Consider the following 229,006-nt stretch of genomic DNA (forward strand, 5'->3'; position numbering starts at 1 on the left):
TTTGCAGAACTGCAGGGCTCCACAATTTCCTCTTTTGTGCTGAGAAGGTGACGCCGGTTTCTGCGATACACCTGACCATCTGAAGTGCGAACATGATAGGATCTTTCTGTGTTGGCAGGATGAACAACGACAGCAGGCTTCCAGAGGCCGTGCTCCTGTATGCGAACGGGTTGTCCGGTGCGAAGCTGTGACAATGGATGCGCTGAACGATCATAGTACTTTTTCTGGTGCTGCTGCTGCTGTACCCTTTTGGAGCGTGCCTCTGTGACACTGACAATTTTAGGTAGGAGCTGCTTGTTAGTGGTTGGCAGTATGGATCGCAGTCTGCGACTCATGAGTAGCTGGGCAGGCGACTTGAACTTGTCAACAGGTGTATTCCTATACTCTAACAAACTGAGATAGGGATCTTTCCTGTCCATCTGGGCTTTTGCCAAGATCGATTTTGTGATCTGCACAGTCTTCTCAGCCAAACCGTTGCTCTGGGAGTAATAGGGGCTGGTGGTGGTGTGCGCAAAACCCCATGTCTTTGCAAAGTCTTCAAACTCCTTTCCTCGATATTGTGGACCATTGTCGGAGACAAATTTCTCTGGGATGCCATGTCTCGCGAAAATCACTTTAAGTTTGTTGATGACAGTGGCGGCCGTGGTGGTGCTGAGTTTGTCCAGCTCAAAGAATCGGCTATAATAGTCTACTGTAACCATGTATTCTTCGTGGTTCCAGGTGAAGAGGTCTGAAGCCACTACCTGCCATGGTCTGGTTGGTACCTCATGAGGAATCATGGGCTCCTTAGTGTTTGAACGACGTTGCTCCAGGCAAGTATCGCATGTTTCGACCATCTGTTGTATTTGTTTACACATTCCTGGCCAGAATAACACATCTCGTGCTCTTTGCTTTGACTTCTCTATGCCCATGTGACCAACGTGAATGCGTGTGAGCATCTCTTTTCTGAGTGAGGTGGGTATGACTATTTTTTCACCTTTGAGAATGATTCCGTTGGTCAATGAGAGTTCGTCTCGGAAGTTCCAGAAATCACTGATGTCTGCCGGGCATTTCTTCCTCTCTCCAGGCCATCCATCCAGAATCACTTGCCTCAGCTGGACGAGCTGGCTGTCTGATTCTGTCTCAGCACAGATCTGTTGCAGCTTTGTGTCACTGACTGGTAGGCTTTTGTATACCATGTGAACTTGCATGTCCATTCCTTCGCTGAGATTGTCGTGCTCTGTCTCTATGGACTTTCTAGAGAGGGTGTCTGCCACCGGAATCTCCTTTCCTGGCCGGTGTGTTATGGTGATGTCATATTTCTGGAGTTGTAGAATCATTCTTTGGAGTCGCGGCGGAGCTGCGGCTAGAGGCTTTTTCATCACTGATTCAAGCGGCTTGTGATCAGACTCCACTATGACTTCTCGGCCATACACATACTGATGAAAGCGCTTGCAGCCAAATAGGACTGCGTAGAGCTCCTTTTCTATTTGAGCGTAGCTAACTTCACATTCAGTCAGTGACCTTGACGCATAGTTGAGCGGCTTTCCTTCCTGAAGCAGGACTGCCCCAAGGCCATACTTCGATGCATCCACTTGAAGGTGCAGCTCTTTCTGTGGGTCGTAATATGCAAGGACTGGTCCAGGTTCCTTAGTTATAAGGTCTTTCATTTTTCTGAATGCGTCATCATGCTGAGGATCCCATACGAACTCACTGGACTGTTTAAGCAGTTGACGAAGTGGTGCATTAATGTCCGATAAGCAGGGCGCAAACTTGGACAGATAATTTATCATCCCCAGGACTGTTTCGAGCTCTGCTTTGTTCTTTGGTGGCTCCATGTTTTTGATCGCTGAGACCTTTTCAGGGTCTGGCTTGATTCCTTCAGCGGATAAGCAGTGACCAAAGTAGCGAACTTCAGTGGCACTCACAATGCTTTTCTCTGGGTTGAGTTTCACGCCTTTCTCCCGAGACCTTTGCAACATCGCGTGTAAGTTGTCATCATGCTCCTTTTTGGTCCGTCCAAAAATCAGAATATCATCGACGATCGCAACAACACCATTTAGACCTTCGTACGTCTCATCGATTTTGCGTTGGAATTCATCCTGGGCTGAAATGATGCCGAATGGGAGACGTCGAAATCTGTATCGTCCAAATATAGTGTTAAATGTCGTCAGCTTGGACGATTCCTCTGTTAGTTTTATTGCCCAATACCCTGAACGGGCATCTAAAACACTGAAGTACTTTGCACCCATTAGCTTGGGTGTGATGTCTTCTATCGTTGGTAAGGGGTAGTGTGGACGCTTGATCGCTTTATTGAGATCTCGGGGATCTAAGCATATTCTGAGTTTGCGGGTTCTCGGTTTTTCCACTAGTACAAGTGCATTTACCCAGTCAGTGGGCTCTGTTACCCTTGTTATGACTCCTTGTTTCTCCATATTTTGCAGCTCTTCTTTCAGTCTGTCACGTAGGGCCAGAGGTACCCTTCTTGGAGGATAGACAACTGGAGTTGCATCGGGTTTTAGATGGATTGTGCATTCCCCTGGAAATAATCCGATGCCATTGAATACATCAGCATATTCCTCCATGATGGACTTGTCCTCTTTAAGTGCATTTACTGAGAGCACTAGCTTTATTAAGTCCAGGTCCAGGCATGCTTTTAGACCTAACACGGGCGGTGCTTGCGTGTTGACTATGTAAAAACTCATCAGTGTTTTTCTGTCCTTGTATCTGCATGGCAACGCACATGTCCCTTTTACTGTGAGCACTTGACCACCATATCCGGTAAGGCTGTGTTTAGTCGGTGAAAGTTTGCACTGAGCTTTCAGTTTATCAAATGTGTGCAATGGAATGACATTTACCTGTGCTCCGGTGTCCAACTTGAAACTAACTTCAGTTTCTTCTACTCCTAGTAGTATGTCTGCAAATGCTTGTTCCGTGTCACCTGTCTTTTGCGAGACTGAATCCACGAAAAACTCTGCAGGTGAGTCTTCTTCATAATGAGAAACCTCTTTGCTCACTGCATAAACATTTCTTTTGTAAGCAGAACGACATACTTTGGCAAAGTGGTTACGTTTTCCACATTTGCCACACTGTTTGCCTTTAGCAGGGCATTTCTCAGATGGACCGTGAGCCTGGTTGCCACAGTAACCGCAACTTCTGGCGCGCTCCGCGACGTCGTTGCTGTTGCGATGCGAAGCTTTCATCTCCGCTTTCTTTGCTCGCTTATGTGACTCTCTTTGGGTGGTGACAGCGTGCACTATTTGATCGCGGGGATTGCATGCGCTGTTTGCAAACGTTTTGAGCTGAGCTTGTGCAACTTCGTGCGATCTGGCTATATCCATTGCCTTGTCTAGTGTTAACTCGGAGCCAACGCTCAGCAGCTTCTCCCGCACTCGCGGAGAGTGAATGCCAAACACGATGCGATCTCTAACCATTTCCTCGCTGTCTGCATAAGCACAATCTTTCACTAGCAGTCTTAGCTCAGTCACAAATTGCTCAAAACTTTCATTTGCTCCTTGTATTCGCTCATGAAATTTATATCTGGCGAAAATTGTGTTCGTTTTGGGCATCACGTATGCTTCATACTTGTCATAGTACGTTTGCAGTACCTTTGCTTCATCTGTCGTCAGCGCCCAGGTGTTGTATATATCTCTTCCCTTTTCCCCTATCCACAGGAGCAAATAACTGCACTTTTCATCTTCTCCCCTTTTTTTCAGTGGACCCGCGAACATGAGCTCTGCATGCTGTCTGAACTTACGCCATGCATCGGGTAAATTAGACGATTCCAAGTTCATGTGTGGCGATGGTACTCCTGCAAAATCCATTTTTTGTTTTCTTTACTTTTCTTCTGACACCATGTCTTGTTCTGTGTTTAGTTTTAACTGTTGCACAGGGCGTGCAATATTAAATGAGGAGACGGACAGGGAGTACCAAACAACTTCAAGCTTTTAATCCACTGTGCTGCAGTATTACAGGTTCACCAGCACTACGCAATCTCTCGCCGTAGTCGTAAATTAGTGTCGTAAATATTCAGTGCTTACGTGAATATTACACTGCTGTGCTGACACATTGCCTACATTTTATTTGAAGTTTATTTAACTGTGCCAGTCAACAGAAAAGCTCAGATATTCACATGACCACTGTACATCAAAAGCATACCTAACTGAGACACCTAAAAGTCAGTGATGGATGATGCTAACATGGGCCGTGAATATGTGACACAAATATAGTACTTTAATTTATCAAGCATGAGTTCTCTTTTTGTATTTATATGCTTTGTAACCAACTTTGTGTTTTCTGGGTGTATTAAGGCCTTCTAAATTACAAATAAAAAGTTCAAAGTCAAGTTTTTGAGATATGTCCTTTAAGATTATTAGACCATCATCATGAAGATGGGTATAAAGGTGGCATTTCATTACATAACCAAATGTTATTTAAAGCCCAAAAAAACTGAATTTAATTTCATCATGTCTCATTAATTGGTTTATATGCTTTATTTGCTTTATGTTTAATTGAATGAATTGGAAATTGTCTCAAAGCACCTTTAGAGTGCGTTAGGCGTAAATCCCCTATGAGCCAATACACAACAACATTGGCATGGAAATACTCCCTGCCTGGGAATAAGCATGAAGCACTGGAAGGAACAAATAGTGCAGATAAGACCAGATAAATTAAAGCACTATATAGAGAACTGCATAAAGTTAAGCTGAATTAATAACTAAAAATATATATATATTTTTAATTCTTCTGCTATATTGTAAGCAAATATAGTTTAAACGTATGTTTAAACTCACCATTTCTCTCATGAAACACTGGCCTTCCCAATGCTGAAATGAACTTAGAACAGCTGATGAGTTTTGTTGATCTTATGAAAATGTAATGGAAATTGAATCAAAACCAGTTCAACTAGTTAACAAGACCTTGTGTTCTGTTATATGATATATTTACAATGATATCATACTTTATATGAAGTGAACCTTAAATGTCTTGAAATATGTGCATGCATGGTGTTGCAAACTGTAAGAGGAATGCGCTTTATTATAAATGAAAAGAAGACAAACATGTGACTACACATAATATGCAGAATTGAACAAGTGTCTTACTATACATATTTGAGTGTCTATATGGATGCTGCTTTATCATGGAGTGCACATATAGACTACCTTTGTTGTAAGGTACAACAACATGTCTATTTTCTAAGGTCATTTGGTGCAAATAAGCAGACATTGCTGTTGTTGCTTCAATCTGTAATATGGAGTGCTGTGCAGTATAAAATATGAGCATGGTATAGTTGTTTATCTGTTCATCTAAAAGCTCGACTGGATAGATTGCTATCTATGTGTTCTATAATTGTGGGTCAAGTGTTTGAGCTAAGTTTTCAAGATCTGTTTTTGAAATAAAAATGATCTTGACAGGAAAAGTCATGTCTGAACCTTCTCACATTTTGTATGAGAAATATCAATTCTTGCCATTAAACAAAAGGCTTTGAGTTATATGCTGGATTGAACAAATAACATAAATCATGCTTATCAGTCTGTAAAAATGTGTTTATGTATTTACATTGTTGTTTTTGTGTCAACTGTACTATTTGTTTATTAATTGGTATGGAAGTGTATTGAGGTGAGACAGTTTTTGGAAGAGATTCCAACAACAAATTGTAATTGAACTGAAGTAGACATTTAATATTTGACAACTGTTATAGCATGGCAAACGACCGACAGTGATATTGAGAAAATAAAAGAATGCAATCGTACACCTTTGTACCTTATTTATGCCTAAAGTATGCAATATGCATCAGAAATTTAATAATTAGACATTTAAAGGTGCATAGTATCGAAATGGTGCCTTTTTTGAGAGTGTAGAAGAACAAGATTCTTCACGGTCAGGAAAAAAATTTTGCAAAAATTGTACCATTATGGCTAAGAACCATAAGAGTACTTATTACTATAGGGGGAAAATACTCTAAGGAAGTGGTTGTCAGCTGGTGAGTAAATTTATAAAAAGAAACCTAAAAAAAGATTTATTTCACAAAAAATGTTGACACACGCAAGTACCATCCCCCTTTACGTACCATACATCTAAATTCTAAGAATATGACTAATACTGATGAATAAACAGTCTATAAAGTAAGGCTGTTACATTGCAGTCAAACCAGTTTTTGTTAATAGCAAACTAGTTTTTGTTAATTCCTGAATTGAATGAATATAATACCTTCATGCAAATCCCCATTTAACATACTAAGTACCAGTTATGTGATTTGTCGGTGCTTTACTTTTATTTCGGACGTTACACGCTCATAGTTTCTTTAGTGCTTTGGTGAAGTGATATACAAGGCACCGCCGCATTTGCATGTACAATAGAAGAGTGCACACTACGAGAATAGCATATAACTCTGACAGGAGAGGATAGTTTTCTGAGGGGAGAGACTTTTTTTTCGTAACAAGTTACGAAAATAACGATAGAAAAGAATAATGACACTGACATTTTTCGAAGAGGTGTAGCTATAAGTTATATAAATATAATACAAAAATACCTTGATGGGTTCTGAGTGAGTCACTTAGTGGGTGCTTCTCAATATCCCTCCTCGTTTCCTCGCTCCTCTGTCCTCCATCCTATGACCTGGAAACTGATCGAGCTCAGCCATCTTGTAGGACATCTCAATTCTCTAATTGCACCATGAGGAGGCGAGGATCGAGGAGTGAGGAGGCTTCCTGAGGAGTCTTGAGCGAAGATACAGAGGTGTATCCTATGCGGAAGTGTTTTATCACTAAACGTGACGCACTCCTCCCCCTTCGGATCTGTTGTAAAAATGTACATTTATATTTTCCTTTTGCAGTGTAAATAATGTCATATATTTAAACAGGGCATCTTGCTTTGTTAATATGGTCTTTTACATTGTAATCCTTTCATTTAGCATATTTACCATGTTTGTATGCTACTGCTATGTGTAGTAAGCAGAGTGTATACGTGTTGTGCACCTGCCTATAGGCACATAATAATAATGTGCCCTTTAAATAAATAAATAACAAAATACTGTGCCATTGACTTTAGACCAGGTTTTAGTTGGTCAATGGTGCAATTCTTTTCAGTTGCCTCAAAATAGCAACGCGGCAACAATGCTCCTAAACACAGCCTAGCACACCCACGGGCGAACAGATGGGCACAAATGCAAACAAGGTGGTGCTAGACATAAAAACAATAACTGCATTAGGTTGAAACTAGCACAAAAACACTTGCGTTGCACCTATCACATTGCGCCAGGTGTATGATAGGGCCCTAATTTTTTTTCTAATTTGAGACTTTTATTTTGAAAGACATACATAAAAGCTATTGACATTTCAAATGCAGTTTAAGTAGTCTAGGAAAAACGCACTGTACCGATTCAGTAGTGATGTGTGGCCAAGTATGGTAACCCATACTCGGAATTTGAGCTTTGCATTTAACCAAATTCCTTCTATATCTAGAACCTTTCGGGTTACAAGTCCGACTCTCTAACCATTCGTTTTCAGGTTTAATATCTGCAAAAATAAAAACTATGTTCAGCTGTGTGTTTGTTTGGAAAACATTTTAGAGTTTTGGTAAGCTTATCAACCGCCTTTATCTAGTACATTTTTCTCAGCCTCTATCATGTGACCATTTGTTTAGGATGTGCCCTAAATAGACATTGTTGGTAGATGAAAAGGATACTGCCCAACAAGAAGTTGTACCTAAAGCTCTAAAGGTCCCATTTTTTTTCCCCTCGAAATGGTAAGATATGCATATCAGGGGTGTGCCAGAGTTCTAATAAGTGACTTGTTACTTCTCATGTTAAAACTGGTTTTTAGTTTCACGTGTAACTGGTTTTGTTCTTTGTTTCCTCTATTCATTTTAGGCCCATTTTTTTCCTGTCTATTATTTCTAAACTTTATCTTCCCATTGTTGATATTTGACCTGAAGTTGGCTTCACTCTCATAAGCTAGGTTCATTTTCAAGCCAATTCACACATTTTTATTTATTGCTTTTATTTTTTTGCTACATCCAATGAGTTTTCATGAGTTTCACATTTTACACGTTCAAATACACAACAGTAAAAAGATATCTAATAGTTCTATTCACATTGGTCAGTTGAAAGCTTTCAGGCTTATTATAAAGTCTCATCAATCTGGCTTTGGAGGTATTAAAAAAAGTTTGCATTTTTGTGTCTCATTTGCTGTGCTCTAATATAGGCCCCACCCTAATGTGTCTATTTGACTCAGAAATGTCCCTCTCACCATGACAACATACTCCTCCTTCCTCCAATCTACATCTCCCTTGCCTTATTCCTCTTGCTTACTCTTCGGTCTTTGACTTTATTTGTAAGACACATGTAGACACAAGTGTGCCAGGAACAATGCTTCGTCAGAATTTTCTCATCATTCTTGTGTTGTTTGGAATGGTATTGAGTGGGTATGTAATTAATCTTAATCAATATTAGATAGTTTGCCTTGGTGTTTGGTTTGTGAATTGATGTGACAATGATGCAGTATTAATGTAAACTTTTAATTGTCTGGAAACAGTTGAGTCATTTCTTGGAAGTTGGTAACATTACCACTGCTTAGCATGAGGTCAGGAGGAGTACATAAAGTTTTTATATTTATGTGTATATTGTTTTTGTTTCATAGAGAACAAATTATTAAATACATCAAAGAAATGCAAATATGGGGCCTTAAAAATGCCTGAGCAACACAAATGCATTATTATTACTATTATAATTTGTTTATATATTCTTAAATTATGCTGTCTTAAATTTATATTGAGATTTTTAAATACTGAATTATCCGTTTAAATATTTCCATTTTGGTTAAATGGAGAGTTGAAGGATAATTGTCTTTTAATAAAGATAGTCATCAACCACAGCACCTAACAACATTGCTTTACTGGTGTTTATACAGAAATAGAAAGAACAAGTATCATAAATAAGGATAATGAAACTTATGACATTCCATTTGAAAAAAAAAAGATAATGAGACAGGTTGCCATATTGCTGGAATGCACTTTTTTTTAGCACATCCCACTATTTTCGTTGTCATTGTCATGATATTGCAGCAACCAACAGGAATGTTATTTTTTATTCTGTTATGTTTGTTTAGTGTTATATGTGATTCTGGACCACAAACCAGTTTTAAGTAGCACAGGTATATATGTAGCAATAGCCAAAAATACATTGTATTGGTCAAAATGATTTATTTTTCTTTTATGCCAAAAATCATTAGGATATTAAGTAAACATCATGTTTCATGAAGATATTTTGTTAATGTACTACCGCAAATATATCAAAATGTAATTTTTGATTAGTAATATGCATTGCTAAGAACTTCATTTAGATAACTTTGAAGGCGATCTCCTCAATATTTTGATATATTGTATTATATATTGTCCTATCCTAACAAACCAAATCAATGGAAAGCTTATTTAGTCAGCTTTTAGATGATGTATAAATCTCAGAAAATTTTAAAACAGTTTAAAATGGTTTAAAACAGATTAAAACAGCTTTACAAACACAAAAAAACTTTGTGAATGTATGTGGATATACTAGTTCAGGGTGTTTGTTTAGAAAACTTATTGTATTTGATGTGATAAGCCACTTGGTAAGCTCATCAATGTACTAGTATCTAGTAAACTTTTTCTCAGCATTTGTCATGTGCCCTAAATTGACATTGTTAGTAGATGTGTTGGGGCAGATTTAAGATGTAAATGCCATTAAAAATCCAGGTTTAACTGGACTTAATTGTCTCTTTACAGAGTTTACAGAGTTTCAGATGAATTAACTCATCCAATTGTCACCCAGCTGTTGTGCAACACAGTAATGGGTGGAAATACACTTAGTGATGTGTTAAATGAATAATCCTGACAACAATTGCTAGTGCAACAGACTCTAAATAAGCCATGATGTTTATGAGTATTAACCAGTTACTGTAATAATATTACTTTTTTCAGTAACTAGTAGTGTAAGGCATTACTCGTCCGAAAATTGTAATATTATTACAGTTTTCCCGAGCTAGTTACTTGCGTTACATTTGCCAGTAGCACCTTCATCACACACAAGGCACACGACAACACAGAAGGGAAGGGGAGGGGGGCGTGAATGGGAACAGTGATTGGTCTGGGTTTGGCACGAGGTATTATTAAATTACCATCACCGATTGGTCGACACCCGGCAGCCAGCAGCAGAGCTGCACTTGCAAATAGAGACCTGCAAACCCGCGGGACCCAACGCAACAGAGTGCGGCGCGGGACAAAACTTGATGGACAAGTGCGTGTGCTGGTGCGGGCGGGTAGAGACTCGTGTGGTGTGTGTGTGTGTGTGTGTGTGTGTGTGTGTGTGTGTGTGTGTGCGGGATGCGGGAAAATAAAATGATTCGCGGGACTCCCGCAATATAGAAATATCTAAACATAAAATATCTAAAAAAAAAAAAAAAAAAAAAATTTTTTATTCATCTATTGCACAAAAGCAGCAAGAACAACATATATTATTAGTAAGAGCAAGAATAGGCAGTTTCGATTTAACACTTGTTTGCAGCATGAGCAATGTAGCCATCTGCTGATTTTTGGAACGCATCGCCAATCAATGGTGTTTAAGATAGAATTCACTCACTGCTCAAAAGTTTTGAACAGTGCTGAATATTACGTGCTTACGAATCACAACACACGTAGACCTTTATGAAAGATTAATTGTGCATAATATCCATTGTGTTATAAGAGCTTTATGAGATCGCGTATGCACTGGATGCACGCAGTAGGTCATGCTTTTTTGTTTAGAATAACAGTTTTTTGTGTAAGAAAAAAAAAATGTAACTAGTAATATAACTAGTAATATAACTAGTTACTTTCTCCAGGGAGTAATAAAGTAAAGTAAGGCATTACTATTTTTGAGAGTAATATGTAATATGTAATATATTACTTTTTTGAGTAACTAACCCCAACACTGGTATTAACTGACATAACATCAGCACATGAAAATCTCAAATTTATGCCATACACTGAAAGAAAGGATACCTATTCATTTTAAGTGAATTCTGAAGTTTTATTTTTGCATTAGTTGTTAGTTTACATGCTTTGCATACCGATAAGAACAGTAATGTGCTGGAAAGGGAAACCACTGTTAATGTATAATGTTCAGTTATGTTTGACATTTGAAAGTGTTCCTATTATGTTGAAGTTTCTGTCATTACAATTGTGCAAAAGAGCATGGTTACATTGTGGAGAACTGCATGGACTATGAGGCATGATGCTTTGTTCAATACCAGTGCAGTTACAAGTTTTTTGCTACTTGAGCTGTTTAGCTGTATTAGGGTGACCATACGTCCTCTTTTACCCGGACATGTCCTCCTTTTTGGCTATAAAATTATGTCTGGAGGGATTTTGTAAAATATCATAAAATGTCCGGGTTTTTTACCTCATGTCAGTGACCGCGGTAAAGTTAGTTTGATGTTTGACATTCATTAGACATTCGGTTTCATAGCAATTAAACTGTTTGCGCCTGTTATGTTTTTAGCTCAAATTTAGTCAGATGGACATAAATATATTTCCTTTATGTTGCACAAGGCTTAATTTCTAAAAAAATAATAATAATAAATTAACCAGCTAAATTAATTAAACAATTAAACTACATGACATTATACTATAAAACCAATACTAAAATGTTCAGAAAAACATCCCTGTCAATGCACAAGACTCCGTTTTTGGAATGAGCACTTTATGGGTTTTATAATAATTTTACAACTTTTAATGTATGAAATAATATAAATTCATTAAACAACAGCACCTTTTGAGATAAAGGTATCAAAACAACTGTAAAAATCTCTAAATATTATCCCCTTTCATGCACAAGGCTTGTTTTTTCAGAATAATCCTTTATTGTTTTATATACAGTACTGAATCTGTATTTTTGATATGTTTAATATTCAGTACCCACTTAAATTCATGAAACTCTGACACGGTTTGAGATAAAGGAATCAAAACAACTGTAAAAATCTCTAAATATTAACCCCTTTCATGCACAAGGCTGTTTATTCAGAATAATCCTTTATTGTTTTTATATACAGTACTGAATCTGTATTTTTGATGTTTAATATAGTGTACCCATCATTCGAGATAAAGGAATTAAATCAACTGTAAAAATCTCTAAATATTAACCCCTTTCATGCACAAGGCTTGTTTTTTCAGAATAATCCTTTGTTGTTTTTATATACAGTACTGAATCTGTATTTTTGATGTTTAATTTACGTTACCCACTTAAATTCATTAAACTCTGACACCATTTGAGATAAAGGTATCAAATCAACTGTAAAAATCTCTAAATATTATCCCCTTTCATGCACAAGACTTATTGTTTTTATATATAGTACTGAATCTGTAGTTTTGATGTTTACCATACTGTACCCACTTAAATTCATTAAACTCTGACAACATTTGAAATAAAGGTTTCAAAACAACGATTCAAATAAAATAAGTAAGGAATAATTGACGACGGGCCGTAGAATTCTTAGAAAATAATGCACACCAGAGGTGGTGATGCGGTCACGACGCGAAGCGGAGTGGCCGTTACACCTCGGGTGTGCATTATTTTCGTAGAATTCTACGGCCCGAAGTCAATTATTCCGCTTATACTACAGTTACCACACCTCAAGACATCGATCAAGTGATATATTTCAAGACATTCGTCCGGTTTTTATCCTTAAAATGCTATTGTGAGTAGGATTAATTTCTTACGCAGCTCATTCAACAGCTTCGTTGCTAGTTCCAAAACGTCATTTTAGAACTAGTAACGACGCTTGGGCTGTTAATAGCAAAATAATGCCGTTAATAATGAAGTTTAGACAGACCGAAAGACAAGCAGACAGACGGAAAGAGTGAGGGAGAGAAACTAAGTGTATGACTTTACCCCTCTCACCTCTGTGTCTCTCAAGGGTGACTGGCAGCATCGTCTCTACTAACAGTTAAACTTTAAGCTCATTTTCTTCAAGACCACGCCGTTGTTACCTTGCGTGTGAGAGCTGTCATGTCGTTTTTAAGTTGTTAATCGTCAGAGCAGCGCTAACAACATTAGCGCGAATGCTAGCGCGAGTGCAAACTGTACTGTTATGTGTGTGCGTCTGTGAGGTGAGTGAGAAGAGGACGAGAGAAATAGAGTTTGTGCTTTCCGTACATAATAAAACGTAATATATTGTGGAAAAAACATAGAAATAATCTGTCGTTTTTATCCTGATGTTTACTGTATTTATTAGTTTGGCCAGTGTCATTGTGGGTTTTAGTTATTTTGCTGTTTTGGGCTGTAAGGACCTTTGAAATAACTGAAATCGTATGGCGAAGTGATATAGACATGCACTGCGGTCTAAAGCTGCCTGGAACTACGTTCGCCGTGCGTTTCCCTGAATATAATGCACACCTCTAGAACGTTCGTCAGCCAATCAGATTCAAGCATTCAACGGCCCTGTAGTATAAAATTAAATAAAATATAATACAACAATAAGGAAGGTAAAAATTGCAGTTACAAAATATGATTACAAATATGCTAATATGGATATTTCACTTTATTGCTACATTCAGGCCAAAAGTGGTGAATTTATTGGATTTAAATGGATTACATGTATGTGAAGAGCTGAGATGCAAAAGCTTCTCAGTGTCATCTCTTTTTTTTTTTTTTTAAATAGCATTTTATTAGGCTCCTAGTATGAAAGGTAAAGAGCTGTCACTGGAGCATACCTTTATGTATAAAAGGGAAAAAATATATAATTTTAAGGTCATAAAATTAGCTTTTAAAGTCCCCATAAATTCAAAATAAAAAATATTTAGTTTGTTACTGGTGAACAGTAGATCTGTGCAAAATAATATACAGAAAAAAACTGTTGTTGTGGTAATCTTTAATTATTAACCATTTAATCTTTAAATCTGAAAACTTACTTCTGGTCTGGAACATAGTTCCCTCTCTGATGATGTCAGTTTGAAGATTTGAATATCCTTAAGCCCTCCAACCATGATATACTCACAAATGGATCAAATGCTGTTTAATTTCAGCTGGTGAAACAAACCTCATAAAATACAATAAAATAAAAAATTCCTTGTTTATAAACTGAAGATGGAATATCTGATGGTGGAATTAATAATTTTAACTAAATAAAATGATTTATATTAGATACTAATAACAATACAGCCCTTCAAAATATTCAACCTTTCTCTAAGTAAAAAAAAAATATTTTTTGTTACTCAAAGTAAATGATAATTTACTTTGCTTCCAAAACCACATTTCTCTGATAAACAAAATTACATTATTAATCTGTTAATTATCCTAGCCTTTTTTATTTATAAGTCAAAAATATTCAAAAGAAACCATCATATATTACCTTTTGTAACACTGAACTTAAAATATATTTTGAAACCCTTTCTAATATAAGATAAGAAAATAACAAGCTTAAAACAATACAAATTGTAAATCTTTTTTTTTTTTGTAAACCGAAATCATGCAACTGCCTTAATACTATAGAGCAATTTGTTCATTTTTAATTTGTTATATTATTTTTATATTTAGCTCTTTTACTTTTATCTTTGTCAATATAGAAAAATACTAATGGCATATTCTAACAAATTTTCCCTGTGTATCCAAAGGAATAATAATTTCCTTATTTTAGAGTTATTCTGATACCTTTATCTCCTTTAAGTTGGCACAGTACATTAAACATAGCAAAAATACAGATTCAGTACTGTACATAAAACAATGAAGGAATATTCTAAAAAAAACACGCCTTGTGCATGAAAGGGGATAATATTTAGAGATTTTTACAATTGATTTGATACCTTTATCTCAAACCGTGTCAGAGTTTAATGAATTTAAGTGGGTAACGTAAATTAAACATCAAAAATACAGATTCAGTACTGTATATAAAAACAATAAAGGATTATTCTGAAAAAACAAGCGTTGTGCATGAAAGGGGATAATATTTAGAGATTTTTACAGTTGATTTGATTCCTTTATCTCAAACCGTGTCAGAGTTTCATGAATTTAAGTGGGTAACGTACATTAAACATCAAAAATACAGATTCAGTACTGTATATAAAAACAACAAAGGATTATTCTGAAAAAACAAGCGTTGTGCATGAAAGGGGATAATATTTAGAGATTTTTACAGTTGATTTGATTCCTTTATCTCAAACCGTGTCAGAGTTTCATGAATTTAAGTGGGTAACGTACATTAAACATCAAAAATACAGATTCAGTACTGTATATAAAAACAACAAAGGATTATTCTGAAAAAACAAGCCTTGTGCATGAAAGGGGATAATATTTAGAGAGTTTTACAGTTGATTTGATACCTTTATCTCAAACCGTGTCAGAGTTTAATGAATTTAAGTGGGTAACGTAAATTAAACATCAAAAATACAGATTCAGTACTGTAAATAAAAACAATAAAGGATTATTCTGAAAAAACAAGCCTTGTGCATGAAAGGGGATAATATTTAGAGATTTTTACAGTTGTTTTGATACCTTTATCTCAAAAGGTGCTGTTGTTTAATGAATTTATATTATTTCATACATTTAAAGTTGTAAAATTATTATAAAACCCATAAAGTACTCAAGTAGTACTCAAAGAGTTTTGTGCATTGACAGGGATGTTTTTCTGAACATTTTAGTATTGGTTTTATAGTATAATGTCATGTAGTTTAATTGTTTAATTAATTTAGGTCTTACAAAGAGACCTGGAAGCAATCAGAATCAACAAAAGAGCAATAACATGCAAGTGCTATGACAAATCTCATTTAGCCTAACACAGTACATATAGCAAGTTTTTTTTTTTTTTTAATTAGATAGATAGATATATATTTTAGCCATATCAACATAGTTATTGTTAATACACAAAGTGTAATTGGTCATTTAAATTTATGTTTTTGAAAGGGAAAAGTATCAGTATTGGTATCGGTATCGGCGATATTGGCCCTGTATTTACTTGGTATCGGATCGATACCAAAATGTGCAGTATCGCCCACCCCTAGACAGACGAATTGCAAAGAGAAGAAAAGAAAAGTCTAAGAGAGATGATATTTTTTACAAGGCAATAAGGTTTTGATATAAGATTCAGTTCAAACAGAAAGAGAATTTAAATAAATGTGTGATTTCTATAAGCGCTTTGTCATTATTGAGCACTTGGGTACTTTTGAATAACGGGGGGGGGGGGGGGGGGGGTCAAGCCCATCCTGGGGAGGGTGTCCTCTTGGATTCTCAGAATGGTCACCCTCAGGCCCGGATTGGCTAATCGGGAGGACCGGGAGAATTCCCGGTGGGCCGGTCCGTTTTTTTGGCCGCGAGGGCCGGTGTCCCTAGCTGCCTGCACTCACAGCAGTCGCCAGGGGCGGACTGTCCATCGGGAGAATTTTTGGCCCGCTACCCTCCAATTTTTATTATTATTATTTAATATTGTTGTTGTTGTTGTTTTTGTTGCCGGCCTAATGTACTAAAGTGGTTATTTCAGAATTAGCCATTCAATAGTAAAACTCTAATAAATCATAAATCGGTTAGTCTTGACTGGCACGCGTTTCGTCTCGCGCGCGCTCCGCGCATCCGCGCGTCCGCCGTCCGCCAAAACGACGCGAGACTGAAGTAGAAGTGCCCAGGTGGAGCAGAGAGACAAATCTGTCCTGTTTAGGACCTAAAGCGCAGGTCTGTTACATCTGTAAACAGACTATTGTAGTTTTGTCTTTGTTTACTTAAGTATTGAACTGCTAACAAATGTTAATCTATAAAAAATATCGTTTTAAAACAGGTTTAGGGAGCTACCCTTATAAAAATTAACTGTGGTTTTACAAAACATGTTTACTATAGTTATACAAAAATTATACAATATACAATGGTTTTGCTACACTATACTTTCACCATGGTATAAAATTATGATTATACTAATGGGAATCAATCCTAAAAAAAAAAACCCCAAAAACATGGTTACTATGTTTACCATAGGCTCAATAATATCATGGTTAATTTTCCTTAGGGCCAAACATGACCCATGATAATGCAAAACATGTTTAGTTTTAAGATTTTTTAATAAAGATATATTCAAGATGTAGCTAATTTTTGTTGTTTTAATTTTAACATTACGACAATAACACATGGTCCTAATGTAGTGGCCCTCTTTTTTCTGTTGTCCTTTTTTCTATCAAATGTTTTAGTACTAATCATAAATTATATATAATTTTGAAAGCTTAGAAGCTCAAGAACCATCCTGGTGGCTGTCTCCTCCCCCTTAGCAGCAATGTCAAGTGTCATTTTACAAAATCACAACTTTTTACAATCTTGACAAAAACATGTCTTTAAAAAGGTCTCAGTATTTCTGCAATAATCTGCTGATTGTCGTCTTTAAAAAAGACCAACCTTAGATCTGTACTGTATAGGTGGTTGTAAAGGTCGAGATGTGTTTATGAAAAAAGTGACACAAGATACAAGAAAATTTGTTTAAAAAGTAAACACACATGAGAGACAGAGAGATTAAAAGAGATTAAAAGGCAAATTGGAAGTTCAAGAGATAGCATTTAATTATTTTACCCAGTTGATTTCAACTTTTCTTTATGTGATGATGAAAAATATTGTTGTCCAGGGTTTCAAATTTTGGTGTGGGATGGCCTGGATAAGTGTGAGATTTCCCGGCCTGAAATTTTGTCTCAGTCCGCCCCTGGTTAACGTCAAGCTAGTTAGGAGCAGTGCAAAACAACGATGTCTGCAAATCACCGTTCATGTTTATGTATCAAACCTTTTCTTGTACTGTTGCTCTTCAGCAGCAGCAGCCTCTAGTCCAGTTTGCTGCTAAGAGTGAAAAGCCAGGCCCCGTAACATTACCAAGCACCAGTCATGAGCCCAACACACTAGAATGGGCAGGTAGGACAGTGCAATACTTGTTCTATTCTTTATTTGTGTTTAAGGACTGAACAATTTTGCACAGAATATATATTCAGATATTGCAGAAAAGGACATTGTGATGTTTAAAAGAATAGTGTTAGACATTTACCCTTTAATGTTCTCATTTATGAAAAATATTTGAACTTATAAAGCAGCTGTTTACTTGAAAAAGACATGATAGTGTCATTAGAAAGTTTAATACATTTTATTTTAATCTTTATTTTATACATATAGCTTAATATACATTTGTATTTATTTGATATTTTTTCATTTCAAGGTTTGGATATTTATGAGCACTAATTCTAACAGAAAATAGATACTGATACTGTTAAACATTATATTGTGTTAACTGTTCAAATAAATCTTCACTGTGAAGCAACACTTAGGCTACTGTATTTGCACTGAATTGGAAATGACGTCATTTTAATAATATAGTCAGTCGTGAACTAAAGTGGGCCGGTCTAAGGCTTGAAACTCCAGGGCTGAAAAGAAGTCCCACTCCGGCCCTGGTCACCCTATTATATTTATATCACTCAAACTTACCAAACAAAGATGAGCCATAAATCAAATGAAAGCTCTCATTCTCCACAATGTGATTATGTGTTTATTTCATTGATCGAACACGTTACAGAGAATTATTATCAAAAAATTGCGAAAATATAAATTACTATTTTAAACAAACAAACATTTACGTCACATTCCTGCTCCGATTACTACTTCTGTGTGCTAAAAGTGGCCACAAACCTTATATCAGCACTTACATTAGGTTGTTATCTTTAAAATGAGACTATCTCCACTTTTCTGTGAGCTTGCAGGACGACAGCATCTCAAATGGTTTCTGATACGTGCATGAATATCTACGATAGAGTTGAATGGTGCGGTTTCTACTAGTTTTGCCTTAACACCTTTATTTTTAAGTGTTCCTCGTCAGTCACATTACAAGAAGCTATAATAAAGTTAATAGCTTTCGTAGTTAAGAGCATTCCCAGCTATTTTATACCGGATTTTATTTTAGCTATATCCTGTCTATGCCTTTGAATAATTTATTTTTTATTAACACCATTTTTTTTTTTTACGTAAGAGGCGAAGTAACTGTCAGTATTGGTCAAGTAGCGCGAGTTTATGCTAAACATTTTGTAAGCTTGTATTCTAATCGCTGAACACATGCAGACACACTTTCGGCAAAGAGGTCTAAATGTCCTTGCGTAATCAGCCTGAGGGTGGCGCTTTCGTGTTGACTGACAGACTTTATAGCCTGCAGACTCATGAGTCATGATACGCTACTCTACGGGTTTGAATATTTTTGAGCACGACTGTACATGCAAACCCGTTATGTTAGCGATTATAAAGCTAACGAGCTTGTTTGGCTTGTTTAATCCCGTAGCTTGTCAAGTCACCCAGAACAACTAACACAGCCATAAGCCTACGTGTGAACTAGTAGGCTATTAGGTTAATGATCGTTGTGGGTTTTGCTCAATATGAAGTGGCAAATTAGTTGGCTTTCTGCAGTTGAGGACAGAATATTCTCTGTTCCAGATGAAATCTAAAATACTATGTGGAATTACAAGATAATTTAATCATTATAATATGACTGCATGGTAAACCAATGAACCTAACTCATATATAAACAACTAGGTTATTGCTTTGTGTTGTTGGCCAGATAAAATGATAAAGAAAAGGAACACGGACATAAGATGTTTTTCAAGTAAAAATGGTCCTCATATTAAGGCAAAACATCTTTGTGTCCCCTTCTAAAATTGCTCATGAGAAATTGTAAATTGCAAATGTAAAATATGGGATGGAAATTGTCGTTTTTACAAATATTGGTGATTCTTTGATGCAAAAAGCTTTAGAAAAATAACCTTGAGAAATGTAATATCAAATCTGAAACTATCTCATGGCCCCTCTAAAAATGTGTCCATTTTAATTTTATTGTCAAGATGTACAGGATGTATAATCAAACAATTAATTATTCTGCATTGAATGTGTATGATTAACATGAGAAATAAAGCCTAAATATGAACTCTGAGAAGAAAACTAAACAGTCACACATCTTCACAAAGATTGCTCCTCATGAAGTTCTGTCTTTCTTCACAGGCTCATTTACATGAACAACAACCAGAGCAGGTGAGTTTAGTACAGTTAGACAAACATGGTTCAGATGTTACAGTATGTATGTGTTATTCTCTTGATTTGGGAAGTTTACATTACTGATATTGATTGATTGATTTTTTTTTTTTTTTTTTTACTGTTTTAAGTTGCAAACAGAAGGTAATAGAACGAGTCTACATCAAGTAAGTAATGATGTAATGCATATATATATATATATATATATATATATATATATACACATCTCATTTCAAAACACAAAAAACAATTGCTCACACATGCTACTACCTACACTCTCAGAAAAAAAAAGGTCCAAAAGGGGTACAACGGTTCGTCCCTGGGGCGGTACCCTCAAAGGGACACCTTTGTTCTTGCTTTTTCCCTAAAAGGTGCATATTAGTATACGGTATGCTCTTTTGAACACTCTAAAGGCACAACTTGCTTATAGACATCAACACACTCACACAATGTAATCAAATTCAGATGAGTAAGAGTTTGTCTCTGTTATTATTAGGCCAAAGTGGAAGCTTAAGGACTATGGATTGCGCTCAACGCCGGGGTGTGTAAAACTTTATCTTGCTAAAAATGATTTTGATTCATAGTTAATGGGGCTACTGCTCAAGACAAAAACATTCTTAGCTCATGGTTGTTTTTCATTTGTATTAACCAATAAAATGTCTGTTGTTCTTTCTGCTTATTTATTTGTATTACAGATTTGTGTACCAGCAGCCCAGTGCACTGAGAGGGTGAGTATTATGTTTTTAGTATCAACCAGTTATAGCCCATTTCCACACATGAATGGAATGATTACAGTGCTGTATGTGTGTTTTAATATAGCCGGACAGATGTTGCTTCTGTGACCTCATGGTTAGCCCCGATTGTTTGGGAGGGAACCTTTGACCCCACACTGATCGACTTTATGTACAAAAAACAGAATCTCACCATAGCGACCACTGTCTTCGCTTTGGGAAAGTGAGTTCCTCATGATACCTCTTATCTTGTATCAATATTTCTCATTTGTTTCCTTTCCTCTGTTTTTCTTTGTTTCTGGAAATAGTCATTATTAAAGGATAAGTAAATTAACCATAATATATCTCCCTGTATTTTCTCTGTTTGTTAGATACACACGCTTTCTCAAAGATTTTCTGGAGTCAGCAGAGCAGCATTACTTTGTTGGATTTCGAGTGCAATACTACCTGTTTACAGATCATCCAGAAGTTGTTCCTGTAGTTAAGATGCGTGAAAACCATCATTTGACAGTTCGAAAGGTTCCAAGTATGAACAGATGGCAGGACATCAGTATGGGCAGGATGGACATACTGGAAAAACTAATCGAGAATGAACTGGCCGGTGAGGCGGACTATATTTTCTGCCTTGACGTAGATACACAGTTCTATGGCCGTTGGAGTGTGGAGTCTTTGGGTCGTCTGGTAGGTGTGATACATCCTTGGTTCTTTGAGGCTCCCAGGCATCTGTTTACATATGAGCGTAGACCGGAGTCTCTAGCATACATTCCAGAAGGAGAAGGTGATTATTATTTTACTGGCGCTGCATTCGGTGGCTCTTTGGAGGATGTACTTCATCTCACCAAAACCTGCCGGGAACAGCTGAACATTGATACTGCAAACTCCATTGAGGCGGTATGGCACGAGGAGTCTCACTTGAACAAGTATTTTCTTTATAACAAACCTAGTAAACTGCTCTCTCCTGAATATCTGTGGCGAAACATCAATGCTGGGTCATCCCAAATAAAAACAATTCGCTTCTCTCATGTAGCTAAAAACAATGCAGAAGTTCGTCCAAACCCATAGTAACTGTTGCCAGTATTCAGTTATGTTGACGTGGTCTATCCTCTGATAAGTCATTGTGAATCGGACAACAGGGAAGTCGACAATGGCCACCAGAAAAAATGGATAGTCACAGACATTTATGAGCACAAATGACACTAAATCTGCCAAAATCTTTTTGAACAACCACTCACAATATGAACTTTTTATCTAACTTTATGCAACCAAACACAAACTACGTGTATTAAAAGCACGGAAAACTCTTTGTTTTACCTCTTTTTTGTTTTAAGGGAGGAAGTCAGGCATATACAGGGTCTGAAGCTAAAACCAATGGTGTACTTTAAATGGTAGTTTCTGGGTACTACTGCACAAATATGATTTCACTTTTTAGCGTAATCTCATTAGTATTTATAGTTATTTGCACGTAAGGTTGCACCTGCCATATTGTATGTTTGGGTATACACTGAAGCAATGTATGACATGTTGACAGCATAAAAATATGTATGTGTGCACAGCTTTTGAAACATCAAAACCTTTACAAATATTTTATATATTTATGTTGTTTATATGGATATATTATGAAATGTTTGAATTCTGTTTATTTGTATTTGTATAAATAGAAATGTACTTATGAATATACACTTTAACATACATAAACACATTATTAGCTATTGTATAGATATTCTAAAACCAGGGGTGTCAAACTCAGTTTCTGGAGGGCCGCAGCCCTGCAGAGTTTAGCTCCTGATCCAGCTAATCAGGTCCGTCAGGCTTATTTGAAAACTGCATGGTTTGTGTGTTGGAGCAGGATTAGAACTAAACTCTGCAGGGCTGCAGCCCTCCAAAAACACATTAAACATATCATCTTTTCAACTATATAAAAATACATAATGTTTAGATAAATGTTCAGCGACACTAATTAAGTGTGCTGAAAATTTTGTCAAATAAAAGTGATGCCACAGAAAATTTTATGTCAATAATTAAATGCAAAAAAATCAATATATTGATTAATTTCATTCAGTATTCCTTGAACCTAAAAAGGATTCATAAACATTTGTACATCTCAAACATACATGCCTATGCAAATCTATGCAAATGTACAAAAATGTATGTGTAAAACCACATCTTCTGTATAATACTAATGGGGTCACATTGCACTTTTTGAGGTTGATGGGTTTTTAGATGTCACTGTCAAATTTAGAATGTATGTATGCCGTTCTTGTTTTGTTTTTGTTAGTTTTTGTTTTCTATTATGTTTATTTCTTCCACTCTGTACCTCAAAACCTAAAAAAAGAATAATAATAAAAAGAACATTTGGGAAAATTAATGAGCATTGATTGTATGCTATTGTATACTTACAGGCCTACTCTCATGATGCAAATACTCATACACATTTAACTCTGTTTTTCTTTGTCTATTTCACTTATTTTTATTGTTATTTTATTGTCATTATTTATTTCATTTTTTCTGGTGTTGCCTCTTGTGAGGAAATAACGTTTAAAAAAATGAAAAAGTTTTAAAGAGAAAGTTTGTAGGAAAAAATGTATACAAGACAGATATTTCCCCCCTCAGGTTGCGATTTGTTTTTTGTTATTATTTTTTACACTTTTGAGTAATTTTGAGAGTGAGACTACAAATACGAACGACACAATATTTTAAGGTTTTTATTTCTTTTCAGCTGTGACTACATCTTTTATGACAAATCAAATGTATAAAAACAGTGACATTGGCTATGTCACACAGACATTTTAAAGGGCTCATCAAACGGGCAATGCAATTTTTCTTATATTGTGGCTTATTTTGACCGTCCTACAAACATTCACAACTTCCCAGTCCAAAAAAGAGCAGGCACTTATTCGACTGCAAAAACGTCTCGTCATAAAAGTCCAGGACGTTGTTCTCATTTGCATGGTCCCGCTCCCAAAACACACGTCATCGTCGTGGCCAGAGTGGTCGGTTCAGTTGCAGGATGCATGGTTGCTGCTGTTGTACAAACATGTGCAGCACGAAAATATTAAGATGCCGCGTAAGTTTCTCACACTTTGTTGTAGAAAAATACATCTCAGCACTACCTTTTGACGGATCCCAAAGTTAGGAATACGTGGCTAAAATAGATTTTTACCGATGTGATGTGATTAATGATTGTTGCCTATATACAATACATGTACACCTGTTTGTCGCAAAAGCGTTTGTTGCCGTTTTTGCACTGAGACAGTGATTTAACGATAACTTCCTTGTTCCTTGTAACAGCACAAAATAAATTTTTTATTCAAAGTTTAATTAACAAAATCAACATAACGTGCCCAAATGGAATTAAACTAGAACCCCGCCCGTTCAAATAAATCCTGTGTAACTATTACTAATACGGGATTTAATGTTGTTGTTTTTTTTAGCTGCGGAGATGCAATTCATATAATTACGTGTGATTGTGGAAAAATTAAAGTAATTATCTAAAATTATTGCAAACTGAATATTATCTGTTTATCTAGGCCTATCATTTTCTACACATATAGGCTACAAATCATTTCATGAAATACTCTTGCTGATCTTCACAGTTTACTGAGATCTTCAGTATTTCTTTAAGGAATGAATTAGGTTTTCATGTTTATTCTTGAACATAAGGGTTGGCCTGTCAAACAAAAGATGTTCCAGAACCAGTTTTTGAAAACCTTTTTGAAAGCAGGTTGGTGTGCTAATGTATCAGTCATTGGCTGTTAGGTTGTTTGTTGTAGTTATGGTTTTCCTAATGTAAAGCCCCACCCATGCCACGCTGTGTTTGACTTTCAAATCTCTCGGTGAGCATGACAGATTTCATTCTCAATATTTTCACTCTAATTTTCGGTCCATGAAGTGAATACGGATACAAGACCGAGCTTATACGACAACAATGCGACTCCGTCAGAGTGTTCATTTCTTCCTACTTGGGATGTTTGTTGGCTTGTCACTGAGTGGGTATGTATGAACTTTTTACAAATGTGTAGCCGATTTACTCACATTTGGTATTTGAATGTTAAATGAATTGAAATATGGTTTGTTAATCTGTTCGTCTTGTATTTGTTTGTATCATGTAATTTACATAAACCTGGGGCCCGTTTCAGAAAGGAGGTTAAGTGAAAACTCTGAGTATGTTAACCCTGAAATGAGGGAAACTCTGGGTTTTCGGTTTCAGAATGGGAGGTATGTTAAACCTGAGAAAGCAGAGTAAGTCAAGCCCGTTTCTGAAAGAGAGGTAACTTATACTCAGAGTCAGTTACCATGGCAACTTACTCTGTGAACCTAACCTGGTCGGGAGCAGGTTTTCTTCGGTAAACCCAGAGTTTCTTTCGGTCTCCTCCCCCTTTTTAAAGCGCAAGTGATGTTTAAATACATCATTCATTCATTTATGCTTCAAAAATGCTTTTCTTAATGAGTGTTTTGGAATGTAAATTTAGTGCATTTTACTTAAAACATGAAAAATAATCTTAATGCAACTGGAAACAAGATTATTTTTCTTACCCAATTGACAGATAATATGCAAAATAAGAAAAATACACTTAAAAGATTAAATAAACACCTTACACTGTACACTGTAAAAAAATATAAAAAATGAAATAAAGTGCAAAAACAATAATTTTACAGAGAGAAGTTTTTACAGAAAAAAGTTATTTTACAGATTTTTCGTTGTTTCAATTATGATATTTAACTTTAATTTTAAATTTTTTGTTTGGCAGACACAGCTTCCAGTCATTTGACCGTTTTTTTTACGGGACCTTTTTTACAGTATAAAACCTTTATTTTACAAAATTTCCCTTGTTTCAGTTACAATATTTTACTTAACTTTGTGGGGTTTTTTTGGCAGCTGTATCTGCCAGTGGTTTGACTGTTTTTTTACAGTGTAAAACCCTTATTTGACAGATTTTACCTAGATTACTACAATAAAAGCACTAAATGTTCTACAGAGAAACACTGTTATTTTACAAATCATTACAATAAAAAAAACCTTCAATAAAGTTTCAAAGCATGCTCAAGGTGGAAAATGGACAGTTTTATTTAAAAGACAAAATACAAAGTCTTTACAAATGCCATATAAAATGTACATTTTAAATTTTTAGCTTTTTTTTTTAAGAAATACAGCACAATTACATTTAAAATACTGTGCTGATGAAGAACATGGAACAGTTTCATCAGAATGTTTAATTAAATATATATTCAACTTAAGACAACTTCACTTGCAGAGAAAATATGTCCTGATAATTTACTCACCCCCATGTAATCCAAGATGTTCATGTCTTTCTTTCTTCAAATAAAAAAAAAAAAGTAAAGTTTTTGAGGAAAATATTCCAGGATTTTTGCATATAGTGGACTACAATGGGTTGAAGTTGAAGTTTCCAGTGACCCTTATTCCTTGGCTGGGATCATGTAGAGCCCTCTGAAGGTGCAGTGAAACTGAAATTTGGACCTTCAACCTGTTGGCTCCCATCGAAAATTGGAGAAAAATCCTGGAATGTTTTTTTCAAAAACCTTTTTGACAGAAAAAAGAAAGACATTTTGATTTTTTTTTTTTTTTTAAATTGGAAACAACAAGACAATACTAAGTAAGAAAAGCATTTTTAGGTGCATTAATTTATTGCACATATTTTCATCATGCAGACACTGTCAAAGTGACAAAAATGGCATGTCCTTTCATAAATAAGATTATTATTTATCATATAGTATAGGATTATTTTGATTAGACATGTGTATTTATTTGACCTGTGTCATTTTTAAATGGTAGTCAGAGCACATTAGTACAGACACTGTATGCAGAGCGGTAAAGAAAGTGTGCCTTGCTCTAATGCTCTTTCTGAGAATTTCAGTGTCATTGCCTACTGAGCATAAAGCCATCAAATATGAAGCTGATTGCTGTATGGAATGGAAGAATGGCAGATGAAAATGTATAATATATATATATATATATATATATATATATATATATATAACCACCACCACAGCTGTTAAATTTACTAGGTCATCTTTTTTTCCTATAAATGCACAAATGCAACTTTTCTTTTTTTTCATGTTGGATTTTAATATTCTTCCAATACTTCCATCTCCTCTTCATCTGTTCTTCATCATTTTGCGAGCCTTCATGCTGTTGGCTTCATTTCATTACTCTAATTAAGAAATGCAACCGTTTGGATTAGAGAACATTTCATTTTGTGAAAGAGCATTAGACTATGTGGGAAAAGCTGCTGCAAAGTGAAATTAGACACATAATTGTTTTTTTATATGACACATTTTAATGTCAAATATTTGTAAAATCATGTAGCCTACACTCATGAACCCTTTCTGCTTAAAGCTTTACCTGGTTGAATTATGGTTACTTCCATGTTTAGCTGTTTTCTTCTTCTAATTATTATTTTTATTTTATTTTATTTTATTTTTTTGCCTGTTTGATACCATGAAAATTAATAGTTCAGTAACTTACCGTTCTGCCAGTTTTTACCTTTGATATTCTAATTATTAATAATTAAATAATTATATTCTTAATAATTATTAAGAATTAAAGTTAAGCATTGGCTCGAAATATGCAGAGGTCTTTTTGGCGGGAGCGGTTGCCATGGTGAATCATAATTTCGGAGCTCCATTGATCAGGGCTTTTCATAGTCAAGCTGCAAGCACTAAACTCAGAGTCAACCTACTCAGAGTGGATTGAACTAACTCATTTCAGCTGTTCTGTAACCGAAAACTCAGAGTTTCCCATCTCAGGGTAAGTCAACTCAGAGTTCAAGTTTTAACTCAGAGTTGGTTGAACCTCCTTATTGAAACAGGCCCCTGGTCATTTGTTGGATTACCCCAAATATAATCAGTAAATTACATAGCAGCGACTCAATGCAGGCAGTCAGGGTTGGGATGTTTATTTTTAAATGTATTTCATACAGATTACAAAATACATGCTTTAAAAATTAATTTGTAACATACTTCATTAAATTAGCCTATAAGATTACTCACTCACTGAAATACCTCCTGAAATAAGTCACTCAAATAAGTCTGGCATCGTATTGAATGTGAAACTTCATCACATTATCAAGCTTGGGAAAAACAAAAAACAAAGTACAGGTAGTTTCTGTGAGTGGTTTAATAAGTAAAAGATAAAGCATCTTTGCTTAACAAACGGAGTTTTAGCTGTGATGTCTTGTTATTATGTTAACCTCTACTTTTTTTTTTTTTTCATCCAACAAGCATAGGACTTGGTTTTCCTCTGCATTCTATTTGCATTAGTTTTACACAGCATTAAAAGCTATGTACCAATTAAAACAAATTTAATGCAGTATAATAAAGTTTTTCTCAAACTTCAGTTTGTTCTCCTTCCCAACTTGTCATATATTGACGCTTGGTCAGGACACCATGGCGTGATTTTTGGTACCCCTTTAGCATTACTTTTCGACGTGCAGGGTACTCTGTTGTTTTTAGTTGTTTGCCTTAATTTATTGGTTTGCATGCATTTGTAAAAATAGAAATCATTTTTATATCAATTTATACAGTCGTGGCCAAAAGTTTTGAGAATTACATAAATATTGGAAATTGGAAAAGTTGCTGCTTAAGTTTTTATAATAGCAATTTGCATATACTCCAGAATGTTATGAAGAGTGATCAGATGAATTGCATAGTCCTTCTTTGCCATGAAAATTAACTTAATCCCGAAAAAAACTTTCCACTGCATTTCATTGCTGTCATTAAAGGACCTGCTGAGATCATTTCAGTAATCGTCTTGTTAACTCAGGGTGAGAATGTTGACGAACACAAGGCTGGAGATCATTATATCAGGCTGATTGGGTTAGAATGGCAGACTTGACATGTTAAAAGGAGGGTGATGCTTGAAATCATTGTTCTTCCATTGTTAACCATGGTGACCTGCAAAGAAACGCGTGCAGCCATCATTGCGTTGCATAAAGATGGCTTCACAGGCAAGGATATTGTGGCTACTAAGATTGCACCTAAATCAACAATTTATAGGATCATCAAGAACTTCAAGGAAAGAGGTTCAATTCTTGTTAAGGCGGCTTCAGGGCGTCCAAGAAAGTCCAGCAAGCGCCAGGATCGTCTCCTAAAGAGGATTCAGCTGCGGGATCGGGGTGCCACCAGTGCAGAGCTTGCTCAGGAATGGCAGCAGGCAGGTGTGAGCGCATCTGCACGCACAGTGAGGCCAAGACTTTTGGAAGATGGCCTGGTGTCAAGAAGGGCAGCAAAGAAGCCACTCTCTCCAAATAAAAACAAAAAACATCAGGGACAGATTGATCTTCTGCAAAAAGTATGGCGAATGGACTGCTGAGGACTGGGGCAAAGTCATATTCTCCGATGAAGCCTCTTTCCGATTGTTTGGGGCATCTGGAAAAAGGCTTGTCCGGAGAAGAAAAGGTGAGCGCTACCATCAGTCCTGTGTCATGCCAACAGGAAAGCATCCTGAGACCATTCATGTGTGGGGTTGCTTCTCATCCAAGGGAGTGGGCTCACTCAGAATTTTGTCCAAAAACACAGCCATGAATAAAGATTGGTACCAAAACACCCTCCAACAGCAACTTCTTCCAACAATCCAACAACAGTTTGGTAAAGAACAATGAATTTTCCAGCACGATGGAGCACTGTGCCATAAGGCAAAAGTGATAACTAAGTGGCTCGGGGACCAAAATATTGAAATTTTGGGTCCATGCCCTGGAAACTCCCCAGATCTTAATCCAATTGAGAACTTGTGGTCAATCCTCAAGAGGTGGGTGGACAAACAAAAACCCACTAATTCTGACAAACTCCAAGAAGTGATTATGAAAGAATGGGTTGCAGTCAGGATTTGGCCCAGAAGTTGATTGAGAGCATGGCCAGTCGAATTGCAGAGGTCCTGAAAAAGAAGGGCCAACACTGCAAATACTGACTCTTTGCATAAATGTAATGTAATTGTCGATAAAAGCCTTTGAAACATATGAAGTGCTTGTAATTATATTTCAGTACATCACAGAAACAACTGAAACAAAGATCTAAAAGCAGTTTAGCAGCAAACTTTGTGAAAACTAATATTTGTGTCATTCTCAAAACTTTTGGCCACGACTGTACTTTCATTGGAGCACCTAACCCCACCCATACCCTAAACTTACTCACTTCTGAACAATGTAAAACACGTAACAAGCAAATAAAAGTACAGTCACGAGTATTTATTGCAAAATCGTACTATAAAAAAGCAGTTAAAAAGTATTACAAAACAAGTTGTGCTGCATTCCAAGTCTTCTAAAGCCATAAGATATCTTTATGCGAAGAACAGAGTAAACCATAAGGTTTTAATAGCTGAAAATGATCCCGCTCTCTTACAGCACTCACATCTCATTCAAAAAGATACTCCTGAACACAATACATTATAGGCCTAAATACATTTTGTACATGTTTGTAATTTTTTATTCTTATTTTAAATAATTCCTAAAGTCTATTTTCTATGCATAATGAGTATATTTAAGTGTATGAAAGATGGGTCTGAGTGTACTACAAGTAACTAAATACAAAAAAATAAAGAGATAAAATGTTAAAAGCACATTTTAGTTCCAAAATAGCATAGTTGAGTATGCTTGATTATTTTAAGAAGTACTAAAGAATAAGTTTTAGTATATTAAGTACAAAATTAGTGTGCAAAAATATGCACTTGAAGTATATTATGGAAGGTGTACTAAGTATACTGAAATAAAGTGTCTTTTTGTGCACTTTTTTTTCCATCCGGAAGGGTTGGGATAAGTGCTCAAAAGTGTAATGAAAAATCACACACCAACATATGCAATAATCCAATATATAATTTAAGCATGACAATGGAATTCCCAATGCCGCTCATGTCTGCATATTAATGGTTTCTTATTTAAAGTAATGGAGGACCTTGCACATCGAAAAAGTATGCTAAAGGGGTACGCTGTGTGTTAAAAAGTGACGCCAAAGGGTTCCGGCCAAGCATCACATTGATGTGTTGGGAGTGAGAATGTGTTGCTGATGGAGTTTATCATTTGTATTGACAGTGAAAATGACCCAGCAGCTGAGCTGAGCTACATAAAAAAAAATAATAATAATAAATAACCCAATAAAATGACCGAACAAGCTTAAACTTTTCATTTGGGTTAAAAAATAACCCAGCATTTTCTAGAGTATGAATGTGGGATTTGTTTCAAAACATGTAGTTTGAACAACCATCTCTAGGGTTTACAGAGAATGGTCAGAAAAAGACTACTTTTTAGTACAACTTTTTTAATGCCACAGCCTGTGAGAATGTTGCTTACCATGTCCATGCAATTATAACCACAGTGTATCCATCTTGTGATGGCTACTTTCAACAGAATAACATGCCATGTCACAAAGCTCAAATCATCTCAAACTGATTTCTTGAACATGACAATTAGCTCACTGTACTTAAAATTGAATCACCAGAGTTTCAGATCAGATTTGAGATGTGATTCTAAAGGCAAACAAGGGTCTAACCCCGTACTAAATAAAGTGGGCAGTAAGTCTGTTTGTCACTTTTCCAGTGATGTTAACAGTTTGCCACATTTAATAATAAAACAAAAAAAATTAAGCTTTCAGCTATTCTTGTAATTCAACATAACTTGATAGTTATTTGTTGATTTCTGAGGGAAATGCAATTTGGATGTCCATAGTGGTTTAACCTTTAAATTCTTGTAAAACGAACACAAAGCAAAAAACCAGTTTAGCATGTTTAAACAGCATCCATTACTGAATACAGGTGTCAGACGTCAGGAATTATTATTCTCAAAGACATAAATGATCACACAGACAATCAGTGAGGCTATCTTTTTATCTCACATTTTATCTGTCTGAATGTTCATCTGCTCACAGTGCACAGTTGTATTTGGGAAATATATGAACAATTAAATTCTCAACATGGAACATTTAAAAGGACTTACATAGGTGTGTTTAATGGAAAGTCCTGGGTCCACAAATTTAACATGAGACAACCTTACGTAATCTCAAATACAACAAACGTGCTCTATATACTCACTAAGCCAGGTATAAGAAAGAGGTTACATAAGACGTAAGCTCTAATGGTGCTTATTGAAGAGACCCTTTTTCAACTATTGATTTAAAATAGCAGGCAAGTTTTCAGAATTTTGATTGGTCTCCTGGAGACTTAGGATAATGAGTACAAAGACTTATGTATTTAATTTATTTGTTTTTCTATTTATTTATACTTAAAATGGATTGAGCCATATATGTATATATATATATATATATATGAGCCATTCTACAGAACTGGTCCAAACCACTATCCCACAACCAAATAACGCATTTAAAAAGCATTTAAGTATTCAAATCAAGTAAAGATGTTTACTAAGATCCTTCTATTATCTGTTGAAACTCACAATTGCTTAATATATATTTAAAAACATGATTTATTGGGTACTTTCAATTGGAAGCTGTTTGGCTGTCCCAAAACCTAACCCCTAAATTTCAACTTGTGAAAATTATATAAAAATAATTTGTCTTTTTTTTTTCCCCATTTATTGTTTATTGTCTGTAGATGGAAAAATCTCCATACAAGTTCTTTGTGCTTTTTTGTACTTGTTACTTTACACTTTTTGTTAGAAAATGTTTATTTATTATTTATTCAAGTTTTTTAAGGTATAAATATTTATGATACTTAATTTCCATGATCAAAATATTTCTTTAAGAATTAAGAGTTTGTCATTTGAGTGTGCAAGCCTTCTTGCATTATTATGCTGTTACATTATGATTATAAATTCAGCGTCATAAAATTGGCCTTAAAGGAACACTCCACTTATATAGACCGATAAGATTAGGAACTACACTTCCATTCCGGGGTAATAGTCAAGGAAGTTTACTGCCAGAACACGGCCGAAGCAGGCGCAGTAATAACATGCAGCATGTTTGCAAATACTAACCTAGCTGGGAACTAATTTCAGGAGCTGCGTGATATTACTCCGCGATGCTATTGGTCTAATAGGATTCAATGATCTATGCTAAGCTATGCTAAAAGTGATATCGCCAGAACAGGAAAACAGCTGAATGGATTTCAAAACACAAAATTCAACTTATCAACTTAGTGTTCCTTTAAAATGACAATAATATAATTTATTGCAACTATTTCTGGGGCAATATATCGCACAACAAAAAGTTATCATGACAGGCCTTGTCACGACTAAAACATGGGATGTTTTGTCAAAAAATAATTAGGGACGATAAATTGATTCGCGGAACGATTCTGAGATCTTCCGAATGCATCGCGTTTCTCTTTGGAATCAATACTGAGCCTAGATTTTAACAGCAGATGGTTTTTATCCGCACACTCAAATGCTCCCGAAGAAGAGTGCTGAAGAGTCGTGTAATTTCACCTCTGCTCAAAATGCTTTTATGACGTGAGATTAATGTAAATACAGCCGACTGTAAACACCCTTGTAATTTGCTTCAACCTTTTCAAATTGTATGAATAGTTATTTTAGGTTTAAGTGCGAGTAAGGATTTGGAAACAAGCAGAGCACGGCTGTTTCTGAAGCAAGTGCAATCTGCTGTTCAAAACTAAGCTCAGAATTGGAAATCTCAGAATCGGTGCTGAATTATTTCTTGATTCGCGTTGCAACGATTTATCATTTCATCCCTAAAAATATTGTAAACTGAATTATCAACTAATGAATACTTAACTTTAAAATCAGTATGATAAATGTTTCAAAAAAAGTATTTCTAAAAGATCTCTGCTCATAGGATTATCATGTCTTCCCTCACAGGCTCATTTACTTGGGACTCGCCTCCATTTGGTTTGGGTGAGTAGCCCATATTCATACACATTCACATGAACTTGAAACGTTCAGACACGGTCTGATTAAAACAATACATTCTTCTATTCAAATTTAGAGAAATGTGAAAGCATGAAAACATGTCAGTTATGTGAGAGTTGGCAGCCCTGGTTGATCTAGGTCAGCTTAACTCAAGATGCTTTTTTTTTATTAAATGTTTAATCCATTAAAGCTGATAGAAGTTAGAAAAGTTAGTTTAGAAGTTAGTGGCTTTTCAAATTACATGCATGGCTTTCTTTAGTCCTGACTAGTTTGCATGTTTCTAAGTGATGTTTTGTTAACAAATTTCGGGAGGAGCTCGCGCAGATAATTAACACGGCCAATTCACCATCAGCAATCACACTCCCTATCCAATCACTACAGTCCCTTTAAATAACCAAGCAGTCCTACCTTCACTTATCTCTGATTTCAGCATCCCTCCCACCCCCCCTTTTATATTTCTCTTCACCTCCAGCTAGGGGGGAGCGCTATTGGGTTCGGGCCAAATGCCGAGCTCAGAGCCCTCTCCCGGACAGCACGCCAAACACGCTTAACTTTTACGCCGTTTATTATATGTAAGAGCGAACTCGTGAAACTAAAATCTGGAATCTGAGGGTGCAAAAAAAAATCTAAATATTGAGAAAATCACCTTTAAAGTTGTCCCAATGAAGTTCTTAGCAATACATATTTTAATCAAAAATTAAGTTGATCTATTTATCGTAGGAAACATCTTCATGGAACATGATTTTTACTTAATATCCTAATGGTTTTTTGGCAATAATTTTGACCCATACAATGTGTTGTTGGTTATTGCTACAAATATACCCATGCAACTTTACGGAAGATCTGTGGATGTCAATGCTAGAGGTCAGAGAAGAATGGTTTCAGCTGATAGAAAGACAGCAGTAACTCAAATAACCACTTGTAACATCTAAGGTTACAACACAGACTAAAAAACAACCAACAGCATCAGTGAATAAGTAGCCTAATTCCACGATAAAACCACAGACTTCGAAACACTGACACTGCACTGCAAAAAAATGCTTTTCTTACTTAGATTTTTTGTGTTGTTTCCAGCCAAAACATCTAAAAATTCTTAAATCAAGAAGGATTTTCTAGACAAGTAAAAATTATTGTCTTGTTTTAAGAAAAAACAAGTCAAAATTAAGTGTGTTTTTGCTTGAAACAAGTGAAATAATCTGCCAATGGGGTAAGAAAAATAATCTTGTTTTCTGTTTTGGTTTGGTTTGCAGAAATCATCTAACAGGTAACCTGGGGTAAGTTCTCATATAACGCATACACGCGTAAATGTAAGCTCATGCACACTCATAATTATACTATAAGGTGTTTTTAAAACTTTAAAGATCAAATTCACTGTTTAATACCCTGAGATAAGATAACTGAAGAATGAAAATCCTTTAATGGTTGCTAATTGTTGAAAATATATTCTGCAAATGGAAATGTTTGAAGTGTACACCTGCTTACATTGAAACACCAATGTTTGATTGTAATCCCACTGTTCCGGGTGTGTGGGTGTGTGTGTGTTCACTACTCACTGCTGTTTGTGTGCACTTTGTTGGGTTAAATGCAGAGCACAAATTCTGAGTATGGGTTAACATACCTGACTACATGTCAAGTCATGATTACATCTATCTGTGTGTGCTTAATACAGTCGGACAGATGTTGCTTCTGTGACACAATGGTTAGCTCCAATTGTTTGGGAAGGAACCTTTGACGGCACACTTATCGACTCTATCTACAAACAACAAAACCTCACCATAGCAACCACGATCTTCGCTTTGGGAAAGTAAAAAAAATTACATACTTCTCAGACTATCAAACTGCACCTTTTTCTCTCTGTATCAATTTTCCCATTTTTTTATTACCTTTTGTAATGACAGCATTCTTGGAAACGTTTTTTTAATGTCTTTAGATTTTGTAAATTTAACTAGCAACAAAATTACTAAGGCAAGGCATACTGTGTTTTACTGTACATCCAAGCTACTTTACTAATAAAGTGTCTTGTTTATATTTTGTGTATAGCATTGATTTTAAAATTTAGAAGTTAGTCAAAAGTTTACATACACCTTGTAGAATCAGCAAAATGCTAATTAATTTAACGAAATAAGTGGGATCATACAAAATACATTTCTATTTGGTACTGACCTCAATACGATATTTCACAAAAAGGACGTTTACAAGAGAAAATAATGGTTGAGTTCAAAAGTTTACATACACTTGATTTATAATACTGTGTTGTTACCTGAAAGATCCACAGCTGTTTTTTCTTTGTTTTGGTGATAGCTGTTCATGAGCAGTAATGGTAATAACGGCATTATAAATAAACGTCGTTACTAACAACATTACTTTTTACAGTAACGCGTAATCAAAAGAATTACTGTTTCCCCATTACAATGCTGTTACTGTTACTGACATCAAAATGTGGCGTTACGTTGCATTCTTCTTCTGAGGTAAATTCTAGCTTATTCCTCTCAGTGCGTCATCTTCCAGAAACGAAATATAGCTGTGATTAACATTTATGTTAATCTAGTTTACCTACATGTCTGTGCGTCTCACATGTATGTTTAAAATTTGAAAAGCGGAGCCGCTCTTGGGCGTGATTACATTAGAGATGAGTTCAGACAGCGACCAAGACAGCGGAAAGCACACCCCATTTATTTTATGTATTTTACAAAAGCACGTCATTTTCTTATTATGACTACCCAAATAAAAGTAGACCCTTTGCAGTTTCTAACTGACCATTTTTGATTATTTTAAGATTCTAATTAACAGTGAGTTGTCCTCAGTGTAAAAGGATGGATTTTATAATCATACAGTCATATTTGGAAAGGGTTCAAATACACAAACATGCAGAAAAACCACAGAATTTGTGGAACCTAAAAGACTCATGAACAACTATCACTAAACAAACAAATTGGGTAACAACGCTGTATTAAGAATCAAGTATATGTAAACTTTTGAATGGAGTCATTATAAAAATTTTATTTAAAAAACTATTATTAACTCTTGTGAACTATATGCGAATGTCTTTTATGTGAAATATCTTATTCAGGTCAGTACTAAATAAAAAATAACATGCATTTTGTATGGTTCTCTTATTTTGGTAAAATTAACGTTTTGCAGATTCTGCAAGGTGTGTGTAAACTTATGACTTCAACTGTATATAACAATGGTTTGTTTTCAATGTTACTTTTGATCAATTTAATGTTCTTAAAGTATAAATTTCTTTAAAACACTTATAGGGGATCAGTAATGTACATACATGCATAAAATGGGTACGTTTTAATATTTATCCATCTTATTTTGTTTTTCAGATATACACGTTTTTCCAAAGACTTTCTGGAGTCAGCAGAAGAGCATTACTTTGTTGGATTTCGAGTGCATTACTACCTGTTTACAGATCAACCAGAGGCTATTCCTAATGTGAAACTAGGTCAAGAACGCTATCTGACAGTAAAGAAGGTTCCAAGTATGAACAGATGGCAGGACATCAGTATGGGCAGGATGGAAATACTGGAAAAACTAATACAGAATGAACTAGCCAAGGAGGAGGCTGACTATATTTTTTGTCTTGATGTAGATACAAAGTTCTATGGCCGTTGGGGTGTGGAGTCTCTAGATCGTCTGGTAGGTGTGATACATCCTTGGTTCTTTGATGTTCCAAGGTTCATATTTACATATGAGCGCAGACCGGAGTCTCAAGCATATATTCCAGCTGGAGTGGGTGATTATTATTATACTGCCGCTGCATTTGGCGGGTCATTAAAGGATGTACTTCATCTCACCAAAACCTGCCGGGAACAGATGAACATTGATGCTGAAAACTCTATTGAGGCGATATGGCATGAGGAATCTCATTTGAACAAATATTTCCTTTATAACAAACCCAGCAAACTACTTTCACCTGAATATCTGTGGCGGGACATTAGTATGAGTGCAGGCCAAGTGAAAATAATTCGCTTCTCTCATGTAACTAAAAACAAAGCTGAAGTTCGTCCAAACTTGTAGCACTTTTATTAAAGTTTACATCCGCATCAACATGAGTTTCACAATAAAAAAAATGTTAGTTTTGAGGCAAAGAGATTTTAACAAGGCTTTTGTTTTTGAAAAATATTTGCACAAATCACAAATTTGATTCAATAACATGTTTCAAGCATGTTGGGTTTCTACAGGGACTTCTAACAGAGTTTTTTTTATATTTGATGCCTGAATTAATCTGATACCTTGTTGAAAGCTTATTAAATCATGTGCCAAACTATTTGTAAGATATATAATTCAAGTCAATAAACATGTCAATATTAAATGTTTTATGTTTATTGTGCAGTGTATAAGACATAATACAATCTAATTTACCTCAAAATACTGAAAATACACACTACTTTTATAAAATGTATTTCTTAAACCACTAATATATTAAAAATTTAGCTTCTTCTTATTTACATATGATACAGTTGGGAATTTTTTAAGCATTAATAATACAAATGATAATACATGATTTAACTTAGATCAGTATTTAAAAACATTTCCAATTCATTAAATCCCACAAGCTTCAATTTTGCCTTAGGCTTGTGCTGTTTTACATGTGCTGTTTGCTATGGTCATTTTTTTAAATTGACATACAATTAAATGTTAAATGTATATCTAAAAAGCTGAATAAATATGCTTTCCGTTGATGTGTGGTTTGTTAGGATAGGACAATATTTAGCTAAGATACAGCTATTTGAAAACCTAGAATCTGAGGGTGGGAAAATCTAAATATTAAGAAAATCACCTTTAAATTTGTCTAAATAAAGTTCTTAGCAATGCATATTACTAATCAAAATTTAAGTTTTGATATATTTATGGTAGGACATTTACTAAATATCTTCATGGAACATGTCCTTTACTTATGGTTGTCACACCCTCAACATGTTCCCTCAGTCCCAGTCACCACGATCTGTCACAAACCAATCAATCCCCAATGCACCACACCCGTGAACCATCACCAGAGTTCTAATTACCCACACCTGCACCAGCAATCACCCACTCCCTTTAAATACTTACCTCTGTCATTCACTCACCGGCTGGAATCGAAGTTACATGGACATCTTCTGTGGATCCTCTCCTCTCCGCACTGATTCTCCTGTGCTCCTCATTGGAACCCCTTTGTGTACCTGTGGACACAAAACACATACCTTTAAGGGAAGTGCCTTTTGTTCTTGCTGGTGACTGTTGATGGACTTGTACTTACCTGCTGGATTGTGCTAGAAGACTTGTATGCTCCAGTCCATACTTGCCTGTTTTTAACCTGTTTGAAGTATGCACTATTCACAATAAACATCACTAATTATTACCTACCTTCTCTGTGTTTGTGTGGACGTGACAGCAATCAGTTCCCACAGCTGCCAGAACGAACAGTACGACGATTTCTAACACACCCCTCTCTCGCCCCCTGAGTTATTCTGGCGATCCAGGCAGCTGTAATGGTTTCCTCCTCCAAAGTTCCCTCCATATAGAAGCTAACGCTCACAATTTCCCTAATGAAATTTCCAAAATCTCCTTCATGATTTCCCTCCTCACTGGACCAGCACTCCAATGGGCGGAGGCGCTCTGGAGTGCTAGAAGTCCAGCGCTAGCCACTCACAATGCATTCGTCACTCATTTCAAGGAGGTGTTTGGAGTAGCTCTCACTCCCCTCTCAGTGCACGATGAACTCATAACCTTGCGTCAAGGTACGTCTAACATTCACGAATATACCTTACGTTTTCGATCACTAGCAGCCAACAGTGGTTGGAACCAGATCGCCCTTTTGGCAGCATATCGAAAGGGACTCAAGCCACAAATTCGCAAGCACATGGTCACTTATGACGACAACGTACCCCTAGAGAATTTCATCAAGAAAGCTACTAGTATCTCTCAACATCTCTCTGCCTGTACCTCGACGAGATCAGTGGCCAGTTTCCTTCCATCCAGAGCGCCTTCGCCCCAACGGGACACCGAGGAACCCATGATCACGGATTCCTACCGACTGGATCCTGCAGAGCGGAGGCGATGGATTAGAAGCGGACTATGCCTGTATTGTGGAGAAGCCTCACACCTCATCAATGTCTGCCCAGTTCGCCCGCCTCGCCCAATGGTGAGTTCAGTGTCATTTACTCCTGCAATATCTAACATACCACATATCAAAGCCAATCTAATAGTAGATTCTCGTACTCTACCCATACATGTGCTGGTGGATTCTGGAGCGGCTGGCAACTTCATTTCTTCTCACTACGTCACAAAGTATCAGATTCCCACTGTCCTCAGTGAAACTAGATACCAAATAACTACCATTCAAAACTCCCCATTGGGCGATGGTAAAATCTCCCAGAGGACAAGGGAATTAATGCTCATCTCTCAGCATAATCATCTTGAAAACCTCGCCCTTTTAGTACTTCCCCGAGCTAATGTCAATGTCATCCTGGGTAGACCCTGGCTCGCAAAGCATCAACCCCACATCAACTGGAGCATAGGAGAAATCCTAGAATGGAGTGCAGCGTGCAAGAACCACGGCTACAGTTCTCCATCAGCAACCTCAATCTCCACACCGCTCTATTCCCCTTCAGGCCACAACTGTCGAGAGTCCGACCACTCACGCCCCAGTCACCATTCCTACCATCTATCAGTCGTTTTCTGACGTGTTCAGCAAGGAACGAGCCACCCAATTACCTCCACACCGGCCCTGGGATTGTAGTATCGACCTGCTGCCAGATGCCAAGCTACCACATGGGAAAATCTACCCACTTTCATGTCCTGAGCAGGAAGCCATGGAAAGTTACATCAAAGAGGCTCTCCATCAGGGGTTTATCAGACCTTCCACGTCCCCTGCAGCGTCTAGTTTCTTCTTTGTCTCCAAGAAGGATGTTGGACTCCGGCCCTGCATAGATTATCGTGTGTTGAACGATGCTACTGTCAAATTTGCCTCTCCACTTCCACTTGTACCAGCTGCCTTAGAGGAGCTTCGGGAAGCTTGTATGTTCACCAAACTCGACCTCCGCAGTGCATACAATCTGATCTGTATCCGAGAAGGGGACGAGTGGAAGACTGCCTTCATTACCCCGACTGGCCACTATGAATATCAGGTGATGCCCTATGGCCTGGCCAACAGTCCGTCCATATTTCAAAATTTCATGAACAAAATCTTTCGTGACTACCTCCACCGTTTTACCATAATCTACATTGACGACATATTGATCTACTCCCGCAACATGGAAGAACACCAGAACCATGTCCATCAAGTTCTCCAACGCCTTTGTGAGTATCAACTCTACTTAAAGGCCGAAAAATGTGAGTTCCACCAGTCTACCGTCTCCTTCCTCAGGTACGTGATCTCTGCGGAGGGAGTCAGAATGGAGCCAGGTAAAGTGGATGCTGTAGCTAACTGGGCGGAACCAAAAACTGTGAAGGAGCTACAACGCTTCCTTGGCTTCGCCAACTTTTACCGTCGCTTCATAAACTACAGTCTTCTCTCAGCACCACTAACCTCCCTCCTGAAAGAAGGACGTCGAGTGTTGAACTGGACATCTGAAGCACAACAAGCTTTCGACCACCTCAAGCACATGTTTGTCTCAGCACCTATCCTCAGACGTCCTGATCCTTCACGACCCTTTATAGTGGAAGTGGACGCGGCAGACGTGGGTATCGGAGCGGTACTATCTCAGTGGTCTGGTGAACCCCGGTCTCTCCATCCGTGTGCGTACTACTCCAAAAAACTCACCCAGGCCGAGCGGAACTATGCCCTCGAGGAGTGGCGGCACTGGTTAGAAGGAGCCCAGTTCCCCTTCACAGTGATCACGGATCACAAAAACCTCCAATACCTCCAACATGTCAAAAGACTCAACGCCCGTCAAGCACGCTGGTCACTGTTCTTCGCTCGCTTCAACTTCCAAATCACCTACCAACCCGGTCACAAGAACACCAAAGCAGATGCCTTATCACGTATGTATTCGCCTGAACCTACCGTTGACATTCCTGACCCAATCTTACCTCCTATTTTCCTGGCGCCCATCCTGTGGCAAATGGATGAAGAAATCCAGACTGCCACCCTCGAGGAGCCCGCTCCACCCGGGCTTCCCCCGGGTCGTACCTATGTCCCTAGTAATCACAGACTACCTCTACTGGATAGTACGCACACGTCCCTTGGCTCAGGACACCCTGGCAGCAGGCGAACCCTCTCGCTCCTCCAACAAAAGTATTGGTGGCCCAACATGACTAGGGACATCATCCGGTACGTCCGTGGATGCTCGGTCTGCGCCGTTACCACCACACCTCGCCGCCTGCCTGAAGGTAAACTGCAGCCTTTACCTATTCCCCGCCGGCCCTGGACACACCTGGGAGTGGATTTTGCCACGGACTTACCTCCCTCTCAAGGTTACACAACAATTCTTGTGGCTGTAGACCGTTTTTCAAAAGCCTGTAAACTAATTCCTCTAAAAGGTCTTCCCACAGCTTTTGAAATAGCCGAGGCGCTGTTTCACAACGTGTTCCGGAACTATGGGCTCCCAGAGGACATCGTTTCTGACCGAGGGCCTCAGTTTATTTCCAGGGTCTGGCGGGCCTTTCAACTTCTGGGAACCACGGTCCGCTTATCATCAGGATATCACCCTCAAACTAACGGGCAGACCGAGCGGAAGATACAAGAAATCTCCCGGTATCTTCGGACGTACTGCTCACAACATCAGGACACCTGGAGCCAGTATCTGCCGTGGGCTGAGTATGCTCAAAATTCCCTCCGTCAGACATCCACTGGTTTAACCCCATTTCAATGTATTCTAGGATACCAACCATCACTGTTCCCATGGACTGGAGAAACCTCAGAAGTGCCTGCGGTAGATCACTGGTTCCAGGAGAGCGAGAGGGTGTGGGACTCAGCTCACATCCATCTGCAACGGGCTATACGGAGGCACACGGAAGCCGCCAATCGTCGCAGGTTACCCAATCCTGGTCCCTGGAGACCAGGTATGGCTCTCAACTCGGGACATCCGCCTCCATTTGCCCTGCAAAAAGCTGAGTCCCCACTACATAGGGCCCTTCACCATCCATTCACAGATCAACCCCGTCACTTATCGTCTAAACTTACCTCCACGCTACCGGATCTCTCCCACGTTTCACGTCTCCCTACTCAAACGTCACACTGACCCAGTCTTCCCTTCCTCTGCAGAATTGGAGCCGCCCCCCCCCCTCCAGACCAGCCTGAAATCCTCGGAGACAATGTCTACCAGGTCCACGAGATCCTCGACTCCCGGCGGCGGAACGGCCAACTCCAGTATCTCGTAGACTGGGAGGGGTTCGGACCTGAGGAGAGATCATGGATACCCCGCGATGACATCCTGGATCCTGCTCTCCTCGAGGAGTTCCACCGCCAACAACAGGTCGAGGTCGTCCCCGTCGCCGTTCTTGGGTGCCTGGAGTCACCCGTGGAGGGAGGGGTAATGTCACACCCTCAGCACGTTCCCTCAGTCCCAGTCACCACGATCTGTCACAAACCAACCAATCCCCAATGCACCACACCCGTGAACCATCACCAGAGTTCTAATTACCCACACCTGCACCAGCAATCACCCACTCCCTTTAAATACTTACCTCTGTCATTCACTCACCGGCTGGAATCGAAGTTACATGGACACCTTCTGTGGATCCTCTCCTCTCCGCGCTGATTCTCCTGTGCTCCTCATTGGAACCCCTTTGTGTACCTGTGGACACAAAACGCATACCTTTAAGGGAAGTGCCTTTTGTTCTTGCTGGTGACTGTTGATGGACTTGTACTTACCTGCTGGATTGTGCTAGAAGACTTGTATGCTCCAGTCCATACTTGCCTGTTTTTAACCTGTTTGAAGTATGCACTATTCACAATAAACATCACTAATTATTACCTACCTTCTCCATGTTTGTGTGGACGTGACAATGGTTTTGGCATTAAAGAAAAATCAATAATTATTGTGCATAATTATTAGGCACGTTGATATTGTGTGTGGTGTTTTTTTTTTTTTTGCAATTAACATGCATCTTTTCTCCTCCACCAGTTTTTTTCTGACAATGCAGATGCAACGTGCGATTTTCTGTCCGGTGGTCAAGCCTTAACTTTGCAAATTTAAGTATTGCATCCTTCTCATGGGCATTTAATAGTTTTTGACTTTTCAGTTTGAGGTAAATCTCTCTTTTTGGCTCATTTTATCTGTAAAAGAAAATGTGCCTAATAATTCTGCACACCTGAATATAAAGAGTTTTTCACTTCCAGCCTTCATGGACAATTATATATCACTTATAAATAATTAAATACAAAATGAAGAGTAGTTATTAAGATTAATGTGGTTTGGAATTGGTCATATGTGCTTGGAAAAAAAATATGACCACAATATCAATGTGCCTAATAATTATGCACACAGTGTAATGTTGACCCAGATGTATTTTTGGCTATTGCTACAAATATACCCGTGCTTAAAATTGGTTTTGTGGTCCAGGGTCACACATTTAAAATCTACCACAATATCTGGTGTGCACCGTTAAGTCCTGAAACTGTATTGCAACCTGCCACTCCTGTAATCCTCCTATTTGCACACTTCTATTTTAAGTTGACTGTTTGTACAGGAGTCATTTAAACCATAATTCAAATGATAGATCCGTCTCAAGATTCTCTTCAAACAGTTGCTCTTAATGCTTAAGACTTGGAGGCATGGTTTTCTGTTTTGAATCAATATAGACTATCCAAAAAAGTGGCTTCATTTGTGTTTGTTGTTTTATTGTTGTAATGCATGGTTTGGCAATCAGCCTCTTGTACATGTATGAATTAAAAGTGCGGAAAGACAAAGTTATCCATGTACAGTCTGTCCAACACACTTTGAGAACTTTGTTTTTAATTTACATAACCCTGGTTCATTTACCCAAATCAACTGCTGGAAGGTGCACATATTATGATAGTTTGGTAGACACTCAAGAACATTCGGTTGTTTTACCACCTGAGGAACATAAATCTTTTCTTTCTAACAGAGATCTATAGATTTACTGACATATTATTCCTTTTTTTAGTTTATTGCAGCATTGCTTTACTGATATCTACTGTGCTAGAGTACTAGATCCATTTCACAATGCAAATGAAGACACTTTTACCTGAGAAAGAATGTTGAAATAAACAATAAAAAGGACATGGCAAATCATAAGACTGGCATTGCATGCAACGTACTGGTGCATTATCCATCATGAACAAATATAATTATGGTTGTGGATCTTGAAATTGGGGAATCGAAATGAGCGAAATTTTGTCAGAGGCCTTCTCTGGTCTAATGCTCTGAGCGCATGCTCTGTAGCTCCATTAAAGCTGCCTTGGTGTTGACACGTGTTTCATTTAAAGACTTTTGGCCCCATCTGCCTTCCATAATATGAGACTACACAAGGTGGGCATTTTCACATTTCTGTCATTGTGTCTGTGCTTAGTTTGTTATGATGAGAGAATTAGTGAGCGTGTAGAACTGAATACAGAACAAAAATCCAGACTTTTGAGCGTTGCGTGGATTCTAACTTGAAGGCCTCTAAATTAACAGATATGTCTGTGATTGGCTATTTTTCTCAATGCTGCATGAACACATTGTAAATAAAACCTTTAGCTCCACAACTACGCACTATACAAAGGCTCCAGAGCGTGTGGAAGACTGCCAGGGCCAAAACATGTTAACGCATTAGTAACGCACGTTTTGGCCCTGGCAGTCTTCCACACGCACTGGAGCAACAGTCATGTCAAGTCCTTTGCAGGAATTGCGTTTAGCGTATACACAACCCACAAAGAACGGCACAGACTCACTGAGTGAATCTGCAATAAAAAACAACTTGACCATCGGTATTGAATTTATATTTCCGTTTTGCAGTTACAGACTCACTGAAGGCCGAATATTTAGAACGCTTGTACTTGTAACTGACTTACTGTGTGTATTTGACCATTTAGGTGCCCAAAACGTGGACAATATTTGGCCGAGATACAACTATTTGAAAATCTGGAATCTGAGGGAGCAAAAAAAAAAAATAATAATAAATAAATAAAAAATCTAAATATTGAGAAAATTACCTTTAAATTTGTCCAAATGAAAGTCGTCGTGAAAGTCATGACGTATTGTCAAGTATGGTGACCCATACTCAAAATTGGCCCTCTGCATTTAACCCATCGAACTGCACACACACAGCAGTGAGAAGTGAACAAACACACACACACACACACACACACACACACACACACACACACACTGTGAACACACACCGGAGCAGTGGGGGTTCAGTGCCTCGCTCAAGGGCACTTCAGTCATGGTATTGAAGATGGAAAGAGCGCTGTTCATTCACAATCCCCACCTTCAATTCCTGCTGGTGTGGGAATTGAACTGGCAACCTTTGGGTTACAAGCCAACTCTCTCACCATTAGGCCATGGCTGCCTAATATATTTACAGTAGTACTGTATATTTACAGTAATATATTTACAAAATATCTTCATGGAATAAGATCTTTAATATCTTAATGATTTTTGGCATAAAACAAAAAACTAAAATATTGACCCATACAATGTATTTTGGCTATATTGCAAAAAAAAAAAAAAAAACACTTATGCTACTTATGACTGGTCCAGGGTCACATATTATAGTTCAGTAAGACAAAGAAAACACATTATACAATTTTACATCAAATATATCCTGTCAATATATCCAAGCAATTTTGGTCTAACCTAGGTTCTTATAGTTGATATTGCCAATGTTGTATACTCCTTTAGTTCACAAATATTCACATATTATTCACAAATAAATATTTGTAAATGTCCAACCCCATTACCTTTTTTTAAATTGAATGTAACTCACTTCTGAAATCTTTTTGGAATATCTAAAATTCCTGAAATATTACAAACAAGAATATAAAGAAAATCCATGCATTTAGATGCTTTCCTTGTGTATCATTGTTTAAATCTCATTGTAATTTAATCATCTTGTAAATTAATATCATTTAATTTATTCATTTAATCATTTTAATCATCTTTTTCATCTTGTATTTCATTTACCACTGTTTTTGCCTCTTTATTGTACGTTGGTTACGTTATAAGCCTTAGGCTTTGTAAAGTATTTATGCAAGGTATAAGTGAAGTAACCAGTTTCAAAAGAAGGATAGGCTATTGTTTCAATCCAGTCACTTTTATAGGCTACTTTTAAATTTTGCTGCTGTTCCAAAAATCTTTCCGTTGAGTGCACTGTTGATTGATCACCTTGGCCGATACAATATTATTGTTATATTAACCTCGATAGGCGGTACAGCAAAGAAGTTGTAATGGGCTGGGGTTTTTTCTGCAGAGAGCAGCACATTTCAGTGTCCTTTTTATTGATAATTTCCTGGTAAGGGGTGAGACCTGTCGAGCCACATGATTCCTGTCAGTATAGATCCATAAGAACTGCCAAACGTGGCAACCATAAAGAGAGCATAATTTGATATGAATTTGAAACAGGACAGATTCAAATTACTACCACAAAAGTAAGCATGGCTTGCAATTGGAAAGAGCCAGAAACATGATACAAGTGAGAACAAAATACTGCAGTCAGAAAAAAGGTGAAGGTGCCCACAGGTGGTGTTTAGATGGAACTGCAGGTAGATTTATAACACCTTTACGCATTGATTTGATTATTAAGATTATTGGCCTGTATCACAGCCTTTTAAAAAAGCGTGCTACTGAATTTTCCCTAAATGTACACCACATTGATTTTCGTATTTTAAAATATATTTATATATAATTTTAAATCATAGCATAGGCCTATACCTAATATTGATTTGTTGTTTGTATTTAGAATACCACTAATTGTAGGCTATGCTTTATACTAAGAAAATGTATTTTAAAATACTAAAATTTGACAAAATATCTCTACGCTAAAAAGAAGTGGAAAGAGTAGCAGCATGTCAACGCCGATATTTACCAAAGTCTAGCAGGAGAGGGCGTCTTTCCACAAAAATACTGAGTTAACTAAATATAGCTTAAGTGAAGTTACTGCTTCAACACATCTGTTAGTAATTACATACTTCCCATAACGTAAAGCAAATTAGAAATGTGACATTTAATTTCACATATAAAATGTTTGATGTTAATTTGTTTGTTTTAAAATATATGATCATTGTCATTTAGATATTCCAGGCATTAGACTGTTTATGGTAATTGCATGAGTAGGCCTATTTTTCTATTCCAAACCGTAATCATTTCTATTTCTGTGAGGAACAATGGTAAGAATGCTGTGACTTGCACAGTCGGACAGCTAGCAGATAATTAACTACTTAATTTCTTTAATTATGTGTCTATTTACTTGCAAAAGTCAGACTTTTCAGACAAAATAATGATTATAACTTTTTCACAAAGTCATCCTCAGTTCTAGCCAACTTGCAAACATTACACCAGTTTTTTTTATTCTTTAAAAGGGAGCTGGGAAAAAAAACATTTGTTCAAGATTTAATGTATTAAGATGTATCTGTTTAATATTGCACTGTTTTCCAAATATTTTGAAGTTACCCCAAGAAACTACTTTCATTGCAATGCATGAAAGAATTATAAAAGTAGTCCATACAAGTAAATGACTGTGTTCCAATATTTCAACATTAGTGAAATTACATTGTTATTCACCTGCCTTTACAATATAATTTGACACCAGTGGTGTCCATTCACTTTTGTTACAAGAGCAATTTGAACATTCTGATAGAATGTTCACTTTTGGGTCAACTATCCCTTTTAGTCACAGACTTTAAACTACAGTAATGCATTTTTATAATAACCTTCGGAATAAATGGATAAACTTAAGTAATCTCTGGACATGATTCATAATCTTAGTTCTTAATTATTAATTTTAAAAACGTTATATCCAGCTGTAAAACCAATGAAAACCATCTGCTGCAAATTTTAGCTAAAAACACAGCATCAGTGCTCGGAAATGTGAAAAATGTCTGTCTCTGCATTCAAAAGCAGATTTAAGAAGAAACTGTTTACTTTTTAAATAGGGTGAACTCAGTGAAGTGAGCCTTTTGGAAAAATTTGCAATTTAGATACCTAGATGTTTTTTTACCTATTTTGTTAACTTTAAGGTCCAGCCATAATATTTTTTATAATACATTTGAGTTCAGTTTATGTAAAGTGTTATTTGCAAGATATATACCAATAAACATTTTGAGGTCCTGTACCCCAATCTATTTCTTGATCAGCTCGTCTGGTAACGTGGGCAATCCAGGATTTATCAAAAATATTCTGCATCTTAATTAAAAACACAATGATTTATTAAAACATATGATCAGACAAACATTTTAACAACATATTTAACAAACCCCAAAAATATATAACCTAACGGTATCCACATCTCAAATCATGTGTGAAATTCCAAACGAAACGAAAAAAAATCTCCTCTTATTCTTTCTTCACTCCAAAGATTCAACTTTATGTCTCGACTTCCTTTATATTCTCTTTCTTTTCTTTATATTCTCTTTCTGCAGTCTCATTTCTGCTTTTTTAAGTCAATTATAAATATCAACTATAAAATAACCAGTGAATTTAAATTGATTTAATGAATTTGGGTGTAATTATTAAAGGTTCAAGGTCGACCCACTTTCACTTTTAACACATTCAGCCAAAGTGGGCCAGCAATATTTAAACACCTTACAAGAAAACTAACATTTTTTTAAATGTATTCTTTGTATTTTATACCCTGTTGAGGTAATATTGGTAATAAAACAGGAACTGTCCCCCTTTTGAAGTGTGGCTGCACCTACTATATTGCATCAACCAAAACTATTTTATCATTTAGAGAAATAGTGTCCCTTTTCTTAAGAACCATTGTTATGCTCTGAAAGTGTAAACCCTTTGAACAAAGTACAATCAAGCTTAAACGGCCCACTTTACCTGATGGAACACTTTACCTGAATTCACCTTACTTCAGTAGTTAAATGTGGATACATTTTAAATTCACTCACATAGTTGGCTATGTTTAGTGGAGTCACATTTCTGATATAGTAGGCTATCTGTACTTTAACTTCAAAGAAATTCTGTACTTCCTACATCCTTTAACAAACCGTATAATTAAGTCAGTATGGGTAAAGAAAAACAGCGCGTGTTGCTTTAAGAGCGGGTTGGGCGTGGCTACGAGCGCAGTGACCTCAGCGAGGTAGAGTTTCTCTTCAGTTGCGTTACTAAAACACCTGTAGGCGCTCAACAGGGAGCTATCGATTACGTGAGTTTGTGGAAACAATTTAAAACCATTTTAAAGGCAAATTTGTTTCGAGCTGTGCTTGGAACCGAATCGAAGAGAGCAGCGGCAGGGCTGGAGTGCCGATTATGGGGCTTCTTGCGAGTCGGGATGTGTTTTCGTGGCTGCTAGTGGCCTCTGTTTTCCAGGTGTCGAGTGTTGCGCAGGCCAGTTACCTGTGCACCGCATACCTGAACATTTCCTACTCAAACCCTGAAAAAAATGCAACCAACTGGTTTCGAGAGGAGATGGGGCTGTATGGGCAAGACTCACCCAAAGCTTCTGTAGCGGGGAATTTGTATTTAGCCGATCCGATCTATGGCTGTGAAGAAGACACCGTTTATCGCCAAAAGAACGAATCCAGAGGCTGGATCGCTTTAATCCAGCGCGGAAACGGATGCACTTTCAGCGACAAAATTAACGTCGCGGCCATGAACGGAGCTATCGCTGCTATCATTTTCAACGACAACGGGGCAGAAAATCGGGTCATTCAGATGTCCCACCCAGGTAAGTGACCCAACGGGCTTTGGACGACAAATTAGGTGCTGAACATTGTCAGACAGGGTCCGCTATAGGTTTTAACATGTGTGTGTATATGAAAGTTGACTTGTCTCTCATTATTCTGATCAATTCTGGCCTCTATTAGTTGCCAGTTGTACTCTAACCCGGGCGTTATGTTGTGTAAGTTGTGTAAACTTGACGGCTGATAGGACCTCCTCTACGCGGAAGAGCGCACACTCTGCTTTCGCCTGTCCAGGATATAAAAAGAAACTGGACCAGTACCGCATTTTAGAGCTGGTGCCAACTCGTTTTTAAAGCACAAACACACTTACTGAGCTCAAGTAGGAAAAATTCACTGCGTAATGACTTGATTTCCTGAAGACTTTTCTGATGACTAGTAATAAACGTGTTTTATCACGTTGTGCCATGTCATAAAACTAAAGGGTGTGTGTAGATGTTATTTGAAATGTTAAGTTTAGTATAATTAATAAATTATTATATTTTGGTTCATATTTTTTTAAATGAATCTTTTCGTCATTTTTGTTTTAAAATGTCTATTTAGTTTTTTTGTTTTAGTCATTTTAGTACATAAAGTTAAACTAAATGGAAATGAGAATTGTTGCCTTGTCAAATAGATGGTAGATTGCTTTATTATTCGTCAGATTTTTGTCATGTTCATGCAAACAAGTCATTTTTTAATTATTTGGAGTCAAAATATAAGAATGCAGAGCCCACATCTTGTTAAAAAAAACTCTGTCCTTGAACTCTGTTTCGGACAGGTGTGTCGTGCACGACATTTTCCTTTCTTAATTTATAACGTATTTTATTTGTGTACGTGTTAGTAAACACGTTTAAAGTTGCATGTTTGTCGACTCCGTCTTTCCATCTCAACCATCAGGTTGCCAAGCGCTATGGTGTGTTTTGGTTTGCGCATGCGTGCTGCTAGTGTTTTCAGTATTGGCTCATCTGTATGTGTTTCTAGGCACGACCATCGTGGCCGTTATGATTGGCAACTACCGTGGGATGGAGCTGGTCCAGCTGTTAGATAAGGGCGTGCCCGTTTCCATAGCAATAGAGGTTGGGAAGCAGCACGGTCCCTGGATGAGTCACTATTCAGTGTTTTTCGTCTCCATCTCCTTCTTCATCGTTACCGCGGCGACTGTTGGATACTTCATCTTCTACTCCGCGAGGAGACTGAACGGCCTCAGACAGCAGAACCGCACACAGGTACTTTACGCAACAATCCTGTTAATATATTGTGGTAACCACAGTTGCGCTCAAATCACATTATGACAGTAATTGCAATGCAATAAACTGAATTAACTTCCTTATAGACATTAGACTACATCCTTATAGACAGATATAATAAAACAAAGTGAGTAAATACCAATAAGAATGACTAGGAAAACAAGCACTATATGCAGGAGATTTTATGTTAATGTGTTTTTTTACACTATAACTATTAATGGAAGTAACAGCATTTTTGCATAAACTGGGTGCCTTTGTAAATTTTTGTATAGGGAAGTGTAGTTGCTGAATTACAGCTAGAAAATTATAATGTTAAAAAGATTTTTTTTTCCTTGTCATTCTTGAGCATCGTCTAAGCATATTAGAATGGAATGATTTCTGAAAGATCATGTCACACTGAAAACTGGAGTAATTGCCGTTGAAAATCACAGGGAAAAAGATAATTTTAAAATATATTAAAATGGAAAGGAGTTATTACAACTTGTAATAATATTTCACAGCATTTCTGTTTTTATTGTATTTTTGATTTAAAAAAAAATACAGCCTTGGTGAGCATAATACACTTATTTCAAAACCATTTAAAAATCTTACTGACCCCAAATAAACAGTAGTTGTTTTTTAGGTTTTGTACAAGTATATAAAGTTTTGCACTTTAAAATCATATCAGTTGCATGCAGCAACAAGAAGTGACAACTAAATTCTAGGGATGCACCGATCTGAATCGGCCGATCATGCTTGCGCGTTTTGTCAGTAAAGCCGGTTCTGTAATCAGCGGTAAATGCCATCAGGTGCCTGATTTCACGTTGAGCCGTATATACTACACACAGCCGTTGTTTACCGACGAGCTGCGCAAATCAATGTTCATTATCAGTGTGAATGTGCGCAGCTCGTCGGTAAACAACGGCTGTGTGTAGTATATACGGCTCAACGTGAAATCACGCACCTGATGGCATTTACCGCTGATTACAGAACCGGCTTTACTGACAAAACGCGCAAGTGATCGGCCGATTCATATCGGTGCATCCCTACTAAATTCAAATGTAGAGTGAATCACTTCAAATGTGATATGAAGTAAAAAATAGTTTGAAAAGTTTTAGTGTAGGTCTCAAAATTGTCATAGCTGATGAGAAAAATCAAGAAGGTCTATATAATCAGATGTTGTAGTAACTCACAGAGACATTGCTACAGTGCAGGTCAAAAGTTTACATACACCTTGCAGAATCTTCAAAATGTTAATTATTTGACCAAAATAAGAGGAATCATACAATATTCATGTTATTTTTTTTATTTACTACTGACCTGAATAAGATATTTTACATAAATTATGTTTATGTATATATATATATAGTTCACAAGAGAAAATAATAGTTTAATAAAAATGATCCTGTTCAAAAGTTTACATGCACTTGATTCTTAATACTGTGTTGTTACCAGAAAGATTTTTTTTGTTTAGTGATAGTTGTTCATGAATCCCTTGTTTGTCCTGAACAGTTAAACTGCCTGCTGTTCTTAAAAAAAAATCTTCAGGTCCCACAAATTCTTTGGTTTTTCAGCATTTTTGTGTATTTAAACCCTTTTCAATAATGACTGTATGATTTTGAGATCTATTTTTTCACACTGAGGACAACTGAGGGACTCGGATTTCCTTCTGAAGCATCAGTGAGCATTTGAACCTTCTGTAATAGTTGAATATGAGTCCCTCAGTTGTCCTCAGTGTGAAAAGATGGATCTCAAAATCATACAGTCATTGTTGGAAAGGGTTCAAATACACAAAAATGTAAAAAAAATTGTGGGACTTGATGTACAGCAGGCAGTTTAACTAACTAATAACATTTCTCTTGTGGACTGTATGTAAATGTCTTTTATGTGAAATATTCAGGTCAGTACTAAACAGAAAAAATAACATGCAGTTTGTATGATCCTCTTATTTTGGTAAAATAATTAACATTTTGCAGATTCTGCAAGGTGTACATAAAATTTTGACCTTAACTGTATATGCTCTTTATAAACTTAGGTTATTATTTCCAGTCTTTTCATCAGAGTTGGTTCTAACCATTTTGTGGTTTATGGCTTATTAAGATTTGAACAATGTACTTGCACCTCAGTTGGACTTGTTAAATAACGTTGTCGTCACAGTTGTGATAGGACTTTACCTTTTATCAAAGTTGCCATCTTTGATATTCATAGTCCGTGTCATTATTATTACAGGTGTCATTCACCGCTGTAACAAGATTAGAAAGGCCATTGACTTTGGTTACTCATTTATACAGACGGTAGCTTATCTGCCGTACAAGTGATTTTATAAACAGGGCTATATTAGAGTGTTGCTAAATGTGAATTTGAATATCCAAATACTGACTGTGTGAACCCGTGGCGATTCTACAAGACAGTATTTATCACAAAATCATAGTTTCACACTCCATGCTTGCTTGTTCATTAGTCTGGTGTAACTAGCGTCTAACTGGTTGATCTGGTTTCACATTACTGGGTTCTGAGATCATTCTTTTTTCAGCACTAATGTCATCACTGCATGTGTAGGAGTTTGCTTCTAAGGTGGCATTAGGAGTTTAGTATAAAGGAAATGTTTGAGTTTAGATAAAGTTTAACTAAAAACACAATCTTTCTTTTCCTTAACGCTTTCAGAGATTACTCCACATATACACACACACACACACACACACACACACACGTGCAGATTGGATTTTTTTCAGTTGCTACCGGGATTTTTCTTTTTGAAAAACCTGTTTTTCAAAAGGAAATACCCTAAAATATGTAAGCATATGAAAGCCAAAAGGCATTACTGTACTGAAAAAGTACCTGTTTTAGTGGTTTGTTATTTTGCTTGGGGGGGAAATGGGAAGAAAAGAATAACAGGAAAGAAAGTGGTTAAGTTAAAGGCTATGATGCCTTTTAAAGCTTTCTCCCACATTTGAATCATTGCCTGGTTAATGCTTTGTAAAATCAGGAAAATCAGACCTTACTTTCTGAGTTTGCTGTGCAGATTATTACAGCTTTAAAGAAACAGCCTCTTCTGCAAATATCTAACTGAATTACAATCATAAAGGCAATTCCTTTTATAACTCTTTATAAAAAACGAAAATGAAATCATATCCAGTCCTCCTTTTCTGCATTTTATTTTGGCTCTAGCTGTGTACTAACCATTCTATACTTTAAACCGCAAATAGACATCTATGTTAAATCACAATGTTCGTTATTTATACATCTGCTAAATGAATAGATTTAGGTGAATGAACACGAGTTGTAGGTATATGTAATTGCAGGTATAAATGTAGAAAGTAAAAAATGATATTCTTTAGTTATAGCAGAACATGTGATCTGCAGGGCTGAACGATATTGTAAAGAGTAATGTTTTTTTATTCCAGAGTAATAACTAGATTTATAGACAGGATGTTAATTGACTGGGTTTGGGTTTGTGTGAGGAATAAAAAATGTCTTCTTCAACCTGACTCAGAATTGACACTGTTGCAACAAGAGAATTTTGTGATTCATTTTCATGGAATTTTTTATTTTATATTCACTGTGTGACTCATGTTTTCGGATAACACTGTTGACTGGAAAAATCAGACAGAGCTCCAAGAAATACAGTTTTTAAAGGCTGTAAGGTATACAAAGAAGGTGGACTGTCAAGAGTTCTAGATTTACCTTTTGCTGCTGGCGAACATGTTGACAGACAAAACAAATAGCTTCTGACACAGTAAATTACAGTGAGTTAGTCATTTGTCATTGTGTCTCAGTTCTTGGGCATTAGTATGATGTTTATTTCCTCACTAGGACATTCTTAGGTCTTGCATGAATGCATGTATACTGTTTGAGATAACTAGCCTTATGGACATTAGTCAGAATAGTGGCATATTTAATTTATGAAAAGAGTGAAAACGAGGCTGTGGAATAGAAGTATAGTGTGTTTAATAGATTGTACTGTTTAACAACATACAACTGGTGAATCTTTCTGAAAACTTTCAGTAGACAAACTCCATAGAACAGTTTTGAAAGTTGTGAAAATTACATGATCTGTGCCATTGTGAAGACTGTACATTTATCCCTCACAGCATCTGGGTTAAATTAAATATGGCATCTAGTCAGTAGTAGTCAGTAGTGTTTTATATTGGTAAATGTTCTGTTGTATTAAATTTATATACACTACCAGTCAATAGTTTTTGGCAGTTAGATTTGTAATGTTTTTTAAAGAAGGCTCTTCTGATCACCAAGACAGTACAGCAAAAATTTTACTATTTAAAATAACTTTTCTATTTAAATAAATGTTAAAATGCAATTTATTCCTGTGATTTATAGTTTTTTTTGTTTTTTTTGATGAATAGAAAGTAAGCAGGAAACAGGAAGAAATCTTTTGTAACATTATAAATGTCTTTATCATTACTTTTAAGCATCCTTGCCAAATAAAAGTATTCATTTCTATAATTTCTCCTCCCAAAAAATGTTTAATATATATTTAATATATGTACTGGCTCTAAGTTTTTGAATGGTATAGTGTGTAATGCTACAAAAGCTTTTTATTTCAGATAAATGCTGATCTTTTCTGATCTTCTATTTATCAAAGAATCCTGAAAGAAATGTACTCAGCTGTTTTAAATATTGATAATAATAATAATAATAAAGCAATGTTTCTTGAACAGCAAATCGGCATATTAGAATGATTTCTGAAAGATCATGTTGCACTCAATTTAACTTTGATCACAGGAATAAATTATCTTTTAAAATATATTCAAAAAGAAAGCAGTTATTTTAAATGGTAAAAATATTTCACAGTATTACTGACGTTACTGTATTTTGGATACTTCTTTAAAAAACATTAAAAAAATCTTACTATCCAAAAACATTTGACTGGTAGTCTATATAAATGTAGAATATTGAATAAAAATCAGTCGTACTAAAATACTCTAAATACTTCAGCTTTGATTATTAACCGCTTTAGATTTGAAGTTTTGAAATTGTTTTATGAATGATTTTTTTTTTTCCAGATGCCTTCATATTTTGACTCCAAGGTGATTTTACTATTTTACTATTCATTTCTGTTACTCCATACTCACATATTAGACTGTAGAGTATATTTATTCTAAGATATTCACATTTGTCTGTTCATCCAGATCACTTCAAAAGTGTTTCTTGTTTCTTAGCTACAGCGTTTATTGTGAAACGTGACGTCAGCCGCCACAGTGGCTGGTAGACAAGACATATTACTTGGCACTGTGCAAAAAATACCTGCATTTGATTAGTGTTAATTTCTCACCTCTTTTTGAGTAGTGCTAGAGGAAGTTTAATGCATTGTGGATTTGGTTTCAGTCCGACAGGGGATTCATATTACTCTGTGTGAATACACACTTTACTGTCTCGCTGTGAAAAACACACACGGGGTTGAGAAGGCCTGCTGTTTAGTCTGTGAACACATGCTGGCACAAACACGCACACACACACACTGAAGAGTTTATTGTGAGCATCTCTGGGGTGAGTTACTCGAGCCCGGCAGGGATGTCTATGTCTGTTATATAAACCTTTTCCATTCATTGCTAAATGTTTTGTGAGGTTGAATACAACATGTCTATTTAAATTCTAGAAACTGTTGCCCTGTTTTAATATACAAAATGCTTTATTAGGAATGTAAGAAATGAGAGATGACCAAAAAAAATATTTTTGACTTCTTAAAGAAGAGAAGAATATTTGTAAATTTTCTTGCGTAAGAGGAAAGTCTTGCCCCAGTTTCGTAAGCATTCATACAATGGTTAATTATGAAACCTAACCAGCAATTAAGTTCCTTTTCCTGTCTGTGAAAGTGTTGAATCTGGATTAATTAACTCTTTTGTATGTGTGAATGTGTTTTAGCTAGAGCTTCTTTTCTTTTTTTGGTTATCTAATGCATTGACGTTCATACATTTTTAAGTGTGTCTCCAGTGTCTGCATTCTTGTGAATGACTAAGCAGTATAGTTCTCTCACTGTGGGAGTTTATTTTTTCTAAAAGGTCAATGTTAAATTTCCTTTATATTTGCTTAATAATACTGATCTTTGTTGTAGGTGTTTGTGTAGCAGAGCAAACACATCTGAGTGAGCACACTTTGTGTTGATACTCGCGTTACAGTTCTAAAGTATTCATACACTTCCTGAAAAACCAGTGAGACCAGTCCAAAAATACCAAGACAAGCACACATCACAAGCTCTGTTTGTTTGTTCTCTTTTTTTTTTCAGAAAAAGCTGAAAGCTGAAGCAAAGAAGGCGATTGGCCAGCTGCAGGTCCGCACACTGAGACAAGGGGATCAGGTATATTAAAACATTTAAATACAGACATGCACATGTAAATACAGACAAATTAGTCTCTATTTATTTTTAAGAGATTTCTGATTGGCCCTGTGTTTTGTTTGTATTTATATTGTTCATATTTTTATTTATGAATTTGTATTTGTAAATGTTTGTGGGTTATGCTTTCATTCTCATGTTGCTTTATTCTTAAAATAAAAATAGGGGTGGTACATTTTTTTAAGGCCACGTATGTAACATAATAGTGTAAAGAAAGATATACACAGAACTTGAAGAACCTTCAGTTTAAACAATTTTTTGATGATTTGTTTCTATGTGTTTGTTTTACAGGAGACTGGCCCTGATGCTGATGCCTGTGCAGTGTGTATTGAGTCGTATAAACCAGGAGATGTACTATCAATTCTCACATGCAAGTATGTCTTTTACTCCATTCCATTCTCCCTCAATATTTTAATCAGATTTTTTTTCCCGCCTTTCTTTTCTTAATGTTGCTGGACTGTTGTGTTTTTTCGTGTTTGCAGTCATTTGTTCCATAAATCTTGCATAGAGCCATGGCTACTGGAGCACAGAACCTGCCCAATGTGCAAGTGTGACATCCTTAAAGCCCTTGGAGTTGAGGTGAGTTTTCAAACTAAGAGTGAAGTCCAACTTTCGACTTCAAAAAATAAAAGTCTTTTTCAGTTCCCTACATTTATGTGAGACACAGACATTAAAGGGGTCCTATTATGCTCTTTTACAAAGTCGTTATTTTGTTTTGGGGGTGGACTAGAACATACTCTCATGCTTGGTGGTTCAAAAAACTTTTTTCACAAGATTTACATTATTACAATAGCTTTCTCCCCAGGATGGCACAAATGGCTTGATTAGTTCCGGGTTTGATGAAGATCCGCCTTCTGAAAAACAAAATGTGTTGTGATTGGTTAGCAGTCCCACTGCGTTGCAATTGGCGAACTGCTTAGACGGCGTTCAGTACTGCCACGCCCCTTCCCAAAGCAGTTTAAAGTGAGATTAAAGTAATTCTTACATTTTAAATATGGATATTTTTCTTACAAAAACACATCGGATCGCTAAAGGAGGCTTTTACTGACCCCCCCCCCCCCCCCCCCCCTCCGGAGCCATGTGAGGCACTTTTTATTATGGGTCGGCTTATTTTGGGCTGATGGAGAGAAACACCAGTCTATGATCTTCTAAAGCTTGGGAGTGCCAGGATTATTTTTAATATAACTCTGATTGCATTCATCTGAAAGAGTCATATACACCTAGGATGCATGGAGGGTGAGTAAATAATCCGCAACAGTAGTGTTGGTCCTATCGTCAGCCTACGAGATCGCAGATGCATTATATTATCATTATTGTGCTAATTTATTTAATTATATACATGCCCGGAACCATTTCCACCATAAGGCTAGTGAAGCTATCTACACTGTATGATGAATAAATCTCTTACCACACACTGCACACGTCTACAGTACGGCTCCAACGTGACCACCGATTATCATCACTCTATTCAATGCTTGTGTTTACATCAGCCGCTGCTCCGTGTGTGTTTCGACCCTCTATACCGCACTTCAATGGCGTGGCTCCAGCGCGGTGACCGAAGCAGTTTGCGGACACTTTAGTCAATGCTCGCGTTTATACGAACCACCCTGCGGCTCCCTGAAGCATCCCAGAAGCAGCTATCCATGCTACATTGCCAAAGTTAGGTGAATCCCCCACTTTGTCCCTCCCCACTAGAGCTGCATGATTCTGAATAAAATGAGAATCAAGATTTTTTTGCTCAGAATAAAGATCACGATTCTCTCACGATTCTGGAGAACTTCTTTATTTTAAAGATTTACCCCTGAACATTAGGTTATCAAACAGCAGTAAAATAGCAGTGAAATAAGACAAAATAAACTTTACTTTAAATTAAAAAAAAAATGTAGTGAAAAATAATGTAATAATGTAAACAAAAAAAATCACCATTAAACATTAAAAAATAAACATACAAAGGTGTCAGAGTAAAGCGATTTTAAAGATTCTTAGCTAGAAACACTTGCCTATCAACATCACCGTCCTCTCTGTGGGATGCCCAAGTTTACTTCACCATTTTACAAATAAATCCTAATCTAATCATGACAAACTATATATCGTTGGAAAGGTCTAAGGCTCCTAAATACATATTTGACTTTTTTGTGTTACAAATTATGTAGGAAAATAATTTATGACAAGAGTTTCATAGATTAATTTATGACAAGAGTGCACCTCAGAAATCTACTTCATAACAGGAGTTCTGACCTTTTTCACAAACAGACTTTCTTGTTGCCTTTTTCCCTTTTACACATTAGAAATAATAAGAAATGATATATCAGATGAAAACTTAAAATTTCAAAATTCATCCTTTGGAATGCCATTTTAAAATCAGTCATTGCATTAACATGGAAAATGTACATCAAAATCATATTACTAAATGTTCTTGTTCATGAATTATAAAGATTTAAGATTCAATTCTTCATTTTCACGTCTCTGTTCAAAAATGGGAGTAACAGTTAAGGGGTTAATGGATCCTCATGCTCATAAGGTTCCATTGCTCTGCTGGTCCATAAATCTGGCACGATCAAAGTACTCTTTCAGTATTCAAAGTGCAAATAGTGACCGAATTTTCCAAGCATGATACAGAGCTATCTACACAACTACACAAATTATTATAGCCCACATACTAATAACAGCCTAGATATTTTATGTAGCTTAATTTGTTGAATTGGGGAGTCGCTCTCTAAATGCAAATAGCTTTTGAATGCGCGTGCGGGTTTTACTTTTGGTTTCGTTTTAACGACCGCGCGAAACTCTCGGCGACGCTGAGCGTGCATTCTACAATACAAGAGATTACCTTAATAAAACCATTTGAAAGTGGGTGGACACCAACGGGATTTTGAAAAGCGTGTCCCCAGTGGAAATTACGCCCCTGTGTGAGTGGAACTCTGCCGCTGAGTTATCATTTGATGTGAATGAATGCCGCGTTGTACAGTATATTGAGACGGAGGCGCCATGAATTGCATCTGACAGAATGTGCGCTGAAGATGAAGTTTAAATGGTTATGTAATGTTGAAGAGAACGGCGAACTTGTCACTGCATCAGCTCACAGCAGTTTGTGCAGTAATTAGGCTAGCAAAAGTTTTGTAAAATACAAATAAAATATAATTGGCTGAATCGTATAAATGCTGGATTAAGATCGTGAGGGGGGTCGAATCGAGATCGCGATCTTTTAACGATTAATTGTGCAGCTCTACTCCCCACCCACCAACAATTTTAATTACCGTAGGCCGGATTTATTTGAATGATATTCTAATGGGCTGCGTTGTGACATCAAAGCATCCAGAAAACAAATGCTGTAGTCCAAAGGAGCTGTTCATTGTAGTTCTTGAAAAGGGATTTTTTTTAAAACTAAATATCTTCCTTTGGAGTAGGCTTTGAGATTTGTAACTCTAGATGCTTTGTATGCCCAAACATACATGCCACACACTGGCTAAAATTCAAAAAGTGAAAAAGCATAATAGAATTTATTTTTCAAGCATTCTTATCAGAAGCCATTTTCATTCTTTCAACCATTTAATAAACTGCATGCACTAGGGATGCAACAATACAGTTAGTCCACGGTTCAATACGTATCTCGGTTTTTAACCACGGTTTTAGGTTCGGTTCGGTTCTGATATCTTGCCACTTCAGTGTGGGTTTTTTTGGAACAAATTAACAAAATACTCCTGTAAACCTCTGCACACTAGATAGAGTGTGGTTGTATGTGTCTGCTTAATTTTTCTTTTGAGAGAGGTATAATTTTTTTAGACTTTTACGCAAAATAGAATGGGTTTCATTCATACTGGATGCCAGAGGGCGCCCTTGTGCAAAAACAAAACAAAACACATCAAAGAAGTAGCGCTAATAACGCTCCGTTCCAGCTTCTCTAATATGGATAAAAGCATCGCTATTGCTGTAACTTATTAAAAACAAGATATAACGGTAAACGTTTTGAATGATGAAATCTAAGGACAATAAACACTCGTCTGCAATAATATATGGTTTATCTGTGTTCTTCAAGCCATCTCGGGTATTTTCATAAGCCATTGCTAATTGACATACATTGAATATGAGTATAGAATTTATCGTCTGCCTCATTCTGTGATGAGAATCCACATCAGATCACAACATAAGGAAGTTATTTCAAACACTCGACTGATGTTGTGAATTAAAAACAAGTTATAATGTTTTTGTAACTTGTTTTTATAACTTTTGTTGGACAACAGGTTTAGAAAGGCTTATCATTGCATGTCTTTAGAATGGAAGATGCTCTGCGTGTTGCGTTATTTTTTTCAAATATAAGAGGGGAAGCGTTTTCTCATTTTAGCACATGAAATCGTGGGCAAACATACAGCAAATTCCAAGAGAAATAAAAGGAAGGAATTCATTTAGATGCAAAACCGAAAAACCGCAATTCACAAGCGCGTATTGAACCGTGGATGTCGTACCGAACGGTTCGATATTATATTGAGTATTGTGACATCCCTAGCATGCACAGGATTTTGGGGTATCCAAGGCAGAGGATCAGATGGAGGCAGGATGATACATAAAAAATTTAAAGGCCTTAAAGGGTTCGTTCACCCAAAAAAGAAAATTCTGTCATTAATTACCCGCCCTCATGTTGTTCCAAACCTGCAAGATCTTTGTTCATCTTCAGAACACAAATTAAGATATTTCTGATGAAATTCGAGAGCTTTCTGACCCTGCATAGACTGCTACACAACTGACAAGTCGAAGGCATAGAAAGGTAGTAAGATATTGTTAAAATAGTCCATGTGACATCAGTGGTTGTGCTATCTATGCAAGGTCAGAAAGCTCTTGGATTTCCTAAAAAAAATCTTAATTTTTGTTCTGAAGATGAACAATGGTATTACAGGTAATTAAGAAAAGAATTTTCATTTTTGGCTGAACTATCTCTTTAATGCCTTTTGGATACGACCTGATAAGGTGTCATTTTTCAGGTTTCCGACACAGTCTTAGTGGTAACACACTAAAACAATAAGAAGATAAAAGCTGAACAGTTGAAATCCAAACAAACTGTAACTTTCCTCTTCCCTCAGTGTTAGTTTATAGTCTAAGCAAGACAATTTAAATTCTTGAAAAATTACATTACTAAAGCAGCATTACTAAATATTAATTCAAAAGGGAGAGGAAACGAGACCAAGTTGTTTCTGTTACTCTTGTGGTAGGCAAAAAGGGAACAAATGTTTAAAAGCTTGGGTGAAATCCTGGTTCCATGTGAGACAAGTCATGTGTATAGAGCACTTGAGTTCTGAGTCACGCAGAGTGTAACAGAGAGCAGAAGTTCATTGATGTTTGTGTTGACCAATGTTGGGAGAGATATTGTGTTCTTTGGTCTTTGGTCACCTTCATAAATTAAATCATTTATTGTGGCTTTGAGTTAAGGAAGATAGAGCACCATCAGCAGTGACATGCCTCAGCTCAAAGTTTATTTGTTACATGTTTAACTGAGGCAATAAAATGCTATTTCCTGAAATTACATATGCATTATAGAACATGACAAGACTACTGTTCAGTAGTTTGGCCTCAGTAAGATTTTTGTTGTTAAAAAAACCTTTTATTTGGCAAGGGTGCATTAAAGTGAATAAAAGTGACAGTGAAAACTTTTTAATGCTACGTAAGATTTCTACTTCACGTAAATGTTGTTCTGTTGAACTTTCTATTCATCCATTCAAAAGATCACCTTTTCAACATTTATAGTTAGAAATATTTCTTGAGCAACAAATCAGCATTTTAAAATTATTGTGAAGGATAATGTGACACTGAAGACCGGAGTTTTCAATCAAGCTTTGCCATCACAGAAATAAATTACATTTTATGGTATAATAGAAAAGGTTTAGTAGTTTTTGTTGAATTTTTTATAAACTTAATGTAGCTTTTTTTTAAAAAGAACAGTAATGTATATTATTGTCACAATATACATTTATACATTTTATACAGCAATGTGATTCAATATACATATATGTGATTAAAGTCATATTTAAAATAAATAGAAAAAAATAGGAATGGGTTTTGACACAAATTTCAGGATTTAATTCAGTTCCGATTCACAAGCTTTAGCACCAAATCCCAAATCTTGTGATTCGATTTCTGGTTTGATTCCATTCAGTATTGATTATTTTGGAGATATATCTATATCAGGTACAGTACATGTTAAATTTTCTAAAGGAAAATAAATCTCTCAAGTTCAACTAATTCTGTAAAATACCAAAAAGCTCCTCTCTAGAGGTCATTATATGGTGACTGAATGTGTTTTTTTTCTAAGGTAAATGTGATGTTACATAACATTGTTTACAAGCTGTTATATTGACGTCTTATGCTGACTAAGTGATTACATGAGACAGGATACAGATTAAGTTGTACTCTTACTTTTAACATACCTTTGGTTGTTTATTCATTTTTATTTTGTTCTGTAATTGGTTAAACAGTGCCAAAATGGTCTTAATTGTTTGAATACTGTAATAAAATAGACAGAATTTGAAATCTGAGACTTTTTCATATCAAAAGTAATAAAGCACAAACTTTATTGTGATTTATTGGATGGGAGACGTCCTACAATGTTTCTTCCATTAACTGAAAACAGCCTAGGCTAATTGAGAAATGTATATTTTTTACCCAGCCTTAAAAAAAATGTAATAGTATTGATTTAGAACAGAAAGGCTATGGTGGTATTTGCCTTTCTGCTGCAGTGAGACATAACTAGGATTTTTCCTGGCCTTAGTCCTGCTCACCTCGGTGAAAATATGACAGATTAGGCAGCACACCTATGGTGTTACACTCTGTTGCCCGCACTGTCCTTTGTAAGTCTCTTTGATCCTGCTCCCGAATCAGGCAGAAGTACAGCCAGACAGGTTGCTTTAGATGGTGTTACCTGTGGACTCATCCTTCACCTAACAAGCAGTGATAAGGGAAAAAAAGTCCAGTGTTCTGTCTTATAAATGCATGTTTTCTATGTGGTGCATTGCAGTGTTCTCATTGTCACACTAGCTAGTTTTAACCATAAAACACATATTTTCGCTATTTGCACTGAGCAACTATTTCATCTTTCGGTAAGGCAGAAATTGTTGCCGTCTCTAGTGTCCTGTTGGTATTTAATCTCAGCCCTAATATAAGGCAGCTTGTTCTCCAAGGACCGGGCATTGGCTGGCAGTATACTGGAAAGATTGGGTTGATACCCTAGGTACAGACTGTTCTGAACACCGGAGCATCTTCAACTATTCTTCTTGTACCTTGGGAGCTTACTTTTGTTCTGCCTGTTCCAAAAAATCTCCTTGACTCAAGGTGACAAAAACAGCATACCTGTTGTAAGGGGTGTTTATGAAAAAGTGTTGTTATAAAGTAAATAACTGTTCCTGATGTGTCCTCATATTGGCCGTCCTGTCATGAAACTTTATTACAGTAACTAAAGATTGGGTGGATCCTTTCTCACTTGTTGTAGTAAAGATAGATTGCATTTACAGAAACTGAGCTGTTGCTTAGTCACTGTGCCCTGCGTATACGGAAATCAGGAGAATTAACTCCGTCTGTTCTTCCTCCTTTGGCAGTTTTTATTTAACAGCCTGGTTGTATTCATTTCATTTCAAGTCCAAGTCTGTAATTGGAGGAAATGTCTAGTTTTCAGTTTTGAACATTCACCAACACGCGCACACACAAACTTGGCTAGATATTTGCTGAAATGTTATTTTCTGAATTTCTCTTTCTTGTAGATGGATGTGGAGGAGCAGCCACAGATTTCAGTGCCTGATTTCAGATCTTTTTCTCCCTCTGAAGACCTGCACAGTGAGACAGAATCACACACACACAGTGAGACTGCATCCTCTGGATACGCATCCATGCATGGAACTGAACACCTCGCTGCTGCTGAAGGCTTACAAAATGGTATGAAAAACGCACACAATCACATTTCTCTCAGTATTTAGGAATCCATCCCCAACTTGCTAATTATACTACTTAACTTTTGTATACAGATATACTGAAAGTCAGAGTATCTGTGTTGAATGTCACACAATAATGTTAACAGAGTCATAGAAACATTCATTTACATATACATGTTAGTTGTAAGTGTGAATAACAGGACACAATGGTAGAATTCTATATATAGTTGAGGTCAAACATTTACATACACCTTGCAGAATCTGCAAAATGTTAATTATTTTACCAAAATAAGAGCATGTTATTTTTTTTTATTTAGTACTGATCTGAATAAGATATTTCACATAAGACGTTTACATATAGTCCACAAGAGAAAATAATAGTTGAAATTATAAAAACGACCCTGTTCACATGTTTACATACACTTGATTCTTAATACTGTGTTGTTACCTGAATGACCCACAGCTGTGTTTTTTTTTTTTTTTGTTTAGTGATAGTTGTTCATGAGTCCCTTCTTCTGAACAGTTTGTTGTTGTTGTTTTTTTAGCATTTTTGTGTATTTGAACCCTTTCCAACAATGACTGTCTGATTTAGAGATCCATCTTTTCACACTGAGGACAACTGAGGGACTCAAATGCTACTATTACAGAAGGTTCAAATGCTCACTGATGCTTCAGAAGGAAACGTGATGCTTTGAGAGCCAGGGGTGTAAACTTTTAAACAGAATGAAGATGTGTACATTTTTCTTATTTTGCCCAAATATCCCTTTTTTCTATTTAGTACTGCCCTTCAAAAGTTACAGAAGATACTTACATGTTTCCTATAAGTCAAAATAAGTTAAATTACCCTGATCTTCAACTTAAAGTTTTCACCCCCAGTTTATAATGCATTGTTTTTTTTCCTTGTGGAGCATCAGTGAGTGTTTGAACCTTCTGTAATAGTTGCATATGAGTCCCTCAGTTGTCCTCAGTGTGAAAAGATGGATCTCAAAATCATAGTCATTGTTGGAAAGGGTTCAAATACACAAAAATGCTGAAAAAAATTAAATTAAATAAAAATTGTGGGACCTGAAGGTTTTTTCTGAAGGACAGCAGGTAGTTTAACTGGGACAAACAAGGGACTCATGAACAACTATCACAAAAAAAAATAAAAAAAAATCTGTGGATCATTCAGGTAGCATAAAAGTGTGTGTAAACTTTTGAACATTTTTTATAAATTCAACTATTATTTTCTTATGTAGACTATATGTATATGTCTTTTATGTGAAATATCTTATTCAGGTCAGTACTAAATAAAAAGAACATGCATTTTGTATGATCCCTTTTGTTTTGATAAAATAATTAACATTTTGCAGATTCTGCAAGGTGTATATAAATTTTTGACTTCAACTGTATTTTTGCAGCCTAAAATTTAATTTGCTGCAGATTTTCTTAAAAGATGTTTATAATCATGTAATAATCATGATGTACTTGTGTAATTAGTTAATGAATAGAAAAATAAACTTCTGGAACCATGGTGTGATTTTGGTCTTTTTTTCATCTGATTGTTTTGCAGGTGTGCAAGAGGAGCAGTTGGATGCATCACCTCATTATGACAATCTTGCCTTCGAGGGTGACGTTCACAACCGGAATGAAGTCAGGACCTGAGCAGCACAAACAAACACTGATAGAATGCACTCAAACACAAGAATGATGGGTTTTGATTTGAGGACTTATATCAAAGCACTGCTGAGCCCTTTTCTGATTAGTTTCTGACTAAGTGCCTATAAATTCTCTCTCTCTCTCTCTGTGACTGTCTCTGTGGGTGATCACAATGATTTCTAGATTATTCAGAGGTCATGTTTTAATTGTCTGTGGTTAATTGAGGGTATTATGATTTCTGATTCAGGGTTTAATTCCCCACTGTGGTTGTGTTCAGGGTTTGAGACTCACAGCCTTCCATAAGCGTGATGAGCAGCTGTGGAGACACAGAGAGAGAGAGAGAGTGCTCCACCTGCTGTAAATCAGTGGACTTAATGCAAACTGTACTTTCCCCCTGTTTTCGTGGCTTATTAAATTATATTGTTCCACTTTTGATGGAAATTTTAAAATTCAGAAATATTGTGCCTTACACACACTTATGTATGTGTGCAAATGTATATTACTCACTGCATAGATATAATAGGGATGGTTTTAAAGGAATAAGTTCTCGGTTTTAATATTTAAATAAGGGATGAAAATATTTCTTTACTCTTTCAAATGAATAGTACTGACATTTAAAATTAACATTGTAAATAAAATCTTTTATGAAATTGCCTGTGTGTGATTACTCTTATTCAGTTATTTCTTATGAGGTTAACTATTCCCAAATGTGTGTTCTTCTGCAGATTATTAAATCCAACAAACCAAAAACAAAATAGACCGCTTTCTAAAAGTAATGACTCTTATAATTTGATTCTTTTTATTGAATCAAAAACACATCATAAATGAGCTGTATTTAAATTACTATGAATCACTTAATGAACTGCAAATTATTAAGATATATATAGACTACCAGTCAAAAGTTTTAGAAAATAAGAAGTCTCTTCTGTTCACCAAGCGTGCATTTATTTGATCCAAAATACAGCAAAAGCATTAATATTGTGAAATATTTTTACTGTTTAAAATGACTGCTTTCTATTTGAATTTAATCATTTATTCCTGCATCAAAGCATTATTATAATTATCCTAATTTGATTTCTTATCATTTAATTATTTTTAGTGAATCAAAAACACTTATCTTAAATTAGCTGTAACTAAATTATTATGAATCACTTAAAGGTGCCATAGAATGTAAAACTGTATTTACCTTGGCATAGTTGAATATTAACAGTTGTGTACATGGACATGACATACCGTGAGTCTCAAACACCATCGTTTCCTCCTTCTTATATAAATCTGATGTTTGCAAAAGACCACTGAAAAATAGGCTAATCCTAACATAACACAGACTATTACGTAAGAGTTGCGATCATTAATAGTTACGCCCCCAACATTTGCATAGCCCAATCATCAATAGTTCTGCAGCTAGGCTATTGTGAAAAAAAAAACAAAGTGAGGACAATAGCGAAAATGGCAGATCACGGGAATAAATGTTATGTTCCAGGTTGTGCAGCGGATGTTAAGTGCAGGGATGGTTAGTGTCTGTAACTTACTCAGAAAGGCAAGGAAAACAAATAAGGCATTCTAATAAAATAAGGCGAGCCACTTAAGGGACATGGTTAGCTTACTGCTAGCGGTAGCCTGTTATATTGCAGTACATAAGATTTCACTTAGCACATAAATGGAGAGCTGGAGAAATGACTGCGCTGACGATGGCGAATGATTTACAGATTCTGAGCATTACTAACAAGCATCTAATCTTATGTGGTAAGTACTGCCGCTGCAGTATACCGTTACACAGAGCACATGCGATCACAAAAGTAAAAATAAAATGATCGTACATTCAAAACGGCAGTTTCAGTAAACCACATATTAATAGCGGCTCGAGCTCCGTGATTAAATATATATTTTCCTCCATGTGCGAGCTACTGAAATGAGCCGCTCTGTGAAACAGCCAATCAGAGCAGAGCTCATCATTATAATTCATGAACCTTCCAAATAAGGGAATAACAGACCATTTAATTCTAGGGACAAATCCTAGGGTTGTAAATGGACCTGTAAAACTGTTTCTGGAGAATGTTTGCCCTTTTCTTATGCAATATACCTTCTATGTAGATATCAGAGAACAATTTAAAATATTGTATCAATGCATTCTATGGCACCTTTAATGAACTGCAAATTATTACTTTTATCATTTGTCTTGCACCAAGAACTACTGTTATTTGAGACTTCAATTAGTGTAATTGATGAAACTGCTTGTTTAACATTGAAGTTGCATTTAGAATAGCAAAAGCTGTAATATTGTGGAATATGTTTACTATTTAAAATGACTGCTTTTTATCTGAATATATTTATTTTATATTTTATTTATTTGGGAAAGAAATTAATACTTTCATTTAGCATAAATGTGTTAAATTGATGAAAAAGTGATGTTCAAGACATCAGATAAATGCTGTTCTTCTGAACTTTCTATTCATCAAAGAAACCTGAAAAAATTCTACTCAGATGTTTTAATATTAATAAATGTTTTTGAGCAGCAAATCAGAATATTAGAATGATTTCTGACGGATCATGTGACTGGAGTAATGATGCCAGAATTCAACTTTGAAATCAAAGGAATAAATTAAATAGATATTCAAATAGAAAACATTTTTTTTAAATAGTAAAAATATTTCAAAATGTTAATGTTTTTGCTGTACTGGATCAAATAAATGCAGGCTTGGTGATGTCTATTAAGAACTTGCTATTTCTTGCTATTAAGTACTTAAACAACCGTTATTAAGGAGAACCGGTATCATTATTTTTTTAAGATTCCCGTCCCTATTCCTGAATCACGTTTAAAGGCTTTGGCATGGTAGAAACCGTTGAGCTCTAGGTAAAACCGCTACGGGCGGTATCGTGACAACGCGTTCGTAAACATATGCTGCTGTCCCTTTAAATATTTTGAAACAAAGTCATGAGGTGGCGCGGGCATTATGGGAAATGTAGTCCCTATTTTTCAGACCAGCACTCTCCTCTGCTCAGCGGGGCAGATGTGGAAGACTACAATCCCAGTGGCGCCGGTGTTGCTGTCTTTGGCTCAGTTTCTGTCGACGTGGGAAAAGAGCAAACAACACTCAATCTATGGGTGTATGCGGCTGAGATGAAACCAGTGTCATGCAAGAGGACGCGTATCTCTGAAAACAGATTCCAGCATGTGGCTCAAACCCGAAGAGGTGCTTCTCAAAAACGCGCTGAAATTATGGGTAACGGAGAAATCCAACGATTACTTCGTGCTGCAGCGCAGACGCGGATACGGAGAGGACAGCGGCGGATTGACAGGTACCGGGAACGCGCGGATATCCGTGTTCAAGCAATAGATACTGGAAAAAGCCTCTGATGCTGTAGTTGATGTGTTAATACGTATCTAAATGTGATGTCCTTTTCGGTGTTACACCTTCAAATGCACTTCAGTTGATTTTCCAAACTACTGATTTTTAGTTTTAACCCCAGGTGCTTTTACAACAGGTCAAGGGTTAATGCAACCTTGCATATATGATGTTTTGCAAGTTTCACTGTTAGCGGACTGATAATGTGCTCTTTTGACTGCTGACGTCACCACTGCGGTAAACTGGCCGTGTGCATAAAGGTGCTTAAAAATGCAACATTCTTCCAGATATTATATATTTAGAAGATTAAGTCTTAACGGGTTTAATAGGGAGAATATTCAGGTAGGTCTGGACTGCTGCTTCTCTTTGACAGGAGTTGTTGCGTCACGCTGTGACGTCAGATTGTTTAGGTTTCAGGTGGATTCAGCGTGTTTACTGGAGGACGCTTTCTGAACAATGTCACACTGAAAGAAGGCCGTATTGATCGGTGGTGCGACTTGGGAATATCTTATCAGTAAAGGGCAACATGATTACTGCAAGTCTGAAGTCATTTTAAGCCAATTTAAACTGTTATAATCATTTATTTCTTACTACTTGATATTAAATTAAATAATAACTATTAAATATTACACACAAGCAACTGAACAGTTTTAACGTTTTGAGAAAAATAATTATAATGATGTACATTTGCATGAGTACAATATCAGTAATACCAGTATAAAAATATTTACTAAAATTAGTAGTAATATTTAATTTATTAGAGCTTTCATTCAGAGATGCTTTTTTTATATATTCATTTACCATTCAAAGGTTTTTAAACAGTAAGATTTATGTTTTTAAAAAAAGTCACTTTTGCCTGCTAAGCCTGCTTTTATTTGATCCAGAGTACAGCAAAAACAGTACAATTTTGATTTTTACTATTTAAAATAACTGTTTTCTATTTGAATATATTTTAAAATGTATTTTTTCAGTATCATTACTCCAGTCCTTAGTGTCACATGATTCTTCAGAAATCATTTTAATATCCTGATTGCTGATCAAAAAAACATTTATTATGTTTATTATTATTGTGTTGAAAACAGCTGTGTATATTTTTTTCAGGTTTCTTTGATGAATAGGAAGTTCAGAAAAACAGCATTTATCTAAAATAGAAATATTTTGTAACATTCTAAATGTTTTTATCATCACTTGACTTTTTATTAATTTAAAGCATCCTTGCTAAATAAATTCTAATCTTTAAATCTTTAAAGAATAAATCTTAAAAAAATTACTCAACTGTTTTAAATATTGATAGTAATAATCATAAAAATGTTGAACAGTAAATCAGCATATTAGAATGATTTCTGAAGGACCATGTGACACTGAAGACTGGAGTAATGATGCTGAAAATTTAGCTTTGATCACACAAATAATTAAATTTTTTAATATATATTTACAGAAACCAGTTATTTCTAAAAGTAAAAATATTTCAGAATTTTACTGTTTTTGATGTACTTTGGATTAAATAAATGCATGCTTGTTGAGCAGAAGAGACTTCTTTAAAAAACATGAAAAATCTTAGTGTTCAAATACTTTTGACTGGTAGTGTACGCAATTGGTTCATCATTCCAAATTGACTGAGTATAGAAAAATATGTGGATAGGCGTAAGTCCATGCCAGGGCCACAGCTATGTCATTGGAAATGGTGCTTAATTCTAAAACCAAGCCTGCAATTAAATGCCAATTGGAAGGATGGCTTTACATATTAGAGGGTTGAATGCCAACCGAGCTGCTGCATTTTAATCCACTAGAGATTTATTGGCATTGATCTGATTGGAAATGTCTGCAGTGGTAGATGTTGGGTCACTGATGACAACAACTTATTTATAAGCTGAATTGAGCTGGATAATGACACTAGCTTTGCAACACTGACACTGTTATTGAACTGAATTGAAACGATGCTGGACTAAATTGAGCTGAATAATGATACTATTATCTTTCTTTAGAGCTGAAATTAAATTGGTTTCATACTGATGAACTGATGCATTTCACAGCACTTATTTGTAAAGCTATTAATGTAAAGCTGCTTGTAAGTTTTTTTTTAATTAGGGATTTGACCAGTTTAGTATTAAATAGCTAAATTCTTAGTTATAAATGTCATATTGTCATGGAGTCACCAGCACAGAAGAATATATGGCCACAACTATTGTTGAGCTGATTATAGGTTTTACTCTAATTAGTGACTATTTTTTTTCCTTTGGAGTTCATCACCATGGAAACCTTTGTTCGTGGCTAGGGCCCATAATACACCAGCTTCTTTCTGAAGCAATGTGTGTGAGCAGTGCAAAGAGAACAGTTTTTCAGTGACTGACATTAAATTTCCTGACATGAAACATCCTGATGTGCATTGGTGACATTGAAAGAACTAAAACAAGTGCCAGTCAAACCTAATATGATTCTGTATTGTTTTATTATAGTAATTTATATAAATATGTGTGTATAATGTTTTAATGTGTATGACCTGTTGCATTTATTTCACCACAAATACAGGAACAACAGTAATATTGTGAAATATTATTACTATATAGACAAATTTGGACATAGTTACTTCACTTGCAGCTGCGAGCACATTGTGGTGGCAGAAAAACAAATGGGTAACAAATGGGGTAAAATCCATGGAATAAGAGAAAAAAATGCATTGTTGTGCCCTTGGATGTCAAAATCAGAATGCAAATCAATTTTTATAGAATACTGTCATCAAAGACCCATTTGAAGCTAAACGCAGACATTTAAATGAACTGACTATAAATTAAACTATTTAAAGCATAGATTTGATTTAAACAATAGGTCTATATAATATTCACATATGCAGTTCGTAGGGGACATATTGTATTAGCCCTACAGTTACAGCATGAAATACTATTTATATATCAATCTATAACATGTTTTACATAACATTTACCTATTTTAACCTCACAATTCTGACTTTTTTTTCTCGCAAATGCAAGTTTATAACTTCTAGTTCAGATTTATAACTCAAAAATAGTGCGTTTGTCAATTCTGAGGAAAAAATGGCAGAAGTGTGGGATATAAATTCATGATTCTGAGCCAAGGGGAAAAGAAAGAATGACGAGTTGATTTTTCTTATCAGAATTGAGAAATACAATCTCGGAATTGCAAGAAAAAAGTCAAAATTTTAAATTTAAACTCAAAATTACCTTTTTTATACTTTTATTTCATGGCTTCCATGCACTGTTACTTGAAAACAGTCATTTTCAGCCACAAGATAGGCTCCGCCCACAAAAAGTCATCACTGTTTGCAAACACCGAAATTGGTCTATAAAATCAGCAGCCATTTCGCCAGTCTTCATTTCCTTCAGAAATGATTCAGTAACATTTTACAATAAGGTGTCATTTGTTAACATTAGTTAATGTATTAAATTACATGAACAAACAATGAACAATATTCATTGATTATTGATTCATATTATTAATCTTTGTTAATGTTAGCTAATAAAAATACAGTTGTTCATGGTTTGTTCGTGTTAGTTCACAGTGCATTGTCTAAAGTTAACAAACACAACTTGTGATTTTAATAATGCATTAGTAAATGCTGAAATTAACATTAAGATTAATAAATGCTGTAGAAGTATTGTTCATTCTTAGTTCATGTTAACTAATGTTAACTGATGAACCTTATTGTAAAGTGTTACCAATTATTCTGATATGATGCTCAAGAAACTTATTAACTGATGCTCTTATTATGATCAATGTTGAAAATAGTTGAAAACAGATGCTATTTGTATGTCTATAATGACTACTCCATAGAAATTGTTCATGTTTTCTTGCTGTTGTCTTTTTATATGATCAAATTCAATTGTAATTCAGATTATTCAATTGTAATTCAGATTGCAGATTTAAAGAAATGTATAAATAGTTTTTGTAGTCTTAAGTTTGCTGTTTTGCATCATTGTTTTAGGCCTGCTGGTTGGAACTTTGGACACAGTTCTTGACTCCACAGCCAAGGTCGCCCCGTTTCGCATTTTACACCAGACGCCCGACTCTCAGGTGTACTGGAGCGTTGCCTGTGGTGAGAGAGATGCTGCACACATTGCTAATGTGTATATGAGGGCTCAGACTCTCTTCATTTAGATCCTTATATAATGTGTGCGTGTGTTTGTGTGTAAAGGAGCATCTTTAGAGGAGATCTCACAGCACTGGGACTGGCTGCAGCAGAACATCATCAGAACGCTCTCTGTGTTTGATTCTGGTGAAGACATCACCAGTTTTGTCCAGGGAAAGATAAGGGTGAGAGAGTTATTTGGCTAAGCAATCTTAGAATGTATTTCTTTCTTGTTTTCGTGTTTTGTGCTAGTCCCAGCAACTTGTCCTGCATTGTTGGTTTTAGTGCTGGTATGTTGTGTTTATATAGGGTCTGATAGCAGAGGAAGGCACATCAACCAGTGATGAGGAGGATCCCGAACGCTTCCGGGAGGCAGTGCTGCGCTTTGAGCGGCTGTTCGGTTTGCCTCAGAGAGAGAAGCTTGTGACGTATTTCTCTTGCAGCTACTGGAGAGGACGAGTGCCAAATCAGGGCTGGATCTACCTCAGCACCAACTTCCTGTGTTTCTACTCCTACATGCTGGGAAATGAGGGTTAGAAACATGATCACCCTGTTTACACATAATACCACAAGCTGTCCATTTTATGATGTTTTGATGTCTGAACAGTGCATTTATTAACAAAGTTTTTTTGTTGTTGTTTGGTACCAAGCGCTGCACATATATTATTATTCTAATTGCCCCCTGGGGGTCCTCGTACCCCTATTTGAAAATGCCTGTGTTAAGTTTACATATCAGTGATTACTGATAATTTGCTCACCCCCATGTCATCCAAGATGTTCATGTCTTTCTTTCTTCAGTCGCAAAGAAATTAAGGTTTTTGAGGAAAACATTACAGGTTTTTTCTTCAGTGGTGGCCAACATGTTAATGATCCAAATTGCAGATTCAATGCAGCTTCAAATGATCCCAGCCGAGGAGGAAAAAGGGTCTTATCTAGCAAAAGGAATGGTCTTTTTTTTTTCTTTTTCTTTTTTTTTTTAAAGAAAAGAAATTGAGATACGTTTTAATCACGAATGCTCCTCTTTTGATAGCCCTGCGATGCGCATGCGAAAATCTCGTTTTCTCCTCCAATTTCAAAATGATCCTACATTGTTGTTTTAACTCTTTTTGTAGAAGGCGTTTGACTTTCTTTGCACGTTCACTTTGTAAACGCTGGGTCGGTACTTCTGCCTACGTCACGCGTGTGTGATTACGTAATTTGTGGTTAAAAAGTATATCAATTTGTATTTTTCTTAGAAAATGACCATTTGTTTAACTAGATAAGACCCTTATTCCTCGTCAGGGATTGTGTAGAGCCCTTTAAAGGCATTGAAACTGTAATTTGGACCTTCAACCCGCTGGCCACCAGTGCAGTCCACTATATGGAGAAAAATCCTGGAATGTTTTTCTCAAAAGTCTTAGTTTCTTTTTGACTGAAGAAAGAAAGACATGAACATCTTGAATGACATGGGGGTGAGTAAATTGACAGGAATTTTGATTCTGGAAGTGAACTTTTCCTTTGAACAGTCACAACAGAAGACATTCACATATCAAAGTCTTAAAGGGATAGTCATCCAAAATTAAATTCTGTCATCATTTACTCACCCTCACTGTCGTTCCAAACCTGGGTGTTACACCTATGATTTTCTCCTTATACATGTTACAGGTGGCATCTGCCAAAATCTCATGTTATTCATGGTTTGTGCATTTTCTGCTTAGTAAAACTGGTGTATCCCTGGGATGAGGTGAGCCGTCTGGAACGTACATCCAGTGTGTTGTTGGCAGAGAGCATCCGTGTGTGTGTGCGTGGAGAAGATCATTTCTTCTCGATGCTCTTGAGGCTCCAGCAGACATACCTGATCATGCAGCAACTGGCTGACTATGCCATTGTGCGTTTTTTTGACAAAGAGACATTTAATGCTGAACATCCACTGGCCAACCCTCTTCACATCACACAGAGGTGTGTTAGTTTTATCCTTCTGTTACCATTTTTTCTTTTGCTGGACAATGTCTGACTCTGTTGTAATCTTCTTTGCAGGGCGCTGGAAACACATGCACGGAATCAGTCATTTCGAGCATTTTTCCGGTTGCCGCAGGAGGAGAACCTTTGTGAAGTGTATGAGAGTTTCCTCTGGGTTCCATTCAGCCACGTCAATACGCTTGGAAAAATCTGTGTCTCCGAGAACTATCTGTGCTTTGCGAGCCAGGATGGGTCTCAGTGCCATCTGATAATCCCTCTATGGGAGGTGCGTATACTGCTCAAGAAGTCTGTTATGGTGAAGACTGCCCTAGAGAAAAAGAAGCATGCAGAGTTCGACTGAATTTGCACTTGTACTTTAAATATTAAAGTCCCCATGAAATCAAAGGCTTTTAGTATGAATATGTTAGCCTTAAGATTATCTTTAAGCTAGTGTGCTCCAAAACAATGACAAAATTCACATTTAGAATATATAAGCATTCAAATCTTACAGTCTCTAACTTCCTCCAATATGGATTACTGATTTTGATGACATTACCCTGCACTTCAGCTTCTCATTAAACTTTCTGTCCAATCAAATGCTCTCTAGAATCTGATAAATAGACACTGAAGCTGCGGCTGAAATTGGTCACCTGTTCACAGAATTTGTATTTTCTGTATGGTGAAAGGCACGATTCAGAAATGATTCAGGCAGTGTAAATCTGCTTTCCGTTGGGGTGAATAAAGTCTGGTTTCACACTGTGTCACACGAACCGCCGCAGCGCACGCGCACACACACACACACACGGTCTGCTGTGGTCCAGAGACACGAAAGCACGGTGCTAAGCGCAGACCACAAAATGTATCGGACCCATTTGAATTCTACACAGAATGCTATATTTTATAGCAATATGGATGAGATTGTGACTATCATACGCTGTCAAATTCAGCTTTACTGAGCTCAGCGGCTCTGACCCAGGCTGTGATATAAATAAAATGCTATTGGCTTTAAAAAGGGTGTGGGACTGCTTAATATGTCCCACCCTGTCTTCCTGTTTTAGTTGAAATTATGTCAACACAGAATACCGCTGCGTGTTTCAAAGCATTTCAGTGGACCTTTAAAAGTATATTTAAAAAAAACTGTACTTGCAGATAATATAAATTAAATAAATGGTCACCTAAGTGTATTTAGAGTGCACTTTAATGACTGTCTTTCTCAAAAAAGTTTTTTTTTAAAGTGCACTTTCTAATAATGTTGAATTAAAAGTTTAACTTTAAAGTACACTTTCAATTCCATATCTTTTAATACTTCTATAATAGTCCTATAAAAGTGGTTTAGGTGTTGAAACAGAGGGTGAAAATTAATTCTGAATTATGACATTTTATATACAGTGTCTGAGTGATAAAAAATGAGTTTTTTTTTTTCTTTTTTTTTCATATTGTGTCTTGAGGCAACCTCTGTTGGCCATGGGTATATTGTCACAGTTTTGCCTTTAGACATTTAAGCCGCTTTTCCACTATCGGGCTGAACCGTTCTCAATGCGTAACCGTTCTGTTCCGCATAGATCTGGGCCATTCAGCACCGAGACGGTTTGATTTTCCACTGTGGTGCAGATAACGGAACTCTTTGGAATGTAAATACAAATGTGTCAGTCGTTGCCTTGGTAACGCAAAAGTAGGCAGCCCCGCTTCTACTGTTATTGTCCTTTTGGAGGCGATATGTATGTTTGAGGTTTTTTTTTTGTTTCGGCACTGCTTTGAACTTTTCTTAATGCCCTTCTCTGCAAGACACTGCGCTATAATTTTTAAAACTTTTTCATTTCTCTTTGCACCCTCCAGCTGTTGTTGAATTTTTCTTTCTGCCCAAATATCAATATTAGAGCAAATGTTTCATCCACAGACCAAAGTGTCTCAGCCATTTGTATTTATATTTACCTTATCTGTTTACTGCGCACCCGCTTAGCCATAGAGAAACTGGTAGCCAGGCAACAGAGTGGCGACGTCATGCACATGCATTTTACCAGCACGGCTCAGCACGGTTGTCTAACCGTGCCGAGAATTCCGGGCCGAGAACGGTTTGTAATCGTGCCGTGCCGTACCAGGCTCAGGTGGAAACACAACTGGAACCGTACCCAACCGTTCTGAGAAGGGTTCGGCCCGATAGTGGAAAAGCGGCTTTAGACTTTTGGAGAGTTTCTGCTATTTTGTTATCATTGTATTTATACTTAACTAATGCTGATTTATGTGTGTTCTCAGGTGTTTAGCGTGGAGCTGCCAGATCGCAGTAGTCGTGCCCTTACTGTGTGTCTTCGTGGCAAGAGAGCTTTGCGTTTTTCTGAGGTTCGGGATTTTGAGCGACTTGCTGCCACTATTCGAAGAAAATGTGGGACAGCAGGAAGCCCCCAGCATTACGTCAGTAATCCGGTAATTCCTCTACACTCCATCCACTAATATAAGACATTATGTGTTTGAAGTATCATGATATTATATTTCATAACAGTTAAATATACTGAATTTTATCATATGATTTTGTGGTATCTGTAAAAATGCTAGAGGAGTCTTATTGGACACTAGATTGTATGTGCATGTGTTTCTCTTTGAGGATGAGGAGGGTGTTATGGTGGGGCAAAGTCAAGCTGTCAGCACTGAAGCTCTTATGAACGTCTTTCATCCGCATGATGCAGAAAACCTCGACCCCAAAATGGTACAGATAACTTTATTGCAATATTAGTGTAATGTTATTATAGTGAACATGATTGATGTAATCAAAACATGTGGTATACACTACCGTTTAAAGGTTTGAGGTCAATAAGATAAATATATTCATTCAACAAGAACACATTAAATTGATCAGCATGCATCAAAGAATCCTAAAAAAAAATGTATTATAGTTTCCACAAAAATATTTTCAGCATTGATAATAATATAAGAGGTATTCTTGAGCACCAAATCAGCAAATTATACTGTTTTCTGAAGGATCATGTAACACTGCAGACAAGTTTGCCATCACAGGAATAAATTAATTATATTAAAATGTTAATATATATTTAAATAGAAAACAGTTTCACAATATTACTGTTTTAACTCCATTTTTGATGCAGCCTTCATAAGCATAAGAGATTTCTTTCAATAATCATAAAAAAAATCTTACAGACTCAAAACGTATGAATGGTAGTGTATGTTTTTAATGAGTAAGGCTCCCACTATTGAAATGTTAACACTGTGATTGACAGCTGAAGGAGCGAATGAAGGAACAATCATGGCAGATCCATTTTGCTGAATATGGCCGTGGAACTGGAATGTTCTGCACCAAAAAAACACGCGATCTCATTGTACGAGGAGTTCCAGAGACTCTCAGAGGGGAACTGTGGATGCTGTTCTCAGGTGTGGGTTTGTTTAGGTTGTGTGTGGGTGTATATGTAAGGGTATGCCACAGTTTTTACTGTACATGTATGTTTGCTTGTGCTATAGGTGCAGTACATGACATGATCTCTCATCCTGGGTACTACGGGCGGTTATTGGAGGAGTGTATGGGCAGCAGCTCACTTGCGTGTGATGAGATTGAGAGAGATCTGCATCGCTCCCTTCCAGAACATCCTGCATTTCAGAGCGACACAGGAATCTCAGCTCTTCGACGCGTCTTGACTGCCTACGCTCATCGCAACCCCAAAATCGGCTACTGCCAGGTAAAAGCACGCACACAACTTTTTCATTTAGGCTAACACATGGTCTCAGCATCAAATTGCCCATATCATAGAACATCTGATTCATCTTGTTCAGAAATGAAAATTCTGTCATTAATTACTCACCCTCATGTCATTCCAAACCCGTAAGACCGTTGATCTTCAGAACACAAATTAAGATGTTTTTTTATGAAATCCAAGAGCTTTCTGACCCTGCATAGACAGCAACGCAACTGACACGTTCAAAGCCCAGAAAGTTAGTAAGGACATTGTTAAAACAGTCCATGTGATCAGTGGTTCAAATGTAATGTTATGAAGCTATAAAAAAAATTGTGCGCAAAGAAAACAAAAATAACAACTTTATTCAACAATATCTTCTCTTCCGCACAGCCTCTTCATGCACAGCATACAGTATTATCTGCAAGGCTCGCACAAACGCAAATTATTCATTACTATGCACATAAACACCCACACAAGATATTTTTATTGCACAAATGATGATACTAAATATTTATCAAAACGTAAGGAAAATGAAAGCCAGCTGAATCTGTTGTAATAAAGAACATAAATGAAAGTCATTTAAAAGTATTTCTGTGTGCAAAACAGAAAGGACGTGAAATACAAATGGATTTTTGGTAATCAAATCTTTGTGTATGCAAAGTATAATCATGAAAAATATGCAAAGTGAAGTCTATATTTAATGGATGTGTTGACTGCATAGAATATTTTTTATTGCTGTGAAAGCAAAAATATTTTAAATGCATATTTGTGTTTTTCACTTTATTTACTAAAAAACTCCACTCCACTTCCACTATTATTATTATTCCACAATAATTACATTTTCATACAGTGTTTCCAAACTAGTGTAGAAAATACTACACTAGTATTTTCACCTGCTAAAAATAGTTTTAAGTCAGTTAATTATATCTTTTTACATCTCCAAGATGCCTACCTGCAAAGCTACCTGAAACACTATGCACCAGTGCACCTAGGGCAAAAGCTGCTTTAAACGCAAAGGATGGTCACACTAAATGTTGATTTAATTTAGTTAATAGAAGTTAATTGATAAAGAAAATCGATTTATGACATTGACAGGGTTCTTATTTTACAGCATTTTTGCATAAGTGCTTAAAACTTTTAACAGTACCGTAGCATGCAGGTAGGTTTCTTAAAGCATCTTGGAAACATTGCCACAGATTTTCTGGATTTAGTCTGTCTAGTTTGTTCTGTTTCTTCATGTCATTCCAGACAGACTGAATGATAATGAGATCAGATCTCTGTGTGGAGCACTGGCTGTTGTCAGACTCCTTGTGCAAATAAAAATCTCACTGGATTATTACAACTAATGGCAAAATGAATCTTTGAAAATGTAAACTGATATTTTCTACTGACACACTACAGCAAAATATAAAAATAACTGACTTAAAACCATTTTTAGCTGGTGAAAATGCTAGTGTTCTAATCATTTTAGCCCACCACTGTATAATATCTTGCTTGTTCTCTATGTATCGGTCTCTCCAGGCAATGAATATCCTGACGTCTGTGTTGCTGCTGTATGCTAAAGAGGAAGAGGCCTTCTGGCTGCTGGTCGCTGTGTGCGAAAGAATGCTACCAGACTACTTCAACCGCAGAATTATTGGTATGTGTGTGTGTTAAAGCTGGTTAAATAAATTTCATACCCAGGGGGATGATTGCATCATCTTAATAAACTTGCAATGCCAATGGAGTTGTAATTACTTAAATGAAGTGAAGTGGATAATAATTACTGAGCTTGTAAAGGTGTGACGTACAATTATCAAATATTCAAGCTTTTCCCTTATTAAATTCCTGCTCATGTTCTGTCAGCAATTATCTGTGCATTTCTGTTTGTTGCCACCAGCGGCAGTTTTCTGAATCTATTTATTTTTGCATACAGTTGTATTCAAGTGTGTGTGTGTGTGTGTGTGTGTGTGTGTGTGTGTGTGTGTGTGTGTGTGTGTGTGTGTGTGTGTGTGTGTGTGTGTGTGTGTGTGTGTGTGTGTGTGTGTGTGTGTGTGTGTGTGTGTGTGTGTGTGTGTGTGTGTGTGTGTGTGTGTGTGTTTTCCAGGAGCCCTGGTGGACCAGGCTGTGTTCGAGGAACTGATCCGTGTGCATCTAACCCAGCTGACCGAACACATGACAGATCTGTCGTTCTTCTCGTCAGTGTCGTTGTCATGGTTCCTGACTCTCTTCATCAGTGTGCTGCCAATAGAGAGCGCTGTGAATGTTGTCGACTGCTTCTTTTATGATGGAATCAAAGCCATCCTGCAGCTTGGCCTTGCTGTCCTCGACTACAATATGGACAATCTGCTTTGTTGCCATGACGACGCAGAAGCTGTTACAGTCCTCAACAGGTGATTGGAACATTGTCCTTTTAACATGGCCAAAGCATGTTGGTAGCAAGCTGCATTATCTGTTATGTGCAGTATCATAAAATTGAAAGTGGAAATTTTAAACAGAAAAAGTGTCACAAAAATCTGTGCAAATGTGTGACCCTGGACCACAAAACCAGTAGTAAGTAGCACGGGTATATTTGTAGCAATAGCCAACAATGCACTGCATGGGTCAAAATTATCGATTTTTCTTTTATGCCAAAAATCATTAGGATATTTAGTAAAGGTTTTGTTCCATGAAGATATTTTCTAAATTTCCTACTGTAAATATATCAAAACTTAATTTTTGATTAGTTATATGCACTGCTAAGAACTTCATTTAAAGGTGATTTTCTCAATATTTAGATTTTTTTTTTGCACCCTCAGATTGCAGATTTTCAATAGTCGTATCTCGGCCCAAATATTGTCCTATTCTAACAAAGTTTATTTATTCAGCTTTCAGATGAGGCATAAATCCTGATTTCAAAACATTGACCCTTGTGACTGATTTTGTGGTCCAGGGTCACATGAGAAAGACCATACAGAATGTCTTTAAATGCTTTTTAATTTTATACATTATTCATTTTTGTAGTGGATTTTTCTAATCCTGTGTTTATATCCAATTTTATCCTTCAGGTTTTTTGACAATGTCACAAATAAAGACAGTCCCTTGCCAGCTACCGTACAGCAGGCATCTGCAACAGCCAATGACAAATCAATACAAAAGGTTGACATCAGCGATCTCATCAAAGAGGCATATGAGGTAAAGCTACACACTTTAGTATACTTTAGTGAACATTAAAATCCATATACTTTTTAATGTCTTTAGCTTTGGTTTTATCACAACATGTAGAGAAAGCACATTTTTAATTATTTTTAAGGTAGTGAAATTATAACAAACACTGATCTGCATCTGATGTCTTTGTTAATGCTTTGGCAATTAACACCTGTACTCATGGTGATTTTATAGGAATGTAAAATTTAAATGTGCAATGAAAAGGTGTCAATTTTGCGAGCGTCTGAGAATTCAGCACTTTCAGTTTGGTCAATTGGAGTGATGAAAACCCCCCCTCTGACAGGAGTTCTGGGGTCAGCAGATGGAAGGCCTGAAACAGACAGTTGCTCAGACTAATGAAGCTTCTTGTTTCAGAAATATGGAGACATTCGAACAGAGGAAGTTGAAAACATGCGGAAGAGGAACAAGCTTTATGTCATTCAGACACTAGAAGACACAACCAAACAAAATGTAGTAAGTATAAAAGCCATGCTGTATGCACCTTATTTCTTTACTTTCACAATATAATAATGTAATGTAATGTAATATATACAAACAAAGTATTAGAATTTCCAAAAATTCCAAGTAAATAAAGAAAAATATAAGATCTTCCACTTGCATTTGTACACTACCAGTCAAAAGTTTAAAAGATGCTTACTGTTTTTAAAAAAAAATTATCTTCTGCTCGCCAAGCCTGCATTTATCTGATCCAAAGTACTGCAAAAACAGTAACATTTTAATTATATTAATAAATATTTTGTTCTATTTGAATATATTTTAAAATGTAAAAGCTAAATTTTCAGCATCATTACTCTAGTCTTCACTGTCACATGATCCTTCAGAAATCATTCTAATATGCTGATTTGCTGTTCAAGAAACTTTTTTTATTATTGTCAATATTTAAAACAGTTGAGTAGGATCAGGATCCTTTGATGAATAGAAAGATCCAAAGATCAGCATTTATCTGAAATAAAATTTTAGAAAGTAATACTTTTATGTTGCAAGGATGCTTTAAATTTATCAAATGTGATGATAAAGACATTTATAATGTTAGAAAAGATTTCTGTTTCAGATAAATGCTGTTCTTCTGAACTTTCTATTTATCAAAGAAACCAGAAAACAAATTCTACTCAGCTTTTTTCAACATAATAATAGTAATAAATGTTTTTTGAGCTGCAAATCAGAATATTAGAAGGATTTCTAAAGGGTCACGTGACTGGAGGATTTTCAGCTTTGAAATCACAGGAATAAATTACATTTTAAAATTTTAAATATTTATTTTAAGTAGTAAAAATGTTTCAGCCAAATTTTACTGTTTTTGCTGTACTTTGGATCAAATAACTGCAGGCTTGGTGAGAAGAGACTTCTTAAAAAACATTAAAAATCGTACTGTTCAAAAACTTTTGACTGGTAGTGTAGGTCACCAATATACTAAGAAATTCTTGTATAACTCTTCACTCAGGTTTTGATGCTTATCATCTAACTGTTTGTAATAGAACTTTAAGACTTTATTCAGAAAGAATGCATTAAATAATGTTTATGTTACAAAACATTTGTTGACAAAATGCTGTTGTTTGATTTCTGAAGGATCATGTGATACTGTTCGTCCGAAAAGGAATTAATTACATTTTAAAATATATTCAAATAGAAAAAAATATTTTAAATTCCAACAATATTTCATAATATTACTGTTCTTACTGTATTTGTAATCAATTAAATGCAGCCTCGGTGAGCATAAGAGACTTTTAAAAGCATTGAAAAACATTACCAACCCAGAACCTTTGAACGGTAGTATAATTTGCAGAATTAGTTTTTTAAACATTGTTTGCACATACAGTGGTAGTAAAGATTGTTGTAAATGTTAAATTGTTTAATTGTCTGTCATTTTTGTATCTTATCGCTGCAGTTGCGCGTTGTTGCTCAAGATGTGAAGTTTAGTGCTGCTCAGCTGGATGAGCTCTACATGCTTTTCAAGGTGAGTTACACTAACAGACAGAGCTGGGTAGTAACTGATTACATGTAATCTGGTTTACCTAAGCAGATTCCAAAAACTAAGTACTTGTAATTAGATTAAATTGCATTTTAAAATACTTGTGCTCAGACTACAGTTGACAAAATGTTTATTGACTGTTTGTGTGTTATAGAGGCAGCATTTTGTGAGCTGTTACTGGTTAGTATCTAGTCCTGCCCTGCAGAACCATGACCCCAGCCTGCCATATCTGGACCAGTACCAGCTGGATCAATCCCAGTTTAGTAGCCTTTTTAACCTCCTGCAGCCGTGGACCACACACACGCACTCGCGCTCGCTGGCACGATCAGCCTTCCGGCTTCTGGACGAGAACGGAGACGGACTTGTGAACTTCAAAGAATTCATATTGGGTCTTGGTAAGAGAAGCCTAACCCTGAACTGAACTGAACTGAACTGACTGCCCTTTGACCTTTCACCTCAGTACATAGCAGAGTGCTTTACAACCTGTCAGATTCATTCAAAAGTATGTGTGTGTACATATATATATATTGCAGATATCCTGTACAACAGATCATTCACAGAAAAACTCAAATTTCTCTTCAAACTGCACCTTCAACCAGGTAAATTAATTTTATGATCTTTAGTATGAAAATAAGATATGGGTATGTATTAGTCTCTGTATATCTGTCCCCTCTACGGCCTGTATAACTCAATAACGCTTAATAATCTATATATCTGACCCATGTATAACCCAGTAATGCCTAATAATCTATACAGGGTAATAGTTGGGTCAAATATATAATCTATACACCTCTATATAAACCTGTTTAATCTATATATCTGCCCTCTTTATGACCTTGTATAGTCTATATCTAACTTTTACATCTCCTCATTATTTGCTTCATTTGTGAATTTTACATTTTGTTCGTTTTTTTTTTTTTAACCAAAAGAATTTCAAGGACATTTAGTACTTTGATATTTAATGCCAATAACCTTTGGTTTACTAACCTAGATCTGTAACTACTAAGATAAGCACTTTATCTAAATCCCCATCACTCTTGATGATAAGGTCATATAACATGTTAGTGTAACTGTGCATTTTGAAAACGATAGGCAATTTTGATAAGTGCAGATTTATCCGTAACTTATGACAGATCATGCCTGACACAGTTCGAATAAAAGTAGAGGAATGTGTGCATATGTGCATATTTTTGTGTTTCTTTAGGGACCCAGGAGTGTAAGATTTTACCGCCGTCTAGATTTTTTCCTCCGGCTGAAGATCAGTCTTTCTCCACTCGTCTTTCTGGTCAGCTTTCACTCTTTTCTGTGGCTCCTTTTACCTCCTTTTCACTCTTTCTTCTTTCTTCTGGGTGTGTTATAATGCTGTGATATGTTTTGTGTAGTTGTGAATGTTTTTGTGTTGTGTGTAGCAGTTTTATTTGTGCTTAAGAAGGACTTGTCTCACCTAACCGTCAAAAAGCTTTGATTTCTAGAAACGCCTTATTTTGGTGTTTTAACAAGAAGCGGCAGCTCAAATCCCTGCCCACCCTGAAAAAAAAAATATGTGTGCATGTATATCTGTTCATTCATGTGTGAGTGTCTCTGTGTTTCGTGGCTGTACATATTTTTCCTCTCTTCTATGTAGACTCTGCAGAAGATGGAGTGATCAGAAAATGTCCAGAGAGAGGTGAAGTATTCATCCCTGTCCTCTAATCATGTTCTTTATATCATATCAAACAATATCACAAAATAAACCATAACAGGGTGGACAGGGTCACTGTGCAGTGACTAGATGACTGCATTTTTACTTGGCTACTAAATAAATGGACGTAAAATATTTATTTGAGTTGAAAGGAGACTGATTGAAAGACACAATTTGACACAAAGTTAAATATAGTCAAATTTGTGTTAGTATACAGTGTGATTGATGAATCAGCATAAAGTAGTCCAGGGAGCTGTTTGCAAATCTGTTGTGTTTCGCCCTTCAGGTCGTGCTAAAGTAGATCTGCAGGAATATCTGAAACAGTGGCAGGAAGACTTGCAGCGGAGAGAAGAGAATATTAAAGATCTGCCCAGAATTAATCAGGTACATACACGCAAATTGAAGATGTGGTCAGAATTAAGCATGTATCTATATAAACATATATCTGAAATGTATTTTTATCCTTTTCTAAGCACAGGTAATAGTATTATATGGCGTTGTCCAGGTATTTAATGATGAGTGAATGATTGCCTGAATGACAGCTTTTTATGTCTTTAAGGCTGAGATTTTTAGTTCATGTATAGCTGATCTATGTACACTAAAGTACACTAAAAGTAGCATTGAAATTAGCTAAGCGAAGGCAATAATCGTCATAATAATTTAAACTGCTGTTCAAAAGTTCAGGATCAGTAAGACTTGTAATATTTTTTAAAGAAGTCTCTTATGCTCATCAAGGCTGTGTTCATTTCATCAAAAATACTAAAAAAGTCGGTGCTGATAGCTTAGTGGTTAAAGCATTGACATATAGCGCAACTGCACCTCTACTGACCCGAGTTTGAGTCCCGACTTGTGGTCCTTTGCCAGTCCTGTTCCCAACTCTCCACCCCATGCTTTCCTGTCATTCTCTACAGTCCTGCTCCCCCCCCCCCAAAAAAAAATATACACTACCGTTCTCTTATGCTCATCAAGGCTGCATTTATTTGATGAAAAATATAGAAAAAAAAAACAGTAATATTGCAAAATGTTTTACAATATAAAATAATGATTTTTATTTTAACATACTTTAAAATAGAATTTATTCCTGTGATGAAAAGCTGAATTTTTATCAGCTGTTACCAAGTGTCACATGATCCTTCAGAAATCATTCTAATATGCTGATTTATTATTAGAATGATCAATGTTGGATAACATCAACAGTTGTGCTGCCAAATATTTTTTTTCATTACTACACAACTGAAGTAGTTCAAGCCTTTTATTGTTTTAATATTGATGATTTTGGCATACAGCTCATGAAAACCCAAAATTCCTATCTCAAAAAATTAGCATATTTCATCCGACCAATAAAAGAAAAATGTTTTTAATACAAAAAAAAGTCAACCTTCAAATAATTATGTTCAGTTATGCACTCAATACTTGGTCGGGAATCCTTTTGCAGAAATGACTGCTTCAATGCGGCGTGGCATGGAGGCAATCAGCCTGTGGCACTGCTGAGGTGTTATGGAGGCCCAGGATGCTTCGATAGCGGCCTTAAGCTCATCCAGAGTGTTGGGTCTTGCGTCTCTCAACTTTCTCTTCACAATATCCCACAGATTCTCTATGGGGTTCGGGTCAGGAGAGTTGGCAGGCCAATTGAGCACAGTAATACCATGGTCAGTAAACCATTTACCAGTGGTTTTGGCACTGTGAGCAGGTGCTGAAAAATGAAATCTTCATCTCCATAAAGCTTTTCAGCAGATGGAAGCATGAAGTGCTCCAAAATCTCCTGATAGCTAGCTGCATTGACCCTGCCCTTGATAAAACACAGTGGACCAACACCAGCAGCTGACATGGCACCCCAGACCATCACTGACTGTGGGTACTTGACACTGGACTTCAGGCATTTTGGCATTTCCCTCTCCCCAGTCTTCCTCCAGACTCTGGCACCTTGATTTCCGAATGACATGCAAAATTTGCTTTCATCCGAAAAAAGTACTTTGGACCACTGAGCAACAGTCCAGTGCTGCTTCTCTGTAGCCCAGGTCAGGCGCTTCTGCCGCTGTTTCTGGTTCAAAAGTGGCTTGACCTGGCGCCTGTACACGGTGGCTCTGGATGTTTCTACTCCAGACTCAGTCCACTGCTTCCGCAGGTCCCCCAAGGTCTGGAATCGGTCCTTCTCCACAATCTTCCTCAGGGTCCGGTCACCTCTTTTCGTTGTGCAGCGTTTTCTGCCACACTTTTTCCTTCCCACAGACTTCCCACTGAGGTGCCTTGATACAGCACTCTGGGAACAGCCTATTCATTCAGAAATTTCTTTCTGTGTCTTACCCTCTTGCTTGAGGGTGTCAATGATGGCCTTCTGGACAGCAGTCAGGTCGGCAGTCTTACCCATGATTGCGGTTTTGAGTAATGAACCAGGCTGGGAGTTTTTAAAAGCCTCAGGAATCTTTTGCAGGTGTTTAGAGTTAATTAGTTGATTCAGATGATTAGGTTAATAGCTCGTTTAGAGAACCTTTTCATGATATGCTAATTTTTTGAGATAGGAATTTTGGGTTTTCATGAGCTGTATGCCAAAATCATCAATATTAAAACAATAAAAGGCTTGAACTACTTCAGTTGTGTGTAATGAATCTAAAATATATGAAAATCTAATGTTTATCAGTACATTACAGAAAATAATGAACTTTATCACAATATGCTAATTTTTTGAAAAGGACCTGTATGTGGAATAAACATGAACTTATTTTTTTTTAACTTGTGGAAAGTATAGTATAGTATTGTTATAGTAAACATATAATAACTTAGTATTTTATAGTAAATATATAAACTATTTTCTACATTATATATTATATTTTTTTAATAAAAATATGAGTATTTCATCTCTGAAATGGCACATCAAGATGGTTCCTCATGCTTATTTGAGTACAGCACCTGGTTTGCTTTGTCCTGATCAGTGATGATTACGCAAGTCCTCAGAGGTGTTTGACAATAGTGTCATCAGAGTCCATTCTCTGCTCACTGACCTTGTTCAGTGCAGTTCTATTCCCATTCTATGCCATAGCCTGCTCTCACTGATCTTTGTCCTGAACACACACAATGAAATGTAATAGGAATGTTGCCATGGTAACTACACTAATTTGTTGTCATTTCTGAACACATTTAAGCCATATAAATACAGTTCTGTCATGACAACTCTCTGATAGTTAAGCATGGTAATGTCCATGACAATGTTAATGTGTTTGGTCTTAGCGGAATAGATTTGCTACACTGCACATGTATATGAAATAACCCCCATATACAGTCAAACCTAAATGTATTCAGACACCAACAACATTTCTCACATTATCACAGTTTATCTGCTATAGTTTAGAAAATGGTAATAAAATATGACAAGAACTCATAGTTAAACTGTATCAGAACAAATTCATTTTGATAATGTCAGATAACTTTGATAGAAAGTTATGTAATGAAATACAATCAACCATTAGTATGACAATATTTACACAACTATCAATACTTTGTTGATCAATTACCAAGCAATGCTTAATTTTGTTCAGATTGAAGTGTAAAAAGGTCGCATTAGCAAATAAAGAAAAAACACTTAAGCAAAACATGGTCAGCTCAAAGTGTCTGAATAATTTTTGGTCCCAAATGTTTATCAATTTTACTTGTAGTCCACTGTATGAAGACTTCTTTGGTATAATATGTCACAGTTTACTTTATTTTGTTATCCTCACTTACATAAATGAACTATAGTGTCCTGTATCCACTAGTAAAAAATATGAAAAATTATATCTGGTGTCTGGATAATTTTTGGTTTGACTATATAACATACGTGAAATTATCCTGTAGCAGATCTATACAGATGGAGCTGGGGAAGGTGGAGGGTTTCTGAAGCGCACTGCAACTCCTATAGCAAGCACTAGCTGAGTATTTGAATGTTAAGTTGCAAGCTCATTGGTTGCTGATGTGAAAAGAACCAATCAGCTGCACCATGTGAATCATGAGTTAGAATCCATCAAAAGTTTCACGACAGAACTTTGTATTTCAGTTTATTTAAATAGACTGTATTGACTGTTCCAGGTGCAGTTTATTGGTTTGACAAAGACTCTCTACGGTGTGTTCCACGGTAATGAGGAGGAGGAGAGTCTATACCGCGCTGTGGCAAGAGTGACCAGTCTTCTCTTGCGCATGGAAGAGGTGGGGCGAAAGCTACAGGAGAGCAGCCCGCAGAAAACGCCTCAAAGTACACCCACCAGCACAGCTCAGCCTGAGACCTCCCCAACACAACCCACCAGCCCTGAAACCAAAGCCCTCGCTGAGGGTGAAAGCAACCAACCTGAGTCTCCAGTCAGTCAACACGAAACCGCCCCATCCCATTCTGACATTACCCCGACCTCAACCTCACGCCCTTCCACGCCCACCAGCAGTCCCACCGGAACCAGCAGCCCCATGTTGGACACGCCAACAGACACCCCCAGCTCGCCCTCAACCATCAGAGATGGAGACTGGAGTTTCTCCTTCGAGCAAATTCTCGCATCTCTCCTGAATGAACCGTCTGTCGTTCGCTTCTTCGAACGGGCCATTGAAACGGATTCTCTGATTGCACGGGCACGTAAAAACCAGCTTAAAGACGTACACTAACACACTACATCAGCAATCACAGCAAAACACTGCCCTAAAAGCCATAAACCCTCTCCCTTCTTCTTTTTTTTGTGCAACTTGTACAGGTCAGTGTTTGTGAAACACTTACGTCCGTTACAGATGAGGACATTTTTTATTTATGCGGGACAAATACAAATCAAAGAGACAAAAAAGGCATAAATTGATTCTGATTGCATAGTATGAAGTAAAACTGCTATGAGGTATTTTGATGTAATATAAAAGATTAGTGTTAGATGTTATTTGTGTAATATAAATGATAAGTGTGATATAATGTAGATGAAGGTAATATGATGTAACATAGATGACTAAATGAGGTATTATATTATAAATACTAGTATAAATGGCTCGTGTGATTTGGGATGACGGCATAAAAAGGCTTTGCCTGCTTTGTCCATTAAGTAACCTCAAAGCTCACACGCACATGCACTACATTTGTCATTCCCAGCCTGACCTAACACACGTAAACGCATGGAGGACCACAAAAGGAAGGATGACTTTAAGGGAAATCAAAATTCTATGCTGTTGAACTGCTAATCGCTGAAACAATTACATTTGAGAATTCATTCCATAACACATACGTCGCCTTACATTACTTTGCTTTAATGATCCATTAAATGAACACGTTGTTGCCCAAAATCAGGAGGCAGAGTTTAGTCCACATCTTATCACATTCCACTGCACTGAAGGTCTGTTTTAGGATTGCAGATTATAGTTGTGTAATTCTGATTCACTGAATGTGTTTGTGTCTACAAACCGAAATCTGTGGTTTATGCCTTATTAGTTTTTAATTCAGGACTTCAGTATGAATATCACAAGTGCTTCCATTTAACAAAACCTAATTCATCTTTCATTTTGGAGATTAGTTTCAAAATATGTTTGAATTTTGTCATAAAACAAGAAGTATATTTTCTGTCATTATTTTACAGATTAAAAAGAATATGCTGAAATGCTTTAGCAAGAAAATATTTAGAACTATTGCGCTGTAAATTATATGCAAAGTGAGTAATTTTTCTGTCAGTTCATGTAGTCGAAGCTGTAAGAAACATTAAGTGATAAATTACCTATTATAAGAGATGGTGTATGATGCATAAAATGGACCAATGAATATGCAGAATTGTTCTTAATTCAGAATTTTGTGTAAATGTTGAGAGCTTGTGGTGGCGAATGAAAGAAAGGGAAATTTGTGTTTAGTGGTTATTCCGTTTGAAGTTGCGTCAAGTCCACACCAGCTAAACAGTTTTTCGTTCTGTAAAGTAATTATGTTCTAAAGCTAAAAGGCACCTCAGAGTAGGAAGCCTAGTGCGTATTTTCCATTCAATTTGTTGTTCATCTAAGGAAGGTGTTGTTTTGGTTATGCACACTAACCATCGAGTCCATAGAGAAACTGCTTGACATCTTGCAGGAGTTGCATTATTAGTGTTACATCTCAGAGTTGCTCTTTTACTGTTCTTGCTGAACATTTGATGTTCGCTTCATGTACTTCAGGGTAATAGTGTGGTCGTTTTGATTTTTATTTAAATTTATGTTTTTTTGTCCAAAATATTTATCTTTGTTACAATCTGTTTGTGCCTCATTAACTGTCACATTATGAAAATTTAATGATGAAATAAAATGTATGGAGAAAGGATCTGTTTTTTTCCAATTTCATTAATCTTTAATGTTCTACTAGGAGCGACAGCGACATTGATCCAGGATGAATATCAAGCTAGGTCTCTTGGTATAATGAGAACCGTATAAGCAGGACGTCCACAGTGCTGTCAATAGTGTGATCGATCCCTACTGCAGGTGCAGACGGTCCACTGGTGTGATCAGTGCAAGTCTGCAGGCATGCAGACAGGTCCCTGCTGTGATATACTTCAGCTGCCTTTGATAAGTCACATGAGGAAGGTTACATATTTTATGACGGTCATGTTGGCACAGCTTGACATCATGTCCTCTGACCCTTGCCACTATGGTTGCACCTGTTGTGGGTCCAGCATGGGGGGGGGGGGGGGGGGGGGGGGGGGGCGTTGTAACCTCTTGGGTCTACTGGGTTTTTCAGTTTTATGATGATATATAAACTTTCATGAAGACCATGAAAATAGAGTGCAGTGCTGATCATGAATACCACTTTTAACTTAGATTTTTTCGAGAGTTCTAGTTCTCTCCAAAATGAAAATGTAATGGCAAACTTTAAAGATTTGCAGCTTAGCTATGAATTTATTACACAACTGTTCCACACAAAAGCAATTCATTTAGCACACTAACTTGAGTAACTCTCTTTCATTAACTTCCATTAAGATACAGTGCCTTGCAGCCTTAAACTGCTTTAAATTACTTTTTTTCCCCACATCAATTTACACTTCATAAACCATAATGACAAAGCAAAAAACACATTTGGGAACAGCTTTTTTGTGGCAAATTAAAAAAAAAAATACTGAATAAAGTACATTGCATAAGTATTCATACACTTAATTCAGTACTTAGTTGACGCACCTTAACAGCCTCAAGTCTTTTGGGGTATGATGCAACAAGCTTTGCACATCTGCATTTGGCAATTATCTGCCATTCTTCACCTCACCTCTTCACCTCTCAAGCTCTGTCAGCTTGGATGGGTTCTGGCAGACATTTTCAGGTTTCTCCAAAAATATTTGATTCCGTTCAGGCCAAGGCTCGGGCTGGGCCACTCAAGGACATTCACAGTGTTGTCTATAAGCCACTCTTGCTGTGTGCTAAGGGTCACTGTCCTGTTGGAAGGTGAACCTTTGCCCAGTCTGAAGTTCTAAATGCTATGGACTGGGTTTTTATTAAGGCTATTGAGCCTGCCGTTGAAAAACATCCCGACAGCATGAGGCTGCTACCAGCACACTTTACTTTTGGGATGATGCTCTGCAGGCGATGAACAGATCTGGTTTCCTTCAAACATGATGCTTGAAATTTAGATTCAAAGAATCTTGCTTCTCACAGTCTGAGGGTCCTTTAGGTGTTTTTTTTTTTTTTTTTTTTTTGCAAATTCCAAGTATTTTCATGTGTCTTTACTAAGGAGAGGATTGAGTTTGGCCACATCATCCTAAAGACCAGATCGGTGGAGTGTTGCAGTGATGTTTGACCTTCTGTAAGTTTCTCCCATCTGCATATATGATCATTGAGCTCAACTAGAGTGACCATCAGCTTCTTGGTCACCACTCTAACCAAGGCCTTTCTCCACCAACCCTGCTGAAAAAAACAGCATATGCTGGTTAGGTATGTTTTGGTGCTGGGATGCTGGTTTTAGCTGGTTAATGCGGGTCCTTTGCTGCTGGTTTATGATGGTCCTTGACCAGCAACATGGCCAGCATAAACCAGCAAAGGACCAGCATTAACCAGCTAAAACCAGCATCCCAGCTCCAAAACATATGCTGTTTTTTTCAGCAGGGAATTGCTCAGTTTGCCCAGGAAGCCAGCTTTAGGAAGAGCCATAGTTGTTCCAAGCTTCTTACATTATGGATAATGGAGGCTACATGCTTCAATGCAGCAGAATATTTTTCTGAATTCTTCCCCAGATCTGTGCCTTGATGCAAGCCTGTTTCTGAGCTCTATACCAGTTTTGACCTCAGGGCTTGGTTTCTGCTCTGATATGCATTTTCAGCTGTTAGACCTTTTCTGAGAGGTGTATGCCTTTCCAGATCATACTCATGCAAATTAATTTGCCACAGTTTAACTCCACTCGAAGTGTACGTCTACAAGTGATATGAATGCTCCTGAGCTAGATTTAAACTGTCCCAGAGTACTTATGCAAAGGAATCTTTTCAGTTTTTTATTTCTAAAAAAATTGCTAAGTTGTTACAGACCTGTTTTTGCTTTGTCATTATGGTGTATGGAGTGTAGATTGATGTGGGGAAAAAAGGTAATTTAAAGCAGTTTAACATAAGGCTGCAACATAACAAAACATTAAAAAATAAAGGGGTATGAATACTTTCGCAAGGCACTGTAGAATAGCGTTTAATCTGCTTATTGGGATATTTAGTCAGAATGAAATAAAAGTATTGGCAGATATTTTCTTCCTTATTGTGACACAGATTATCAAAAAAACAATAATTGGTTCTTGATTGAATTTTGAGATGTGTGAATTGCATTTAAAAGTATGCGTGATTGGGGAGGGATGGTCTTAAGCAGATTAAACGATTGGAGTCCCATATCACCAGAGAAAATTGTGTCATTTTACCGGCAGTTCAGAGTTATGATATATATATATATATTTTTAAGAATTATGAGGTAAATAATGCATGCATTAGAAAAGAGGGATTTTCATTTCGTGTCAGCAGTGGTTGTAGTCTCCCTCTGGGGGAAGGTCTCTGGTCATACGGCTTTTCAAAATGTAAAAGATACCTTGTTTCAAAACCTATCCACCTTATTCTTCAACAGGAAAGTAAGGCTATCGGCGCAACTTCCGGTTAACCAGAAGAATAACAGTTAGCGGTAAAACTGTTTGCACTACAAACCAGTGTGTTCATAATTAAGATGATACATCAAAATAATATCGTAGGGCACACCAGTTTGCAATATCAAGCAGCAAAACGAGCTGACTTAAATGAGACCGGGTGCCAGACCAATAAAATGTACAAATAGCAGTGCCAGCTCTTATGGGGAAAACAAGGTGGACTGTGACTGTGAGCTTCCCAGCAAAGGTAAGCATTTTACATTACAATTTATTATGCTCAAAGTATTTAATTTTTCAAGCTTTAATCTTCTATTTAAAGACGTAAGCATTTTATTTAACATAAGATTAGTGATATTTATTTATTATGGTTATTGCTGTAAGTATCAAGTTGTTAGATTATCAACATTGTGCATGAGTGCACAGAACATAAACAGTGCCACTGAACCGAACGAAACTTGCATATTTTGCTGATTATTGCTACTGGAAATGGTAAATTATTGTCATGTTTGGGCTGTACTAATCAGTCAGACCCAGAAAATGGTTTAGACAACATAAATTAGCAGAACAACATATTCAGTAGTACATTAACTGTGCAAATCTGTTGTTTATATCCGAGTATCACCAATATGGCTGTGCGTCAGGGTAACTGACCAAAACAGTTGTGCAAATGTAAGTGCAAACCCTCTATAACAATTTATTACCCGTCAGTGACACTTTAAACTTTTTGGATCTGCTGAAATGTATTCTTGTCTAATGGAACAGATTTAGCCAATCAGTGCTCCTTCCCGTCCGTCTGCCAGACCTGTCTCAAGTTTCAAACCGGACACACACACGTACAAAGTGTCTCTGGGCACTCATTTCAGCTCTCTAAGAATAGTCTCCAGTGTTTATTTAAGACGTGAACACACACATAGCGACTTTGCTTTATATCATTCATGTTTACATGAGAATGTGTGGATGGTACATTCATACAGTGCTGGTTCTCAGGCTAAATAGATTTAAACAGGCCATAGACACATTGAAAACACTGTAAACACCTGGTAAAAACAGACTATATAATATAACTGTTCTAAGCTGTTGACTTGTAAAATGTGATTAGTGTTGCCACTGAAAAAAAATAAATAAATAAATGAGTTTTCTCCACAGTCATTACCCCCCCAAAAAACACAAAATTCATACATTCACATTTTACCCGTAAGTCTCCTAAGTATTTTATTGTTGGTAATTGAAAGCATTTTTAAGTCATTTTAAATGATCATTCCTATGAGAGCCCTTTTCCACCGGGTTTTGGTAAATCATATTTATGACACGTGACCCTGGACCACAAAACCAGTTGTAAGTAGCAGAAGTATATTTGCCAATAGCCAACAATACATAGTATGGGTCAAAATTATCGATTTTATGCCAAAAATCATTAGGATATTAAGTATAGATCATGTTCCATCAAGATATTTTGCTAATTTCCTACTGTAAATATATCAAAACTTAATTTGTGATTAGTGATATGTATTGCTAAGAACTTCATTTAGACAAATTTAAAGGCTATTTTCTTAATATTTAGATTTTTTTTAACCCCTTAGATCCCAGATTTTCAAATTGTTGTATATTGTAACAAACCATACATCAATGGAAAGCTTATTTATTCAGCTTGTAGATGATTTCTGACCCTTGTGACTGGTTTTGTGGTCCAGGATCACATATGTTAAATTTAGGAGATATTAAGTCATTATTCTGAAATAAAAAGTCAAAAATATGAGTTCAATAATTATTATTAGTAAAATATCAGTTCATAATTATGAGATAAAAGTCATGTCTTATTATGACAAAAATGTATAATTACGACAGAATTGACAAAATGTCATAATGACTCATAATTTCAACTTTTTCGGTTATGATTCTACTCTACTTTTATTTTATAATACCCTTTATGCCATAATTTTGACTTTTTATGTCTTAATGTAATAATTTCTACTTTTTGGACTTACCAATTATATTTTAACAAAACCTTTCATATAATTTAGTATATGATTCAATCATAAATCTCTAAGTTAATGATCAAGTTATTGCAATGTTCCCACAAAATGAATTCAAGTAAAGCATCACACCAATTTTCATTCAGACTCTCTGATTCTGATGTCAGTTTAATGACACTTTTGTAAATTATTCTCATCATTCGCTCAGTGCCTGTGAGCAAAAGAGGGAATCTCTGTGTGTTCAGAACAAGAGACCCAGAATCAGTGATGGACTCGTGTTTCCTTCTGCTCAGATTTTGAGGTCATCCATCCTGGTCTTGTTGTTGCTGTAGCGACTTGAATGACTGGGCCTGCGTTGCTGGCTTGGTGATCCTGGTACAGAATTCGCTGTTTTGTTTATCTTGACATCTGCCGCATCCGGTTTCCCGCTGCGCTCTACAGCCATGTTCTCTCGGTTCTGCTTATAAACAGAGCGGCTGCCGTGTGGCGGGAAGGTTCCATCGGGTTCTGAGAGGTTGAAGTGTGGCTCAGTGGGAAAGGGAGCTGGAGGTGGTGCGTGAGCTGGAAAATACGGGTAGTTTGGCACAAACGGAACCACCGCGTCTTCACTGGGCGCTTTAGATTCAGAGTCGAAGACAGAATGAGAGCGCCTGTATCGGAGACCCTGCCGGCATTTGGTGAAACCCAGGTGATACATCTCTATCAGGTTTAGCAGCAGAGAAACACAGGCCACGGCCAGCATGAACACGATGAAGATGGTTTTCTCCGTAGGTCTCGAGATGTAGCAGTTGACGGTGTTGGGACAGGGCCATCTGTTGCAGGTGTACAGTGGCTTGAGCTCGAATCCATATAGCAAGTACTGTGCCACAATGAAGCCCACCTCAAACAGCGTTTTGAAAATTACGTTGAAGACATACGTGCGTAGTAAGACTCCCTGCAGACGGATCTTTCCCTGTTCGTCACGTATGGGACCTTTTCCAGATTTGGTGCCCAAAAGTGTGTGCTTGTCTGCCCCGGTTACCTCATTGCTTTTTTGTTTCTGCTCCATGCGCACCAGGTGCAGGATGTGGCCCAGGTAGATCAGCGTCGGAGTGGAGATGAAGATGATCTGAAGCACCCAGAATCGAATGTGAGAGATCGGGAAGGTTATGTCATAACATACATTCTGACAACCAGGTTGTTTGGTGTCGCAGGTGAAGCCAGACTGCTCATCGCCCCAAACTTTCTCTGCGGCAGCGCCGAGCACCAAGATGCGGAAGATGAAGAGTACGGTGAGCCAGACTTTGCCCACTACCGTGGAGTGTTCCTGGGCGCTTTCCAAAAGCTTCCCAAGAGAGCCCCAGTCTCCCATTACTGTTGCGTGCTCACCTGGAAATACACACAAAAACATAGGGATACAGCAATTTTAATTAGGCTAATAATCAGTTATGGTCAATAATCAATAAATGGCATCTATGAAAATTCTAGATTATTTACTCTAAATAGCAATTTGGGAAATTGAACTACATAAAAAAAAAAAAGGAAAAGTACATTCAGCTTTTACATGATGCAATGCATCCCTACAAAAATGTATACTCTTACTTATGTATTAATATTTAGTTTTTTCAAATTATGTCCAAAAAGAAAATAAGAGGGATCGTACAAAATGCATGTTATTTTTCATTTAGTACTGACCTGAATAAGATATTTCACATAAAAGACAAAATAATAGTTGAATTTCTAAAAATGTCCTTGTTCAAAAGTTTACATACACTTGATTTTTAATACTGTGTTATTACCTGAATGATCCACAGCTGTGTTTTTTGTTGTTGTTTAGTGAAGTGTGTTCATGAGTCCTTTGTTTGTCCTTAAACGTTAAACTGTCTGCTGTTCTTCAGAAAAATCCCTCAGGTCTTTGAACCCTTTCCAACAATGACTGTATGATTATAAGATCCATCTTTTCACACTGAGGACAACTTTGGGACTCATATGCAACTATTACAGAAGGTTCAAATGCTCACTGATGCTCCAGAAGGAAACATAATACATTAAGAACCAGGGGTGAAAACTTTTTGAATTTGAAGATCAGGGTAAATTTAACTTATTTTGTTTTCTGGGAAACATGATAAATATATATATATTTGGGAAAAGTAAGAAATTCATTTTCTGAAGAATAGCGGGCAGTTTAACTGCTCAGGACAAACAAGGGACTCATGAACAACTATCACTAAACAAAAAAAACATGGCTGTGCATCATTCAGAATGTGTATGTAATCTATTGAATGGGGACTCACTCCTATCACTCTATTGTTCTTAAAATATGGATAAAAGTATGTACATACACACACAGGCATACACTAACACACACACACACACACACACACACACACACACACGCATGTACTTTTAAGAGGGGTGGGCTAAAGGTTCTTTGTCGTGTTTAAAGGATGTGTTGTTATATTTGGTCACGTGGCCCTGAGGTTTGACTGACATGTCTTCATGCCTGAGCATGACCTGAAACAGGTGGACATACTCGACCCCTACACACACACACACACACACACACACACACACACACAAGGATCCTCTAACTTACCTCATTTTTTCTGTATTGCATACTGTCTGTTAACGGATTCTTTCAAACTAAGAATTGAAGTGTCTTTATTTTTTAAACTTTTTAATGTTATGGACCCCCAAATATGATGCTGCCTTTGCAAAGGGTCAGCTATATATTTCATATTACGAATATATCTACTTTCCAGATAATATCTTATACAAAGTATATACTTTGTGATAAATTGACACTGATATCTTTTTCTTTCTTCTGCTATTTATGGAATAAACACATTTCTGATTATTTGATGACATTTTTTGTTTAATGAAATTCAGTCATTTATTATAGTAATTAAATTTATTTTTTAAATGATGTATTAATTAATTTATTTTTTACTGCTTTTGTCTCTGAACGATTCTGGAAATTGTTCCTGGACCTTAGTTTGGTTTAGATAGATTTAAATAATATTACAAATTAATAAAAATTAACATAGATTCCAATAATTAAAAAAAAAAATCTCCATTTTATATGAATCTAAAAGCCTCTCAAAGACTCTACTGTGTTTATTTAGCTTAGCAGTTTCACGCTGAAACACAGACATTCTGTGAAGAACACCAGCTTTTCAAACACACTATATTTCTACTATTTCTAATTCAAATAACCAAAACCTAATTCTAAACCAAAAACACACCCTTTCTCAGATAATCACATTCATACTGTGATTAGTCATTCACAAATAAATACACACACAGTCATAAATTAATCACATTAGTCATAATATTAAATATAGAATGCTTCCTAAAATCTAATGGATCTGAGAATCATTTCTACCATTATTAAACTTTTATCTTTACAAATAGATTCATAGTTTGATACATGATGCTAAGTAAAAGAAATTAAAAACTGTTAGAAGTGAATACAACACAGAGAAGAGTCTGAAAGAATAATAAATTGATCTTTTATTCTGACAGATGCTATTCCTGTGCTGTCTTCACTCAGTCTATGTAGATGGGTTAGAGTGTGTGAGAGTCAGTTAATTCTATAGCTGGAAACTCACCTTTCTTAAACGTCCAGAGTTAGAACGATCCCCTCATACATAAATAGTAGTAAGTCTACAAGTCTAAGCGCAGTGCTGCACGTCTTCTGTCACACGTACACTTTCTTCTGTACTCCAACACTGCCTCAAACAGAAAGAGAGAACTGACCCATACAAATACACTGTATATATGCCTGTGCATGTATGTGTGTGTGTGTGTGTTGGGGTTAATTTTGGCAGGGAACACAATCCCTAGGGAGAATTTTGAAGAGTGTACCACCTGCCTTGTTTCTCAGGGCCTCTCGGATGAGTGACAGCTGTCAGGACCAATGGCAGAGCTCACAGGACACAGTCATTTAGGCAGATACATTCCTCCAAACTGGAAAGCAACTGAAACATAGTCTTTTTTTTTTTTTTGGTCTTTCTATTTTCGTTTTTTCTTTTTTTAAAATGTGTTCGGCACCAAACGAATAGAAGTTAGAGAGCAAGAGGTACGCAGTAGGCAAGACTGTGTCCCTCTGATTGTATTTGGTATGTAGTCTGAGGTCTGACAGAGGACAGGGAATTTTTTACATTCTCTAAACCCAGGTAACCTGGACTGGCTGTTGACAGAAGACCCGTGACCCAAAACAGGTTCATAAAATACTTTATTCCTTTTTCTGATTGGCTGATATTGGTATGTATATGGGCCTGTTTATTATATATTATTGAAATTTTGGGAATAAAGAAATAAACGGAACTGCTTATTTCACTGGAGTCTCATGGGATCTAACTAAAAGAACTGCTCTGGTTATGTATTTAATAATTTGTTTGTTTAACAATATATATTCAGTAATTATGTCTCTGAACCTGGTGACCTCTGTGGCAAATGTAGGTCAGTCCAAGTTCGACTAAGTAGTATTATAAGCAATTTTAACAACAGATTATTAAAACAGATGTCTTGATGTTATAAAAAGTACTTCATCAAAAAGGTATCATCGTTATGTCCATTAACAGAACTGGTCCACAGAGACTGACCTTGCAACTGTGGATAAAACTTTAGTCACTGGATTCTATGCAGAGCTTGTATTTTGGAGCTGTAGCGTCCCCTAGAGGTAATGCCATGTACAGACCTACAAGGAAAACAAAAATAAATCTCAAACTTTAAAAGAGTTTGGGCTACTTGTGCATTTAAGAGACATGGAATAATTACTTAAAATATTAATATTACTAAAGTTTTTAAATATTAAAAAAGCAATGCCTGAATTTATAATGAATCTGAATTTTTATGCACTTGGCAACACAAGTTAGGACTTCTAATGAGTGAAACCTCAACTGCAGTTGTAGCATACATTTTTATTTATGTTTATCATGCGGTTTTGTTTATGTTTTATCATAAATTAGCTATTAACTCTGTCCCCATTTGTGTGTGTGTGTGTGTGTGTGTGTGTGTGTGTGTGTGTGTGTGTGTGTGTGTGTGTGTGTGTGTGTGTGTGTGTGTGTGTGTGTGTGTGTGTGTGTGTTTCTGTGTGCCAAAATATTCAGATGCAACCCATTTGTAATCATAAGTAACTGTAATTTGATTACACATTTTTTTCTCAGTAACTGTAACAGATTACAGTTACTTTACACAGTTATTTTGTAATTAAATTATGTAACGCCATTACATTGAACTAGTTACTCCAAGCAATGCACACAAACAAAGATTACGATTTTATTTCATTGTAGTATTTTTAGGTACAATATGAGCATTACATTTTATACAGCAGTGTGAATTTTTTTCAATATCGTTCTAAAGTTGTGTGGAGTAATACAGATAGCACACAGACGTCTGCAAGATGTCTGTTAAATATCTCTTGATCTGGAAAACATCTGTGGTGTACAAACATCTGGCAGACGTATGTAAGATGTCAGTTTTACATTCATTCTAATTCATTAACATCTTAAAGACATCTAATAGATGTCTATTTGACATCTGATAGGAAACGTCCAATAGATGTATTGCAGATGAGCAAACTACGTCTTGCAGATGTCTTTCAGATGTAAATGCAGACGTCAAATAGATGTCTCCGAGATGTCCATGTGCTATATCATATATGTGCTACATATATGTAGCCTACATATTTTAAAAAGTATTCTGAGTTATAAAATTTAAAAACATCATCAATAACATTAGCCCTTATTAACATTAAATGTTTGAGTGAAATAGTTAGATTTCAGAAAGTGACAGGACGAGCATTTTTAAAAGGAGAACAGTTTCTGAGAGATCCAGGCTCCCACTGGGGAATCCTTGGAGTTATTGAGATGGCGACTTGTTGCCCTAGCAACAAGAAATACGATTTCTGCGATGTTGAGCAGGATGCAGACGCCGGACACCGCGAGCATGAATATAGTGAACACTGTTTTCTCTGTTGGTCGGGACACAAAGCAGTCGACTATGTTTGGGCACGGGTACGAGTCACACTTTACCAGCCGGAACATCTTGTATCCCGGGTAAATCATGTAGAACAAATACATAAAGGCGGATTCGAATAACACACGAAACAGCAGACTGATCATGTATGTCCACCATAGCGCGCCGGTAATCTTCATCTTTTGGTTTTTGATCTGCTCTAAGTCCTTTGGACTGGTGCGGCCAGCTTGGCGGTACAACTTTTTATCGATATGCCGACGATGTGCAATGTGCATGGCAACCAACAGGGCGGGGGTAGAGACCATGATGAGCTGCAGGGCCCACAGTCGGATGTGGGAGATGGGAAAGAAGTGGTCGTAGCACACGCTGTTGCAACCGGGCTGTTGGGTGTTGCAGATGAAGTGCGCTTTCTCATCGCCCCACACGCTCTCCGCCGCCACCACAAGAACCAGGATCCGGAAAATGAAGAGGACAGACAGCCAAATCCGCCCAATGCCGGTGGAATGTCGGTTCACGCCGCTGATCACGGCATAAAAGGACGCCCAGTTCATTTTTGGTTCCAGATCTGAAAGACAAAGAAAAACTCTACTGTTATTAGGACACACACGGTTGGAACAGAAGCCACTCTCAACCTAACGGAGGAGGCTTCATACAGCGACCAGCTTGTAAACCTTTCTGGCATATTTTAATATTGTTCTATTTTAAAAGTTTTCTAACTTTACTAATACTATATTTCAACAAGGACACACTTAAGTGATCAAAAGTGACAGTGGAGACATATAGACTAATGTTACAAAAGATTTATTTCAAATAAATGCTGTTCTTTTGAACTTTATATTCATTTAAAAAAATCCTTAAAAAAACATCACAGGTGCACAAAAAAAGCAGTTTTCAACATTGATCATAATAATAAATGGTTGTAATGATTTCTGAAGGCTGCAATAACAGCTGTTGTAAATTCACCATTACATTAATATATATTTTTTTAATTAAGTATATTAAAATAGAGAATTAATTTAAATTGTAATAATTTTTCACAGTTTACTTTTACTGTATTTATGATCAAACAAATGCAATTTTGGTAAACATAAGAGATCTTTAAAAACAGTACACACACAGCACGCAAAATTTGCACCAGCATTGAGACATGCATAATATTAAATATTTGAATATTTCATATTATTTTGTACATACACACTATTGTGCACAAATTAGGATCAGGAAAATAAAAATTTATAAATTCCGCAAGGACACAAAAAATTGATTAAAATTAACAGTGGAGACATTTATAATGTTACTAAAGTTTTTTTCCCCAAATAAATGCTGTTCTTTTGAACTTTATAATAATCAAAAATCCTTAAAAAAAAGCATCCATTGATTCTAATAATAAAAAAATTATTGTTAAGCCATAAATCAGCATATTAGAATGATTTCTGAAGAATCAACACTGAAGGCTGTAATAATAGCTGTTGTAAATTTACCATCACATTAATAAATTAAAAATGGTAATATACTAAAATTGAGACAGTTATTTTAAATTGTAATAATGTTTCACAATTCACTTTTACCATATTTATAATCAAACAAATGCATTTTTGGTGATCATAAGAGATCTTTAAAAACAGTACATGCAAAATGTTCACCATGCATAAACCCATAGATCACATCAAAGTCTTGATTTAAGCCCTCTTATTACTGCTCAATAATTACAGCTAATAATAAACCTCAAATTATGACCGAATCTGATGCAACGTACAAATATAGGTTTTTGAAACAATGCATGACACAAGAATATGAACCTAGTATATCCTGTACTAACTGGTACTTGCACAAAGTAATTTTTTTATGACTCTGTATACCTGAAAGTACCTCACTGGCTGAAAACCATTCACATTTCACAAGAAAAGCAAGTGCAAGGACACAGTACAACCTCGTCTACAGCACAAAACAACAGCAGACCATCCATGTTTTGACAAAATAAGACAGTAAGTGAGAGAAATAGATTTATGCAGTATTCAGCATTACCAGGCTCCGCAGGTGGTGTTAGTGGCATGGGCAGAGCCCGTGTAGAGGGGTTCTGAGACCCGCCGTGTCTCCGGTGCGTGTGTGTGTGTGTATGGGTGTGTCTGTATGTGTGTACTTCTGTCAGATGGAGTGTCTCCAGCTTGCAGCAGCCATTTATGAAGGCACGGTCACCCATGTGACCGGCAAACTCACAGCCAATGTCATTCTCCAATCACACAATGAAAGCGTGGGTTCAGTCACAGAACAAGAGTGTGTGCTTAGATGTGTGTGTTTGTGTGATATGGGTCACCGAGTATCTTCCATCTTTTACTTTTGCTTTTTTGCCTTATATTAAAAGCTCTGACCTCACAGGACCATGCATGCAACATTTCTCTTTTTCTTTTCTGTTTTATACATGCACACTCATTATGAAATCAGATATAGGTTTATAGGTTTATAAATCAGTGTTTAGAATTAGTCATAACTGGGTTTGTCAGGTAGAAATGTATCAACAATTCAGCCTTCCCTGAATATACAACCATATGAAAATTCATTGAAATGATGATACATTCATATCATGTCACTTTATGTGTTTATTTATGCCTTTACATTACTGGTGATTATACAGTTTTTCAAAATGTTATATAATATACTTTTTTGTATTTTATATATATTGTACATCATATTATACAAATAAAAGTGTTGTCTTAAAATGGTAAAATATAAAAAAAAACGACTTGTACTAGTACTACTACTACTAGTAGTAGTAAAGTGTTGATTAAAGTGTTGATTGTGTATATTATTGTTTTAGTGAAATACAGTGATGGATTTCATCATACACTCTTAATAATAAAGGTTCCAAAAAAGTTTTTTTCACAGTGATGCCATAAAAGAACCATTTTTGGTTTCCTAAAGAACCTTTCAGAGAGCATTTTCTTAAAAGAACCATTTTTTCTATGTTAAAGAACATTTAAACAATCTAAATAGCCTTTTTGTACTATAAAGAACATTTTGTGGAAAGGTGTTTAAGGTTCTTCAAAGAACCATAAAGGAGCCTTTATTTTTAAGCGTGTAGAGATAAACGAAATCCTAAACATACAAGCACATCAGAAATGCACTAAAGAGCTTCAAGTCCCAAGATACTGACGAACATCTTCACTTCAAAGAGAGTTTAGTTTCCCAGAGTGGTGTTATAAAGTATTTTCTGATTTATTACTGAGTGTAGTATTCCATGAACAATAAGTGGTTGTAAACTTTCTGAATTAGAATTAAACCATAGAGCTGGGTGTTTGACTGCTGATTTGACTGGTTTGGTAGTTGGTTGATTATTGAGTTGCTGGATTGAACATGGTTGGTAGTTGATTATGACAGGGTTTAATTGTAAGGTTTAGTACTGTGTTTGATAGGGTTGGTATTTGTCTAATGTTTACCTGCGGTTGGTGAGGTCCCTGAGCAGAAGAAGAGGTTGAAGTCGCACAGGAAAGGGTTGATGTTTCCCTAGTGCGGATTATGGCGCAGTACCGGAGCTTTGCATTGCTAATCACTCGTGTCACGCTGTTACTCACCCCACTACAAACATCTCCACACAAAAGATGCTTGTGCTGCCCGTCCTTAACCATTCAGATCAGATCCAAGGCACACACCCACCAGCAGACACTGTGACGCAAATTATGTACAAATGCATTTACACATGAACATACACCAACTCACATGCACAAGCTTGTACATATTGCTTTCATGCACTTTCATAGCAATTTACAAGCATAAAAGTTTAAACACACACTGCACATTGATACAGTCTCTGAATTCACAAATTTGTATACAACAAAACTTTTTAGATAAATGGACTGCACTTAAATCACATCCATAACAGCAGCTTCAAAAGAAAAGGTCATATTCATTAAAACAGTTCCCTATTATCTAAGGTCAATTATTGTCATGTTTTGGGCTGTACTTATCAGTCATACTGGGAAAAAACATTTGAAGTATTATACACTGACAAAAGTTATAACAAATCAAGGAGAAGAGTACAAAAAACTGTCTGAGGAACAAAAGGCGTTTGTGGTTAGCCAAACTAAACCAGGATTTCCTGGGCAAGAATCTTGACAACATTAATGTTTGTTCTTAGTGAATTTTGTCAGTGTTAACCACCTTTTTCTTCAACACAGAAGTAAGCCTATACTCTTAAAAATGAAGGTGCTTCACGATGCCATAGAAGAACCTTTTTTGTCTAAATGGTTTCATAAAGAACCTTTAACATCTGTAGAACCTCTCTGTTTCACAAAAGGTTCTTCGAGGCGAAATAAGATTATAAAAACATAAGAAAGGTGGTTCTTTAAAGAAACTTTGACTGAATGGCTCTTTGTGTTTGGTTAGTGTATGGGTGAGATTTCCGATTCATTATCCGCTATAGGGAAATAATGAGAAGAAAAACAATGTGCAGTAAACAGTAAAACTGTTTGCACTACAAACCAGTGTGTTCATAATTAAGATAATGCATTAAAAAAATGTGGTAAGACGCACCAATTTGCAATATCAAGCAGCAAAATTAACTGTTTTGTACTGCTAAAAATAAAAAATAGCCTGTATCTTTTAGCTAACACACATACATATTTTAAGATTTAAGACCAATTTAGTATTAATATCAAGCTTTTAAAAAAAATCATATTTAGTCAATAAAAGCCATTTAATTAATTTGTTTTATTATCCATAATCCCAACATCTTTTAATATTAATTAAGAGATTAAGTGTTTTTATAAACCATTTCCCTTTTCTTAAGTATTGTTTTATTTTATTAACCTTTTCAGTAAAAACAATAAATGTATGCTAATAAATAAAGGGAATAGTATCTTATCACAAGTTACTTTCTTTCTTTCTTCTACAGTCAAACCAAAAATTATTCAGACACCAGATATATTTTTTTTTAAATAGATTTTTTACTAGTGGGTGCAGGACACTATAGTTAATTTATGTATGTGAGGATAGCAAAATAAAGTAACTGTGACATATTATACCCAAAAATGACCTTAACCATGTTTTGGTACATACCTTTCTATCAAAGTTATCTGCCATTATCAAGATGAATTTGTTCTGACACAGTTTAACTCTTGAGTTCTTGTCATATTTTACTGCCACTTTCTAAACTATAGCGAATAAACTGTGATAATGTGAGAACTTTTTAAGGTGTCTGAATAAATATTGGTCAAACTATTTCTTTTTTGATTATCAAGATGAATTTGTTCTGACACAGTTTAACTCTTGAGTTCTTGTCATATTTTATTACCATTTTCTGAACTACAGCAAATAAACTAATAACGTGAGACATGTTGAAGGTATCTTAATAAAGTTTAGTTTGACTGTACATAGATTTACTTTGTGTACTTTCATTCTGGTGTTTGTGTATCATATAATCTGGAATCTGGGATACAAAAGTCCTTACAAGGTGACCAACAAACACGCGCACAAGCTCACAGCCACAAACGCCCAACGCGTGAGCGCGCATGACAAGCCCCACCTAGAGGAATTCTGGGAAGACATGGCAGCTTCCGCTGTTTGTGTTCACTGAGTTTCCGCACAGAACAGCCACTAAATTAACCGAGTTAAGTTACCTTGACAACTTTATCAGTGCCGCGGTTCGGTCCGGTTTTCGGGATGGAGGAGAGCGGCAGTGTGGACAGTGTGGAGTCGCTGTGCAGGTACCAAAACAAAACACAAACACACTGTCTTACACATAGGCTGTACTGAATGAATATTTACAGTACGTAGTTTCGCAAATGTGATGTGTGAAAGACGTTTCTGGAGGTTTATAACATTTATGAAGCTTTCTGTGAGAAGCAGCAGTATGACTATTTCAGAAATTAAACTAAGCATTATTTTGTTTTTGAATGACTGACTTTCATTATTCTGTTGTAGTACATTAAAGTAAATGTTAGGCAGAATGACACAATTTATTATTACTGTATAGAAAGCATATAGCATATATAATGAATAATAGTGAATAATAGCTGAGGCTGTCAGCCTCTAGTACACTGCGCTGTATGTTCCATATACAAAATAAACATACAGGTTTAAAGCAACATGAAGATCAGTAACTGATGACAGAATGTTCACTTCTGAGAAAACTGTTACTTTAATGCGTAAAGCTCATATGTGTGCTTTTTAATCCGTCTTCATCCTCTAATGTCCTTTTAGCTCTACCACAACGCGCTCAGACCGCTCAAGTGGCACCAGAGTTTCCGACACAGAGTTGCGGGTCAGTCAGGACCAAAGTTCTGTTCTTGAAACCTTTGTATGTTCTGAACTGTTACTATAACTAAACCTGAAAATCATCTGTTTTTTCTTCCTTACAGAGTAAAGGAAGAGCAGTCGAAAAGGTATGAAAACATAAATGTAAGCGTGAAGTTTAGATCAAGTTTCAGTTCCTGTGCACTGATCTCATGTTCTGTGTGCAGGTTTACAAAGACCCCAGTAAAGGCGAACTTCCTCTTCTGCCAGAGGAACTGGTTCAGGATTCTGGTATTTGATTCGTCATTTTACTGACTTCTGTACAGCATCTATTTTAATGGTTTTAAAGTATGTGTTTACTGTGTGTGTGTATCCACAGCTAAAGACGTGACTTACATTTGTCCATTCATTGGGCCTGTTAGAGGATCTTTGACTGTCACTAACTATAGACTTTTCTTCAGGTGCACTGACAGGGTAAGGGCCATGCGCTTATGCTGTTTTTGAATGACTTCTGGAGAGAATTTCTAAACTAAAGACTTTAATCACTGTATTTGTTGTCTAGGAGCCAGTGTTTGGGCTAGATCTACCGCTGGGAGTTTTGAGCAGAGTAGAGAAGATTGGAACAGCAACTAGCAGAGGAGATATCTCATACGGCCTTGTCTGCAAGGTTTTAATTTTTTTTTTTTTTTTTTTTTTTTGAAAAGCATAAAAATAATTTAAAAACTGTTTTTGTGAAGAAACCGTAAGATAAACTGCCGTTCAATAGTTTGGGATTCCAAACTATTGTGATAGTTCCATTTATTCGATACAGAAAATAAAACAGAAGTTTTCTTTTTTTAATATACTTTAAAATATCATTTATTTCTGTGATGCAAAGCTGAATTTTCATCAGCCATTTCTCCAGTCTTTAGTGTCACATGATCTTTCCGAAATCATTCTAATATGCTGATTTATTATCAATGCTCAACCGTTTTCCGGCTTAATATTCTTTGGAACATATGATACTTTTTTTAGGATTTTTGATGAATAAAAAGTTAAAAAGAACAGCATTTATTCTAAATATTAATCTTTTCTAACAGTATAAGTTTTTAATATCACTTTTGATCAATTTAACATCCTTGCTAAATAAAAGTATGAAAGAAAGAAAAATTTACTGACCCCAAATTTAAATAAATATTTATATTTTAAATAAATGCTGTTTTTTAATGTTTTATTCATCAACAAATTAATTAAGCAGCACAACTGTTTCCAACATTTACAATAAATCAGCATATTAGAATAATTTCTGGATAATTTGACACTAAAGACTGAAGTAATAATGCTGAAAATTCAGCTTTGCATCACAGAAATAAATTATATTTTGAAGTATATTAAAATAGAGTACCACTATTTTAAATTGCAATTATATTTCACAATATTTCTGTTTTTTCTTTATTTTAAATCAAATAAACGCAGAGCAGAAAAGACTTCATGAGCAGAAAAGACTTCTTTAAAAAACATTAAAAATCTTACTGATCCCAAACTTTTGAACAGCAGTGTATGTAAATGAAAAATGCTTTAATTCATTGAAATAAAACTGAAATATAATTATTAGATGCAAAATGTCAACTTAAAAGTTAAAAAATGTTGTTTAAGTACTAAAAATGAAATAAAAATAAAGCAGAAATATGAAAAACTAATAGTAAAGACAAAAAGACAACAAAATTAATCAAACTTATACTATAATTAAAGCTAAAACTGAAATATAACTATATATAAATATAGGTAATATACTGTATATATAAAATATAAATGATATATTATTGTAGTTTTACTTTCATTTTTATACTTTCACTTTAATATATTATTATTGTAGTAGTTTTACTTTCATTTTTATGCTTTCACCTTTTATGTTTATTATAGTTTATTCTGTTATTCTGTTATGTGCTTTTGTCATTTTATGTATGTGAACATCTAGCACATACGAAAATACATTGCTAAAAATAAAATATTGGCAGGACAGTAAACTGGGCAGAAGAATAAACCCTTATCCTAGTATAAATATATTTCTTTTGCATATTTCATATGATTAATGTATATATGTCTTGTAGGATATGAGGAATCTACGTTTTGTGCACAAGGAACCTGAGGACTCGCTAAAGAAGTCAGTGTTCGAGGTTCTGATGAAGTTTGCTTTTTCAGTGTCAAACAACATGGTGAGAAACATAAATAAACAGAGAATGTATATTAATACAGTGTATAATATAATTTATATACCTAATTTAAACTGATCGACCACCTCCAGCCTAAAATGAATTAGTATCTTTGTCTGTCTTTTTCCGTTTTCTTTGTCTAGTCCCTCTTTGCATTTGAGTATAAGCAGGTGTTTCCTGAGAATGGATGGAGGGTGTATGATCCACTGGCTGAATACAAAAGACAGGTACAGTGTTTGTTTATTCAAGGTGGTAATATACAGTCATCCAATATATATTGCAAAATAAACCCCTTTAGGGTAATTAGGACTCTAATGGAAATCACAGGTAGCTTGTGTCACCCTAAAGGGGTTTGTTTTGCATGTGTATTTGTCAATTATGAAATAATTATTAAATTATTCAATAAAATATTTAAAAAAGGATATTGTTTGCCTGGGCCAACAATCATTTATAAAGTTTAGCACCCTTATTCAAAAATATTTGCTGCATAATGCAATCAAGTATTTGTGAGTTGTGTTTTAAATACAAGTGGTTGTGTGTGTAGGGTCTTCCAAACGAGAGCTGGAGGATCTCAAAAGTAAATGATCACTACGAGCTGTGTGATTCATACCCAGCAGCGCTAGTTGTCCCAGTAACCATTACTGATGAGGAACTGCGGCGCGTCTCCAGCTTTAGGGCTAAAGGACGCATTCCGGTCAGTGTCATGAGACGTTTCTGAATCATCACACACGTCAGTCTTCAGTGCACAATTATTCATCCTCAGGCCTTACCATTGAAGCTATTTGCTCGCCTTTGTTTAGGTGCTGTCATGGATCCACCCAGAGAGTCAGGCCGCAGTGGTTCGTGCCAGTCAACCAATGGTGGGGCAGAATGGTCGCCGTTGCAAAGAAGACGAGAAGCTCCTTCAGGCCATTATGGACGCGAATGCACAATCGCACAAACTGTTCATATTCGATGCCAGACCCAGTGTGAATGCTGCAGCTAACAAGGTGAACACTCACTTTGTTTTCAAGTGTAAGTTTTACATGTAAGGAAACTTTGTAAGCCTGTCCATGTGTGTTTTAGATGAAAGGAGGTGGTTATGAGAGTGAAGATGCTTATCAGAATGCCGAACTGGTGTTTCTGGATATCCACAACATTCATGTAATGCGTGAGTCACTACGGAAGCTGAAGGAGGTTGTCTATCCCAACATTGAGGAATCGCATTGGCTTTCCAATCTCGAGTCCACCCACTGGCTGGAGCATATTAAGGTGAGACGAGAGTGATTACGTTAATCATCTTTCTTGAATGTTAAAGGGGTCATCGGATGCCCATTTTCCACAAGTTCATATGATTCTTTAGGGTCTTAATGGAAAGTCTATGATATACTTTGGGAAAAATTCTCAACAGTAGTGTAAAAAAAACACCCTTATACCTTGTCAAAATCAGCTCTGCAAAAACTCAACTCATTTTATTGCATGGTCCCTTTAAATGCAAATGAGCGTTTAGTGGCGAAACTTGCCAACAAGTTCAGTTTTGGTTTCAAACCATCTTTACCAAGCAATTTTCTTTTTGGAGAACAGTGGCTTTCTTCTTGCAACTATGCCATGCGCACCATTGGTTGCTCAGTGTTCTCCTGATGGTGGGCTCATTAACATTAGCCAATGTGAGAAAGATCTTTAGTTGCCTAGAAGTTACTTAGAAGTTACCCTGGGAATTTTTGCAACCTCGCAGACTGTTACATATGTTCTGCTTTGGAGTGATCTTTGTTGGTTGACCACTTCTTGGGAAGGTAACTTCTTGGTCTTGAATTTCCTCCATTTGTACTCAATCTGTCTGACCGTGGATTTGTGGAGTCCAGACTCTTTAGAGATAGTTTTGTAACCTTTTCTATCCTGATGAGCAACATCAACTCTCTTTTCCAAGGTCCTCAGTAATCTCCTTAGTTCGTGACATGATTAACTTCCACAAACATGATGAGACTTTTATAGATTCCTGTTCTTCGAATAAAACAGGTCACTTACTGACATTTGATAGTCATTGCACTGACTAAAAACATATCTGCACAGATGGACTCTAATTTCACCTTTAAATTAACTGCTAATCCAAGAGATTGACATACTTTTACAACGAACAGATATGTAACACTGGATCTTTTTTCTCAGTAAATAAATGACAAAGAAAATATTTTTCTCTCACTTGTTTGATTGGGTTCTCTTTGTCTACTTTCAGGACTTATATGAAAATCTGATGATGTTTTTGGTCATATTTATGCAGAAATATAGAAAACTTTCAAGCGACACTGTAAATGTGTCTTGGCAGTGTGTGGACACAACCACCCTACAATATTAAAAATACATTCACTCCTTTTTTTAATTCTCAAAAAACCTAAACAGTATTAATTATCAAGCTGTTTTGATTTTCTGAGCAGTATGACGTCCCATATTAGCATATTTCCAAACTCAGACAATTGTATGCTGTCCGCCATTTCTTCTGCACTTGAGCAGCTGTAGTGACAATAATGTCTCGCAAGCAATGCAGGTGTTTTGTAGCTGGATGTGAAAGTGAACGTGAGAGTCCTCATTTTTTTTGACAGGGCAAAAAAGCTGTCCTTTTACATGATCATTGAGAAATGTTATCCAAAGTTTGTTGCAGACATTTCATGAAGCTCCCAAAGTATCATACCAACCAGTGGAAATTGGGCATCCGGTGTACCCTTTAAAAAACAAGGGGAATGATGAATATGGCACTGACAGTATGGTCTGTGTATGTGTGATAGTTGATTCTGGCAGGAGCTTTAAGGATAGCTGATAAGGTGGAGTCTGGGAAAACCTCAGTGGTGGTTCATTGCAGTGACGGTTGGGACAGAACTCCTCAGCTGACCTCACTGGCTTTGATAATGCTGGACTCTCACTTCAGAACCATACGAGGCTTTCAGATACTGCTGGAGAAAGAGTGGCTTAGCTTTGGTCACCGCTTCCAACAGGTCAGTCGTCCTGTTGTAGTCTACATGATACAACAACAATCAAGACTGTAAGGTGATAAAAGGTTTGCTGTATCTCAAATTGCTCACTTGTTAACTCGTTCACTATTCCCTACATAATGACAGCTTCATAGTGCCCTATATAAGGGCACACTAGGCACATACACCATTATATTGATAGATGGACAGTTTCTTTGTTTTATGTGTTAGACAGCTACTCCAAAAACTTAATTTAGCTATTCCAATGGAAATAACATTTTCATCCAAATATCATGTGTGAATCATTTTTTAGTCCTATAGACTATGTAATATGTAGTTATATGCTTAAATAATTTTGACTATTTAATAGTATATAAAATATGTGCACTACCATTAAAAAAATGTGGGTCAGTAAGATGTTTTTTTTTAATTGATCAAAAGTAAGTGAAGGCATGTATATAATAACAAAAAAATCTGTTTAAAATTGTTGTTGTTTTAATTTATAATTATCAAATAATGTAAATTCATCACATTTCCACAAAAGCAGCACTGTGTTGTTTCAACACTGATTAGAAATGTTACTTGGCCAGATCAGCATATTAGGTTAATTTCTGAACAATCATGTGGTACTGTAGCTGCTGAAATTTCACAGGAATAAATTATTTTTTAACATATATTAAAATACAAAACAGTAATATTTCAAAACTTTTACTGTATTTTTTTTTTCATTATGAATACGTGATTATTTTTGTGTATATAGAGAGTGGGTCATGGTGATAAGAATCACACAGATGCAGATCGCTCGCCAATCTTCCTGCAGTTTATTGACTGTGTTTGGCAGATGACAAGACAGGTGAGTGCGAAACACCTGCGTATGTCTTCAGTCTATTTCCTATGGCCTGTTTCTGTATAAGTAATAAGTATTTGTGTGTTTGTAGTTTCCTGCAGCTTTCGAATTCAATGAGTATTTCCTCATAACAATCCTGGATCACCTCTACAGCTGCCTTTTTGGCACATTTCTGTGTAACAGTGAGCAGCAAAGACTCAAAGAGGTAGGAGCGAGAACGGCCTAGAACATTTACACAAAAACAGTATGAAAATTAGCCTTCTTAAAGAATTAATTCCCCCCAGAATTAACATTTTCTGATCATTCACTCACCCCCATGTCATCCAAGATGTTTGTGTCTTTCTGTCTTCAGACGAAAAGAAATGTTTAGGAAAACATTCCAGGATTTTTCTCCATATAGGATATAGGATCAATGGGTTGAAGGTCCAAACTGCAGTTTCAATGCTGCTGCAAAGGGCTCTACACGATCCCAGCCAAGGAACAAGGGTCTTATCTAGCGAAACAATTGATAATTTTCTTTTAAAAAAAAGAAAAGTATATACTTTTTAATCACAAATGCTGATCTCGCACTAGTTTGACTTCATGCATTACATAGTCACATTGGAAAGATCACATGTGACGTAGGCATAAGTACCGACCGAGTGTTTACAAAGCGAACATGTAATGAATGTCAAACGCACCTTACAAAAAAAGGTAAAACAATGATGTTGGACGCTTTTGAAGTTGGTGCACAGTTGAAGAAATAACCATGCGTGACCTTTCCAACGTAAGTACATAATGCGTGAAGTTGCGGATCACATCGCAGAGCTAGTGCAAAACAAGCATTTATGGTTAAAAAGTATATAAATGTGTATTTTTTTTGTTTGTATTTTTGTTATTATTTTTTTTTTAGAAAATGACCGTTTCACTAGATAAGACCCTTATGCCTGGGCTAAGATCGTGTAGAGCTTTTTGAAGCTGCATTGAAACTGCAATCCCCATTGAAGTCCACTATATGGAGAAAAAAATCCTGTAATGTTTTCTTCAAAAACGTTTATTTCTTTTCGACTGAAGAAAGACAGCATAACTATGAGGAGGACATGGGAATGAGTAAATTGTAAGGAAATTGTAAGGGAGTGAGTAAATTGTAAGGAAATTTTATTTCAGGATGCAATTTGATAGATGCTTTTATCCGAAGCAACAGTAAACTATCCTTTGTCGGTGTGGGTGTGAGACTTGTGTTTATTTATAAGCTGCATATATGACTGTCTGTTTTTGTGTTTAGGAAGTCCCGAAGCGCACTGTGTCTCTATGGTCATTTGTGAACAGTCAGCTAGAGGAGTTTGTCAATCCGCTGTATGTGCACTATCCTTCCCATGTGCTCTTCCCCACCGTTGGTATACGTCACCTCCAGCTCTGGGTCACCTACTACATACGTTGGAATCCTCGCATGCGACCACAGGTACACTAGAGGTTTTAAATTATGTGTGGGTGTGGAAATGATTAGATTTATTATCCGAATCTGCTAGTTAAAGTTTGCTCACATTCATCTGATATTTAAAAGACAATTCATTCAGGCTTTTCACACTGCACTTAAACCCCAGGTTAGTTCATCATGCAAACCTTGCATTTAACCCTGGGTAAAGTTTATTTCAGACTTGGAATTTAGAAATGGGGTTTTCTCCGCTTTCGCCCAGAGTTGTAAAATCCACTGTAAAACATGAATCAGAATAATCCAAGATTACGTTTACTAGGGGTTTAGTATGATGAATGGTTAATTATTTCAAATATGAAAATCCATATCCTGTACTAAAAGTGTGGGTTAAACTAACAGGACTACTACCCCAGCAAAACTGTGATGTAATAAAATTATCCATCAACTAAACATCTGACATTTTAGATATGACTTTAAAATTTAAGGTTTTAAAATGGCTTGTGCTGTCTATGTTTGGTTTAAACGTCTCAGTTTGATAAATATATTTTAGGAGCCTGTCCATCAGCGCTACAAAGAGCTGCTAGCAAAACGGGCGGAGCTTCAAAAGAGGGTGGAAGAGCTGCAGCGGGAGGCGGCCAATCGTACAGCCTCGTCATCCTCTGAGAGGGCGGGGTCTCCTACGCGCTCCATCACACCTGTGCAAACCTTCGTATAAGTGCTTGGCAGCTTTAAGGAATGTAGATGGCACACGGTTCTCATGTTACTTGCAGTGATGCACAACTGATGTAAATTCACACACTAACATTCACCTCGCTGCTACCAGCTGGCTGGATGGATGGAAGAAGCTTTTAATCACTAAAACTGTTTGAAACTAGTATTATATTAATACATTTATTAAGACTTGTAAAGCATTAACACATATTAGAGACATTTTAGGGCTTGTACTGTATGAGCTGTATGTAGTAGAACTCTGCGACTGAGCATCACATGGCTAAAGTATTGTGATGTCACTGGGATTCTGCCTGCATCATCTTGATGCAGAGAGAAGTTGAGGCCAGTTTTTTCAGCCTTAGGGTTTTGCGTACAGACTTCTGTCTTTACTTGAAATTCCAAACTTTCTTGGGCTTGTTGGAAATTACACTATGTACTCATGTTATAGAATATGCTCTATAATCTAAATTTTGCTTATGCATTAACATTATTGACAAATAAAATGTGTTGACACTAATTTAAATGGGAGTGGTCCATAGCAATGAAACATCTGCAGTATCTGGATTTAGAAAATAGATGGTGCTTTGTTCATGAGGTATGTTTACATTTACTAAATGACACAATGTGTAATTGAATATTTAAAAGATTAAAGAGATAGTTCACCCCCAAAAAAATGCATTTACCCTATGATTTACTACCCTCTAGGGCTGGGCGATTCTTTCGATTAATTCGAATTTACGTTTTAAGACAGTTTAATTGTTTTATTAAATCGAGGTATCGCGATTTAAAAAAAAAAATGTATGTATGTATTCAGGACGGAAAACAAATAACGCGTTCTTGTAAAATAACGCCAGTCACTAAGGGGACATGATTAGCTGCTTGCTAGCAAGTTAGCCTGTTACATTACAGTACATACAATTTCACTTACCACATAAACAGAGTAGAGAGATGATTGAAGACAACGGTGAATTATTTGCATATCAGGGCTCTAGAGTGCGACCTAATTTCTCAATGGTGCGACCAGCTGTTCAAGGGCAAAAAAAAACTACTAGTACGTGCGACTATGAAAAAATATTTAGCAGCACCATGTGCGACTGACCCGACCAGCATATTTGTATTTGCGCTGAGTGGAGCTTCAAAGGTTTCTATGTATTTTGCACGTTGACTAATGTATCTCAAGTGTAGAGAGAGTGTAAATAAGAGACTGAATGGGCAGTAGCTTCGTTTATTATAATAGAGCTTTGTGAGATTGCGAACTAAAATGAGTGACAGCTTTTAATCATTTTTAAGGGAGTTTGTAAACGAGATACTGATTTATTACAACAGTTAAATAAACAAGAAGTTATTATTAAGTGACTTACATTGTCTGACTATAACACTATTGCCTGATTTTGCTCTATTTCGTCGTCAAAAGTAGTCTGAAACAAGTCACATTTGAGCTGCTGCTCATCTCCACTCAAACACAGCGGTGTTTCGTTTATGAATGAACGTGCGTTTTTAAACGAATCTAGTGAAATGATTCAATTTCCCATTAATAAAGAGTCACTTGCTTTATTCTTGAATGAACCATCCGTTCGAACGAATCAAATGAATGAAATGATTCAGTAATTAAATCAGTGTCTGACCACCACCTGCTGGCAGATTGTTCAGTTATTTAAATCATTTAATATTTCTGTGTTCAAAATTGTATATTTTTGTATACGATATAAGTGCAAGAGAAAAGCATGGAAATATATATTTTCCTCCCATCTCATATTTATTTGTCTTACAAACATTTATTGTGTTTGTTATTATAAGAATGTGGCCTGGTGGAAAGCGATCACTGATGCAGTTGCAATGTGTATATTGCAAAATATATGGTGCCCATATATATTGTGGAAAAGCTGGGGTTTCTTTACATGCTAAATGTAGTAGGGGGGAAAAAATCGATTTAAATCGTAAATCGGATTTTTTGTGAAAAAATCGGGGATTTTATTTTTAATCCATATCACCCACCCTCAAGCCATCTTACACTAAAAATAATGGTGCTTTTAAAGGTTCTTCACAGTGATGCTATAGAAGAACCATTTTTGGTTTCAAAAAGAACCATTCAGTCAAAGGTTCTTAAAAGAACCATTTCTTTTTTACCTTTTTATAATCTGAAGAACCTTCTTTCGCCACAAATAACCTTTTGTGAAACAGAAAGGTTCTTCAGATGTTAAAGGTTCTTTATGGAACCTTTTAGACAAAAAAAGGTTATTCTATGGCATTGTGAAGCACCTTTATTTTTAAGAGTGTAGGTGTATATGACTTCCTTCTTTCAGATGAATACAATCGGAGTAATGTTAAAAAAAAATGTCCTGGCTCTTCCGAGCTTTATAATGGCAGTGAATGGCTGTTGAGATTGTGAAGTTCAATAAAATGCATCCTTCCATCCATCCATCATAAAAGGACTCCACACGGCTCCAGTGGGTTAATAAAGGCATTCTAAAGCAATTTTTTGCGTAAGAAAAATATCCATATTTAAAACTTTATAAACTGTTATCTTTGGTTTCCGCTAAATGGTCGTACAAGCAGTCACAAGTTCCAGCAGATGACCTAGGTGTAGCGTAAGTTCAAAGTGACAAATGCATCGATTCACTTCAGAAGGCCTTTATTATTTATTTTGACTTCAAAATCTCAACAGCCATTCACTGCCATTTTAAATCTTGGAAGAACCAAGACATTTTTTATATTACTCCGGTTGTATTCATCTGAAAGAAGACTCAATAAATTAGAATGTTGTGGAAAAGTTTGTTTATTTCAGTAATTCAACTCAAATTGTGAAACTAGTGTATTAAATAAATTCAATGCACACAAACTAAAGTAGTTTAAGTCTTTGGTTCTTTTAATTGTGATGATTTTGGCTCACATTTGACACAAACCCACCAATTCACTAACTCAACAAATTAGAATATGGTGACATGCCAATCAGCTAATCAACTCAAAACACCTGCAAAGGTTTCCTGGGTCTTCAAAATGGTCTCTCAGCTTGGTTTACTAGGCTACACGACCATGTTGAAGACAGCTGAACTGACAGTTGTCCAGAAGACAATCATTGACACCCTTGACAAGGAGGGTAAGCCACAAACATTCATTGCCAAAGAAGCTGGCTGTTCACAGAGTGCTGTATCCAAGCATGTTAACAGAAAGGTGAGTGGAAGGGGATAAAGTGTGGAAGAAACCAACCGAGAGAACCGCAGCCTTGAGAGGCTTGTCAAGCAAAATTGTTTTAAGAATTTGAGTGAACTTCAAAAGGAATGGACTGAGGCTGGGGTCAAGGCATCTAGAGCTACCACACACAGACGTGTCAAGGAATTTGGCTACAGTTGTCGTATTCCTCTTGTTAAGCCACTCCTGGACCACAGACAACGTCGGAGGCGCCTTTCCTGGGCTAAGGAGTAGAAGAAATTGACTGTTGCCCAGTGGTCCAGAGCCCTTTTTTCAGATGAGAGGAAGTTTTGTATTTTATTTGGAAACCAAGGTCCTAGAGTCTGAAGAAAGGGTGGACAAGCTCATAGCCCAAGTTGCTTTAAGTCCAGTGTTAAGTGATGATTTGGGGTGCAATGTCATCTGCTGGTGTTGGTCCACTGTGTTTTTTGAAAACCAAAGTCACTGCACCCATTTACCAAGAAATTTTAGAGCACTTCATGCTTCCTTTTGCTGGCCAGCTTTTTAAAGATGGTGATTTCATTTTCCAGCAGGAAGTTGGTTAAATGACCATGGTGTTGGTGTGCTTGACTGGCCAGCAAACTCACCACACCTGAACCCCATAGAGATTCTATGGGGTATTATCAAGAGGAAAATGAGAAACAAGAGACCAAAAAATGCAGATGAGCTGAAGGCCACTGTCAAAGAAACCTGGGCTTCCATACCACCTCAGCAGTGCCACAGACTGATCATCTCCATGCCACGCCGAATTTAGGCAGTAATTAAAGCAAAAGGAGCCCCTACCAAGTATTGAGTACATAAATGAACATACTTTCCAGAAGGCCAACAATTCACTAAAAATGTTTTTTTTATTGGTCTTATGAAGTATTCCAATTTGTTGAGATAGTAAATTGGTGTTTTTTGTTAAATGTGAGCCAAATCATCACAATTAAAAGAACCAAAGACTTAAACTACTTCAGTCTGTGTGCATTTAAATAATTGAATATACAAGTTTCACAATTTGAGTTGAATTACTGAAATAAATGAACTTTTCCACAACATTCTAATTTACTGAGATGCACCTGTATACCTAGGATGGCTTGATGGTAGTAAATCATAGATTTATTTTTTTGTGGGTGAACTATCCCTTTAATCTTTCAAATATTGAACTGTATTCTTCTGAAAGGAGAAAGTCGTATACATCTAGGATGGCTAAATAAATGGAATAATTTTAATTTTTGGGTGAACGATTTATTTAAATGCATGTAATGCATCACATATTTCAGATAATGAAAATTATAGTGACTGAGAAAACACGTTAATAACCCCAAACAGTACAAACAGGCTGTTTATTTACACATCACATTCAGTTAGATTTTTGAAATGGCTCCAAATATTTATGGACAAGAACGTTATACAAAAACCATAGAAGTACATAAATACAAGACTATTTACAATATTTATGTTGGTTTTAATTCTTGTTTCCATCTGTGAGCTAGTGGCCATTCTCTGTACTTCACCACTTGCCCCTTTTGCTCCAGTCTTTAGGAGTGAAATGCAAGCATTTGGGATCAATGCGGAGGTGGCGTTTCTGCATGGCACGCTCGTGACCATCCACTATGTCCTCGGACAAGGTGAGGATATACTGACCCTGCAATGGAGAATAGCAAAACCAATCATGCTTAAGTGTCTGATTTAGCAAAGAATATGACTAATGTGACTTTCTACCCCAAAATAATTCAAATTGAAAAAGGTGCATCCTTTCACTCAAAGTGATTTTTTTTTTTTTACCTTGTAATAATTGATAAGGTTGAGGTATTGAAGAGTTGATATCACATCCTCTTTCTTGACACTCGTGATCTCGCTAATTTCACTAAGAACAACAAAAGCAAGAACATTGCTAGAAAACTGTGTCTACAAAGTATTTCCTTAGCACAATATTAACAGTGGGCACATACTTGATGGTGATCTGTGGCCGCTCTCCATTCTCTGATTTGAGGTCCATGAGTATCTCCAGAATGGTCTGGGACCAGTATGAACGATAGGAGAGCAGGCCCAAATCAGACAGAGGTTTCTCTGGGGTACCTGTCTTTCCTTCCACCTTTGAGAGCTCATAACCTTGGAGATAAGATGTGATGTGAAACAAGGCCCACAACATTCAGGGCTTAAAGGGATAGTTCACCCAAAAATGAAAATTCTGTCAAAACCCATAGACAGCAATGCAACTACCCCGTTCAAGTTTTGGATGAACTATCCCTTTAATATAATAAAAAACATTGAGGCATAAAAAACTGAGCAAAATGTTCTTTAGCTCAATTTGACTACTCATGAGAACTGTAAAATTACTCACTGAACTCAATAAGTAGTTTGCCATAGCCTCTTCTCTGATAAGGTGGTAAGGTCAGGATACAGGCCACATTATAGTCTTCTGTTGATTCCTTCTCCTTTAATGAAAGAGGGAAAAAAACATTTAATACAGTGGCCTCAAAGAATATTTGGACACTATATTAGATAATATCAAACCAAGAGGTATTCATTTTAAAGATAGCACAAGTAAATGTTTGAAAGATTAAAAGCATAAAACAGAGAAAGAATATACCTTTGAGAAGTAGCCAACTATATGAAACCCCTTGGAGTCATACTCTGTCATAACATAGAAGAGGAAAGGATCTGTGTCATAGTACAGGGTCTTATGGTCCAGGAAGCATTTGGCCAATAAACACAAATTTTGGGAATATGCCTGTGCAGTGAAAAAGAAGATATAAAAGACTATTAGGAAACCACAGATGTACAGTATGTGCTACAACATGTGCACTGGACCAACTTAGAGGAAAAGTGTCCGAACAGCAACATTTTAAATATTCTTCATTACGTTTAGCCATTTTAACATTCTCGTGTCAAATCACTAATTTTGTCAAAACTCTCATTTTTGTCATCTGCATGTACACTACCATTCAAAAGTTTGGGGTCAGTACATTTTTTTGTTTGTTTTTTTAGAAATTAATACTTTTATTCACCAAGGATGTATTAAATTAATAATTAAAAGTTTATTCAAAGTTAATAATAAATAATTTACATTGTTATAAATTTTTTTTTGAATAAACACAAAAATATTTGGCAGCAAAACTGTTGATATTATCCAACATTGGTCATTCTAATAATAAATCAGCATATTAGAATGATTTCTGAAGGATCATGTGACAGTAACAGCTGATAAAAATTCTTTTTCATCACAAGAATAAATTCTATTTTAAAGTATGTTAAAATAAAAAAAACATTATTTTATATTGTAAAAACATTTTGCAATATTGCTGTTTTTTTAATCAAATAGATGCAGCCTTGATGAGCAAAAGAGACTTCTTTAAAGACTATTACAAGTCTTACTAACCCCAAACTTTTGAACGGTAGTGTAATTACACACCTTGTTTTTTCTGCCATCTATTTCAAAAAAGGAGATGGTCCCTTTGCGGTAGATCTCATTTCCTGGTGGATGCCGAAGATTGCATTTTGTCTGGAAAAGTTACAGGAATAAAAGTTGTATAAAATGCAATACCAATTATATACAAAATATGTGTAACAAAAGAACTGGTCACATTTACTATTGTGACATTTCATTACAGTAAAAATGTTCACCAAGCAGACTTTGCTGGTGTTTAACTTGGTCAACAAAAAGCTTCTTGATTTAAATGTGACTTCAGTGTGTTTTGTGCTTTATGCATGGCTACACTATTGGCAATGGACAATGCCTGTGAAATTGCTTATGTGATCATACCGTAAGCCTAAAGTCCTGAAACTACTCTTACCAGGTGTCTTTGGAGACATTTGAGGCTCTTGAGGTATTTGAGACAGAATTCACAGAGGTAGAGAATGGGCAGAGAGGTGAGCTCCTGTGGGTATGGAGAGAAGTACCAAGGCTTCAGTCTGTGCCGGCCCAGCTCAATACAGTCTATGTTTTTCATTCGCGTCACAATGTCATCATGACTGCGGTCTGACACCAAGCTGCCAGTCATGCGTGGAGCAGATGGGATTCCATCAGAACTGTCCTGAGAGTCCTGCGATCAGAAAGTAGAGTCAGGGAGAATTGTATGAAACATCAATACATGAAGAACGTGAATGGCCCTCCTTTAACATACATAATATATATATATATATATATATATATATATATATATATATATATTTAAATGTCAGCTTTACCTGATTTGTTTACAAATATATATATAGTGGTGGCCAAAACTATTAGAACACAGTTTTTTTTCACCAGCTAAAAATGGTTTTAAGTCCGTTATTTCTATCTTTTGCTGTAGTGTGTCAGTAGGAAACAATCCATCATCCATCTAAAATGACATGAAGAAACAGAGCAAACTGGGACAGAATAAATCCATTAGAACTGTGGCAACGTCTCCAAGGTGCTTCAAGAGACCTACCTGCAAAGCAACCTAAAAATTTATGCAATGGATGGTCACAGCAAATGTAGATTTAATTTAATTAATATAAGTTAATTGATAAAGAAAATCTATTTATGACATTATTTTTGACAGCATCCTTATTTAACAGCACTTTTACACAAGTGCCTAAAACTTTAAACAGTTTCAATATAACATCGCTATTACTTTATTTACAAAATCCATTCTATCTAGAATCTCATTCTTTAACAACCCTAAGTCTCCATTCTGACAAAGCACTCAAACCAAAGCAAAAGCAATGGAAAGTAAAGAAGCCAAACCTCTCCTGGCAGCAAATAGACGGTGGAGCAGCGAGGGCTGTTATTCTGGAACATCTTTACCATCTAAAAAAAACACAAGGGGTTGCAAAGTGTTAGGAAATCTAATGGAGAAAGGTAAGCCATAGTAGAGCAGAAAGCAAAATTTCATTGGAAAACATTGTATAGATTTGGTTTTGGAATGCAGTTCTCACTAGTAGCCAGTGTTGGCTTCTAATATACTGTTTGCATAGCACAGAATATGTCTAATTATACTATATTTCACCTTTATAACAATAGTAAATAGTAGTATAACAAAGTACCTTAAGCTAAAAAAAATCATCATGATATATTGATTTTGATTTTTGTTGCAAGACAGCAGGACATACCTCATCTGTCCCTCCACAACTTTTTCTTTTTCTCCCAGGCTGAGGAGGAATGAGATGACGCTGGATGGACGTTGTGCCATTCTTCCAGGCGGAAGAAGCAGAGGAAATCAAAAAAGGTTTAAGACACTTTATACTTTATTACGAAAAAAGAGACAAACTACTCTTAAATTGTTTCAAACAGTCATTTCTTACTGTGGTGAGAGAGGTGAGTGGTTCATGCTCATCTCTGGATTTAATGGTGAAAGAGGTATCTCTCATTGCTGGGTAGACAGAGGCCTGACTCGCTTCCGCAGAACTAGGAAGTGAAGGCACTGGAGTCGCTGCGGTCACTTGTGTTGCCAAAGAGACCGACTCTGCCTTTCTTTTCTGTAAGATCAGACAGAAAAAAAGAGTTAGTGTAGCTAGCTAGTGTAGAAACTTTCTGCAACATTCTTTAAAAGGTACTAAAATCCATCATACTTAAAAACATAAACATGAGTAGACTTCTGCCACTTACCTCGTGAAAATAAAAACGAGTAATGAGTAATGTGCATGTTCTGATTAATGTGATCTGGCTATATTAAAAGTTTTTATATACAGATTACAAAATGAACAGATTTGCTTTACAAGTAACAAAACATATTTGTTTAGTTCCCTGTGCAATAAGTACTAAAATGAATCTAGTATTTTAGATTAATTTTCACATTATAACTTGGTAATTCCTTTTATGGTAACATCATTGTGCAATAAATATCTTTCATTTTCATAATGTAAATGTGACATAAATGGTTCTAAATGCTATCTGCAGTTTAAATTGAGACGAGGCAAAAATTGCATCCCTCACACTGTTTGAAAAATGTATAATGAGCTTGTTCTAAATAGTCTTTAATGCAGCCCATTCATTGTAAACTCAGATTGGTCAGAAAAAAAGAATGGGCAGGGATCGTCTGTACCGGTGTGGGGAGGGTTTTGCCTCTTGAAGGAGCTGAAGCAGACTGAACATGGAGATCTAGACTCTTCTTCTAAATTTGAACAGAAAGTGAGAAAGATGGTAAACGGACTGAACAGCATGCAAATTTGACAACATCTGCGAATGATATACTGTATACATTTGCCACTGAAGTGGGGGAGAGTTGTTTCTGTGTCTAGAACCACAGGAAACAGAACAGATTCTCTTACCACATCTCTTTCTGGGGAGCTCGGGCGAGACCCAGGCAGGCCATTCTTCATGGGAGTCTTTGCTTCTTTCTTGGGAAACTGGAGCTTTTTCATATCCAGCCGGTCTGGAGTAACCCACTCATCCAGGCGCTTATTGACTTAAAACAAACAACAAATTTTGCAGTTTTTCTTTTAACTTAAAGACTCAATCACGCATTGTATAAACACTCTGAAGGCAAGAAATGAGGTAAGTGATAAAAGCTAATAGTTAATACTCACAGTCAATATAGTGGACATAGTAGAGCTTTTTCCCAGGGGTGTCTTTGACACTGAGAATTTCAGCCAAAGCTATGAAGGGACGGAATTATAAATTACTTTTAGACAAGTAACGTTAAACAGTTAAATCCTTACATATCTAACTACATATAAAAATGTAAATATACATTATTATACTGCTATTCGCATGTAGCTGTGTTTGTATACATGAGCACTGACATGTAAACAGACAAGCTGCTAGTGTTCTGTGTATATTCCATACGCAGCTGTCAGGCTGATACTTACGCCATTCGTCTTCATTTTCTTGATTTTTCCTCAGCACGGGAAGGCGACAGCCCTCTGTGATTTCAACCTTTGAGGACATAACGCAATTATAAATGACATCGAGCAACAAAGACGGAACAAATGTCATTTAAATCGCCACAAAGACTACATAGAAACCCAGTGTCTCTCCATTACTCACCGAGTGATCCGCCATCTTTTTTTTTATCAGGCGCAGAGAAAAGTGCGTTACAGTACAAGGCCAGTCGCGTTCATTTTGCATTGAGTGACGCACTAACTGAACTATAATAGATAAAATTATTTTGTAGTATATATTATAGTTATATAGTATATATATATATATTATTTTGTAATGTATATATTATATTTATATAGTATATATATATATATATTATTTTGTAGTATATGTATTTATAGTATGGCTAGATTTTTTCTTTTTTATAGTATTTATATAGTGCTTGTTTTTGCATTTACGTGTAGAATAGTGAAGAAAACGTGTAAGGAGCAAATACAAAATATTTTGGAGCAAATAAGGTTAACTGTAATAAAATGTGATGATGAACTAAATTCGACGTTTAGATGAAAATCTTTATAAAAACTTTAGTTGTAGCATTTACTGCCAAATGTCCAATTTGAAAGATTATGTAAGGTACACTAAAATTATAAATACTACTAATAAAAAGAAGTTATTCTATATAGTTTAAGTATTACAGAAGGGCATTTCTTATTCAAATAGTTTGGATGTATCAGGAGCCTATAAAGTGAATACTAAATGTACAATAAGCAGAGTTCAGTTTAATTAGGCAAGAAAACAATGTGGTTAAAAATAGTGTATAGTAGTGTTATCTAAGTATTTTTGTTGGTATTTATTGGAAACTATATACAGTTGAAGTTGAAAGTTTACATACACCTTGCAGAATCTGCGAAGTGTTCATTATTTTACCAAAAAAATATGGATCATAGAAAATGCATGTTATTTTTGATTTAGCACTGACCTGAATAAGATATTTCACATAAAATATGTGTACATATAGTCCACATGAAAAAATAAACAAATTGTGGGACCTGAAGGACTTTTCTGAAGAACAGCGGACAGTTTAACTGTTCGGGGGAAACAAGAGACTCATGAACAACTATCACTAAACAAACAAACAAACAAACAAACAAAACACAACTGTGGAACATTCAGGTAACAACACAGTACTAAGAATCAAGTGTATGTAAACTTTTGAACAGGGTCATTTATTTCAACTATTATGTTCTCTTATTGACTATATGTGTCTTTTATGTCTCTTATTCAGGTCAGTACTAAATAAAAAATAACATGCAGTTTGCATGATTTTGGTAAAATAAATAACATTTTGCAGATTCTGTATGTAAACTTTTGACTTGAGCTGTAACATACATGAGCCTGCTGAAATTCTTTTCTTTTTTCTTGTTTATCTTCAGCGCTACAGCTCTAAGTAACTTAAATATGGATTATGCTCCTGTAAATTACTAATAATCATATTAAATATTCCTTAAACATCACCACTGTAATTTGAATTAATTATACAGTTACTAAAATTATTTCTAGACTAGGTTCTCTACATTCCTCAAGGAAGCTACAGCTATATGTAAAAATTATATAAACCATTCTGTCATCTTTTTTGTTTAGCTTGCTTTTATACAGGGAAAATTCAGATTTCCTGTCTGAGCCATAATGGAGCCCCTTACAGTCGTACTCTTTCCAGTTTCACTCGGATGCATAAGAAAGGGTGAGCTCTTTACATCACAAACGCGTCACAAAAAACAATACGTAGTTTTTTAAAGAGGCGGGACGAGCTCTCTGATTGGTGCTGATTTTTCAAACCCGTTCTTCCCGCCCATCGGCGCTGGCACCTGATTGGCTGCCGAGTCTTTCCTTTGTAGTCACAGGTCGCATCCGGTTTGTGAGTCGACTGAGATACAAAAAGGAGAAAGCAGAAAATCTCACCAGGAGCCGAAAAACCGAGAAATGAAATCAGGTTTTTAGTTATTCTTTTCACGTATAACGATATAATTAGTTTATATGTAGTTCTTAATCATGAGTTTAAGCCACTGACGTTTTTATAATAGTCTTCGCAGAGCAGTTTTAGATGGTTGGATCCGTTTTATTTATCGGGATTAAGTGCAGTTTTAATTGGGACTGAATCTGCTCAGTTCTCGCTTTATCGCATGTGTTAAAGGCCGTCTGCGCGTAAGCGTTATATTTTATCAGTAGCGGTAATTCTTGTTTTTGTGGGGTTGGTGATGGCCACATCGGCCCTGTACGCCTGCACCAAGTGTAACCAGCGGTTCCCGTTCGAGGAGTTGTCGCAGGGCCAGCAGCTCTGCAAGGTGAGAGCGGACTGTTTACATGCGTTTAAAGAGTCTGGGGTTAAAGTGTGTGTCCTGTGTAAGGTCAGGGAGTTATGTAAGCGTCAACTGAACAGCAGAAGCATTTAGACTGTATATTAAACTGAAACACTACTGCTGTCTTGAAACCTGTTTATATGTTAATACACAACCCACCGGTTGTTCATTAAATTGTAGTTGTACTAAGCTGCACTGCCTTTGTTACATAGAACACACATCTAAACTCTAGACTTGAGTAATCTTAAAGCACATTTAAAGTCTTTCGCGTATCATTGGTTGTTTTTTCCTCGCAGGAGTGTCGGATCGCGCACCCTATAGTGAAATGCACCTACTGCAGGTCAGAGTTTCAGCAGGAGAGGTAAGATACACAACCAAGGTGGGGAACATAATTCCTTTTCCATTTCTCTGCTAATGGAAATCTTTTTTTTTCTTCAGCAAAACCAACACTATCTGTAAGAAATGCGCACAGAATGTCAAACAGTTTGGGACGGTAAGTTCACTTGAAAGTATATATGTGACCCTGGTCCACAAACTCAGTCATAAGGGTCAATTTTCTGTAATTGAGATTTATGCATTTTCTGAACGCTAAAAACAAAAGTCTTCAATTGACGTATGGTTTGTTAGAATAGGACACTATTTGGCCATGATACAGCTATTTGAAAATCTGGAATTTGACGGTGTAAAAAATCAAAATATTGAGAAAATCGCCTTTAAAGTTGTCCAAATAAAGCAATGCATATCACTACTCAAAAATTAAGTTCTAGTATATTTACGGTAGGAAAATTACAAACCATCTTCATTAAACATGATATTTACTTAATATCCTAATGATTTTTGGCATGAAAGAAAAATTTATCATTTTGACCCATACAATGTGTTTTTGGTTATTGCTACAAATATAACCATGCTACTTAAGACAGGTTTTGTGGTCCAGGGTCACGCTAACGCATATCTTTCTCTTTTTTCAGCCGAAACCATGTCAGTACTGTAACATTATTGCTGCATTCATTGGGACCAAATGTCAGCGCTGCACCAACTCTGAGAAGAAGTACGGCCCTCCGCAGACCTGCGAACAGTGCAAGCAGCAGTGTGCCTTCGACAGGAAGGACGAGGGAAGGAGAAAGGTGACCAGTCACACATGCACGTTCTTATTCCGCCTTATTACTCATTCACATGCTCTGGCTGTGTTCTCTCCCACTGCATGTGTGTGATGTGATTCACTCCGCTCTGACAGATTGGACAGTCACTGTTTCCAGATTTCAGCACATTGAAAGCAGGAGCTTACAGAGCTCTGTTCAGCATCAAACACTCAGTCATCATGTCTGTCATTAATTACTGGACAAGCCGCACAAAACATAGGGCATTAAAGGATTAGTTCACTCCAGAATTAAGTTTTCTGATAGTTTACTCACCCCTGTGTCATCCAAGATGTTCATGTCTGTCTTTCTTCTGTCGAAAATTCATGGTTTTTGAGGAAAACATTCCAGGATTTTTTTTCCATATAGTCAACTTCAATGGGAGCCAACGAGTTGAAGGTCCAAATTGCAGTTTTAATGCAGCTTCAAAGGGCTCTAAATGAAACAAGGGCTTGTCTAGCAAAACAATCGGTCATTTTCAAAAATAAATTACATGCTTTTTAACCTCAAATGCTCATCTTGCACTAGATCTGCAGTGCACTTCTATGACTTCATGCATTACGTAATCAAAATGGAAAGGTCAGATTTTTTCCTAGTGGAAGACATCTTTTAGAACGGACCATTTTAAACAAACTTGTACAAAGACATAAATGTGTGTCATTCAGCTAAAAACCACTTTTGAACGGTCCTTCTCCACACTTGTAAAAACTGGGTCGGTATTTCCGTTGACTTCCAACGCGACTACATAATGGAAGATGCAAGGTGCTAGTGCAAGACGAGCATGTGGTTAGAAAGTATATACATTTTTATTTATTTAAAAAAAAAAAATGACCGCTCTATTTGCTAGATGATCAGAATCAGAAAGAGCTTTATTGCCAAGTATGCTTGCGCATACAATGAATTTGTTTCAGCGTTATTAGCTTCCAGTACACAGAGACAACAACGCACAGACAATAAAAATGAGAGAATAAGAAAAATTACACATGTAAGCATAAATGGACTAAAAATAGAAAATAATAATAATTTGTAAAAAATAAATTGACATAAATATGTATGTACATTTGTGCTATAGGTGATAGGATGGAATGCAGGGATGTGTTAGGGTGGAGGTGTAGCAGTAGATGTCAGATTATTCCACACATTTTTTGCACAATGGGAGGAACATTTTAACTGTTCATAAGGTGGATTGCCTGGGGGGAAAAACTGTTCATTCGTCTGGTAGTCCTGATATTTGGGGCTCTGTAGCGCCGGCCGGATGGTAAGAGTTCAAAGAGAGGATGGCTTGGATGTGAGGGGTCCAGAGTGATTTTCTGAGCTCTTTTCCTCACTCTGGATGTACAGTTGTGGCCAAAAGTTTTGAGAATGACACAAATAGTTTTCACAAAGTTTGCTGCTAAACTGCTTTTAGATATTTGTTTCAGTTGTTTCTGTGATGTACTGAAATATAATTACAAGCACTTCATACGTTTCAAAGGCTTTTATCGTCAATTACATGACATTTATACAAAGAGGCAGTATTGGCCCTTTTTCAAGACCTCTGCAATTCGACTGGGCATGCTCTCAATCAACTTCTGGGCCAAATCCTGACTGATAGCAACCCATTCTTTCATAATCACTTCTTGGAGTTTGTCAGAATTAGTGGGTTTTTGTTTGTCCACCTGCCTCTTGAGGATTGACCACAAGTTCTCAATGGGATTAAGATCTGGGGAGTTTCCAGACCATGGATCCAAAATGTCAACGTTTTGGCCCCCGAGCCACTTAGTTATCACTTTTGCCTTATGGCACGGTGCTCCATCGTGCTGGAAAATGCATTGTTCTTCACCAAACTGTTGTTGGATTGTTGGAAAAAGTTGCTGTTGGAGGGTGTTTTGGTACCATTCTTTATTCATGGCTGTGTTTTTGGGCAAAATTGTAAGTGAGCCCACTCCCTTAGATGAGAAGCAACCCCACACATGAATGGTCTCAGGATGCCTTACTGTTGACATGACACAGGACTGATGGTAGCGCTCACCTTTTCTTCTCCGGACAAGCCTTTTTCCAGATGCCCCAAACAATAGGAAAGATGCTTCATCTGAGAATATGACTTTGCCCCAGTCCTCAGCGGTCCATTCGCCATACTTTTTGCAGAAGATCAATCTGTCCCTGATGTTTTTTTTGGAGAGAAGTGGCTTCTTTGCTGCCCTTCTTGACACCAGGCCATCTTTCAAAAGTCTTCGCCTCACTGTGCGTGCAGATGCACTCACACCTGCCTGCTGCCATTCCTGAGCAAGCTCTGCACTGGTGGCACTCCGATCCTGCAGCTGAATCCTTTTTAGGAGACGATCCTGGCACTTGCTGGACTTTCTTGGATGCCCTGAAGCCGCCTTAACAAGAATTGAACCTCTTTCCTTGAAGTTCTTGATGATCCTATAAGTTGTTGATTTAGGTGCAATCTTAGTAGCCACAACATCCTTGCCTGTGAAGCCATTTTTATGCAACGCAATGATGGCTGCACGCGTTTCTTTGCAGGTCACCATGGTTAACAATGGAAGAACAATGATTTCAAGCATCACCCTCCTTTTAACATGTCAAGTCTGCGATTCTAACCCAATCAGCCTGACATAATGATCTCCAGCCTTGTGTTCGTCAACATTCTCACCTGAGTTAACAAGACGATTACTGAAATGATCTCAGCAGGTCCTTTAATGACAGCAATGAAATGCAGTGGAAAGTTTTTTTTTTTTTTTTCGGGATTAAGTTAATTTTCATGGCAAAGGACTATGCAATTCATCTGATCACTCTTCATAACATTCTGGAGTATATGCAAATGGCTATTATAAAAACTTAAGCAGCAACTTTTCCAATTTCCAGTATTTATGTAATTCTCAAAACTTTTGGCCACGACTGTATACAGTTCTTGAAGGGTGGGCAGGGGAGCACCAATAATCCTCTCAGCAGACCGAACCGTTCTCTGCAATCTTCTGATGTCTGATTTTGTAGCTGAGCCAAACCAGACAGTTATTGATGTGCACAGAACAGACTCGATGATGGCTGAGTAGAACTGTCTCAGCAACTCCTGTGGTAGGTTGAACTTCTTCAGCTGGCGAAGGAAGTATAACCTTTGTTGGGCCTTTTTTTACAATGGAGTTGATGTGAGTGTCCCACTTCAGATCCTGGGAGATGAAACATCCCAGGAACTTGAATGTCTCCACTGTAGCCACAGTGCTGTCCATGATGGTGAGTGAGGAAGGTGCAGGGGGGTTCCTCCTGAAGTCCACTATCATCTCTACAGTTTTGAGCTTGTTCAGCTCCAGGTTGTTGTGACTGCACCAGACAGCCAGCTCTTTTACCTCTTGTCTGTAGGCAGACTCGTCACCGTCCTGAATGAGGCCGATAACCGTGGTGTCGTCTACAAACTTCAGGAGCTTGACAGAGGGGTCTTTAGAGGTGCAGTCGTTGGTGTAGAGGGAGAAGAGCAGTGGGGATAGAACAAAACCTTGAGGGGCGCCAGTGTTGGTGGTGCGGCTGCTTGATGTGAATTTCCCCAGTCTCACCAGCTGTTGCCTATCTGTCAGAAAGCTGGTGATCCATTGACAGATAGGGCTAGGAAAAGAAAGTTGGTTTAGTTTGGTGTGGAGGAGTGAAGGAATGATGGTGTTGAAGCCGAACTGAAGTCCACAAACAGGATCCTCACAAGTCCCTGGTCTGTCCAGATGCTGCAGGATGAAGTGCAAGCCAATGTTCACTGCATCATCCACTGACCTGTTTGCTCGGTAAGCAAACTGCAGGGGGTCCAGAAGGGGTCCGGTGATGTCCTTCAGATAAGCCAGAACCAGTTTTTCAAACGACTTCATGACGACAGGTCTGTAGTCATTAAGTCCTGTTATCTTGGATTTCTTTGGGACAGGAATAATGGTTGAGCGTTTTAGGCAGTGAGGGAATTCACACAGCTCCAGAGACCTGTTAAAGATCTGTGAAAAAATGGGGGCCACCTCATCTGCGCAGGTTTTCAGACAGGCTTTGGTTTCACACCGTCTGGTCCTGGTGCCTTTCTTCTTTTGTTCTTCCTGAAGACCTGGCGCACCTCATCTTCGCTGATTAGAAGTGAAGGAGGGGGGAGAGGGGGGTTGCTGGAGGTGTTAATGGTTGTGTGAAGAGATCATCAGAACAGGTTTGGGGGGTTTCAAATCTACAGTAAAATTCATTCAGGTCTTCAGCATGTCGTTGAGTCACCTCAGTGCACGGGAGTGGTGTCCTGTAGTTTGTGATTGTTTTCAGGCCTTTCCACTGAAATTGGATCATTTGAAGTGAACTGATCTTCTAACCTTTTTGCATAGGTCTTTTTAGCCACTCCAATCTCTTTATTCAGTGTGTTCCTGGTCTGGTTGTACAAGACTCTATCCCCTTTTCTGTAGGCATCCTCTTTGGCCTGACGAGTTTTTCTGTAAACCATGGCTTGTCATTGTTGTATGATAAATAAGTTCTGGTAGGAATGCATAAATCCTCACAGAAACTGATATATGAAGTAACAGTCTCTGTGAGTTCGTCCAGATCGGTGGCAGCAGCTTCAAAAACACTCCAATCAGTCAAATAGAAACAGGATTGTAAGACCTGTTCTGTTTCGTTGGTCCATCTTTTTACAGTCTTAACTGCAGGTTTAGCAGTTTTAAGTTTTTGCCTGTAGGATAGTATAAGATGGACCAGACAGTGATCAGATAGTCCCAAAGCTGGATTGCCCGTTGGACAGAGTCATGTGCTCCTTTAATTGGGGTGTAGCAGTGGTCCAATATGTTACTGTCTCTGGTCGGACATGTAACATGCTGTCTGTATTTTGGCAGTTCACGTCAGAGATTTGCTTTATTAAAATCCCCAAGAATGATTAAAACAGAGTCCGGGTGTTGTTCTGTCTCTGTGATCTGATCAGAGAGTTTCTGCAATGCCAGGCTTACGTGCGCTTGCGGTGGAATGTACACGCTCACGAGAATGAACGAGCAAAACTCTCGCGGCGAATAGGAACGGTTTACAGTTAATGAAAAGTGCTTCTAGATCAGAACAGCACATCTTCTTTAACACTGTTACATCTGTACACCACCTCTCATTGATGTAAAAGCACGTCCCGCCGCCGCGCGATTTCCCCGTCGATTCTGTGTTGCGGTCTCCTCTGAACAGCTGATATCCCGGTAGATGAATCGCGCTGTCCGGTATAGCCGCGTTCAGCCAGGTTTCCGTGAAACACAGAGCAGCAGAATGTGAAAAATCCTTATTTGTCCGGGAGAGCAGAAGGAGTTCGTCTGTTTTGTTGGGTAGAGAGCGGAGATTCGCCAGATGAATGCCGGGCAGCAATATCCTGAATCCACGCTGACGAAGCTTCACGAGCGCGCCGGCGCGCTTCCCCCTCCTGTGCGTCCTGCGCGTCCGAAAGCGTCTCAGCGCTGCTGCTCCGCCAACTAATATGTTCAGCAAAACGTCCGAATAATCAAAAACCGGTTGGAGATTATATGGTGTGTTCTGTCGAATGTTCAGCAGTTCATCTCTGGTGAAACTGATCGTGTTTGCAGAACAAAAAACAGGAAAAACGAACAAAAACACTAAAACAACTGGAGAGCTAAGCACAGAGGCTGCCATCCGCGGCGCCATCTTGACTTGACTTGACTTAAGACCCTTATTCCTCAGCTGGGATCGTGTAGAGCCTGGTTAGAGAGTCGGACTTGTAACCCAAAGGTTGCAGGTTCAAGTCTCAGGTCCGGCAAGGATTGTAGGTGGGGGGAGTGAATGTACAGCACACTCTCCACCCTCAATACCACGACTGAGGTGATTCCCTTGAGCAAGGCACCGAACCCCCAACTGCTTCCCGGGTGCCGCAGCAATAGCAATATGGCTGCCCACTGCTCCGGTTGTGTGTTCACTACTGTGTGTGTGCACTTGGATGGGTTAAATGCAGAGCACACATTCCAAGTATGGGTCACCAAACTTGGCCTCATGTCATGTCCTTTTTTACCTTTTCCTTTTGAAGTTGTATTGAATCTAATTTTGACCTTCAACCAGCTGATCCACTATATGGGAAAAATGGGAAAAAATCCTGGAATGTTTTCCTCAAAAGTCCTTAATTTTATTTTGACTGAAGAAAGACATGAGCATGGGGGTGAGTAAATTATCAGGAAACTTTAATTAGGGAGTGATCAGGGCCCTTATCAGGGATGGAAATTAGCACCCGCCACCAGCCAAATGCGGGTGATTTTGTGTTGTGGCGGGTAAACTTGCTTCACCCACCGGCCACCGTGGCGGGTAAATAAAAATAACATACTTCAACCGGACGGCGTGAGGCGGTAATGCACCTTAATGTTGGTTGCGAACTGCCGTTAAAATACACAAAGAAGACGACGACAGCGGACACTTTAAGCGGAGGCACACCTTCAAAAAAAATGTGGCGATACATCACAGGCGTTAAGAGGTCTGTTAAAATACCTTTACAATCTGCTTTTGAAGAAATATATTGTATCTCGTGCTACAGCGCACATTCTGTCAGGTGCAATTCATGGCGTGTCTTTCTCAATGTACTGTACAACGCGTCATTCATTCACATCAGATGATAACTTGCAGAGTTCCACTCACACAGGGGCGAAATTTCCACTGGGGACACGCTTTTCAAAATCCCGTTGGTGTCCACCCAAATGGTTTTAAGTAATCTCTTGTATTTTAGAATGCACGCTCTACGCCGCCGATAGTTTCGCGCTATAGTAAAAACGAAACCAAAAGTAAAACGCGCACGCGCATTCAAAAGCAACTTTAATACCCTGCGTTTAGAGAGCGACTCCCCAATGCGTGCAAATTAGGCTAGATAAAATATCTAGGCTGTTATAGTATGTGGGCTATAAGTTGTGTAGTTGTGAAGATAGCTCTGTATCATGATAGAAAAATTCGGTGAAAATGTCAGTATTTTGAGACTTGAGATTAAATAAACTGCTCAAGTATAGTAGATCTTGTAGTATTAATTTTCACATGCAGCTACACATTGTCGGTTAAAAACATAAAGTGGCTGGTAAAAACATTTAGTGGCTGGTAGATTTTGAAATCCACCAGCCACACTGGCAAAAATGTTAATTTTCATCCCTGGCCCGTATTCACAAAACATTTTATGTTACCACTACGAGTTCTCCTAAATAGCAGTAAAAGTTTTTAGCTAAGAGTTTTCTCTTAAAACCTATTAACAAAGCTGCTGAGACAAACTTTTACTAAGCAGTAGATAAAAGTCTTAAGCTAAGAGTAAGGGCGGGGTTGACCTCGTTACTATGGATGATGTCAGCATGCTCACTAACCATGCATACAGTGATTGGCTGATAGGGGAGGGATCTCTCTCAGACATTTATTCACAGAAATATTGTTGTAAATATTGACATATTCAAATAAAGTTTTAAAAAGTTAGTAAAAATGTTGCCACATTCAAATAAAGAATTTAAAATACAGGGCAAGTGTCACTTACTAAACAAGTGATTGACAGCCTTTTATAATAAACAATTAGGTGACATGCATGTAAATGTAACCCCTCACACCCAGGTCCTACCGCACCCACTCCGAGCAGGTCTCGGACCCGGGTCTCCGGCACGGGAGGCGGACGCACTAACAAGAAGGCTACAGGCTGCAATCTCTAGCGTCTGTCGCTAGTGCGTCTTTTGAGATCGGGAGTGAGGTTTGCCTGCACAGCACCTGCTAGCTGGCCTCTGTTACATAAACAGACTTTTTTAAAGAGCTTTTTATGCTTTTAATGACACAGAATAGCGGAGAACTGACACGAAATCATTGGGTGAAGAGAAGGGGGCGAGAGCAGCAAAACATTTCGAAACGGGAATCAAACTTTTTTTTTCTATTCATGATAGAATAATCATGGCTTGTAAGCGAGATACGCAAACGTAAAACAAAACCAAACTGGACGCAAGAACAGCTGTTACTTGCCCAATGTAGGATATAATCAAATGAAAATTTGGAGCTGGGATAACCTCCAAGACTAAAAAAAAAAGTTGTGTGGGAATATGCGTGCATATACATGCAGAGTGTTTCTAAATTAAGTTCCGAGGCAGATCACCAGCAACAGCAATATTAGGAAGGTTAGGATTTGATCTTGGATTTAAGCTTGATTTAGGCTGATTTATACTCGACGCGTTCTTCTGCACCGCAAGCCTGTGCTGCCTGCGCGTGCACATCACCAAATTCTGGGCCTCTGTTCCTAAAAGATCTTAAGGATAAAAGCCTATGTCATAACTTAGCGATTTAGGAGAAAGTCTTAAAAATAATGCTTAAAACAATCCTAAATTTAGGACTCCTAATTTTTGCTCTAAGAGTATTTCACAAAGCGTTTTAGCACTAAAACTAGCTCCTAAATCTGTGAAATGTTAGGAGTAGTGGAGAGGACTCCTAAGTCACTAAGATCAAGTCCTAAAAGTGTCCTAAAATGGCTGTTGCCTGCTGTCTGCCTCGGAACAGAAACATTTTAAAAGCATTGGATGATAATGAGCTTTCAGAAGGTGTGGTCTCAATCGCGAAGGTATTATGACTGTTGCAGAATTGCAACAAATAGAAACAACCCTATAAAACGCCACAGATCAAGGTTTTGACAGTTCACGAATGGCAGCTCCTTATGAATGCAATAAATATTTTAATGAAGCTAAGGATTTCAATCTGCAATAGCATAACAAGATTTCATGAAAACATTATCGGCAACTTGAAAGTAATGTCCGTTTAGCTGTAGCAGTTGTCACTTTAATTCTGCAGTCTCAGCCTTAATTTGCCTGACTTTGCAAAGAATACCAGCGCTTTTCACAGTCATCTTTGCTTCTGGACAAAAGTGGGAAAGCTGCATTTATTTGCACACATATATTTTCCCACACATCTTTTTTAGTTTTTGAGGTTATCCCAACTCCAAATTTTCCCTTGATTATATCCTTGTTTTCATGAACAAGTTGGGCAAGAAGTAGGAGTTGTTCTTGCGTCCAGTTTGGTTTTCTTTCTTACTATCACCTATGATTATTCTACCCTGTTAATTAAAAGGCTGTTTATATGCATAGCCGCTAACTGTATATGAGGAGCGCACATGAGGCTGAAGATACACGTTTAATTAGTGACAATTAGCCTGCATTTTAAAATCTTTATTTGAATATGGCAACATTTTTATTTTAAAACCTTTATTTAAATATGATATAATAGTGCACGTTACAATATTTCTATGAATAAATGTCTGACAGAGACCCCTATCAGCCAATCATTGTGTGCATAGTTATAAAGCATGTCGACATCATCCATAGTAACGAGGTCAACCCCGCCCTTACTTTTAGCTTAAGACTTCTCTCTATTCCTTAGTAAAAGTTTGTCTCAGCAGCTTTGTGAATAGGTTTTAAGAGAAAACTCTTAGCTAAAAACTTTTACTGCCATTTAGGAGAACTTTTAGTGGTAAGATGAAATGTTTTGTGGTTACAGGCTCTGATCATGTGTACATAATGTATTGACATTAAACTAGCTTTTAACATGATAATTTTATTCTTACATGTACTTGAATAATATGTTATTAGCCTTGAGATAAATGATGCAGTGAATAAATGCATAGATATGCAACAGTTTTAGTAATATCCATTAGTCTAGTGGTAGAATGTTTGTTAAATCAGAGGGTTTCGATTCTAATCCGCCATCACACAGCTTTTTTCATCCCTTAATAAAATTAAATATGTTCATCAGTGATCCTATATCACCTATATTTGTGTGTATTTTGTTTTGATTTTTAACCGTAATGAGTCATAAGCGAGGGAGCCGCATTAAGTTCCGTCACTAATTAACATCGCAACGAACATTAAGCATGATTTCAGAAAAAATAAATAAATAAATACAGATTAGAGCGTCAGCACCTTATTTAACAGAAAGGAATGTTTCATCAGCATTAGGTACGTCCATGCCGTGAGATGTTCAAAAAAGTGGTGGGTAGGGCTGGGCGATATGGCCTAAAAATAAAATCCCCGATTTTTTCACAAAAAATCTGATTTACGATTTAAATCGATTTTTTCCCCCCCCTACTACTTTTAGCATGTAAAGAAACCCCAGCTTTTCCACAATATACGGGCACCATATATTTTGCAATATACATTGCAACTGCATCAGTGATCACTTTCTACCACGCCCCATTCTTATCATACCAGACACAAAGTGTTTGTAAGACAAATAAATATGAGATGGGAGGAAAATATATATTTCCATGCTTTTCTCTTGGACTTATGTCGTATACAAAAATATACAATTTTGAACACAGAAATATTAAATGATTTAAAAAACTGAACGATCTGCCAACAGGTGGTGGTCAGACACTGATTTAATTACTAAATCATTTAATTCATTTGATTCGTTCCAACGGATGGTTCATTCAAGAATAAAGCAAGTGACTCTTTATTAATGGGAAATTGAATCATTTCACTAATTCGTTTAAAAACGCACGTTCATTCATAAACGAAACACCGCTGTGTTTGAGTGGAGATGAGCAGCGGCTCAGCTGTGACTTGTTTCAGATTACTTTTGATGACAAAATAGAGCAAAATCAGGCAATGGTGTTAGTCAGACAATGTAAGTCACTTAATAACTTGTTTATTTAACTGTTGTAATAAATCAGTATCTCATTTACAAACTCCCTTAAAAATGATTAAAAGCTGTCACTCATCTTAGTTCGCAATATCACAAAGCTCTATTATAATAAACGAAGCTACTGCCCATTCAGTCTCTTATTTACACTCTCTCTACACTTGAGATACATTTGTCAACGTGCAAAACACATGGAAACCTTTGAAGCTCCACTCAGCGCAAATACAAATATGCTGGTCGCACTCTAGAGCCCTGATATGCAAATAATTCGCAATTGTCTTCAATCAACTCTCTACTCTGGTTATGTGGTAAGTGAAATTGTATGTAATATAACAGGCTAACTTGCTAGCAAGCAGCTAATCATGTCCACTTATTAACTCGCGTTATTTTACCAGAACGTGTTATTTGTTTTCCGTTCTGAATACAGCGGTTAGTTAGGCGTGCCATGTGGTCGGACAATATTGCCTCTTAATTATTCTGCCATTGGTGCAGTTACAATGTGTCTAATATTTTTATTAAAAAATCGCGATACCTCGATTTAATAAAAAATTAAATCGTCTTAAAACGTAAATTCGAATTAATCAAAAAAATCGAAAGAATCGCCCAGCCCTAGTGGTGGGACAATATCGAGCTTTGCAAAAAGTGTCCCACCCGTGAATTACGCCTATGCAAATAAGTAATGTGAAACACTAACAAAAGCAATAATGAGAAATATTTTTATTACAGCAGTCTTCAACAGTAAAACCAACACAACAGTGTTAATGTACAGTTTCACAAACTTTTTTTGCAGAAGTTTTCGTCCTTTCCAATACTGGTCACGATGAGTTTTTTGCCATCTGACTATTTCTATGGTCACGCATTAATGGATTATAGAGATGTTTGTACAGGCGTCCCTATTCAGCCAAAACAGCTATAAAAAAATTTCGTGAGCAATGAGGTGACACGCCAACAGTTCACTCGAGAAGCCGTGCACACCGCCACGCGAAATGGGTGATTTCACAAACCCAAGCGAACTTGCGGACGCGTATAAATCAGTCTTTATGCTGCACAGATTTAGGAGCTAGTTTTAGCGCTAGTCCTAAATTTAGGACTGACATGCCCATTATTTTTAAGATTTTCTTCTAAATCAAAGTTATGAGCTACTTTTAGCCTTAAGATGTTTTGTGAATACGGGCCCTGTTTTTTTTTTTTTTTTTAAATTTAAACCTACTCCTCCCACCCCACCAACAATCAGCCAGCTTTACAGATTTATGATCAGCGGTGTATTTTGTGATGCATAGGTATCTAAATGCTTTTTAAGGTGGTGAAATTTCTTTTTAAAGGTCAACCTGTTTGAAAACATCATTCATTAATTTTGTTCAGTTGGTGATATTAGTTTGGTGATATTACACTCATATCTTGAATCTGATAGCAGCCCACAGAACTTCTTTAGCACCGGTGTGTTATTATTAAAGGGATAGTTCGCCCAAAAATGAAAAATTCTGTCATTAATTGCTCACCCTCATGTAGATCCAAACCCATAAGACCTTCGTTCATCTTCGGAACATAAATTAAGATATTTTTGATGATATCCGAGAGCCTTCTGACCCTGCATTGACAAAAAAGCCACTACCATGTTCGAGGCCCAGAAAGGTAGTAAGGACATTAAAATAGTTCATGTGACATCAGTGGTTCAACCAACATTTTAAGAAGCTACAAGAATACGTTTTGTGTGCAAAGAGAACAAAAATAGCGACTTTAGCAATTTCTTCTCCTCCATTGTCAGTCTTTGACACACGTTCACAAGAGTACCATGACTGTAAGAAAAAGTGCTAAGGATGTTGAAGATCTTGATGAAGATGTTTATTGCAGCATAGCAGTGACAAAGTACATGTTGTACCTTGGGTTCAACTGAGTCAAACCCAGAACCTTCTAAGCTCAAACCTTTAATACCATTACAGTTTACTACCCTTAATATAAAGTTGCTCCTGTTGTAACAGCAGTGGTCTGTATGTTAATTAAGTTCTGACACCCCTTTGTCTGAGATGGTTCTTGGTGTCCCACACCCGCTCCCATGCTACAATTGTTCACCATTTGCTCAGGATGTGATCGTCCCAAATGGTCTAGAAACAACATAACCGTTGACTTTCTTCTCTATAATTAAGCCATTTTGGAAAATGAGCATGATCAAACATATATCGTGGAGTAGAATCGTGGTTGAGCAGACTATAGTTTCTTACACTACTTATGCATGTGGTGCTGCTGATGCAGGAACCCGCGTTCTAGCGTAAAACTTGGAAGCGCTGCCACTTGTTTGCAAGCAGAGGAATGCACACGCATGCGTTGTGATACACGCGCGTTGAAACTAATTAATATGAAAATATAAAAATAAGAGTTCATTCAGAATTTGAAATGCTATGATTTAATTTTTATGTTTACTTATAGACTAAGCACACTTAATGAATATGTCAATTCTGTCTTTCTACAGGTGGATGGGAAGCTCCTGTGTTGGCTCTGCACACTGTCATATCGCCGTGTTCTACAAAAAACGAAAGAGCAGCGGAAAGGCCTTGGCTCTTCCCACTCTAACTCCTCTTCCCTCAGTGAGAAGGAGCATCAGAGACACCATCATCATCAGCACCACAGACACGGAAGCTCGCACCACAAGTAAGCATTAACTATATAATACAGATACAAGCAACCAAAATGCATCAGCGTCCAGTTACAAGAATATAAACTTGTTTACTGAAAATCCTTATGAAAATGCTGTACTGCATATGTGTGTTGCAGAATAAGTGGTACTTTAACTCCAGAGCAGGATCAGGGACTGTGGAAGCAGAGGTGAGATGTGTGTGTGTGTGTGTGTGTGTGTGTGTGTGTGTGTGTGTGTGTGTGTGTGTGTTTTTTTTTTTTTTAGTTTTTTTTTTTTTTTAAATACAGACAGGTTGTGTTTTTGTCCATGCTGTGAGTGTATTCACTCTAATACGTTTCTCTTGTGTAGCATTCAGAAGGAAACGCCAAAGAAAAAACCCAAACTTGAGACAAAGCCATCTAATGGAGACAGGTAATTACTACTTACTGTAATCATCTCTCTATCTGTCTGTCTTTCTCCATCCAGTATGGACAGGCTGACACTTTCTCTCGTTTAATGCTAAACGCATTTCCTTTTCTTTTCTTTTTTCTCCCCCTTACAGTAGTTCAATCACTCAGTCAATGGATTCTGGAGGCACGGACAACTTCATCTTGATTAGCCAACTGAAAGAGGAAGTGATGTCATTGAAGCGCATGCTCCAGCAGAGAGACCAGACCATCCTTGAAAAAGACCGGAAGGTAACTTCTGATGTTACTTCCTGGCTTTGGTGCAACATGTACATGGAATGTTCACATTTTGTAGCTGCAGCTCTTTCATGATTCTGAATCAGAATTGTGTGACTCAAACAGTCATATTTTCATAAAGGACACGCTTTGAAATCAGATGGCTGAAATAGTACATAGAGATGGATGCATAAATGTGTTCATTAACACATTAATAGACTTTCTGCCCGAGCTCCATCCTGTTGTCTGATCAGCCGCCCACATCACAATCCATTTGCTGGCAGAGGCGATAATTATGCTCAAACATTTGAGCTGTTACTAGAAGTCCATAAGTATCCACCTTATTTTTACCGTAAGAGCATTTGTAAACTTAATGTGTTAGTCTTCCAGTCTCATCATCTTCCAGCTGTTTTTAGCTGTACAAAACCACTCATTTTGCTGCTTGATTTTGCAAACTGGTGTGTCTTACCATATTATTTTAATGTATTATCTTTTACCATTTACTGCACTTTGTTGTTATTCTCATTATTTCCCTACGGTGGCTTATGAATCGAAAGCCTAACACATTACCAGAAAACAGCTTACCTCCGCATTGAAAAATAAGGTGGATAAAGATATAATTTGTGAATTCAGGTTTGCATTTGTTGTGCAAATCCCTCTTTCAGTCATTCCAGTTGAGCTTCCTATGCAGTGTGGCCAATTCAGTTCAAATTCCAACTTATGAACTAAAACATTTTATTTTTAAATAAAATAGATATTCTCTAGAGCATTGGTCTCAAACTCAATTCCTGGAGGGCCACAGCTCTGCACAGTTTTGCTCCAACCCTAATCAAACACACCTGATCCAACTAATCAAGGTCTTCAGGATTACTAGAAATTATTGAGCAGGTGTGAGTTGGAGCTGGTAGGAGCAAAACTCTGCAGAGCTGTGGCCCTCCAGGAATTGAGTTTGAGACCTCTGCTCTAGAGGCTTGCCTTCAGTTTGTTTATAGTTCATTTGTTTATAAATGTTTCTATGTTGGTTTGTTGTCAGGGTTTCCGCGGGGTCTTAAAAAGTCTTAAAAAGTCTAAAATTTAAAAATCAAAATTTTAGGCCTTAAAAAGTCTTAAATTCGCTGTTCTAGGTCTTAAATAATTTTACACAGGTCTTATTTTTCCGATGTCCATGTAACGCTACCTCTAATGCTCATTTAAATTCTCTTTCTGTTGTTTCCGTGGTGTTGTAGTTCTTTATTTCACTATTCCAAATATAATTTGCTGAATTTAAACTACAAATGAGACCAGCATGCAATAGCCAATCAGCTTTCTGTTATTGGCGCGAGTCTCTCTCGGATTGTACTGCAGAAGTCAAATGGATTTAACTTTTTAGCTATGAGGAAGTGCAAGTTTAGCGAAACTGGGCTTGGAAAAACTGAATATAGGGCTTGGCTAAGGCCAGTTGCTAACAACTGTAGATTTTTTTCTCCCTCTGTGGAAGTTTCTGCGTCTTCAGACAGAATCGCAGTATTTATATAACATTTATAATATATATATATATATATATATATATATTTATAAATCAATAAATGTATTTAAAACATTAATCTCACTTTTAATTTTGCAGTGTAAATTATGTAATCTCACTGCTAACAGCCATTTAGAATTTATTGATAAATTCATAAAATAAATTTCAAAGGTACGCATACATTTCAAAAGTAAAAAAAAAAAAAAAATCGCTTCAGAATTTTTTTAAATAAGATATTTCTAGTGGTACTTTTATGGGGATATTTTGTGTGGAATAGTATCTGCTGATATGGAAAGTTCACTGTATATCGTAGTAATAAATTTAATTTATGACAGCCATGAAATTTTGTTTACTTTTTACATTAAACACATTAAATATCACATATGCATGTAATATAATATCTATTTCCATTACAGGTTAAGGTCTTAAATTTCATATAAGGTGGTATTAAAAAGGTCTTAAAAAGTCTTAAATTTCACTTGTTCATATCTGCAGAAACCCTGGTTGTAATGAAACACAAGGAAAGCTGGTTCATTGCCATTGATGATATCAGCACACAACTAGCAACTTTGGAAAAATGACTTTTGTTCTTGAATATTTCGAAAAGGTCATTTCATAATTTTGTTTACGATTTCAGCTGACCGAGCTGAAGGCAGACTTTCAGTATCAGGAGTCAAATATGCGGGTGAAGATGAACAACTTGGAGAAAGCGCACAAAGAGGCCATGGAGCAACAACAGGTCACTAACACAGTACACCCTTCATTACACATCATAATGTATTATTTAAAAAACAAATCAACAATATTTTTATACTTTTAAATACTTAATATTTTAATACTGTGGTAAATGTGTCTGTTAGTGTTTTGATGAGCACTTTGAGAAAATTACCATTCTTAAATTTGTGGCTGGTAAGACTTTTTTTGAAAGTCTCTTATGCTCACCAAGGCTGCATTTACCAAAAATGCAGTACAATTACTAATGTTTTTTATTTACTTGAATGCATTTTAAAAAGGGTTCATGAACTGACTTTTTAATATTTTGTACTTTTGTCCACTTATGTTATCTCAATTTCTACATCAAAAAAGCATTGTAATTTAGAAGTAGTAGGCTATTTTCTGCCTTGGTTTGACCCCCTCATCAGAACGCTCTGTTTGAATAGGTGTGGTGGATTGTAGACTTGGAAGTAAATGCCCACTGCTGTGATTGGCTATAAGTTGTGTATGTTTGACAGCTTAATCCTTAACAGATGGATGTTTGCGTGATTTAGTTTAAAAATGCATAAGTTGTCATATCAAACACATCAACTGTAATAGCAGACAAAGCAATAGTGACCACATAATAAAACATTACACGCACTTGTGTAGTGCGCAACATTACTGTCAGATCCAATATAGTCAGCACAGCGTCGCCTTTTAGTTTCAGTCTTTCTGAAAATCCTGCGTCAACTTTGTTCGCTTTATTTATCTGTGGTACTGACATCCACCCTTTCCTAATGTTTGGATCAAAAGGAAGGCAGTGCAAACACTGTTTTTCCGCAACTTGGCACTATACGCAATCTTGTTGTATTCAGAGGCATCTTTATCATTTGTTTTCTGGTAGACCTGCAGTTGCCTCTTTTGTTATTTACTTACTACATTTGTGAATCGGTGGGCGGGACTAAACAGGCAGTGATGTAGAAGCAGGTGTTGATCATCTTCTGTTGAGGTGGCCAGACTATCACATCATAAAGTGGCACATTCCAAAACCTGTGGTTTTAGCAGATTGGCTTCAATATAAGCTGTTTTTATACTAACAAAGTTTTCAGTTCTAAAACGTGCAGGATGTTTTTATATTACAATGACATCTTATTATTCAAAAGATCAGTGGAATTTTGATTTCTCAGTTCATGACCCCTTTTAAATTTAATTTATTTTTATGGCAAAGCTGAATTTTCTATGTCATTACTCCAGTCTTCAGTATCACCTCCTCCTTCAGAAATCATTCTAATATGCTGATTTGCTGCTCAAGACACATTATATAAACAGTTGTGCTGCTTAATATTTTAGTTCTTACTGAGTGCACTGTAGTGTTCTTATTTTCACTAACTGTTTTTTTTTTTTGTCTCTTAGTCAAAGAACAGAGAGTTGTTGAAACAGGTTGCTGCGCTCTCGAAAGGCAAGAAGTTTGACCGCAGCAGCAGCTCACTGCTGTTACCATAGCAATGACCTCACGCCATAACAATGACCCCTTGCCCTGATGTGTCATTACTGTGAGGAAGCTTCACTCTCCATTGCTCACAGATTCTCTGTGTGTTGTGTTTTATTATTCTGATGATGTCACATATGCAAAAATCTCAAATTATTATTCTAATTGTTTTATTTTCTCTGGCTGTTCTCAGCGGTTTTAGTAATCACATGTATTTACAAAACAGACATAACTGTATAGAGCCATTACAGGAGCCCAGGCTGAACCCAGCCTCAGATCTCATATGCAAAACATTTCAGAACTTCAGAAAACAGATCGAAAGGAAGCGGAAGAGTTGTCAAAAAATGTACGGAAATGTTATGAATTGAACGTGTCAGATATGCTGAACCGTTTTTTTTAATAGATGCTTAATTCAACTCTCTTTCCTTTTCTCTATCTATCTTTCTTTCTCTCTCTCTCTCTCTCACACACTCACCTCTCTTTTGCTCTCTCTCTTTCTCTTACACATGGAAAGACTGTATTACTGCATGTCTTACTGCCTGGTCAGCTGTGTGGTTTTGTATATTAACTGATTACTCTGTTTTGTTTGGCTTCGTATTAGTGATATTTCAAAGATGAATTTTGCAGGCCTGTATGAGACACTGCTGTTTTAGTGAGTGAGGACTCTCTTATGTCCCCCTGCCCCCCATGCATTCTCATATTTTTACTGTCAGATACTTTTGTACCCTTTTTTTTTCTTCTCTGCAACACAGACGTTTCAGGAATATTAAAGCTAGTAAAAACCTCAGTTTGTGTTTGTCCTGCTTATTTGTGTATTAAAATTGGTGGGAAGTGTGTATGGTTATTATGGTTTTGCATTTTTTTTTATTTTTATAATGTGACCCTGGACCACAAAACCAGTCTGAAGTAGCACAGGTATATTTGTAGTAATAGCCAAGAATACATTGTCTGGGTCAAAATGATAAAAAAAAATGTATGCCAAAAATCATTAGAATATTAAGCAAAGTTAATGTCCCATTAAGATATTTAGTAAATTTCCTACCATAAATATCACAACTTAATTTTTGATTAGTAATGTGCATTTCTAAGAACTTTTGAACAACTTCAAAGGCTTTTTTCGTGATGTTTTTATTTTTATGCACCCTCATATCCCAGTTTTTCTAATATTTGTTTATCTGCCATATATTGTCATATCCTAACAAACTATTCCTTTTGTTTAGCTTTAAAATGTGTAAATCTCAATTTTAAAAAAAAATTGACCCTTTTGACTGGTTTTGTGGTCCAGAGTTACAAATGCCACTTCAAATGTAATTTTGCTTTGTTTAGTTTGTATTTTGCAGACATTCGTTTAAAAATGTGTTATTGGAATTTTTTTTTAATATATAAATTTCTGCGCTACACTGATTGTCATAACATTACCGGCAATCAGACTCTAGGGAAGTGCGACCATGTTTTTTCTGGTTTTGGCAAAACCTACTAAATCATTGCTCAGTAAAGTACGACAACAAATTAATGATTTAATAATATTAAATGAATAATTTATAGATAAGCTTGTGTTAAGAGGAAGGGAAAAATGTGGCTGGAAAAGGTGCACAAGTGACAGGGATGACTGTAGCCTTGAGATGATTGTCAAGCAAGGGCGGTTCAGAAATCTGGGGGAGCTTCATAAGGAGTGGACTGAGGCTGGTGTCAGTGCATCAAGAACCAGCACATACAGACGTCTGCATGATATGGGCTACAGCTGGAGAATTCCCTGCGTCAAGCCACTCCTGAACCAAAAACAACGTCAGAAGCATCTGTGCTGGGCTAAGGAGAAATATTACTGGTCTGTTGCTCAAATTTTGCATTTCATTTAGAAATCAAGGTCCCAGAGTCTGGAGGAAGACCGGAGAGGCGCAAAAGTCAAGCTGCTTAAAGTCCAGTGTGAAGTTTCCACAGTCAGTGATGGTTTGGGGAGCCATGTCATCTGCTGGTGTGGGTCCATTGTTTTTTATCAAGTCCACAGTCGACACAGCTGTCTACCAGGAAATTTGAGAGCACTTCATGCTTCCTGCTGCCAACAAGCTTTTTGGGGATGATGATGATTTTATTTTCCAGCAGGATTTGGCACCTGCCCACAAAGCCAAATCTTCCAGTACCTGGTTTAATAGCCATGGAATAACTGTACTCGATTGTCCGACAAACTCACCTGACTTAAACCCCACTGAAAATCTATGGGGTGTTGTTAAAAGGAAGTGTGCCCACCTCCATCTGTCAGTGGATTACCAGCTTCTTGACAGACAGGCAGCAGCTAGTGAGGCTGGGTAAACTCACATCCAGGACTATCACAACCAGCACAAGCTCCTGAAGTTTGCGGACGATACTACAGTCATTGGCCTCATCAAGGATGGAGACGAGTCTGCTTACAGACAGGAGGTTGATCAGCTGGCTGTCTGGTGCAGTCTTAACAACCTGGAGCTAAACACTCTTAAAACAGTGGAGATGATCATCGACTTCAGGAGGAACCCCCACTCACCATCATGGACAGCACTGTGGCTACAGTAGAGTCATTCAGATTCCTGGGTACCAACATCTCTCAGGACCTGAAGTGGGACAATCACATTGACTCTATTGTGAAAAAGGCCCAGCAGAGGCTGTATTTCCTCCGCCAGCTGAGGTAGTTCAACCTGCCACAAGAGCTGCTAAAACAGTTCTACTCTGCTGTCATTGAGTCTGTCCTGTGTTCCTCTATAACTGTTTGGTTTGGTTCAGCTACCAAAACAGACACCAGAAGACTACAGCGGACAGTCAGGGCTGCTGAGAGGATTATTGCTATCCCTCTACCTAACCTCCAAGATCTTTACACCTCCAGAGTCAGGAAAAGGTCTAAGAAAATTACTTTAGACCCCTCACACCCAGCCCACTCTGTCTTTGAACTGTTGCCCTCCGGCCGACGTTACAGAGCGCTGTGCACCAAAACAGCCAGACACAAGAACAGTTTTTTTCCCCCAAGCCATATCCCACCTGAACCACACTTAACACACCTCAGTACTGGTCAAGTGTATCAACTCACAAACCTTTTGTATATATAGCACATATGCACATTCTAGTTCTGTCTATGGACATCTTTTTCTGTATTTTTATTACCATTGTTATTTATAATTTATTGTATATTCTTTTTTAATATTATTGTTTTACTACCTTAACTTTATGTATGTCTGCTATGTTTGTACTTTCTGTACTGGAAGCTCCTAACACCAAAACAAATTCCTTGTGTGTGTGAACACACTAGGCAATAAAGCTCTTTCTGATTCTGATTCTGATTCTGAAGATGAGGGAACAGAGACCCCGAAATGCAGACGAGCTGAAGGCCAATATCAAAGCAACTTGGGCTACCATAACACCTTAACTGTGTCAAAGGCTGATCGCCTCCATGCCACACCACCTTGATGCTGTAATTAGTGCAAAAGGAGGCCCAACAAAGTACTGAGGACATAATACAGTACATTAACACACTTTTCAGAAGGCCAACATGTTTTTAAGATCCTTTTTTATTGGTCACATGAAATATTCTAATTTTGTGAAATACTGGATTTTTTTTGTCTTTAATCCATAATCATCAAAATTAAAACAGGCTTAAAATATTTCACTTTGTGTGTAGTGAACTAATATAATATACAAGTTTCACTATTTGAAACAAATTATTGAAATAAATGGACTTTCCCTCGGTATTCAATTTTTTTGGCACATACCCGTAACGTTACAGTAAACTTTTGCATGAACTTTTGCATCCGCGCTACTAGGTGTCAGTGTAGGCAGTCTTAAACTGGTCTGCGTCTAAATTGAGAAAATAAAAACCGTTGGTCTTTGATTCAGCATCTATGATATCATCATGATATCAGCATTCTATGCATTTATACAACTTTGTACTTATTCTTGTGGTGGTTAATATTATTTAGATAATATGACTGAAGTATGACTGAAGATAATGTTTGTCCCACTGCCGCCACCGTAGCCCCGCATACACGTGACTGTATGTGCAAAACGCGGTGGTTGATGGGATACCAGTGAGGAGCAACAACAGCGGGGCTAGTAGCAAAAAATTGATAACTCGATTTATTTATTTAGTTTTTTGGCATTAGTGCTTTGAAATCGCTTGGCTCCGTTGATAAGTTTGGAAGTACAAGGTTGGATTTATATCGTCCTGCTGCAGGTGAGTGTAAAATAATGAAACGTAGTGTGAAGCAAGTATGTTTTTATTGAAAACGTAACAATACAAAAAGTCGACATTAAAAAGGCATTACATATGTTTCTAGTCACATTCATTGAACTACACTCCCAGCTTCTTTGTTTTTAGAAAACTTGTTAGACTGAATAATTAAAAGGTCTGGAAACGCGCAAAATTGGCTTTTAAGTCACTCGACGACTTATGAACATTTTATTATTTACCTAACAACCGAAACAGATCGATAATTTACAACATCCTTTTTAAAATGGCATATCAGTGCATTGTAACAATTGATAAATTGAGGATCATAAACATTACCTTTAATTTTCAAATAAACATTTGAACGCTAAAGGAATATGAACATAGATATTCAATGTACAAACTAACAAAAAACAGTCTCCCTTTTTATTGTTACAAACTGAACAGCGGTGTTCTGTCCATATAGAATTGTAGAGTATTACAGCTGTGATACACTGTCATGTATTTTTGTGAAAACATCCCTTTGCTATATCAGACATGGCGTTAATGTGTGTTACTATGCATTTCTTTTAGGTAACCGAAGATGACCACAGCGGCAAGGCCAACGTTTGAGCCCGCAAGAGGAGGACGGGGCAAAGGAGAGGGTGATCTGAGTGCTTTGTCTAAACAGTACTCCAGCAGAGACCTGCCAGGACACACCAAGATCAAATACAGGTGAAGCTACTGTTCTTTACAAAGTCTCTTTGGCAAAAGCATCAACTATTAGGACAGAATTTTTATAATACCTGTGCAAGGAATAATTCACCCAAAAATTCAAATTTGCAGATAACTTACTCACTCTCAGCCCAATTAACATGTAGATGAAGTTGTTTCTACATCAGAACACATTTGGAGAAATTTAGCATTACGTAATTTGCTCATCAATAGATCCTTTGCAGCGAATGGGTGCCGTCATAATGAGAGTCCAAACAGCTGATAAAAATATCACAATAATCCCCAAGAAATCCACACGACTCTAGTCCATCAGTTAACATCCTGTGAAGTGAAAAGCTGTGTGTAAGAGACAAATCCATCAAGACATTTTTAACTTCAAACTGTTGCGTCCTTTTTCCATAATAACACATCTTCTGCTAAAGATGTCAATTCTCAGCTTTTCCTGAATTCCCTACTCATCTTTTCACTTCACAAGACATTTACTGATTGACTGTGGATTACTGTGGTGTTTGAACTCTCATTCTGACGGCACCCATTCACTGAAGAGTGCCCACTGGTGAAAAAGTTATGTAATGCAAAATTTCTCCAAATCTGTTCTAATGATAAAAACAAACTAATCAACAATAATCAAATCTAAACAACTAGTCGAATATAATCTAATATGGATGGTTTAAGAGTGACCACATTTCCAGTTTGTTTTCATTTTTGGATGAACTATTTCTTTATGGTGTGAAAGTCTGATTGTGTGATAGAGAAAGTCTTAAAAGTATAGTTCACCCAAAAATAAAAATTCTGTCATTAATTACTCACCCTCATGTCATTCCAAACCCATAAGACCTTCGTTTATCTTTGGAACACCAATTGAGTTATTTTTTATGAAATCCGAGTGCTTTCTGATCCTGCATAGACAGCAAAGCAACTGATGCATTCAAGGCCCAGAAAGGTAGTAAGAAGGTTAATAAAATAGTCCATGCTACGAGAATACTTTTTGTGCATGAAGAAAACAAAAACAGCAACTTTATTCAACAATTTCTTCTCCTCCGTGTTAGTCTTTGACGTGCGTTCATGAAAGTACCACAATGTGTCGGTTGCATTGCTGTCTATGCAGGGTCGAAAAGCTTTTGGATTTCATCAAAAATATCTTAAATTGTTTCAAAGATGAACGAAGGTCTTACAGGTTTGGAACGACATGAGGGTGAGTAATTAAAGGGATAGTTCACTAAAAAATGAAAATTTGATGTTTATCTGCCTACCCCCAGGGCATCCAAGATGTATGTGACTTTGTTTCTTCAATAGAGCACAACAGAGATTTTTAAATCAAACCGTTGCAGTCTGTCAGTCATATAATGACAGTCAATGTGCTCCACGGCTTTTGAGAGTCAAAAAAACATACACAGACAAAACCAAATTAAACCCGCCGGCTTGTGACAATACATTGAGGTCTTAAGACACAAATCAATCGGTCAGTGTTAGAAACTGAAAAGTATTTATATAATTTTTTCTACCTCTGATCTACTGCAATGTCTAACTGTCCTGAGCACGTTCACAACAGCCGGTGCGTGACAAAGAGCAAGCAACCAAAACTTCAGTCGATCAGGCTTCAAAAGATGGGAGTCGGTGAAACATCAACACTCTCGAATGAGTTTGCACAAGCAAACATAATAGTTTTTAATCGGTTGCAACAATCAGGATAAACAGTGTGATATTTATCATAATATATCCACAGTAACAGAAGTATGCTATTGTAAATAATAGTACATCATTGTCACTGAGGCTGCTGTGAATGTGCTCAGGACAGTTGGACGTTGCGGTGGATCCAAAGTAAAAAATTATATAAATACTGTTCGGTTTCTTGCACAGACCGATTGTTTGGTGTCTTAAGACCTCAATGTATTGCCACGAGCCGCAGGGTTTAATTTGGTTTTGTATGTGCATGTTTTTTTTTACTCTCAAAGCCGTTGGTCCCATTGACTGCCATTATATGACTGACAGACTGCAACGTTTGAGTTAAAAATCTTCATTTTTTTGGGTGAACTATCCCTTTAATGACTGAATTTTTATTTTTGGGTGAACTATCCCTTTAAGAAACTCATCCTGATACATGTGTGTCCCTGCAGGCAGCCCACTCAGGATGTCCCAGAGGAGGTGAGAGCTCGTGATTTCAGACGTGAGCTGGAGGAGAGAGAGAGAGTTGCTGTTAAGAGCAGAGACAGAGGAGCAAGAGGTGAGGAGGCATATTTTATGTAAATGTTTTTGGCTAAGTCAAAATGTGTTTACTGACAGTGATTTTGTTTTGTTTTTAGAGCACACAACATCCTCGTCTTCATCATCTTCATCCTCCTCCTCTAAGCGGCCACGTTTGGATCAGATTCCTGCTGCCAACCTGGATGCTGATGATCCCCTCACTGATGTCCGTACATGTCATGTTCTTATAGTTACTTAGGCATGCAGGTTAATTTTGATGGCAGTTTGAAAGATTTGTCCTTATGTTTTAGGATGAAGAAGACTCTGACTCCGGATCTGACAGTGATGATGACACTGCTGCCCTATTGGCTGAACTGGAGAAGATCAAAAAGGAGCGAGCTGAGGAGCAGGAGAAGAAGGTAAATCTCACTGTTCATTTACCACCAATCTTGATCATTATTGCAAAATAAAGCCTTTTAGATTGATCCTGATTATTCCGTCAGGCCTTATATTGTGATTATGACCAGACTGACTAGGCTTGATATCTTATTGAGTCATCGCTGTGTTTTTTTTGTTTTTTTTCTTCGGTCTGTGTGTAATTAAGGAAAGGGAACAGAAAGCAGAGGAGGAGAGGATACGTATGGAGAACATTCTGAGCGGGAATCCACTGCTCAATCTGGCAGGCCAGCAGCAGCAGCAGCAGCAGCAGCAACAACTACAACAAAAAGCACAGAGCCAGAACACATTCAGTGTGAAGAGAAGGTAATGTAATGGTTAGGGCCCTAAGAAATCTGATATATTTTTTATATAATCTACTTTTTTTTCTCTCAATTGTTTAAGTTTTTTCTTTTTCATTTACATTTTTTCTGGATACATAATTTTTTTTTCTAGACTTTTTAGAGTTTCTAGAGTTTTAATGGTTAAATTCTAATGACTAATTAATTAAAATTATGAAACTAAAATACATTTTGTTTCTTAGTTATTTATTTTCCCAAATTCTGTGTTTTACATACATTTTCTGGATTCCATTTTAATGGTTTCATTAAATTTTAATAATCAAACACACAATATTTTTTTTTTTTTTTTTTTTCTCCGAGAAATACTGTGAGTTTACATTTTCCTGGTAAATAAATTCTGGTGTTTTCATAATAATTTTATTATTAGTAGTAGCACTTTCATTACATTAAGTAACATATTTGTCGCAGTTTCTTCAAGTTAAACCAAAATTTTATTTTGATGGTTTGCCCTGTAGGCAAGTTTCTGTTTGTATATGATTTGACGATAGTTTTCGCCAAAGAAACAGTAAAATGCTCATAAAATGACTCTCAGAGCAGTTCTAGAGATTGTTTGTGTTCATGTCCTCGTATACTGAGGCCCTGTTTACACTAGTGCGTTTTTGTTTTAAACAGCATTCTAAAATGAAAACGATCCTTGTCTGCACTGGCATTTTTACTGTGTCTTAGAAACGATCTCCATCCACACCACACAACTGAAAACGCATGTCACATGACCATTTATAATGAGCATTATGTATGTTACTGTTTATGCGGTCATAAAGGATACGCAGAGCGAATGTGAGCAGCCACGCCATAGTTTTCAAAAGTCTCTGTTTTGTCCGTTTACACTGAAATGGGGTCTGAACCGAAGTCTTTTTGAGTGTCAAATTATGGGGCCCTAAGTAGGGATGGTTCGATACGTGTATCGGTACCGTTCGGTTCTCGGACAAATTCCAAATGGAAGTGATCATCCCTATCACCTTTGAGGGAGGACTTAGGGCACGTGCAGGTCATAATGTAGTCGTTTGCAATGCACTTGGCGAAGGGAGCGATGTTATTTCCTCATTATCTACAGCTAGGATGTTTACGTGACAACACAGCATGGTCTCTGTCAGCAGATGTCGCTGTCTTTTTATTGTTAGCATAACTAAGCGAATCTGCTTAGTGCTGACAGACGCGGGTGTGTTCGACTTGAAGCGGGGCAGCGCCACTTCAGGTTGAACACACCCGCGTCTGTCAGCACTAAGCAGATTCGCTTAGTCCCCCTACAAAGGTGATAGGGATGATCACTTCCATTTGGAATTCGTCCGAGAACCGAACGGTATCGATACACGTATCGAACCATCCCTAGCCCTAAGTGGTTGTAAAAATAAGTAACACAAGATTATTTGGTTTTCTGTCTTCTCCAACTTCAGTTACAGTAGTTAAAGAATTAAACCAAAAGCGAAGCAAATAAAAGAACTCAAATGAAAGGTAATTTATGTGCTTTAATGCGAAATGATGGAAACACTGTTTGAATTAAAGTATCTGATAAAGTATCTCACATCTGATAATAAATATTTCACTCACTTTAGTGTCACATAGTGTGATGTTTATCATAATATATTGACAGTAACAGAAGTGTGCTATTGTAAAAACATTGTTCTTGGTAGAAATTGTGTGAAATGCAATGAAAAACAAAATAGTTTTTTCTTTTTTAAACAGTTGAAGTCAAAAGTTTAAATACACCTTGCAGAATCTGCAAAATAAACTAATTATTTTACCAAAATAAGAGGGATCATACAAATGCATGTAATTTTTTTTTCTTTAGTACTGACCTGAATAAGATATTTCAGACATTTACATACAGTCCACAAGATACAATAATATTTTCTTTGTTTTTTCTTTATTATTATTATTATTTTAGCATTTTTGTGTATTTGAACCTTATTCAACTATGATTTTGAGATCCGTCTTTTCACACTAAGAACAACTGAGGGATTCATATGCAACTATTTCAGAAAGTTTACTTACTGATGCTTCAGAAGGAAACTCGATGCATTAAGCTTATTTTGTCTTCTAGGAAACATGTATGTAGCTTCTGAAGGGCAGTACTAAATGAAACGAAAATATGATATTTAGGCAAAATAAGAAACGAGAAAAATAAAGAAAAGTTTACACCCTTGTCATTGTGAAAAGATGGATCTCAAAATCATACAGTCATTGTTGGAAAGGGTTCAAATACACAAAAAGGCTGAAAAACCAAAGAATTTGTGGGACCTGAAGGATTTTTCTGAAGAACAGCTTAAATGTTCAGGACAAACAAGGGACTCATGAACAACTATCACTAAACAACAACAACAACAAAAACAGCTGTGCATCATTCAGGTAACAACACAGTATTAAGAATCAAGTTTATGTAAACTTTTGAATGGAGACTATTATTTTCTATTGTGGACTGTATGTAAACGCCTTTTTATGTGAAATATCACATAAAAACATGCATTTTATCCCTCTTATTTTGGTAAAATAATAAACATTTTGCAAGGTGTATGTAAACTTTTGACTTTAACCGTATATTTTTGCTCGATTTACTATTCTATAGATTTTATATTACATGACAACCATATAAACAATTCCAATTGTTTTCCAATTTCTTTTTGCTTGAACAGATTCGTATAATTCAGTAGTAGTAGTAATAATAATAACAATTTAGAATGAAATGAAGGTGGATAAATGGCTTTGTCTTTAAATTCCAGTTTCTTTAAAACAGAAAGAGCTCAATAATATCCTCTTGATGGCACTCAAACACCTTCTCAAATTCTGTTTTTTGGCAGGTGGGACGATGATGTTGTGTTTAAAAACTGTGCTAAAGGAGTGGACGAATCTCGTAAAGAGAAACGCTTCATTAACGACACCCTGCGCTCTGAATTCCACAAGAAGTTCATGGAGAAATATGTTAAATAATTGTCATGTTATAAAAGTGTATTTCAGAAGTCTTTCAACATTTATTTCTTTTTAGTAAATATCATATGTGCTTTTTTCTTTTTAATCTTTGTGCTGCCCTTCAGTAGTTGCTCTGTAAAAGACGTGTACCAATAAAAAGAATGGAAAAATAGAATGCTTTTTCTTTTTTCTTTCTACTGTATATGAACCAGTTGTCTTAAAAGCTTTTTCTTCTTTTTGTCCTGATCACACTCATAAAATTACTAATCCTTTACATGCTCAGACGTTTCCCCACATTTAGGTCAGGTCATGCGTTTTTAAAATTATTTTTATTTGAGTTACTGAAGCAGACCCGCTCTGAATCAGTAGAGCACGTCTGACTTTTCCACAGAGTTCAACCTGACCTGCGTCCTTTCACGAGGGCTTTCTATTCTGCTTCCATCTGTAATTTGATCCTTCATTCTCAACATGCTTTATCCTCGTCATTCAGTTGAGTTTTATTTATTTAGGACTCTCAACAATAGTGATTGTCTCAAAGCAACCCTACAAAGTAACACGCCTAAACCCCCCAGCGAGCAACGAAAAGGCAACAGTTGTATGGAAAAACTCCCTTAATGTAACAAATACACCTTGTGAGAAACCATGGTTGAAAAAGGAAACCCATCCTCTTCGGTTTGGCCTGAATTTGTTTCAAAAACCATATATAGAATCAGTACTGTGGGTCTGTATGGACAGTTTGTCTAAAATTAGTAGTCCCAACTGATTGCTTGAAAAGAAAACCAGCTGTGAGGATGCGATTAGATGTCCTGATAGCAAATAAACCGTCATTTACAGAGCTGAAGTAAGTGGCTTGTGGTAGGCATGGTGAGAACTGTTAGTCAGTCATATATTTAAGTGGTCAAAGTGAATGAACCGCTACACCTAAGGCACTTTTCCAGGTCAGACCTTTTCTCAGTTGGCAGCTGTGTGATCCGTGACCAATGACCCACAACTAGTCCTCAGTGATTATTCACATTTTCTTGGAATGCTATTCACTCAACAGTAATCGTGCATCAGCCGAGTGGGTGTTTGACTAATAGAACTACGTGTTCTTTAAAGCTTGTGAAAGTGCTTCTGACGTCTGATTGTGTAAGTGAGCTAAAGGAAAAACTGTTTGTCAAGACTATATGTGTATAAAGGAAACACCTCCTTAATATTCCCTCTAAAAACTCAGACGTAACCTCAGAACTTCCTCCTCAGAACTGTCTTCTGATTGGCTGAGATCGGCGAGTGGGCTCTCAGTGAGGTTCACTGGAACTGTGACTGTACAAAAGGCGTCCAATCAGCCAAGAGAGCCAGAGACCGAGACGGAGAGAGAGTGAGAAAAGGGAAGCCCAAACCTCCTGTTGCAGTTGGCCGTCTGGAAAAGAAGAACTGCTGTGCACAGTGTTTATTTGTAGGTAGGATTTCAGCTTCCTGTACACTTCTGATTCTTTTGTCTCAGGTTTCAGGTTTGACTGAATGACGTTGTTTACAGTATGTTGTACTGTCAGTCTGCAGTGGGGATGTTTTTGATATGTTGAGATGTGTTTACTCTCATGTAAACACAATTATAGATATTAATGTAGATAAAGATTTTTTTGGGGGTGTGTGAGAATTTATATGAATATGTGGTTCATTGTGGTCATACTTCTTTTTAATGGTTTGATTTAATGGGACATTTTTTTTGTTGTTGTTGAATTTCTTGCAATACGGTTCCATTAGTTAGTGTTAGTTAATGTATTCACTAACATGAACAAACAATGAGCCATACATTTATTACAGTATTTATTCATCTTTGTTAATGTTAGGTAATGAAAACACAGTTCATTGTTAGTTCATGTTAATTCACAGTACATTAACTAATGTTAACAAACACAACATTTGATTTTAATAATGCATCAATAAATGCTGGAATTAACAATAAGATTAATAAATGCTGTAGAAGTGTTGTTCATTTTTAGTTCATGTTAACTCAAGTAGTAACTAATGAACCTTTTTGTAAAGTGTTAATATCTTTTTTCAGATTGGACTAATTTTTTTTTTTTAGCTTTAACCCTTTTTGATTAGTTCAAATGAAATATAAAGTAATATGTTTTTACTTTTGATTTATAAAGCCTAATAGCTTCCTTTATAAATATACTATGTATAACATGAACTAACACTGAGCAATATATCGTCACCTTAGAATTATAAGGTTTTATCTGCATTCTGAGCACTTTTGAGATATAGAGCTTCAAAGTTTTTGCGTTCCATAGACTTCTGTAGATGGAACCATTTTTGTTCTCTAAAAAAAAGCCCACAATTTTACAATTTTCAAAAGAAACATCATATAATGTAAATAAGTTGTCACCAAATAAGAATATGTGACTAACTCAATTTTAACAAAATGTCAGATAGAACCTTATAATTCTAAGGTGATATATATATATATATTTTTACAGCATTTATTACTGTTAATGTTAAAAATAGAGTTGTTCTCCATTAGTGCAATAACTAATGTAAACAGAAGCAACATTTGATTTTAAAGATGTTTAAATGTTAAAATGAACATTCAGATAAATTTTTGCTGTAGATGTGTCATGTTTATTGTTAGTTCATGTTAACTCAAGTAGTAACTATAATGAACCTTTTTTGTAGAGTGTTAACAATATCTTTTTTCAGATTGGACTAAATGTTGTATGTTACGATATATATTTTTTTTAGCTTTAACCCTTTTTGATCAGCTCAAAGAAATATAAATTGTGTTTTCATTTTTGATTTATAAAGCTTAATAGCTTCCTTTATAAATATACTATGTATAACATGAACTAACACTGAGCAATATGTCGTCACCTTAGAATTATAAGGTTTTATCTGCATTCTGAGCACTTTTGAGATATAGAGCTTCAAAGTTTTTGCGTTCCATAGACTTCTGTAGATGGAACCATTTTTGTTCTCTAAAAAAAGGCCCAAAATGTACGTTTACAAAAGAAACATATAATGTAAATAAGTTGTCACCAAATAAGAATATGTGACTAACTCAATTTTAACAAGATGTCAGATAGAACCTTTTAATTCTAAGGTGACGAATATATATATATTTTTACAGTATTTATTACTGTTAATGTTACATTAATATGTTGTTTTACATTAATTCACAGTGCAATAACTAATGTAAACAGAAGCAACTTTTGATTTTAAAGATGTTTACATGTTAAAATGAACATTCAGGTAAATATTTGCTGTGTCATGTTTATTGTTAGTTCGTGTTAACTAATTAATGCTAATGAGTGAAACCCTATTGTTTTACCATTATATTTTAAATATTTATTTAAAAATATGTGACCCTGGACCACTAAACCAGTCTTTAAGTAGCACAGGTATATTTGTAGCAATAGCCAAAAATACACTGTATGGGTCAAAATTATTGATTTTTCTTTTATGCCAAAAATCATTAGGATATTAAGTAAAGATCATGTTCCATGAAGATACTTTGTAAATTTCCTATTGTAAATATTTCAAAACTTAATTTTTGATTAGTAATATGCATTGCTAAAAATTTCATTTTGATTTTTTTTCAGCCTTAGATTCCAGATTTTCATATAGTTGTATTTCTGCCAGATATAATTGGTTTTGGTGCTCATTATGAATAATACCGCTTCTCAATATTATTTTGTAAAAACTGATTGCTTTTCAAGATGAATAGAAAGTTTAGAAAAATAGTTTATTTGAAATATACATTTGTAAAGATGTTACAAATCTTTACTTTCCCTTTTGATCAATTTATTGCAAGATATGCATGAGGGCTACGTATCATGCCAGATAAAATATGTTTGTTTGACAGTTGGACAGTTTTTCCAGATGTTTAAGAGGGTCATCTGACTTCCTGAACACGGCGTTCAAATCCTTCCAAACTGTGAAGTCATCAGTTTGGAAACAGTGCTCTCCCTGCATAGTGCTGCTGAAACTTAAGCTGCTGCAGCATGTGTGTTTGTGTATGTTGATACGATCTGTTTTTTTTTTTGCAGCCGGCATATCATGCAAGTGATGCTTCTGAAACTGGTTTTGGTGTTTTTTCAGTCTTAGCTATAAGGTTAACATCTGAAAGCCAGAAGCCTGCTCTATTAGTGCACAATGTAACAAAAAATAGCCTTGATAATTATTCCAGGAAAACAGCCTACACATCCACTTCAGTTTGATCTTATGTCTTATGTGTGGGTGCATGTGTGTGTTGCACAAAATAAATATTTAGTCTGTTGGTTCACTGTCTCTGGTTGACCACAAACACGGATGTTTCTTGATGTTTCCTCTGGGTTTCTTAAACGTTAGTGGTGAAGTAGTTCCTAAATCAGCCATTCAATCACACGCACGTCTAAATCAATTACTCTTCCTCTTTTCCCCCTCTGCTCTATCTACATTTGATAAGCACATCTTATCGGTCATGTGTATTGGATGCCTGTTTGCTGTCTTGTTCTGAGTCTCCCAGAGGGGTTTTATTCTGAGTGTATGATACAAAGAGAGTATTGAATATTTCGATCATGTGTCATTACTATTTCAAAACTCTTGTAAGTTGATTCATAGAGAAGTTGAGGTCAAAAGTTTACATACACCTTTGCAGAATCTGCAAAATGTTAATTATTTTAACAATATAAGAGGTATCATACAAAATGCATGTTATTTTTTTATTTGGTACTGACCTGAATACGATATTTCACATAAAAGACCTCATAAAAGAGATAATAATTGAATTTTTAAAAATGACCCTGTTCAAAAGTTTACATACACTTGATTCTTAATACTGTGTTGTTACCTGAATGTTCCACAGTTGTTTTTTTATCGATAGTTGTTCATGAGTCCCTTGTTTGTCCTGAACAGTTAAACTGCCCGCTGTTCTTCAGAAAATTCTTTAAGGTCCTACAAATTCTTTGGTTTTTCATAATTTTTCCAGCAATGACTGTATGATTTTGAGATCCATCTTTTCACACTGAGGACAACTGAGGTAGAGCCCTGCACGGGCCTTAAATCTAAGCCCTAGCCCGGCCCTGGCCCAAGACACACAGGCTGTAGCCCGGCCCTTGTCCGACAGCTTATCAAAATTTTTGGCCCGAGTCCGACCCGAAGCCCATCTTTTTTTTCCGCCAAACACCTTATACTGTTACAGCCATTAAAATAGACCAGATTTGTATTTAATAGAAAGTTTGTTTTTTCGTTTCGTTTTTTTTATCAGAACAATTTAGAGAAATGTTTGGAGTTTTTTGTTTGTTTGTTTGTTTTTTAAATCTAAGTTTTAGTTTTTTAAGTGACATCGATATCCAAGCGTTATGTGGTCCACAGTGAGTTTACTCAATTTGACCTATATATCAAATCAACACTTGACTAGTCTACAATGCAATCCACAGATATAAAACAAACATCAATATATCACATTGTTAGATTTAAAGTTTATTATCACCATCTCAGAACAAAGGCATTTCGAACAGGGCAGGCAGCTCTGCTGCGCAAAACAAGTGTTGTGCCCATTTTCGACCCCTGCCAAATTATTACCCCCTCTCGTTGAAATCGCTACCTGATTGCCTAATCCTAACCCCTCCCCTAATCCTATCCCCTCCCCCACACCGAACCCTAAACCTACCAATACTAGGGGGGTAGTAATCTGGCGGGGGTCAGAATTTGGCATAACACCGGAACATACAAAGTCGCAGTGGTAAAGGTAACGAATAATGAACAAATATATAAAGAATAAATAATAATATAGAAAACTTCAAAAACACAACTTTACCACGTGGCTGGAAATCTCTGTGCTGCGCAGAGTATGTGCTCCTTGCATTTAATAATCGCTCCACTCCAGCTCCACTCCTCGCTCACTGATATCAGAAACACCGCTCCGCGTCAAAAAAATTCAGTATGTTTGAAATGTAACAGTCCTGTTCATAAAATAAAATAACAGGAGAGTTTCAAACACTAGTGTGCAATATTTGTTCCGACCACAGCTAATAATTGTCAGCATTAAAAGAGTATTGCTGCTTTATCCAGTGCAAAGTTTGTAATGAAAATAATACGTTTTCGTCAGTTATTTTACCTACAGATCACATTATGTGATCCATCTCTATCAAGCTAGCTAAACATGTATAACATATGATTTCCTGCTTAATGTGCAGTTATATTACGGACCAGGGGCGCCGCTAAGGGGGGGTAAGTTAGGACGATTCTAAGGGCCCATGCCCTTTAGGGGCCCCCAGAGATCTGCTTTGGTGTGGTAGGGGGGGCCCAAACTCATATTTTGTCATAGGGCCCAAAATTGCGAGCGGCGCCCCTGTTACGGACCATTGGCATGAATTGTACTCATGATGGAGCGGTGGTGGAGCGCTCTTGGAGAGAGTGAAAACCATGACGCTCCGACTTTTAAAAAATCCGCTCCTTCCTCCATTCAAAATCACACCACTCCACTCCGCGCTCCGCTCATACTCTGCTATGCGCGAGTTAGGCATCACTGGCGCTTCCGGACCGCACGCATTAAATCTCATTAAACTTTTTTTTTTCTTTTTTTTTTCTCTAAGTTATGACGTGAAAATTAGCCCGAAGCTCAAATGCAGGGCTCTAAACTGGGGGACGCATATGCAGCTATCACAGAGGGTTCAAACATTCACTGATGCTGCATAAAGAAAAATGATGTGTAACTTTTGAACAGAATGAAGATGTGTACATTTTTCTTATTTTTCCTAAATATATGTTTTTTCATTTAGTACTGTCCTTAGGAAGCTACAGAAGATACTTGCTTGTTTCCCAGAAGACAAAATAAATTAAATTTACCCTGATCTTCAAATTCAAAAAGTTTTCACCCCCCAGCTTTTAATGCATCATGTTTCCTTCTGGAGCATTTAAAACCTTCTGTAATAGTTGCATATGAGTCCCTCACTTGTCCTCAGTGTGAAAAGATAGACCTTAAAATCATACAGTCATTGTTGGAACTTTTGAACGGGGTCATTTTTATAAATTCAACTATTATTTTATCTTGTGGACTATATGTAAACATATTTTATGTGAAATATCTTATTTAGGTCAGTACTAAATTAAAAATAAAATGCATTTTGTATAATCCCTCTTATTTTCGTAAAATAATTAACATTTTGCAGATTCTGCAAGGTGTATGTAAACTTTCAACTTCAACTGTATGTTGGTTTGTGTATGTCTTGTGCAGGTCATGTTGCCCCAGTGTGAGAGAGCGCGGAGTATAAGTGGACATCCAGAAGGGCCGTATCGGGCGGTAGAATGCGCAGATGCTCTCGTCACGCAGGACTTTGAGGGCGTGGACACGCTGGACAAACTTTTTGTACATGCTGTCAAGAAATTCAGTCAGGCATCCTGTCTGGGCACCAGAGAAGTCATTAGTGAAGAAGAAGAAAAACAACCCAATGGGAAAATCTTCAAGAAGGTAAATTCATTTACTGATTCAGTCCATTCTGTTTCATCAGTTCAGTCTGAAAACAGTCTAAATATTAGTGACAGTTGATATAGAAACTTGCATGTTTTTGTTTGTAGTTGGTTCTGGGGGACTACAGCTGGATGACCTATGAAGAGGTCAGCCAAACAGTGGAATCTTTTGGCAGTGGTCTGGCAGCTTTGGGCCAACAGCCACGTAATACCATTGCCATCTTCTGTGAGACACGGGCAGAATGGATGATCACAGCACAGACCTGCTTCAGACGCAACTTTCCATGTAATACAAACGCACTAATTTTAATCTAAACACGTTTAAAGTGGACATCAGATGGCACTTTTTCACAAGTTGGTAGGATTCTTTAGGGTCTTTGTGAAATCCGTAACATACTTTGGTTAAAGTTCCTCAGTGGTCGTTCACAGCAACCCATTTTGGTGCATGTCTCTTTAAATGCTAATGAGCTACTGCTCACCTCACCCGACCTCTCTCTCTTCTGTTTTTTTTTGTGTATTCAGTGGCGCGTTACTATCAAAAACAAAACAAATCCACTGCGTCCTCAGTGGCTCTGATGTTAGGAGAAAATAAAGACTCTTATGTTCACTTTTACATCTAACTACAAAACACCTGCATTGCTTACGAGACATTGTTGTCGCTACAGCTGCTTCAGCATGGCGAAAATGACAGACAGTGTACTGGCTGAGGGCAGAGATATGCTAATACGAGTCACGGCTTGATAATTCAGACTGTTTAGGTTTTTTGGAGTTTAAAAAAAGAATTAAATAGATTTCTTTTATTGTAGGGTGGTTGTGTCCACATACTGCTAAGACACATTTATATGCGAACACCGTGTAAAAGTGTTTTGCATCTGATGTCCCTTTTAAATCTAAATCATACAAAATGTGTTTTGATTTGTTTTGGTCAGCTCAGAAGTTATTTAACAGCTATTTGAGTTTATGTAACCTCTGGTTTACAACTTTCTGGTCATTTTAGCAGCAGTAGCCTAGTAGTAGTTTTGTTATTAGTTAGTTTTGTTCACTTTGTGATTAGTTATTTACCTTCACCGTCTAATTGAATTTAGAACTCTTGCACATTCACAGGAAATAACTTACTTCTGCATTGGGAAATAAGATGAATATTAGTGGTGGGGATTTTTCAGTGACTCAGACTTTCGACAGGTTACATTGCTAAACACAGTAGGTGGCGGAGATGACAGTCTTTATAAGTGAGTTATACGATCACTAACTGAACTGATTCATAAAACACTAATTTGCTCTGGAATTAAACAAGTGACTGTTTTTGTCTAATGAATCATTCATTCAGCCCATTTGTTTTAACAATACTGACTCATTCATAATTTCCTCTGCTTTGTGTTGCTCAAATACAGTTAAAGTCTGTGTAACCTTAAGGAAATTCAGAGAATTGTCTCTAAACGCGTTGGAAATGTATGGCTGAAAACACGTTAAAAGGAAAGACTGTGAACTATGTACTACTGACTGTCTTGATGACCAGGGTTGCCAGGTTTTCCGAATAAAACCTTCCCAATTGCTACTCAAAACTAGCCCAATCACGTTTTACTGGTCCCCCTGTAAAAAATTGTTATCATTCAAATATGGCTGGGTGGTTAACCCATTTTTCTGTGGTGTGACAAACTCAGAACACATATTTAATACTGCTTTGCACAGGCTTTAACAGTTTTTTTGTTTTTACACAATAATTGTAGAAGGCTTCTTCAACACTAAACAGAAAGCATACATGAGCAACTAAGTCAAAATACATAGTCACTTCTTTTGGTGAGCAACAAGAATGAAAATAAAGACATAAATAAACACTGTAATTACAGGAGGCATGAGCCCTGATTCCGTTATCTTCTAAGATGTAACCCTTTTTGTTTCCAGATCTTAATAAAAAAGATCATTTAAATCTTAGTTCTTCTAAATACGACATATTTCCCATTTTTCTGGCCCACATCTTAAAGGTGGGACAAAGTCCAACTTCCATATCTAAACAAGTCTTTTTGCAAGCACCATACAAAGTAAGATGGCCTGTGTTTGATATTCTCCATCCCTGAAAGTCCTACACAAGGATGAGGTTCCAGAGTAATAAAATGTGCTTCAGCAAAATAAATAAATAAATATACATTAATATTTTACTACATTAATTGTGCTTTGACTTTGTTTGGAACTCATTACCAGTACAAAAACAGTCAAAGCAACTGGTAACATTTTGCCTAAAATATATGTTAAATAATAATAACTTTTCCCCCGGGTTTCACAGGCAAGGCTTAAACCTAATCCCAGGCTAAAATGTAAATCTAAGCTGTTTCAACTAAAAGAAACTTGCACTAACTGATCTTAAAATATGTCTGTCTTTTTTGTCTTAAGATGCACACCAGTTTTTTCCTAAGTCACGTTTATAAAATCTACTTAAATGCCCTAATTTAACTATTGCCTAATCCTGGTTTAACCTAAGCCCTGTGTATATACAATATTCACAGAACTTAATTTTTCTTCAGTTCTGTCTATTATGTCAAAACAAGCCATTTTGCCAGGATTGACCTGGCATTAATATACTGTATCTTTACACAGTTAAATAAACAAGGGCCTGGTTTCACAGACAGGGTTTAGGTTAAGCCAGGATTAGGCAATAGCTAAATTAGGGCATTTAATTAGGTTTTATAAACGTGATTTAGGTGTGCATCTTAAGACAAAAAAGTTATACAATATTCACAGAACTTTATTTTTCTTCAGTTCTGTCTATTATGTTAAACAGCTTTATTTTTTTTTAACTATATGCAAATCTTTCATGCTCTGCAAATGATATCTCAGCTTGTGAGCACAGCTGTATGTTTGTTTGTGTGCAGTGGTAACGCTATATGCAACTCTGGGTGAAGATGCTGTAGCGTATGGTCTGAATCAATGTGGAGCCACTCATCTCATCACCAGCACAGAACTGCTCCAGACCAAACTGAAGGTACACAAAGCCACAGACTTGCAAGTGCAACTGTGCTTATCTGTATGGCCTGTTTATAAGTTTGCATTATATTACTCTTTCTCTCCATCTCAGAATGTTTTGAGTGCAGTTTCGGGGTTGCAGCATGTTATCTATGCAGGCAGTGGTGAAGTTTGTCATGCTGATTACCCACAGTCTCTTGCCATGCACAGCATGCAGGAAGTAATGGAGCTCGGGGCAAAGCCAGAGAACTGTGAGTAACATGCAAAACAATTATTTATATATCCAAATTGAAATGATTCACAAGCTGATTCACACACTCTCTCTCTTTGTGTCTCTTTCTCAGTAAGTAAAGAGTATGACAGGCCAACTGCGTCTGATCTCGCAGTGGTGATGTATACCAGTGGATCTACAGGGAAGCCTAAAGGAGTGAAGATGCAACATAGTAATCTGATTGCAGGAATGGCTGGTCAGTGTCAGCGGATCCCGGGCCTGGGGTAAGCAACAGTAACACCAATACAAGTTCACTAATTTGCATGTTTTTCCATACACTACGGACAAACAAATTACTTCCTGCGTAGATCATGTCACGTCTGGTTATGCCAAAATTCATCAGTAGTGTAAAACTGGAGTGAGACTGTGTGGTCAAGCACAGTTGAGGTCAAAAATTTGCATACACCTTGCAGAATCTGCTAAATGTTAATTATTTTAGCAAAATAAGAGGAATCATACAAAATGCATGTTATTTTTTATATAACTGAATGATCCACAGTTTTTTTAGTGATAGTTGTTCATGAGTCTATTCTGAGATCCATTTTTAGAACAACTGAGAAACTATTAGGTTCAAATGCTCACTGATGCTCTAAAAGGAAAAAAGATGCATTAAGAGCCCGGGGTGTAAACTGTGAATCATTCAGGTTACACTACAGTATTAAGAATCAATCAGTATTAAGTATTTGAATGGGGTCATTTTTTTATATTATATATTATAACTATTATATTCTCTTGTGTATACAGGTCCCAGGACACATATATAGCTTATCTCCCATTGGCTCATGTGTTGGAGCTGACAGCAGAAATATCCTGTTTATCATATGGCTGCAGGCTTGGATATTCCTCCCCACTCACACTTACGGACCAGGTAACACACACATACATACACACATACTTTTTTCCTCTGTAATATAATAATCTTCATGTTTGACCTATGTTTTTGTCTATGCAGTCCAGTAAAATAAAGAGTGGTGGTAAGGGAGATTGCTCTGTGCTGAAACCCACCCTGGTAGCAGCAGTCCCGGTGAGTTTTAAAAATTAAAAACTTCAGGTGTTTCATTTTTGTTCCCCTCTTTTTACTCAATATTTACAGTATGTGTATGTATCTGTTGGGGTGTGTGTAGGAAATCATGGACCGTATCTGCAAGAATGTTAATGGGAAATTGAGAGAGATGTCCATCATTCAGAGGACTCTGTTTAAAGTGGGATACAATTTCAAGCTGCAGAAGGTGTCGCGAGGAGCTGATTCTCCGGTGTGTAACATGTGAGTCAGTTATACCGATTAGGTCTGTCTGTCTGTCTGTCTGTCTGTTGTTCTGTCTCTCTCTCTGTCTCTCTGTCTCTCTGTCTGTCTGTCTGTCGTTCTATCTTTCTATCTTTCTATCTTTCTATCTATCTATCTATCTATCTATCTATCTATCTATCTATCTATCTATCTATCTATCTATCGATCTATCGATCTATCGATCGATCGTTGAGTTTAAAAGTTTCCCTTTCAGAATCTGCAAAATGTTAATGATTTTAACAAAAATAAGACAAAATGCATGTTATTGTTTATTTAGTACTGACCTGAATAAGATAGTTTACTGAATTAAGATGTTTACATATAGTCCACAAGAGAAAATAATAGTTGAATTTATAAAATGACCCTGTTCAAAGTTTACATACACTTGATTCTTAATACTGTGTTGATACCTGACTGATCCATAGTTTTTTTTCTTTTAGTGATAGTTGTTCATGAGTCCCTTGTTTGTCCTGAACAGTTAAACTGCCAGCTGTTCTTTATAAGGAAACACAATGACTGCGCCGATAGCCTTGTGGGCAGCGCGCCGACATACAGCGCCGTTGCGCTCTGGGCGTCCCGTGTTCGAATCCCGACTCGAGGAACTTTCCCGATCCTGCCCCCCATCTCTCTCCCACTTCGTTTCCTGTCACTTCTGATCTGTCCTATCTCAATAAAGGCAAAAAAATTGCCAAAAATAAATCTTAAAAAAAAGAAAGAAAGAAAGAAGGAAACACAATGCATTAAGAGCCAGGGGTGAAAACTTTTGAACAGAATGGAGATGTCCTTTTTTCTTGTTTTGCCTAAATATTATATTTTTTTCATTTAGTACTGCCCTTCAGAGGCTACAGTAGATAGGTCCTTTTCTTAGAAGACAAAATAAGTTGCGTTTACCCTGGTCTTCAAATTCAAAAATCTTTCTAACAGGGGAGTCAAACAACGTCAATATTACAAAATAAAACATTAAAAAGTGTATAAATCACTCACTCTTTCCAAAGAAGCATTATTCAACAGAAACACCAGCAGGTCAAGTTACAGTGGTATTCCACATTTCTCTCACCTCCCCTGAGCCCGTTGAGTTTTAACAGACCCCCTAAAGCGTGCTGTGAGTTTGGTGGGAGGCAATTGAGAATGAATAGGGAAAAGTCACGTGAGAGGAGGCCATCACGATATGATTGGATATGACTGGTTATTTTCAGCTGTGATTGGTTCATGCGATAAATTCCGGTTCTTGAGTTTGTTCATGTTCTGCGTTTGTGAATCAACAAACAATTTAATTGTAACACTAATTTTAAAAAGTAAGTAAACAACACACACACTTAGATATAACCACTTCGTACGTTAAAAATAAGACTTAAAATGGCATGAAAACATGATCTGTGGGAGTTTTTTTTAGTGAGTAATCAGCTTGGTGAAATTTAAAGTTAATCTCTAAAGTAAATGTGACCAATATTTACCAAGCTTTGATGACTGATTATCTGACAAATTCAAAAATAGTTAGTATCTATCTGTCTATCTGTCTGCCTGTCTGTCTGTCTCTCTGTCTCTCTCTCACTGTCTTGTCACTATTTGCATTTTTGGTAAGACAAATAGCTGTGTACACTGAAAACAGTGCAAAATATGTATGCTTTGCATATTAACTGCCACAGCTCACTAAATGGCGCCAGCCAGCTGAAACAAGTCTTAACACATTTGGAACAATTGTATGTTTTTCCAAAGCAAGTGTGACACCCAATATACATATTTAAAATTTCTATAAACAGTCTGTTTCCTGGTGTTGCAATTGCAAATTTTGCCTATAGAATCTCTGTCCTCATTAAATGTTTGAGATGATATTGTGTTTCAGGTTGTTTTTCAAGCGTGTGAATTTGCTGCTGGGAGGGTGTGTCCGACTGATGTTGAGCGGAGGGGCTCCACTGTCTGCTTCCACACAGAGATTTATGAACGTGTGTTTCTGCCCCATTGCTGTGGGTTATGGCCTTACAGAGACATGTGGAGCGGGAACTATCTCAGAATGTGAGTGCACCCACACTTACACAATGTTTGTTGTTCTACCTGCTTGTTAAAATGGCTGGATTCCTGTGAAGACATGTTCAAACTTGTGTTTGCTTGTGTTTGTAGTTTCTGATTACAGTACGGGACGAGTTGGAGCTCCTCTCATTTGCTCTGAAATAAAACTGCGAGACTGGCCTGAGGGTAAGACACACATACACACACATGTGCAAACAACAACTGCAGTTGAGGGTTCTCAGGTTCACTTTACATTCCTAACTTTCAACCGACCTTTCTCTCTTTCATCATTAGGTGGATACACCAGTCAGGACAAGCCACACCCACGAGGGGAAATTTTGATTGGTGGACCAAATGTTGCCATGGGATACTTTGGGAGTGAGGGGGAGGGAGAAAATGACAACTTCTGGGTAGACGAGGCAGGGCAGCGCTGGTTTTGTACTGGAGATGTCGGCGAAGTTCATCCAGATGGTTGTTTGCAGATTGTGGGTGAGTAAGGTCTGAATCATCTAACAGAAAGGAGTTACGTCAGAGAGACGTCTGCTGTTGAGTTACGTCAAACATAACATGCCAATCCTCCGCTTTCCTGTTCTCAGATCGTAAGAAGGACCTGGTAAAGCTGCAGGCAGGTGAATATGTGTCTTTGGGGAAGATAGAAGCTGCCCTGAAAAACAGCCCCCTCATTGATAACATCTGCGTCTATGCCAGCAGGTACACCAGAACCTTATATCTCACTTGACAGTAAAACAATTACACACAGCCCAATATTCTGTAACCATAACCTGGATAAACACTTAACACTTGCAATTTTATCACTGAAAATCACCATGTCACAGTGTTATAGTAGTAGGTATGCATACTAATGCGTTTTATAACATTATTTGACAACTGGCCATACATACACTACCAGTCAAAAGTTTTTGAACAGTAAGAATTTTAAGTTACTTCTGCTCACCAAGCCTGCATTTATTTGATCCAAAGTACTGCAAAAACAGTAAAATTATGAACTATTTCAAATAACTCTTTTCTATTTGAATATATTTTAAAATGTAATTTAGTCTTGTGATTTCAAAGCTGATTTTTTTAGCATCATTACTCCAGTTACACAGTCCTTTGGAAATCATTCTAATATTCTGATTTGCTGCTCAAAAACATTTATTATTATTATTATTATTATTATTATTATTATTATTATTATTATATTAAAAACAGCTAAGTAAAAATTTAAGTTTTTTGATTAATAGAAAGTTCAGAAGAACAGCATTTATCTGAAACAGAAACCGTTTGTAACATTAGAAATGTCTTTATCATCATGTTAGATCAATTTAAAGCATCCTTGCTAAATAAAAGTATTAATTTCTATCATTTCTTGCCCCCAAAAAACTCCAAGCTTTTGAATAGTAGAGTGTATAATGTTACAAAAGCTTTGTATTTCAATAAATGCTGATCTTTGAAACTTTCTATTCATCAAAAAATCCTGAAAAAAATTACTCACATGTTTCAAATACTGATAATTAAAATGTCTTGAACAGCAAATTAGCACATTAGAATGATTTCTGAAGGATCATGTGACACTGAAGACTGGAGTAATGATGCTGAAAAATTAGCTTTGGTCACAGGAATAATTAAAATTTAAAAATATATTCAAATTATAAGCATTTGTTTTAAATAGCAAAAAAATTACAATTTTTTACTGTTTTTGCTGTACTTTGGATCAAATAAATTCAGGTTTGTTGAGCAGAATAACATAATAACAAAAATCTTTGTTTTGAACAATAAATAGCATATTATAAATATTTCTAAAAGATTATGTGACACTAAAAACTGGAGTAATGGAAGACTGGATTCAGTTTTCTGTCACTATAATAAATTACACTTAACATATAACAGAAAACAGTTGTTTTAAATTGCACTAATCACAATATATTTCACAATATTACAATTTTTTATTTCAGTATTTTTTGATCAAATAAATGCAGCCTTGGTGAGCAATAAGACTTTTTTTTTTTCAAAAGCTTTACAAATCTCACGACCCCAATCTTTTGAACAGTTTTGTCAGCTGTTATATTGTGCTGTATACATGGCTTTAAAACAAACTGATATGAAAAACTTATCTTTAATCTTGTGTGTTTCTAGCACAGATCCTAAACCACAATGCGTATTGATACAACCCACACTTGTCATGCACAGGTTCCAAGACACCATAATGTGAAATAAACATGTCAGATACTAATAGTCTTGAACTGTTTTCTATCAGTGATCAGAACTACTTGATCAGCTTTGTGGTGCCCAACCAGAAGCAACTAACTGAGCTGGCTAAAAAGAACGGGATAGAGAGCGAGTGGGAAGAACTTTGTAACCACACCAAGATGGAGGAGGAGGTACTAAAAGTAATCAAAGAGATTGCAGTTACAAGTAAGCAAATTGTTATACAAACTTCTTAATGCTTTCAGTGTTTTTTAATATGCAACCTGAGCTGCACAAAGATTTGTGTGTTTGATACTGTGAGAAAATGGCATTTATGTTTTTGTGTCAATAAACTATTAAAACTATCTGTGTGTGTGGTACCGTAGGTAAACTGGAAAGGTTTGAGGTTCCACAAAAGATCCGTTTAAGCCCTGAGGCTTGGACTCCAGAAACAGGGCTGGTGACGGATGCCTTCAAACTGAAGAGAAAAGAGCTGAAAAATCATTATATAAAGGACATTGAGAGGTTATATGGGGCTAAATGATGGTCATACAACACTCATCCAGGCTGATTCCCAATTGGTTAATGTTTCGCATATTATTATCCTTCCAAATCATAGTATTGCATCAAAATGCAATTTTATTGTGGTGCTGTCATACTCCATAAACTAGACATGAAAAAAGTCTGCCAATTGGGGTTCATCCATAGGTAAGGTCACTGCCAATCCTGCTGATCTCAGTAGAAACACCATTCTGCCCCCTGCTGGATGTATATGGTTATTACTTCCTCTGTAAGTAAGTACTGTGAGGAATAGATTTATTTAATGGCAGAAAAAATGTATGCATTGCTGTTATACTGCTTTATATATATATATTTTTACTTATGAAGGTATCTTGAAGCATATCTATGTCAAATATATTTTAAGTGTTTAAAAATTGCCACGTTTACTTGAAGGCGTTTTTGGGATGCAATTGGTAAATGTTAAAAAAAAAGTGTTTTTGTTTGTTTGGAGTCCATTAAACAAAAGCTGATGCAGAGTTGTTTAGTGTGAGTCACCCATCTTATTTCTGATCACTTGAGATGTGCAGAAATAAAGCTGGGAACTGTGTGGGAACTACAGAAAATAATGTGGGATGAGTTTATGTTTACATATGTATGGGAAATATTTTTGTTTTACATGAAAGGGAGGAAATTTTATATGATGTTTGTACATTTCATCTTTGGTTGTTTAGGTGCACACGCACAGATAATGTGTATGTAATGTGTGCATTAGTGGTAAAACTGGGAAGTCATATTTTTACTTTTGTGCTATATATCATATTGCGCAGTTTTATTTTTAAAAACTATATCACCATTCCTCAATATAAACAGTTTTTTTATGTCTGTGCTTGATTTAGTCAAATGTGACCCTGGACCCTGGTCATAAGGGTCAATTTAAAAAATTTTTTTTAATTAAAATATATGCATCACCTGAATGCTTAATAAATGGATGCTTTCCATTGATGTATGGTTTGTTAGGATAGGACAATATTTGCAAATCTGGAATCTGAGGGTGCAAAAAAATCTAAATATTGAAAAAAATAGCCTTTGAAGTTGTCCATATATGAAGTTCTTAACAATGCATATTACTAATCAAAAATTAAGTTTTGATATACTTCGATATATCTTTACTTAATATCCTAATGATTTTTGGCATAAAAGAAAAATCGATTATTTTGATCCTGTACAATGTATTTTACCCATGCTACTTAAGACTGGTTTTGTGATCCAGAGTCACAAATGTTTGAGACATTTCAAAAGTTTTACAAGTTTTTTTACTTGTATTTAAGCTCTATACCTGTGTACTGTTAAATATATTTTGATATCATTCATTTTCTATCTAAACACAAAGTCTTTTTCCTTTTCTATCTGCCATAATTTCATCAGTTTTAACACTTCTTGCATTCTCTTGCACATTTCAGGTGTGTTAAAACGAAACAAAACTCATTCCACTTGGAATTATTGTTTATCACTTACATGTAAAAGCTGGATTTTCTCCTTATTTATCTGTAAAAAGTTTTCTGTACTTTGCTATTGTTGAATCCCTCCATCTCAGCCTTTTTGAGGTTTTAATGTCTGGAAACTGGGCATTTATCCCTTTTCTGATAGAGCTGTTCATTTCTCATGCAAAAATCTGATCTGTTCTTTTTGTTACTTCTCCGTTTAATTTCAAATGGCTGACAGAATAAAACTGTTTTGATGTCCTCAATATCAAACTGACATGAATTCGTATTTCTCATTTATTTGTTGGTAAATAACTTTTGATTTAGAACTAAAATGCATGCATTGTAAACAAAAACAATTGCCGTGGTAGTCCCATGATGTGCATGTATGTGTGTGTGTGTGTGTGTGTGTGGGTGTGTTTGTGTGTGGGTGTGTGTGGACGCGTAATAAGTGTGTTTTGGATTTCTCGAGGCTGTATTTTTACTCCTGTCCGCCCACAGCACCAAACTGCCTCTTCCAGCTCCGAAACACAAACAGAACTGAGCCAGTTCTACTTGGAGCATGTTTTAATGTCTTAACCGCGGAGCTCCGGTCCGGTTCGGTACCGTTCGGCGGCAGCTGCAGCAGCTCTGGGCGGGTTTGATGCTGCTGGACTCACGCTGAGGGAGGTGAGGAAGGAAATGGCGGCCGATCTTCATAAATATCCGTGATTTTAGAAAAAATAAAATAAATAAAAGACGTTTTCCTGTGAGTTCGTTCGGGAGACTCGTTTCCCACAGTCGTTAATATGTCAAACAGTTTGAGCCATTAGTTTAAATAGTGAGACTTAATGAAACAATATAATGTGCGTCGTATGAAGAAATTTAAAGTTTTAATGGGGGTTTTGCAGTGAGTTTTACATTGTTTTAGTGGGTTTGGGGCGGTTTTAATGACTGTTAGAGGAGCTGGAGGCCCGTTAGCATGTTAGCATGCTAGCCCGTGTTTACGGAAATCAAACTCAACATTAAAAACACAATAAATAAAATTTCACCCATTACACGAACGGATAATGATTTTGTGTGATTACGAGAGTTTATGTAATGTTTTACGGTAAGATTTGCGTGCAGTAATGATTTTGACAGCAGATGTTTGATATTTATTAAAGTCATACGAATATACACACGTCCTTCACGCAAACGCTCGCCTGAATAACCTCATTCAGTAACTGCATCATGAGTCTTTATAGTTGTTATATGTGCTTGTTATTATATGCAAATATGTTTTTTAATACTGCAGCGTGTGTTTTTCAGTTGTGTGGGTTTGACTGTCTACTGCAGTGTGGGGACACTTATAAACTCCAGAAGAAACGGAAGATGTTGACAAAATGATAGCAGCTCAGGACCTTCAAACAGACTTCCACCAGTAAGTACCAGACACAAACTAACTCTCTCCATCTGTAGCCAGACACTGTCTGTGTCTCAAAAATTTAGTAAGCAGCCTACCTAGATAGCATTTATGGGTATTATAAGCACATTTGGACACATTTGGCAACTTGCTTACCTAACTGTATGTGGGAAAACAACTCTGTAAACTGTGTCTTGGATGTTTCAGCCCTATGTGCACACATATGATTTGACCTCTTGTTAGAGCTCTGTAAACACCAACACTAAATGAAAGCACCTGCAAAATACATACAACTGAAACACTCCACAGTCTACATACTTACGGATCTAATCACTGGTTCATTTTGTTTGATTAGGGAAGTATACTCTCGGCTCTCGGACACCGATCTTGAAGATCTTGAGGGTCGGAATGGCAAACCTGGGAAAGGGAAGGTATCTATCAGCCAGTGACATTGCAGAAAGGCATTCAGTTCTCTTTTATCACCCAATCAGCTTTCAAATACACTGTTAAACCAATATGAATAGGACTGCATTTATTGTAAATAAATAAATGAGTTGTGTGTTTCAGCGTGAAGCGCATTTTATTTACAAATCTGCAGCTAATGAGTGTCTGAGTGGTTTGCAGCAAGTGCTGCTCTACTCAAACTCATCTCTGCATGAGCTTTCAATTTGGCCCGCTTATAATGTGCGTTTGGGAACGCAATATGCACCAACTGTCTTTAAACCAGCTATTTTCAACAAAAGAGAAGATTTGAGGGCTCACTGCGGTTTTCCACCAAAACAAAAACTTTGTTTTAACTTTTGAGAAGGACGAAATTAAAACAGTTATACTGTAAAAAATAATGAATCATAATTATGATAATTCTTAGATTATTGTTCTTAAAAGGAAAGTTCATAGGTCATAATCAATTACCCCATGATTTACTCACCCTCAAGCCATTCTAGATGTATATGACTTTCTTCTTTCAGACGAATACAATTGGAGTTAAATTAAAAAACGTCCTTCCAAGCTTTATAATTGCAGTGAATGGGTGTTGAGAATTTGAGAATATGCTAGTCTCACGAAAAAACAAAGTTTTGTTTATAGCAAATATCGAAATTCTCCGACAATTTCTTTTGCAAATTTTTGACTGTGCTTCCACGTTCATCACTTCTCACCAGAGATTGCGCTACGTCTACATCCTATGTCAGATTTCTTGTGTACTTGCTAGAGATTACAGTTTATAAAGTTTTAAAAATGAATATTTTTCTTACACAAACGCGTCAGTTTGCTTCAAAAGACCTTTATTATCCCCCTGGAGCCACATGGAGTACTTTTTATGATGGATGGATATACTTTGTTGCACTTCAAAATCTCAACACCCATTGACTGCCATTATAAAGCTTGGAAAAGCCACGACATTTTGAATATAAATCCGAGTGCATTCATCTGAAAGAAGAAAGCCATATACACCTAGGATGGCTTGAGGGTGAGTAAATCATGGGGTAATTTTTATTTTTTGGGGGAACTATTCCTTTAAATTTATTTTAATGTCAGATATCACTGTAATAATATTCCTTATTTTGTCTTTATAGTTATAATAGTAATAATGTTACAGTTGTTATTGTTACTATTACAAAAAATTAAAATCACGTTTTAAATTGCAGTGGGAATTTCTAAATCACAATTCCAGTTGTGCAGCCCTAGGATAGGTACAAGCTTGTTTAATGACATTTTTCTTGTTTTTTTGCCATTTGTGTCTAGAAGGGGAAAAAGGCCCTTGGAGAGAAGTTGAAGGGGACAGAGGTGAGAGGTCGGGTAAATGGCCACCATCAGGAGAATGACATGGAGAATCTCAGTTTGTTTGACATTGTCAAATTGGGCAAGAGCGCCACACAGGTACCAGCATGCACTCTAACAACTTCGAGGAGAAGTTCACTTCCAGAACAAAAAGTTTACAGATAATGTACTCACCCCCTTGTCACCCAAGATGTGCATGTCTTTCTTTCTTTAGTTGTAAAGAAACAGTTTTTTGAGGAAAACATTTCAGGATATTTCTCCATATACTTCTATGGTGCTCAGAGTTTGAACTTCCAAAATGCAGTTGTAAACGATCACAGCCGAGGAAGAAGGGTCTTATCTAGTGAAAAAAAAAAGATATTTATATATACTTTTTAACCTCAAACACTCATCTTGTCTTGCTCTGCCTGAACTCCGTTTTTTCTGGTTCAAGAAAGTTAGGGTATGTCGAAAAAACTCCCACCTCATTTTCTCCCTCAACTTCAAAATCGCCCTACGTCGCTGTTTTACCTTTTTTGTTAAGAGTGTTTGATCTTCTTTGCATTTTTACTTTGCAAACACTGGGTTGGTACTTCTGCAGCAATTTAGGATGATTTCGAAATGATTTTTGAAGTTGAGGGAGAAAATAAGATGATAATTTTTCGACATACCCTAACTGTCTTAAACCGAAAAAAAAAAAAAAGAGTATATGAATGGTAATAAAAAAAATTAAAAAAACGATTGTTTAGCTAGATAAGACCCTTCTTCCTCGGCTGGGGTCGGTTACAACCGCGTTTGGGATAGTTTTAAGCCGCATTTAAACTGCATTTTGGAAGTTCAAACTCTGACCACCATAGAAATCCAGTATATGGAGAAAAATCCTAAAATGTTTTCCTCAAAAAACATAATTTCTTTATGACTGAAGAAAGACAGACATGAACATCTTGGATGACAAGATGACATTTACTGTAAATTTTCATTCTGGCAGTGAATTTCTTCTTTCAGATTCACGCTAATCTGTCACTGTATTCATTCACACACGCTCTCTGTCTCAAAGTGCTCGGATGTATCATCAGAGTAAATCGGTGGTTTGTGTGCTTGGTTATTATATCCAGGTCTAACTGCAGCGTATGCTTTCTGTGTAGGCTGTGTGTGTATGAAAGAAGGTTCAACTGAGCAAGTGTGCGTGTGTGTTCTCTCTCTTTCTGCAGTCAGTTGTTGATGACTGGATTGAGTCCTATAAGGCGGACAGAGACACTGCCCTGCTGGAACTCATCAACTTTTTTATCCACTGCTCTGGTTGTAAAGGTGTGTGTGTTTGTGTGTTTTCTAAGGTCAAATAAGTCTACATAATTCAAGTGAATATTTTGTCTTATTTATTGTGTATGTTTGTTATAGGTGCGGTGAGCTCCGAGATGTTTCGGCATATGCAGAATTCTGAGATCATCAGAAAAATGACAGAAGAGTTTGATGAGGTTTGTTGATTTGTTTATAACAGACATTTAGAATGTATGATATGTGACCCTGGTCCACAAAACCAGGGTAAATTTTTTATTTTTTTATTTTGAGATTTATACATCACCTGAAAGCTGAATAAATAAGCTTTCCATTGATGGTATGTTAGGATATGACAATATTTGGCCAAGATACAACTATTAGAAAATCTGGAATCTGAGGGTGCAAAAAAAAATCTAAATCGCCTTTAAAGTTGTCCAAATTAAGTTTATAGCAGTGCATATTACTAATCAAATTAAGTTTTTATATATTTGGGAGGAAATGTACATGGAATCCGAATGATTTTTGGCATTAAAGCAAATTCAGTGTATTGTTGGCTATTGCTGCAAATATACCCGGGCTACTTATGACTGGTTTTGTGGTCCAGGGTCACATAAGTAAACAGAATGTGTGCTGGGATGGAGGAGATTAGATAGTGTAAATATATATGTGTGTGTTTGTGTGTATGTGTTCAGGACAGTGGCGATTACCCACTGGCGATGGCAGGCCCGATGTGGAAGAAGTTTAAATTAAGCTTGTGCGAGTTCATTGCGGTCCTGGTCCGACAGTGCCAGTATAGCATCATCTACGATGAGTACATGATGGACACCATCATCTCTCTCCTCACCGGCCTGTCAGACTCACAGGTCAGAGCGTTCAGACACACCAGCACCCTGGCAGGTGGGTGGCTTTGGGCTAGGTGCCGTGTAATGTTCAGAATACATACTACAACACTACTTCTGCAGCATAAGGGGCTTTCGCACCAGAGGAACCTTTTAATAGTTTCTATAACTTTTGGCAGAAGTTCTTGCTTTTTGACTTTTTCGCACTGCAGGAACTATGAATGGTTTTGGTTCTAGGAACGCGGTTTGGAGGAAATCAATTAGCTCCTACTTCAGAGTAGGGTCTAAAACAATTCTGTAGGAATTGCCAGTGACGTAAGTGTACGCCTATTGGACAAACGCATATGACACACCGGCTACCCGGCATTTATAAAAAGCTGTGTAAAAATATTTACTCCACAAACATGATAAAAACAGTGATAATAATGGCATAACAGCTACCTGTTGTGTATCGTGGAAATTGTGCGTTAACATCGAAATCCACAACAAAAAAAACAGCTCTCATCATGGAGTCCTCCATTCACCTGTTGTTGATGCCGTGAATAGACATCGTCGTCGGTCGCTTCAGAGTTCCTGCTGCCGGTGCAAAGGCAACCAGGAAAACGGCCCGAGGGGGAAATTGGTTATCTAGGAACCACTATGCGGTGCGAAAACACCTATAGACACTGTTGTGTCATGATTTTTGTCATGCGGTTTTTAGTCAATGTGTTTTTATTGATAAAGGTTTGATTTATATTCTGACCCTAAAGTTTTTCACTATATTTCAGCCATGAAACTGATGACCGCTTTGGTGAATGTTGCTCTGAATTTGAGCATCAATTTGGACAACACGCAAAGACAATATGAGACAGAACGCAACAAGAGCATCGGGAAACGAGCCAATGAACGGCTTGAGTTCCTGCTGCAAAAACGGAAAGAGGTGACACACGCAAACACACACTCACATACACATATATATTCTAAAACCTGATTTAAACATGTTCTTTTGTAATTATTAGCTCCAGGAAAACCAGGATGAGATTGAGAACATGATGAATGCCATTTTTAAAGGAGTATTCATCCATAGATACAGGTGAGCAAACATCCCAATAATTAACTGATTCAGTAAATTCTTATTTTAAAGAGTTAGTTTACCCAAAAATGAAAATTCTGTTAATTACTCACCTTCATGTGGTTCCAAACCGATAAGACCTTCATTTAACTTCGGAACACAAATTAAGATATTTTTAATGAAATTCAAGAGCTTTCTGACCTTGCATAGACAGCAACACAACTGCCATGTTCAAGGCCTAGAAAGGTAGTAAGGGCGTCAATAAAGTAACCCATGTGACATCAGCGGTTCAACCTTAATTTTACAAAGCTAAGAAAATACTTTTTGTGTGCAAAGAAAACCAAAATAATGACTTTATTCAGCTATTTCTTCTTTACTGTGTCAGTCTTTGATGCACGTTCACAAGAGTACCACAACACATGATGCTCTTGTGAGCGCACATGGACTATTTTATCGATGTCCTTACTACCTTTCTGGGCCTTGAACGTGTCAGTTGCATTGCTGTCTCTGCAGGGTCAGAAAGGTCTTGGATTTCATCAAAAATATCTTATGCAAAAATATCTCTTAACAAAGGTCTTATGGGTTTGAAACTACACAAAGGTGAGTAATTAATGATATTATTTATTTATTTATTATAATGAATTTAAATTTTTGAGTGAACTATGCCTTTAAAATGGGCACAGTCTCTGATAAGAGCTGTTTTTTTATGTGTTTGTGTGCAGGGATGTGATTGCTGAGATCAGGGTTGTCTGCATTGAAGAGATTGGTATGTGGATGAAGATGTACAGTGACGCTTTTCTTAATGACAGTTACCTGAAGTACGTGGGCTGGACCATGTATGATAAGGTATCGCAAGCACATTCACAAAGATTGGTTGTTATATACAGGTCAAAATGGAACAAATAAACAGCATGCCGTCTCGTGTGTCATCCATTTATATTATTTTTCATTCTCCAGCAAGGTGAGGTTCGTCTGAAGTGTCTTACAGCTCTTCAAGGTTTGTATTACACCAGAGAACTCAATGCCAGACTGGAACTCTTCACCAGCCGCTTCAAGGTTAGTCTTTCACCAGTGCACTTGCTATGGCAACACCATTTCTAACCATGTGTTCCTATTGATCATTTTATGATTCTGAAAATGTTATTTTTTGCATCGACGTTTCTCATTCTTTGTCTCTGTAGGATCGAATTGTGTCCATGACTCTGGATAAGGAATATGAAGTTGCTGTTCAGGCCATTAAGCTCCTGACGCTAGTTCTGCAGTGAGTTCAGCATTGAACATTTATCATTCAGAGACTTACTTTTTTATTTGTGTCTGTTTACTGTGTGATTGTGTCTGTTTGTGCACACAGGAGTAGTGATGAGGTTTTGACAGCTGAAGATTGTGAGAGCGTCTATCACTTGGTTTACTCTGCCCATCGACCAGTTGCTGTGGCAGCAGGGGAGTTTCTCTACAAAAAGTAAATGCCACAGTTTTTTATGTCATACCACAATCTGTGCTTCATTAAATATCAGAGTAATTAAACATATTTGCCACATTAGTTCTTAACCATAATGCGTCTGACACTTGTTGTGACTCAGTGATTCCACCATGTGGCCATTTAAGTGCATGTATTCTGGTGCTGCGTTCCCAGGTTATTCAGTCATCATGGTCCAGAAGATGAGGGGCGGCCCAGGAGAGGCAGACAGTGTTTGAATGCTAACCTCATCAGAACAACCGTCTTGTTCTTTCTGGAGAGTGAGGTGTGATTGATGTACTCAGCCTTAATTCTGAATGTCTTGTTATAGAAATATTTTGACTGAGCTGATCTTAGTATTTCAAGTGGGTGTTTTCCTTCTCTGAGATGCCACTGCATTTAATGAGAACAGATTGTAACAAAGGCAGTTTGATTATTTTAATACTCAGGCAATACACAACAAATGCATTAGGTTAGGTTGGCTTTTTAGGATATTATGAATGTTTGTGTGTTTTAGCTCCATGAGCATGGCGCCTACCTGGTGGACAGCTTGTGGGACTGTGCGTCAGAGCTGCTGAAGGACTGGGAAAGTATGATCAGCCTGCTTCTGGATGAACCTTACCCTGGAGAGGAGGGTACATGGCTATCAAATCTACTCACTTGCATTTTTTTTTGTGTCTGGATTAGAATTTGGCTAAAATTTTTACTTGCCTAAAGTACTTAAACACCATGATGTATGTGTCTCAGCTCTCAGTGATGCTCAGGAAGCTGCTCTGGTTGAGATCATGCTCTGTGCTGTCAGACAGACTTGTGAGTGTCATCCACCCATAGGACGAGGCCCTGGCAAAAGGGTAAGTTATACACACAAACAGCATTTTAGTTTCACCATATCATTGAGGACATCCCATATACGCAACGGATTTTACAAAGAGGTGATATTTTCTAAGCTCCTTAGCCCAAACCTAATCAGAAAATGATTACTGGGTTAAATCTTCGCAGGAAATATAAATTCACCCTATCTGTTTCTGTGAATGATTCATCCATGCATATGGTTCATTTAAACATTTTTTTTTTTTTACTTTTATCTGGTTGCATATGCTGAACTTCTCTAATCATTTAGTCCTCTTAAAGGGATAGTTCACCCAAAAATGAAAATTCTGTCATTAATTACTCTCCCTCATGTCGTTCCAAACCTGTAAGACCTTTGTTCATCTTTGGAACACAAATTAAGATATTTTTGGTGAAATCCAAGAGCTGTCTGACCCTGCATAAACATCAACACAACTGACACATTCAAGGCCCAGAAAAGTAGTAGGGACATCAATAAAATAGTCCTTGTGACATCAGTGGTTCAACCATAATTTTACGAAGCTACGAGAATACTTTTTGTAAACGAAGAAAACAAAAATAATCCTTTGCGTTACCCTAGTGCCATTATGGACCATTACTGTCTATGGAGGGTCAGAAGGCTCTCGGATTTCATCAAAAACATCTTAATTTGTGTTTTAAAGATGAACAAAGGTCTTACGGGTTTGGAACGACATGAGGGTGAGTAAGTAATGACAGGATTTTAATTTTTGGGTGAACTATCCCTTTGAACCCTGCATATTTTGTGTAATTTTGCGCACATTCAGATCTGCCTCCATCTAGTCAACAACCTGATGGATAGAACCAAGTACCTGTTTTATATATATATTTTTTTAAAATCTGTTAATAATAAAGAGGAATTTCTATTTCTGTTTCATCTCAACTCTGAAGCAAAATATGTATTGGCAGATTTTTCTTTTTTAAATAGACTTTTTTATTTTTATTTATTTATTTATTTATTTTATACATTTTTACTATATTTGTGAAGCCATGTTGAAACTTTGGATTTTCCAACCCATACACACATGTGCACACAAATATTTTCAAACTATCAAATTATCTCACTTAAAAGAAAAAGATCAAATACTTTTCTAAAACTCCTATAAATAAAAAATTCTGTCATTCTTTCCTCATTTTCATGTTGCTTCAAATGCGTATGCTGATTCTTATTCTGGCACAGGTTCTAACAGCTAAAGAAAAGAAAACCCAGCTGGATGATCGAACAAAGATAACTGAAACGTTTGCTGTGGCTTTGCCTCTGTTACTGGCTAAAGTAAGTGATTCTCTGCCTTACCAGATAGTGTGTATAATAACAGTGTAATAACAAACAAATGTAAATGATTGTGGCAAAATGTTTTAATTTAATTGCGGTCATAAATCCTCAACACTGTGCATGCTTTTGGGTTTTCAAGAAAAAAATAATTGCAGTATTGATGGGCTTTTTGGGGATAAAGCAACAATCCACAACTCACTGCATACAAATATTGCAAATGAATGGTTGCCATCTGAATTGACCTTATGCATGAAGCGTTCTTTAGAACTTCCGCATAAAGATAAGCCAGCTCGTAAACTTCCGCTGAAGCTCATTTTATATGTTCTATACATAGGTGGACACTCTTAAGACTCATCTACTGCCTCGAGAGAAATTATAATTGCAACATTATAAACAATGTTAGCGGCATGAACATTCAGTTTCATATTATTTAACAACATATAATTTAAATGCGGAGCCTGGCAATCCCGTACTCTCCGTATCTGCATAGTTGTGCATTTAAATGCTGACAGCTAAACACTATCATGAGGTGTTTAGGCTAATGTTAGCTAGCTAGCGATACTTCTCTTCAAGGACATCTTAATCGTATTCTTGATAAATACTAACTTGCCTTCATAGTCATGAACACATTTTTTAAAATCTTGCAATATTTTAAAGCCTTTATTTTCTAACTCTACAGCTGTGTAATACAATTCACTTCAAGGACTCACTTTTCATTCATAAAAACGGCATCAGAAAAAAATGACTTTTCACGAAAAACGTCTTTTTTAGGCTAAAATAATATGGAATTACCCATATAACCAAAAGATGGCAGCAGAGGATTAATTATGCAGCTGCCTTTTAAACTCCCTATATTTTTCAAGACATCTTGCTTTTCGATTTATTATAAAATTGCTAGTATAATAAATTGTAGTACTTTTAACACCCTTAAGTATAAGTGTATATATATATATATATATATATATATATATATATATATATATATATATATATATATATATATATATATAGTATAGCAAGTGCAGAAAGTCATTAAGCTCACACACAGCCTATAAGGGTGAATCATTTAAATACTTATATATAGTTCACAACAAAAACGTTAAATATTGATGGTATAATAAATAAATAATGCACTCAGTATGAATCGAAATATTTTTTTTAATATTTTATGTAATTTAATAACTAAATCTTTTAAGTTTTATCTTGAACTGTAAAATCTATTAAATATATTTAACCAACACAAACTTGTTACTGTTGTAGTTTTGTTACTCTGAATTTAGTCTGAATCATTTAAGCTCTTTTTTTGACATCAGCTTGTCAGATGTTTCGTCTGGTTATTACTGTCAATCATAGCAATGACTCATAGCGCATATTTAGCCGATTTACTCGCGTATTTTTTTAAACTGGCATTTGTCATTCTTGAATTGGTATACATGGACGTTTGGTCCTCTTAGACAAACAACACTTTTCTTCGATTGTGAATGGATTATGTAAAACAAACAAAGGACACTCATATTACGGCACAGTACAGTTGACCGGAAATGACTTAGCTGGCTTGTCTAAACAAGGAAGTAATTCGTGCATATGGTCAATTAAGATGCAAATGCAAACCTCTTTCTCTTTTTCTCTCAGTATTCAGTGGACCCAGAGAAAGTCACTAATCTGTTGCAGTTTCCTCAGTATTTTGATCTGGAGATCTATACAACTGGTCGGCTAGAGAAGGTAATTATTCACATACAAAAAATGTATATATACATATTATACCACATAGTAAAGTTAATATTGTGCTTATAATATGTGGGTTTGTTATTTTGCACAAAGTCACTTTAACACAAAGAAAGTTTTCATTAATCAATACATATTCATAAAGCTGATATTGACTGATTGCTATTGTTTTGTTATAGTAGTTATAAATGATTATTATTTCACTGATATCCTGCAGCATCTGGATGCTTTGCTGCGTCAAGTGCGTGATGTGGTGGAGAAGCACACAGACACAGATGTATTAGAGGCATGTTCCATGACATTCCATGCACTGTGCAATGAGGAATTCACCATCTATAACCGTGTAGATATTGTCCGCAGCCAGATGCTTGATGAACAGATTGATAAGTTTCACCGTCTGCTGGAGGACGTCCTGCAGGAGGTGTGTGATTGTGTGCGAAAATTTTCTGTGTGTTGTGGTTTAATAACTCTTCTTTGTGATTTCACCAGTTTGAACTTTAATGGTTTTGTTTTTTAAGGGAGAGGAGCCTGATGAAGATGATGCCTATCAAGTTTTGTCAACACTCAAAAGAATTACAGCCTTTCACAAGTAAGAACACACTTTGTCGATAAAACAGAAATCGCAAAGGTCCTAAAACACATTTCTTAAAAAAAAAATTAATGGACGAGAGGACTTTATTCATCATAACTTTGCGTGTCTGTGTTTGTGCCCTCTGCAGTGCCCATGACCTCACTAAATGGGACCTTTTCACCAGCAACTACAAACTTTTGAACTCTGGCCTCCAAAACGGAGATATGCCTGAGCAGGTACTGACTATTGACCCAGGGTGTCAACTCATTTTAGTTCACTGGCCGGATTGCATGCATTTCCCTAATAAGTGATGTTCTGAACCAATTTAATGTTGCTTTAATGACCAATAATGGAGTAAAACTGAGCACGTTGGTTTTACTATTTTCATTCTCCAGATGCATTTAGATGACATTTACTTGCAGTTAAACTCAAAAGTTTACATATACCTTGCAGAATCTGCAAAATGTTAATTATTTTACAAAAGTAAGAGGGAGCATACAAAATGCATGTTACTTCTTTATTTATTACTGACCTAAATAAGTTATTTTACATAAGACATTTACATATAGTCCACAAGAGAAAATAATAGTTGAATTTATAAAAATAACCCTGTTCAAAAGTTTACATACACTTGATTCTTAGTACTGCGTTGTTACCTGAATGACCCACAGCTGTTTTTTTTTTTTGTTTAAGGATAGTTGTTCATGAGTCCCTTGTTTGTCCTGAACAGTTAAACTGCCTGCTGTTCTTCAGATAATTTTGTGTATTTAAACTCTTTCCAACAATGACTATGATTTTGAGATCCATTTTTTCACAGTGGGGACAACTGAGGGACTCATATGCAACTATTACAGAAGGTTCAAACACTCACTGATGCTTTAGAAGAAAACACAATGTATTAAGAGTCAGGAGGTAAAAACTTTATGAATTTGAAAATCAGGTAACTTATTTTGTTGTAAAAAATAATATGAAAAAAATAAATATGATATTAAAAATAAGACAAGTGTACACATGTTTATTCTGTTCATAAGTTTACACCCCTGGCTCTGTCATTCAGGTAACAATGCAGTATTAGTAATAAAGTGTGTGTAAACATTTGTACGGGGTCATTTTTATAAATTCAACTATTATTTTTTTCTTGTGGACTATATGTAAACGTCTTTTATGTGAAATATCTTATTCTGGTCAGTACTAAATACAAAATAACATTCTGCAAGGTGTATGTAAACATTTTTCTGCTGTACATAAATGCATAATTAAGGAATATTAATCAAACAATGTTGTTAAGAAAAAAAAAACTATTCAATGATCTTGACTGGATAAGAGATTTTATTGTTTTGTTTTGTCTTTATAGATCGTGGCTCATGCACTCCAGTGCACCCACTATGTCATACTCTGGCACTTGGCTAAGGTCTCAGAGGGCAGTGGCAGTAAGGTACAACACGCACATACTTCCCCAGACCTGTGTTGAGACTGATTTGTGGTTGTTTAGTGACACTCTTTTCCTGTTTCAGGATGATATGGTGCTCTTGCGGAGACAGGTGAGAGCCTTCTGTATGATGTGTCAAAGGTACCTGAATAGTGTCAGCACTGTTGTCAAAGAACAGGTGAGTCTGACCTGCCACACAAAGCTCCTACGTCCTTTCATGTATAGGGGATTCTGTGAAAATGAACTGTTTTTTTTTTTTGTGTGTTGCAGGCCTTCACCATTCTCTGTGATGCACTCCTGATCTTCAGCTTTCAGATTGTGGCATCAGGGCGGGAAGCTTTAGAGCCCTTGGTGTTCAGTCCAGATGCATGCTTACAGAGCGAACTACTCAACTTCATCCTTGATCACGTGTTTGTTGACCAGGATGAGGACGGCAGCACAGGTAAATGACAAATAGGACAGAAGACTGCTCTGATCCACTTCATGGTGGCAGTGAGGAGGAGCACTACTGTGTGAATTTTAGTGTATAACAGAATGTATGCAGTCTGTGCTAGTTTTGTAATTTGTGCTTTTTTTTTCACTGTCCAGTCAAATTCATACATTTTTGGATGTTTCTTACAGATGATGAGGCAGGTAAGATTGAGGCGCTCCACAGACGCAGGAATTTACTGGCTGCCTTCTGCAAATTGATCATATACAATGTGGTGGAGATGAAAACAGGAGCAGATATCTTCAAACAATACATGAGAGTGAGTCTCACTCATGTTGTAACAGCCTTATGTTTGTTACTTGATGCTTTTATTGACTCTGTCTCTGTCTGTGTGTAGTACTACAATGATTACGGTGATATCATTAAGGAGACCATGAGTAAAGCGCGTCAGATTGACAAGATTCAGTGTGCCAAGACTCTGATCCTCAGCTTGCAGCAGGTGATGCAGTGCTTTCCTCCTTGCTCAGACCAGCTTTTCCAGCAGCATTGAATAACACAAATGTGATGTTTGTGTTTTAGCTGTTTAATGACATGCTGAATGATCTTGGCTGTAACTTTGATCGGTCTGCATCTGCATTCTGTGGGATTAAAGAACTGGCCAGACGCTTCTCACTCACGTTTGGACTCGATCAAATCAAAACCAGAGAGGCCATTGCAATGCTCCACAAGTAAGAAAATTCATACACACTTGCTGTAAATTCCCAACAGTGTTATGGTTCTTGATCTGGATCACTTTCTTATTCTCTTTGTCTAAAACTATATTTTATATATTTAAAAACATTATATCAGAATGGAATTCTGTGCTTTTCTTTAGGGATGGAATAGAATTTGCCTTTAAAGAACCCAGTCCACAGGGGGAGGGCGGCCCTCCTCTCAACCTCGCCTTCCTCGACATCCTCAGTGAGTTTTCCTCAAAACTACTGCGGCAGGACAAGAAGACTGTGTAAGACACTCACATTGAGAATCTTTGCTGTCTCGGATCCCTCAGAAACCCAAGTATTTATATTCATGATGCAATATTTTTAGGAAGCATTTAGCTAAATTTTCCCACTATTTTTACTAAAGTGAAAACTTGGAATTCACAACACAATCCATCACACAAATGCATTAAAAAATAATTTAAAGCAGTAAGTTTGATTTAAATACTGTATTTAAATGTAAAAATATTTTAAGAACAGTATGTTATGTCAATGAGACGTTAATGACAAAACAGTTTAAAAAGCAGCTGATAAAAATGTTTTGTACAATTTGTTAAATAGGCTTCTTTGTGTAAAAACAGATTTTTTTTTTTACATATAATGCTAGTATTGCTTTGTTGCATTTCTTAGAAAAATGTTTTTAAATTAATGTATGTTCAGAATTTCAGGGCATGTAAAATAAGAACTTTCTAAATAGATAAATTGGTTTGAAAAGAATTAGTTTACTTCAGTGGCGGCTGGTGCTAAAAATTTTTAGGGGGGCGCACACAAAATGAATCACACTGTTAATACAGGCTTTATTATCAGTAAAGTAATCATTAAACATTTGTAATCATCCCAAAAATATTAGCCATTTATATTAATGTGATTCAGAGATAAAGGCCATAATACTAATGTTATCCACACGAGGGAGCCACAGGATAAATCTCAAAGACAGAGAAAATAAATTGATTTGTAATAAAACATTGCATATAAATTAATTTTCATACAGTTATATATAGTCCAATATAATAAGTAATTATAATGCTATTGACAATATATTTGTATGTCCAATTAAAGAAGGAACACTATATTATATATATCTATTTTAATATTGTGTTTATAATAATACTAACATAAACACTCACAATTTACTTGAAAAAAGACATCTACATAAACCCTTGCTTGTACACCGACGATTGAGTTAAACTGCATTGTTACAGTTAACGTTACTTTCTGTGTAGTTGCTCACAAAGCTTCGGTGACAGGACTTTGAAATAACAAACAATGAAAACAATAAAAGGCATGACTTACATCGCATCTAGCAAGCAAACTCTATCCAAGCTCCATGATTCGTATGTTTATTTTGTTTATTTTTTCTTCATTTGAATGGCTTGTGAAAGATAAAAACAAATTTACTTTCATCTCGGAAAAGATATTGCACATATTTGACAGTCGAGAACGGTCCAATCACATGGACAAAATATATAAAAACAAGATTGATTGGCTAAGATCTTAAGTGGGAGGGTCTGGGGCGCAGTGCTCTGCGCCCCGAGGACAATCTGAAACAAGCCAATCAGAGCTCAGCCTCAAGTCACATGCGTTTCAAATATTTACAGACCTAATAGACACCCATTTGGCCGGCGTCCCGCATACACAAACAAACGAAAAACAGTTTAGATTTTTTTTATTTTTAACAGGTGCTAACATAACTAACAGTCGAATAGTATGTCAAAATAATGCAATTTCGTAATTATTTTGCAATATGTATTAAACTTATTTTTAACATATTAATAGTCTTCTTCCTTGGCTAACTTGAGGGGGGGCGGCGCCCCAGCGCCCCCTATGGACCAGCCGCCACTGGTTTACTTCCAGAATTAAAATTTCCTGATAATTTACTCACTCCTATGTTATCCAAGATGTTCATGTCTTTCTTTCTTCAGTCGGAATAGTGGACGACTTTAAAGGCGATTTTCACCCTATGTATGTGTATCTCGGCAAAATTTTGTCCTATCCTAAACCATACATCAATGGGAAGCTTATTTATACAACTTGCAAATGATGTATCATTCTCAATTTAAAAAAAAAATAAAAAAAATTCTTTTTGACTGAAAAAAGAAAGACATGAACATCTTGGATCACATGGGGTGAGTAAATTATCAGGAAATGTTTAAAATTTTTATTCTGGATTTGAACTAATCCTTAAAGAACTGTCAGCTAACAACATTTTTGTGAACCTGGCAGCTACTGTTATGTGTAGCTTTTACCCATATTTGTTAAAATGTTGATGTTATACTGGGTTAAGTCTCTGAAGGTTAACTGTGTACTGTTTTTTTTATTTTATTTTTTTATTTTTTTTATTAGTATCTATTGAAGTATATGTGTGAAGTGTATTTTTTTACTCATGATCTCTCCATCAGGCACCTGTATCTGGAGCGGTTTATGACCTTTCAGATGGCCCTGCAGAGGGACGACTGCTGGTTACCACTCATCTCCTACCGGAACTCTCTGCAGGCGGGTGCTGATGATGACACCATGTCCGTCATGAGCGGTATGAGCAGCAGGAGCTCTGCTCGCAGTCGCAGGAGCAAACCACCAGCCGCCAGCAAGAGAAAACTGCCTGAAGGTATGTCTTCACTGAATCTTAATTATGTAATTGATTATAAAGATTATATCTTAAATCTTTAGATTTAAACCAACTTCATGTGTGTCTGTTTCTCAGAGGAGAGTAGCTGTAGCAGCAGTGATGTGAGCGTGTGGGTGAATCGTGAGCATAGTGGCCCGCACACTCCTGTAATGATGTCATCACCTCACATCGTCTCTACTGTCCTGCGGGATGCAAAGAAGCTCCGCCCAGAGCAGGGGTACATGGGAGTTTACAGCATGAGCAACGAAACGCAACACACACCCCTGCAGCAGCCGCACCAACATATGGACTACAAGTAAACACACAGATTACATTTATCCACATACTCTTTTTAACACACACACGTTAGTAAAAAGTTAATTAAGTTATACACTGTTTTGTATTCAGTTCTCAGGTCGCGTGGATGATGGCCCAAAAACAGCAGCAGGAAAGAGCAAGCCTGCAGTACGGCAAGATGAGAGGCCACATTCAGCACACAATGTAAGTACACATTTACGCACATGTACACTGCTGTTCAAAAGTTTGGAAACAATATGATTTTTTTTTTTTTGATTAAAGTAATACTTTAGGTGTACGTTTAAAGGATGCACTAAATTTATTAAAAGTGGCAGTGAAGACATACACTGCAGTTCAAAAGTTTGGGATCGAGAAAATTCTTTATTTTTATTTTTTTAAAGGAATCACTTCTGCATCAAGGATATTTAAGCAAAAAAACAGTAATGTTGTGAAGTATTATTACAATTTAAAATAACAGTTTTCTGTTTTAATATACTTTAAAACAGTGGTTCTCAACTGGTTTGGCCATGGGACCCACATTTTTACATGGTCATCAAGCCGCGACCCAAATTTTTAGGAAGTATAATATAATTTTAGGAATTATAATTAATTTGTATTTATTTGTTAAAGGAACACTCCACTTTTTTTGGAAATAGGCTCATTCTCCAACTCCCCCCGAGTTAATATGTTGATTTTTACCGTTTTGAAATCCATTCAGCCGTTCTCCTGTTCTGGCGATATCACTTTTAGCATAGATTAGCATAGATCATTGAATCCTATTAGACCAGTAGCATCGCGTTCAAAAATGACCAACGAGTTTCCATATTTGTTGTATTTAAAACTTGACTCTTCTGTAGTTATATCGTGTACTAAGACCGGTGGAAATGCAAAGCTGCGAGTTTCTAGGCTGATAAGATTAGGAACTACACTCCCATTCCGGCGTAATAGTCAAGGAAGTTTGCTGCCGTAATATGGCCGAAGCAGGCGGAGTATTATCAGAAATGAGTTCCCAGCTAGTTTAGCATTTGCACATGTGCTGCGTGATATTACTGCTCCTGCTTCGGCCATATTACGGCAGCAAACTTCCTTGACTATTACGCCGGAATGGGAGTGTAGTTCCTAATCTTATCAGCCTAGAAAATTGAAGCTTTGCATTTCCACCGGTCTTAGTACACGATATAACTACAGAAGAGTCAAGTTTTAAATAGGACAAATATCGAAACTCGTTGGTAATTTTTGAACATGATGCTACTGGTCTAATAGGATTCAATGATCTATGCTAAAAGTGATATCGCCAGAACAGGAGAACGGCTGAATGGATTTCAAAACGGTAAAACTCAACTTATTAACTCGGGGGGAGTTGGAGAATGAGCCTATTTCCAAAAAATGTGGAGTGTTCCTTTAACAAATAAATACAAATTAATTATAATTCCTAAAATTATATTATATTTCCTAAAAATTTGGGTCGCGGCTTGATGACCATGTAAAAAGGAGTTGGAGAATGAGCCTATTTCTAAAAAAAGTGGAGTGTTCCTTTAACATACACAAGCAGTGACAGATAAATCATAAGAAAATCACCAAGACTTACAAATAAACAATATTTTATTGCTGTCATTTAACAAAATGTATCAGATTATAGAAATATTACAAAGTAAAAACGACAAATACTGTAAACAGTGGTTAGGGTAAGGAAAGGTTCAGTTACCATGAACTAAACTGAACTGTTAATAAAACATTAACACTGATCCTATTGAACAGAACAAACCAGCAAATTACAGTAAAATGATTAAAATAATCATAACCATTTTTACATCTAATATGACAGCAATTATAAACATCTGTTTCACTCAACAGTAATTTGGGAAGCTAATGAGATAACTGAGGATGTGCTTTACACCTGATAAGAGTTTCAAAGTCTGGGGTGATGGTAGACAGTACTACCCGAAGATCGTGCTCAATGTCCAACCTGTTCCTTTGCTTTGACTTAAACTGCACCAAGGAAGAGAAGCCACTTTCACACAAATACGTAGTGCTGAATGGTAGGATGGATTTGATCGCACAAGTGGCAAGGGACGGATACTCAGAAAGCACTTCGCGGCACCAAAACTGGCAGAGGATTACTTCAATGAATTTCTTTTTCAGTGTCTTATCACATGACAGCTCCACCCGCTGATTCTCTTCGTTGCTCGGCAACGTGACGCTTTCCACGTCGATTCCAAAGGGATCGCTTATCCACGGATCATCATCGTGTTTCTACGGTTGTCGCGCGCGCATTTCAAAATAAAAGTCCGGTATAAGCAAAATAAGTTAAAAATTAAACTTTTGTAGTTTTTTTGACCACACACTGCGCGACCCACTGAAAATGACCCACCAGCTGAGAAACACTGCTTTAAAATATAATTTATTTCTGTGATGAAAAGCTGAATTTTCAGCATCGTTACTGTAATCTTCAGTGTCACATGATCCTTCAGAAATCACTCTAATATGCTGATTTGTTGCTGCTTATATATATATATATATATATATATATATATTTATATATATTTATTTATTTTTATTTTTTTTATTTTTTTATTAATTATTTGGTGTATAAAAAGGATAAAAGTACAGCATTTATTTTAATAACTTACACTATTAGAAAATATTTAAGTCTTTTACTATTACTTTATCAATTTAACACATTCTTGCGAAATAAAATGATTACTTTCTATCAAAAAAGAAACCCCAAACCTTTGAAGAGTTAAATAAATAAATGTTGTTCTTTTTAACATTTTATTTATAAAAGAATCCTGAAAAAAAGTTTCACAGGTTCCAAAACAAATATTAAGCAGCACAACTATATTCAGCATTGATAATAAATCAACATATCAGAATGATTTCTGAAGGATCATGTGACACTGAAGACTGGAGTAATGACTGAAGAAAATTCAGCTTTGCATCACAAAAAAAAAATTATGCTGTTTTTTTAACTTTGTTTATCGTTCCTATTGGTTTCCACAAAAAGGCAGCACAACTGTTGGTTATAATTAGTTTGTAAGTTGTAACACTGGTAATAATAAGAGATGTTTCTTGAGCATATTAAAATAATTTCGGAAGTATCATGTGATAATGTCTGCTAAAAATTTTAATAATTTAAAATATATTCAAATACAAAGGCTGCTTAAATTGTAATGTTATTGTTTTTACTGTATTTTTGATCAAATAAATGCAGCCTTGGTGAGCATAAACATTCCTTTCATATTAATAAATTGCATTAATAAATCTTACCAACCCCAGACTTTTTGAGTGGTAGTGTTTACACATATTAGTGATGCACATTTATGGAATTACTTGTTGTGATTTTGATTTGCGTTATTTGCCAGTCGTCGTGGCAGTGGGCTGATGGAGGATGATGAGGAACCGATTGTCGAGGATGTGATGATGTCATCAGAGGAACGACTGGACGACCTTAACGAGGGCATGGACTTCGACACCATGGACATTGATCTGGTAGGAATCAGAATTCAGGAAAGCATAAAAGATTCACTGTCACTCTGTCAGGTGCAGAGTCACAATGTCAATTTCTCAGATCTCCGCATTCCATCTAATCCAGTTTCCTTTGACTGCAGGGTTGACACACTTACATTAAGAGAAAACACATTTTGTCTGTCAGTATTTTTAACTTTACCTTTTTTGTGTCTCTAAAGCCTCCATCCAAAAACCGCAGGGAGAGATCAGAGCTGAAACCAGACTACTTTGACCCTGCCTCCATCATGGACGACTCGGTATGCATTCTTTCATCTTTCTGTTTATTCATTCATTTATTAATCCACTCTATAATTTATTCATTTGCTGTGCTTGTTAGAAATCCCTTAGATTTACATTAAAGGAGGGACCAGAGGATTATGTGCTTTTTTGTTTTTTTTTGTTTTTTTTTTCCATCTTGTGCCAGTAAGCAACCACACAGCATTGTGGCAGTGAATTTACATTCACGTTTTTTACTTCAATTATCTACATTGTGAACTAACAGACAAGATGTTAGGAAGAATGCAGCACTAAAGGCCTGTTCTCATCATAACAATAAACAAAATCTATGACGTTTAAAACATCATTCTAAAGTTAGCAACATTTCACGGACAAATTGTCCCTTTGCTTATTGTCAGTAGCATAGTGGTGTATGACTTTCAAACAAAGCACTTTCAATTAATCGTTATTAGAACCAAATTGAATATACAATATATTGCCAAAAGTATTCTAATGAACAGGTTTAACTACTTTAGTAATTTCATATCTTAATGATATTCTATGAAGTTGTGTGCTTCTAATTGTATAGCAACAGTTTGGACACAACCCTTTTCTATTCTAACATGACAGTGCCTCTGTGTATAAAGCAAGGTTCGAATAGAAATGATTGATTCAGTCAGTGTGGAAGAACTTGACTGGTCTGCAGAAAGTTGTGATCCCAGCTGAACACCTCTGGTGCGACTTTAAATGCAGATCTTGAGCCAAAAACTCATCGCCAAACACTAATGACTTGTACATATGGGTACAGTCATTTTAGCTACTTCCAAAACTGGTACAACAGAGATGGAAATACAATTTTTAAATACATGAATTATGCTTTCATCTTTGTTGCCACAGTTTTGGAAGTGCCTAAGAAGGGGGTGTCCCAATACTTTTGTCTATATAGTGTGTGTGTACAAGTCATTGGTGTTTGGTGATGAGTTTTTGGCTCAAGGTTGCATTTAAAGTCACACCAGAGGAAGTTCTTCCATACTGACTGAATCGATCATTTCTCTATGAACCTTGCCTTATACACAAAGGGATTGTAATATTAGAATAGAAAGGGTCCTGTCCAAACTGTTGCTATAAAATTAGAAGCACACAGTTCACAGAATATCATTACATGCTTAAACATTACGATTTGTACTCGTGGAAGTTACTAAAGTAGTCAAACCTTTATATTAGAAGGAGTGTCCCAATTATTTTGACAATATACACTCTTAAAAATAATGGTGCTTTAAAAGGTTCTTCAAGCGATGCCATGGAAGAACCATTTTTAATCTGAAGAACCTTCTTTCGCCATAAAGAACCTTTTGTAAAAACAGAAAGGTTCTTCAGATGTTTAAGGTTCTTTATGGAACCATTTAGACAAGAAAGGTTCTTCTATGGCATCATGAAGCACCTTTATTTTTAAGAGTGTTATAGTGTTATAGATCATTATAGTTGTAGTTATTGTTCTTGGTGTGAACGGGCTTGAACTCTTCACACTTGCGATACTGGGGTTATAAAGTGACTCTCTGTTTGTTTTGTCTAACAGGTCCTTAATGTCTCCATGTTTTGAGAGAGGTACATGAGGGCGGTGACATGTTTCTCCTCTTCTGATTTCACTCCATGGACTAAATGCACATGATGGTGCTGCGTATCTTTCCCTCCTGAAAACACAACATAGCTTTCCATCTGTACATATAACAGCCCACTGGGCGACAGACAAACATTTACAGCATGAGATCAGACTTATCTATTCATGCTCTTTTGTAATGGAGGTTTAAAAATAGCTGTTTTTTTGTAACTCCTGGAGGAGTTTTGATTTTTAGGTAATTTTGTAAAGACAATCAGTTGTAAATGACTTTATAAAGGGTGATTTAAATCTAAAATTTATAACTCAACTTTCCTTAAAGGGTTTAGACTTGCAGTGTCTGTTTTTTTTTAGTTCACAGTACTTTCTCTCGTTTTTTTAAAATTCATCACTCACAATGTTTTCGCTTCCCAGAAGTAGGTTAAACCTTATATTGTGATGATATTCCTCACTATTTACTTGACTGATTGGCTCATTGAGAGGTTTTTGTTTTTATTGGTCCTCTAATGGCTCAAAGCACTTGTACTGATTGGCTGAAACTTAGTTAAATTAATTTCTGAATTTGTTTCTTTTTTTTTTTTTGGTCAACTTTAAATTTCAAAGGTATTTCTGCATTAAGGGCATTGCCCCCCATTTTCAATGAAAAGCTCTTTCTGTAGAATACATCTAATGTGTTTTTAAATATTAGAAATGGGTATTATAATATATTGTTATATATCTTAAAAAGTATATATAATTATATATGTATTATTTTGTTTTACACAAAATGTGTAATGTAATGTGAATCATTGCTGATTTATATTTAACTTAATGTTTTTATGTTTGGTATCCAACCTACTGTTTCATTCACACTGCATCTGTCCTGAGAGAATCACTGATCTGATGTTTTTTTAACTTTTATTATGGAAAAGCTCCACTGTGAAAAATTCTCTGATCTTGCCCCTTTGTGTAGTTCATTGAGGTTTGGATTCAGGTTGTGGGATGTTTTTGAGGTTAGATAGTTGAAAACATGAACGGCGTGTTAATCCGAGTGAATTATGATTGTCTTTGTGGTGAAAAATCTTGGTAAATGTAACCATGATGAATATATGTCGGGTAAATGCGTTTCTGCATGGAGCTTTTGTTGAAGATTAGAAAGAAAGCATCTTTTTATGCGTTTGACATAAAGCTAGTCATTCGTCCCTCTTTGATTTTAATTTCCGGTCCTGCAATGTCTCCTTATTTTCAAAAGTGTGTGAGTGTATGTATTTTAATGTATTGGACTGTACATAAAAACCAAGATGTTTTTATTCTATCTACAAGATGTCAGTATTTTCATTCACTATGCTTATGCATTTATATTTGTGATTTATATTATATAAGGGTCAATTGTTTGAGATTGAAATTGTTTGTCAATTGAAATTGAGAGTTATACATCATACAAAAGCTAAAATAAAAAAGCTTTCCATTGATGTATGGTTTGTTAGGATAGAACAATATTTGGCCGAGAAACAACTATTTGAAAATATGGAATCTGAGGGTGCAAAAAATCTAAATATTGAGAAAATGGACTTTAAAGTTGTCCAAATAAAGTTCTTAGCAATGCATATTACTAATCAAAAATTAACGGTAAAAAACATGATCTTTACTTAATATCCTAATAATTTTTGGCATTAAAAAAGAAAAATTTATCGTTTGACCTATACAATGTATTGTTGACTATTGCTACAAATATACCTGTGCTACTTACTGGTTTTGTGGTCCAGGGTCACATTTTGATATGAAATAAACCTTCCTGATCTTTAGAACTGCTATTTAAATCAGCAGCTGCACATTTTACTAAAATGTATTCAGTTGGTTTATTGTAGAGTACTGGATCTCAAAATTAAAATTTTTGTCTTTTATTTGTTATAGATTAAAAAAAACACATTTGTCTTACAAAATCACTGTTGCTTCATCATTGATCTGTTCCTATGAACCATGAATGCATCTGTGACATTTTCTGGGTCATGAACAAGAAGGTCAGTGTTCCACGGTGGTCTAATCAAAGCCTTCATTCACACAAAGAATCAATGACGGAACAAACACATCCACCCAGAACAAATGACAGAGATCAATGCTAAACAGCGCAAAAGGTCTGGGTATTTGCAGCATAGCAAACCTCTACTAAACATGAAGGGCTTGTTGTTTGTGTATATGATATGAAGCATATTCGTGTTTTTAAAATAACTCCAACATAAAACTTAAGAATAATATTGGATGCTCTGGATGTGCTAATTATGCCTTTTAAACTTTAGTTTAAAACATGACAGATTGGGTTTCAGAAATAAACTCAAAAGTGTTCACACTGAGCTCCTCAGCAGATCGTCTTTTTTTTTTAAAGATACGCTACCAGTCAAAAGTGTTTTTTAAGAATCACAAAACCTGTATTTATTTGCTCCAAAATACAGCAAAAGCAGTAATATTATGAAATATATATTTTTTAAATAACTGCTTTCTATTTGAATATATTTTAAAATGTATTCCTGTGACCAAAGCTAAATTTTCAGCACCATTACTCCGGTCTTCAGTGTCACATGATCCTTCAGAAATCATTCTAATATGTTGATTTGCTGTTCAAGAAACATTTATTATTATTATTATTATTATTATTATTATTATTATTATTATTATCATCATCATCAATATTTAAAACAGTTGAGTACTTTTACTTTCAGGAGTCTATGATGCATAGAAAGATCCAAAGATCAGCATTTGTCTGAAATTAAAACCTTTTGAAACATTATACACTATGACTATGCCATTCAAAAGCTTGGAGGTTTTTTTTTTGGTAAAGAAATTATAGAAATTAATAGCCTACTCTTATTTAGCAAGGATGCTTTAAATTGATCAAAAGTGATGTTAAAGACATTTATAATGATACAAAAGATTTCTATTTCAGATAATTATGTTCTTATGAACTCTCTATTCATCAAAGAAACCTGGAAAAATCTACTTATCTGTTTTCAACATAATAATAGTACTGAGATCGTGTGACTGTGGGGGAAAACGCCCCCCTGGGGTTAAACGCCCCCCCCCCCCACCTGTTTTTCCCAAAATAACCACTAGAGAAAGTCAAGATACCTTTTCACTGTTTCTATGCACTACGTTGACAACGGGGATAAACAAATCTCCTGGGAGAAGCTGACACCAGCGACGTGTTTGAAGAGAAGAGGATTACATGGAAAATGCTATAATTTTCAGATATTAGTAAACAAGTGTTTAAGAGAATATTGTTCTGTAGGATACCACAGTGATATATGATAAATGAATAGTGAAGTCTGTAGTTTGAGAGGATATGTTATTTATAAGGAATATAATTGTATTTTAAAAATTATTTAAAAAAAAAAAAAGCTTGTGGGGTAAAACGCCCCCCCCCCCCCCCCCGGAGGGCATAGTTTCTCTCTATTATAATTACTATAATAACATATTTCTGTCTATCAAATCCTTTGTTTTACACTTAATGCAGTATAACTAGGTGGTAAAATCAAAATATTTGAACAAAATAAAAAAATTACCTCAACATATTTGTTTGCATGGCTTAGTTATATGTATAAATATAAATGTTAAAAAATTTGGATATTTTGGACATTCCTCAAATATATATTAATATATATACATGTTGATACATTACTTGCCTTTTACTTTTAGAGATTAAAAAGTATAGTCTGTTCATTTTGCTGTTGATCTATGAAGCAAACTGGTTGGTAATAAAGGGGGCATTTTACCCCACTGCTGGGGCAAAACGCCCCCTTTGTACAAAAATATGTTCAGTCAAAATACTAATTAATTATGAAGGCTGAGCAATTTTAATATTTGGTGAATAACTCCTGCCATAGTCACTCAAAACCGGGATGGCAGTTCTAGTCACATTTATGTTTTGTTTCACTGTAATGTCACATTTTCCTTAAGGGGGGCGTTTTCCCCCACTCTACCCTAATGATGCTAAAAATTCGACTTTGAAATCACAGATATAAATACAATTTTAAAATATATTCAAATAGAAAACAGTTATTTTAAATAGTAAAAATATTTCATTTTTTCTGTTTTTGCTGTACTTTGGACCAAATAAATGCAGGCTTGGTGAGCCGAAGAGACTTTAAAAAGCATTAAAAACCTTCAAATATGCACAGCTCTAACATTAAGAGCAAGTCAAACATAGACAACTGTTAATTTGACTTTGTATAAATTCCTATGTAAATGTGTCAATAAAGTGGAAAATATGCTGCACGTTATAGTTGATGTAGGTGTTCAATTGAGACGGCAAGGGGCGCTGTAGTGCCTCGCTCAGACCGGAAATCTCTGCCATGACAACTGCAAGCAGCTTTGAAATCAACGGCGGGGCGGACGCGCTCTTTCTAAAATTGTGACGTGAAATATTCATGAAAACATTACGATTTAAACATTTTACAAGTTTATATAAGACCAAGTTTGTAAGACTGTGCTTTTAGTGGTTGTTATGGATATGTGGAGAGCAGAAAGGCTGAACGCGCCGGCGGACTTCATGAAAGCTCCTGATGGAGGTAAACAAACATAGAATAAACTAAATAAAGACCGACATAAACGAAATAAGCAAGCACAAAGGAGCTAGTCATCTTATATACATATCAAACGATTAATATTTATAGTATTACTATTTTATTACTATTATAGTATAAAGTATTACTATTTTGCCGCTGTCGCCTCTGGCTTGCTTAGTTGGGGACATTTTCCAGCGATATCGTATACTATTTGAACTGAACTGACGATGATATCACTGAATTCATTGATGAACTGCCTTTAACTGAAAATTGATTGTTACAATAATGCGTTACTTACACACTATTGTGCTGTTTAAATACTGTGCAGTTGCTTTGACACAATCTGTATTGTAAAAGGCGCTATATAAATAAAGGTGACTTGACTTATTACTATTTGTGGTATCAATAAGCAGTATTAGTCTGATGTGTAAATATCCGGGTAAGTTAGTTGACATGTCAAGCAGTGACAGCTCTGCAGTGTGATATAATAGATGTCATCTAACACCATTTTAACAGTTTTAAGTTCTTGTATTTTATCATAACTGCAGTTTTTGTTTCTTAAACTCAAAACAGAGATTACATTAAGTGTTTGTACTTCTAAAAGTGGACTAAAGCTCAAGGTAATTCAAAATAATAGCAAACTTAAAGGGATAACTTGCCTACTAGACAGCAATGCAACTACCACAGTCAAGGCCCAGAAAGGTAGTAAGGACATGGCTAAAATAGTCAGACATCAATGGTTCAACTTCAAATTTATAAAGCTACGAGAATACTTTTTGTGTGGAAAAAAATTAAAAAAATAATGACTTAATTCAACAATTCATACGTTTATAAAAGTACTTTCTTGAACAAGGTAGTTCTGTATCTTAATTTGTGTTTGGAATGACATGAAATAAGTATTTGGCCAGAATTTTCATTTTTGGATTAACTTTCCCTTTAAAAGAAGATAATAAGCAGTAATGTTAAAAGGATAGTTCACCCAAAAATGAAAACTCTGTCATTAATTACTCACCCTCATGTTTTTCCAAACCTGTAAGACCTTCGTTCATCTTTGAAACACAAATTAAGATATTTTTGATGAAATCCGAGAGCTTTCTGATCCTCCATAGACAGCAAGGGTCCTACCACGATCAAGGCCCAGAAAGGTACCAAGAGCATCAACAAAATAGTCCATGCGACATTAGTGGTTCAACCATAATTTTATGAAGCTACGAGAATATGCGCAAGAAAAACTAAAATAACGACTTTATTCAACAATTCTTCTCCTTAAAGTTACCGCCAACCGCCATTATCACAACGCATGCATCATGGTACTCTTGATAAGGATATAAACAAACTCGATAATGGCGGTTGATGGTGAGTTGCAAGAAAAATTGTTGAATAAAGTTGTTATTTTTGTTTTTTTGGGCACAAAAAGTATTCTCGTAGCGTCATAAAATTACAATTTAAACACGGATGTCACATAGACTATTTTTTCAATGTTCTTGGTACCATTCTGGGCCTTTGCTTTCTATTCAGGGTCAGAAAGCTCTCAGATTCCATCAAAAATATCCTAATATGTGTTGCAAAGATGAACAAAGGTCTTACCGGTTTGGTACGACATGAGGGTGAGTAATTAATGACAGAATTTTTTATTTTTGGGTGAACTCTCTCTTTAAATTGTGTCGTATGTGAGACATCTGTGTTGTTGTACATGTGAATAAAAAAATCCAAATGCTCAGGGGACACACAGCCAGAATAGAGATTTAAAGGTCCAGCCTTTATTTCAGTCTTTATGTGTTTATAAAGTCTGTCTGTTTGTCTTCCAGCATCTGCCTGTAACCCCACTCCTCCTCTTATGACACCTGCTCAGTTTACTGGGGGACCTCTAGCCCGGCCCACAGTTTCACAGACCATGCCCACCCAAGCTCTGCCACAGTCTATGCCCTTTAGAGCTCCGCCCCCTTCTAAATTCAATGAGGACGGATTTGGCTGGACAGAGCCTGCTGCAGTGGAAGCGTGGCGGCCTGTCCATCACAAACAGCAGAGTGAGAAAATATTACACCAGCACTCCGACCACAGGTACAAACACAGCAGTGCTGCCCCTGACAAGACCAGTCCAGTGATTTTAGTGATCTGTCCATGAATATAATCCCTCTCTCTGTCAGGTTGCCAGAAGATGAGAGGAGCAGCTCAAAACCCCTGCTGCAAGAGATGGAAAGGTTAAGAGAAGACAAGGAAATGATGAGAGGCGAGATGGAGCGTCTCAAAGGAAGAGTAGAGTGTTTGAGAGAGCAGATCAGAGATCAGCAAAGCCAAATAAACAGGTACAAACACTCAAACTGACTGACTTGTTACTTTCACTGTGTGTGTGAGCTGAAATGTGTGTGCGTGTGTCTGCAGACAGTGTATAGAGCGTGATGAATTACACGGTGAACTGAAGAATTGCAAGGCTGAACTAAATATGAACCAAGACCAGGTACAATACACTTTCACTTTATTCCCTAATCAGGTGCAGACCTGATTATTTTAGGGCCAGAAATGCTGGTTTCTAACTACAGCCTGAATTTGTGCATCTAGCTTTCAACCCTGAAAACAGAGTATGAATTAGAACATCAACGTTTGGAGAAAGAGTTACAAGACTCAAAAGAGGAAATGGGGAGACTGCAACAAAAACTAAAGACACAGGTAAGGCTTAATTAACAATATAGGTGCAGTATTTTGTTCTCAGTTCTCTGAACAATTGGTCTATGTGATATATTTTTTTTAAACTTAATTTTCATCCACTTTAAATATCAGAATGTGATGACCGATGCTGCACAGGAAGTAACCCTACTGAGGACCCAAATACAAGAAGTGACATCCGAGAGATATGAGCTCAGAAATCAACTGAGGTGAGAATAAAAGAAAGCAATGTTGCTCATGCGGCTGTCTCTAAATGTCAAATCATTTACAGGTCTGTTTATGTGATGTTGCATGATTTGTATTTGTGCAGCGTCCTGAATAGCTCATTGCTGGAACAGTCAGAGTGTGTGCAGAAACTTCGGACATACATTGGTAGCAATATCACAGAGAAAAAAGAAGAGGAAGAGCTTAGACGACAGATACAGGTGTGTAAACGCACAGTCTGCTGAATTGCCGTCAGGGCATTCGTTGTAGTCCTTTGAATTATTGTTTTTCTGTGACTGTGTGAATGTAATTATTTTATGAATGAGTGTATAGCATTTAGAGAAGGAAAAGGAAGCTCTGTCTTTATCAGTCCAGCTGCTGAATGTTCGAGTGAACTCTGCCAATGACATTTTGGCTATTCAGGAGAAAGAGCTAGGTGAACAGGTAATATTACACACACACACACGTAGATATGCATATGTAGTTTTTCAAATAAAATTGCAATGCAGTTTGATATATATGAATTAATTAGTACATTTTGGGATAATTTATTATGTGTGTAGGAGCAGACTGACCCATTGTACTCTGGCAGCAAAGCTGGGCAGATGTTGAGTGTTTGGAGACAAAAGGTCTTCATGCTGCTCGTTAAACTGCAGACCAGAGATTTACAACTCCACACGGAGAAAACACAACTACAAAACATGGTAATGTAAATGCATTTTCATACGCATACATAGTCTATCATAGATAAACATTCCTAACCACTGGTATCAGTAATTTGCATTTTTATTTTATACCTGAAATTAATATTTTTAAAGTAATTTTTACCTGTATAAGAGCATAACACTTTTGCTACACAATACACAATTGCTAACAACAGTGTACTGTTCTAATGTTCATAGTAGATCATATACATGACTTCAGACAATTGGGGGTTGCTTTTTTCAGTTTTTACTTTTATTCATCAAAAATGCATTAATTTGATTAAAAGGGACTTTTTCATTATTACGTTGTTCTTTTGAAATCCTGGAAAACGTATCCCAGTTTTCACAAAAATAAATAAAAGCAGCACAGCTGTTTTCAACATTGAGAATAATAAATGTTTCTTGAGCGCAAAATCAACATATTAAAATAATTTCTGAAGGATCATGTGACACTGAGAACTAGACTAATGGCTGATGAAAACTGAAGTAAATTCTATTTTAAAATATATTAAAATGAAAACAATTGTTTTTGTAATAATATTTCACAATATTTATTCATCACAACATAGTGCCGTTCAAATTGGGATCAGTAAGACTTTTAACATATGGTAACACTTTACAATAAGGTTCATTAGTTAACATTAGTTAACCACATTAGTTAACATGAACTAATAATGAACTGCACTTATACAGCATTTATTAATCTTTGTTAATGTTAATTTCAACATTTACTAATGCATTATTAAAATTTTGTTAACATTAGTTAATGCAATGTAAACTAACATGAACAAACAATGAACAACTGTATTTCCGTTAACTAACGTTAATAAAGATTAGTAAATACAGTAACAAATGTATTGCTCATGGTTAGTTCATGTTAGTTAATACATTAACTAATGTTTAACTAATGAACCTTATTGTAAAGTGTTACCCATATATTAAAAGAAGTCTCTTATTCTCATCAAAGTTCTTTTTTTATCAAAATACAGAAAAAAGTAATATTATGAAATATTATTGTGATTTAAAATAATGGTTTTATAATCATTTTATAAAACTGCAAAATCTTATCATTTTAAATTATAATTTACTTTTGTGATGCAAAGCTAAATTTCCATCAGCCCTTATTTAAATTGCAGTATTTCACAGCATTACTTTTTTATGAATTTTAATTAAAGAAATGCAGCCATGATGAGCAGAAAACATTTCTTTAAAAAACTTTAAACATTCTTACTGGTCCCAAACTTTTTAACGGCAGTGTATATCTTTCAGACATCTTTCAAAAGCATAAAAAATACCTAAACTTTCGTTAATTAATTCAGTTAATTAAATCAATTAATTAAAAAAAACTCTCTACAGTTTTGGCTGTCAACATAAAAAAGGTGTTTTCCATGTTAGATTATACATCTGTTTATGTTCGAGCATCATGTTAGTACAATTAGAAGTTTTTGAGTTATAGGGAGTGTTTACTTAATAAATCTAATTTTAGTATTTTTTTTCATGAATATATCTGTGTGTATGTGTAGGTTTCCTCTCTACAGCAGCAGGTAGAGTGTTCGCAGTCGCAGAACAGTGTCCTTCAGCATCAACTAGAGGACAAAATGGCCCAGTTGGACTTACAGCATGTACACGCACAGGTACGCTGACATATATCTATGCACATACATTAAGGTTATTTCTGGTTGTGGGGTCAGTTAGGTTTAGTCATTGTGGTCCTTGCATTAGACTGACATTCCTCTCATTGGTAATGAACAAAGTTTGCAGAGATGCCAGATGTTCTTCTGTTATTCATATTGGGCTTCTGGACTCAATATACATTTTCACAGCACTATACATGTCCTAACCAGGCATGCTGTGATGAAAGATTTATTAAATAACATGTCTTCCAGGTTATATGATAGATGTGCATGAGAAACTGGCTGAAATTTAAGTGGTTACGCACTAAAAGTGTAGCTCATGAATGATCAGCTTTTGCACTTTGTCTCCAACCCTTATGCACTCGCCCCATTCGCCCTCATTCTTTTCTTGTTATCGTAGCTTTTTAACAGTCTGAACAGGTTGGATTGAGCTAAGTGAGGTTTAAGCTTGTTCAGCGTTGACTCATAGAAGATCTGCTGTTTTAACATCACAATGTTCATCCGTGATTACTCACCACATTCTGAGCAGCTGTCCAGCTGATCAGCTGTGTTACACGATGACAGCGCTGAAACTCTTCTTCTGTAGCGCCTGCAGGCAAGTGTGTGTTTCTGACAGCTCATGAGCTTGCTTTGTGTGTGTGTGTTCAGGGAGTACAGCAGCAGTTGGACAGTGCTCTACAGGAGAACACTCAGCTCAAAGAGTGCACTAAGTGCACAGAGGGATCACTCAATGATATCAGTGAAACGGCACACAGGTAGCACGCATAATCACACCCCTTGAGCTGGCCCTTGAATCTGTTAGTGTTCTATATGTCTCTTTGGATTAAACAAGTTTAATAAATACCAACATGACTGTCATGATTAGATTAAAGCTGACTGTTCCTCTGACCAAAGCCCTGAAGCGAGCTCATCCATAAACATCTGTCTCTCTCTGTGTGTTATCTTTCTCTCTCGGTCTCTCTCATCAGGGTGATGTCAGCCATAGAAATAAAGGCAGGTCAGATGGAAGCAGTTCAGTCCAGCATAAGTCATCTGAACCAGAGACTCGCCTTCGCTGCCAAACGTCTGGACACAGTACATGGTGAGAGTGTCATCTGTGTGCGAGTGTATATAAGTGTGTTTCACTTTTAATATACTGTGCCTTGCCATTTGTGTTTCATGTTTTATGTTGCTGCCTTATGTTAAACTGTTTAAATTGCTTTTTTTCCCAGCATCAACCTACACTCCATGCACCATAATAACATGGCAAAAACAGAATTGTTACAACTTCATAAATGCATTAAAAAGAAACTATTGAAATAAGTACATTGCATAAGTATTCATACCCTTAACTCAGTACTTAGTTTAAGCACCTTTAAGTCTTTTTGGGTATGAGTTTTGCACATCAACATTTGCTAATTATCTGCCGTTCTTCACCTCACCTCTTTACCTCTCAGGCTCTGTCAGCTTGGATGGGGTCTGGCAGACATTTGTAGGTTTCTCCAGAAGTGTTTAATTGGGTTCAAATCCAGGCTCTGGCTGGGCCACTCAAGGACATTCACAGAGTTGTTTACAAGCCACTCTTGTTGTGTGCTTAGGGTCATTGTCCTGTTGGAAGGTGAACCTTTTGCCCAGTCTGTGGTTCTGAATGCTCTGGACTGGGGTTTCATTAAGGCTATCTCAAGTGGCTCTGCCACTGAAAAACAGCCCCACTGCATGAGGCTGCTACAAGCATGCTTTACTTTTGGGATGGTACTCTGCAGGTAATGAGCGGTGCCTTGTTTCCTTCAAACATGATGCTTGGAATTGAGGTTCATCAGACCAGAGAATCTTGTTTCTCATAGTCTGAGGGTCCTCTAGGTGCTTTTTTTTTTTGCAAATTCCAAGTGTGTTTTCATGTGTCTTCACTGAGGAGAGGATTAAGTCTTGCCACATCACCATAAAGCCCAGATCGGTGGAGTGTTGCAATGATGTTTGTCCTTCTGTAAGTTTCTCACATCTGCATATATGATCATGGAGCTCAACTAGAGTGATCATCAGGTTCTTGATCACCACTCTAGCCAAGGCCCTTCTCCATCAATTGCTCAGTTTGACCAGGAGGCCAGCTCTAGGAAGAGTTGAGGTTGTTTCAGACTTCTTCCATTAAGGGTAATGGAGACTACATGCTTCTGTGAACCTTTAATGCAGCTGAATTTTTTCTGCACTCTTCCCCAGATGTGTGGCTTAATGCAGTCCTGTCTCTAATCTCTACAGGCTATTTTTTTTTTAACCTCAGGGCTATCAGGAATATGCATTTTCAGCTGTTAGATCTTTTTTTAAGACATGTGTGCCTTTCCAAATCATACCCATTCAACTGAATTTGTCACAGGTTAACTTCACTCAAAGTGTAGTAGCATCTACAAGCAATATGAATGCTCCTGAGCTAAATTTCAACTGTCAGATAAGGGTATGAATACTTAGGCAATGGAATCATTTAGGTTTTTGATGTTTAATAAATTTGCCAAGATGTTAAAAATCAGTTTTTACTTTGCCAGTATGGTGTATAGAGTGTATATTGATGTGGAAATAAGTAATTTAAAAAAGTTTAACATAAAGCAGTAACATAAAAAATGTGGAAAAAAAATGAAAGGGTATGAATACATTTGCAAGGCACTGTAAGAGGGTTGTTTGTCTGCAGGGCTGCTGTTGAGAAAAGAAGCTCTTTGGAGAACCAAGCAAGCTACAAGATCCCCAGAGCCAACAGTGTCAGAGAAGTACAGAATTATTGGAATAAATTAGAGACATTGATATTTAAACATTTTTTTTTTCAGCACTAATTATTGGAATCTTCAGAAACAAAAGATAGCTGAGGTTCAGCCCAATCATATATATATATTTAAAATGACCTAAAACAAGTTTTGTAAAGTTTTTGATGAATGGAAATTCTGTCTTTAACTACTCACCCTCATGTTGTTCCAAACCTATAAGACATAAGACATAACTCATAATTCATCTTCGGAATACAAATTAAGATATTTTTGATTAAATCCGAGAGCTTTCTGACCCTGCATTGACAGCAACGCAACTAACATGTTCAAGGCTCAGAAAGGTAGTAAGGACATTGTTAAAACACTCTATGTGATATCAGTGGTTCAACCCTAATTTTACGAAGCTACGAGAATACTTTTTGTGCCCAAAGAAAACAAAAATAATGACTTGATTCAACAATTTCTTCTCTTCCGTGTCAGCTTTACCACGCTAAGATCCTTTCTGGGCCTTGAACGTGTCAGTTGTGTTGCTGTCTATGCAGGGTTAGAAAGCTCTCGTATTTCATCAAAAAATATCTTAATTTGTGTTCCGAAGATGAATTATGAGTTATGTCTTATGGGTTTGAAACGACATGAGGGTGAGTATTAATGACAGAATTTTTATTATTATTTCTATTTCTAGTGCGACAAATAAACCAGAAATAATATCTCCTGTTGCAGCCTTATTAAGAGTCTCCAGGCTGAGGTGGTGTTGTTGAGCGGAGAGAGGGACAAACTCACACAGGAGCTCAAACGCACACCGGAGCTCATCCAGGCCTCCTTGTCTGACCTACAGCAGCAGCGTATGTACAAAAACCTCTACCTGAATGTCTACTAAAGATAGTAAAGAGAAGAGCGATAACTGTGTTAAATGCACTCTGCAGGAGAGAGAGAACTAGGACACTTGAGGGAAGCTCTGTCACAAAGCAGGGAGGAGTTGGAGGCATCAGAATCGTGCCGAATGGAGATGCAGAGACAATGTGAACAGCATGAAGGGACTATTGTGGAGCTCCGTGCTGAGGTCCAGAAACTACAGCAGCAGTGTGACTCAGGTGGGTGAACAGTGGAGTAACAGCAATTTCCCCTCCACACTCAAAGCATTGTGTATTCACTTCACAAATTCCATCTTATTCTTTTACTCTCATTGCTAATAGTCTATTAACACTGTGTTTAACACATGGTGAATTCTGCTGACATTGCTCATTGCTCCAGGCAACTCTGCTTTCACTCTGCTCACATACTCTGGTGAAGAACTATTTGTGCTTTTGTGTATCTTTCTAACGTTTGCTTATTTTTAAAGATGTAAAAGCTGATTGTGGATGTTTGTGTAGTTTTACAAAGGGTATCAGAAGTTGAGAGTGTGTGTGCAGAGAAGCTCAGGGACATGGATTCTCAACTCAACACAGCAAGGAGAGAGCACACAAAATCAGGTATACATAATAATATAAATATAATAATATAATATAAATGTTTTTGAGTGATTTCTTTGAGTGTCTGTACTTTACTGAAGACACAATCTCTTTTATATGCATATATGCAGTCGTAGCTTTGCGACAGGTTCAGAGGCAAGTGGAGAGAGAGAAAGAACAGATGAAAGACATAGAAAAAGAAAGAACAGAACACACACACAAAAAGATCACGCATCTGCAGAAACAGCTGAAAGACAAGGACAAAGACCGCAACCTTCTCCTGGTGAGCCACACACACACACACACACACACACACACACACACACACACACACACACACACACACTCTCATCTATTTTTATTGAGGGGGCATCAGTGGCAGTCCTGGCTCACTTGGTGGCCTCGGTGAGATAGGACAAAATCTTCCTTGCCAAGAAAAAAAAAACTTTAATGACTTGTGCTATAAAGCATTTTTTTTATAAAAAAAAAATAGTATTTTCAGAATTTTGAGCTGCAGTTTTTTTTGTTTAAAAAAATACATTAAAAAGTTATATTGTGAAATATAACAATTTAAAATAACAGTTTCTATTTGAATATACACTACCTGTCAAAAGTAATGTTTTTAAAGTCTCTTCTGCTCACCAAGACTGCGTTTATTTGATCCAAAATACAGCAAAAGCAGTGATATTGTGAAATATTTGTACTATTTAAAATAACTGCTTTCTATTTGAATAGATTGTAACATGTAATTTATTCCTGTGATTAAAGCCGAATTTTCAGCATCATTACTCCAGTCTTCAATGTCACATGTTTGTTCAGAAATCATTCTAATATGCTGATTTGCTGTTCAAGAAACATTTTTATTATTATTATTATCATCAATATTTATAACCGCTGAGTACATTTTCTTTTCAGGATTCCTTGATGAAAAGAACGATGCAAAGATCAGCATTTATCTGAAATAAAAAGTGTTTGTAAACATACCATTCAAAAGCTTGGAGTCAGTATAATGTTTTTTTTTTGGAAAAAGATTATAGAAATTAATACTTTTTATTTTGCAAGGATGCTTTAGATTTTTATTTCAGATAAATGCTGTTCTTCTGAACTTTCTATTCATCAAAGAAACCTAAAAAAATTATACTCATACTAATAATAATAATAATAATAATAAGAATACGAATAAGAATAATAATATAAATATATAATATTAATAATTTAAAATTTTTTTTTTACAGCAAATTAGAATGATTTCTGAAGGACCATGGGACTTGGTTAATAATGCTAAATATTCAGCTTTGAAATCACAGGAATAAATTAAAATTTTAAACATATTCAAATAGAAAACAGTTATTTTAAGTAGTAAAACTATTTCAAATTGTTGCTGTTTTTGCAGCCTTGGTGAGCAGAAGAGACTTATTTAAAAAAAACATTACAAATCTTACTGTTTTGACAGTTAGTGTATTGTAAAATTCTTTCTTTATTCCATTTATTCCTGTGGTCCTAGAGCTGAATTTTCAGCAGCTATTACTCCACTTTTTACTCACATGATCCTTCAGAAATCATTCTAATATACAATCATTCTATATATTTCCAAGCTTTAACAAAACACTTTGTACAATCAAGGTTATACTTTTTTCCCTATGATGACCCTTGCCGCCGAAATAAATTACAACTATTACATTTAAATTAAATTACAACAAAAATAGATAAAATTATAATAAAACAAAATGGAATTAAATCAAAATTGAAAATAAATTTTACAGTATTGTATACATTTACAATTAGACAATATCAATTGTAAAAATAACTCAAATAAATAGATACCTACATTCAAGAAATTAGGCCGGATTCAGATTATAAAATACATTTTTTGTAATTTTAAACATTTCTAATCAAGCTTTAATTTTGTAATCTGAATATTTTTTTAGCTAATTTCAGAACTCGTTTTACAGGGAACATGTGAGTGACATGAGGTGTGAGTTTTGATCAAAGCAGTTTAAAATATGTGAATGGTGGTTTTAACTTAATTATCAAAGATTCAAATAATTTTTTGCAAGTTCTATTTAAAATGTGCTTGGCTCAGAGATTTGAGTGGTTTTTAGATCTGTTTCTCTGTCCTTTAGTTTCTATTGTTTTGTGTGTGTGTAGGCAGTGGTTCAGGAACAGGGTTTGATAAATGAATATAAAAGACTAAGAAGATCAGCATTTCAGACACCTGAGGCCCTGAAACAAAAACATCATTCTCAGGCTGAGAGCAGCAATCCTCCAACACCTGAAAGTAAGCATACACTGACACTCGCTTGTGAAATCAGCAGTTAGTTTGATGCTTTTGTGCCTATGATATTTATTCATATTTATAATTTGGTAATATCTTCAATTATATAATTTGTTCATTCGTACATTGATTCATTTTTTAATGTCTACTCAATGTTCTTTCACCCTTGACTTGGTTCCTCAATCCTGCTTCTCTCTCAGGTCTGCTGGGGGCACTGCAGGCTCTTAGTGCTGCAGTGATGGGCAGCTCAGAGGAAGAGGATGATGAGGAGGGTCAGGTCTTCACTGTGACACAAACACCCTCTTGTGCTGACACACATAAAGAATAGTGCTGAACACACCAATCAATTCTCTCTCATACACTCACTGTCTATACAGCCCCTCTCATGGGAATGTCTGTTTTATAATTTAATAAAAGAGATTTTTGTAAAATAAGACCTGTAGATTTTTCAGTTAATCTCAGATGGTTTGCAAAAAATATTGCAAAATAAAATAACCATTTTCTATTTTTATATATTTTAAAATGTTATTCCTGAGCTATATTTTAATCAGCCATTACTCCAGTCTTCAGTGTCACATGATTTTTTTTATAAATATTTCTAATATGTGACCCTGGACTTAAGTTGCACAGGTATATTTGTTGCAATAGCCAAAAATACATTGTATGGGTCAAAATTATGGATTTTTCTTTTATGGCCAAAATCATTAGGATATTAAGTAAAGATCATGTTCCATGAAGATATTTTTTTTTATTTTCTACCATAAATAAACTTAATTTTTGATTAGTAATATGCATTGCTAAGAACTTTATTTGGACAACTTTAAAGGCGATTTTCTCAATAATTAGATTTTTTAGTACCTTCCAGATTTTCAAATAGTTGTATCTTGGCCAGATATTGTCCTATCCTAACAAGCCATACATAAATGGAAAGCTTATTTATCAGCTTTCAGATCATGTATAAATCTAAAAAAAAATACCCTTATGACTCATTTTGTGGTTCAGGGTTAACATATATGTCTTAAGTAGCATGGGTATATTTGTAGCAATAGCCAACAATAAATTGTATGGATCAAAATTATTTTAAAATTTTTCTTTCATGCCAAAAATCATTAGGATATTAAGTAAACCTCATGTTCTATGAAGATATTAAATATATTAATAATATTAAAACTAAATATAGTAAATATATTAAAACTTAATTTTAGTAATATGCATTGCTAAGAAATTTAAAGGCAATTTTCTCAATATTTAGATTTTTTTTGCACCTTCAGATGCAGATTTTCAAATAGATGTATCTTGGCCAATTATTGTCCTGTGCATTTTTTATTTTTTTTTTGTTAATGTTGAAAACAGTTGAGCTGCTTTAATGTTTTCAAATTATGTGACTTTTGACCAATTTAATGCAACTTTGATTAATAAAAATATAAATTTCTTTGAAAATAGAAACCCCATTAAATCATAATGGCCCCAAAATTTTAAACATTAGTGTAACTGTGAAGAAATATAAGATAGAAAACAGGAAATGCTTTGGTTTTCAAGCTCAGTGTTTTCATGGGGCTGCCCGGATCTCACATTTTGAGGGGGGAAAAATGTCTTTGTAATCTTTCATCAAAACATAACCTTCAACTGTCCTTTTTGGCCGACATCACCTTGTTTTACAACCCTTCACCTTCAGCCAGCTGGCTTGTATGAAATGCCCATTTTTCATTATCCAGTTAATATTCCCTGTGACATCCGTTTCACTCTGAAATATGTCAAATTTTGACAGTAAATGGGTTGCGAACATGTGTTTCATGTTAACTTTAATAGCTTTTTCTGCACAACCTGTAAATAAATGGTACGTGTGTGTTTAACCACTTTGTCCTTCCTGTCATATATTTCCTTGATATGTTCCTAAATGGATACACTCCGCTTTTAGAGTGTAGAGTGCATCCATTAAAATTTAAACTCACCTTCAGAGAACTTTTGGAGTGCTGCTTGTATTTCAGGCTGAGAGACTGTTGGGGAGAGAAAGGCATCACTCACTGACTGCTTGATACAGCTCTTCCTAGTTTGACAGGTATGCCTGTATTTTTCTGTTTTGGAACGCACTTCCATCTCTGTCTCATTCACCTTCAACTGGTGCTGTTTTGGATGTATTATCCACTAAAGAGCTAAATTACAGGTTACTGAGAGGCCATAAAAAATCCCTGTTTGTGACTCTCCATTTATGAGAAAGAACAAGCTGGAGTGGAAAGTGACAAGTCAGTTATAGTTATTGTGAGAGTGATGTTCTTGCTGCGTGATGTAGTATTGAAGAAATGACTTTGAGAGCGTGATTTGTATGCTTTGTTCATTTCCTTTGCTTCTAATAGAGAGTCGTTTTTTGGGTAGACTTCTGCATTTCAGTCAGTCATAGTTCATCAGAAGACATTGCTAATGGCTGTCTGCAGAAATTATGCAATTTTGCAGGCCAACTCAGAAGCTGGCATCACACAAAAAGCTAATAGGATTTTTCCATTAGCTTTTAGATTTTTGCAGAAAATAAGTTCCATGAACAACCAACGTTTGATTCCTACTTGTTTTGAATATTTGAAGTACACCACAGCTCATGACTTAAACATCACCACCACTAAGCCACTAATAACTCTTTCAATCTTCATAATTAGTATAGTAGTTAGTATAGTTTGCAAAAGCAAGAATATAAAAAAACAATGAGGCTGAAAAAGCCGACTAGTGAATTTAACTATAGTGAACTATCCCTAGTTTACCTGAAAATGAAAATACTGTCATTAATTACTCACCCTAATGTCATTCCAAACCTGTAAGACCTTTGTTAATCTTCAGAACACAAATAAAGATGTTTTTGATGAAATCCGAGAGCTTGCTGACCCTGCATAGACAGCAACACACCTGACACATTCAAGGCCCAGAAAAGTAGTAAGACATCATTAAAACAAAGAGAACACAAATAACTATTCATTTTATTTATTTTATTTTATTTATTTGTGCACAAAATATAGAAAAATATTTGTTTCCAGACTTTTGACCCATTTTTTTTTATAATAGAAAATTAGAAATTGAATGAAAATAAATGTATTGTACAAGAAGTGAGATTTCATGGCAGCTCTTTAGTGAGGGTTAAATACTACTAAATGTATTCAAGGTGCACTTTTTCATTATGCAAAATGCAGGTTATAAGCATTTTGGGTTTCTTCTCACAATATTCTTAGCACCATATTACATAGCCTCAAGGACCTTTAAAAAAAAAAATATATATATAGACTTTTATGTGCGCTAAAAAAGAAATCAAATTTAGCATATAAGACAATGCACACTGAGCCACCTATTATGCCATTAGCCCATTTCACGGTGTGGTTTCTTGGCCTCCAAAAAGTATGCGTTAAAGAGACCTAAGGCCTTGAAATATGGCATACTGCCCTGAAAGCCAAATGTTAAACACTTTTTTACAGTACCAGTCTTTTCTTTTATATAGACCCTTTAACATGGCAAATTTTATGCCATCAGCATGTGTTAAAATGAACATTAGGCCTTGATATTAGAGGTACTACCAGAAGAAAAGCCACATTTTGAGCAAGTAGATCTGTTAATTCATGTGCATGTTCTTGTTTTATTCATTGTAAGATGGCAGTGATGCACAAAGGAAATAAGTTATAAGACTAAAAATTGTAATGCATAAGCATGCAAAAAATTACATTGTGCATGTGAATATATTATTGAGGACACAAAAAAGTTTCTTGTGCATGTAAAAGTCTGTATTTTTTATTGTAGGGGCTCTCAATGTTGTCACTTCGAGAAAATCAATGAAAAAAACAATGAGAAAATAAAAATATTCACAGGTGACTGTACTGTATACCAAATACAAAGCTGAAAATAATGCTCTATGAACCATACTGTATGATAAATGGTCTAAAAAAACTGAGAGGTTTGAAAATTTGAGTCCGGAGAAGTATGGAATTTTGACATGGAAAAAAACACATTTGAGTGGAATAATACTGATGTATTTGATGTTGTAGAATGAAAAAGGAAAAACTCTTTTACTAATCACAGACCTTATTTCAGGCATTTAAGCAAAAACTCAATTAGTTACATTTATGCATTTAGCAGACATTATCCAAAGTGACTTACAAAGGCAATTCATCAAAGAGCCAACAACATTTTTAATTTAAAATGATAAAAAGTTTATCAGATAGTTGTTAAGCCATCTACCAGGAGGAACTAACAGGGTCATTCTAACCAGCCAAACTTTGACCTTTTGGTAGCTTCACTTCTCTTCCAATTTGTGATGTTACGAAGTCTTTGTCTTATGCTCAAACTTTTCGTTTTCCCTAAAGACACGCTCTCTACGTTTTCCTCAATGAAAAGTGACGTTGCTCATGTAACCATTTTGCTTAACTGCAGCTGGCCTGTGTGCTTTTCCTAAAGCGCAAGCAGCTGCCATACAAGATTTGAATGGATATGTACTGAATGCATAGAAGTGTGTGCTTCAGTAATAGGTGGTATGACCCGCTGCAGCTCTATCAGAACCTCAATGAAAAAAGATTTGTGACCTCCACTAAACAGTTCATGGAAGTCATGCATGACTGTAAATAACTGATCGGTAATGTCACAAGTTCTTGGTGTGATCGCTGTAGATATGGTACTTGCTATGATAACATTATATCTGAGCCTGACCTCAGTTGTACAGAAACCATGGGGCATAATTCAGCTTGACAAACACACACACACTTTCCAACAGTCTCTTTCTTCCACACACACTTTTTGCTCTCATTGGGCACGCTGCAGTTGGGGTTCAGGCCTCTAGCAGATGGACAGTCAGAGCTGCTGACAGGGCATGTTTGCGTGAGCCACGCAAGGACGGGGAGAGCGGTTTCCTGGGGGGAACTTTTAGAGGACGGACACACAGATGAATGTGCAGGAATGATAGAGGCCCACTGCTCCCCTGAGGGGGTTAAGAGGGGGAACTTAATGATGGATGAGGCTTTTATTCCCTGTGATATCTTAGAACCCTTAATACGTCCTGCGTGTGCGTTAGAGGAAGGCTTTGTGTTGTTGCACTTTTGCCGAAAGGGAGAGTTTGATCTCCTGCTCTCTGTGACGTCGTCAGTGCAGTCGTCACAGTGGCTGCTCTTTCGCAGCGTCATCAAATGTTCTTTAAGCTACGCCCCCAGCAGATTTACTCATCAATTGTATTTAAATTCAATGGTTTGCCTGTTTGTATGAAGCTTTAGCAGGTAGATGGATAACTTCCAGGTTTTGGAATGATCCTTGTGAATACAAACTCTTGAGAAAACTGGGGTTGTGCCTGAGGAAGCAGCTAATTATAACCGCCTAGAATTTGATCGGTGGTATTAATTTGTAGGAAGCAGCTCCTGGCTAAATGTTTTCATGAACTGAATCATGTAGAATCTTGATTTGAACATCACTGGCACAGTCTTCAGGCTGTTCATTAACATATTAGCATAGAATTTACTGCCTGTTTGCATCAGCAGTACAATTTGAACATCATAAATAAAACTCCCTTGTGCTAACTCTTTCTCTGCAGCAGTGAGTGCTCTGGTTTTTAAGCGATCATCTAGCGTTGTGTGTGATTTCAGAGTGTGCTTTACATGGACGGCAAGCTGTGTGAAAGCCTTAATGCTGTATCTGAATCAATGATTCAATCTGGATTAATGGGATTCTATGCCCCCCCCCCCCCCCCCCCCAGCAGCTTTACTCATTAGTTGTATTTAAAGGGATAGTTCACCCAAAAATGAAAATTCTGTCATTACAGGAGTAGTTCACTTTCAGAACAAAAATTTACAGATAATGTATTCACCCCTTGTCATTCAAGATGTTCATGTCTTTCTTTCTTCAGTCGTAAGGTAATTATGTTTTTTGTGTAAAACATTTCAGGATTTCTCTCCATATAATGGACTTCTATGGTGCCCCCGACTTTGAACTTCCAAAATGCAGCTTCAAAGGGCTCTAAACGATCCCAGCCGAGGAAAGAAGGGTCTTATCTAGCAAAACGATGTTATTTTCTAAAAAAAAAAAATGACAATTTATATACTTTTTAACCTCAAATGCTTGTCTTGTCTAGCTCGGCAAGTCGAGCGTTTGAGATTAAAAAGTATATAAGTTGTAAATGTTTTTAGAAAATAACAAATTGTTTTGCTAGATAAGACCCTTCTTCCTCGGCCGGGATCGTTTAGAGCCCTTTGAAGCTGCATTTAAACTGCATTTTGGAAGTTCAAACTCGGGGGCACCATAGAAGTCCATTATATGGAGAGAAATCCTGAAATGTTTTCCTCAAAAACACCATTTCTTTACGACTGAAGAAAGAAAGACATGAACATCTTGGATGACAAGGGGGTGAGTACATTATCTGTAAATTTTTGTTCTGAAAGTTAACTACTCCTTTAATTACTCACCCTGATGTCGTTCCAAACCTGTAAGACCTTTACTAAAGACATCTTTGGATATTTTTGATAAAATCCGAGAGCTTTCTGACCTTACGTAGACCAGAAAGGTCCAGAAAGGTACCAAGAACATTGATAAAATAGTCAATGTGACATCAGTGGTTCAACCGTATTTTTATGAAGCTTTGAGAACTTTTTGTGCGCAAAAAACAAAACAAAAATAAATTTGTTCAACAATTATTTTCCTTTGCGTCACCCTAGCGCCATTTTGGAGAATACCACGACCTGTTCTTTGATATGCACTTAAAAAACACAACAAAAAGTGTTCTTGTCGCTTTATAAAATTAAGGTCGATATTCTTGGTACCTTTCTGGACCTTGAACGTGGTAGGACCCTTGCTGTCTGTGGAGGGTCAGAGAGCTCTCGGATTTCAAAAATATCTTCATTTATGTTGTGAAGATGAACAAAGGTCTTGCGGTTTTGGAATGTGAGTCATTAATGACGCAATTTTCATTTCTGGGTGAACTAACCCTTTAAATTTGTATTGATTGTGCATTTGCAGTGTATTTGCAGTGTATTTAAAAACATTTGTGGCTGTTTTCTAACGCACTGAAGTACTTTCACTTTATAATATTAAATTAAATGTTTTACTGTCAAGTACATTTTGAATAGTTGTTATGGTGGTTTAAAGAAGTGTTTATTTTAATGTGTCTAACATACTATAGCACATGAGAAGTTCTTGAGTATAATTTTAACTGTAGAGTTATGTTTATATAATAAATATATTTATATATAATAATAATTATATGAATAGAAAATGAACATGTAAATACATGTAAATATTGTGTAATATTGTGTGTGTACCGTGTATACACAGTATACACACATATATTATGTAAACAAAAACTTTTATTTTGGATTCGATTAATCACGATTAATTGTTTGACAGCAGTAATTTAAATGTGTTACATATATTAAATGCACCAAATCGGAATTTCTTTATTACAGTTGTGTAAATTGTACTTAACCCATAAGAACCCGGACCGATTTCTCCTTATAGGAAAATTATGAGGCATATAATACAGACCAAATGGACCACTTATAACATGTTTCTGCAGTTGTTTTTGAAATGCAACCCTTCTTTGTGAAAGATCTGTAATGTTACATATATGTCACATTGGGCGTTTATAATAAATTTTTCATGTTATACATATGTCACATTGGGCATTTATTTCAGAATTGAAAAAAGTATATTTTGTCAGTTTCATTTGCTACATAAATTTTTTTTTTCTTTTTAATTGCTTTTCCATAACATATTTCAAAGCCACATAACTGTGACCATTACATTTTACAACAACTCTCTCGAAACATCAGAATTCTACCTTTTTTGGTATATGGTTGTTCATGTTTTTTTTTTTCATAACTTGAACTAAATAAAAATAAATAACTACCTCACACTGGAGGTCAACATGTTAAACATGCAAATAACATTGCAATAATTTGTATATTGTGCAATAAAACTGTAACTATAAAAATAGTTTCAAAATACATTTCATTAACAATTTATTTAATGTGACATTATTTTAAATGTTCTTTTTGTTAATATATTCTTTGAAATGAGCAGTAGAAAATATATAACACTAAAAAACTTTAATCAGCTAAATTAATTGAGCGGTTTATTAGCATTTTTCTTAATGTGACAAATATGTCACATCAAAATTCCACCTATTGTTTTAAGGGTAACAGCCCGAAGTGACATATATGTCACCACAATATCTTCGTAACTTGTTTTATATCAGTTTGTTCAAGAAATGTATTAAAATCAGGGTAAGTGTAATCTAGGATGTGTTATTAAAACATTAGAATAGTTGAATGGGTTGAAACATACCTTTAGTAACAAAAAAAAGCATCTTTAAAAATTGCTGACACTGCAACATGTGCTCACCATACAGTCCACCATTTTGGAAATGTTGCCATGACAACAAAAAATGCACACATTTTCACGTGACTGAACCTGGATGTTACTTATGTGTCACTTTGGGATTTCCTGAGTTGAAAATAAGGGATAATGCTTTAAAAAGACCTTTCCAGATAATTACAATTGTTTGTGACACCCGCATCACAGTGGGTCCTTATGGGTTAAATTCATGACAATAGAAAGTTTTAATAGAAATTATATTCAAGTTTTTATTTTATTTTTTACTGTAAATGCTCGCATTCTGCTATACAGTGTTGGGAAGGTTACTTTGGAAATGTATTAAGTAATAATACAGATTACAAATTACCCTATTTAAAATGTAATAAGTAGTGTAACTATTTTAGTTACTTTGTTAAAGTAATGTAACTGATTACATTTGATTATTTTTCTAAATTTCTAACAAATGTTAATAATTTTGAATACCATACAGTAGTACTCAACACTGATAACTGCCAGACTTTCAAAATCTTTCATTTTGACTTAATTTAAAGTCAAATTTTAAAGCACAGCCACCATCAGACTTTGCATCTTTTTTACCTTGAGATAGTTCTGAGGTTAAATACAGATTTGAAATCATAAGATATAGTTTAATAGATATGATACTGTTTTTGAAATTAAATTCTTGCATATTTATGGCAGGAAACAACAACAACAAAAAAAACCTGTTAATCTTAAAAAGTTAAAGCATATACCAAACCAAATAGGAAATAAAAGAGTTATTAAATAAGAATGTGTCCTATTCTGTGTCCTAAACTCATGAAACATTGATGTTTTATATTTTAGAGCATTTTGGAAAAGAAAACAGTCAAATCTATATGTGTGAAAATTTTCAGATGTAGCCTCCTTTTATTATTTTTAATTATGAAATTACATATAAATATGTACTTTTGTTTTAAGTATGTCAAAGAAATTTTAGCCAGTTGCAGTTAATGTAAATTTTGATTGTCATTTAATTGCACTGTTTGCATTTGTTTCTTTAGCATTACATTTCCATAATACGTTTTTTTTAAGTGTACTTCTTTACCACAAGGCCATTTTTAGCAAAGCTTTTTTGTAATAGCTTTTGTAATACAGTATTGCATTTACAATACTATGCAATACTTGGGTTTAAACTGTGATCATTTATTGATAAAATGCAGTAAATAAAAAGAAATATAAATCTCTTTTTCTCTCTGCCGTGGTCCCGTTTGAGAATTCTGAGATTCATCTGCAGTGAATCTGATTTGCTCTCTTAGATGGTGTGTGTGAGAGACTGCAGAGACAAGTTAGGAATGTGTTAGTACTCGTGCATGTGTGTGTGTGTGTGTGTGTGTGTGTGTGTGTGTGCTCAGGGCGAGTCTCTATGCTTCAGTGGGTCGGCACTGAAGAATCTCTGCCTGGAAAAAATGCGGAGAATAAATGATGAAGGAGAAGAAATGGAAAAAAAGAAAGAGTGATGGCTGCTGAGGCTGTGTTACTGGGTGTGTGGGTTTGTGTGCTTAGCCAACCATGGGTTCCTATTACGAAATGTCCAGTGTGAGTGAGGGCTATGAAGACACACACATATAACCAACACTCAGATAATTTACAGCTTGATCCCAGTGGGGTGTGTGTGTGTGTGTGTATTCACTCTAGGTGGCTCATGGTCATTGCATTGTGTAAAATACCCCTCATCACTTCAGTAATTCTCCTCCAGTTTCTAATTAGTCAGCATTACTTCAGACCTGTTGAAAATATCTGTTTATGTAGAGCACATATACAGTTAAAGTCAAAAGTTTATGTACACGTAGCACAATCTGCAAATTGTTAATTATTTTACTAAAATAAGAGGGATCATACAAAATGCATGGTATTTTTTCTTTAGTACTGACCTGAATAGGATTTTTCACATAAAAGACATTTACATATAGTCCACAAGATAAAATAATAGTTTAATTAATTAATTAATTTATCATAATTATCCTGTTCATGTTGTTCAAGGTGTCCCTTGTTTGTCCTGAAAAGTTAAACCGCCCGCTGTTCTTCAGAAAAACCCTTCAGGTCCCACACATTTTTATTTTTTTATTTTTTATTTTTTTTTAGCATTTTTGTGTATTTGAACCCTTTTTAACAATAACTGTATAATTCTGAGATCCATCTTTTCACACTGAGGACAACTGAGGGACTCATATGCAACTATTACAGAAGGTTCAAACACTCACTGATGCTTCAGAAGAAAACACAATGGTTTAAGAGTGGGGGGGGGGGGGGTGAAAACTTTTGACCAGAATGAAAATGTGTACATTTTTCTCATTTTGCCTAAATATCATTTTTTTTTCATTCAGTACTGCCCTTCAAAAGCCACAGAAGATACCTAGATGTTTCCCAGAAGAAAAATAAGTTTGACCCTGATCTTTAAATCAAAAAGGCATCCCCTGGCATTGCGTTTCCTTCTGAAGCTTCAGTGAATGTTTGAACCTTCTGTAATAGTTGCATATGAGTCTCTCAGTTGTTCTCAGTGTAAAAAGATGGATCTCAAAATCATACAGTCATTGTTGGAAAGGGTTCAAATACACAAAAATGCTGAAAAATCAAAGTATTAGTAGGACCTGAAGGGTTTTTCTGAAGAATAGCGGGCAGTTTAACTGTTTAACAGGACAAACAAGGGACTCATGAACAACTATCACTAAACCAAAAAACAAAAACAAACAAAAAACACAGATGTAGATCATTCTGGTAGCAACACATTTTTATGAATGAAGTGTATGTACATTTTTGAACAGGGTTATTTTTTTATAAATTCAACT

At 36.4% G+C, this 229,006-nt stretch overlaps 13 protein-coding genes across 17 annotated transcripts; 10 read left to right on the forward strand and 3 right to left on the reverse strand.

The window, feature by feature from the left end:
* Positions 1-19,818: 19,818 nt before the first annotated feature.
* Positions 19,819-21,798, forward strand: LOC141334856 (globoside alpha-1,3-N-acetylgalactosaminyltransferase 1-like). Its single transcript, XM_073840080.1, has 6 exons — positions 19,819-19,829; positions 19,976-20,005; positions 20,502-20,546; positions 20,701-20,733; positions 20,825-20,959; positions 21,108-21,798. Exons 1-6 carry the CDS (start codon positions 19,819-19,821, stop codon positions 21,796-21,798), a joined length of 945 nt encoding a protein of 314 aa, XP_073696181.1.
* Positions 21,799-24,588: 2,790 nt separating this feature from the next.
* On the forward strand, positions 24,589-37,884 carry LOC141335221 (globoside alpha-1,3-N-acetylgalactosaminyltransferase 1-like). Its single transcript, XM_073840616.1, has 5 exons — positions 24,589-24,726; positions 33,513-33,548; positions 34,814-34,837; positions 35,233-35,367; positions 36,896-37,884. Exons 1-5 carry the CDS (start codon positions 24,662-24,664, stop codon positions 37,587-37,589), a joined length of 954 nt encoding a protein of 317 aa, XP_073696717.1. The 5' UTR covers positions 24,589-24,661; the 3' UTR covers positions 37,590-37,884.
* An 11,878-nt stretch (positions 37,885-49,762) lies between these two features.
* Positions 49,763-68,104, forward strand: rnf128a (ring finger protein 128a). Its single transcript, XM_073840227.1, has 7 exons — positions 49,763-50,336; positions 51,313-51,557; positions 57,799-57,870; positions 58,198-58,280; positions 58,389-58,485; positions 65,649-65,820; positions 67,369-68,104. The coding sequence occupies exons 1-7, from the start codon at positions 49,919-49,921 to the stop codon at positions 67,458-67,460; spliced, it is 1,179 nt and encodes a 392-aa protein (XP_073696328.1). The 5' UTR covers positions 49,763-49,918; the 3' UTR covers positions 67,461-68,104.
* A 2,426-nt stretch (positions 68,105-70,530) lies between these two features.
* On the forward strand, positions 70,531-93,616 carry tbc1d8b (TBC1 domain family member 8B). Of its 2 annotated transcripts, XM_073840351.1 has the most exons (21): positions 70,531-70,754; positions 74,760-74,870; positions 74,970-75,088; positions 75,213-75,435; positions 76,601-76,841; positions 76,920-77,127; positions 79,095-79,262; positions 79,441-79,542; positions 80,072-80,222; positions 80,310-80,524; positions 82,043-82,160; positions 82,608-82,893; positions 83,548-83,674; positions 84,062-84,160; positions 85,593-85,661; positions 85,831-86,071; positions 86,210-86,275; positions 86,881-86,961; positions 87,301-87,342; positions 87,644-87,741; positions 91,417-93,616. In XM_073840351.1, exons 1-21 carry the CDS (start codon positions 70,628-70,630, stop codon positions 91,975-91,977), a joined length of 3,453 nt encoding a protein of 1,150 aa, XP_073696452.1. In that variant the 5' UTR covers positions 70,531-70,627; the 3' UTR covers positions 91,978-93,616. The 2 variants fall into 2 exon arrangements, with proteins under 2 accessions (XP_073696452.1, XP_073696453.1); XM_073840352.1 differs by lacking the exon at positions 86,881-86,961.
* Positions 93,617-97,266: 3,650 nt separating this feature from the next.
* On the reverse strand, positions 97,267-102,087 carry gja2 (gap junction protein, alpha 2). Its single transcript, XM_073840353.1, is given in 3 exon segments — positions 97,267-98,666; positions 98,669-99,738; positions 101,961-102,087. Coding segments are annotated over 2 exon segments (1,293 nt in total). The 5' UTR covers positions 99,722-99,738; positions 101,961-102,087; the 3' UTR covers positions 97,267-98,426.
* A 1,531-nt stretch (positions 102,088-103,618) lies between these two features.
* gjb1a (gap junction protein beta 1a) lies at positions 103,619-107,924 on the reverse strand. 2 transcript variants are annotated; one of them, XM_073839923.1, is made up of 2 exons: positions 107,766-107,924; positions 103,619-104,896 (listed from the first exon to the last, which is right to left on the reverse strand). In XM_073839923.1, the coding sequence occupies exon 2, from the start codon at positions 104,880-104,882 to the stop codon at positions 104,160-104,162; it is 723 nt and encodes a 240-aa protein (XP_073696024.1). In that variant the 5' UTR covers positions 104,883-104,896; positions 107,766-107,924; the 3' UTR covers positions 103,619-104,159. The 2 variants fall into 2 exon arrangements, with proteins under 2 accessions (XP_073696024.1, XP_073696023.1); XM_073839922.1 differs by lacking the exon at positions 107,766-107,924 and adding an exon at positions 106,357-106,539.
* A 1,131-nt stretch (positions 107,925-109,055) lies between these two features.
* On the forward strand, positions 109,056-119,182 carry mtmr2 (myotubularin related protein 2). Its single transcript, XM_073839892.1, has 16 exons — positions 109,056-110,030; positions 110,527-110,587; positions 110,685-110,708; positions 110,787-110,850; positions 110,939-111,033; positions 111,122-111,226; positions 112,650-112,754; positions 112,895-112,978; positions 113,296-113,445; positions 113,552-113,740; positions 113,817-114,002; positions 115,511-115,717; positions 116,454-116,546; positions 116,632-116,745; positions 117,805-117,981; positions 118,505-119,182. Exons 1-16 carry the CDS (start codon positions 109,987-109,989, stop codon positions 118,667-118,669), a joined length of 1,863 nt encoding a protein of 620 aa, XP_073695993.1. The 5' UTR covers positions 109,056-109,986; the 3' UTR covers positions 118,670-119,182.
* Positions 119,183-122,683: 3,501 nt separating this feature from the next.
* Positions 122,684-128,863, reverse strand: kat5a (K(lysine) acetyltransferase 5a). Of its 2 annotated transcripts, XM_073840343.1 has the most exons (15): positions 128,801-128,863; positions 128,623-128,689; positions 128,341-128,409; positions 128,083-128,219; positions 127,857-127,925; positions 127,117-127,290; positions 126,925-127,005; positions 126,560-126,622; positions 125,637-125,885; positions 125,255-125,344; positions 124,433-124,573; positions 124,184-124,277; positions 123,792-123,951; positions 123,625-123,706; positions 122,684-123,484 (listed from the first exon to the last, which is right to left on the reverse strand). In XM_073840343.1, exons 1-15 carry the CDS (start codon positions 128,813-128,815, stop codon positions 123,350-123,352), a joined length of 1,626 nt encoding a protein of 541 aa, XP_073696444.1. In that variant the 5' UTR covers positions 128,816-128,863; the 3' UTR covers positions 122,684-123,349. The 2 variants fall into 2 exon arrangements, with proteins under 2 accessions (XP_073696444.1, XP_073696445.1); XM_073840344.1 differs by lacking the exon at positions 127,857-127,925.
* Positions 128,864-130,552: 1,689 nt separating this feature from the next.
* On the forward strand, positions 130,553-150,491 carry fam76b (family with sequence similarity 76 member B). Its single transcript, XM_073840453.1, has 10 exons — positions 130,553-130,977; positions 131,289-131,353; positions 131,431-131,485; positions 131,964-132,119; positions 145,189-145,367; positions 145,491-145,541; positions 145,702-145,764; positions 145,895-146,030; positions 148,157-148,258; positions 149,629-150,491. Exons 1-10 carry the CDS (start codon positions 130,891-130,893, stop codon positions 149,716-149,718), a joined length of 984 nt encoding a protein of 327 aa, XP_073696554.1. The 5' UTR covers positions 130,553-130,890; the 3' UTR covers positions 149,719-150,491.
* Positions 150,492-153,728: 3,237 nt separating this feature from the next.
* cwc15 (CWC15 spliceosome associated protein homolog) lies at positions 153,729-160,664 on the forward strand. Its single transcript, XM_073840365.1, has 7 exons — positions 153,729-153,896; positions 154,464-154,604; positions 156,722-156,828; positions 156,908-157,014; positions 157,100-157,207; positions 157,393-157,550; positions 160,381-160,664. Exons 2-7 carry the CDS (start codon positions 154,474-154,476, stop codon positions 160,508-160,510), a joined length of 741 nt encoding a protein of 246 aa, XP_073696466.1. The 5' UTR covers positions 153,729-153,896; positions 154,464-154,473; the 3' UTR covers positions 160,511-160,664.
* Positions 160,665-161,813: 1,149 nt separating this feature from the next.
* acsl4b (acyl-CoA synthetase long chain family member 4b) lies at positions 161,814-178,866 on the forward strand. 2 transcript variants are annotated; one of them, XM_073840363.1, is made up of 15 exons: positions 161,814-161,928; positions 167,688-167,921; positions 168,029-168,206; positions 170,788-170,897; positions 170,991-171,129; positions 171,223-171,373; positions 171,894-172,017; positions 172,102-172,173; positions 172,274-172,413; positions 174,278-174,447; positions 174,553-174,627; positions 174,736-174,930; positions 175,038-175,152; positions 176,699-176,856; positions 177,015-178,866. In XM_073840363.1, exons 2-15 carry the CDS (start codon positions 167,691-167,693, stop codon positions 177,170-177,172), a joined length of 2,016 nt encoding a protein of 671 aa, XP_073696464.1. In that variant the 5' UTR covers positions 161,814-161,928; positions 167,688-167,690; the 3' UTR covers positions 177,173-178,866. The 2 variants fall into 2 exon arrangements, with proteins under 2 accessions (XP_073696464.1, XP_073696465.1); XM_073840364.1 differs by having other exon boundaries at positions 161,845-161,924.
* A 191-nt stretch (positions 178,867-179,057) lies between these two features.
* stag2a (STAG2 cohesin complex component a) lies at positions 179,058-203,120 on the forward strand. Its single transcript, XM_073840366.1, has 34 exons — positions 179,058-179,279; positions 179,901-180,012; positions 180,350-180,425; positions 181,738-181,872; positions 182,964-183,060; positions 183,151-183,227; positions 183,723-183,927; positions 184,637-184,788; positions 184,868-184,941; positions 185,643-185,766; positions 185,878-185,976; positions 186,102-186,181; positions 186,272-186,379; positions 186,554-186,662; positions 186,894-187,011; positions 187,124-187,227; positions 188,424-188,516; positions 190,149-190,238; positions 190,459-190,662; positions 190,760-190,830; positions 190,961-191,048; positions 192,167-192,247; positions 192,327-192,419; positions 192,512-192,683; positions 192,863-192,990; positions 193,069-193,170; positions 193,251-193,399; positions 193,546-193,674; positions 195,829-196,034; positions 196,131-196,350; positions 196,443-196,535; positions 199,694-199,820; positions 200,018-200,095; positions 201,631-203,120. Exons 2-34 carry the CDS (start codon positions 179,975-179,977, stop codon positions 201,652-201,654), a joined length of 3,744 nt encoding a protein of 1,247 aa, XP_073696467.1. The 5' UTR covers positions 179,058-179,279; positions 179,901-179,974; the 3' UTR covers positions 201,655-203,120.
* A 2,881-nt stretch (positions 203,121-206,001) lies between these two features.
* Positions 206,002-219,692, forward strand: cchcr1 (coiled-coil alpha-helical rod protein 1). The gene is made up of 19 exons (XM_073840845.1): positions 206,002-206,210; positions 208,016-208,268; positions 208,355-208,513; positions 208,590-208,665; positions 208,767-208,874; positions 208,986-209,080; positions 209,182-209,296; positions 209,409-209,519; positions 209,639-209,779; positions 211,303-211,413; positions 212,062-212,168; positions 212,382-212,494; positions 214,070-214,145; positions 214,860-214,981; positions 215,063-215,230; positions 215,510-215,608; positions 215,719-215,870; positions 217,736-217,865; positions 218,063-219,692. Exons 1-19 carry the CDS (start codon positions 206,147-206,149, stop codon positions 218,188-218,190), a joined length of 2,328 nt encoding a protein of 775 aa, XP_073696946.1. The 5' UTR covers positions 206,002-206,146; the 3' UTR covers positions 218,191-219,692.
* The last annotated feature ends 9,314 nt before the right edge of the window (positions 219,693-229,006 follow it).

The sequence above is a fragment of the Garra rufa genome, chromosome 5 (assembly GCF_049309525.1).
Source record: "Garra rufa chromosome 5, GarRuf1.0, whole genome shotgun sequence".
Classification (NCBI taxonomy): domain Eukaryota; kingdom Metazoa; phylum Chordata; class Actinopteri; order Cypriniformes; family Cyprinidae; genus Garra; species Garra rufa.

Bases quoted from the DNA above. Each gene is read 5' to 3' on its own strand.
- kat5a (XM_073840343.1), bottom strand. The intron at 126,623-126,924 runs GTATGTCCTGCT...TGTTTTTTTTAG, and splicing joins GTTGTGGAGGGACAGATGAG to ATGGTAAAGATGTTCCAGAA. The intron at 125,886-126,559 runs GTTTGGCTTCTT...TTCTGATCGCAG, and splicing joins TCTATTTGCTGCCAGGAGAG to GACTCTCAGGACAGTTCTGA.
- rnf128a (XM_073840227.1), top strand. From the start codon at position 49,919: ATGGGGCTTCTTGCGAGTCGGGATGTGTTTTCGTGGCTGCTAGTGGCC. The intron at 50,337-51,312 runs GTAAGTGACCCA...ATGTGTTTCTAG, and splicing joins CATTCAGATGTCCCACCCAG to GCACGACCATCGTGGCCGTT. The intron at 58,486-65,648 runs GTGAGTTTTCAA...TCTTTCTTGTAG, and splicing joins TTAAAGCCCTTGGAGTTGAG to ATGGATGTGGAGGAGCAGCC.
- cwc15 (XM_073840365.1), top strand. From the start codon at position 154,474: ATGACCACAGCGGCAAGGCCAACGTTTGAGCCCGCAAGAGGAGGACGG. The intron at 154,605-156,721 runs GTGAAGCTACTG...GTGTCCCTGCAG, and splicing joins CACACCAAGATCAAATACAG to GCAGCCCACTCAGGATGTCC. The intron at 156,829-156,907 runs GTGAGGAGGCAT...TTTTGTTTTTAG, and splicing joins CAGAGACAGAGGAGCAAGAG to AGCACACAACATCCTCGTCT.
- stag2a (XM_073840366.1), top strand. From the start codon at position 179,975: ATGATAGCAGCTCAGGACCTTCAAACAGACTTCCACCA. The intron at 192,420-192,511 runs GTGAGTCTGACC...TGTGTGTTGCAG, and splicing joins GCACTGTTGTCAAAGAACAG to GCCTTCACCATTCTCTGTGA. The intron at 192,991-193,068 runs GTGAGTCTCACT...GTCTGTGTGTAG, and splicing joins TCTTCAAACAATACATGAGA to TACTACAATGATTACGGTGA.
- gjb1a (XM_073839922.1), bottom strand. From the start codon at position 106,531: ATGGGTGACCGTGCCTTCATAAATGGCTGCTGCAAGCTGGAGACACTC. The intron at 104,897-106,356 runs GTAATGCTGAAT...TTTGTCTTTCAG, and splicing joins AACACCACCTGCGGAGCCTG to ATCTGGAACCAAAAATGAAC.
- LOC141334856 (XM_073840080.1), top strand. The intron at 20,547-20,700 runs GTGTGTAAAACT...TTTGTATTACAG, and splicing joins GGATTGCGCTCAACGCCGGG to ATTTGTGTACCAGCAGCCCA. The intron at 20,734-20,824 runs GTGAGTATTATG...GTTTTAATATAG, and splicing joins CAGCCCAGTGCACTGAGAGG to CCGGACAGATGTTGCTTCTG.
- acsl4b (XM_073840363.1), top strand. From the start codon at position 167,691: ATGTTGCCCCAGTGTGAGAGAGCGCGGAGTATAAGTGGACATCCAGAA. The intron at 172,018-172,101 runs GTAACACACACA...TTGTCTATGCAG, and splicing joins CACTCACACTTACGGACCAG to TCCAGTAAAATAAAGAGTGG. The intron at 174,448-174,552 runs GTGAGTGCACCC...TTGTGTTTGTAG, and splicing joins AGCGGGAACTATCTCAGAAT to TTTCTGATTACAGTACGGGA.
- mtmr2 (XM_073839892.1), top strand. From the start codon at position 109,987: ATGGAGGAGAGCGGCAGTGTGGACAGTGTGGAGTCGCTGTGCAG. The intron at 110,031-110,526 runs GTACCAAAACAA...ATGTCCTTTTAG, and splicing joins AGTGTGGAGTCGCTGTGCAG to CTCTACCACAACGCGCTCAG. The intron at 115,718-116,453 runs GTCAGTCGTCCT...TTGTGTATATAG, and splicing joins TTGGTCACCGCTTCCAACAG to AGAGTGGGTCATGGTGATAA.
- tbc1d8b (XM_073840351.1), top strand. From the start codon at position 70,628: ATGTGGCTCAAACCCGAAGAGGTGCTTCTCAAAAACGCGCTGAAATTA. The intron at 82,161-82,607 runs GTATGTGTGTGT...TGTGTTTTCCAG, and splicing joins CTTCAACCGCAGAATTATTG to GAGCCCTGGTGGACCAGGCT. The intron at 86,276-86,880 runs GTAAATTAATTT...GTGTTTCTTTAG, and splicing joins CAAACTGCACCTTCAACCAG to GGACCCAGGAGTGTAAGATT.
- cchcr1 (XM_073840845.1), top strand. From the start codon at position 206,147: ATGGATATGTGGAGAGCAGAAAGGCTGAACGCGCCGGCGGACTTCATG. The intron at 206,211-208,015 runs GTAAACAAACAT...TTTGTCTTCCAG, and splicing joins CATGAAAGCTCCTGATGGAG to CATCTGCCTGTAACCCCACT. The intron at 209,520-209,638 runs GTAATATTACAC...TTATGTGTGTAG, and splicing joins AGAAAGAGCTAGGTGAACAG to GAGCAGACTGACCCATTGTA.
- LOC141335221 (XM_073840616.1), top strand. From the start codon at position 24,662: ATGCGACTCCGTCAGAGTGTTCATTTCTTCCTACTTGGGATGTTTGTT. The intron at 24,727-33,512 runs GTATGTATGAAC...CTTCCCTCACAG, and splicing joins GTTGGCTTGTCACTGAGTGG to GCTCATTTACTTGGGACTCG. The intron at 34,838-35,232 runs GTAAGTTCTCAT...TGCTTAATACAG, and splicing joins CATCTAACAGGTAACCTGGG to TCGGACAGATGTTGCTTCTG.
- fam76b (XM_073840453.1), top strand. From the start codon at position 130,891: ATGGCCACATCGGCCCTGTACGCCTGCACCAAGTGTAACCAGCGGTTC. The intron at 131,354-131,430 runs GTAAGATACACA...TTTTTTCTTCAG, and splicing joins TCAGAGTTTCAGCAGGAGAG to CAAAACCAACACTATCTGTA. The intron at 146,031-148,156 runs GTAACTTCTGAT...TTACGATTTCAG, and splicing joins TCCTTGAAAAAGACCGGAAG to CTGACCGAGCTGAAGGCAGA.